At 40.3% G+C, this 252,895-nt stretch overlaps 4 protein-coding genes across 9 annotated transcripts; 3 read left to right on the top strand and 1 right to left on the bottom strand.

Moving 5' to 3' along the window:
• The first annotated feature begins 3,176 nt into the window (after nt 1–3,176).
• On the top strand, nt 3,177–31,417 carry TBK1 (TANK binding kinase 1). 2 transcript variants are annotated; one of them, XM_053977769.1, is made up of 22 exons: nt 3,196–3,214; nt 5,791–5,861; nt 7,215–7,335; nt 9,032–9,172; nt 10,008–10,137; nt 10,718–10,899; nt 11,713–11,873; nt 13,757–13,867; nt 15,600–15,779; nt 17,277–17,473; nt 18,657–18,715; nt 19,676–19,767; nt 20,194–20,295; nt 22,304–22,382; nt 23,239–23,360; nt 23,486–23,562; nt 23,897–23,936; nt 26,229–26,330; nt 26,419–26,515; nt 27,595–27,701; nt 28,011–28,082; nt 28,929–31,417. In XM_053977769.1, the coding sequence occupies exons 3-22, from the start codon at nt 7,249–7,251 to the stop codon at nt 28,978–28,980; spliced, it is 2,190 nt and encodes a 729-aa protein (XP_053833744.1). In that variant the 5' UTR covers nt 3,196–3,214; nt 5,791–5,861; nt 7,215–7,248; the 3' UTR covers nt 28,981–31,417. The 2 variants fall into 2 exon arrangements, with proteins under 2 accessions (XP_053833743.1, XP_053833744.1); XM_053977768.1 differs by lacking the exon at nt 5,791–5,861 and having other exon boundaries at nt 3,177–3,214.
• Nucleotides 31,418–44,712: 13,295 nt separating this feature from the next.
• On the top strand, nt 44,713–135,506 carry RASSF3 (Ras association domain family member 3). Of its 2 annotated transcripts, XM_053977772.1 has the most exons (6): nt 44,713–44,890; nt 59,402–59,526; nt 129,126–129,233; nt 130,753–131,020; nt 132,185–132,300; nt 132,657–135,506. In XM_053977772.1, exons 1-6 carry the CDS (start codon nt 44,770–44,772, stop codon nt 132,804–132,806), a joined length of 888 nt encoding a protein of 295 aa, XP_053833747.1. In that variant the 5' UTR covers nt 44,713–44,769; the 3' UTR covers nt 132,807–135,506. The 2 variants fall into 2 exon arrangements, with proteins under 2 accessions (XP_053833747.1, XP_053833748.1); XM_053977773.1 differs by lacking the exons at nt 44,713–44,890; nt 59,402–59,526 and adding an exon at nt 82,482–82,685.
• Nucleotides 135,507–135,576: 70 nt separating this feature from the next.
• GNS (glucosamine (N-acetyl)-6-sulfatase) lies at nt 135,577–161,088 on the bottom strand. 2 transcript variants are annotated; one of them, XR_008437149.1, is made up of 15 exons: nt 160,903–161,088; nt 160,343–160,402; nt 159,482–159,688; nt 158,274–158,339; nt 157,760–157,858; nt 155,321–155,488; nt 151,823–151,905; nt 150,399–150,517; nt 149,684–149,787; nt 149,237–149,338; nt 147,925–148,032; nt 147,148–147,258; nt 145,131–145,291; nt 144,151–144,287; nt 135,577–135,651 (listed from the first exon to the last, which is right to left on the bottom strand). XR_008437149.1 is itself a non-coding variant. In XM_053977771.1 (14 exons), exons 1-14 carry the CDS (start codon nt 161,053–161,055, stop codon nt 144,212–144,214), a joined length of 1,617 nt encoding a protein of 538 aa, XP_053833746.1. In that variant the 5' UTR covers nt 161,056–161,088; the 3' UTR covers nt 140,725–144,211. The 2 variants fall into 2 exon arrangements, 1 of the variants encoding a protein (XP_053833746.1); XM_053977771.1 differs by lacking the exon at nt 135,577–135,651 and having other exon boundaries at nt 140,725–144,287.
• An 875-nt stretch (nt 161,089–161,963) lies between these two features.
• Nucleotides 161,964–214,941, top strand: TBC1D30 (TBC1 domain family member 30). Of its 3 annotated transcripts, XM_053978385.1 has the most exons (14): nt 161,964–162,364; nt 164,670–164,834; nt 190,544–190,605; nt 191,031–191,096; nt 194,134–194,259; nt 195,149–195,334; nt 198,667–198,835; nt 200,201–200,369; nt 203,180–203,285; nt 208,561–208,673; nt 208,843–208,982; nt 210,538–210,744; nt 210,964–211,020; nt 212,334–214,941. In XM_053978385.1, exons 1-14 carry the CDS (start codon nt 162,112–162,114, stop codon nt 213,113–213,115), a joined length of 2,601 nt encoding a protein of 866 aa, XP_053834360.1. In that variant the 5' UTR covers nt 161,964–162,111; the 3' UTR covers nt 213,116–214,941. The 3 variants fall into 3 exon arrangements, with proteins under 3 accessions (XP_053834360.1, XP_053834361.1, XP_053834362.1); XM_053978386.1 differs by lacking the exon at nt 210,964–211,020; XM_053978387.1 differs by lacking the exons at nt 161,964–162,364; nt 164,670–164,834; nt 210,964–211,020 and adding an exon at nt 184,744–184,983.
• Nucleotides 214,942–252,895: the final 37,954 nt, after the last annotated feature.

The raw sequence follows: 252,895 nt of genomic DNA, 5'->3' as shown, positions 1-252,895 counted from the left end.
CCCAAGAGAAATCTAGTGGTGCACCTCATAATCAAGAGTGTGAACTAGATTCTTCAGGCAATGTTTAGATACTTGGAACATAATATAAAAACTACTCAAGCACGTGGTGACTCTCAGGGATGGTCTTGTGCAGAGCCGGAAGTTGCAACTCAAGGATCCTTGGCAGGTCCCCTCCAACTCAGCATATTCTATGACTCTGTGATATTTCTTGTGGGATGGAAGGGGAAGAAGATAAGAGAGAAATGAGAGCACTCCATGGAGAGATTGGGTTGACAATCACAATTTATCCTTTTCCAGACAAACATTAATGGTCTCATTTAAAGGCTGCACCAAACACAACCACCTGCAGGTTTCCTGTATGCCTTAACACTGTTGTGGTCAAAATGCCCCTATATCTAGACTGAAGATGTTTAAAATCATCATCATGATATAAGGCGAATTTCCTCTTGTAAAGAGTGTTTAAATGAGAAACACAACTGCAAGTCATAATTAAAGATGAGGCACCTTTTCTAGAGAGATGGTACCTTTTATTTACAAGCTGGAGTAATGGCTAAAGACTGATAAGCTTTCAAGCCTATGCAGCTACAGATTGCTGAATTTGTGAACATAAATGAGAATCCAAATACAAAAGAGGTGAGGAATACCAAAAGTTTGTATATTAAAAAGAAATGGAAGTAAGCAAGTAAAAAAATTCTAGAATGAAACTACAATGGTACTTTCTTTTTTTGTGTCTGTTTTCTCCTATTCTTAAATTAGGCATAATGTTTTCCTCTGATTCATGTTGTGAAACATTTAAAGGGTAGAGAGGATCTTCTGTGCAATAAGAATCACTGATTATGTTGCAGGCATACCCAAAAAAATGAACAATTTGGATCATGCGAACCCTATGAATTTTGTTCATTGCTTCAAGAATAGGGGAAAGCACATGGATGGTAACTGCAGTGAGAGCAGTCAGTGGCCAGACCCAGGGGCTGGGTGCCACTGCATCTGAGATACTCTAGGTCTTAAGTAAACAAAGTCCTGGGCAACCTGGTCTGAAGTCAGCACTGACACTGCTTTGAGCAGGTGATTGGACCAGAGACCTCATCCATCCTGAATGAGACTATGATTTAAGACATCCAGTTCTATTAAGCATCACCATACCATTTCATTTTATTCAAAAGCAGAAGCAAATACATATTCATAAAGAAAAGTTCACAGGCATTTTCCTGATTCTGTGGAGGCCCTCGCTAAAATCCATATTAATGATGTAATTGTAATGAACGGTTTCCACGTGTTCCCCAGAGACGCGGGCAGGGCCTTCCTAGTTCCCATGGCAACACTAAAAAAACTACTAACTCTAGCTAAGTACCGATATTGAAGTGCTAATTAGCTAATTGCTCTGTTTGTTTTCTCTAAACTACCTGGAGATAACTGGCCTCCCACCCCTCCACGCTGCCATTCTGGGACTAACATGCAAATAAAAACCTCTTAGGATCATGGGAGTATTTTTAGGAGATAAAAAGGACTGTAAATAAAAAACTGAACACAGTAGAGGAGTCTAGACAAATGCCCTAGCTGAGGAAGAGGGAAACACATCCCCTGACTGGCTTTTAACCGTCGCCATCACCTCAGAAAGAACAGACTATATTAGGCTCTGAGAAGCAGGGAGATAGAGACAGAGAGCCCTGGTGCTGCCACCACGGAAGGAGCGGGTACAGCTTTTGCTCTGGACTTTAGCAACAGACTCTGCACACCACGCCTCCACATCCTGGGGTCACCGGTGTGCCACAAGGAAAGAAGAAAGGACAGCTGCTGCTCTGGACTCCAGTGACAGACTCTGCACGCCTCCTTCCTTTCGGCTGTTTGGGAAATCTACGACTGCGGGGGCGAGCTCTGCGTTGAGCCCCCTGCCCAGCTGATCTTTTTAATAAAGAGCTGAACATTAATAAAGGCATTAGCCCTGTTCATTTTAGTAATGAACATTTCTGAAGAAAACAAAGCTGGGTCAGGGGTGTGTAGCTGACAAAAATATGGCTTGGAAAGCTGGGTTCAGAGGAGAGGGTCACAGAAATAAACCATGTAACTTCTGAGGACCGCTGCAGTGTTTTGAAAGATGCAAGGACAGAATGCAAATGTAGTAGGGAACTATCCCCTCTACAATATAGCGCTATAAAGCAAAGTTCAGATGCCAACAAATGGGGAACATAAATTAAGCATTTATATTAAGACCATAAATGCATCAAAGACAATTTATCAGTTTCGCTACGGATAACTTCAGGAAAAACCTTAATGCCCTATAACAAGTGAAGTAGAGAAAGTCTGAACTTGTGATAAAACTTAGGAAAGGTGAGATAGTAACAATAAAGAAAGCCTGTGAGCCTGAAGCTGCTGTCAGTTCCTCAAGAGAACAGGCTTCCAAGATTTGGGAAGATAGCAACTCCAAACAGGAAATACAGAGCATCAAAAGAGGGATTGTCTTGGAAGGAAAAAAAAAATCTTTTCACTATTTTCCCACTATAATTATGATCAGATTACATTATGCATAAATTATAAAGCTATCAATATTTCATTATACAGATAATTTACTGGAACAGCAACATTACCAGACAGACAAAAAACACATAACAAGGGATAAATCAGCCGAGATGATGAAATGTTTAAAACATTTCAGTAACAACTGAGCGGGAGCAGGGATGTGAAAACTGCCACGATTTCGTGAGGTGTTAACAAGGTGAAGCAGAAAATTACACGGGGCCGGCGAACATTTCTCCCGGGTATGCCTTGAGCCCGCCGCGGGGAGGCGGGGGTCCCGCAGCTCCGGCTCCGCGGTCGGAGCGGGGGCAGAGGCAGCTCTGTCTGGGAGCCGAAGAAGCGAAACCTCCGCCGGGCCGATTACGCAGCAAAAAAGTCACCACGGAACCCTACCCGGAAACGCTCCGAGCCCGTTGGGAACATCGCGCCAGCGAAAACACCCGGAGCGACCCCTTTATCCAACATTCCTCTCCCACTTTCCCATGTTTCCCAGATATTTTCCTGTCTCGCGGACCACCGCTTCGGGGGCGGGCGGCACAGCCTCGGCCCCAACGCGAGGGGTCCCCGAACAGGCCCCGCCTGGCAGGGAGGGCGCGGTGGCCGCGCCGCCCGGGCGGTGCCTGGCCCGCTCCGCCTCTCCGCGCCGCGGCAGGAAGCCGGAAGCGGCCGGGGCGCTGGGCAGGCCGGCGGGAGGCGGCTGGTGCGTGGGGCTGCGGAGCTGGGCAGGGCGGGCTCGGGGGTGGCCGCGGAGGGCCGGGCCGAGGTGGGCTGCACCGGCCGCGTGCCCTCGCCGCCACCGCGCCGGTGCCGAGGGGCGGCGGCAGCCGCCGGGCGCGATGGTTTCAGTTTCCCGGGGCGGCGGCGGGGCCTTCGCGGGAGCTGCCGGGTCGCAGGCGGCGGCGGCGCGCCCCGAGGTAGCGGCGGGCCCGGCCGTGCCGTCCGGGAGGGACGAGGCTCGGCCGGCCCTTGGCCTCTGCGGCGTGCCCGGGGCCCGGTCCTTGCCCCGGTCTCGCTGACTTCTGTCCCCGTGAATGTGCCTCAGGAAGCGGCGATGCCTTCGTGGCTGTAGGAGTTGCTAAAGTTTTACGTCGGGAATCTCGTCCTGCTGTGGGGATGAGCCCCGGTGCTGTGCCTGCCCGCTCCCCGCCGAGAGAGGCAGGTGGCCCCACGCTGGTTTCCAGGAGCTGCAGTCCCAGACAGGCCGAGTCCTCTACCTGCATTACGGACTGGACATGCCTAGAGTAGGGGTGATGAGCAGCACTGGAGCCAGGCTTGCCATTTTTTTTGTGTGCCTTTGGAAGAATGTTAGGGTTCTTCTTTGGAAGAATGTTGTGTGGCCAAGGGCAGGGTGTTTCCATGACTGAGATGCAGCTGTTGGACTGGAAACTCCCCAAGGAGGTTATAGCTGAGGAGCGCAGGGGTAGGAAGCAGGAGCTTTAGGGGGAGAAACTTATTTTCTAAGCCTTGAGAGAGGGCATGCAGGGAAGTATAAAACGTTAATAGTTAACAGACTGTGAATAACATTTATTTGGAACCTCAGCACCTTGCCTATTGGCTTTGGTGGCATATAGGATCATGCCTGTAAACAGAAAGAGCCATCACTTAAACTTCATCATCTGTCCCTGCTTGCCTGGTGAAGTTGTATATTGCAGCTGTCAACAGGGGAGGTATACCTGCTTTGTGTGCTTATCCTGTGTGCCTGAGGTAGCAGAAAATTTCTTCCTATTAATTAGAAGCAGACAGTACTCCTGCTTCAAAGCATTGGGAGTTTAAAAAAAAACTGCATTGGCAATACAGTCTTTTTTTATTATGATCCCCTCTGCTAATAAATTAAAAGAGTAGTAGGATGACCAGAAGCAGAAAAATCTTCAATAAAAAACACCTAAAAAGCAGCCCCCAAGCACCTGAAATACTAATGAGTCATGGGGGACAATAAATCAAACTGCTAGGTGGAGAGGTTTCTTTAGATGTACATGAGGAGCTTTTGACTTCTGTAATACCAGATTTAGTGACCATAAGTGAGATGTGAAGAAATAGAAAGTTCAGCATTAAGTCTAGTTAGAGTACAGTTAGAGCTTTCTTTTTTTTTTTTTTTAATTTTTATTTATTTTTATTCCAATAGGAAACCCTTAGTAACTTGATTTAGGAGTATAGTGGAAGAAATGAAAACTTGAGATGCTGAGTATTTAGCAAAGATCAGTTACGACTTCGTTAGAGAACACAAAGTGTTAAAGGAGGTCTAATTTATTTGATCTAATTATTATAATTTGAAAGTTAAAGCTGAATGAAACATTATACCTTAAAAGTGAAGACTGCCAAAAAGAGTGTACCCTTTTAACAAAAAAAGGCTAATAGTGCAATACTGACTTTATTTTGCTATGTAATATGTACCCTGGGATTAATATTGCTATATTTATATCTATAGTTTTAAGAGTGAAAAAACCCCAGACCTTGAGAATCCATTAAATGACTTTTGTCTGGGGTTATTCTTAATATCCTCTGAATGATGCTGAAGATCATCTGTTGCAGTCACGTTCTTTTGTTTTTTCATCCATTGACCCTTGTGCATATTTAATTATAGAGTAAGAAGGTGAAAAAAAAGAGCTGATCTTGTACATGAGCTACCTCATCTTTATTATTTTGGGAAGTGTAATAATAATTCAGTCTCTTGATGGGCTGCTGATTTTTGGTTTTATTTTAATAGATTTTGATGATGAATTTCTGTGCACTTTCTGTCTGATTAGAAAGGATTTGTTATGTTTCTGTGTCTTGCTATGAGTCTGTGAATGTTGTTTTGAAGTAAATCACCAAATACATGCTTACCGGTAATGTGCCAGCTGGCCTGTTAGAAGCAGGGGTTTAATTATGAGAGGAATGTTTTAACTTGAAGATTTTACAGAAGGTTTACAGAGCAGGCTGTGCATTATTTCTTTGAAACCTGTCTTCTGTACCTTCTCTGTCTGCATTGTAGATAGCTCATTGGCATCTACAGTAGTTGCCTGATGGGAGAAGTCATCTTATTCTACAATTGCAAATTGTCTTGTCAGAGTTAAACAAGAATTGTCAGGGTTGGGAATGTGGTGTTAGAGGGGTTTTTTTCTTGTCTAGATTTGACATAAAACCTTTGTCTCTTACAGAGGCATTAAGAACTTTATCTAGATTTTGCAAATGGCATTGCTGCATGACTCTCAATTAACTGTAAAGTAATGTCAGGTCTTTGCTTTGTGTCTTTGCATTCTGTACGCTACATGTCATTGCTTGGATGTTTTGGGACAGCTTTGCAAGAAGCTTCACATCTCACATGAGCAAACAGCTAAAGGAAAGTGTGCAATCTGCAGTCACTACAGGTAGAGAAGTGTGCTCGGAGCGGTGAGAACCTGTGCGTGTCTGCAGCATGGCCCGGTAGGATCAGGAGCAGGGCGCGGGCGTGTGCTCCTGCTGGCTGCTGGGGCAGGCTGGGAGAGTGGCGGCTGCTGTGCGGCTTCCTCCGCTCGCCTGCACTGTGAGGCTCCTGTGTCACCTGTGCCCCACGGAGCTCTCAGAAAGTGCCAGTCAGCTTCTGGTAACAGATGCAGGAAATTCTGTCATGCCTCTTCTTCAACAATTACAGGAAAGGCTTCTTTCTTTGAGTATCAGTCAGCAGTTTCCTGTCACCTATCACGTGCAAGTGACATGCAGTGTCCCCTGCCAAGCTGAGCAAAGACCTCCACTGTAGGAGCTTCCCTGGTCCAGTTGCCATTTTGCTCTTGAGATTCTCTAAGTTTGGGAAACTCCGTCTTTGATTTTAGAGCCTTTTGCTAGGTTTAATGAAAAATCAGTGTGTTAATTGAACCAAAAAGTTTGGGATATGCACCTGCAGCTCCTGCTGTTTTGGCAGACAGGAAAAGCTTGCAGTTCTAATGTTCTGTTTTATGTTAATAATTTTAATTTAATCAAACTTTTTTCCCTCTTTCTTTTGAATCTCTGAAGATCCGAATACTTGACAGTTCATATGTCAGGAAGGGTGGGGAAGCCAGGCTATTTCTGTAGATGTGACATACCCAATATGAAATTTTAGAAATGAGAGAAATGTCCCTTAATTTCTTTCAATAGTAATTGCTGGTTCTAGCAAGTGGATGAAAATGCTTGTGACAATGGTGACTTTTTTGAGCTCATGTAAAAATAGTTTTTTGTGTGTTGTTAGTCCAGCTCCTTTATGGTTCTATTGAAATGGAACTTCCAGAGCCAAAGTGATGTAAAATATCTGTATATATATCTACCATCATCTCTAATGTTTGTTCTTTGACATATGTACAGAATAATGGAATTCAATTACAGGTCTTGCTTACCTTTAGAAGACCTTGTGCACGTGTTTTTGCCTCTTTTCTATATTTTTTGTTACTTGATTATTTCAATACCATGTACAACAGTAAAGAGATTATAAAATTTTCACCTTTCCAGTTGATCTTTCAAACAAAGTTTGGGGAATACAGACCTTAAATGCAGAGAGGTGTTGTGTGAATAGCATTACTTTTGATTGTTTGGCTTATTTTTGTTTCCATGTTTCACCTCTTGTTCCTCTACTTGGTTGTTCTTCATTCTCCATGTCTTAGGAGTTATAGTTGGGGTTTGGACATTTGTATTTCCTTCTCATTTAAATAAGTCCCTTTCATGTATTTTACTAAATTTTAATTCAGTGTATTGAACCTTCTGTTTTTAAGGTGAAAAAGAAAACTGTCTGATCAAAAAGCAAAGATGCAGAGCACTTCAAATTACCTCTGGCTGTTGTCTGACATTCTAGGACAGGGAGCGACTGCAAATGTTTTCCGGGGGCGACAGAAGGTTTGTGAGGAATTTTCATATGCAAGTAGCATAATGAAATCAACAAAAAAAGTTCAAGATTTAGGCCTAAAGCAAATGAAATGTGTCTGTGTAATTATTCATGCTTAGTTTTTAAGTTTTAGTATTTGTCCATTGAATTAGAGTTCTGTAGTTAGATTTCTAAGGATTTGTTCTTAATGTTGTAGTATTTTTCCGTGTAAAATATTAACTGTTAGTAATTCTTCATTCCTTTTTCTTCAGTTTTATGGAAAAAAAAAATCTTATTCAAGAATTTGAATAGAAACAAATGGCCTACCAGTTTCTATTACATGATCCTATTATATGTGTCTTTGTTAAACTGGCTTTTCATTGATTTTTATCTGTTCTTTTAAAATCTGTTTTGGTGAATTTTATGATTCTTTTATGTGAAATATTGTTATTGTAGTGGATGAAGCTGTTGTTAGTTGTTGTGTGTAAGTCAATGCTTTTTAAATGTCTTCTTGGTGACATGCCTTGAGTAATCAGTGCAAAATAGTAAATTTTTTGCTGTGAAAATGATACACTAAAGTATATGTTGCAACCTGAATGAGGGGCTAAGAGGACCTTAGTAGTGTAGGTCATTTGTTGCTATGAATTTCACAAAGAAAAGTATAGTTGTGAAAGTTGCCTTACAGTAATGATAGTCTGTGTGAAATCAGTACAAAGTGATTTGTAAGATACAGTGTTTCTGTGTTCCACATACAAGTGTGAAACAGCATTAAGCAATAATTTAGCAGTTAATGTGCTTTTCTGGTAAGTGAATTTCAACACAGAATGATTCCCCTGTAAGCCATGGTTGTACCTGTCATCACCCTCACTAGTCTGAGCCTGTGACCCGCAGCTCATTGCCACAGGAGAAAGCTTTTACCTGGGCACCAGTAGTGCATGTGAGTGTGCTGTAAAGCATTTCCTTTGCTTGTCTAAGCACAGGAAGGCTGTGTCCTTAGAAATAATCTTTTGCACAAACTGCTAGTGCAAGCTTATTCCTAGAGTGGGCACAGGAAGATGCTTTGCCCTGAGAGGAAGAGGAGATGCACTTCCAGCTGGTGTTGTTGTTGCCTGAGCATGTTGGGGCTTAGTCCCTCTGGAGAACGCAAATCTGATTAATCTCATGATTGTGCTCCTGACACTTATTATGTGGGTTTGAACTGCTTCAGGATTTTACATGAGTGGCATGTAGTGCTTGAAACTGCCTTTGAAAAAACAAAATACTGGTTTATCAGTACAAACAGAACGGTAAAGAAAGAAAGAGCCAACATTCAGCTACCGGAAATTGTCTTTTAACTTAAGCAAGTCAAGTATGTGCGTGCCTCTCATTGATTGCTGCAAGTAACTCTTGCTGAAAAAATATTTTTCAGCTAAGTTTAGGAGTAATTCTTAAATGTGTAGCTTTTCTTATACTAACTGTTCTTTTTTTTTTTTAAGAGCACATCTTTGTGACCTAATGAGTTTCCATTCAGCTAGTCTGTTTGGTTCTGGTCTATATTAAACTAATGCAATTTTTTTTTTTTAGCAGAATCTTTATTTCCACCTTAGCCCAAAGTAGTATTTTGAAATATTTCTAGTCTGATTATACTCACATGTACAATAGAAAATCTCAAAATGCTTGGATAATGTCTATGTGTACATTTACAATCTTTTGCTTCTGTTTGATGAGTAGTTTGCTTGTTTTCAACAGAAAACTGGGGATTTATATGCTGTCAAAGTATTTAACAGTATAAGTTTCCTTCGTCCTGTGGATGTTCAGATGCGAGAGTTTGAAGTATTGAAGAAACTAAATCACAAGAACATTGTCAAATTGTTTGCCATTGAGGAAGAGGTAATGAATTGTTGTTGTGATCTGAGATGCATGGAAGTAACTGCAGTAACTGTTTTTTTTTTATCTGCAACTGTGGAGTGTATAGTTACATTTTTAAAGAATGGTAACATATATGATGATACAATTACTCCCACCCAACCACCAGCATATTTTGATTTTCTTTCTTCTTTGTTGTTGTTGTTGCTGTAAGAAAGAATATGCTTGTTTTCAGTAGGTGAAACAACTTCAGTGTGTGTATGCTCAGGTAATGAATCTTATCTCAAGAAGCCACTGTCCTAACTTGTATCTTGAATTAGGATTTTTAAGGTATCTACATGTATTAATATTTAATAGTTGAATAATGGAACTGTTTACAGTTGAAGGTGTTTCAGTAATCCTGACAATTTTATGCCTTTCCTTTGCAACCAACTGAAATGATGACATAGGATACTATTATACAGTAGTATAATAGTATAAATTATTGGAGCAGCTGAACTGAAAATGAGACTGATGAGTTGAAATGACCCAGATGATGAAATGAGTAAAGAAGGACAGTTGGTATTCTCAACACTAGTGGGGTGTAGTTTCTTTCTTGTCCACCTGTCAATACTGCTGTCAACCTGCTAGTGCCTAGAATTTGAGGCTTTCTTAGTTATTTTCCCCTCTCCAAGTTGGAATACATGAAACAATTTAAAAATCCACCTGCACTTCTTTTGAAGATCACCAGAATGGAAATTATTATATAACTATAGATTTTACTTTTCTTTTTTGAAAGTAAGATCTTGTGGTTATAGGTAATTTCTGACATTGGTGTCACAATAGTCAGATTCTTAATCTCTTTTTGATTTTCTTTCAGACAACTACTAGACACAAAGTACTAGTTATGGAATTTTGTCCATGTGGGAGTTTGTACACAGTTTTAGAGGAGCCGTCTAATGCCTTTGGTTTGCCAGAGTCTGAGTTCTTAATTGTTTTGAGAGATGTGGGTATGTAGACTTAGCTCTTTGGTCTAATTTGTTGACTGAAACAATCTCATACTTGTTTTGTTTATCTTGAAACAGCAAGAGAGAAATTTAAATGACTCAACGAATTGAACAAATTAATATGGTCATATGGAATCACATATTTATATCTATGTTCGTATAGGTATCTGCATTAAGAAGCCATTTCTGTGTAAAGTATTGATGTAATTTTATTGCTTTATTTCAAGATTATTTTTCACATATTGAACAGACTTCTAGTGGTCATTTCAGAAGAGCTAATTAGAAAAATAATATGGTTTACCTGTGTTTACCTACTATAAAATTGTCCTCCTAATTTACCTGCTATAAAAATTACTTTATGGGAAAGATGTTACTGAGAGCAAGAAATGCTGTAATTTAGCTGTTTGGAAAGGAAAAAAAGCAATCTGTGGTCATAGTCTTTCTGTTAATTAAGTGTCCCTTCTCATTCCCATTTCCCAATGAGAACATAAGCGTGTCTTCCTAGCATCAATTACAATTCAGTGTTTGCACAGTCTGTGTCACAATGTGTACATGAATTCTGTATTTATTTTTTCAATTGAAGTGGCTGGGATGAATCATCTCCGTGAGAATGGAATAGTGCACCGTGACATCAAGCCAGGCAATATAATGCGTGTTATAGGTGAAGATGGGCAGTCTGTTTACAAACTTACAGATTTTGGTGCAGCAAGAGAACTTGAAGATGATGAACAATTTGTTTCTCTCTATGGCACAGAAGAGTATTTAGTAAGCCCATATGATTTAATTTTCTGTTGAATAAATGGTTGAAGCCTGAGGCCATTCATGATTATAGTTGAATAGGTCAAGGTCAGGTTATTGGGAATTAATATTTAAACCTTTGTTATTACAATTGTTTTTATAACTTTCCACCAGACTTTTTCACCTTGGCTCATGCTATCTTCTGCTGATGTAAATACATCAGCCCTGAAATAATTTCCAGGTCCAGCTTTAACTGTTGCCTTGTGTGAAAGGAGGAGCAATGATATTTTAGTTATGAATATATTTGCCTTTATCTCTGTAGATGTGTTTTAGTTTGTGTTTGAGCTGCTAACTTGGTGTAGTTAAGATTCATGTGAAACCTTGGCTAACCAAAGAGAGGCAGGTAGAGAAGTATCAAGACAAACACCTTAGTATGATTTTCTTCCTGCCATGTTTTTCCGTATGTGAATCATAACTGATACTCTCCTCTGCTATGGATCTTTTTTCCATTTGGTTTCTGTTGTTTCAAAATCATCTGGAGGAATACTGAATTTCTTCTCTTTTTTAGTGGTCTTTTATACTAGTAGTCACTCTTCAGCTGAATTTTAAAATATTTTTTGCAAACTTTTTAATAAAAGCATATAATACCTAGGAATATAGTGATGTTTGTCAGAATAGCTTAAACAACTTCTATGATACAAGCAAGCTTTTCTTTTTTAAAGAACTGAAAGTTTAGACTGACAAATTACCTTGCTATGAAAGGATAGATTGGGGTTTTTCTTTATAAAGCTTCATCTTTCTTTATAAAGCTTCAAATTGTAACTTTTTTTTTCTCTTTAGCATCCTGATATGTATGAGCGAGCAGTTTTGAGAAAAGAGCATCAGAAAAAATATGGAGCAACAGTTGATCTGTGGAGCATAGGGGTGACCTTTTACCATGCTGCAACAGGGAGTTTGCCTTTCCGACCTTTTGAAGGACCTCGTAGAAACAAGGAAGTGATGTAGGTAATTTAGAAGGAGAATTTTATCTGTTGGTAAATTAAATCAGCCCTTGAAATGCTTTTTACCAAGGAATCCTACACACATATAGTAAACTTTAAAACAGTGAAAATATTTAAGGGAATACGCTCTCGTGTTGCAGTATAGCCCCAGCAGGCAGCTGAACATCACAGAGCTCTTCACTCACTCCTCTGTAGTGGGATGGGGAAGAGAATTGTAAGGGTGAAAGCACAAAAACTCATAGGTTGAGTTAAAGACAGTTTAATAAGTAAAAAAAAAAAAAAACCTCCACAGTGAACAGCAACCCTTGCCTCTTAAACCCAAAAGGAAACAAAACCAAGAAAAACAAGTAATGCAGAAAAATCCCCAGTTGCTCACAAGCAGCCGACTGATGTGCAGTCAGTCCCTGACCAAATGCCACCCTGGCAAATTCTTCCCCACCTCCTCCTTAGCTTCTGTTGCTGAGCAATGTGGTGTGGAATATCCCTTGGGTCAGCTGTCCTCCTGTATCCCCTTCCAACTTCTTGCCTGCCCCCCAGCGTACTTGCTGGTGGGGCAGTAGAAAAGTAGCAGAGGCCATGGTGCTGTGTAAGCACTGCTCAGCAATGGCTAAACATGCCTGTGTTATTGACACTGTTTTGGTGACAACTCCAAAACATGGTACCTACACTACTATGAAGGAACTTAATTATCCCAGCCAAAATGAGTAGAAACATTCTGCTTCAACAAGGATTTTACTGTGTGGCACCTTAAGATCTGAATTAAGCGCTTTAATTGAGAAAGACCTGAATTGAGCTCCCCCAAAATACTGGTGTTTTTACACACATCTTTCTTTCAGCATGGCACTAGGCTGGTCTGTTGCACTGCCATTTATATGACTTGGATACTCAGGCACAATTATGGTATTCTGAAATGGGGTTTCAGTGCTGCAAATTTCTGTTGTCCTTTAAATGATGGTCTTACCCAGCAGTCTTGAAATGGGTGCACTACCAATGAGACTGACATTTGAGTAGTATAGCTGTGGACTGCAGCTGAAGATAATAGGGATGGCTCCTGAATGGAAAACAGAAGATATGCCTATGATGTGACAATTGTATTCGATTCCTGTTTCATCTTAGTCTGTTTCTATTTTCTTTTTCTCTGTGTTGCATTTTAAGAATAAAGCAAGGTGATACTTGCAACTTCTAACACATCAGTAACATCTCTGTTCTGATGCTCTGTGTAAAACTGACTCAGTTGTCTTAGTTGAAGAAATTGTCCATCTTATGATTTTTTTCACATAAGAATTCTTGCTGTAGCTGCTGCTTAAGAGATATTTTGTATGCCTCTTGTCCTCCAGGAAGAGAAAACACAACTGAAATATTCTGTTGCAAAAAGTCGGTTGATCCTCATTCATTTAATGAAAAATTTGAGAAATAGTTGCCTATGCAATACAAAGTAAAACAATGCCAAATTGTGTCCAGATTTCTGGATGTTCCTTCTCTATGCCCAAGCCACTCTGTGGTGGCTAAATGTTGTCTGTTGCTGTGGAACATGCTAGAAGTTAGCATGGTAATGTGTAAATTGAACTAAATTGACTTTGATTAATTAACTATTGTGAAAACCTTTTGTTTCCTTCATTGTGCTGGAAATATCTCTGGAAGTTTTCCCCGAGGCTGAGGTAGACAAAGTTGATTCTCCAGCTTAGCTTTTTGTTCTTTACTCTTTTAGTGATGCTCTGTCAGCTTGTAAGTGAAGCTTCTTAATTATTGAACCACCTACAAATTTAGGCAAACCTGTCATTTAAATTTGCATTTTTGCTGCCCCTTTGAGGATTAGTTGCTCAACCTATGTATGTATAAGAGATAGTAGTTGAAGTTTCCATTATTTTTGTAATGTATTGCAGGTATAAAATAATCACTGGAAAGCCTTCCGGTGCTATTTCTGGAATACAGAAAGCGGAAAATGGACCTATTGAGTGGAGTTGGGAGATGCCTGTTTCTTGTAGCCTTTCAAAGTAAGTTTGAACTTACAAATGTTCACAAAATGTTTCAATGTCACTTGATTTGGCTTTTCCAGTTATTTTCTAGGATTGTGTCTTTGGAGCAGAGATCTGACACACTTTTTTCTTTGAACTCTTCAGTACATCGGTACAGTCAGATATTTGGTTATGAAGTGGTATTTTCTTCCCAGCTGTCCAAATATTTTATGATTGCTAATTAACAAATGAGCACATCTGATGTGGTTTGAGAAGAAATAGTATTACTGCATTTTTCCACCCTCAGGAATGAAGAATCAATAACTTTGATGGCCCTCATTTCTTGCAGGAATGTGACTTCAGATGTGACAAAGATTAGGCAGTAGGAAGGAAATGATAAAGACAATTCAGAGGCTTACTTTTTGCTAGGAAAGAGGTCACATCAGTGCATTTTAACACATACTTGTGTCTTTTCAATTTTATCATCATATTTTTGCTTCATATGTCCGTAATATTCAGTAGGAAGAGCCATGGAAGGTCTGATTTTGGTATGACTTTGAAAACACTTCCCATAGCCCATTTACCCTTGGACTTCTTCCATACTTTAAAGTTATTAATCTTTCATGGTAAAGGAGGAAATAAATTGTTCTATGAACAGACTGTAGAAGCAAACTTTTCTGAAAGCCAAATATGTACATCCTTAAGGGGTGTAGAGTTAAAGTCTGGTTTATATGAATTCATTAGTTTATAATGTGCAAAAATTGCAATTTTTATGTGTTTTTCATGATACTGCTCATTTGTTCCTCTGCTTGTTCTGTACAATTGAACTGCTTGAAATTATAAAGGAAGCATTTTTTTTCTCATTAAACATCTGCTCACAGTAATACTTTTAAGTAGCATTCAAACAGTATTCAGTGTTATAAGTTTAGTACTAAAGTGAGTTTGAGCACAGCATCCACTGACCTCTAATGCAGTCAGCAGTGTGCTTGCAAGCCACTGCAGCTTGCTTCAGAATGTTAAGCTGGATTCAGGCTTGATGTGTACATAATGTTAAAATTTTGGAGAAGTTGTTCATGGTAATGCACAAGTGGGATCCATAAAGTTCCTTACCATTCAGATGCTCAAGGTAAAAGTGCAAAAATTTTAAGCTGACCTTTCTCCTAGAGCAGTAACAACTGTAAGGCAATGGGTAGCACAGGTTTTTTTTTTTTTTTTTGCAGCATTGAAGCTGCATATGCAGAGTACTTATTTAGCCCTATTTCAATCAGGATGAATTGTTAGTTTTGACAGTTTAATGAGTCTTTGCTAATCCAGCTGATTTTGATTGAAAGCAACATGGTGTGCTCACACAAGCATCACTACCAGCAAATCCTAAATGGCAGTAGCTTCCTTCAGTGATACACTGTGGTGTGTGGTGTGAGTGGGGTAAAATGCTACTAGGGTGGTAGAAAGTGGCCTCAGCTCTACAATGTAGATTTAGAAAAAATTTATGTAATTTCTGCAGTATGAGTGAAATTTCTCAAATACCAAAAAAATACTTGATAGTTAAGCATAAAAAGAAAATATTTAAAATATGTGTATTAATGAAAAACAATGGACATTGCCATTGAACATTTTGTTGCTCAGTGTAGGAAAAAGGGCACTGACATATTCTTTAAGGGATAATAGATGTGTATACATGAGACAAGTCAAATGAATTATTGCAACTAGTTGCAAGATAAAATGTTCCAAGTAGAACCAAGTTGTCTCATCTCTTCCTGGTGTCCTCTAGGGGTCTGCAAGTACTGCTCACACCTGTCCTTGCGAATATTCTTGAAGCAGACCAGGAAAAATGCTGGGGATTTGACCAGTTTTTTGCAGAGACGAGTGACATACTGCACCGAGTAATAATCCACATCTTTTCATTACAGCAGATGACCTTGCACAAAGTTTATATTCACAACTATAATACGTAAGTGTTCTCTCTCTCTATTTGCATTACTTTGCTCTTGTTCAGGCTAACAGCACTGTGACCTCAGATCACCAGTTACAAATTCAGTAGCCTGTGACCTCCTGTCACCAGTGTTACAAATTCAGCAACCTCTCCTTGGCAGTTTATCTGAGGAAGTGAAAGGGCGCAATTGTCCTGCATAGTCATAGTGCATATAGAAACATGCTGACCAAAAATAAAAATGAATTCATTGAAGGTCTAATCAACTGATCTTAAACTTAGTCTTTTTTAGTGACAGAACACAGACGTAATCCTTGATGTGTTAACAATATGTCTTGCACATTTCTATACAATCCTTATTTACAAAGTAGTTTTTTAGAGACTATATTCATCTCTTGCTCATCTTGTCCTCAAGCATACAAAATGCACACATTGTCTCTGGTGTAAAGCTCTCAGAGGGGTTCTGAAGTAGTAATTGGTACAGTTTAGGATCCTGATTTGTGTGGGGTTCACTTTATGACCATGCAGTGCTGATGTTAAAAGCTGTAAGATGTACAAACATAAATGCCTTTTCTCTGCTGTATTACAAATAATAGAGAGCACGTGTTAATTTCTAATACACAGATACATACTGTTATTTCATCAAATGTGTAAATACAGTTTTGCCCACTTCAGTTTTTCTTTTCTATTCCATCACTTTTATTTTGAGAGAGCCCAAATACTGTTTTTGCAGAGAAATCTTGCTTCTAATTTTTATTGTTATTTACATGTGTGTTTATTTATAAACTAGCTGTAGTATTAAGAAGCAATATTGTAGTAGTGCTACACAGGAGGCAAACTGGTCCTTCCCATTAGTGTACTGAAGGTTTTTCTTCTTTGTGGGAGGTTTTGCTAGTTTGGTTTTTTTGGTTGCTGTTGTGGTAGTAGACTTTTGTGGTAGGGTTTTTTGCGGGGGGGAGAGGTATGATGGTATTATGAGTTCTTTTCCTTGTATCTATTGATTGCTGTAAATAAAATTCTGAAGCGTCTTTGCTCTTCCTTATCACTGCTGTTTTAGGAAATACTCTGGCTATCTGTTAGCTTACTGGCTGAATTTAATTTTTTGACATTTAAAACACCAGACTTTGCTTTTGGAGAGACCATCCATCTCCTTTCAAGAAAAGGATATTCCTTAGAAAACTTAAGTAGGCTTCCTTCCCCTCATCTGTTGTTGCCTGTTTTTACTGGCCTTCAGATCAGAGCAGTTTGGTTTAGACAGACGTGCTTTGGCAGATAATCAGAGGTAGAAAGGAAGTTTGATATTTTGCAAGAAATAGCTTTTATTTTTGTAACACAGCAACCTGGGGTCTTAGGCACCATGCTGCTGTTTTTTTACTTAAAAGTCAAGTGCTTTATGTGTAAATCTAATTCTTAATTAATCAGAAATAAAATAAATTTTTATTTAAATAATACAAAATCTGAATTGTTGAACTATTGTAGTGAGTCTAACTGCTACCAATTATATTGTTTGTATTATAGAGCTGCTATATTTCATGAGTTGGTCTACAAACAGACAAAAATACCATCTCAGAATCAAGAACTGATATATGAAGGTCGGCGCTTAATACTAGAGCCTGGCAGATTGGCACAGCACTTCCCCAGAACAACAGAGGAGAATCCTATCTTTGTAGTAAGCAGGGAGGCTGTGAACATTGTTGGATTAATCTATGAAGAAGGTATATGAAAGTAATTTTCCTTTTCTCACAGCTATCTTTTTTAAATAGTTTGGGTTACTTAATGCAATTGTTTTATGTCTGTTATGTCTTAGAAATAGTGTTGGAAATTTTCTTTTGTTGATATCTGAAGTTCTAAGTATGCAGTCCAATGTTTTTCAAAACTGCTGAGTATTCAGAACATTTTTACAGAAACAGTAGGTGCTTGTAATATTCCAAGTCCTTTGAACCTGAACATTTGTGTGCTAAGATATAGTGGTGCTTAAGGAGTTATGAACCTTTCTGAAGTATGACACTTTAAACAAGTAGAAAGAAACAGAAAGTAACTCAAAGCTGGTGCTTTTGTTTCATTATTCACTAAGTGGAAAGTCAAGTTTTATTTTTTTTTTTATTTGTTGTGAATCTGGTTAGCCTTTCAGTTAACAGAGGAGGTCTTTACAATGTACATTTGCTTAGAAGATAAGGTAATACCATAACAGAGGGGAAAAAAAAAGAAATTAAGGTTTTGAATTTCCATTTATCATTGTGAGGCTTTTAGAGGGGCCTATGCCAGAGCCCTTGTTTTATAAATGATGGGCTGGAGGACATGGCTGCAGTTGAGAGGTCAGCATTGCTTTTGTCAGTATGTCCTAAATACTGACTGCTCTGGCCAGCTGGCACTCAACACAGAGGTGCTGAAGAGTGTGGGTAGGTGAGCTGTTTGTGGAAGGATCAACAGGGCCTTTATGTTGTGTCACAGAGCTTTTTGAAGGAGCCAGTGAGTGTGAGAACAAAGGAGATTCAGGTGACAGGGGCTACCTGAGGTTGAAGTGCTGCCCTTAAGAGCCTCAATGAAAATAAGCAGCTGTGTGATGAAAAGAGAATGGTCTCCTATGTGGGTAAACATGGGGCTGAAGAACAGAGAGAAACAGTTGGCTCTCTCAATGGAGAGAGATTGCAGGTGGAGACCTGCATGAATTCTGTGCAGCATGTCCAGAAGTGAGTCTGGAAAAGGAAGGACAATTTGCTGAAGATACCAAGTTATTTAAAACAGTTAAGACAAAGGCTGATTTTAAAGGAGTGCATAAGAACCACATGATATTAAAAGGCATAAAAGCAGTGTACAGGGTGGGGAGGGAAAACAATCTGAACTTTTGAAGTCTCTTCTCAAAAATAATAAAATACCGACACTTATTTTATGTTTCAGTTTTACTTCCTAAAGTACATCAACGTTACGATTTGGATGGGGATGCCAGTATGGCTAAAGTGAGTAATTACCATTTTAGGTTATATGTCTGTCTTGGATAATGACACTGAAATGAAAGCTACTTAATTTTCAAATTAATAATGTTAGTAAAACTATTTTAGTATGCTAATGAGGATTCTGATTGATAGAAATATATTTATTTGTTATTTATAATAACAAAGGATCTAAAAGTATATTACAGCTGTACTTTGTATGCAAAATATGGTTTGGGTTTTTTTTTAAAAACTAAACCCAAAGTCCAGTCTTCTAAATTCAAAGTGCTCTGTTACTGTATAATTCAGTGCTGGTGGGGAAAGGAGCCTGACACTGTGTAGTCCTGAAGTTAGAAGCTTCATAACTTCTAATGGTGCAAAATTTAACATTAGAAAAATAACTCTTGCTCGTTAGAGAGGAGTCTCTAGGACTCTGCAGAAGGGGGGAATTTCTGTTGCCTCTTAAAAACTTTCAGAATCTGTGGGAGACAAGTAAAGGATGTTGCATTCTTAAGTATTGTAAATGATAGTATCTGAAACTTTGTTCTCAATTCTATATAATACAGCAATCTTGTAAGTGGAATTGGGTAAATTAAGAGAGTCTCTAGCCTTAGAATTAAAAAAGGGTCAGTTTTTACAAGTTCCTTTTAGTTCCTTTTAATGTATGTGCTTGATTCCTAAAATATTGAAGAAATGTACTTGTAACTTTGACAGAAATATTAAGTTGCATCATTTTTGTTTGTGATATTTGTTTTCGTCCCTAACAGGTGCTTCAGCATAACTGGAAAACCCATGTTTAGCTCTGCCTTCATAATGGCTGTTTGGTTGTTGCCTGACTAAAGCTTAGGCCAAGTTACACATTTTAAACTACCATCCTCATGTTGCTTTCTTTTATTAATCTGTGTTGCTTTGTTGTGATGTATTGTCTTGAAGCAATTGTTAAGAGAATGCCTCATCAATACTTACGCTGGGTTTTTTTTCCTCCAGGCAGTGACAGGTATTGTATGTTATGCCTGTAGAGTTGCCAGTTCTTTGCTGCTTTACCAGGAGCTGATGCGAAAAGGAATTCGATGGCTAATGTAAGCAACTGATTGCATTTCATCATGCTTTTTTTTGTTTTAATTGAGATACGCCTTGATTATCAATATATAATTCTGTAATCTCTTGATATTTTGGGAGGTTTTGGTTATCCTTGAGTAAGGATAGGCTGTATTTCTCTCTTTTTCCAGTCGTTAGGGAAACTAAATTTTTTTTTTATAATTAATGTTAAGGTGTTTGCAAATTTACTTTCTTCTGTGTATAACTTAAGTCTAACTTCTGGTAACATGCAGATGGAATTGAACAGCTTGCACAAGGTATTTTTATATGAGGATTATGTTAATGCATCTCTAATTGAAAACAATTCCTCCTGGCAATTATTGCTGCAGGTGTATTTCTGTATTACTGATTGTTGGTAGGATGGCAGTTAAATACTTTTGTTATAGACTAATGCTTCACTTTTTTAGTGAAATAATCAAGGATGATTACAATGAAATGGTTCATAAAAAGGCAGAGATTGTCATCAGGCTGGATTTCTGCAGCAGAAACATTGAGAAAGCTGAGAAAATGTGAGTAGAAGCACTACACCATACACATAGATTCTTCATTATAATTTTTAGTGACAACAGTATTATAAGTTATGATTATTTGCAGTGGTTTTGCATGTAAAAATTAAATTTGAGTCAGCATGGATTTTCTGATGGCACTGACTTGAGCAGATTGAGTCATATATGTTACTCAAGTTAGAATATTAATTTTGCTGCTTAACCTGATAAGAACAAGTAATTACTGGTAAGTGGTAACTGTGTGTGTTCTTTTTCTCCTTTCTTCTCTGACTCTGCTCATTTGTTCTTATTGACTCTAGAAGCTATGGTAAAGCTTGGACAAAGAATCAAGTAGCTTTTCTTTCATTAGTGCTTTTGCCACTGTGTTTGGTTGCGTATGACTTCAAATACTGCCCCTTACACAGTTTTAAGACACTAGCATTTTCTGTGTGGAAGGAATCTTCATGTTGAAATATAACACAGAGCAGATGCAAAAAAAAGCCCCAAACAACCAAGCCTAGCCCCTTGGTCCTTTCCCAGGAAGGTGTTATTCTTAGGCAGTGTGATAGGAACTTTAAATAGCACCTCTTCTTAGCATTCTCCTATGGGTGGTAGTTTTCCTGTTTAACCTGCTGCCAGTCTTTCCCAAATGCTCTCTTAGTCATGGGATTTTCTGAACTTCTCACCAGGCTGCTCTGAAAATGCAGATATTCACAAGATGATTAACACACACATGTAGAACCACTGGGTTTGCAGAGTAGGCTTAAGAATTAGACTTAAACCTGTTGGAGCTGCTATGCCTGTGCAAATTGAACACCTTATACGCAGTAGTTGTGGATGTTCAAGGGTTTGACAGATTTGCTCTGTGTGTGCCAAACCTACCTTAAAATCTAGGTGTGTCTGTTTGTATTGGCTTCAAAAGCACCACAAAACCACAACAGTGAAATAGTGAAGTTGGTAACTTGCAAGATGGCACCTGTGCAGCCTAGATACAAATCATCAGGGCAAGAACCCGAACTCCTCTTCAAGCCCATTTGCATTAGCTGGCAGGACTAGATCTTGATCAGTCTGTGTTTGTTTCAGATAGTTTCTTCCTGCATTCTGCCAGAAGAAAGCCACTCAGAAGAAGCCACTGTCCGTTCTGTTCTGTGACTCTGTTGCTCTCGAGTATCTCAGCAGCAGTTTGAAAAAAAATTACATTCATTTGCTAACTGGAGTAATTCTCATGTGAACAGAAATTTTCTATGTGTTTGCATGTGGTCTTTTGGCCTTCTACAAAAGGGCAGGATTTTCAATTTGTTTGACTTTGCTAACTTCTTAAAAGTCTTCTAAAGGACATGTCCTCTTGTTTGTCCTTCTTTTTCAAGGCTATCCTTCAAAGCATAACAATGCAAAATCTTTATTTGAAAAGGTAAATAAGGCATTGAACTTGAGCGAAGCATGTATTTTTTGAAAGCAGTTGCACTGTTTGTGATGGTGTTTTTACAACTAAAATGTACGTGAGATTCAACAGGAAAAATATTGTCCTGAGTAATTTATTTGGCACTTGAGCAATGGTCATATGGAAAGTATGAGTATGAACAGATGGTCCTACTATCCCAGCCTTTAAACACTTCACCCAGTAAGTTTTCTCAGAAAAGCATTTTGGTACACTGAAGTATTAGTTTGTTAATGACTACTTTAGTACATTTAGTTTGATAAGATTAAAAAAAATTACTTGATGAAAGGAAATAGTCTGCCACTGCCTGTCAAGTACAAGTAATAAGACTAGAATAAAGAATTCAGGAATGAAAGTTTCGACTTTATTTTAACAATTCCAATGTAGGAAAAAAATCAGGGAATCTTTTTAAAATCTAAAATGTTTCCATTGTTAATGGCCACTTAAATCTGTCAGCTTTGTGGTTGTTGCTTGACAGAGACTGTATTTCATATACAAGAAGAGGCAGTTACTGTTATGATCTGGATTCAAGAAATATTTCGAGTGCAATCACTGCTTGTTTATTTTTTTTAAACTATCTTTTTTGCTGGACAGATACGAAAACTTGATGCAGATCAATTTGGAATCATCAGAAGTGGATGAAATTTCAGAGATACACACAAAACTCTTGCACGTAAGTGTCTGACAAAGTTATCCTGTCATTCTGAAAATGGTGTTTCTACAGAAGAAGCCAAATACATGATAACACAGGCTTCTGTGAATAACAACTCTGAATTTTCAATGTAGTTTCTAGATTGCCAGTTGTTAAAATGTCCATACTAATGTGAATATCTTTCTGAAAACAGAGCAGATCCTTTTATATTATCTCAGTGTAGTGAAAATGAGTTCATGAAAATACATTCCTATTTTCTAAAATACTCTAGAATTATAACCCTGAAATATATTTTGCTTTGCTATTTTTTCTTTCCAATTATTTTCCTTTCCTTAAGAAATAATTGACTACTTTGCTTTCTAAAATGTTACATTCACAAACACTCTTCAAAGTGATGTGCTTTGAAATGTGCATCATGTTTCCAGACATGAAAGGAAAATTTGAAAATAACTTAATACACTGGGAGCAGGTATAAAGTTCTGCATTCTAAAAGCAAAAGATGATTAGTGCATTTTTATTTTGAAGGTTGTATGAACTGCAGAGAAAGGAAGGTATGAATCATGTGGATTGTTATTATATGAATTCTTAATAAACCAGAAGAATAAGGGTAGAATAAGGGATTTATGAAAGAGTGAAGGTTATTGTTGAAAGAAAATAAATTTTAAGTAACAGAAATGCCAGCATCAAATATGATTCTTTCTTTTATAATACCTTGCTTTATCTGCTTCTAGCTAAGCCTAGGCAGATAACTGGACATATTTATTTAATGGAAATCAGTGAAACAAACAAGTTTGTAGTATTAATGTGCTCAAGTAATAATCAAGTAATTTTTTCACTTTACCTAGTGATAAGATTGAACGTTCTTGCTCTTACATAGCTCTCCAGCTCTCAGGGCACCATAGAAACCAGTCTGCAAGATATCAAAACCAAACTTTCTCCTGGTGGTTTACTGGCTGACACCTGGGCAAATCAGGAAGGCATGCATCCAAGAGACAGGAAGTGAGTAACTGCTTACTGTTCTAATATGTATTGAATTCTGCAATGAGTTGTAGTTTACAAAGCTCATTGATAGGTACTTGAGTTTATGTATAATACATCTCATTTTCTTCCTTTTGTTGCTCTAGTCCAGAAAGGCTGCAGGCACTGCTGTCTTCCATCACAGACATCTACTATCAGTTCAAAAAAGATAAAGCAGAACGAAGTAAGTAATTTATTTGATTCACTATTAACAAAAAATGTAATGCAAAGGACAGGTCAGTCTTAGTTTGACTAGGGTATTAGTGGTAGGAATGGACAGTTAGCCACAGTGCATATGTCTGTAGGTCCTTAGTGTGGTAAAGCCTTTATGAATGAAACACCACTATTAATAGCATAAATTTGAATTGCAAGACTAGAAAGGAGGAAAAAAGTGTGTGAGCACTTTGACCTGTAAAAAGAAGAAAACTGTGTAGGAAATAGGTAAACATAGCAGAGTTTTGCATAAATAGAACTAGTAGAGTTAGATTTGTAATGTATGTCATCTGCTCTGATCCTAGGGCTTCCTTATAATGAAGAACAAATACACAAGTTTGACAAGTAAGTTTTGAAGTTACCCTTGGGAACTGTTGTGATTGCTTTCAGGTCCTCCAGATGCTCTTGCCAATAACCCGTTCTATTAATTTTATTGTAAATCGTAACCTCTTTAGGATTGCTTTGTAAAAAATTTCTTTTAAGTATCTTAAATACATTGGGGTACTAGTGTATGATAATGAAGTGCTTTCTGGCTGTAGAGTTTTTTCACTGATAGGCCTTCTAAAAGGAAAATACCTAATTGTTATCTGGGCATAAATGTTTTGTAGGAAGTTCACTTCTTCCCTGTTTTTTTTCAGGCAGGAAAAAGCCCTGAGTAAGATCGAAATGACTTTGTAGTTAAGGTGGAGATAATTTTCTACAGATGAGTAAAATATGGACTAGCTGAATGAAATTCTAGAATGATTTAATCTTACAGGAAATACAGCACACAAAATTAATTTTAATGCTATTCTCCATGCTTGTTTAGTTTAAGATTATCACTCATGCAAAGTGTTAACATTAAGCATCTGTGGGGTCTCTAAACTTGGGTCTCTAAACTCCCATAGTCTCCACTGATTTTATACTGCTGTACTTGTCTCAGGATTTATTCAGTTCCTCATATGCAGATGGCTAGTGCTATTTAAGTTGCCCTAAAATATCAGACATGCTCTGAGACTGGGAGGTAGGACACAAGTAAAATGGGAAACCTGTCAAATGGACAGGTGGTCAGAAGCAGTGCAGGATATCTTTGCTGGAGAAGGTTGCATGAAGTCCTCCTCCTAGTGGCCATCCAGTAGCTGAAGGGGGAGCCAGAGAGCAACTGTTCATCAGGAACTACACTGATAGGACAAGGAGTAATGGCTTCAGACTGAAAGAGGGGAAATTTAGATTGGATACACGGAAGAAGTTCTTCTCTGTGAAGGCAATGAACAGATGAACATGAGAACAGATTGCCCAGAGAAGTTGCAACTGCCCCATCCCTGGCAGTAGTCTATGACAGAGGAGTTGGAACTAGATTTTTTTATGGTCCCTTCCAACCCAAACTATTCTAAGATTCTACCTCAAATGATGCTAGATGCTTATGTTTAAGTAAATAAATTATTCTCCTAGTGGCTGGTCAGTTGCATGGTTCCCTTTGCTAAATGCTGCATGAATTTAGACACCACTTACATAATTTTCTAAAAAATCTTGCTCTTCCTACCATGAGTGTGGCTTCACTGACAATTACAGATAGAAAGCTGTCATGCAGAGGGCACAACCTTGCCACTTGATTTTCCCATAGTGAAACCTAATCTGGATACCTGCCAAGCAGGGGAGAGGGTTTTCTACTACTAAAACTATGTCCTTGCCTTAGTGTATGATGAACTTCAAATAAGTATGCTTCATTTTCATGGTTTGAATACTGGTATATTTTCTGCCAGAAATATCTCCCTGGGACTGTACAGGTTTGATATCCTAAGTCCATCTTTTTTATACTTTATTAACCCCACAGGGAAATGGCAGTGGCTTTTGTTAAAGACTGTGCTATTATCAGCAGAGGCTGGTCTATGTAATATTTATCTCTAGGCAGATAAGGGAGCAGCACTCAATTTGAATGTTATTTTTCTGGTTGAATGATAGGTATGCATTCCTGATGACCAGCCCAGCTACACTTTAGCTGCTACATTTAATTAACCAGTATTTATTATGCAAGACTTAATGAAATACCTGAACTAGGTGTTGGTCTGTAGTGTTCCAGTATCCCTTACACTTACTGGTGCAATGCATAGCATGGCGAGGCAATTACACTGGGACTACTGTCTGCCACACAAACAAGAATTGGGTTTTGTTTTCCTTGCTTTTCCTTTTCTGCTTGTTCCTTTTTCCTCTTGTCATAAAATTAGGCTGACACAAAACTCCTGTTCTTTTTCTTGCATGTATGTTACTCAGTGCAAAGGATTATTCATATATGCTAGAAGTTCCAAGTATCTGCAGTAGGCAAATATAAAGTAATTAGGACTTTTGTCCTTTCCATTTAGAATTCTGAAATATACCAGCTGACTCAAAGAAGATATTTGACCATTTATTAATCTAAAAATACGAATACAAACACAAACTAAGTGCTTCAAATTATTTTCTTCCTCCCTGCTAGGGTATCTTTTTGAAGCATAAATTGTCAGTTCCTGTAGAATGTTGGGTTCTTGCACATTACAACAGCCTGAATAAAGGTGGCTGCACAGATTTTAAGTCCACAAACCTTTCTCCAGATTTCAGAAAGTTAGAGGAATGGGGTTTTGAAAGCAGTATGACACTGGTTTGGTTGTTTCTGTGTTGCAGGCAGAAGCTGTATTTGCATGCTACAAAAGCCATAGCTCTTTTCAAAGATGAATGTGTCAGCAAGTATGATACATTTTTGGACAAAGCTGAGGACTGGACAAGGCAAGCTATTGATTTTTTTAATATTTGTTAATGTTCATTGCACCACTTTATATAAGCAGCTCTTAAAAGAAAACTCTTTTTCTTTTAGGAAAATGCTTCTTACAAGGAAGCAATTACTGGCTCTCACCAACCAATGTTTTGGTATTGAAGAAGAAGTGTCCAAATACCAGGATTATATAAATGAGGTAGAATGCTTCAAAATTATGGGAAGCATTTACATAGTTAAAAGAATTCTGCATATTTTCATGTCAATAGTGTTGCTAATAGTGAGTTTTACATTAATGTAGTTGTATTAAATTACAGGCCTTTGTGGGTGCTGTATGTGGTCTGCAGTAGCTTTATTGCCATGTCAGTGTGGACTGCAGGATGGTGTTATTTTTTGAATAACTGAGTAATGGGATTTTGTGAATTGTAACTTGGTTTTGGAATTTGGTGGGGCTACTTCGATTTTGGTGGGTGTTTTTTTGGGGTGTTTTTTGTTTGTTTGTTTGGGTTTTTTTTGTGGGGTTTTTTTTTTTGGTGTGGGGTTTATTGGAGGAGTTTGTGGGTTTGAATGATTTGGGGTTTTTTTTCCATAATGTTAGCCTTTCCCCCTCAAAAAAAAACAATCAGTGCAATGGATGTGGGTTCATTGAGAACTATTCTGTGCAACTGTTACCATAATATTTTCAGAGGACCTAGAGCATTATCCTGATTCTCTTATGAAGTATAAAAATGCTGCTTTCAAAGTCAAGATTATGGGATACATACTTAATGATGTTAAACTAATGATTTGGACAGTGACTCTACAGGGTGCAAACTTATCAGAATTACCTCAAAATTGAGAGAATAAGAGCATTTTCATGTAGTGAAATTATTATTTTTTAGAAAGGAAAGATAAATGAACAAAAAGCCCTTGCTAATTGTAAAATCAGTTTAGGAATGGTGAACAGCAGCATTTTACTTGTATTTTAGTTGCACCACTGATCCATTGATTAGGATCCGTTGCCCTAGGATATCTACAGACATAAGATAATTCTTCCTTTCCAGAGTTTATTATGAAAGTATTAGACAGAAAGATGGAACAAACCAGGGAATTATTGGTTATGTCAATTCAAAACTTGCTGTGATGATCTCATCTTGGAGCATATCAGCCACCTTAGTACTGTAATGAATTTATGAGGTACCACAGCAGTGGAGAATTTAAAAAAGGATTTTAAGGTGGGCATCAAAATGTACATGACAACTTCTAATGTAACTTAAATTTCCTTTTTATCTATTACAGTTACAAGATGCCCTGCCACAGAAAATGTTTGCAGCTTCCAGTGGGATGAAACATACGATGAATACAGTCTATCCAAGCTCAAACACATTAGTAGAAATGACTCTTGGGTGAGAATTTTGTAATGGGATTGAGCTAATATTGTATATTTGCTATACAGGGAAATTGAAAAAAATTAAATGACTTAGTGATTGCTGTATTAAGGTCAAGAATTTTACATTGCTATAGTGGTGGCACAGATTTGGAAGTGAGTGGGGGACAGCACTAATGTATCATCTGTCTCTTTGTAAATAAACAACTTACCTGTCCCTTATTTTGTATATAATGGCAAGTTGCTGAAAACTCTGGTGATGAGTGATCAGAGCAGGTATCTATCCCAATAAAAACTTTAATCTTTCTTTTGCTTCTGGTTACCACAGGATGAAGAAACTAAAGGAGGAAATGGAAGGTGTTGTTAAGGAACTGGCTGAAAACAATCACATTTTGGAAAGGCAAGCAATTGTTTTCTCTTTTGGGGTTGAGACTAGGGGCAGGCTTAATTTGGTACATTTTATAGATCCAGAATATAAACTAAGGGAACGATTCTTTAATGTCTTTAACTGTAAATGTATTTTGAGCTGTTCAAATGAGGTATAACAAAAAAAATTATTCAAAACCTTGGAACGTGGCTGAGTCAGAATGGTCTTACAGCAATTTTTGTGGCATTTGTTGTTTCATGTTACTTTGGTTTAGCTATAAATACTAAAATACAATAAAATAATATAGAAATAAAATATAATAATATAATATAAAATATAATAAAAATTCCTGTTGCACAGACAGATCAATTCTAAATTTAAGGAATACTGTTGCAGCAATGTAGTGGTATCTTTTAATTCCTCCCATTTAGAGGTTATTTTTGACAACCATGGAATTACACCAGTCTGAATTAATGATTTTGCAGTTTTCAGATTCCTTAAGTAAATTGAAGGGGCAAATATGTTTCTTAGAATCCTGAGAGGGTATTATCATTGTCACATACAGACTGATTCTGATTTTTTTTTCCTATGAAGATGAGAAAATATATATAAAAATAAGTATCTCCTGAAAGTTCCAGGGTAAATTGCTGGTAGAGTGGAGTTTAGCTTCAAGCTGAATTAGTTTTGTTTTGTTCCCCACTCCCAGTCCCATACTTGCAGCAAAGCTTCCTCTCTTCCATCTTCTTTGCAGTTACAAAAGTTAGGTACAAATGCCTCTGTTGGCATGTAGCAAGGGAAAGGAAAACCCCATAAACAAATTAAAGATTGATTCTGTGATCTAGTCAACCACCTAAAAATATACTGATTTTTTTGGTTTAGATTTGGTGCCTTGACTATGGATGGTGGCCTGCGGAACGTGGACTGTATGTAGCTTCCAAAGGACCTGAAGAGGACTTGTAAATTTTTTCAAAGGGAAAAAATACCGTTGGGACAGTTAAAAGTAGATCATAAATCCAGGATTTTTTTTTTCCTTCAGCAACTGTAATATTAAAGAAAATGTAAATATGTATAATATGTAAATACAAAAGAAATATATATCTTTTCTTGGTCACTTTGAGGATAGAATAACTTCTGGCAGGGAATTGAGCCCCTTGGAGGATCTCTGAGGAGTCCTAAAGGGAAAAGTATTGTTGATGAAACTGACATTTGTCTGCTTTGAATATTGCCCTTTTTTTTCAGAATGCAATTTAGTCTTCATTGCAAGAGGACTTGCAGTACTCCAAAACACCGTTGTATAAAGGGTATTTTGGATTTCCTTCAACAACCACTATTAATGTAGGAGTCCAGTTGAATGACTTTAATCATCACAGAACATGATGAATGTTTTAAATGAGATGTTTTTAAATGAGTGTGAATAGGGACTAAGAGTGCAGATAGGACAGCACAGAAATGCATTTCTCTTTCCTTCACATTCAAGCTGTTAGCTCACTTTTACTTGAGAGAGCAAATTCACAATATTTTTTAAAGTTCTCTAAATATTTGGTGCCATGTTTTCTGTAATTGTTTGACTGCTTAGTATATGGAAGTTTTGCACTCCAGCTTGTCAGAATGAATGTAAAAATTCATCTTTTGGAGTACAGCATTTTCAGACTTTCCCTGAAATCGTGTTGCTTACTACAACAGTGGGTACTTAAAACAGCTTCTTCTTAATCTTATTTGCAGGTATAATTTATTTAAAAGGTTAAAAATTTGGTATTAGAAGAATTTGTGGACAGTCAGTAGACTGGATACTATCACGCCTCATTAGTAATTGAATTGTGGAAAATAAGGTACCAGTCTAGATCTTGAAAAGGGACCACTCCCACTGCTGCCTTACAACTGAGGTACCAAACTTTGATGGAAAATATAGTATTATTTATTTTCCAGATGCAAAGATGAAACATTCTGCTCCAAAATACATAGGAGAAAGAGAACATGAAAACAAAAAATTCTGGAAACATCCCTTTGTTTGGCTACTACAGGTGTACATACTTGTTTCAGATGAGCATACAAATATTACAGAACTCATTCCTTCCTTGTGGAAATCTGGCCATGGATGTTCAGTGGTGTCCAATTACACTTCTCATTGCTGCATTACACCTGTAAGAGCTGGACCAAATATATATTTAGAATTTTCCATAATTACTGGTGGAGCATTTAGGTGTAAGCTAAACAACATCAACCAGTGATAGCACCTGGTAGTTTTGTGATGCTTATTCCCTGCTTATCTGTCCTGGTCAGAACACAAAACATTTTCATTTCCTTTTTAGAAAATATTTGGAGAGAAACTTAGGAAATTTATAAATGAGTGTTTCATTTTAAAAGAAAAGGAAATTTGCTTGCCTTGATGTCCATGACCTGCATTCCAGTGTTCTTGGTGAGAATCAAAAAAGGGAATTCAAACATTTTTACACTCATGTGAGCAGCTTCTGTCTTATCACCAGAAAAACCTAGCTATGCAAAAGGAGTGCAACCATTTGTCACACATCTTTCTTTGACTTTCTTAACAGTTTTTAAATACTGGAATTATGTCTAACTGGAATGTTTTAATGCCTGCTTGTACATTTGTTCATTCACATCCACAGTCTCACTGAGTATCAGTAAAACACATGAATAAATGTTAAAAGAATTGGGCTCCTTAGATGTGCATAAACTATATTTTGTCTACAACATTGTAATACTTTGTTGTTTCTTAATCTTGAAAAAAATCAAATGCTAGGTGGAATATATAATTTTCAACTTCCTTATACTGAAGCAGTCTCAAAAGGAAAGTTAATTGTAGTAAAAATATAGTCTGTATGTTGAAATATGTGCCGCATTCTTTTACATGTTTGAAATTTTTTTGTTATATTTTATGTTTATTTTAAACTTTGCTGGCTTTAGTCTTGCTGAATACATCAGTAATCTTAATCATGTTAAAATTTCTTTTTCTAAAGCAATTTTAACAAAGCAGTAGCTAAGGAACTTGAAGTAATCAGTTAATAATCTTCTGATTACATTATTATGAAGCAAATAATTTTTCAAGTCAAAGCATAGTGTTGGTACCATCAACTTTTTGCTCAAACTAAGATGCTATGAATCTTGCTGTTCATTTGCCAAAATAAGTAATAGAAAGTAATATATGGTTCTTCTTCCTGAAGCTGGTTTACTGGTTTGGGGGGGCTGTAGGAATCAGCTGAATATATTAATTATCTGTTACTTGAACAAACCTGTCTTCATATGAATTGTGGAAATGCATGAGTGAACAGCTTAATGGCATAAATACATCAACCACTTATTGTACAGTGTGTACTTCTGCCTTTTCATAATTTAATTTTCTGTTGATTTCAGGATTGCCTTACGAGATTTATTTCCTTGTAAGCACAACAGAGAACCTGAAACATGAAGTTGCAAATTGCAACTCAGTTTGCATTATCCAGCTGTTCAGAAAATGTGCCCTGCACAACAGAATCACTTTTCCTAGTCTCTGCTTACTGGTAGAACTCAATCAGTTCTAATGTAGTCAATCACTGTAGAAGTGGCATTGTAGAACAGTTCTGGAGAGTCCTGAGCAGAACTGGGAAAAAGGGGTTGTTGGCTGAAAGAAGGGACTACTGGAAGAAAGGGGGAGTAAAAGTCTTTGGTAATCTATAGGCTGTTCCAGAAGATGAGCATTCACTCTGTCTGTGGTGAAAGGGTTATAGATTATTAATATCAACTGTAGTTGAAACAAAAAATCCCAGCCTACAACTGTGGAGAAACCTTTCTAATGGTAAAGAGAGGGAAGTGCCAGAACAGATTGTTCTGGGAATAGCAATACCGTTTGAAGAGGGCTTATAGGAACGGGTTAACTGGTGGGAGCTCTTGTGAGTGATTCTGCCATTTGCAAGGCTTCACGACCTTCTGTTTTCTGTGCCCTAAACAGCTTTATTTTTTCATCAGTCACCCAAAAAAAAAAAAAAAAAAAAAAAAAAAAAAAAAAAAAAAAAAAAAGTAGGTAGTATCCCTCAGATCCCTCAGTGGAATTTGCTGTTTTGTCACTGGTACCAGCTCAGGCAGCCGTAGTTGTAGGTGCACATCTTTCGGAGAACTTTGCTGCCCGTGGGCAGGTAAGGCCGGCAGCAGCAGGCTGAGCTGCTGGCGTACTGCAAACGGACACGGCGCAGTTCTTCAGCACTGTGCTCCTGGTCGCTCACACAAGTGTTGAATGCAAGCTCTGACTACCCCGGCCGCCACAGCCTCCCCATCGAGGTGTGGGTTATAGCAGCTCTACCCAACCCTGGGAAATATTTCCCCCAGTAGTTGCTTTAAGGAACTGAGGCAGATAATTTTAATGGGAACCTATTGAAGCGCATCACCAGCTCTTGTCAGTTCCCCCTGTGCCAGGGGCTGCCGCAGCAGCCCGGAGCGCGTTTATGCCGAATGATGCGGATTTTGTGCCTGCCGGGCGCGGGGCGGCAGACCGGCGGCAGGAATCGGGAGGTCGCGGAGCAGTGCAGCGCCTCCTTCGCCCTCGCCGCCTCCCCGCTCCCCTCGCCCGCGGGTGCCGTGTGCGTGAGGCGGGCAGAGGCGGCCGCGGCGGCCGGCGCGCCCCGCTCCGCATGGCGGCGGCCGCGCGGGACCGGCGGGAGAAGCCTCGGCGGGCCCGGGCGGGGCCCCCGCAGCCGCCGCTCCCGCAGCCGGACGCGCCCGCCGCCCGCCCGGGCCCCGCGCTCGGCGGCCGCCGCCGCCCGGCGCCGCCGCGGCCCCGCCACGTCCGCACCATCTTCGAGGCGCCGCCGCCGCCGGAGCCCCCGCACCGCTTCGGGCCGGCGGCGGCGGGAGCGTGGTGCGACCTGTGCTGCCGCTTCGTCCTCTCGCAGGGCCTGCGCTGCGCGGGTGAGCGGCTCTGGCGGGGAGCGGGGCCGGGAGCGGCGGGGCCGAGGGGACGGGAGACCCTCACAAAACCGAGGGGCGCGGGGCCGGGCCCGATCCGCGCCAGGGAACGCGCTCCTCCCCCAGCCCCGACGGGAGCCGGAGTTTCGCCATGTGACGTGCCGGAGCACGATTGCTGCTGAGCGGGAGCTGAATTGCCGGGACACCGGCCTGGCATGGGGGTGGATGCAGTGTGATCCAGGTGAAAGTGCTCCGTCCCCACCCGACAGGAAGGTAACGCGTGTCACAGGCTGTGGGGAGTGCTGCCCTGAGAGGCTCGTGAGTGCTCCCAGCCCTGCTGAAAGCCATGCGCTCTGGCCGTCAGGGTCAAGCCCAAGGCAAAGCTGCGTTAGTGTGTCGCATGTCCCACGTACGCAGCATATACATACATGTCCTTTCATTCTCTGGGCTCTGGTTCTTAGTAGACAAAGGTGTGTTTTCCTTTTCCTGCATAGAAAGCAACTTTCCTCCTTTGCATCCCTTTCGTTACCAATGCCACACTCTAAAATACAGTCATTTCATTCACCTTCTAGCTCCTGTCCTTTACAGTAGGACAACATACATAACTAGTGCTGGTGAAAAGTCCTTTTTTGCCATCCCTTGACTGATTGAAAAGGCTTTGGCCATATTATTGGGCTTCATGGTAAGCTCGAGGGTGATTTCAGCATAGGTCTCCATGGGCGTGTTCACTTGGCTGGCTGTTCCTCGCCCACAGCTGCAGTGCTGCTGCACTTTCTAGGACAATCTAGTGCTATCCCTAGTGGTGTGACGTGTTCAGGTGTACAGTTTGCTTTTGGTTTACATCACTGAACCTTTGTTTAACAGCTGATATTTGAAATACAGGGTGTTAAAGACAGGTCAATCTTCTCTTTTTTTTTTTTTTTTTTCCTGTTTTAAGGAGATGTAATAACCTCTTACTGTCCTCTGCTGATGAATATGATTTATGTTATGACACACTGTTCTCACGGTTACACTCACTTTCAGTAGCTCAATTTTTACAGTTAATCTTCGAATGGAAATACTTTGGCTGTGAAAATAAAATACTTTTTATTTATCATTTGCATTAGTGCACTGTTTGTTCTGACAGGATGTGTAGTGCGCTGATGTGAAAATAGACCTTAGAAATAATTTTTTTTTTATGATCAAATGCTCCATGACAAGAACTTCAAGTGTCACATCGGATTATGTATCTTCCAGCAACATTTTCTCAGAACGGTTACAGCTTACAATGTTTTTCCTTCTCCTCCGTGACAAGCTCAATTTTTATGAGGCATAGTACTTCAAGCTGCTCTCTTAAATTGCTGTTTAAGTAGCAGAGGAAACATTCAACTTTTATGATCTAGCATGAATATAATATTTAGAAGCTGTAAAGTGCTATGGAGATGAAAGGAAACACAAGCTAAAGCGCACAAGGGCTGCTGTGAGAACCTCTGTTCTTACCCATTTGGCAGGCACAACTGGTGAGCCAGACTGGTGAACAGATCTGGCTGATAAAGTGGCTGAGGACAACAAAAATGGGGGCTGGGTCAGGACAGCTCAGAAGACCTGAAGGAGTGTGTGACTGGCTGCCCTCTTGGCTCAGAGTCACTAAACCCACTCTGTCCAGATGTCAGTCTACACCCAGAGTCACAGGCTCTTCTGTGAGCAAGTGAATATAGAAAAGGAAAATGTCCCTTTTGGGAAGGCAGCAGACATGGCTGTGCTCAACAGCTAAAGTGCATCTGGACTGGCCTTGAAAGCTGAATCGGATGCATCCAGGACTATAGCCAAATTTGTGGCCTCTGTGGTGGCCTCTGTGAAAATACCATGGTCTCCTTTGTCCTTTGCAAAGCAGAGATTACAACAGAGGTTAGGAGTACCTTTCAAAGATTTTAATCTGCCTGGCAAGGTGTGACAGAGCTGGAAGTTTCTCAAATAAACCTGTTTTCCAGAAGCCACTTAATGTCATCTAAAAAGCCAAATAAACCAGCATCTTCCAGATGGGCATCTGGTAATAAAGAGGGATCTATGTACTAAATTCTCATGATTCTGAATCACAAAGACATAAATACTATATTTATTTAAATTACCCTCTCTCAGTATTGGTTGAAGTCAGATCAGACTCACCAGATCATTGCCATTAGACATGATCTAAGTCAGATGTGGTAAGTGTAGCGACAAGGATAAAAAGGCATGAGAAATTTCCTCTGGGATAGGGAAGCAGTCAAAAGGCACATCAAAGAAGTAATTTTAAAGTATTTAGATACAGACTTTTTTCTGAAAGAAAAGTCTTTGACTTCTCTATGGGAATGGGGATTTCTTTGAGTACCTCTGTCCTTCCTTCCCTACAATGTATACAAGGAATTCCCGATCTGAGCTTGAGTAGAGGTTAGGCTTTACTCTTACCATTTTTCAGTGAGTCTGTGACTGTCTTAGGGTTTTTGTACACTCCCTGCTATACCTCATAAAATGAGTTGTATTCCCCGAACTACTAAAAAAAGGTCTTTCTGCCTTTTGTGAGATTTTTGTTTGGAATTCACAAGTTTTCACACTTCTGATAAAAAATTGAAAAACTATTTTCATTTTATTCAGGGAAGAGAAATCAGAACAGAAGAAAAAAGTCAAGATTAAGGATTGTCTATTTCAATGCAATGCACAAGGTGCACATTATTCAAGCAACTTATTTTTTGAAAAGAAGTAAGGCAGTGCTGATATTTTTGGACCCCAGCCCAGGAAGAAATCCAAGTGTAAGGAAATACCTCTGAAAAGGATACTTTGTAGTGTCCGACTTCTTGCTGTTGTTTTGGATTCCTTTTCAAGAGAGGCTTAATTGGTTTAGCAGTCCAGGTTTGCTCTGCTATTTAACTTTTCACCTCTATTATTTGGGGTAAAAACCTGGTGCAGATGCAGAATTCCATTGCCTGGCCTGACTTCTCTGCATGAAGTTGTTTGAAATAGAAGCAGTCAGGATTATTCCAGTTTATATAATGGAATGGTGTACAGTAAAGAGTGGATTTTGTTTTCTAGCATTCAGTTTTTCTCTCAATCTGAAGGTAGTCTGGAGTGAAAATTCTCAGTTTCTTACATCTTATTGATGGTGTGTAGCATTACGTAGTATAAGAGGTTCTTGCGTTGTATCAACATGTCATTTGGCATTTGAAAAATGAGGCATTTATCATGGCTTTGGATGAAAGTCTTTACTGCCATGCTATGAAATACAATTTCTGAGCAGTTTTACTTTCCTCATAGTCTGGAGAACAGACTGGGTGCATGTAGGTGGTGGGAGTGTGAAAGGAATTACTTTATGGACCACTTGCTCTGGACTTCCTAGTTAATTTCTGTAACTTTTCTTTTTCCTTGCATTTTACACTTTTCCATTGAACCAGATGAAACTAAATTAAACCTTTTCAGAAGTTTTACTCTTCACTTAAGTGAATATAGAGAAATTACAGGTCCTACATGACTTTCACTTCAAACTTTCTAAAGATACTTAAGCAGAGGCTTTGGAGGTACCATGAAAACTAGGTGGCTCCTTTCCTGGGTTTAGTGATGGGACACGGTCTCTTCTCTACATCTTTTTTTTTACCAAATTTTCAGTCTGTTTTTTGAGCAAGCATTCCCTGTGAAGTGTATAGCACAGTGTCAGGGCTTCTCTTTGTTTTTTCTGTGCTGAAATGGGTATTTTGGTGGAAGCCTTGTTCAATTTTTAACATGTTTTTGTGTTGGCTCTGAATATTCAGTAGCTGACTCCTGCTTTAGTGCAGTTGAAGAACAGAGGTGTTATGTTTTAATATGTAGCATAGCTCTTCTACTACAAGAATTTTTAAATATCTGTAAAAATAAACAACAGCACAAAACCTTAGGAAAAAATAGGATATATTATCTAGATGCCCACTAATTGTCAGGAGTAGCAAAGAAATAGATGCCCCTGTAGAGAGTGAAAGGAGCAAGCACAGAGATTAGTGGGTTTTTTCCCTTCAGAAAGTACTTTTTTGACTACCAAATGTGTGTAACGTACGTTTATTAATTTTAGGTAAGAGAATAGACATTGTCCATTATCTCTTCAGTAGGACTACATTCATATTTAATTGAATGTAATGAGGGCATTAAGTTGCTGAAACTACAAGGCTTACTACTTGAATTATCAAAGCTGTTCAGAGTTGAAGGAGCCTCTGAAAGCTTTATCTATAGAGAGTGAGCACTGTGGGCATCAGATTAGAAATAACGGTGGTGGGAGTCTGCACCCCTTTCCCATTCTTTCTGCAGAGAGTTTTTTAATGATGCACAGTTTCCCCAGCGCTTTATATTTTCTTTTAAATCCAAAATGACTACATTTTCTCAGAATTCTTAGAGGCTGGAGCAGCAGGACGTGACAGGGTTTGGGTTTGCTGGTGGAGCTCAGCTCAGAGAGAGCCCTGTTTTCCTTCTTGTTGGATTTGAAGGAGTGTGGGTGGTCTGCTTCCCCCAGTGGGGTGTTTGCTGGAGCTTGCAGGGCTGGTAGAGCTGGAGAAAATATTAGTCCCTGTGCTGTGCAGTAGGCACTGTGTCCTGCACTGGGCAGTGTACTGCGCCTGGCGCAGGGTGAAAGGCAGAGGTATGGAGATGGAAAGAGGAAGCAACTTCGGTGGAGCTTGCTCTTCAAGAGTAATGCTTGCTGTCTTCCCCACTGCCTCTCTGCCTCCTGGGACATTTCTGTGGTCTCTGTAGCCACAGCAAGGTTCTCACTGCTCAAAGCTGAGTTCTTTCCTCTGCTGTTTGCAGGGAGTGGTAACTCCTCACTGAGTTCCTCTAGTTACGGTGGATCCTGTTTTCTTAGGCTCTGACATTTATTTTCATGTCTGAGTCCCATCTTCCACTCCTAAGCCATACACTCTTCCATGTAAAAACTTTGACCTGTTTCTGAGCACCTTTCTTTGTTCTTGTTTTCACCATCTCATGAATAAATAGTTAATTATTAATTATGGTGTTCTTCAGAGTCTGGGTGTCTCAGATGCAAACCTAAGAGACTACAGAGAATACAAACAGTTGTTTTGAGGGTGCATAGCAGTGAAGAGAAAAATTTTCTAAATCATCCTGTTAGATTCATATGCCATCACTGAAAGGAAAGGCTCCAAAAATGCTCTGTGGTTTTCCCACTTGTCTTCCTCACGTGCTTTGGACACTCTCTGGGAGCTCCTTCAGAGGATTTTTTTCAGCAGGCAGGAGCCTCCTCTGCCCAGGGCATCTTGATGTGAGATACCCTGTGTTTTGTTTCACACACAGGAGGAAGGACCCCAGATGACATAAGGCTTGGTTTCAAACACACTAGTATTTGAGATGATAGAGGAGTAGAAAGGGGTCAACTAACAGAAACGTGATAGAACGGGTGTTTCTGTAGGCAGTGTTCCTAACCTTGGATACATTCAAGATGTGTAATAAAATATTGAAGCAATGATATGTTTAGAAAAGCAAAGGTCTTAGTAATAAAAGTATTGGCTTTTCTAGCCAGTGTGATAACTCCTGATTGCTTGGATAAAGTCTTGGGGAACCAAGGAGAAACTTGATGTTGTCATGGGAAAGCTTTTAAGAGCTTCCTGTGACTTGATGCAGGTTTTATAGAGTTATACCACACTCAAAGTTCAACAGTTCATTGTGGGATGTCATGATCCAGGTGCCTTTTAAATTATGTTGCGTCTGCATGCTATATACATATTGCTAGTATCTGTGATTTTGACACACTGGAGAAAAAGGAAAAACTGAAGGTTTTGCTGGATAATATGTCTTTTTGTTAAATGACTAACATGGTTTGCTGTTTTTTTTGCATTTAGGGCTAGCAGTAGGAGGCCACTGTAAGTCCTTAATAGAGAGTATGCTTGGACAGGAAGAAGCAGTCCCCACTTTGAATTGCAATGAGCCAAGCAGACAGAGATGGAAGCCCCAATATATGAACTAACATTTTACCCGTGAGGTCACTGGTCGAGCCAACATTAGAGATCAGCTCTTGTCCAGGGACTGTGGTCATCTCTTCCTTCTGTTGTTAAGTGGTGTTGACCAGAAATCTCCAGCCTTCTTGAAAGGATCTCTTTATCCAGACAGTGAAATGCAGGTCAACAGTGTGCTGGCGGGGTGGCTTTAGGAGCTGCTAGACATGCCTGTTTTCTCCACACTGTACTGAATATTGAGGAATGCCTTTTTTATTTTTCTCAGTAAAGGAAGAGTGCATTGTGTGCAGAAGCTTGGGTGCCATAGCCTGACAGTGAGTGTAGGAGCTCGGAAGAAAGTATGAAGGGCTACAGTGAAAGTCCTCTTCTACTGTATTTTTCTCTTATACTCCTGTTCTAAACATTCACTTATTATCTAGTAGCTGTCATGGCTAAAGTAAGAAACATTCTACTTTTCTAAGAGAGAAGAAATGTACAAGGTTAATCTCAAGTGTGAACAGCATGTAATCGTTCCTACTACAACACAGATATCTAAAGAAGGAAGGTCACAGCTTGCTTGCACCCTAAAAATGACCAGGTTTTAAGCAGACCAAATTAGGATGAACAAACTTACTGTTTTAGCAAAGTTTGACATGTTTCTGTTTTTCTGCCTCAGTCAGTTTTCTCTTAATAATAGCTCCCTGCAAGCTTTCACTGAGAAGTCTACTAATTTTGGCACAAAGTCACCCGAAGCCCACAGGCAAGTTGGTCTATCACGCGCTGAGTCAAATCTTATGTGTCAAACTATGTTACAAGGCAACTCAGTATCTTCTCTCTCATTTTAGCCTTGAGTTTTATTTTTCCTCTGCTATGCAGTGTAGCTGTTTACATACAAAAGTGCTTTTCCTAGAGACCGTTCAGTAATTTCCCTGAATTTGCTGCTACTAATATAATATCTACTGCAAAGCTAAAATTAACACGAGTCTGTTATTTTCACATTACACTATTGTTCGTTCTCTTCATCTGGCTTTATAATCTTATATTCAGCTTTAGTTTTGAAGCACAAACCTGCAGACATGCAATAAATCTGTAACCAAATCACATTAAAGAGGAACAAGTGCAGCACGTTGTACCAGCAGCAATCTCCAGGAAATAGTGCATTACCTTCCTGATGCTCAGCTGCACCAGCACAGCAACGCCCTGCCTCACACACTTCCGTCACAGTACTGTGCTGGTCCTGCATGCCTCTGCACATTCCCAGCATCTGGAAAAGAACATAAAGCAAATTAGAACAAATTTTACTGATTGAAGTATTTGAAATAAAACAGGGAATGACTGTACAATACAATGGACAATAGTGAAAAGAATCAAGAAGAAATATTGCTGAAATACACAGAGAGACATTCTTTTCCATGTAACAATGCAGGAAGACATTTATTTACAGTGTAATATATTGTAGAGTTAAACAAGAACTAATCAGATATGACCTAATGTGCTTTGGAACAGTGCTTTTCCTCCTCAAAATCCAGGATATGTTTCATTGGAATTATTGCTAAGAAGAAAGCTTCCTACTCCTTACATCTTAAGGGGAGAAATCAAATTATTCTCCAAAAAGAGTCATTAATAGATCATTAAATCTGATAACAGATGTATTTCACAGCAGTTTGAATACTACAGTTCTTCAATTACTACCTTTCAAAAGGAGGCAAGGTTTTGGAAGTTGCAGATTGCCAATCACTGTTTAATTTTTAGTCCTTTCTTTTTGTCTACATGCAGCTGCTGAGAACCAAAAGTTTTTTTTAGAAAGCTCACAAATATAGCCGCTTATTTGGATTAGGGAGGGATGAGCAGCTGAGCTGGAAATTGGAAGTATTGTGCTAGTTTTGGTGATTTAAAGTAAAATACAGCAGTTTTTTGTTTATTTTCTTTCATTAATTGTGTTCTTTATTAACTTCCTAGCAAATGCATAGCCTTGTCACACATCATGATGTTATAAATTATGTTTTGATATGAAACCAGTGATGCTGTGTCTTGACAGTGTCATGGTAATGCTGAATCCCAGGGACTAGTTAGGCTGGGCCCTTTTTTTGATAGCTGGATAAAATTTACTCTGGCATACAGCTGAACAGAATTTAAGGAAGATTGCAGCTTTTGTTTATAATTTCTAGGTAAATATGTTTCACACATTCCATTGTTTCAGTGCATGGGTACAGTGTTTCTCTGCATTATCTAGTGGTGAAGGGAAACAGTTTATGGAGCTCTGGAAGTCTCTTCTTTTGTCTCCAGAAATTCAAGGTCCATCAATATGGAAAATATCCTTGTGAAGGCTGGCTTGTGAATACTTCTCCATACTGAACTGTGCCTGTATGTGTGGCATATAGCATAGTGGCATACGTCCACATTGGGACAGGATGGAAAGACACCACCTTGTTTTCCAAATATATTATTGCCTACAAAGAAAGCAAAACCTCATTTTGAACCTAGTTAATAGGGACATTTGCCAATGTAGACAAGCAGACACTACTTAATACACTCAGCTTTTCCTACACATAGTTCTTACTGTGACCAGGTGTGTGGGGATCTTTGTTCCTGAAACCAGACTAAATGGAGAAGTTCCATTTGAAGTCAAAGCAAATGAAATCCTTTACTCATCCCAACCATTTGCTGCCTAAGAGCTGGGGGGAGTGGAAATGCCAGTAAGTCCTCACTGAGGAAAAATGCTCTTCTACTCCAGAGCAGAGAGTTCTGCATCTGCCCCACATCTAGCACCACTGTGTGTGCTCCTGATTATCAGACTTCATTTCTATGGTATCTCAGCACTGCTGTGTTGCTCTAAAAATGCTTGTTAGCAGAGAATTTGCTTTTAAAATATATGAACTCAGCACACCCCAAGAGAATATTTGCAATCAAGCGCTGCTGGTTGTTTACAGTTCATTTAAGAGTATTTTGTTGCAACAATGAAGGTTAGTTTGGGGTATTTTTAGTTCTTTCAGCTCTGTCAGTGGGCATGGGAGAGCTGCAGTAAGGCAGCCACTGGGTCACCGTGTATCCCCCTCTGCTCAGAGCTGGTCTGTTGAGCTCTGTAGGTCAGGGTAGACAGGGACGTGTCTAAACTGCTGGATGTTTCATGAGCAGCCCTTTGCTTTCCAGCTGGTGAGCACAGGTTGCCATGCAGAAAGTGGGTTGGGACGGAGACATAGAGAGCAGTGTGGTGAACCCAGCTCTCCTGACTAGGTGGTGACTTGCCGTGCACCCCGCGCACCACACACATGGAGGCTCTGTGGGCATTTCTGCCCTGCACAGGGGCCCGCTGAGCTCTGACCTCTGCACTTGTGGGGAGGTCGGAGGTCAGAGGCTGCCTGCATAGCAGAGGGGACAGCTGCTCACCTCCCTTCCCAGGCAGGTGGGACAGCAATGAAGGCAGCAGTCATTCCCTCCCCTCCTCCAGACACTGCTTAGATGAGCAGAATATGACCTGGGGGTTGAAGTCTGTTGTAGGAAAAAGCCCTACATGGCTTTTTTCCCTAAAGGGAGGCAGGGATCAAGAGTCTGAGTCTGCTCACAATTCAGGTCCTTTTGTCCTCCTTGGAAAGTATCTCTGTGCTGTCTCTCTGTCAGAGTAGATTGAAAGGTACATATGCAGCCCTGTGTAGTACCTTTCTAATACAGTAAATTCTTAACTTTAATAATACATCAGTGTAATGTGAGGAATCAGCATTGTCTTAGGAGGAGCTCTGTGGACTTTCCTGAGTCCAGCTGAGAGCAGTGCATTCCTGTGCACAGCACGGTGGCTCATATTCTAAAGCTAACAGTTCAGGTTGAGAGGAACCCCCATCATCATCACACACTCCTGATCCCTGAGCTGTGGGAGGCAGGCTGTTGTTCATTAGCTTTACATTTTGGCCTAACTATGGCCTAAAAATGTAAAGTGATGTAGAAGTTGTGAAATTACTGTATTGTAACTACCACTGCTGTTCAGTTTAGCTTGAATTCAGGTCTGTGTGCTCATCTGTATTACCTGGTTTGTTGCATAGTATAAATTGTCAGATTCATCCCAGTGACATTTTTTTGTACAGAGTAAGTTCTGTTTGCTTTAAAGTAATACCCAGTGTTTTATGGTCTTGCCTATTTTTGTCTCACTAAATATTGTAAGGTATAAACATCCACAGGTTTGTTACTCTCATCAGCAAAGTCAGTTTATCCCCTTATGTTGTTCCAACTGGATATGTTTTACTGAATATTATTTAAAGCCTCATAAAATACCAGTATAAAGATACTGGATCAGCATTTTCTGTTAAGTGAAAAAAATATTCCTGTCCCCTTCATATCCTGCTAAAGGACATATATATATATTCTTTGACAAATTGCAAAACTAGTCAATTTATTACATATTTACTTAGGGTGTGAAATTGTACTGGGTTTTTTATGCCACTTTGATTTTCATTAAATTTTATATGTAAAAATTTCAGAAAAAAAGAAGTCATTGTTTGATCTTGTATTTCACAGATGCCAGTACACACTCAGACCCCTGCTATTTCCTAAGAGAAGCAAATTGTCGGTTGGGCCTTTAACTCTGCTCCTTGCCTGTTCTGAATTGGGTGACAGACCTCCTACTTGTGCTAAAACCATCACTTTACTACTAAATTCCTTCTGGTATGACAGGGTGGAGCTCAAACAAGACAGAATCTAGTGGTCTGTGTCCTGCCTTCTGCTCTTTTCATTGACACTGGCTAAAGAATTGCGACGGATACAGTATAAATGGAAATGTTTATTTGTTTTTAGAGACATACTGACAACCGGGAATGCAATCAGAAACCAGTAGCTCAGTCCTGACTAGCAGCAGTATGTTTAAAAAGTCAGATGTATAAAATGGGGTTAAATACTTCACATATTTTAGTGTAGAAAAATACATTGTGAATTCTGGAAGATGTATTAACTGTATGCTGTGAACATAGCTGGTGTAACAAAGCCCTTACTTTCTGTAGTTTAAAAGTTGATACAAAAGGACATTAGTCTTGATTTTCCAGGGATTTCTGCCATTCAGATCTAGCAGAAGAAAAAAAAATCAAATCAAATCAAATGTGAGAAGCTGGACACATAGTCAAGGAAATCATACCATCCTTGGGAAATGGTTACATAATCTTGCTGTTTAAATGTGTATACTAGAAGTCGTGATAAATGTTGCAGGGAGCATTGCAGTAAGTAGCATCTCTGGATTTACAATTTAATATGTACTATGATTGGAGCAGGTGTAGGCTATATACTGAGATGCTGTTAATTTCTTTGTATAGTGATATGTTGATAGATGCTCAATTTTTAAGTAAATTGTGGCAGTGAATGATTTGACTCTTACGTTTGCCTTAAAATCCGTTAAGAGGAAAGTCGCATTTTGAGTAACATGTGTATCCATAGAAATCTCTGTTAAATTTGCTGCTCAGAACATTCAGAAGAAAGTCTTTGAGATACACTCTCTCCAGAGAAAATCTGTTGATTTACATTAAGGGATTTTGAAAGACGACTTGTCACTATCAGTTTTGGTGTTTATTTGTTTTCAGCCTGGAGAAGGTAGCTAGAGGTGAACAAAGGAGCCCTTCAAAGCCTTTCCTGCAGAAAACATGTCTTAACATCATTGGAAACACAGTAAGAGGTTAAGACTCCAGAGCATTGGTCTTTCTTTAGCTGAAGCATCTATTAAAATAGCTGCTTCTTGTAATAAAGAGGGAGGTCTGGAGGCTCTGAGTGGAGTGACGGAGAGGGAGGGGATTTAGGAATAACAGGTGGTCCTGAGACGTGCTGGCTGACGCTGAGCTCAGAGCCAGTGCACTCGCTGTGGGTGTTTGTGGGCTCTCCTCTCTCCTCTGGATACATGTGCCTCTTGTTCCTGGTGTAGCAGTGGAGCCCTTTCAGCCATGGCAGTGAGAAATGATCTGAACAAAACCATCAGGAGGATAGCACGTTTTTTTTACTGGTTTCCTAAATCATTGAGCAGTTCGAGGAGAAGGACGGTAAAACTTCTCTGGAAATCTCCTGGTAAGTCTGCTGCTATTTTTCCCCCAGATTTTTTTTTCCTGCTAAACAAAACAAAACAAAACAAAACAAAACAGGGAAAAGAAAATCTGTTTCCTTTGAACTGGTTAACTTTTCCAGGACAGAATTGTTTGCATTTTTTCATTCTTGGAGGCTCATTAGGCAAAATTGTCAAAATACTTAAATACTCTGGAAAAGCAATAGAAGGTTCACCAGGCTTGTTCTAACAAAGAGTTCCCTTACAGCTGCATAATTTATTCACGTCACTGATATTTGGTATCTTTTTTTTCCCATGTTTCTCACTTAGGTATGTATATAGGAGCTCTAATATGACTCAAATAATTGCCTGAAAATTATTTGGAATTGCATTGAGCTGTTAACTGATCTAGAAGGCTGTGCAAAGACTGAACTGACTAAAGACTTTAACTCATTGTACCAGTGTTCACACAAAGTGATGGGCAGCTTAGAGGGGCTTGTGTTCAGCAGTGATGAACTTGCCTTCTCTTCCATTTTATCAGCTGAAGTGCAGCACAGCTCAGCTCACCAGTTAGTAAAAGGCATTGTTCCTCACAGCAACTCAGTGCTCTAATCCTTATCCAGGCCTGCCAGAAAACTGATTGCATCTCTCAGATTAACATTCTTATAAACACCTTTACAGCCCAAATACAGTTTTGTCTCTTTAGCATGGTCTGTGAAGGTTGGGGCTGAGGTGTGTTCTCAGGGCGTTGGAAGAATGTGCACTGCCACAGCAGGGGAAGCCAAGTTCTTTCTGTTCTTCTTAAGGGACTAATGGTACAAGGTCAGATTTCTTTTGATTGGGACTCTTTGGAACAGAATGGTGAATTTGTCAATTCTGCAACATTAATAACAAGTTTGTATTTGCATGGGGTAGAATTTGGGTCAGTTCCACAGCTGAGTAGTTTAGTGTTGTACTTAAGACAACAGATCTGTGACTCTTGAAAGGGGATGTGCCATCTGAAAATCTGTCACAGAAAGGTTGTTAGGCCCCGTGTCTAAATGACACATGACTTCTTCCCAAAGGAGTCTGCAGATTTCAGATATTCAGAAGGAAATCCCAGGACATCGAAGTCTGTATGAAACTTCCCTTGATGAATCTAGAGTTTTGAACCTTTCCTGGAATACTGGTAATCTCAGGTCCTCCTAATACATGAAATCATCCTGAGTCCTCATAACACATCAGATCATTCCTCCATCTCTTTTATTACTGTAAAAACTATCAATAACTTTTATTGAGAGCTTTAATTGCTAACTGGGTTCACATGTGTGAAAATGTTTGCATGCCAGTTGTCTTTTACCCCAGTATTGCAAAAAATAATTGCATCCATGATTTGTAACAGGAAATGAGGAGAATTCTTGAGTGCTTTAAAAATAATGCTTTTTGTGGGTTGTCTTCCTTCTCCCTCTACATCTAATGGTTTGAATAAAATTTACCTTTTTACTATCATTTTAGTGTATGTTTTAGCATCTCTTTTGAACTGAATTTGTAAATAGTATCTGAAGTGCCCTAAAAGGCCTTTGCTACATGTGCAATGAGATATTTGTCACAAAATTGTGGGTTTGATGGAAATGTGTAATTTCAGAGGAAGGTTGAGTCCAAGCAGAAAAAATCCCAGTGTTAAAATTCAACTCAAATTTCTTGTAAGTTTACAGAAACCAGTTTTATAAACTGGAAGCTGAAGTCCTGATGCTCCTCTCACAGGGGAGGAGACACAGCTCCTGATTGCTCTTTAGTCTGTACAAGGACAGCAAGTTACACCTGTTAGTTAAACCTTAGCTACCCTGAAGTCCACAAACATTTCTGCCTTTTTCTTCAGTGTCCAGAATTTCCCTTTAGTTTTTGGTGAATTACAAAATTACCCATTTCTTCAGCTTCCTTGACTCTGAAACATCACAGTTTGGTAATTCTTTATCAAGGTGCCCTTCTGTCCTTCTGAGAGAGTTATTCAACTCAAAAGCCTACCCTGAGCAGTACTGATAATCTACCCTGAGCAGTATTGACCATCTACCCTGAGCAGAATTGACTGCCATCCCTTGATACACAGAGATTTATCCTTGTTTCCAGCATACTAGAATCCAACTTTTTGCTGTCTTTTCCTGGTAGGTTTTACTCCAGGACTGGCACTAACAGAATTTTTTATTCAGGATGAACTAGGACCCAGGATGACCCAGCAGAACAATTCTGTGTTGCTAGGCTTGCCCCACGGATGAATAGCTGGCAATTAAAGCTTTCAGTAATACTTACTGATAATTTTTAGCCACTTGTGCTTTAATAGATAAATTAACATTCTAACAACAACAAAAGAGAAAACTTCATTATTTGGACATGTTAGGAAGGTCAGAGATTATGTTCTCTGTTATGCTTTGTCATAGATTTTGCGTGATCTCATTCATCACGTGAAGCAAGAGATGAGCACTGTGCCTCTGCATAGTACCCTCAGACTTGCTGCTTTTGTTCTGCTTCTATCACTCCATGTCTCAGGATGCCTTGTCCTCTCTGCTTGACCCAGAAACAAAATCTGCCAAAACACAAAATTAGTTTTTAAGTATAACAGTGAATTTAGTACTGTGGTAGGTCACTGTGTTCAGAAAGGTGCATTTGACACAATTTTAGAAAGAGCTGTCAAAGCATAGTTAGGTTGCTGTTCCTAAAAATTTTTAGCTTTTCAGCCTGTGCTTGGATGGGTACTTTGGGATTGTTGACCACAGACTTAGCTAATGTGCTCCTTGCAAAGCTCTAAAAGAAGGAAGAAAATTTGCAAGTGTTCTTCAGTAGCTGATTTTGATTAAGTTACTCACTGAAGGATTAAAAAAATGTCTTAGACGTGGTTCAGAATATACTAAATGTAGCTGATAATCTTTTAACTGCATTTAGTTTGATCAAGCGTACATAACATTTTATAAGAGGTTTAAACTGAGGGATGTAGATTTTAGGGTTCTGGAACCTTCATTTCTTTGAAATATGTTTGAATTTTTCCTACAGCATCTTAGGAGAATTTACGCTGGCACATCATGTGACTAGAAATTTTATCATAATAAAGTATGTATGTACAAAGAGAGATATTGAAAGACAAAGGAATTAGAAAAAATATCATGAAGGGCCATGATAAGACTATAGAAAGACACAAAAATTCAAAATAGACAAGTAACTCCTGTTTTCTCTTCTCATAGCAGAGGAAAAAGCTGAGGGGTGACAAATAAAGAGCAGATAAAAGGATTTTTCAAAATTATTTTTAATTCAGTATGTAATTAAATTGTAGAACTCATTATGAGAGGATGCTGCTGAGGTCAGGAATGTAACAAGATTTAAAGAGGGTCTGGAAAAAGAAGAATATTCAATATTATGATAATTGAAGCTACAGTAAAAGCTTTGAAAGACACATAAATCTTCTTGCTTAAAGGTTTAAGATAATTTTTAACAATTAAGGATTAGTCTGAGATAATTTTGTGGCTCAGATCTTACAACTGTTACTGTTTAATGAGTTTCTCCTTAAGCAACTAATGCATCCCCCTGGAAGAGATAATTTTATGATCTGCATTGATTTAAACTTCTATGATATTTTTTAGGCTTATATAGAAAAAAAAACCAGGGAGCTCTTCTGAGCTCTCAGGACTATTTTTCTGTGTTCCATCTCCTCTGTGAACTTGAAACTCTTGTTTGTTACCAAATCCAGCAAGAAGAGGCGGTATGTTAACTCAGATTTTAGACATGCTCGGAAGAGAATCCCGTATTATCCTGTGGAAAACATAAAAAGCATGATGCTTGCTATTTTTTTTTTTTTTTTTTTACTTTGCAAAACTGCCCCAGGGGCAAACCCTGCTTGTTCTGCAGCCATTACAGTAAATAAATAACTACAGAAATCAAGTCTGTCTGAGGTGGGTGATTTTGTGTCCTGTTTAATGCCAAATTCTGCTGGCTCATGAAGACCTTTATTCTCAGCTCTCATGTGGTGAGAGTTCTCATCATTTTGAGCTACTGTTTCTACTAAGTACTTTGGAAGGTTCTTTCAGAGGGCAGAAAGTGAGAATTTATTAACAGAACTTTAAACTGACAGTATTTCAGGCAGCTGAAGTTGATTTTTACCCTTTGCTGTTGGTTGACATTTTTTGCAACTTTTCTGCTCTATCGAGTTACTCCTTTAGTCCTTCTCTAATGTTAAAGTTAGAATATTTTTATTGGTTTCAAAGGACTTTTGGTAAGAATGGCTAAGCGTCCAATATAAAATTACATTTATGTAAAACCATGTGTTATAGAAAATAAGTGGAAATCTTTACGTGGGTATGATGATATGCTTTAAACTTGCTACCTCCTCAAAGAATTAACATATAAAGCTTTAACTGATCATGCAGTACAAAAAGTCAACCTCTCAGCTCTCTCTTCAAAATATATCCAGCTGACAAAATAAATCTATTACACATATGGGAAGGGAGGACAATGTTAACTCAGTATGTCAACTTAGATTGTCTTAGGTGAAAATACTTGTAAATTATTATTTTTTTGTTTTCATATTTGGCCAACTAACATATGATGGCTTATGCTGTAAGTGCCCACGTCCTTCTGTGACCTCTTTAACTGGATTATTCTGGCAATAGTTTGGGTATGTAGAGGTAGCATACCTTGTCAAAACCCAGCTGGTGAAAGCCATTGCCTCCCTCTCTCCCTGAGGCCAGGGCTGTGTGACACCTGTGCAGTCCCTACAGTCAGGCCTCTGTCTCCTGCATGGATACTGTAACTTATAGTGCTTATAGTGAGCACCTATAAGTCTCCTGTGTTTTTAGCTGAAAAAAGTTCTCCTGGTCATCCCCACAGTTCACTGGAGCCCTTGCAGTATCTGGGGTCAGTGTGGCCCTTTCAGGCTGAACATGCAGAGCTTGCAGAGGGGTACTGAGAAGGAGAGCTGGCCACCTCTGGGAAAGATGGAGAGAGTTTTGTCCTAACACAGATGATAGAGCATAGAGGCATTTGGGACCTGTAGCTCTGAAGCTCTACATCTCTTGTTGATGCTACATTTCTTGTTTCTTTTGCCAGTGTCAAGCAAAAGCAGTTGGAAGATGCTGCTTCACTCCACTGCACCTCTTTGCTACCCTCAGCACTAGTAGGAGGATGAGTGGAAAACAATGACCAGCTGTTGTGCATTTAATTAAGCACCCCTCTTGTACAGCTGCCTCAAGATTCACTCAGGGCTGGCATGATGACCCATAACACCTGAAATAAAAGCTGTGAATTGGTCATTTATGAAGAGTAACATTAATAAATTAGTAGTGTGGAATTACCTATTTTAAGGAGATAATGTAACATTAGAGCTTGAGATGTAAACATAGACCAAGCTTGGATGCAGCATGCAAAAGCAGGTTTAGAATTGAGCTGTACCTAGTGTGAGTGGTGATCTGCACAAGTGCAACTATTTTTGTATTAAACTTAATTTAATTTGATGGGTTTGAGTAAACTTTTTTCTCATCTCACATTTAAAAAGAAGAGACTGCAGGTTTTGTTTGGCAGAAAGTCCAAGCTTTTAAATTTCATGTGATTTGTCAGTTAAAGGTCTGGCTTCTGTCCTGGTAGGATATAACTGCTGTTTCACTCCTCTAATGGAGTGATCATTGATCCTGCAGCACCTATTCAGAATTAACTCCCAATCCCAGTGTTGTGGCCAGGTAAAGCAGGGAGCTCTTCTGAGCTCTCAGGACTATTTTTCTGTGTTCCATCTCCTCTGTGAACTTGAAACTCTTGTTTGTTACCAATTCCAGCGAGAAGAGGCGGTTTGTTAACTCAGGTTTGGTCAGGAACTCACAGTTCTGGTAGTGTATAGACGGAGAGACCTAAACTATGCTTTTCTTTCCTGTTGTGTTTTCATTGTGTTTCTCCTAAAAGGAAAACAAAAGGAAGTGCTGCTTTGTGAGTATCCGTAATGCTGGCTATTTCGGGGATTCAGCAATAGAGGGCACTAGAGTAAATGCTTTCAAAACCCAGCATTTTTATTGGATTTGCATACAAAAGTGAAAGCTTACTTTTGTTTTTTTTATGTGGAAGGGATATTCTACCCATTTTTTAGGTATTTAATGTTGGAAGGAGGATAACAGTCAAAGCATGTGGAAGTCCCAAGATGCCAGCATGGCACGTAGTAGAACTGCATAAATATTTTGGACTGATTTTTGACTTATTGAACTGAAATTCTGCTATTTCTTTCCATTGCATTTTCAGTGCAGAAGTGTATGCAGCAATGTGTTCCTGAGCCAGGTGTTTATTCAGTGTAATATCTGATGCCTTTGATTCTGTCAACAGTGGATTTCAAATGCATTTTACGAAGCCACTACAAAAGGAAAATCAGGTGTGAGAATATGTGTAGACCCACATCCCCATTCTTGTTCAGGTTCTGTTCCCTCAGAAGTTGGGAATTCAGCGTGTGCTCTGGGCTGCTGCATTTTGTGGTCTTCATATGAAGATTTAATTTAAAGACGACCTGAGCTGCTTTTAGACTATTGATAGAATTTACTGGGTCTGGTGGATTAGGCTGGTAGCCAGGATTCAAATGCCTGTGGACAGGTTTGTCAGAGGAAAGGGGCCATAGCTGTCATTTTACCATCCTAGCTACTCTGCTGCCACATTGCTGCTGCAAGTGTAGCTCAGTGCAATGCCAAGACAGCCCTCTGGCTGCTTGGCCTTATGGAGCAGGTAGTAAAAGTTGGAGCAGCCAGAACTCGCTGGGGAGCTGCTGCTGTCTGTCCCTCCAGCTTGACTCTGGGTGCTGCGTGTGGCACAGCACAAGGCTGCGAGCTGGATGCTGGCCAGGGGCTCAGCCCTCTGCTTTTCCCCTGTGCTGCTTAATGATGTGTAGAGATACCCAACAGCTACTGCAGGCTTGCACAAGTAAGCTTAAAATCAATACTTCTGTAGGAAATCAAATGTAAATGAATTATCGTAAGCTGACTTCTAGGGCAGGTCAAATCTAGGATTTTACCTATGGAGCACTTGTGTGTGTGGCATTACTTCAATGCAGTTCAGAAATGAAGAATAAGATTTGATTTCTGTTCCAGAAATTCAATCTTTTTGCTCTTGAGCTGAAGAAGAAATCCAGTTCCTATGTGGTACCCTGTTTTTGTCACTGGCACATGTGGTCAGTAAAGCCTGACACTATCCAGGTCCACCAGGTTTTCTGGAGCCCAGGGGCCTATGTGGGAAGGGTCTGTGGTTCACTGGGTCAAGTGTACAAAAAGCACTCTCTGAAGTTTGTCATGAAAGGACAGACATGGTGATCTGTCAAGGTATCTGCCAAGTTTCGTCCCTAATTCATTGTCTGGAGTTACTGCACAGAGGAATTTGGCCTCCCCACCCCTATCTGGCATGGAGAAGTAGGAGTCTCAACGCTCAGGGCAAAAGCAACGTAATCAGCACAAGGAAGTTGTCTCTTAGGCTGTAAGCTGGAAGTTAAAAGAACTAAAGGATGCCATAGATATCTGTATATGAAGAGGGCTAAAGGAGAAATGAGGCCTCTCCCTCACAATCTGGCATTATTTTGTGGTGTTCCTGTGCCCAGGTACCTGCAGGGGAGCCCTTACAGGAAGGAGGCATTTCAGGCTTCCTGGGGAGGGAGAGCTCAGCTATGTACCTCTCAGTCTGCCTCCTGGAAACTGGCATGCTAAGAGCTCCCGAAATCATGATAGCTATGGTATAGCCTGAGGTGGGGATGTGGTCCAGCTCTCCAGCTAGGTATGATGCTGAAACAGATAAAGGAGCCATGAGAAGTAAACATAACCTAAACTTGATTTTTCTTGGGCTTTAATTTTTGAAGTATTTCCACTATTGCAACGTTATGTTGTAACCCATACTTCTATTGAATGAAGTGAATATTCTCAGCCTTGTTTGCAAACAGATTTTGTGATTATTTCAGGGTGGTCTGGCAAACACTGGGTGTTCTGCTTCTGTGGGAGTGGTGACTGTAAACAGGACTGTATGCAGAGCAGTATCTGGCCAAAAGAAGTGTAATAGATTTCAGGAGCAGAAGCCTGTTTATAGGCTGGTTATGTAGGATCCCACGTTTATGCAAGAGTCTTCTGTGACAAGTCTTCACTGGATCATGTTGGCAAGTGCTGGAAGGAGGGAGAAGACTTGAGTGTTGTCACATTGATAAAAATACAAACAATTAGATTGATTTTAATTCTTTAGTACTCCAGAGTAAATCAATGGGATTTATGCTCCTATGTCACTTAGTGCCAGGTCACTTAGGGCTCAGAGATGTTTAAGCATCTGAGAACCAGTGTAGATTTCAGTAGCTGAATCATTGACCCTTCTCGTGGCACTGGAGCCGAGAGTGGGGAATCCTCCCTCAGTCAGGGACCTTCTCTCTGGCAGCTGCCAGCAACCTTACCTGGCTAACAGTGGTCTCTTAGAGATGCTTTATCCATGCTAACACTTACATGCCAGTTTTTCAACATGCAGCTGGATGCAATGTCACCTTCCACTTCTCGGAAAGGCTGGTGAGCTGCCCTGAGGTGCCATTCCCGGCCAGCCTGCCTCATCTCCTCCCCCCGGCCAAGGATGACCATGACACGGAACACGCATCCTGGTGTTTACCAGTTATCTGGCAAACCATCTGGCACAAACCACGTTAACATTAGCTCATACAAAAAAAAAAGTATTTAAAGGCTCTAAGATAGATGACAGAATTTTGGAGGTTTATACGAGCAGCAGAAACTGAAAAAAAAAAATCCAGTTCAGGCCGTTTACTCTAAAATACCTGTCATTCTTTCCTGTTTTGCAGATGGGAAGCTGAATTTAAGTATTAACTAATTATTTGCTATCTGGTGCATGAAATCAGAAATACGGTTGCTGAGTTCCCAGACAGTGAGGACATCAAACAATCCCAGGTTCATGCAGGCTGCTGATTTTTACACCTTCTTTTCTCCTTTGGGCCTTCCTTGGAGTTCTCAGTTAATGATTCACTCAGGGAAGTATTTTCTTCTTACCAAAAGGCTGATCACTCCCTCCTGCTTTACAAATGTAATGTCCCTTGCATGTGGCAGAATCAGGTTATTGCCTGCCTAGATGATAGATAAACTGTTATCTAAAGACTCTGAATCTGAAACTGGTGAGTAATATGGCAATTTTTTTGTGTGGTACCAAAACTCCTTCTCAGTGAGACACTTGGCAAACAAAAACAGCACAAGCATTTGTGTTGGAACCTGGACAGTTTGATTAAAGCACTTGTCTTTTGCTGAGGTCCAAATATATGCTCTTAATAGAGCATTAACAGTCTCTTAATAGAGACTGCTACAGGAGCTTATCCTGTTTCCAAGGCAGGGTTCCTGACCCTGAATTAGGCTGTGACACTTACAGATAGAGCTGCAGCTCAAGTGCTTCTTGGAGAATTTCCCTAGACAGCGAGTCAAGACGGTTCTATGGTCTTTCTGTTCTTGGGAAAATGACAGAGGATCCTATCTGTGGGAAAAAAAGGGTCTCGACCTGTGGCTGTGAATGGGCATTGTATCTATTGACAGCAGAGTCTACAGAGACACAGCAGACGACCTTAAGTGGTACTTGTAGATAGTCACAGCTTTACAGGAGTTTGGAAGATGTGGGCTTTGCTGGACTTCAATCTGATCTAAGCCTTGTGTACCTTCTCAATGGGGAAGGAGCACAAAATACACACAAAGATCCCTCAGGGGAAAGGATGGCCATAAGGACCTCAGAAATCGTATCTTATCTGTAAATAACAGTGATCCTAGAAAATCACTAATTGAGGAATATGGTTAGAACTTTATTTTAATCTCAGACTGATGTTAAGTGTGACCAACAGATAAACAAACAAGCAGAAATATAGAGTATTTAATAGATAAAACTCATGTTACAGCATATCTCCACCTCCTAGTAGCTGTGCTTAGAGATTTCTGAAGGCTGTTTATTTCAAATAGTTTTCTCATTCCATTACAGAACTGAGTGAAACTGTTAAAAAAGATCTTTGTAGCAACTCTAGCATCGAACTAGAATGTAGACATTTAAGCATCAGCAAAAAAAAAAGATCAATACAACATATATTAAGCAATAACTGAAATGTGACATGCTGATACCAATGTATTGTGGAAATAACACAGTTCAATTCTGTTGTACAGGAGAAATATAGCTAAGCTTCATTCTCCTTCCTTTTGTTACCTGCTGGTTGAAAATTGATTATAAATTAAAGCACTAAACACCTCACATAGTTTGAATAATTTTTGCAAGAAGCTTTACAGGCATACTTTCCGTAGAGCAACACAGCACTAAAACTGTCTTCTGATTGCTGGGAACCAAGACACAGGTTCTCATGTAAAGATGATTTTACTTGCTAACTTTCCAACACAGTAGCAGGACCAAGTTGTGTATCCTCCTCACACTTTCTAATAAAGACATTTTACTGTGGTTGATAAATAATGCAAAAATCATACAAATTTGGCTTTGAACTTTACATGTGCTTCAGTTGTTTAGGCACAACATACATTTTGCATATCCATTTGGAAGTTAAATTTGTCTGGGCCATCACAGAAATGCAATCACAAGTTTCCTAGGCACAGTGGACCACAGGATAGAGACACTTTGCTATTGAACCTCTGCCTGTTTTAGTAATACTTAGTTACTATGCTCTGATGTTGGAGCATCTGTTGGGTTCCTGCCTGTTCCTTTGCTTGCTTTCTGCTGCACTGCCCTGGAGCAAATTGGTTATGGGAACAGCTATTTACAAGCTATCAGACAAAGTCAAGTTTTGGGTGAAGAAAACCCAAACATCAGGTAGGGTTCATTCATGTAAAATGAACATGTTGAAGCCTTACAGTTCACCTCTACTAGGGCAGGATAGGAGTGGTGTTGATTTCTAGCAATAATATAAGTTAATTTTTTCTATTACTCTAGTAAAGCCATTGTTGCAATAGAATAATAAATCATAAGGTGCTTCATTATGTCCCAGTAGTTGACAATGAAACTTCCAAACCATAATATTTGTACGTTTAATAAATAGATACTTACTTTGCATTTCTTAATAATTCAGGACAATTTTCATAATTAATATGCATTGATGCATCATTTTCATACATAAATTCAGTGTACATGACAGTCTGAGCATCAGTAAAATAAAACTATTAGCTTTCATAGTTGTCAGTGAATGCTTTTATCAAATGTACTAAGTCCCCAGAGTCTGATTTCAAAGAACAGGATTCATTTCAGACCACATCAGGAATGAGCACCTGATTCTGATTGCTTTCCAAACCGAAATGATATGGCAATTCATGATCTGATGACCACAACAGTCTTTGCAGAATTATAGCTACTTTTTGAAGTCATGGAAATTTTGGGAGTGCTCCAGTAAAGGTTTACCAGAAGAAGGTATTTTTAAATTTTGATGCTGTCTAAACCTTTGTGGAACATTGTATGCCACAATTGGAATGAAATAATATATTTAAAGCTAAAACACATATGAAAAAAAAGATCATACATAGATCCACTGTTTTAGGAAAAAAAATCCTTTTTCTAATCTTGCTTATTAAACTTATAAACAATATGTTAAAATCTAGCTTAAGATTGAAACAATTTTAGAGATGAAGATTTTTTAGAGATGAAGCTTTTTTAGATATGAAGCTTTCACATTTTTTGTAATTATGCCTATAATAGCCAGGTGGAAGTTATGTGCTTGTCTTGCAAATGACATTATGGACTCACAAATTAAAATTAATATAAATGGCAAACAAAATAGCATTGAGAGTTAATGTTTCCTAACTGAATAAGTAATCCTGTTTCAGAACACTGTTTAGCTAACAGATTTTCTCCTAATATTATTTGTGAATCGGTGCATGCTCAGTACATACAATTGTGCAGTCATAGGAAGTTGGGAAATTAGTGAACTCTGGTGTCCTACAGATTTGTAGGACATTCCCCATAACCTCCTCACCACGCAGGTGATGTGCAGTAGCTGGTTGTCCAGACATGGCCAGACAATGGCCTAATGGCTGAATTTTGCCAGCTTTGCCCCAAGTGTGGGTGTTAGTTTGGGTCTCCCTGCTTTAGCCTGGAGATAATTTTCATAAAACTTAACTAGCTTTTAGACCATTTGTAGTTGAAATGGTCAGCTCTGTCAGAATTACAGGGGGAGAATTGAAAGGTGGCCATAGAGTGCAATCTCATACGCATTTTTTCTAAAGAAGATAAATGAACTGAACTTGCAAAGTAAAAAACACAGAAATTAAGGAAAAAAGAAGAAATTAAAATACTACCTTCATTTTATCTTCTTTTGCTTATGCAGTGTAATGTAATTTTTATTTAAGTGCTCGCATCCTGGCTTTCTTGTGGAGATGCCCTGTTCTCTTTCCTGATAAACAATGGCTCTGAATTTTATTTATTCCTCTTAGCTTTTGCACTGTGTCTTATGGGATCCCTTCCCAAAGACAAAATCCTTCTCAAGGCATCCACGAAAATGAGTGTTCTGTCTCCTCCAGAACTTCATGAGGTGCATGAATCATCTGAAAAATAATCCCAGATGCATAAGCATAAAACAGAGCCCTGGGAAAACCTCATTTGGGTCAAAAACACAGTTCTCCCTGACTTCAGCTGCAGTTGGGAATACTCCATGTTTACTAAAAGTTGGATAAAGGAACTCAGATGTGGAGCCCAGGAGAAATTAGGCAGCAACTGAAGCAAGCCTAATGTGGCTCTCCAGCATCACACAAGGATGTAGGTACAGTTACCATTTCTCCTGGGCACCATATAGCTGCCTAACCGTTCTTTTTATTTCTCTCCATAGTCTTCTGTATTGCTTCACCTTTTTCAAATTCTGCGTTACATACAGTAACTGTTTTAGAGAGTTTGAGTCTTTTTCAGTGCTTTGATTTATACTGCAACAGGGTCCTTTGTAACCCATAATTAGCTGGAAGCTATTTGCTGATGGCTCAAGAGGAGTGTGACTTGAGATACAGTGATATTATTGTGATATAGTTGTTGTGATGAAGTCAGTCTGTTTTAAGATCAGAAACACCCCAGTTATCTGCCTTGCAGTGCTGATCCAGAATGGACTCATTATGCTGGGTTGCTGGTGTTGAAAAAGTTTTGACAGGCTTTGTGCCAAATAAATACAATTAATCTTGCCTTAATGCAAGTGTAACATAAATTTTGTATCAGGCACAGGAATTTAATTGCAAGTTTATACTTAATCCATATTGTAATTTTTACTTTTGAATGGTCTGATGGTACAGAGGTGTTACATTAAAGATCCACTCCCTAGCCAAGAGGAATGTAATTTCAGGGTACACTCTGATGTCTTGTCCCATAACACCATGATGAGTATGGATTGGAAATATGAAGGTTCAAGAATTTATTTTTTGCAATGGGAATCTAATTAAACATAAGGGAAACTGAAATTTTTGAGAAGCTGATAAGGGAACAAAAGAGCCCATCCAGAATTCATCTTTTGCTATAAATCTTGAAAGTGTAAAGCTTTGTAACAACAATGAAAAAAAATAAGTGTAGCTTAGAAAAAATTAAATCATTTCCTCCAAAAGTAATTCTTGGAAATGTCTGAATTGTTTTAGCCAAAATGTTCTAAACCAAACAGCATGATGTTCCCCAGCATGGAAACTTGAAGTGCAAGTGGTTCCTCTTTGGCAAAATTATAAGCAATTTAAAACCTAAAAATAGAAAGTGACATTCAGTCCTAGACAAAGATGGCATCATGAACTCTGCCCAGCTTACACAGAAAACCAGCAAACACAACAGGGCTTCAAAGCAAATACAAGCTGTTTTTGCAAATACTCTTAAAGTGATTCTTTCTTTGAGATTAGAGGGAGTATTAATAATCTATTTCTTACTAGAGATAGGGCCATCTTCCTGTTATAATGAATTTACATTTCTAATAGTCGTCTTAGTTGACTTTGATAGCCAGCAAGTGAAATTTCTGAATTGTTACTGAAGGTAGCTATTTGATTTATCAGCATAATTAAGCTTCAGATAAGCCACTTATTCCGCTTTCAATATTCATGTGCATATTCTTATGAGTACCTAGAGCTTAAAACATGAAAAGGCATGTAGCAGTAATTCTATGTGGGTAGAATTTTTTGTCTGCAAGTCAAAAATGTTGTGTCTTTTCTGAGAACTGCCCCTTTCATGCTTACATTGCAACAGCTAATACCTCGTTTGTGGCATGGACCTTTTGCAAGACCATCTCAGCGAGGCAGCCCTGATCTCACTAAAGACCTGCTCAACTGCAGGCCTGCCAGTGTGACACTGGAAGGTGTGCTGCACTGTCACCTTCGCTCCGGTGAATTTACATCTCTAGCACTGTGTAGCTATTATTATCTTGGATACGGGTGGGGAAATTCACTTGAGAGGTGGTTATTTCTCTGAGGTCACGTAGCAAATGAGGATGTGTCTCACTCCTATGTTCTGCCTGCAGAAACCTAATTTCTAAATACGATTTTAATTTTTTTTTCTTTCCTTTTTTTTCTTTCTTTTTTTCCCCTGTTGTCTGTGTGTGGGTTTTTAAGATTGCAGGTACACCTGCCATGCTCACTGCCGAGACCTGGTGCACCTGGGCTGCCGCCGGAATGGAAAATTAATGGACTGCCTTGCTACACATGACACCTTAGATTCATCTTACAGCAGTGGTCAGGTAAGAGATCTCCTGCTCATGTAGTTACTGCTTTCTCTTGTCAGCTCTGCTGTGAAGTGTGGTCTGCCTGCCTCGTCTGGCTGCTCGAGAAGAATGTTTCACTTAGGTATGGCCAGCAAAGCTGGATTTCCCACCCAGTGCTGTGATTTTGCAGCACAGCTGGGACGAGGAGCAACTGTCTGCTGCCAGCTGGGTCACTCCTGCCCCAGTTAATTTTCAGCTAAATTGACTGAAAAGTAATCCCACAAACCAGTGTTTTTCCTGTTGGTTTTGGCTACTATGGGGTCATTTACACCTAATCAGTAGAAACCTCTGAGATGTCACCTGTGGTAACATACAGAAACTCCCCTTTTATTTTTAGGGGGGAGGGAGGATAAAGAATTGTGGCAAGTGTTTTGTGCGTAAGTTCCTTTTTTCAAGCCTTTTATTTGAGCATCAAAAAACCCCTTCATTAATGTGTGTCTGGTCTAAACTTAGAATGTTATTGTTTTAACTGAAAAGTGTTATTCAAAACATAATTAGTGAAAACAAATTGGTATATGCATATCCACAGTGGTCAATTTAACCCTTTTACTATCTTTAGGACCTGTATTGAAGAAATGTCCTTATTGGGGGAAAGGGTTAAAACCCAAACAATCCCAGTCCCAGCTAATATTGGTAATGCTTATTTTATTCACTGTAAGAATTTATGTTGTTCACTGTAAGAATCAAGAGAGATCCATAGAACAGCCTACCCTGACTTTCATTATCCACAGAACTTCCAAGCAACAGGCTGTGCCATGCTACAAGCGACCAGCTGTTAAATTTGTGCCCACCCAAAATACTTGTGTTTCCAAGAAGTCTCTTCTTCCCTTCCTTCTGCCCCACCATAAGATGCAAAAATGCATAAAACTAATGTTCTGACACACACCAGTTGTACACCCTGTGTCACTTTTCCTACCCAAGGGATATCATGTTAGCAGATTTATGGGATGGGTTGTTTGGGTCTGGGTTGGGTTTTTATTCCAATAACGTTGTACAGAATAAACATTTTTAATTTAAGTTAAGCATATTTTGGTATCTTACCAATAGTTATGCTAAGGTATTAAAAGACAATTTCGTATGGCAAGAAACTAGAATTCTTGGGTATTTTTTCTTGTGGTATAGTCCATAATATATAGTGGAGGCAGTATAAATGCCCTCACAAGCTGCCCAATTATGTACATGAAAGATTGCTCCAAAAATATATCAACACACTACAGCAGATACCCCTTGTAGACAGCAACTTTTGCTTTAAATTTTTCTTTCCTGAAATCAGTCTGGTCTAAGGAATCAAACAGATGCCACTTGTCTTCAAAGTCATTATTGTCTTCCTACTTTAATTTACCAGTTGTGGGCTATGCAGTCACAGGTGATTGCAGCCATAGCCCTATTTAAAGGCAGATACTAAGCAATACTAAGGAGGGCAAGGGAATCCTCCTCAAGGATTGCAAAAATTTATTCTGAGTCAGCCCTGAAGCCCAGCAACACAATCATTAACTAAAGATGATGCACTGCCATTTCAGTGAAATTGTCTGAGGACACACAAAGCAAAACAAGCTTAACTTGGTGGCAAAAGCAGCAAGAAATATTAGCGCATAGTTGAGATAAAACCCAGTGCTTGCATTCCTCGGTGATGATAACTTACTCTCCTGTGAATCAACCGACGATGTATTTTCTCAGAGGATTCCAAATCCAAAAATAGTGCAGCTCTTTTCCTTTCCAGGTTCCTGTTAAGCAAAATTCTTATAGCATATACAGAAGGCCTAAAATCCACCTGGGAAACATTTGTGATGGACAAAGTTAGACTTTAGTCCATTCAGTCCTTGCCATAGACAAGTCAGACAGATTCCAGGAAGCATTTTTATAATTTTATTTTTTTAGCAGGAAAAAAAAAATGGAACTTGCCACAGACTTAAATCAAAACCAACTTTTATGAAATGATAATTCTACCAAAAAGTAAAAAAATCCAGATAAGTAAAAACAATATTTGGTGACACAAAGATGTGTAAAGAATTCTAGTGACTAGAGTGATTGTTCAGGATAGTCCTAGAACAGGCTGCCCAGGGAAGGGGTGAAGTCACCATCTGTGGAAGTGTTTAAAAAATGAGAAGATGTGGCACTTCACAGTATGGTTTAGTGGCATCAGTAGTATTTGGTTAAAGGTTGGACTTGATGATCTTGGAAGACTTTTCCAACCTTAATGATTCTATGATTCTAAAATTTCTGAGCTCCCTTATTGAGCTTGGTGTGTGTCCTCCAGGTCATCACTGATTTTTCTCTGCAAATGCAACATTTTCTTTTGTAGAAGCTCCAACCACCACCCAACTGTCCAGCCACCCAAACTGTGACTGAGGACATAGTGTGAGCTCCATGTGTCTTGCTGTTGGGAAGACTGAAGGGGAATAACTTAGATGCTGAGAGGCAGAGTAGCAGAAATGGAGAGGAGGAAGTACATGGCAATACAGGTTTTGGAAGTGTGGGTAACTGTCAGCAAGAAAATACAATGGGAGCAGGGAGAGAAGGGCAATAAAAATAATTTTTACTCAAAAAGACACATACAGTTCACCTGCAAGAGATCTAAAAAAGAGCAAGTGCTGTCCTGGGTGTGAATACTGAGCAAGGAAACTGTTTCTTGCTCTTTGAGCCTTACAGTACTTAGGGGAGCCAAATTTCATATGCATTTTTTTTGTATGCAACAAGATCGCATCAAAGAAGTACTGTTTTTTCCTACTGATTTCCTTCCTCTTGGAAGAAGTCACATTTTGGCTGCTTGCAGTGGGTGACAGTTGTTGCAAATCTCTTTCCTCACTAGCTGTTTGTGTCAGTGTGTGCCTGACAACTGATACATGAAAGCTGAGGATTCAAATGCTATTTTCAGCATCCATCATCCGCTGATTTTGAGGCAGCAACCATTTACATGCAGAAAACCTGGAATGTTTCCTGTTGGGTCATTTTCTTTACGCACGGCTGTCCCACATGCACAGTGCTACAGATTGAGCTACCACAGGAATCTGCAAGGTTTGAATTCGCTCCTTCCTCTGCTACTGACCTGCTCAGACCACTTTATCTTTCTAGGACTTATCTACTTCTCTTGTAGGTAAAAAAGGAATTAGAATTTTTAAAAATAATTTTAATATCTCTCAAGGGGAACAGTGTTGCAAAAGCTGGCATTAGGTTATTAGTTAATTAAACACAACTCCCAGCTCAGCTGCCTTCTCAAAATTACTATTTCCTTCCATGCTAAAATTTCCTGGACGTTACCAGCCTTAAAGTTGATTTTTAACTTTCTGTTTAAAGTTTGAACCTGCATCTCATGTATGAAATTGAATAGGTATTTAGTATAAGATTGTGAAGGAAAAAAGACAATGGGAAAAAGAGTGAACCTACCTATCTTCTTTACAAAATCATCATTGCATTCTTATTCTGTGGATGGTGTCTAGTCTGCAGGGTTTTGCTTAGATGCAGGACTGTGCTTTTGAAGCAAATCTTCCAATTGTCTTCACTTCCCTTGTTTTGGTTGATGTCAGGGAGTAGTCATAGGACAAAAATCAGGTGAAAACTAAGCTGCTTCCTGAAGCCTGTGAGAAGAGGCACTCCAGGAGCCAACCTAACACACTCAGTCAATTGGATCAAAGCAGAGATTTTCTGAAGTAAACATGAAGGGTTTATATTGAAGACTTTGGATTCTCAGCACCACTTGCTGTCTTTTACAGAGCTGTGTGTTGCACTACATAATTTGCTAAAATAGGCATTAGATTCTTGGCACAGAACTTTCCCCAGTGATGTATGATTTTGCTTTATCTATATTGTGACTTTGAAAATCACATGGCATGCAAAAACAGTTAATTTTGCATGAGCTATGCTAGTCAAATCCAGAGCTGAAAAGATCACACATGTATTTGGGAATGTCTCACCCCTACAGTGAATATCAATTTAAATTGTGAAGGGATTTTGCAGGAATATTCAAACCTTTTAGTGTTTATGGAGAGGGATGACTTGCTAACAGACCATAGTCCTGGGCTTTGTGCCTTTCCTTCCTGGGATGTTCTATTTTGGAGTGCATTTTTTTTTAAGACACTAAAGCACTAGTTTAAAGTCATTATATTGGCACTCTTGTGCTGGTACAGGTTAGATCTTTTCTTGTAAAGAGTCATGGCACTGCTGTATTTGCATAAGCTCCTTCAAACACGGAGAATATTACTTTGTGATGATAGTAGACAATGCTTTGCACTCTAACTCTCTGTGACCTAACACCATTTCAGATTGGTCAGGCAGTCTGAATGTATCTCCTGCTTGATACAGGTGATATAAACTGTCCTTCATTCTGCTGCAGTGACCTAGTGATGCCCTGAGTGCAGCAGAGCTTGGCACCCAGCTGTAGTTCCTGGTCCTGAATGCTTGTTCATGCCTATACACTTTTCCATGTTCCCCTTGCTCTTCCACTCCCACTGACACCAGGACTGCTGGTTTTGGACAATGCTTTTTCAAAATGGGTCAGGAAATATTGTAGCTTCTTAACCTTTGTCCTTGCAAAGCCCAATCAGCTCTTCAGTTCTCAACACAGCCTGTGAACAGTGCTGTCAGCACAACAGGGACTGGGTGTTATGATGTGACTGGAACACCTTAAACTCCAAATAACCTTGAACAAATGTCAGATTGAGACACAGTTTGAGAATCTAGGTTTAAGATTTCCCTTATGGGAAAGAGGAATTTTCAGCCCACAGAAGCAATCTGAATTCTGTTTGTATGCCATTATGTTTTTTAAACTTAAAAAAAAAAAAAACAAAACCCACACATTTTGATCAGCAAATCTGTCTTTAAACTTTTTTTTCTTAAATTTGGCTTGTTGGGGGTTTCTTTCCATTTTAAGTACTTGGTCAATATTCAGGCCCACCTTTCAAACAGAAAGGTAATAAGCTCACTGCTTAAAGCACACATTACTGAAACATAGAGAAGGTCAATTATCAGTTGTTTAGCAATCAGATCAATGTAGTCAAACACCTCTGATTTTCTAGTTCCATTGAAGTAGCAGACAAGGCTTCAAATTAGAGGAAAATGCTGCTATTAGACAAGGGGAACATTTAAAATGTGCTTTTGATTTTTTGTGCAGTTAGGTGTTTTCATATTCAAGAGGTTTGTATTGTCTTCCTAGAAGATATGTTTCCCTAAAATGTAGCCAGCCTCAACCTGCCATTTTGTCAGCTGTCATTGTAAGATCAATGTTTTTTCCACTATTTATTTCTAATACACATATTTTTTCACAACCCTTTCCACTGCTGTCAGTGTTGTGCGAGGTGTAGGATGTAAAACACCTACTGTATCTTTTTTTTGTGCCACTTTTCTTCCTAATTCAAAGTTATTAATATCTTCCCAGTATCTCAGCAGGCTCAGCAGAGCATAGATGGTAACATTGCTAATTTAATACAGGTAATAGAGGCTTGCAGGTCCTGTATGTTCCAGGTTGTTCTCAGGTATTCAAACAGCATTGCTGAATGATGCTGGAGAAAAAGTTCAAGGAGAACTGATCTTCTAAAATGTTAAGTTCTGTGTGGAGCCTGAGGGTTGGGCTTGTGATGATTGGCAGCAGAGGGATCAGAGAACATTTCTGTCTTACCTTCAGGGTAGATTTTTCAACATGCAGATCAAGACAGCAACCACTAGGACAGTTGGTTTTGATGTGGCATATGAAGGCAAATGGATGTTGCATCAAAACTTGTGTGCTTGAATTTTGTGGGTTTATGTTGTAGAGTAGATTGTACGTGGAAGCTGCACAATTGCTGGGTGATAGATCACTGATCATGATAATGTCCTGAGTGCCTTACTGAACCCTCAAAACGTGCAAAGAAAATGAGCACTGGTAGGGAAATTGTTAAATGGTGTGTAAATGCTGGGCCACGTAAATCTCTGTCTCAGTGAAGTTCTAACACTGATTTTTCTCAGAAGTCCATATGCTGTAGATGACAGATGGAGCTGAACTTTGCCTTTCAGTTAGAGACAGGCTGGCAAACAGAGTGACAGTGGCTTTCATTCTACCCTTCATAGCCTGATTATGTTTTTCATATCCATTAAACACCTCAGTCTAAATAGAATTACCAGTAGCCATGTCAGGTTTGTCCTAACCTATTAATCCACAGGGGTAAAGGGGTGACTTGCTGTCAAGTATAACAAGGGGCTGAAGAGATATTTAATATCAGACATTTTCTAGTGCACTTACTCAAGAGACTGACTTTATCTTGCATTTGAATATTCAGGAAGGTAGCTGGGCTTGTGATATGATGCATAGTACTTAATTTATCCCATATAGACCTGCCCTGAGCAAATAACGAGATGGCAGTGAGAACCGATTAGAAAAGAAAGTCAGAACTGTTGGGAAACCCATGTTCTCAAATACTCTTCCAGCTTCACATTATCTGTTGTTTTTGTTTTTTATTTTTAATAGAGTTTCAGCCTTTTTGTTTGACTTATGGCATTAGCAGCTGTTGGAAATATACACAGAAGAGATTGCTGCTGCCTTTTGACTCAGTGCAGGAAGGGCATGATGCAAAAGCTTCCCTGGTGGGGAAGGAAGGTGGGGAGTGGTTTTTGATTATTTTTAATGATAACATTGCTGGGTGAAGATAGGAAAATATTTATTCCCAGTCTTTGATCTAAGTAGCATGCCAACTAACAGTAACAAAGACAGCTGTTAGGAAATCAGGTAGACAACAGAGCCCTATGTTGTTCTGTTTGTTTTTCTTACAGAAATGAAAAGTCTTGTTTCCCAGAGCACAGGAATCAAATGACAGCAGGTAGCATTTTTTCATACTGATTCAGGGCTTCCTCTAACTGGTGACACTGCCTAAAAGCTGCCCTCCAGACTCTTCCTCAGTGCAGAGGAGCTCACTTGTTCTCGGCAGCTCAGTTTCTCCTCAGCTATGCATCTGTGCTGCACTCTGTGTTTCCCTTCTTCAAGGGATCTCATTCTACAGTGAAGTTCCATTCTTGTGTATGTTGTCCCATATCAGTGTGCTCCACAGGAACTGGGGATAAGAACTTAAACCTTCTCCATTTACTCTGCAAATAGTGTATATAGTTGTGTAAAAATTCAGTGATGTAGTGTTAATGCTTCAATATTCTTACTGGGAAAGGGGAAAATGTCACCAGTTGTATGCACGACAACGAAGTCTTACTAGTTAAACTTCTGGAGAGTAGTCTTCTTGTTCCTACCCAAAGCATGAAGAAGTAGCAGGCTGCCTCAGATCAAAACATGCTGGGTTCTCTTAGCACTTGCAGGAGATTTCAAGCAATAGCTAGTTTGTCATGTTCCCTCCTCCCTTTTTATTTCAGCTATAGTAAGCCTCCATTCCTGCAGCATAGGTCCACTGCAGATTCAGCATCTCTGCTTCCCAAGACCTTATGATACTTTACTGCCAAGTGAAAAAAGCTGCCTGGATACAAAAGGCTGTTGTATAGTTTCTTGGGTACACAGAGGCGCACATACAAAATGTATACTCCTACAAGCTTTTCAGATCTGGTTTGTTCTACAAATAATACACTGATGATCAGTTGTCATTGGTTTTTTGTTGGGTTGGTTTGTTGGTTTGTTGGTTTGTTGTTTTTTTTTTTTTTTTTTTTTTTTTTTTTGGTTTTTTTTGTTTTTTTTTTTTTTTTCTGAATGCTTATTTCACAAATTATGTAACAAACCTTTCAAAAAATTAGATAAAGTCCCGTTACAATTTCTTTCAAGATACACACCTTACATTGTGGTTGTGACATTCCAATTGGGATTTTTGATCCAACAGTAGTTTTGCATGTTGATCACCTTTCATCTATGACCTTCATATTACTTATGACTTGTGCCTTGATTCCTAATCAAGAGGCCCCTCCTATGGATGAATTTTGGATCAGCTCCTGGCCCAGATGATGCTGGAGCCATGATGCTTGGACACTGGACAGTTTCCTGAGAAGATAAACCTGGCTGGTCTCTGCATGCCTACCCTATTTGGATAACCCCTAGAGAAAAATGGAAAAATTACCTCCCTTTTGCATTTGAGAAGAAAACTTCCATCATGGGATCCCAAGAGATATTCAGACACATGTATTTCAATTAGTGAACCCATGGAAAGCTGCACATGCCTGTTCCAAGTATTTTGCCTACTGATGTGTTGCAGTAAGATGGGTAACTGGATACGATTACTTGACTTGCCTAAATCATACCCTATACTTCTCCATCTTTTTCTCTGCTGATGCTTGCAAGTGTGTATTGTAGCCATGGTAAATGCCCTTTTAAGGCTTTGTCTTATCTGACAGAGTGTTTGTTTACAGGAAGATAAATACCATCATTGATTATTTTGCTTTACAATCATAGGTGAGAACAAAGCAGTGATGATGGTTACCATGGGGCAGCAGGATGAGGTCAGTACCATGCATCCTGCCTGGGGCTGACCTCACTTAGTTGACTTCAGGATAAAAATTACGTTGTCTTAACTTCACCAGGCTTTTCTATCAAAATTTCTCACCAGAAAATTCAGCAGCATTATTCTCTGGGGCAGGAAGACCAGTGTATCACAAGGCTGAACATTACTTTTATATTTCCCAGTACTCCTGAACTTTGGTTTAAAGAAACACTGCTTTCCAGTGTTTTTCTGTTTTCCATTTGCATTGTTCTCTTCCCTTGACCTTCCTTTTGCCATCCTGAGTAATATTTTCCTTTACAATAACTTTGAGGAGAGATTTCCTTATCTGCATATATGACTAATCAGTAAGGTCTTATGATTATTATAAAGCAGTTTGTTGGAGGTGAGAATTAGAGCATGAAACAGGGACTGAGGAAGCCAGATTTCCAGTCCTTGCTCTACTAATGACTGATTAGATATGGCCTTCAGCAAGACAATTTGGCCTTGGTTTTCAGATGTGCTGATTTAATTTTTAGTCTTTTGCCTCCAGCTTTCTTTTCTTCATTGTTTTGTGGGGAGGGAGTTGTCCATGGCATGCAAACCTGCTATTTCGTTTTACCTAAAAATATGTCTCAGTTTGGGCAGTCAGAAGTAGAAGTTGGTTTTAGAAATGGTTGTGAGTAGTGTTCCTTACCTATCACCACAATGAGGATGAACTCTTTCTTGCAAAATGTTATGAGTGAATGAATGGCACAGAGTTAGGAGTTCTGAGAACTTGATTGTTTCTTCTTTATTCTTTATCTGTAACTTCTATGAATATCCCTGAATTTGTTAAAGAATCCATCATTTGGGGAAGGAAAGCAAGGTTGATTTCTTTAAGCTGAGGATTACAGATGAAGGTAAATTCAGAGTTAACTCAGTATGAGGGAGTAGAAGGAATAAAATCTCTGGTACTTGCATTTGTGAACTATGATTTTACTGAGTTCTTCATATTATTTTCCCCACAATCAGCAGATATAACTAAAGACAGGAACAATATATTGGAGTGAATGAAGAAGAAAAAAGTGTTTTGAAAATACCTAGGATCCACACTTTCAGTTGTCATTTGGCAGCTGCTGTCTGTCTGAGAAGTGTCCTTAACATGACCCTTTGTGGGTAGGTCAGGAGTCCTCTCCTTTGGCTGAACCATCTTTCTGAGATCACATGCTCCATCTCCCAGCAGGAACGTGCCAAGCTGTGCTGGGCTGCACAGCTCCCACAACTTGCCCTGCCTTAACCCACATCCCAGGCTGCTGGGCTTCACCCCTTTGCTGCCAGGTCCTTCCACGCAGTGTAGGAGCAGCCTGTCGGATGTGTACATCCCCCATGTGGGGCCAGAGAGAGGACCCCTGCCAGGGAAAGAGAGAGACAGAAAACGGACAAGAGGGGCTGACATGAGCCATCTGGATTTTTTATTCTTGTATCCCTCTGTGTCCCATCAAGCTGTCTAGACCTCCCAGAGCAGTCCCACTCTTGGGGATTCTTGAGAATCATGGCATTAGGCTAGACAGTGAAAAAGGAGATGTAGGGTCTAGCAGAGTCAGTAGAGTTTTGCTGCAACAGATCCAGTTTCACTAACACTTGGTAAACATCCATTCTCTTTTTTTCTTTAAAGTATCCTCAGCTTGCAGTTTTGAGCCTTCTTTGGACTGAGATTGCCTGATGGGGAGTCAGAACCTGTCCCTGAGCAATGGGGCCTCTGATATGAGGGAAATATGTGTGCCTCAATCCCACCCACCCTCAGGCTATCTGAATTTTAAGATGAGTTGGCCATAGTCCAACTGCTGGCAGCATTTCATAGACAAGTCCTCTAGACTGTGCTAAAGCGCTGTGCGTAAGAGCAGTCTTATTTTACACTCTTCTCCACACTTTCGTTTCTTATAAGTCACCTGTGTGTTTTGGCATCCATTAAAAAGGAAAAAAATCTGGCAGTTCTGCTGTAGTCAGATTTGGCAGTCTCACTGGTTACTTCCAGTAATTATCTCCATGTCACAGATATGCTCTTGGTGCCAGTTTTAGGAAAACCTTCCACCTTTTTGATGTTAAGGAAATGGATTCTTTAGGAAGTTGTTTTTGTCTGAGAACAATCCCTTCTTTACAAATGCTCTCACTGTGATCTTTCACAAAAGGCTGCATTTAAAATTTGAAATACGCTGATGTGCAAATAATTTCAATAGCTGACCTGCAGAATCTGTTGGCAGGGCTGCGAGAGGCAGTTTGCTCTGATTCCAGCTGCCTGCTTAATTTTGGCAGCTGCACGCTTTCTGGCCCAGATGCCTGCAGTCTCTTGTCCAAGTTAGGAGCTAGACAAACTCTATTCACTGTCCTGTAAGTGCACCTCAGCTTATCATCTACATGAAGAATTAGACCTAAAGCTTGGGCTGCCTTTTGCCTCCCAAAGATATTTTAAATGGACACAGGAAAGCTGGATCAAGGATGTACAGTGGTGGATGTGGCTGCCGGAGGCTCGCCGAGGAGGGGGGCGATCGCTGCCTTACCTTGTAAGGGTATCTGCGCGGCCACAGAGCGGTGGCAAGCACTGCCAGCCATCCTGAGCAATTGCAGGAGGCCTTTGAAAGCAGCCAAGCACACAGGGGCAGGCTGTGAGCACACAGGCTCTGAAATAGCAGATACCAAAGCAGATGTTAAGGCCACACCGAGGACCACTGAGTGCAGCGTGGCAGTGTTATGGGAGGAGATTGCTTCCAGGATACAGATGTGAAATTATTAGGTATGGCTTGCATTGTTGGTGTGCCTCTCTGTTTTAAATCCTCACACCTCTGCCACAAAAATATTTTTCAAAGTTTTGCAGACATTTTGTAAGTTAATTTGAAAACAGGTCTTTGAAACAAAGAGTTTTTAGAAAGACTTTCAGACGCAAAGAAAATGAAGGTAGATACCCTAATGCATACAACACAGAGCATGAGCTCTTTAGCATTGTTCTGCTGCTATCATGAGTGATGTTTCTGACATGTTTTGAGGTCTGCATATAAGGCTGCAAGTTCACTTACCACTTAGTGACTTTGAGGTCCAACCCATCTTTCAATTACCCTGTGTCTCTGCTAATGTGGTCACATGTCAGAGGAGGGGAGGAGCGCCCACAGTGTTCAGTTACCTGCACATATGGACATACATCTGTACATCTGTTGAGCCACATGAACATAACCTCTCTTTGACAAAACGTTGCTGCGGTTTGCTCTCCAGGTCTGGCACTCCCGACACTGAGTGCAGGCATGAAGATGCAGTGCTGCCCCGTGATTATGTGGGGGTCTTGCACTGCTCCTGTGGGACAAGAGGTAGGGGGTGAATGATGGAGACAGTGTATTGCTGATGAGAATAAGCACTGACCAGCAGAACTCAAGGACAAGGTGTGAGGAACAAAGAATGTCCTTTTTAAAACAAAAGTCATGCAGTGTTCATGCCAGATGCAGATTTTTCACAGTTGGCATTGGTGGCATTGCCTTTGTAATGGCAGCTACCCAGACAGATCTGGGATCCAGTTGGTAAACAGCATAAATGGAAGTGCTTGTGGCTCATGCAGTCTGGTGCTTTGTGCCCTGGTGTACTTTGTGTTCCTCTCCTACGTGGAGCTTTCCAAGCTCTGACTAGTGACATCTTACTTTGGTATTGCTATGGTAGTCCCCTGCTGCCCCAGTACCCAGCTTGTTTTCCTCTTGGAAAGCTCCGTATTGCCTGGAGGGATGACTCAGCTGATGAGGCAGCTGTTCTACTGTGGCAGATTTCAGCCTGGTGCTACTAAGGAGAAAAAAAAAAAAAAAAAAAAAAATTTGTTCCAGTTTATCCTAACCATCTAAGCCCTAAATTGAGGTGGTTCAGCAGCTGCCTCAGGAACAGCTGAGCTGCCTGTGCAGAAGGAACATAAACTTCTCAGAGAGAGGCAGCTCAGATTGATAGTTAAGGGCAGAAATAACTACTTGTGTCATACTTCAGTCTCTAGGTGCACAGGTTGTGTGGCATGTCTCAATATAGCAAAGGAAATTGGAGTTGTGGCAGATGTCTTTGTGAACCTGTAACAGAGCATTTCTATGTCAGTGACAGAAAAGAGAACACGATGAAACATGTTCAAATGTTGTAGGAAAAAACTATATTTAGCTGCTCTAAAAATTGCTAAGCATCAGACATGAGGGAAATGGTTGTGGCAACCTATGCTCTTCCAGTTTCACCTGTTGCAGTGTTCCTTAAGTCTAGATATATCTATAAAATAAGTTACATAGCAGTGAAAACTTTCCCAGAAGAGGTGTAAACAAACTAAATTCACTTGCCGAAACAGCTATTACTGAACTATGAATTGACCTTGTGCTGTGTCGATTCGCTGTAATGCAAACCATCTGCATGCTGAAACAATTAAAGCCTTCACATCTCCTAGGAGTTTCCTTCCTCCGATTATAACTTATGTGCTGTGGTAGAAGCACAGAGGTAAACAGCTAGTTAGAGTGGCCCTCTGTGTCTGTGTGTCTGTGTAATTTTGTGGTGTAGCACATACAAAACCATTTCATTTGAAGTGGCAGCCATCTTTCAAGTAGAAAATATAGCATATGCTTGGTACCAAATGCTGGAGCCATAGCTTGTAAGACAGCCCGAGTTAGGCACATCTGCTTTGCTCCTCTGCTTCCCTTCCCCCAACTTCTTCTTAGGATGTACCAAGTTTTTATGAAGCGCAGGTCATGCTGGAGAGGCATCGCGTAAATACAGCCTGCTCCTGTGTAAGGCCCCTCTGCATGTGCTAAACTGAAACCCCTGCCTTCTGTAAGAACAGTACCTAAGTGCCCTGAGTCTGGGCTGTGTCTGAAGTGAAAGCTTTGGATAGCAATTACACATGATTTTATAAAAATTTTATTTAATTTACAACTACTTTAGTTTCCAGAAGTTCAGAGTTTACACTCTTTAAAGCCATAAAAAAATCAATCTACAGGCATGGCATTAGAGTTTGGATATTGCTGTGGTGGGAAGATACCAGAGATGTTGCTTCTGTAAGACTGCTGTACAATTTGCTGTGTCCCACAACTGGCAAAGTTTCATATTCAAATCTCTGCACTATAAAACCTCTTTTTAACACGTTCTTCCACCATTTATGTCCATCCAGGTGACAACAGCACTAAAACCTCAGATCCTTCCTCTTCAGATCACAGGAAAGAGTAACCATGGAAGCTCAGTAAAATAAGAAAATAAATTTATTTTGTAGGGATAGGGGTTTTTTTCCTGGAAAAAAGTTTTAGACACTCATTTTTAGAAAACATTCATTTAGATTAACATTCTGGACAATGTAAACATAAGCCATGTAAACATAAGACTGTAAAATTAAAATAATTAAATATTTTTTTTAAAGTTAAGTTTGAAAAGTAATGAATAGTTGCAGCACCAGCTGTTTCTGAGCCAGCCATGATTGTCTCTGTGGGCAAAGGCTTCCATCCTAGGGAGTGACCTCTGGCATCTGGCCAGGTCCCATAAAGCACCTCAGGTCCACATTTCTCAGAGCAAGCTGTGTCCTACACGCCTGTATGTGTGGACTGTGGATATGGCATGCATGTTTTATTCATTCAAAGTTTCTGGAGGGGGGGCTGAGTAAGTGACACTGGCTGGGATAGTGTAAGAGGATGGTGAAATACAGAAAAAGACTGGGGAGCTCCACACTGCCATGATGATGTGATTTCTGGTGCTAACTACCCTTGGAAGAACCTCTGGGGTTTGTTTTGAAGGAAATGTATTGATTTGCAGTAAAAGAGGGCCCACAAATGAACTAACATGTGAAATAAGATTTTCAGAACACGAGACCTTGGGGCTGAGATTGGAAAGGGAATTATTTGGCAGTGTTAGCTCAAGTCCTCTAAATTCTAGGTCATGTACATGTTATGTAAAAAAGACTACCTATAGCAAATAGACAAAAGTATATAAATTGCTAGATTTATAGTTTCCTCTGTGACCTGAGTACTGACCCATGTCTAAACTCTGCTGCAGGCCAGAGAAGTAATGAGGGTCTTGGTCATGCCCTGCATGAAGAGTTTGCAGGAATAAGTTAAGCTTGAGGCAGTCAGTCATGAAACAGGCATTTCCCACCTTACAAGTACATGCCTTTGAGACCCAAATATATCTCCTTTGTGTTTATTTTTTATAACATCACAGGGGTTTTGTTAATAAAACAGATAAAAATAAGTAATGTCAACTTCCCTGCATCAGCCCAGGGCTCAGGCTCTGACCTCCTCACGCACTGCAGGGCCAGACGTGGCAGGCTGGGGGGCCACAAATGGCTTCTTTCCCTCGGGGTGGGAGTGGTGCTCCTACTGCATTTAAGTGCATATATTGCTTTTTTCTCCTCTGGTCACCTCTTTTTTTTCCCCCAAAGTGCTGACTGATTGATAAAATATAGTCAGAGGAGAGCAAGAGCTGTACTGAACTAGGATGCCTCTGGCAAGGCTACAGCCCCATGTGATCTGCAGCTCTGCTGGACTTCTCATTGATGTAAAGCATCCACTTCCTCCCTTTCTCTTCCCTCCATATGTTAAATCTCCTAAACTGAGGATTTGCAAAGCTGTGTGCACATCATTCCATAACTTTGAAAGAAAATAGAAGCACCATATTTTCCTTTTGTTTTCTCTTTTCTAATTCTTCAATATCTTCTCAGCCCTGATACATATGCTTTCCTTAGCTGCCTTTTCACATAGATTACTTTTTTCATTATTTTAATTTCTAAGTTTTCAGTATTTTTTTTCTATAAATCTTCCTTCAAAATTAGAAACTTACATCTCAGCTTTCCTAAACATGTGCTCTTTTCCCACCCAGAAATCTCCATAGACATATATTTTGGAATTTTGTGGAATTCTAGTGAGGAAAACTTACTTCTATTCTAAAATATTGCCTTTTTAATTGGGTTTTACTTTGCTGACTTGCCTCTTTCTCACTTTCAACTTTTTCCACTTCCTGCTCTCCTGTCTCTTCTTCAAACTGTCTTACTTTTTTCTCCCCCTGCAGGCTCTCTCAGTGAGGAAAAGCAAGATAGCAAAGATGGGAATCAGAAAGGTCCTGGGCCAGTGAATGGGACACAGACCAAATACATGAAAGGAGTTAGTAAGATTTAGCTAAGAGAAAGCTTGATTGAATTTTCAGTGGTGGTCACATCCTGATGAAAATGTGAAAAACGTTGATCTTGCACAGCACTGCAGAAGTAGAGAGGCCAAAGCCCAATTACCTTGCATTGGCACCTGGCAGCTCCTCCCATGGTCTGCTGGGCTTGCGAGCTGGGGAGGGAGCTGGCAGGCAGAGCAGGCAAGCGGGGCTGCCCTGCTGCAGCCCCCAGCATTTCAGCGGGCTGGGCTGGCTCCACAGGCACAGGGCACTGCACTTCAAGGAGATGTTTTTCAAATTTTTCCAGCTAAGGGTGGACTGGATGGATTAGGCAGGCATTTCAGCAAACAAGTTGTCAGATCTATTGTCCTGTCAAACAGCACTGTTTTTCTGGGATGGTTGTCTTCATGGACTGCTGTTGAGATGATTTAGTAGAAAGTCCTAAACTTGTGTGAGCAGCTTCTAGGGAATTTCTATGATCTACTGCGGTCAGACTTATTAAGCAGAGCAAAATGTCATCTCATACACAGTATGACAAGACAATTTCTAGTTCTTTGTCTGGAAAATGACAATTGGGATGTGATTCCCAGACCAGAAGGCCCCTTCCCCCACCAATTCACCAGTTTGAGGACAGATGCTGGGAATCAGATTGCAGCTACAGTGCATTAGGGCTCACATTTTCCTGGTATCCACAAAGCATGCTGAGCTTCCACAGTTGTGGTTTCTATACTTAAAACAGAAGGTCCTAGTTAATTTTACAGCCCCGAGTATTTTTATATACTGTTAGCAATTAGGAACTGAATTAAAAGTAGGAGAATGTCTGTTTTCTGTACACTTTGTTATAGAATATTTCCTTGAGATTATATTCTCTCGTGTAGTAGTTCTACTGCTTACCCTGGCAGGGCGTGGGTGCTTGCAGAGAATTGGATGACAGCACTCCCAGGCCTCTGAGCTTCCCTTATGCCAACCTTGGCTTATACTTATGTCTGACTATTCACATCAATGGGACTGTGTGAGTAAGGATGTTTATTTACCTGTTTATTGAGTTGGAGTTTCTGGGCTACATCTGGATCCTGACAGACTTTATTTGACATTGTTGGGGCTGGCTACAGCATAAGCTAAAAAGGCTATTGCTGCAGGGAATGAATTGCCAGATGGAACATGGCTCTCACCTTTGAATTCTTACTAGTACTGACATATCCCTGATCCAGCCTTGGAAATGAGAGTGAAAGGCAGAGCAATTCTCACTTCAGAACATTTGCACAGCTCTCTGAAGCCCTTTGATTAAACATATTTCAGACATATGAAATATTTTTTCATAATTTGTACTACAAAATCTACCTTTTTGGATCTTTGACAAGAAAGCACCTGTTTAATAATGTAGTCTATAATCAACAGGAGAGAAACAAAAGAAAATTCCTAACAAACCTATCTGTTTTGGAGAGCACTTCTGCCTAACTGGGATGCAAAAAAAACTGATAGGAAAATGCACACCAGTACAGCAAAGGACTGCTTTATCAGCTTTATCAAAATCCTTTCAAAGGCAATGAGAGTCTTTCAGTTGGTCCCAGTGGGCTTTGGGGCAAGGCAGGATCTGGGAAAGGTGAGTGCTGATACCACATGATGAGGCCAGACTCCATGTCAGAGTCTTCAAACTGCAGAAACCTTCCCGTGGGGAAGGCTGTACTTGTAGTTTTATGCTGGCCAACATTGAGTCATCTTGCTAAGTAGAATTGATGACATATCTGTTTGTGATAAAATGTATAGAATATTCTGGAAAGCTGTCAGACTCTAACACAAGGATGTTGGTAATTCCAAAACAGTCAGAAAGGTACAATTTTATCTATATAGCTTTAGGTAGCAACAAGCTAAAGAATACTACAAACTATGTGCATGTTTGAAATTATGAATAGCTGTATTGATTTCAGTCAAACTGTTCATTTAGGTAGGTGGCCACATGTTTGCAGCATCACAAGAAAGGAAACAAGCACAATCTTCTTGTTCCATCTACTTTCTCTCCCCCTTCAAACTAATGTAGGTCTGACTGCTCTGAGCACAACCCTTGGGTTGGGAAAGGTGAACTTACTCTGATTTCTGTTAACATCTGACCAGTCCAAGTATGGTAGATGAAGAACAGAGATGTGGTGAGTGAGATGTGTAAACAAGTAAGAAAGTAATTACACAGGTTATTTTTAATTTCCAGCTATCCTGTTATTTTTAAGGATTTTTGATGAAAAGTTGCACCAAATGGGCTTAAGGTTTGGGCAGAATCAAGAATTTGAAGAGCCAGAAAAGGATGCCTGACAATGCTGTCTAAGGTTATGACTGCCATAACAAGTACCTGTCCCCGTGGCATTTCTTCACCAGGAGATGGGGAGAGGCTGTTTACCTGGCTCCTGTTTGTTTTCAGTCTGCACTCATGTGCCTATGTGGCTGGAATGACCTTGTTTGAATTAACAAGTTGCAGGGGTATGAATCAAAGGATAATTGTCACTGCTGCCAGTGGTACTAAACAGACCTGAGCTATTAATTCAAGACAAATGGGAGAAATGAGTAAACAGAAAGTTTACTGGTTTAAGGAAACTACAGGCCTGAGTGGATGTTCTGTGTTGGTTGTATTTCAACTTTATTGCTTTCTTTGATCATTTGAAATTACTACTGTTTTCAGCTGGAATGTAGAAAAAACTAAGCCCATACGATTAATTATTTATTCAGATTTTAAAGGGATAGTCTGTTACAAGCTGTCTTTCTTCCTCTGCAACTTGTTTTTAGGACATGTTTTTTGTTATAAGGGCATAATTTAAATAGCTATCATAATGGAATAACTATATTTCCCAGTTAAATGTGTTACGCAGAAGCCAAATCCAATGTGCTATTTGGTAGGAACCCCTTTGGATTTCACTCCTAAGCATATCTTAAGATTTAGTATGTCCCATAGGGACTAATCATCAATAAGACTACTGGGGTCAGGGACAGGGTTTGCAAAGACATATGAAGGCAGAAAATGAGAGGGGGAGAGAGACTCACAGCACCCCAGAAATGACCAAAAGAGATCCTAAAACAGCCAGGGGCTAGGGGCATCTGGCAAATTCATAGCAGCTAGAATGAAATACTGCTAGGGCCGTTAACGAGACTCTTCCTGAAAAGCACTGGTGAAACTGGAGGGATACTAAAGCAGACTTAGAGGGTGTAAGGAAGTTTAGTCCCTGTGATGACCTTTCCTTCCCACAGCCCCTGTCCTGCCTCCCTTCACTGCTCCCACCCCATGGGAGGCTGCTGCCCACAGCTGTGGGGCCACCACAGGTCCTGCTTGCCAGAGTGTGCAAGCACCCTCACAGGATTTCAGCCAGGGGAGTCTGAAAAGGGGAGATAGAAAAGGAGGAATTCTTCTCTTGAGATCTCCACATTACTTTTTAAATTATAATAGAAATGTAGTGTTACATGCCACAGGACCCTCCGACCCATGCCGTACCTTGTTTTTTCCTTTCCTGCTCCTTTGACCCGATGGCTTTTGATGTAGTCTGGCACAAGCCTGGAGAGAAGACCAAGGCTTGTGTGCAGAAGTGAGCATCTTGGTCCCGAGCCTCAAAGCAGAATTACTGGCTAAGTGAATGTTTTGCAGCTTTCCCATTTCAATGAGTCCTCCCAGTTTCTCTGTCAGAGGGCTGAGGAGATGTTTTAGAAACATGTAAACACCATGCAGTTGGTAATGGAGTTAATGTAAACTCTATAGGATGTTTTATCAGTAGTCCCTTTGTTTAGTCTGGGAAGCAGAAGAATGGGAGGAACAAAAAGAGTCCTCAAATACCCAAAAGGTTTCTCTAAAAAACCAGCAATAAGCTGTTCTACCGCTGTTTCTTTTGTTAAGAAACAAATGGGCAGGGTTAAGGATTCAAAATGAGATGTTAATAAAAACTTTCTAACTCAATAAATAACTTAAACACTGGAAGGGATGGCCTATAGTGGAGGTGCTAGAGCACCATACTGCATTTTAAGAACAGTTTAGCTAAAGGACTGTTAGGGATGGTGTAAAGTACTTGGTTATTCTTCAGAGCAGGAGATGAATTGACTGAACTAATAATCCGTGTAATCCTGTTCAACCATACTTTCCTGAGGTATTTTAATTACTTCAATAAAGTGATATTTTAATACAAATAAAGCAATGAAGCTGCAGGACCTTATGAAGCAATCCACCTCTATGCAATTTGATGTCTGGTTCTAAGGGTTATTTCAGTTAGGGTAGTTCAAAGTCCTAGTTCTTGCCCTGTTCACACCTGTTTTGCTATTTAGGAAGTCAGCTTTCACTTCTCTGGAAGCTATGCTTGATATTTCATTTCTCTCAGCTGAGTCTCCAAAACCACAAAGTGAATTTAAAACTGAATTTTATCCTAGAAATGAATAGTCATTTAAATGTTTTTTTTTTCCCTCCTACACAACAAATCAGTGTATATCACACGGGTTATCTTTGTCTGTGATTGCTTTTTATTCATATTTTATTAATGAGATTATTGCTTTGAAATAGAGTGCCTATTACTATTTTAGGTTGTGTTACTTGAGCCACCACTTTTAACTGGCTACAGTTTAAAAATACTATGAAATTCTATCTATGTCATTAAGCTTTAATAAAAAAAAAAAAAAGCTCATTCTCCTTTTCTTCATGGGTGCATTTGTAGCACTACTTGCTAGTTGAACTTAGTGATTCATCTAAAAAAAGCATCTCCCTCTTCTTTTCTTGCTAACTGCCTGTGTGATCCTATGATAACTGATTGATAGCTTAATTTCTCATGGGATTGAATTATTTCTCAGAAGGACTGATTGAGAGCCTCGTAATGCTCTGTGTTTCGGATCTCGCTCCTGTGCCATATTCCTTGGCTTTTACGTTATTTTTTTTACCTAATCATTCATCCATAATTCTCCTTAAGAACAAGCATGCTTTCAGAAAGCTTACTACTATCTTGAGACATGGCTATTTTTATTTTCATTATGAAGTGCTGTTTGCATTTTCTTTGTTGACTATTTAAGAGGCCTGTCAGAATAAACCAAAAGTAGTGTAAGTGTTGTAGTGTAGTGGTTTCAGTGCAGCACCTAACAAAGAGCCTTGAATGAATCTTACCTAGGTAAGATTAAAAAGTCAATTTGAGAATGTGGAAGAGTACTTGTCAGGGGATAGGAACCTTAAAAATATAGGCAGAGAGTAGCCAGGGGACAGTGAAATCCACAGGGGTACCAATTGATCTTTAAGTATCACCCTTGAAAAATACTTGGTTTTGGGTATGTTACTTTCAAGCATCAAACAAGTCAACACTGAAAGGCATCACATCTGTTTGTACCTTGATGTGAATTGTTTGGCCACATCTGAAAAAAATTAAAGTGAAAAATCTGTTGTCAAAATTAGTAGGCTTAAAAACTGAGCTATAGCGGAGGAGTGAACTCATACTGGAAGATATGTCACAGAAAACTTAGATATGTTTTCTTCATCATTTTCGTTGAAGCTAGAGAAAATGATAATGTGAATTTGGTGTTATCAATATAAATGATGCTTTACAGATGAGGTGAATGGCATGCCTTGCTGCCAGGGAATATACAGACTTGAGCCCAGGACTTGCAACTGATCTTGCACAGATGAACTTGAGCTCTGTTGCAGAGCTTATTGTCTCAATGATCCTCTTTGCCAGCTTAAAGTTCCACCCACACACTATCAGGTTTGAGACTGCAGCCAAGCAAACAAGCTATACACACAGTGCCTCTTGTTCCTGGGGAGTCCACCAAGTGTGCCAGCAGATAATATATAAAAATACCTTTGTAGTTTGAAAACACAAATGCCATTTTTAATCACACCTAAGCCACTTAAAATCCTTCACCTTAACTGTGGACATGGACAGGGGTGTTTTTTCCAAAAGTTTTGTAAACTAGAGTTACTGGGTCTGGGACAGGTTCAGAAGCATGCCCAGCAGATCTCTGGTGTGACTTCCTTTTGGCATGGGTCTGGGCTCAGCAAGCCAGGTAACACAAAGCTTGTTTCTCTATAGCAAGCATTTTAATACGTTTTAGTTGCATTCAGGTAACTTGGCATTCAATTTAAAAGCTATCTTGCATACCACAGGGCTTTACACCTCCCAAACTGACTGACCGGTTTTAGTTCTCAGTGTGAGTTGTTTTGCCAGTTTTGAGGTGACTTTATCAATATGTAAGGCATACCCGGTCCAGGAAGAACACCTGCTGGCAGAAACAGACTCATTTCCCGCTTGGGATAGGAACAGTCAGGCACAGCAGATGAGAAGTGTGTGAGGGACCAGCGAAATGGGGCTCAGGAAGAGGGAAAGATGTTAGCTAATGGTGTCCCAGATTAAATCTGTATCTGAGTACTGAGACCACGGGAACTGATGTGTAAACACGCAACTTCAAATATGTTTAATCTGAGGCTGTGCTGTTGCTGAAAGGTATCGCCTTTCTGATCCCCATGTCTCGGGTTTGCTCCGGCAGCAAGCGGCTGATGTGACTCACTTCCCCCCATGGGACGACCGCTGTGGCACAGGGGACAGCAGGAACACCGGGCTAAGGGCGTGCAGGAAAAGCGAATCTGCTTTTACGGGCAGCTGCACAGCTTTAGGAAGCCGTACCTTAAACCCAGTATCCTGCCGGTGACAGTGACCAGCCTTAGATAAATTAAAGGAAGACATGAGACTCTGAGGCAGGTAATTACGGAGTGATCTGGCCTTCAGGCATTGTCTGTCATTTCCCCCAGTGGTGATGAGTCGGATGTTTCCCCTGTGTCTTATCAGGACTTTTGTGCTTTAAATATGTTTTCCAGTTGCAGATCTGGATATTCTTGCTATCTGCACACATATCTAATCCCTGGTGAGTCTTCACAAGCCTCCCTCCTCGCTACCTCCTGGGGCGATGAATTCCATTGACTTAATAGTCCATGTGCTAATGATGGTGCGCGGGGCGGCCCGGCCGGGCACCGCCGCGGCTGTGGAACTGGAGGCTGTGAAACTGGAGGCTGTGACTGCTCAGCCGGAATTCATAGATTGCTGGAAAAACTGTAAGGGAAAAACTCTTCACATTACTTTGCCGTCGGTCATTTTTTAAATTACTATTCTTACAGTCCATAGAAGAGTGAAATTGTGTAATTATTAGGGAAAGGTTTGGGAACTTCTTACTTCAGCAAGACCCCCCTCAGCTGCCTCGTCGCTGGTAATGAGCATGGAGGGGCGGAGGCGCCGGCACGATACTGGGAGGGAGTCAGGACTCGGCGGGCGCGGGGCCGGGAAGGAGCCTCCTGCACCCCTCACCTGCTGCCCGGGCGGGCGGGGGCGGCGCTGCCCGGGAACTCGCGCGGCAGGAAGGGAGCGGAGCGAGGGCGGGAGCGGGGCCGCCGGAGCTGCGGCTCCTCCTCCTCCCCAGACCCCGCGGGCTGGGCGAGGAGCGGCAGCGGCGGGGCCCCATGCGGCGGCCGGGACGGCGCTCTCCGCCGCCCGGCCCCAGCACCACCAGCAGCCCCCGCCGCCGCCGATGACCTGGACCAGCAGCATGAGCAGCGGGTACAGCAGCCTGGAGGAGGAAGAGTCGGAGGAGTTCTTCTTCACCGCTCGCACGTCCTTCTTCAGGAGGCCGCCGGGCAAGAGCCGCGCCGTCCCACAAGTGAGTGCCGTGCGCCGGGCAGGAGGGGCGGCTGCGCCGCGCGGGGCGGCTGCCGCTGGGCCGGGCCGGGCCGGCTCCCTCCGGCTCGGCCTCCACGTGTCCGCCGCCCCCTCCCCCACGGGGAAGGACCTGCGGAGCCGCCCGGGCGGCGGGATGGAGCGGGGAGGAGGCGGCCGGGAAGGGCTTCCCTCGGCGGGCTTTCAGCGGGGCTCCCGTGCGACCGGAGGGGTCACTGGAGGGGCCCCTGCCGACGTGCCCCTCTCGGCAGAGGGACCCCCGCTGCCCGGCGGGCAGGGATGTGACCAGAAATCCCTGTTTGTGCGGTGAGTGACCGCGCTGGCGCCCCGCTGCCGCCTCTGCCTCCTCGCTCTTTCGGAGCTCATTCCGAGGTGAATGACAGACAGCCTCTTCAGCTGCTTTGTTGGCAGCGAAAGGCCCTCTGAAGTGTTTAAGTGGCTTGGTTTACGCGTTCAGGTTCAGGCAAGTGGGACTTTGAGGTGAAGAACTAATTAAATACAAAGCAAAAACTCTGAACCAACCCCTTGTGTGGGCAGGGTTGAAATTCAGTGACGGACCTGTCCGACCCAGAGCAGTCATTAAACCATATAGGGTAAACGTCACACTTTTTTAGCTAAGCAGTCTATCCCCTCTCATTCCTCTCTTTCCAAAGCACAGGATCTCATTGTAGAGATGGCTGGTGTCTTTGGAAACTGCAGGCTAGAGAGCCTGTTTTGTTTATGCTATTTCTTCTTCATCTGCTTCCACCAGCATCAGTGCCTTCTTTCTGTTCAGTCAGTATCTGTTTCTTTCTACAAACCCTCAGTAGTCTTCGTCATGCATTTCAGTGTTAGTATTACTGCTGCTGTGGGGACCTGGTTATAAACTTGCTTTTGAAAGCCTGGATATGTCAGCTGCTCTCTGGTCCACCTGTGGCACTTGTCAAAAAACATCATTTGTTGCCCACAGCCATTCCTGTAGGCTGTGTTCTGCTGCAGAAAGCCAATCTTGGTTTCTGTTTCTCTGAGGTTATTTGTGATTTGCTTAAAACTGAAACCCTCCAGCTGCCCCTCAGGAAACTCCTGCTCCCATTTGAGGAAGTGCAAGAGCTCTCTTGAACTTTAATTTCCTTTGTAAAGTCTGGCAGGGAGCCTGGGCACACCCTCTTCCTACACCTGAGCTTGGGCACTTGGAGCAAATAGGTTGGAACTAGCTGTGTATCAGGTCATAGCTGCTTCTCCAGGGTACTTCTCTTGACACCTCTCCTCAGCGTTTTTGTCTCATCCGTTTTGAGTTTCAGCTTCCCACTTAACCTCAGGTGTTCTCTGGAAGCTGCCGAGTGCTATGGAGTGTCCTTGAACTTCATCTGGTAACCTATTTGGCCAGCACTGGCTGCCAGCTGGCCCTTACAGAGGAGGATCCTGGTGTGACAGTACTGTGGGAATAGATACTTAACTGCTGTCTGCCTCGGTGTAGCTACTGTATCGTGACATGTGAGAGGGTCCATGTCTTAATTCAGATCCTAAAAACATACACATATTTTTAATGCTATTGTATGAATTGTGTCGCTAAATATTAGCTGTATGAGTAGTAAGTCGTGCAAATGTGTAAATTGTTGCGTGTGGTGTTAACGTTTCCAAGCAAGAGGGACTGGGAAAAAAAAAAAAAACAACCCACCCCATAACTGAAATTTCATATTCTGCTCTAGCAATGCTTCCCAAAAGAATACTGCAGTGAGGTGTTCCAGGGTACATATTTAAGTATGAATTTACTAGGCTGGAGCAAATTCATCTGTATTGCTGACTCTGCAGCATCAGAAATACTCAGCTAGTATTTCTAGTCGTAAAGTTACTACCAGTTGCTCTCAACTGATGATTTATAGAGAAAAGGAAAAAAAAAAAAAGAAACCCTCCAAACAATGCTGAATGTAGATTTCAACAGTCATGTGGCCAGTAAGAGTGAGTTTCCCCTTCCAGCAATAACAGTCATACTAAGCCTCTTTGTAGGGATGAGGATGGTGCTTTTGGTTTGTATTTGAGGTTTAGTTAAAAAATGCATACTATGTCCCCTTGAGCGAAAAGAGGGGAGCTGATAGTTATTGTTTCTGTGTCTTTCTCAGCTACACAAATATTAAGTTCTCCAATGTGGGTTTCTCTTCTTGCAGAAGACTTTTAAGTGCTGGCAGTTACGTTTATCCTTCAGTCTTAGCTCCCTCTGCCCCCTTTCTTGCAGGGAAGAAATGGTTTAGAGCATTTGGTTTGCAGCTGTGCCTGCAGAAAAACTCAGTACTAGTGTTTAGCCTTGTTTTGTATGGGTTTCCAAAGAAAGAGAAAATGAAATTTACTAGCTTAAGTAGTGAATTTTTGTCTTCATTTAATTGGTCAAGGATGGGCTTAAATACATCAAATTCTGCAATTGAGACAGGATTAATGGATTGACTGCAGTTGTGGTGTAAAAATTTTGTGATAGTACCTTTGGTCTTTGCTTAGGATGCCTAATCTCTAGAGTGATTAAAGATGTAGACAACTTTTCCCCTTTCTATACCACTTCTAAAAGAAAATTGCAGCATAAAACCATTGCAGCATATAATAGGCGGTATGATGTTTTAGGGTTCAGCAGTAGCCCCAAAGTTACTTCTTAATCAAGAAATGCTTCAGTCTGAGGGCAGTGTGAATAAAAATGCATGTTGCCTTTTGCTGTCTTATTGCTCCTGAAAGTTTAGCTTTATTTAAGATTTCTTATCAGCAGTGTCTCTTGTAAAATTTGAGTGTCAGATAGTAGATGGAGTGCAGTGTGGCCCTGTTTCATGTTTGCAATGAGTCATTTAATAACTTAAAAAGGCAGAACTGTAAATATTTTTGTCCTGCCAGTCTGATTACTCATGTGAGGTTAAGTTATCCATGTACATAGGCTTTTGCAAGATCAGACCGATGCTTCTGTATGATCAAGCCTTTGGAAATTGTCCATTCCCTGTAGATAAAATATCAAAATAAGATATTTGGCAAACTTTTGAAAATTGACCCCTTTCTCTCCCTGTTTCCTCCAACCCACCCCCATCTTTCAGGAAAATTGAAAACAGTCATGCCTGCTGCTGCAAGCCCCACCATATGCTGGAGGGATGTGCATCTTCCTGTGTATGTTTTCTGCACTTTCCTGCCAGTTCCCAGAATTATCCACTTTGAGCAGGGTGGATGTAAATCCTTGCAGTACTTTTCATTTCCCAGGGGTCTCAACAGACAGTGGCCTTTCAAGCATTGTAGGTGGTTAGTTCCAAGCCATGGGGAGCTCATGTCTTCTATCAGGATGACTGCAAAAACCTGAGGACATCCTTGTACTTGGTTCTGCCTGCTCTATGTTTGAGGGCCCCTTCCACTGTAAGTGTTTAAGTTTGAAACATGAGAAGAGGCTGTAGTCAAGTTCTCTCTGCCCTTATGTATGAGGAATCTGTGAGACAGGACATCACTGTGCTTTGTGAAACCTTGCTTTGGAAGCTGGCAGTGCTATGAAGGTCATGGATCTCAGCTAGAAGAGGGCCAGTCCTGCAGGTTCTGTTCAGCATCTGAATTGTGAATAGTTTGCACACAAAATGTGAGAGAGTTCTGGTTGATGTCTCATGCAAAATGGCTTGGATATAGGAAGTTTGACACTTGGTTGCTGCTTTGTTCTTTGGGAAAAAAAAAAACAACCCAAAATGCTGCTGTGTGCTCTGTTTTTCTACCATTTCATACAGGGCTCTGTAAAAGTGTTTGCAAGAAAAGTCTCTTCTGTTCTCAGTTTCCAAAAAATGCACATGTTCCTTCTGCACCCAAGAATTCATTGCCTCACTGTCAACACTGGTCCTTCCCTGTCTGAGGTCTGATTTTTCCCTCTTTCTTCCCCTTACTGGTCTTGGTCTTCACAGCTTCCAGACCCGCTAAGTTCCTTACCCTGCACCCTCACCCAGTGCACTCTGCCATGACATTAGCTTTGTGGCTGTCTGCATGTCAGTGGGATTTGCAACTGTGGTAATGGTGGTGGGAAAGGAAATTATTAGAAAAGCTGGAAATGGAAAGCAGATAGATAAGAGCAGAGGAGATGTAAAGGGGAAGGGCAAAAGGCAGAGGGCGACAGTCTCATCCCTAGCTAGTCCTAGCAAAGTGATCAGTAATCTCTCATTTCACTGTTGGAGAAGGAGGTTTGAAGGGAAAGGTGTAGCAATTTTTTTTTTCAATGAGTGAGCTGGTGAAAATGGGAAGAAGTAGGACAAACTTTTGGGCACAGATACCTTTTTTTAGGTTTCTTCCACATGAATTTGCACAGTAGGTCAAAGCATGTAATTGAGAGGAAGAGAGATCATTTAAAAAACCCATTTGATTTGGGAAGAAAACAGTTTCTAGTAGTAAAATGTGATTTGTAGCTGCTCAAGCCTAGTTAGGATGTCTTTGTATTACCACTGTCCATTATTAATGTTTCACGTTGTTTGGCCATTACGACTCTTCCTGGGTTTTCTTTTAGTAACATTCCCTAGGGAAAACAGCTCTCCTGACTACCAGAAAAAATGAGGTTTCTAATTATAGGCTTGCTTTGGAGCCAAAAAGTTTAGGTTTGTGTTTGACATGTAGTCGTGAAACTTTTTTAAAAAAGGCAACTAAAAATATCCAGTAATGTTTTGCTCTTTTTTTTTTTTATCCATTTGGCAGTCAGTGAATATTATGGGATAAACATTGTCGCAACTGAAATGCTTGACAGTTAAGGGCTGAAGGCATGAGTAGGGTAGAGATTGTGTCTATTTTAAGCCCACATCACTGTCATGGTAAACTAGCAGTCCTTATTTTGTGTTTTTGCCTCACTCTTCTCTTGGAGGACTTGATGTGGCATGTGTGCGTCAGTAAGTTGGAGGGGCTTGATGGCCATTTTCTGGTGAACTCTAAGTCCCTTGCTGGTGTCTGACAGCTTCTGGAGGTGAGATGAGATTTATGCTCTGTGCAGAGGATGCTGATTGCCATACACTGGTTTATCATCACAGTTGGTTCTTGGAATCATGGGTTTAAATTTTGAGGACTTAACTATATGAAATGATAACTACTAGCACACACAGAAATTTAAGAAACAGGTTTAGGAGAGATGGACTAACATACTGTCCTAGTCAGAGTTCAAGTCACTAAAACATGTGATGAGTGCTGTTAGATTCAGCAATTTAAGTGTCATGAGTGCAGCACCAGCAGCAGGTAGTGTTCAGACTAGATGAGTAACTCTTAACCTTTCCACTGTTTTCTTTCGTCTGTTGTATTAATAACTGTATTAAGTGCATCTCTCTCTCTCTCTAAGGCAGTTACTTCTCTAAACTTTGGGAGCACAAACAATGTGTTATTACTTTTGTTATTGACATTTATTTAAGTACCACCAGAGAAACACTGATTATTTATTATTCCTTTTCTCGGAGAAAAAATGGCTTTGATTCACTTATCAGAGTCTTGGGGTACAGTAGCTAGGCTTCACATTAGTTAGATCAGGAGCACTTAGTAAGTGTGGGTATTTTCTTTTAATTGAAGAGTGGTAAATCCAGGAAAGTGCTCTGCAGAGCAACAGAGCTCAAGGTCGTCTGAATACACTGAAGAGATTAAAAAAAAAACAATAAAAAGTTGCTTAATGCGATAATTTGATCCCTCCTTTTCATTATCTGTTACTTTAGCTGTAGATCAGTGTGTAAGAATAATAGCAGAATAACCATTTTGGAAGAGGATCCTGCTGATTAACATTTAGCTATGACAAGAGCAAAATTATGAAGAAAAACTAAAGTAGAAACTGATGATACAGTTTGTCTCTTCTGTAAAAAGTCAGTGGCACCAGTGCTGAGTTAACAGTTGCAAACACTACTGGCTTATGGGTTGGGTACAAAGGGTCAAAGTGAATCATCACAGACTGTCAGCTGGCCTCTCATGGAGTTCTGCAGGGCTCCATCCTCAGCCCAGAGCTTGTCCACATCTTCATTAATGACTTGGATGCAGGACTGGAAGGAATACAAAATAAATTTGCTGATGACACTAAATTGAGAGGAGCTGTTGAGTCCCTCAAAGGCAGAGAGACATTGATAAATTAGAGAGATGGGCAGTCACCAACTGTATTAAGTTTAACAAGGGCAAGTGACATATTCTGCTCCTGGGATGGGGCAAACCCTGGATGTATGGACAGACTGGGGAATGAGAGGCTGGAGAGCAGCACTGTGGAAAGGAACCTGGGGGTCCTGGTCACGGCAAAGTTGAATATGAGTCAGGCACAGCATTGCCAGCCTGGGTGAGGTTGGGTGTTGTCCTGCTCTGCTCTACACTAGGCCAGCCTCACCTCTCATGCCACGTGCAGTCTTGGGCAATGTAAGGAAGATATTGCCCAAAACTGTAAGGAATGGCCACAGTGTAAGGAAGATATTAAGCTATTGGAGAGTATCCAAAGGGGGCAGTGAAGATGTTGAAGGGTCTTAAGGGGAAGCTGTATGAGGAGTGCCCGAGGTCACTTGGTCTGTTCAGCCTAGAGAACAGGAGACTGGGGGGAGAGCTCATTGCCATTTGCAACTTCCTCATGAAAGGAAATGGAGGGACAGGTACTGATCTCTCTACTCTTGTAACCAGTGACGGAACTCAAGGGTATGGCCGGAAAGTGTGTCTAGGGGAGGCTCAGGCTACATATCAGTAAAAGGGTTGTCACCCAGAGGGTGGTCAGGCCCAGGAACAGGCTCCCCAGGGAAGTCGTCACAGCACCAGCCTGACAGAGTTCAAGAAATGTTTGGACAATGCTCTCAGGCACATGGTGTGATTTTTGGGGTGTCCTATGTAGGGTGAAGAGTTGGACTTTGGTAATCCTTGTGGGTCCCTTTCAACTCAGGATATTCTGTGATTCTGAATAAACTGATGAACAGAGAGTTTTGGATTAAGTGCTCAGTATGTAATGCAGCATTTTGCCTGTGACACTATACTAGTGAGTCAAGACAAGCAATCTAAGCTTCATGAAGAGAGACATGGGAGTGACAGGTCTCTTGTTAGCTCTCCTCATGGATAGGCAGATAAGGCCAATGTGCAGGCAGCACATTGGGCCACGCTATTCAGTGTATCCTGCACTTCATTCTTAGGTAGACATAGCAGGGCTGTTACTGATGCATGCTCACATTAAAAAAAAATAGTTAGATGTTAGCTATATAGATACACAAAATATTTAGATTTATGTATGTAAATCTGACACACACAGATATGGATTTGTGCCTTTTGAGACCAACATTCAGGAAAGGTCTTAAAACCAGCAGTTCCACAGATGGTAGAGGTGTGCCCTAATGGAAGTGAAGCTAGCCCAGCATGCTGTCATGCCCCTAGTTTCAGTGCAGCCCTTACCTGACTACTGCATTGTCAGGCTTTCGTATGAGTTCAGGTGCCTGTATCAAAGCCTGCACGTTTCTGTAGACAGGTATGAATTGACTTGGAGTGAGTAATTGCCACTTTTCTTTTGGCATGCTTGCTGTTCTGTGAGGTTGATGAAATACTGGACAGTTTTGAGGAGGGTGCTTCCTATGCAGACATGTATTGGCTATGCTAAGTAGCCACATGTGATTTATGCAGCAGTTAAGAATGCTTTCTAGTTACTCATCTGTGTGTATGCTGGAGAGGAATTTGTGTTCCTGCATGCAGAAGAATCTACACTGTGCTGAAAATAATAGTAAAAGCAGCAGTGGTTCATCTGCCTCTGAGGATGCATCAAATGTTGACGTTGGGTTTATAGAAGTACTTGGTGTGCCGGTTGTCAGCTTCTGTCTCACTCTTTACCCACTAAGTAATTGTGGAAAATGCTGTTTGCAAGTGTGTTTCTTTTATAAATTACTTAAAATAATATACTAGGGGCAAATTACAACATCTGTAATCTTTTAAAGATATCTCTGTTGTCCATAATTAGGACTGCTTGTATTGTGATCTGTCTCCTCAATGGTCCAAGGTGTGGTCAAGTGCATGGATGCACAGTCTAACCATGCTATAATCTTCCTCATAGTGCACAGTTCTTCTGTCTTGTGTTTGCAACACACAATCAATACAGTCTTTTTAAAGCCTGATTTATTATTGGTAATAATAAAAACTGAATACCAAGTTCTTCTCTGACTGAACATGATAGTTTGCCAAATATTTAAGTGCTTAATTTTATTTCTGCTGAAGCAGGAATCCCAAGATTTGACTTGTCCTCCTTGAAGTAAAGTTTGTAATAGAACAAATTTGTTAATACTTTGCAAGTAGTTTAACACCTTGATTGATGGTTAATAACCTCTGTTGTAGAAGACTTCCTCTCAGTGACTTCTTATGTACAGTTGTGCCTAGGGCACACCAGCCTGTAAACCGGAAAGAGTTTAGTTCAGGTGATTCATTTAGAGTGTTCTTTTTCTCTTAGAGGGTTCCTCTTTTCTGAAGAATTTGGCTTCTCAAGACCAAAGACTGTTCATCTTGCTTTCAGTCCACCAGCAACTTGATTTAGTGTGTTCACTTAGATATATAAGCTGAGAGTGTGGAAGTCTTTTTGTTCAGAGCTGCTCATCTAATTGTAAAATATTCTCATAGTTCATAGGAGAAGCATCTGGTAAAGCTGTATAAACTCCAGCAACTGCACTAGGGATTTCAGCATGACCAATTGTGATTGTGTGTACAGAAACTGGCATATTCTTTGGCACTGCCTGAAAGATTAAGAATTTGGTGGTTGTGTATTGCGTAATGGGAGAACTGGTCTGCATTGTTTCTGCTCATGTTTTAAATGAGTAAGTTCAAGAATCAGTATTATTGAAATTAGCATAGGAGTCAGTGCAAATTTTCAAAACAGATGCAATCCGAACTACTGTATTACAAATTTTTATTATCTTATTGATGTGTGGAAAGGTTATGTAATCTAGGCATAGACAGGTATCTTATGTTACCATTTATGATAAAATATGCAAAAAAACCCCCAACCCTGGTTTTTTTGTGTCTTTGATTACCTTGCAAGTAGCAGAAAAGTTAATGTGTGGCAAGTGACCTAGGCTGTGCCTAAAATGCACAGCAGGTACATGCTGTAGCCAGCTGCAAAACTGATCCCCCAGCTTTCCAGACTGGTGACTTAAAGAATGGTCAGCCCCTTTTTTCTTGCCATGCATGTGTGTTTAACTTTGAAAAGCAATGCGAGAAATGGAGAGCAAGGGTTTCTGGAGAAGCATTTCTGGATCCATCAGGCTAGACTGTTGAACCTAAGCGTTGAAGACCAAGAAACAGAAACATGAGCAGGAGGAAAGTTTGTTTTAATCCTGTCATACATACAGGCTCCCCATTTCCCTCGCCAGGAGTACTTAGATACAAAAATTAGAACCATGTGATGGCCGTGATATAGCCAGGGGTAAATGCTGCTATAAGGGGGTGCTCCTGAAAACTGCTAAAATAAATCCCTAACTCTCCATGTGGCATGGACTTGGCAACTGAAAGCTAGAAATAGGTGTAACTTTTATATCTGATAGTGAAGGAGGAGGAGAAGGAAGGAATCTTTGTGTACAAGACTTGCTCCATCTCTTGAAAGATAATATGAGCATTTATCAACTGCTGAGAGCAAACTGGAGTAAATTTTCCTGCGTATATGTGAGGCATGGTAAAAGTCATTTGAGATGAGGAGTTGATTTGTGACTCTGTTGTCTTTTAGGAGCTCTGTTGGAAAGAAGGAAGAGAAAGTATTCTGTCTGTCCTGCTGTAAGTGCAGGCTGAAAAACTGCCTGTTCATATTTCTGCACATAGGATCAATGTCTTATGTCCTCTGAAAAACTACACAGCTTAACCAAAAATTCATGCTTGAGGCAGTTGCTCCATTAGGTACCCACATCCAAGTGCTGGCAGTGTAAGAACAGCAGAGTCAGGGGAACATTAGTTGTGCAGGAAACCTGATGCAAGCAGTAACCAGACTCCCATGTAATCTGCGCAAGAGAAATCTGCTTTATTAAGGGGAACTTGATCTTTCATTAAAGAAATTTTCTGGTCATGATAGTCACAGCTTTCATGGAGCCTAACTTAGCACAGTGTTACTTTTCTACTGCACTGTCTACATAAATTTGTAACTCTAATGCCTGATTTTCTGTATTTAGAAATTTATCCAGATCTTTGGGTTAATTTTGATGTAAAATCTAATATTAGGGAGAGTTTGCAGTTTTTGCATGAGTTAGCAGGTCAGCTTAAGATGAACTGGTAATATTTAACTTGACATTCAGGGGTGCTTTATTTCTTGAATTAATGGAATGCCTTTTTCCAAGAATATGGGATACGGGGTGATAACTAATGTCAGGAGCCTTAATCAATTCTTTCTGTAATGAAAATAATTTAGCTGCTTTAGAGAGCCCAGTAAGGGGATCCCAGGATCTAAGTAAATGGTTTCACAGTAGGTAGTTAAGATAGTCTTCTGGAGTGGGGCTATTGTAGAGTTCAAAGACTTTGTTATATTTGGTAATATAATTTAGTTATTTCCCTGGAGAAGTGACTCTTAAAATAATGAATTGCTTTTAGTTACCTTTTAGTCACTGTAGTGGTAACAGACTACTGCATATGCATATGAATGTCAGAAGGGACAGCTAAGCTTCTGGACATCAGTCAGCTAAACCTCTGAATCAGATAATCACATTATTGTAAATTTCATTATTCTCATTGAATATAAAGTTGAATTAATTTATGTGATTAGTTGCCTTTCTTAAGTTTTTTCTTTGAGCTTTATGACTATGTCAAAAATCATTCCTGAACGATTTCCTATACTCCCCCCTGCTCCCCCTTATTTTTTCTTCAAGGTCCTAGCCAAGTAAGAGCTTGTTTTATTCTTTGGGTGCTAATTGCTTTCCCTTCTTCTTTAAGTGTGAGACTGACTCATGCTGCTGTTGCTTATAACAATTATAACAAGAATTGCTGATAAATCTAAATACATTCTCTAAACATTCTCTAAAATCAACTGCACAGTATTGCTTTGGGGTCTGATTCGGGCTTCATGGGAACAAGTTTGTTTTCACAGAAATTGAAAAATGGTATTAGTGTTCAGCTGACCATGTGATCTATTACTCTGAACTTTTGTTGGTCCCTTGCTTGCCTAGGAGGTATTTTTACTGCTTTAAAAATAGTATAATGTTAGCAAAATAAAATTCAGCTTAACTAAAACTACCATGTTTTAATTAAAGTATGTTAAAGAAAATATCTTCTATAAGACTTTTAATTCTGTGCTGTAAATTGCAACTTTTTTCTTGAGTGAATATTCAGTAGACTGTTGTCAAAGAGTATAATAATTGGGAGAATGTTCTTATTGCTGACTCAAACCTGTGAGCAACAGGACTTTATGAAGTCGATTTAATTGTGGGTTTTAGGCTTTTTGGTTGCTCTGGTCAGAATTCTTGCTGTATAAAATGAAGCGGACAGTTCCTGTGCTTAGTATGGTGAGATTTTTATGATCTGGATAAGGCTGGGTGCCAATTAGCCAGCCACTGTCTACCCTTCACAGTGTAGACAGTTCTTACATCTTAGACCTGATCACAGCCTATGTAACAATATTCCAAATAAATGCCAAGTATTTAGGCAAGGTGGAGAACCAGTGATGCTTTGTAAATCAAAGCGGCTCTGTTGCTAGCAGGGCATGTTCCACCAGGGTTTCTCTTTTGGTTTGCTAAACCATAGGGCACTTGTGATTGCCTTGATACTGTGATAGGAGATTTGTTATAAAATACAGAAGTAATTCCTGATATATACCTTTCTCAAGTTCTGAATGAGAATGGAACTGTCTCTAAACCAGTAACCCTAAAGAAGTGTTCAGCTATCAGAAGATCAAGTAAGTTGGTTTGAAACATAGCAGGCTGTGTAATGCAAATTTGTTTGACTTCTTTATGATCACCAAATCATAGTGAGGTTCCTGGGAGTTTAATTCTATGTTTTGTCACCAAAAAGCTGCTTTGTGCTCACCTGTGCCTGAGATGAAGTTTTGAAGTGTGTTTTCAGGCAACAAAGTTATTGGCAGCACCCCCTTGGTTTGGCTCATTCCTGTTGGGTGTCCTTGGTTTTCCAGTTGCTGTTATGCTGTCCCTCACTGGCAGTAGTGGACATGGGAGCTTCTGGGAGGAGACTTATACCTACTGAACTGAATCCTATGGAAGAATGAATTTTCTTCTCTTACTATGCTTCCCTGGAAGGGGTCATTCCACTTGCACAGAGAGCTTTAGGTACTCTTGAAATGGAAATCTCTGCTTTGATGGTGGTAACAGTTGGTGATTCGAGTATCCAAACTGTTGTTCCGTTGTTCCACATGTTCCTGTGACTGACGGGTGATAAGATGTGCCTTAATACAAATCTTGGAGGGTTTCAATAACTTACAGGTTATTCCAGTAGAACAGAAGTTATATATTTAGAAATATCTTCCTAAAGATCTGTGTTTGCCCAGTCATGATTAATAGAATTATATCACAGGGTTTGTTTTATGGCTAGAGTTTGTGGGTTTGTCTACATTGACAGCTGCTTTTGAATTCATGTGAATGTGTTCACATGGTGGGAAGCTTATCTCAGGATGGGGGAACATGACTGTTTATATTGTGCTAAAAGGTTGATATGTGAAGTGAAACATCAAAGCAGTTTCTAATGCTCTGAACTTTAAAACTTACAGTTAATTAAAAAATAATTAAATGCACATCTTTCCCCACCTCTGAATGCAGACCCCAAATATTCTTCAAAGCATATTTGATTTTAATGATTTGGTGATTTCCTCCCTGAGGCTTTTTTTAACTTACCACTGGCATATGAAGATGTAGCTTTGAATTGAAATTATAATAGACTATTAGTGCAGTAGGTGTTTGCCTCCTAAGACAGTAAAATAACATGTTCTGTGGAAATAGCCTTGTATTAAAAAAAAAAAAAATCCTAAACATAGTGATTTTTCCTCTAGCAGTCTTAAGTTCATGATACACTCCTTTTTTAGTGATTTATAGCTTAAGCTAGCTCCTGAAGCAGCTTGGTTAAGTGCATGATACGGAATGCTAGCATGCCACCCTTGTTATTTCACTTTTTTCTTCTTTTGTCTCCTCCCCCTTGAATTCTAATGAAGGGTCCTGTTTTAAAATGACTTTGAATTTAAATCAGCCTTTATGGCCAATGCTGGAAAAAATAATGTATTATGTAATAGATTTACTGCACTAAGTAGTTGTAAAGATGTTATGTGGAGGATACAGGATTGGAGCTCCATGCTCCCTGTCTGGATTTAACAAGTAGTAACCTGTATGTTTTCATCTTCAGAGATCTATCTGGAAGATAGAGTGGGAAAAAAAAAAACAAAACTTTTCAGAAAGCATTTAACATTTGGTAGCAATTATGTAAGAAATGAAAGGCAGCAGAGGAGTATTTTTTACTGTAAGGACTATTAGAACTGGCATTGGTATTTCTTTATGTTGTAAATATGGGCATTAGAGTGCTAAGGGCAGTGTCTCAGTCTTGTCACCCAAGACAGACAGTCATTAGAAATGTGGTGCCATTCCCTGGATATGGGAAGAAACTCTGTTTTTTAGGTACTTCCAGAGATCCTTTTTCATTCTGCACACACTCCTGAGTAATGTGCTCTGGGAGACCCTGCTTGAGTGGGGAGGTTGGGCTAGATAATCTCCTTCTAGTGTTACCCATTCTGTGATTCTTCCTTGTCTCCTTGCTGTGTGCTTCCAAATGAACCTCAGTACTGCCCTTACAGAGAAATCCAAACTTTGTTCTGACTATTACAAACAGACAAAAGAGAAAAAGTCTGAAATACGGTGGGGATGCCATGCTGAAACTGAGCTGGAGTTGGATGCCGTTTTCTTTCAGCTGTGTAGCACCAGAGCATAACTTTCCTGGTCAACACTTGCTCTGTTTCCTCTTTGTTGTTCTCGCGGTTCCTGTGCACTTCCATGGCTGCATGCTCACAAAGGAGATCTTCTAACCTGCAATAGTAATTGCTGCTAATCTGCACAGGTTGTTGGTAAATAGGTGGTGAGGTTTTTGTGGGCTCATAACTTCATCATACTTCATTTTTGGTGAAGCAAAACATCTTGGTAAAAACACAATAAGCTAAATGTTAAGTTGTTTTAAGATGTAAAAGGTCAAAACACAGGCCTGGTGAAACTCACAGCACTTGGGTTTTTTGGGTGTTTTTTGTAGAAGGGGGGTGCCAAGTACTGCCAGGTTTCCAGTCGCCTAGATTTATCCTATGAACCACAGGGAACAAGTGATATCTCACAAGGTAGAGCACAAATGGATCATCTTGGAGCAGTTCATCGATTCTACCTCTGTTCTTCATGCCCTGTCATATCTCAGCCACATGCCTGCAAAGTGGATGCTACAGGTTGAAGGCTGTTTCAGTATGGCTGCTATTGCTTGAGCAGAAGGTGTGGTTACACTGAAGCTTCAGTTTAATTAAGGTAGGTTTTTGTTCAGATGTCTTCCTTCAATCATATCTCTCTCTGGTTGCAAGAGGAACAGCTCTGGTGCTAGAGCAGATGGAGGAATGTGCAGATGGTGAAACTGACTGAGAGGGTGGGACCACAAGAGGCTGGGCTTAGCTGGTGGAGTTGCATTTTGAGAGGGAAAGCCGCAGCTGATGGTGCAGTGAAGATGTGCTTTAGAGTGTTTGGACAGATTTTTTAACTGGATAGACATGATGCAGGTAGGCAGAAGGTGGAGAAGTCTGGGCATTTTGGTTTTGTGTGGTTTTGGTTTGGCTTTTTTTGGTGTTTATTTTTATTCTTTTAATGAATAATGGTTCTGAAAGGAAGAAAGCAGTAGAACTTCTTGAATGGAAAATATAGTTTATGCTTTGGTATCTGACAGAAAGTGCAGCAAATAGAATTGCAGTGTTAACCTTGGATTTACTTGCAGGTTCTTGATTTTCAAAATACATGCATTTGTGTATTTCTAGCTCTTTGTATTTTCTGTGGCTTTAGAATCCTCCCTTAATTGTTCCCTGTAACAGGTTTAACAGGCCGGCTTATCCATTTAGATTATAAAGTTAAGGGCACTGTTTTAAACGTACTGAAATGTATTTTGAATGTTATGCCATACCAAAAGGTAGCTGCACTCTTTCCTATGCCTTGACCAACTTCAGTCTCCAGCTGTTACAAGATCTTTCCACTGCAGGTGTGAGCCTGTTGATGGAAATTGGATGTTAGTCTTCTGCTTGTTGCCTTGCTTGCCAGTTTTGAGGTAAGGTTGGAAGGGATTTATTAATGTTTCACAAATGTATTATCAGTATCTATTTTCATGCCACTTCATAAAAAGTTTCAGAGCTGAAACCATCTGCCTGTGGTAATGATTGCTATAATCAATCTTTTGCCATGATTTTGTTTTGTTGTTTTGAGCTTTACTGGTTATGGTATGAACTGCACTTATGCTGTTTTCACAAGTGTAAATATGGGCAGCTTTTTGGATGTAACTGCTTGAGAGGAAGAAAGTTTCTTTTGCTGAATGGAAGACAGTAGAATATAAGTGAAGAAGCTAAAGCAAGGGAGAAGGCAGCTGCTCTCCGCAGGAGATCTTGCTCTGCTGATGGACAACTAGAAGAAGAGAAGGCAGGCCTGTGCACTTCTGTCTTTCTTTAATCACAGAGTGAGGACATTTGAGCATCTTGACTTCTGACTGTTTCATAATTTAATTTGCTAGTTTTAAAGAGGGAGAGCATTACCTGAATAGCATCTGGACAAACTGGAAGGCCCCATCATGATTCTTTTTTTCTTTTTTCCTTCCTTCTTTTTTTCTTCTCCTCCACAAGACTGAAAATAACAAATAAGACAAAATTCAGATGAGTAAGGCACTAGTGTTGTCAGGATCATGGTAAATAGCAGAGCTGTGTATGCTATTAATGTAAGGAAAGTATGAAGTTTAAAAAGTACATAAAATCATACCTCATTACATGGCAGATTAGATCTATTTTTTTTACCTTGGTTGTTTTTATTGTACGAGACACAAGATGTTCCCTCCCTTCCTTGTTCTCTTAGATCTTTCTCTTACAGATGTGTGAATCTGTTTCAGGTACTTTGTTAAAACAAGGAACAAGTATGGACGGCTACCAGGAGACTGGGGAGCGCTAGCAGGAGCAAAAGGACCAAAACCTGACTGACATTGTCAAGACCTGAAAGCATTTGATGGTTTTTTGGAGGCAGTCTCATTTTGTAATAGTCTCTGAACTCAGCACTTAGATGAATACAGTGCACTGAGGCACTGAGAAATCTGTCTAAATAGTCAGATTTGTGCATAATCAGTTTTGGTTCTGCCAATTATGCCTATTAATTATATCTCTTAGGAAGTAACTGCAAAGTCTGTTTTATTTTATTGAGAGCTGAAAAAGTGAGCCGTTGAACTCAAAGAGCATGTGTATGTTTAGCCCTCAGGAGAAATGAAGTGTCCCAGTCAGGGTGAGAAGACCAGGTGACAGTGCATGGTCTCTGTCTCTTCCTTCATCCCTGACTCAAAGGTTCCCTGTGTGTAGCACCTGTGTGAAGAATTAGATCTCCTCTGGGCAAAGGGCTGATGTGAGCAGGTGTAAGAACCCCTGTGAGTGCTCCAGCTCACTGGTGTGGCTGTGGCGGAGTCTCCACTTCCAACAGGCATTTCCCTCATACCGGCACAGTGTGCTGGCTTTGACAGGGGATTCTGGCCATGGAATAGGAGAATAGGCCCTCCTGCTCTCCAGGGAGCTCTGCCATGATCTGGGCGCAGGATAAGGCATCTGCGACCAAGCTGCCTGGAAGAGCTCTGGGTCAGCTTCTGTGCAGGTGAGGGATGCTGGAGTTGGGAGGAGGCTGTGAGCCCTGTGAGTGTTGAGTGTTCAGTTGAGTGTTCAGTTCATTCCAGTTAGCAGTCCAGGAAGCTGGAGAGCCAGCATGCGGGGCCCCTTATCCCAAGAGAGAGGAGTCCAGAGAGCTGAACAGCAAGGAGGATGTCTCAGGGAGCACCTGCTGGCAACTGGAGCAGAGGTTTGCACACATGCTGGGTGCTGTGGGTGACCTCAGCGGGGCTGGTGGCCAGGTGGAGGTGGTGGTCTGTGTTGCAGCAGTGCAGTTGTTGGGTTGGTGGAAGCTCTGAAGATGGTGATCTGATCTGAAAGGAATGATGTCTGGTCTGTGCTATACAAACAGTGATGTTTATGAGAGCAGCTTATGTATGAGGAAAGGTGTGTAGGGTGTTTTTGTCATCTTTTCTTCCAGCGACTGTTTTGTTGTGTGTCAGAACTGGCTGGACTAGCTTTATGCTGATACCATCAACTTCACTTCTGTGTGTTCTTTTAAACCTCTTCCTTGGTGGCTGTGATACCTGGAGAGGTCATAAAACAATACCTGACTGGATGCAAATGCTTTTCAGATTATTTTTATCACTACTACTTACCAGACATCTCGTAAGCAAGCCTATTTATAAGCATTGGTATGTTGGGTAATTATTAACTGTAAATACCTCCTGCTTAGAGGCTTGAGGATAGTTGCTGATAGTAGACAGGTGGTTAAATGTCTATGCAGAAGTCCAAAAACCATAGCCCAATACTAGTTCATTGACTTCTTTTGCAGTGTTAGGTGGACATACTTAAGAGTTTAGATGTTCTTTAAAAGTGATAGTCCTTTTTGTCAGAGTGTGACTGTCCTAAAATTGAACTAACTTTCTCCAACAGCCTTCAGGATGCTTTGGCTGTACTTCAGAGAACTTGTTTGGAAGTAAGTGTAGAAAGTACAGATTTTTTTTCTCCGGAGTTAACACAACAGATAAATGAAGCCTATAGTAAATACAACAGTATTTAAAATTTGGGTGTTGACAAACAGTGAAAGTGGGTGAAAGACTGAAATTTGTAAAGCTGCTGTCCACTGATTGCACTTTTGTATCACATGTTTGCCAGTAAAAAGAAAAAAAAAAACTGCATCATTTAGTTTTTGGCTAGACAGGCAAATGCAGACCAGTTGCTTGGAAGTGTTTGCTCTGGCACCCTTCATTACTTACGAGAGTCTTTGCTTATGACCTGAATTCTGGGAAGGTATCCAAGCCCTGTGCAGGCTGAAGTGCTTATCTCTTGAGTGTTTTCTTTTCTTTTACACAACTGAATACTCAGACCTACTTAGCAAATGCCCATGCAATTATAGCTCCCATTTTAAATTCTCCTCCTGCCCCACAAGGCTATGCATTTAAAGATCTTGTTCTTCAGTTCCACTTTGTTCTTTCCCCTTGAACCTTGATGGTGTCTCTTTTATTCTTTTAGTTTGAAAATATTATTAGTTAATCTTACGGCTTATTTTCAAGGTGACCTGTCATCTTGCATTCCTCTCTGGAGGAAAAATTAATTTTCTGAGCAAAACAAGTTGTCTTCTGTTTTTATTTGAACAGTTGCACAATAAACATAAGTGCATGAAGAATTTTTGCTTTTGCATCCATGTTACTGATGTAACCGTAGCCTCTTGCAGGAAGCTGCGATGAGAATGGTGTTTCTGTAGTTCTTGAACTCCCTCTTCATTGCTGCTAAAGAGTCATGTTGGCATAAAAGATTTGTGGTGTTCATGCAGAGCCCCTCTCTGGTACCTGGGGAGGCTGAAAGCTCTTTGTGCATGGCACAAGTAGAAACATGAGTGGCATAAGTACAAAAGGGTTTGTGCTGTGTCTCAACGTAGTATGTAGCTATTGCAAAATCAATTCTTGCTCTGGAGGAGGTATAACTTAACACAAAACCTTTCCTGCCTGGCTGCTTGTGGTAGGATCTCAAAACTGTCCTGGCTATTTTTAGCTGTTTTCTGCAGGAGTGACCCTTCCATTCCCTCTCCTAAGCTTAGATGGTGTGTTGACTAGAGCTCACAAAGGTCTGGAAACACACAGGTATTGAAGGTTCTACAAATCTTTAGCTAACCTGTAAGAACGATTTGCAGAGGAACAAACCCTCCTGGTGCTCAAGCCAGAAGGTCAGCAAATGCCATTTGAGACATCAGGGCAGCAGCTCAAAAGACAAACTGTACAATTAGTACAAGGGAGAACAGCTTGAATCACAACTTGCCTCTTTGGAGGCATCCATGTGGAAGTGTCATGTAGTTCACAAGTGAGTTGTATGCAAGATCAAGGCAAATAGGGCTTTATTAGTTCCTTTGCATTCAAACCACTTGAGGGTTTCTTGTTGCCTTTTCAGAGGCTACTGGAAGAATTTTCAGTATTGAGTGGAGCTGATGCTGTCCCTGACCTTGGGTCATTTGTATCAGAAAATGTTTTTAGCTTTTTTAGAACAGAGGAGGTCTGTGAAGTTTTGAAAAGTTGGATAAATAACAATGTGTTTGTATGGCCTGCAGCAGCCTGGACTCTTATGGCAGGGAGTATAGCAGGAGCTTTGCTCCACATTGCTGTCTTGGCTCTCCCTCTGGCATTGGTGGCACTTGGTGAGTGCTCAGTGTAGGGAAAGGAAATGGGTTGTGTTCACTGCTGCTGACTGTGGCTGTGTTGTCAGTTCTACGTGTTTATCCAGAGAAGAGTCAGCATCTTAAGTGTGTTTACTCTCTTACACAGTGTTTGGCATAGTTCAGTTCATGGCCTAGACAGTCCAGGGACTGCCTAGTTAGAGAAGGCAAGCTTTTGTCTCAAAACAGTGGAGACCTGTGAATGCTCCCAGTGAAGGAAGCTTGGTATTACCTTTTCCCTGCACTTTTGTGTATTTGTTGCAGTACAGAGGTTATCCCATTATCCCCTTTCCCTTTGGAGTTGTGGATACTTGAGCATCCTTCCCATCCCCCAGTTGTGCCTCTCCGTGCTTCCTCTTCTGGAATAAAGTGCTGCAGGACTTCCTTCAAAGGGCTTTTTTAGCAGGGAAGCTCCTGAGGTAGCCATGATCAGCAGCAAGCTTGTTCTGGATTCTGGCATGGTTTCCCCTAACCATTCTTATCATGAGACACAGATAAAAATGGGCAGATGCATCTTTAATGCATTTATAAACCTCAAAAGATTTGGCTTTCTTTTAAAGCAGGCATCTGGCTTTTCATTTCATATTTTGTTTTCCCTTGGTTACTTGAAAATCCCCATGTGGTCCATCCCGACTCTCACCTTTTGCAGATACTTATTGTAGATGATTTCCAATGATAAGTGGGATTTAAGAATGATTTTTAGAAGTTATGTCTTATTTCTGCAGAACTAATTTTCTGGAATAGCTTAAATCTGTCACTGGTACTGTAAACAACTCAAGACACTTTATGTGAAAAATCTGCTTCTAGATTCATTCTGTGTTGTATGGCAGAGACTGAAGGGCTCTTGAACAGTATAGTTCCTTCCAGATGAGGCAAACACCGGAAAATCTTTCATTAGGAAAACCAGATCAAATGTGTCTTCATACTAATAATATCTATGTTTTCTAGAATTAAGCAAAGGGAATGGTGTGTTTTGATCTTTGCAATTCTCTGACCTGAATAAGTTTTTGGTTTTTTTTTTTTCTTAACCAGCAGTTGATATAAGAGGGACAGGGGTTGAAAACTTCCTGGTCTCTAAATAAAATACCCTTCCATTTGTATGTATATCCAGGATACAATCTTTTGTATTTTGACAGGGAAAAAAATGTTTTTATTTTGCAGTTCATGTAGGACATAGGATTTAGTCATATATGATAGGCATTATATGTCAGAACAGAGGATGCTGTTTTCTTAATCTCTTTTCTGCTTTTACCACTCCCGTCTTTGGAAAACAGGATTCCTTTGGAGTTCTTCATTATTGTAAGCAGCTAATTACATATCTTAGCTGGAACATGCAAATGACTCTAGCAGCAAGTTGATTGGAAACCTGTTAAGTTCTTACTTTACTCTTAATTGTACTCTGGGATGTCAGGAAACTGATGGGCTGTTGAGGAAAGCTGGAGTATTTGTCGTGTCAGTAAAAACACCTTAAAGCAGGAAAATAGTTTTGAATAAAATAACAGAATATTCAAGTTTGTAATCTGGCTAAATTTCAGTATCTTTTGCATGTCTGCCTTTTACAGAGATGCTTCTTTTCCTACTGAGGATGTCTTGCTTCCTTGCCCCATCTCAGTAACTCCATAACATGACTTTGATGCTTTGAAGAAAGAGGGTTCATTCTGCAGAGTGGATTATAAGCAAATGATTTATAAGGAAATCATGAAGCACAGTAGGAAATGTTTTAGACATTAAGACTGATTAGAAATATTAATAAAGGAAACACTTCTTCTGAATGCAGAAGTGATACCTAGAGAAGGACAATGTGACATTTGCAGTTCTGTAATTTTAAAATAGCTTCCTGATATACTTGGCCTATTATTTGTTTCCAGTAGCTATTGTTTTTATTATTAATAGTCAACTACTGGACATAAGAGATTCCCATTTAAGTTAATTAAATGTATATACTTCTAAGAGAGTGTGTGAAAATTCTGGCATGCATGAAACTTATTTCAATGACCATGTAATATCATAAAGGGCACGTGGTGATTTGCGTCATTTCAAGTAGCATTTTCCCATACTAATTCTCTTCACTGCAGACCCTAAGTCAAAATTTGAATGGTGCTTTATCTAATAAACCTCACAGCTGTCCCTTGCTTTAGAGCAGACAGTTCATTCAGGGTGCAGAGGAAATGCATCATCTGACTGAAGAAGTATTACATACACTATTACAATCTAGAGTGGGCAAACCCACAGAGGCTTGACTCTGCTCTGGCACAGAGGTAACTTGTGAGGTTGTCCATTAGCTCCCAGTGAAAAAATTCAGCTGGGGATGAGGGGCTTGCCAAGTTTAAAGGCACATGTTGAATTTCTAAGGCTGTCTGTCAGTTGTCTGCTTAGGTGTGCCTGATGGCTCCGGCATCAATATTACAAGTTTTTCTACAGTTTTGTGCTTATAATTTTGGACAAGGATTGTCCACGCACAGCAACTGGTGTAGTCGATGTACTCTTCCATTATTACTTGGACTCTTGGGCTGTTTTCCCAAGGCAAGCATCTGCAGTCTTGGTGTCATACTTTCATACTAGATCTGATCTTTTAAGGCCTTCAATCTCCCCAAAATGAAGAATACAATTAAAATAGGAAGGAAAAAAATTTGCATGTGAAAATTTGCACTTTTTCAAATGGCTTCTCTGGTGGTGAAAAATCTTTCAAAACCCATGTTAATACTCCTGAAGTCTGGATTTTTTTCTAGATCTGATGGGTCGAGAGCCTTAGATTTGAACTTGTACATATTGCATTTTCTCCTATACTGTTTACTCAGGGAGCATTTTGAACGTTTCTCCAGTGGGGGAGTGAAGAGTCTTTTAAGGGTAAAGCAATGTAAAGGGATTCAGCAAAGACTAGGACATAACATCTGCAGGTTTGCATTCAAATGCCTTCAATTTCTTGCATTTAAGAAGGAACCGACCCAAATCCTAGAATACTTGTTAATAGAGCATTTGGCATGCATGGTGTGAGTGGGTCAGGAAGTTGTTGACTGAGTGGAGCAGGTTGAAGCTGCTGGAGAAAAGTCTTAAGGTACTCTGTGTATTCCCTCCTGTACTGCCATGCACCTTGTTTTGCTAGCTTAATTTTTCTTCTAGGGTTAGTTTCCTGACACATTAGTGAGCTGCCTTTCACTGACGAAGGGTTTGATGGAATCGTGAGAGTCAGGGAAGGAGGTGAGACTCCAAAGATGTAGGGAAGTGAAATACTCCATTTGTCCTTGAGAGCAGCAGGTTGCTGAGTTGAGTCACACCTAGGAAAACCTAATACTCATGTTTGACCAAGTCTGGATGATAATGCTGGGGTGTTTGCTCACTAGAGCAAATGAAAGCTGTTAGGACTATTGTGTGACATGAATTGATGGCTGTGTTGCCCAGTGTAACATTGGTTCCATCTATCCCTTGCTTAAGCTGATACAGCCTTTGGTGGGGCTGTAGTGTGTGAGATCAGGGAACTCCACTACCATGACTCAGCTAGGAAAAAAGGGAGTAGGGCTGTTTTAGTACCTGTGCCAGCAAAAAAGAATCTATCTCTGTTTGGAGCTTTAAGCTTGCCAGTCAAGATGCCTGGGATGTGAGAAGGCTGATTGGGGTGTGGAGAGTTTTGCAATGCGTGGACTGGGTCCTGCACTGTAGCTCTTGGCAGTGACATGTGTTGCAGGCGTGCCTTGGTGTTTCAGGAGCTTGAGGTTGAGCAGTGTTTATAGGCAGTAGTTATGCCTACTAGCCATGTCAGAACACAGAGAACTTGTATGGGGGTTTTCTGCATCGTACCATTCACTGCTTGTGCTTGCCTCTCTTCTCATTATTTTCCCAGCTCCCCACAGTAGATGATTGATGAGACAGTGTTGGGTTTTTTTAAATAAATGCCTTTCTTCAGTGGTGGTTTAAAGTGAGACACAACGCCATGCAGTGGCACCTACTCATACGTCTCCAGCATTAAGAAAATACATGGTAGCAACAATTCTAAATTACTTACTATTGGGAAGTCTGAAATTGGATGCACAGGCTTCAAGTCTGAAGATGTTATCAGTCTTTTGGAGAGATCTAATGAAGAGTGTCTTTTTTCCAGAAGTACCTTTCATATAGTGCGTAATGGGTTCTTTGAAGAATTTTGTCATCTCATAAACAACTCTTGTAAGTGCTCTCCATCTATTCTCTTGGTTAGAGGACTCTTCCTTCAGCTTTGTTAAATTGGCAATAGATGACATGTCGAAAATAGCAGAAAAAAATATCTTTTAAAGCAAAAAAAATTGAGGTGAAACTATCATGTAATCATTTTCCATATATTCATATTTCACTTTTACTGCTGATTTTTGTTAAAGTCTAACCATTTATTACTTAGTACTTAGAAAATACTTAGGCAGGTAATCTGCTGTATTCGCAAGTAATTTGTAAACATAATGAATCTGTCTGCCAAAGTTAGCTTAAATACCTTTTGAGAAAGACCAAAATATGCAGTAATATCAAGCTTGCAGCAAGTGATGAGGGATGTTTTGTTTTCTGTGTTATTGCAGGCATCCCATGGTATTACATGTAAGGATCAGACTAAGCATTAAGTTTTAAATTCATAGTTCTTTTGAACTTTACTGTGCAAATAAGTTTTGTTGTTACAGATTTGATATGGAAAGAATGAAAGGATTTTTTCTTCAATTCAACTGACAGCTCTTTTCCCTACACCTTCAGAATAGTTGATGACAACTTCAAGCACTTGACACCTGTGAAAATCAGACTTCAAACTCTTGAAGTTTGGAAAAGCCTTTCAATATCCTGACCTGTTAAAAGTGATATTGAAATGAAAGGTAATTTGGAAAAAAGACTAGGGGACTGTAAGCTTCAAATGTAGCACTACATTTAGCTTACTCTTTTATAAACACTTCCTAAAATGGCTTAGCTGTTGTGACAGGTACTTCTACAGAAAAATAACCCACTTTTTTGACAGCAGTGCTGCAGCTTCCTTTGAGATATGCAGTGGGTGCAATGATAGCTGCCCCCAGATACATGACGACATTTGGTGAACAAAGTCCACCTCTGCAGGAAAAGAATTGTCTTTCCCTTTCCTTTTTAACATGCCTTTTAAATCCCTTTAGCTTTTTTAACTGTTGAAAAGTGAAATGCTGCTTTCCTTTTTCCTTGGCTTTCACAGTGAGTAGAGACAGACTGATCTCAATTATTAGTTAGCAGCAACCAACATAGCTTCTCTTTTTGGTACCTCTAGATCACCAAACTGTACTGCCTCCCCTGCTTTTTCTTATTTACTCTATTGTATGACTAAGGAAGTTGTACTACTTAAGTCACAAATCTGTTGACTAGTTGCAGTTGGCTCTTTATTTTAATTTCCTTTTTTGCTTGCTATGTAGTGTGAGTAGTATCTTTAGGAAAAGGAGGAAATTGAAGTGATGTTTGTGCAGGCCAGGCTGTAGCAGCCTTCATCTGTGCCCTCTGAGACTGGCCCAGGACAGGCAGGAAGACAGCACCTGCTGCAGGGAGATCAAATCATGTTTGTTGTACTAAACCAGTTGTAGGGTAAACTGTAAACTAAGGCTAAGCCTTCCTGGGCATGGTATTGACTTCTGGAGAGCTGGAAGTCAAAAGTGTTAGCAGTCTGTTTCCTGGCCTTCTAAAGCAAATCCTTAACCGGAACTGAGGAGAAGTATTTGTATGTCCTGGACCTTTCAACATTTCTACTGGGTTACAATATAAATGGCTTCCCAACTGCTTCACCAAAGTGTTGCTTCCCTAGCCATGGAGGCTGTGGTGGTGTGACTTTACTAGAAAACAGTTTTGTTTGTCATGGTGAACCATTGCCATGTCCAAAGAGCACCCAGGTTCCGAGGCATTTGCGCTGCAGGGGAGGTGCATGATGTAGGAACAGTGACTGTGTTTGCCTTCCACTAGTGGCCTGCACCCATTTTTGATTCCTCTTCCCCAACCCTACCTTAGCTGGTTTTTTTTTTTTTTTTTTGGCTCCCTGTGAGGACTTTGGTTTGCACATCTCCTGGGTGCAGCAGGATTCCCTTTTCCACCGTAGTTTGAGTACTCACTACCATGATTTTTCCAAGCTGTTACACTGACTCAGCCTGGGTTGGGTGGGTGTCTGCAGCTCGAGCCTTTAATCTCCTCCCTGCACTACTACTTACTTTTCTTTGATGTCTGGTACCTCCTAGAGCCATTTCTTTCCTTTGTCAGATAACACAGCTACTAACGTGCTCCATGCAGGTACTTGTAGCCCTCAGTATTTACTCCCTATAGCTGTTTCCTTCCCCAAATGCCAGTATTTGTTTTAATCCCTGTGGGATAGGTCAGATGATCATCTGCACTTACTTCTTGACCCACTGTAGTTTGGTACAAACACCTAATTTACATTCATCAAGTCTGTGCCTTTCAGAAGCTCTGTGTAGGAGGCCACTGTGTTTTTTCAACCAGGTGAATTTGCAGGAGCCTGCCCGCCCTGTGTCAGTGCAGCCACATCAGAGGCTGAGACACCCACACTTGGCCTTCCCCACATGTGCTCAGAGCAGGTGGGCGCTACGCCAGTTGCTCTCTGGGTGGCTGTGAGCTGTCCTTCAGAGGTCTGCTGGTAAAAACAAGATGGGACATGAGAAGTCTTTCGTCCAGGGAGGCTGTCAAATAGACTTCTACTCCCTTCCTGCCATGGGAGTGGCGGGGTGTTCCGAATTTCTCATCCTTTTCTTTCTGTAGCTGCCCTCACTGGGGGGTTTCTCAGTTTGTCCTGACCCCAGGTGGTATATATTGCCCTTCTGATCTGCTGGCAGTTGCTTGCAGCAGCCCTATCCTGATGTGTAGCCTGCTCTTTACTTCAGAAAAAGTTAATGTTCCATTATTTCTCCATCCATGCCTCAGCCCAAGGGTTTTCTGAGGGAAAGTTGTAACATCAGGGTAGTAGCAGAGTTTACAAAGTGTTGAGAGAAACTCATTGATAAAGTAGGTACTTAATGGTAAAATAGAAGATACTTGTCTTTATCTTCTAATTCCCTGGGCTGTAGCTGTGTGTTGGTGCTACTCAGGGCAGAATTCTCTGAATTGTTCAATAGAGGCCAGTATGAGGAGCAGCATTGCCTCAGGGGATTGTATGGTTTAAAATACACCCCTGCTATAAATGGCAACAGAAGGTGGTGAGATTCTTTGAGGTGGACTTCTATCCTAACATGACTTTCAAACAGCTATCCTACCCTCCTTCCCACCACCCCTTCCCATCCCTTATCAGTGCAAGTTTTTGGAAAAGGGGCGAAAATGAACAAGGGAAGGTTGACTTTGGTTTTTGTTTTGCAGCTGCAAGGAAAACACTGTAAGACCCTGAGTTTCCTTTTTCTGTGGTGGCAGACATAGCTCTTTGGTCTCTACCAGTGCCACACTGCTATTACTCAGATTAGGGAAATGTAAACAAGTGTGCAAGTGGGGTTTTACAGTGTCTCTCTGTATTTTTAATGCACACCATATTTGTTGAAGGGTTGCCTGGCATGCTGGGTTTGGTTCCCCCAGTACACAGGAACACAGAAGCTGTTCTATTAGTTTCCAGCTGATATTTTTTCATTTGCTCAGGGAGGGCTTCCACACTGTATCTGATTACCCCGTGAAACGTGAATGTGGTCTTGAACTCTTGGCCAGATACCCCATCTGCTCACGCTTTTCTTTATTATCCTTTTAAGTGGTTTTGTTGTTGTTGTTCAAGGTTTTTTTTTTTTTTTTTTAATTTTAGTTTAATATCATTTGCAGCAAGATGGCTGGTAGTTCAACTGATTTTTCTTTTAGTTATTCTTTATTTGGTATCCCTACTTAGATTAGGCCATCGATATTATGGGCTTTACTTTCCATTTCTCCTTATTTCTTTGTCTGCCTATATTCAGGCAGAAATAGTTCCCTTTTTTGTAGGTTGGTTTGTTTGTTTTTAAATATTGTCTTTTATAGCAGGCTGTTAATGTTTGCTGCAGTTGAAAGGCAGATATTACAAAATATGAGTCTCTGTCCTCAAAGGTTGTAAACAGAGGAGTAATTCTTGCTTTTTGTTTTGCCCTAGCCAGATAAATTAGCTCTCATGTGCCTTAAGTATGTAGGATTTGCAGATCACTCTTGACCTGTCAAAATGAAAGCCAGCTGTAACAATTGGATACCTGTCTTGTGGGTTGAAACAAGAGCTGTGTTTTCTAAAGCTTGGCCTGCTATTTGGAATGCCAGGCTTTCTTTGAGAGTGGAAGTTTTTTGGCAGATTTTTTTTCCCCTTAGTAGAGACCCTGGAACAGCTACTTTCTGCAGTGTCTTCTGTATGTGTGGTGGGCTGACCATACTTTCTCCAGGGCAGCAGAAAACTTGTACTACTGTTTTTTCTGTGGGCTTCAAATGGAACTCTGAAATAAACGGAGGCTGTTTTTAATACTAAAACACTGACTTCAGATTCAAGACTTGTGCTTGAAAGCTGTGACTTGAGCAAGTGATAGAAGAGTGCTATGGTCTTGCTAAACATGAGGTAGCTCCCATCTTGTCAGCTCTCTGGACAATCCGCTAACATGGTGCTGAGATAGACCAGAGGAGAGCATTAGTAACAAGGAGAAAGCAATCACTGTCTTTAAATCGGAAGCAGCAATGTAAGTGATAACTAAAACATCTAAAGCAAGAAAATGTTTTAAAGACCATTTGTACAAAAAGCTAAACCAATTCTTCCCCCAAGAGAGGGGAGCTCTTGAAAAAAGTCTTTTTAAGAGTTGTTACCTATGCTGCCATCTATTTTAATAGAAAGTGAGAAAACATGATTCCTTTTTGCAGTGTTTTATCTGTTCATGAGCTTATTTTTCCATCCAGGTTCAACTTCCACATCTTTTAGTTTATCATAAATCTTGTAAAAATAAATAGTTGTTTAGCAGAATTCTTGTTGAATTGTATGAGTGTGTGTATATCTATACGTGCGTGTGTATATATATGTATATAATATGCATGCCAAGGCTTAATATTGTGAAGTTAACTGCAACTGTTTCATCTGAAAACATCTCACTGTCCTTAAGTGTAAAGTCTTGTCACAGTCTTCATAGATACTTAATGAATCCTAGCCCTGTGGTACTCCAATTCTGTATTGTGCTTTCTAGGTAATAATAAATGACCACATTAAATTGTTTTTGTGTTTATTTTAAAAAACACTTGATAGGTAAGTTTGGAAAAGTAATTGTTATTATTCTTCCTTGTCTCTCTGGGTTAAGCTACAACTTTTAATTACATTATCACTTGCCAGCATCCCTCCCACAGACTCTTTGCCTCATCCAGCACACAGAATATATGCTGCTAATCGTGATGAGTCTTTCCCCTTCTCCTTATTGTAGAGTATGTGGCATAAGGCCATAAATTCCCTGCATGGTACTCAAAGCTTGCATTAAAAGAAGAATTAATCATTTCAGCAGGGATTTTTTTTCCTATGATATTTCACAAATGTTTGTGAATGTGCCTTCCAATAATAACATATTAACAACAGCTTCTTCCCTTCTGCAAGTACACCACTACTCATGTTTCTGGCTTTAAGTCAAAGTGTGTTTTGTGTTGTGGTTGAATTGGGTGATCCCTAGCTGCTTCACCTCGGGCTCTGTGCATGCCTCATCTGACAGTCATCTTGGTTGGCCAGCCTCACTTTGGGACCTGCTGTTTCTCTCTTGCTCATTGCTGGTGATATTCCCATTTAATGTGGAAGCTGAAACACAAGAAACGTGTGGATACCCATATGAAGTCAAAAGCCAGATCTGTCTTAGAGCAGTGTCTGGCAATTACTAATGGTACGTGCTGGGGAAGAGCAAGAGAAACAGGGCAATTATACAATGATATCCTGCCAGAACACTCTTCCAGCCTCTTTGATTTTCAGGCTGGGATGCTTTTTCCTGGGAGTTATCTGGTTGCTTTTGCACCCATGTAGACTTTAGCATCCCCAGAGTGCTGTGACATGGAGTTCCACAGATCCACTTGCAAAAACCACTCTGTCTTTCTATATTTTTGAAGTCTGCCTCCTGTGGATGTGACTGGAGTAGGATTCAGCTGTTGACTGAATGCTCATATGCAGGTGTGAGAATGCAGGTGTCTTGCTGATGATGTTGGCAATGCAGCTAAGAGCCATTCAGCTCACCATCAGGTCAACCTGTGGGTTGGGACTCAGAACTTAAACCAGAGGTATCTAATGTTGTCTTGGGTACTGCTGGATGTGTATCCTGCCCAATCTTCTGTTGCCACTTGATAGGTTGCAGGCATCCAGCTAAGCCTCTGACATATCTGCCTGCCCTGTGCAGGCATCTCGGATATGCTAGGATTTCTCATGTATGGCACTTGTGTTTTGTCTGGTGGAATTGGCTCCTCTGTGTTATTGCATCACCTGGCATGGGAATTAAACTGTTCATGTACTTTGATCAGATCAGATTTGATCAGTGTCTTGTGTCCTGTCCTGTCCCCCACTTTGCTCCCTCCTCTGTGTCGTAAGAATTATCCTCTGCTTCTGATCTGGTTAGATCTACAGCTGTGACAGACTTCTGCTTGTATGTCACATTGCAGAGAACTTGTGTGGCTTGTGCTTGCTTTGCTTGCAGATGTGAACGTTCATGACTCAGCAAATCCTAATAATTCTCGGGTCTCAAGTCAGCTCCCCTAAAAGGAGAGAACCTGCCATTAGCAATCATCTGTGGATATTTTTGTGCTTTAAACTCCTTTTCAGGGCAGGGGCAGAACTTGTTCCTGCCAAGCCAAATTCACTTGAGAGGTTCCTCTCATTGTTCCTTCCTTCTTTGCTGGGCTTCTTCCAGTTTCTGCAGCAAGGGATCTTACAGACTCAGACTTGCAGTTACAGCTGCTTGATGAAAGTATCACCACAGAACACCTAAAAAAGTTTGTGTTTGCAAGTGTATGAGGAAAATAATGCTACGTGTAGTGTGGAGAATAATACACTGATGGTAATCCATAAATTAATTAGCTTGTTCTGTTGAGTTGTTGATGAGAATAAGTCTAACAATGCTGCTCAAGAAGATGCATGCATTTATTTAAAAGAGTAGGTGAACCTTGAATTGAGCAACAATTCTGAAACAGTGCTAAATGCATCTCTTTCAGCACATGGTCCTGACCTACTGTGCATGTGCTAGCTTTCCCCATTGGTTCCCTGTCATCCTCATGGACTCCACAGCTTTCCCTTTGCAGTTGCAGCTGCTCCAGGGACACTCAGAGGAATTTTTATCATGGACAAACCCATTTCCCTACACCTTCTCCCTCTGCTCCAATGGAGCTGTTTGGCTGGAGTTTTGAGAGAGGGGAAAAATGTCTTGATACATAATGTTGTGAACCTTGGCTCAAGATTTTTAACATTAGTTGCAGTTGTGATCAACTAAAAAATGGCTGTTGCCATCTGTGCAATTTCAGACAATACGTGCTTGTGTATTACCACAAGGTAATGGTAATGGTTTGTGTTCTTTTAAAAGGATCTGGTTGCAAATTATTGTTGCAAATTTGACACTTGGGTGTTTGCTTTTACCTTCTGAAAGCATGTTTAGTCCCTTTCCCTAGCTTTATTTTCAGTGAAATATATTTAAACCCATTACTTAGTGGTTGTGTTCAAGTTCATAGTAAAACATATAGCCTATACTTGCTCAGTACTTCACTTCCAAAGGGCTCACAATTAAAAACTCACAGATTAAACTTCATCTTAAAACTACATGTGTATTCATGGCAAAATCAGAACTGGCTCTTCATTCCTGCTATGTGTGCTGGAGTGAAAAATACAGACTTTCCCCATTATCCAGCTGCAGAGACAGTAAATTAGAGGCCTCTGAAGGGGCCAGGTGTCCCTTGGCAGCATTTTGATGTCTCTAGTTTCTAATAAACAAGCTGGATATTGGGAGTTTCTAAGTCAGTCTGGGTATGGGGAGTGTTGCATTCTGTTATTTATAAATCTAAATAAGTATTGCTGTGCTCCTTTGCCTGCTCTTTCTTCTGTTAATCCTTAATTTTTAATCTTGTTCAACTGGATTTGTTCAGTGCTTTTTTACTTCAAAACTATGCAGTCACTTAAACAGCTTGAGTCAAGACAGCAGATACCAGCGAGGGCTTGGACAGAAACTAAGACCACATTCTGCAAACAGCTGTTGTGGTGGAGGGTGGCGGTAGCTCTTTCAGTGGGAGTACTCTGTGAACTGGAGCAGTCAGATCTGGAAGACCTTGTAATGTTAGAAAAGTTAATGTGAGAATCAATATTCTAGTGCCAGCATTCCTGATAACTTGGTATTTCAAAACATCCCATTAAATAGATGTATGGGACTCTGCGTAAACTGGAACACAAGAGTGCTGAGGTTATGGGTGCAGGGATAATGTTTGCTTGTTCTGTGTAATGTTTAGAAGAGGTTTGCTAAGCCTACTGTTTACAACTGGTTTGCAAAATATTCCCAGGAATGTACAGTTGTGCTGGCAAATTATTATCTTAACCAGTAGTAATTTGCAAAGAGATCCCAGAGGGAGTAGGAGTAGTTATGACCAGTCCTAATACACAGGAGTGTGTTTGATGCTCCCAGTTAATGGGCAAGTCACTGCAAAGGGCTGGCATTCCCATGTCTACCAGCAGAGAGCCTCTCTCCACCCACCATCTATAGCAGTCGATTGGTCATCTACCTAGTATCTATTATTAATTTGTAGAAGAATCTGCTTCTGCAGTGAAGCTTATTCTGTTACGTGTTTCATTGACAACACTTGAACTAGTTAAAACAACAGCATGACCCCCTGGTGATACTCCATCAGCCAGTTCACATGTACATGAATTCCCTTCGAAGCATTTAGAGATCAGGTTGGACACAGGTGTTCTGGTAGGCGGGAAAAACAGACAGTGATGGCTGGTGGTCTCCCGAGGCGTGCCAAGCAGGAGAGGTGGGGCAGTGGGGTTAGTTCTGCTGGAAAAAGTAGATTATTTCCTGCCCAGCTTAATCCTTTATGTCTTGGAGCATGGAGTTGGGACTCTGGTGGCAGGAGAACACAGTGCAGAGTCTGCACAGTGTCTGCCCTCCTGTCAGATATAGAGGGTGCTTTGGAAAGCCTCATCCCAGAGCAGGCTTTTTGGCTAGCCTGTGTATGGGCTGGGTTAGTGCCATGTATATGTGTGGGAGGGTGGCTGGAAGCAGGTGTGCTTCATTTCTAACATAATTATGTGACCATATAAAACTGCTTAGGAGTACAAAAAAAGGAGAGCATTTTCTCCTTATGTTACCAGTAACATCAAGATGTTGCTGGTTTTGATCACTCTTTCCTCAGGGTACAACTAGATGACTTCTGATTCACTAGAAATGTGGTATTTCCTAGTCTGGTTAAACTTATAAGATGTTTGAGAGTCTTGTTAATTTTTCAATAATGTAAATTAGTTAGATGTACGAGATTGAGAAATTGCAAACAAAATACACCTTTACTGAAGCAAAACTGGAAGGTATGGTGGCACCTCAAGTTGTATACCCCACAGCTTTATCTTTTCTTAGGATCACATACCCCCTTTGTAGTTTGCTTGTTTAGATTGTCTGTGCTCTTTTTCTGAAATGCTGAAAAGCTGTAGCTAGCTTCTTCCCACTTCGCATCATAAAAACTATTTGGTTAAAAGCATGTAGTAAGCTCCCTTCGTTCCTTATGTTTCTATACTTTGATGTTGCCATGCCATTTTTTCTGAAAAGTTGCCATTCCTGCATATATGCATATGTCGGCATCATTGTATATCACCTTAGTCAGCCTATGTAAGTAACTACTTTGATTTTTGTTAATTTTTACTAATTAATAAATGAAGAATCCTGCTGATTTCATTAGGATTTTCTCATGAATGGTCTTAATAGGACCATTCATGGACTATGCTCTGCCATTTTGAGAGAACTTTCTTATACTTGGGGTGCCATGTAGTTTTTGTGTAAAAGTGAGGCTTACTATTATGCTACCGTAACTTCCAACATTCCTAATGTGGGACAGAAGTGATTGGATGCTAAATGAATGCCTCCTGAGCACCCTCTGCATTGTTCTGTTGTCTGTAGTTTCCAGTTCTGCTCCTTGTGTTATAATACGGTAGCGCTTGCTAGGGTGCTGCATAGGGGAAACACCTATGTGTTCCTCTGCCCATTCCCTACCCCTTGCAGCCAGGCATTACAGAGTAACTTTTTATGTGAACCCACAATGTTTGTCGATTTGAAAAGTTTTTGCTATCACATTATGCAAAGGACATACTGGTAGAAATTTGGCTGAATTTCAGTGTTCTGGCAAAATTGCTTTTACAGGTTTGGAACAGAAGAAATACCAATACTTCAGTTAATTACATGGTTTGCTTGAGGTAAAAGCTGAGGCCCTTCACATGTGGCAATTAGAGAGGTCTTGTTAGAGGACCTGTATTATATATGCTCAGTGGAAGAGTGGATGTGAACTGACTGGTCTGATTACAGGTTAATGCTTTTGTCTGTGTCAAAAGTTCCAGATATATTGTTAATTTTTCCAGCTCTCAAAAAGGCTCCCCTTTACTTTACAGTTTTACGTGTGCGTGTGTATATTTGTAAGCTAAGAATGGCTCCAGTGATCTACAAACTTCTAATAAGATAAGATAGAGGTATAACTTAGTAGTTTAACAACTGTAAGTTTAAAGACCTGGGCAAATGCTATGTTCCCAGTTGGGTGATGGTTTGTTTTTTTGTTTTGTTTTTTTTTTAACTTTTATTTTTATCTCCTTTTAAAATGGTGTTGATACCTGGTTGCATGCTTCATTTTATTGGCTAAAACCATGAGTTCTCCGTGTTTTCTGTTAAAAGTACAGGAAATGTTAACAAAACATTTCCAGTACTTTTATTAAAAGGCAGTTGTGATTTTGCTTTGCAGAATTTGTTGTTTATTTGAGGAAATTTTGATTGTACTGGTTTCAGCTTATCTGATGCTTGCCCATACGGTGGCCCATCCTTTTCAATGTGTTCTGTCTTCTGAGTGTTTTCTCAGAGGGTGTGGTGGTACTGATTATCCTTATTACCTCTAACAAGAATTTTTTTAAATGAAAAATTCTACTAGACTTTTTTGCTTCCACCTGAAATGCCTATCAGCTCTAGCAGATCTCATACCTTCACATGCTTCATAATTACATTTCCTGAAGCAGAAGTCAGGCTTAAGGAAAGGTGGAGTAGCAGCAGCGCTTCCTTGTGCCTGTAACATCCTGCCCATAAAAGCAGGGAAATAGCTGTTTGGAAAGGAAAAAGGAACAACTTTTTGAACTTTCTGTTGTAAAGTCAACACATTCTCCTATTTGCTCCTTAAGAACAAAGCATGTAATCATTTTCCCCCTTCTCTGGTTTCCTGGTGGCCATTCTCCAGCATGGCCAAATAACTTGTATTTGGAGTTGGGCCATAGCATCAGGTTGTAAGCAAGCAAGCCCTGTTCTCCAGTGCAGCCTAATTGCTGTTCTCCTGACCTTTCCTCAGATGGAGATTTTGTTTATCCACCCTTTCCTGTGGGATATTCATTAACCATGTTTTGAAGTCTTCTGTTCACACCTCCCTTGAACACCTATCAGTTGTGGCTTCCTACTCTGTTCTCTCTCCACTGTGTCCTGCCAGTATTGATCTAAATAGAACTGCTGTCATTCCACTCTTTTGTTGATGTTTTTTAAAAAATAAATGTCTGAGTGTAACAACTGTCCTGTAATTCTAAACTGGTTCGCTACTACAGAATGGTCTGCCCAGATACAGAAACTGTGGGTTGATGAGAAGGGAGCAGCATGCTCACATGAGCACTGCAGATGTTAGTGGTGTAAACTGTCCACTGAGACATGGCACCAGCCTAGCACAGTGTTTGGGTAAGTTGGGACTTGTGCCATGAGGTGTTTATTGCACTGTAGTTCTCTCATGCTGCAGACTTGGTTAATGCTTATGTTATCTGTGGGCTTTTTTTAAACTGTGCAAAAACAAAACCCTGTCTTTCCCTTGCTAGTTCTTCTGTTTTCAGTTCGTTTATTCTTTTTTCTCTTGTTTATTTCTTTTTTCACCTGTAAAAAGAAAAAAATACCTTATTCATCCTATTTAAGAAAGGAGCCTCCTGGATTTGTGGAAGTAATCTGCTGGCTGGTAGTGATTCTGATACTGGATGAGGACTGTGACAGCTGACACTGGTTTCTCAGACAGTGGTAGCATCTAGCAGAGAAGGAGGCATATGGCTTAAATTGTCTCAGCATTGGAGGCACTTGAATTCGTTTGTAAGAAATGAATGTGTTGTGTGTGTGTATTCTGGAAAACAAATTCATACTGAAACTGGGCAACAAGTGTATTTTTGCAAAAAGGGTTGAAACACAAGTTAGTGGCAGTTTTCAGTTTTTGCAATGGTAGTAGTATGGTTTGTCTTTCTTCTTAGAAAATGTAGGTGTTTTGAAAAAACTTGTACTTTTGTCAGTCTCACTCTCCTTGCAGCTGAATTGCTTGGTAGCCTTAAATGTGTGTGTGATAGATAAAATCCAGGTGGTAGAAAAACAAGAGATTGAAACCCCTGAGAAGCAGGTTATCATTACCACGCTGATGAGTTTATTCAAGGCATAATCTTCCTGACTGTTGGTTGGTTTCCTCACCATGCAGAGATCTGAGGATTGAGTGCCATCTTACCAGTGTGATCTTGAGGTCACTAGGACATGAGCTTTGGTGACATGGGGCTGGATGGCTGAGGTCCAGCAGCCAACTGCCTTTACCAGTTTGTTCTCAGCTGGGCCATGAATGCTCTACTGCATCTCTCATCCACAAGATGAGAGGAATAACTTAAAATGGGGAGGTGCAGCAAAGAGTCCAAGAGTAGTCCAAGCCTTTTATTTTCTTTCTTCCTGGAACAGCAATCAAATCTGAGCTCTGAAGTCTTGGTAAGTTCAAACTGGAATTCCAGTCAAATTGAATGAAGGTGGAGAAAGAACTGAAAATTTCCTGTTTGCTGCAGCCTTCAGATAATTGCCTAAGGGGGGGGGTTCAGATTTTTTTTTTTTCAACATTTGACTTCTTAAGGCTGAAGATACAAAATAGAGGTAAAATCCTATCATTAAGGTCAATGTAAGTTTACACTACAGTAGTACATGGTCACCTAGTTTGCCCCCATCCATTTTTCTCTCTTGAATTTTTGCCAGATCAGTTAAAGCAGTAGTAGGTAAAGCTAATGATTATAGTATGCTGGTTTAAAAATGTCTTTTGGATACCATCTGATTTTAAATAAAATGTGGTAATTAAAAGGCTGTAGCAAAGAGTATAGTCATTACAGTTTTAATTGTTAATGGAATGTGCCAGGTGATACAAATTTTCTGGAGCGTGAAAGAAGGAGGAAGTTTTTCGTGCAGGCTAGGCTACAGGGGTGCGTCCTTTTGTCTGCACTGTGAAATACCTAATTTGGATGTCTCTTTGAAGAGACTGGTTTTTAATAGTTCTTTGGAAGCTGTGTAGAGACTTAATTGCACAAATCGCAGCGAGAGAGGCTGTGTTGGTGTAAAAATATTTCCTATGTACTGATTTCATGAAAACCTAACTTGTTTTAAACTAGAGCCAGTCAGTGCAGACTATGAGATTTTGGATGGAGTTAGTTTTTAGCTCTGTTTGTTTTGTATATATATAAAGCAGCAGTTACATAACTTGACTGTAAATGCATGGTATGGTTTTATTGTGATCATATTTAACATACTAAGAAGATACTTCTGCTACTTTGGCTTAGAGGTTGTGTATATTACTGAAGATACCAGTGATTGCTTACAAGTTTGAGCATTCTCCCAGTCTGCCAAGGTTATTGTTACAAGCTTTTGAGGCCTTTAAAAAGCAGACTTCATTTGAAAAAGATAGTTCTACTTCCTCAATTTTGTGGGGGTTTAAGATGAGTGTGTGGTAGAAATTTTTCCCTTCAGAAAAGTTTCAAATGTGAGATCAGCACCAGGATGATAAAGACAATAACAGTAACTTTTTGAATTTGAAGAACTGTATGTTCTTCAAAGTACTACATCCTCCCCAAAACCCTGGCATTTCTTTGAGAAGACCATTCATCTTTCTGAACATTTTTTCACTGTAGTGTCTATGATAAGGGAAAACTGTCAGGGTTGTTCTATATCCAAAGAGCCAATATGTGATATTTCCTAGGTGAGAATTGTTAGTGTGCATTTTTGAGGTTTGTGGTTTTTTCTTTTAAGTAGAACAAATCCAAACTAAAATTACTTGGTTGGTGGGACTGTTGTGATCATGTACAGGCTCACCATTTCTGTCTTAACACCAGCCCTAAGGCTTGGCCCGGTTATGAAGTCCTTGTTTTCTCTCAGCGCAGGCTGGTTTTAAAAGTAATTTAGTGACACAATCTTAGAACTACCCTACCAAACCCAGGAAGGGAATGTTGCTCTAAAGATAAAATGGTGTTTGACACACTTCGCAAAAGCTGGCACATCACCCAGCTTCTGCTGATACAAGGCCCACAACTGAGCTTGCTTCAGACTGTGAAGTGCTGGCAGTAAGCATAGGGAGAAAGCTATGCCTTGGCCTGGCATGGGGCTCGGTTCCCCAGGAATGGCTGGTTCCAATGTCAGCTTTAAAGTAAACTGTAGATAGTTGCATTTGAAGACCTGAGAGGTTGTCATTGTAAGCAACCTCTTCCTGGCTTCTGTTGGATGGAGCCTGTTGGATTCTTGCATTGTAGGGTCGTATGCAAATTCTGTGGTGTAATAACCCAGAGCCCTAATGTTACATAGTTGTTTGGTCTCTACTTGTATTAGTACCCTGGTCTTCAGACCATACTTAACTTTCAAGACACACTGAGTAGTTTTCAATGCAATATCCTATATAAGCTTGTTTCCTAATGATCTTTTAAAAACTTGATTTTGTTGTACAGGTCACAGAGGCTGGTAATCCATTTTAGTTCATTAAACACCTTATGTGTTTAAATAGCCAGCAGTTAAAACTCACACTTTCTGAAGAGGAGACCTGAAGGAAATTATTTGCTGTCTGTGATATTTCTTACATCTAGTTATAGTGAAATTTGCAAAACTGAAACAGCTGTTAAATGTTGTTTAAATCATATAATATATTTTTTTTTAAACATGACATAGTATGGAGAGGGAAAAATGTACAAATCTGTGTAAAGTCTGTTGTGTCTTTAGGGACGAAATCTAATGCTAAGCCTGAGTTGCTATTATTTGTACAGTTGGTTTTCACTTTAAACAGATGACTGCTTTTTGAAACTGGGTTGCATGCCAGTAGTTAAAGTACAACCATGTAGGGTACGACAGGGTTTGTAACTAGGGGTTTTCAGAGGTGATGTCACGATGAACTTAAACGAAACTGTAGCAACAATGTTAATGTCACCAACAAATATATTCAGTTTTCTAGCCTTCCTTTCACAATGCCTGAATATGAACTTTGTTTATATTACTTCTGTTGGAAGGAAAATAATTTATTGAAAGGAATAAAGGGAAGTTACAACTTTTGTTTTGTTTCTCTGCTACTTAAAAATATTCACCATATAAATATTTGAGTGTTTACATCAGAGGGGGCAGATGGAGCCATAATGTTTTACTTTGTCATTCATTGCTTTCATTAGCGTGCCAAACCACATGGCGATACTTGGTAAAAACTGAAAATAGTCAGAAAGTAACAAGTATTTATTAACTGTAATGCCTGTGCCTTGTAAAATTACGATAAAATTGTAACTGTGGTGTTGCATGGGGATTTCTGTAACCACTATGGAAGGGAGACCACATAGCATCATGGATAAAAGTAAAGATTTGTTGTAGACCTGTAGCATACAGATTTATAAACAAACAGCATCTAAGCTTTGGTGCACCTATGTCGCAAGTTCTGATACGGGTCTGGTCCCCACATCCCATTTTTGTGGTTAGTCACCCTGCTGTAAAATGATTGAGAGGATGGAGCAACTACCTTACAGAAGACTAAGGAGTTCAAGGCTCCTTACTTTGGAGAGGAGAAAAAGGGTGTGTGTGATTGTGGTTTACAAAATTAAAAAGGTGATAGAAAAGCTGAAGGTGAAACTTGGATTTACCAGGTCTTGCCATATTAGGATTAAAGAGTATTCAATGTTTTTAACAGAAGTTGTCATCTATCTTAATAGAAGATCAGCTTAAAGCAGATGGCAGTACCTCTTCACACTGCAGTGATGAATTTGTGGAGCTTGCTGCCACAGGAGGTGTAGAGACTGGCAGTGGTGGCAGGTTCAGAAAGGGCTTATGTGCGTGCATAGGCACCAGGCCCATAAATGGACGCCGAACAGACTCGGAAGGGAGGTGGCCTCTGAATTCCTGCTTCCACACTTGTGGATGCCAGCAGAGAGGCTGCAGAAAAGGCTCACGTGCTTGCTTGAAATAGCCTTTGTTTTTGCTGCTGTTGAAGACAGAATATCAGCCTGGATGCCCTGTACACCTGACCTGGGAGGGTGCCACTTCTCTTGCTCTTGTCAGGAGGACATGTTGTGGGCTGTTCTTGAACTCTCTCTGGCTGTCAGGATAATTGTTCAAACTCAAGTCGGCCAAATGTGCTTAGAAAAACAAAATCTTTTCCTAAAAAAGAGACTGCTTCTTTGCCCTGGTTGCCACTGTGAGAATTGGGTCTCCCTGGCTGCAGAAAGCAAAAGGCATTATAGGGAGATACAGAGATTATTCTGCCCATATCCATCCTGTCAGAAGAATTCCTCTTTCCCTGACCCAGAGAGCAACCTCATCTTGTTCAGGAGGCTGCAAACATTTCAAGATTCAGCTATGTGATAAGGTCAGTACTTGGAGATACTTGGATGTGAATGTTTCTTCTTGGCCACCCGCCCCCAGTTGGTCTTCTTCACACCTTTTTGCCTACTGGTGTCTCTGACTGGCTGTGACCAGCGTCTCTGCTTGGTGAGTCTCAGGTTTTCAGATGACGGAAGAGCACGTATCTGGAGTTCAGGCTTGCCCCAGGATAGAAGGAGAAATTACTGTCACTGGGAAAGCTGCTGTGCTCTCAGGAGAGCTAGGATGAGGGAGAAGTAAGATGCTTGTTTCAAAATAGTTTAATTGCAAGGTTTCAGTTTCTTTCTTTCCTGTAAGAGTGCTGGCCGGCTGTAGGAAGGAGTGTTCTTGCTTGTAGGAGTAACAACTGAGATCAGAATTCCATTTACTTTGTTTCCTGTATGCTCTGTTTTGCTTTTTTTGTTGTAGAATAGCACTGTTACTTAAATCCTTTCTTTAATGCAAATGTGATATAAGTAGGATTGCAATAGCTGTAATTTTTATGACTAAACAAGAACTTTTTTTTTTTTTTTTAAACATAGATTAGGCTGAATTTCTCATTTTCAAACCTTCAGTGTTTTATTTCAAAAAATATTTCTGGCCGCAGTTTACAGCAAGATCATGACATCTTCATTCATCTGACTGAACCATGGTCACAGTATGTGAGGGATTAATGTGAAACATGAGAGCTGAGATAGGGACTGATGTGTCTTAGTAGGTTGCTTGAGTTCCCACAGGTCTTTGGTTCTTCAGATTTCTCATAAAAATGCTTTATGTGTGTTCCTGGGATAGGACCAGGAAAGGTTAAACAACCTTTTGTCCATTATATTTTCCTCTGTCTTTCAAGCTGAAATACGAAGAGGAGCTTGGTTCCTCATTCCTGAAGAGATGCTAATTTCTTGAAGTTTTGTGAAAATAGCATGTTGGATGGAAGAGAGAGACCTTCTTGTATCTCTCCATATATAGAAGGCTGCAGTAGCAGTTTGGGGAAGCCAGGCATTTGACTCAAGGCAAGGATCCTGAGGATGCAGGCTTCATGGTTTTGGATTTTTCTTTCTTTGTGAAACTTTTTCTCAGCCTCATCCCATAGCAGCCTGTAGCTGTTGAGTTTATTAGTGCTTTATTACTGCATTCAGGACTAGGGTTGGCAGCAACCGTGAGACTTAGACTTCCATAAAGCTCCTGATGTGATGTGATTCCTCTTTTTTGGGACCACAAGTTGATTTACAGTTCACTTTAATTGTAATTTGTGCAGTTTTAGTTGTGTTTCTTGAGGATTCATGCTGAGCTAGTCTCATCTAGGGCTTTGCACTCAGCATAAATGTTACAAAGAGAGTGCTGCTTCTCTGAACATCTGTGCTACAATAAATGAGATGAGCATGGGGGGTGCAGGCGATAAAGAAAAAAACATTTTCTGCTCTTTTTATTGTGAGGAAGCTCAACTGTGAAGAGGCATTGCATCATGAGCTCTAATGAAAGACCAGCTATTCCCCTTGGGAAAATGAAAGCACTCGCCTCATTTCCCTCTTACTGGCAGCTGTTGCTTAGGAATTTTGTTTGAGAATGAAATGCTGCTTTGGTTGACCTGAGAAATGCCTTTAATACAAATGGCTGCCAGTGGGGTGTGCACTGTAGGTGTTGTGAAGGACAGAACGATTTTTAAAAAATTAATAGCTCAGACTAGAAAATTAGTGATTTAGACCCAAATATATCATCTGCATGACTTCTGGTGTATTCAGCTGTGTCCTTGAGACTAGTTTTTGTCTTTCCCATCTGTGCTGGTCTGAGGAAAAGGTAAGAACACATTAACATCAGAGAGTGGAAGGAGACCAGGAGCTCTGATGAGGAAAACATTTAATTGGGCTGGGAGGGGAAAGGGGTGTTGATGTGGCAGACATTACTGAGAATATAATTTGGTTAAGTGATGGAAGAGAACCTAGCTCAGATTCTATTCTATGTATTTTATTATTTAATTTTTACAAAAAATAGTATGGAAATGTTTGTGCATTGTTTTATAGAGAAAGTTCATTTTTTGAGCATTAGCACCCAGAAGTGATAATTGTTAAGCCTGGCAACATCTAGGTCTTGGCTGATGGAAGAGGACACAGTGTGAACTGTTCTGCTGGTTGTGCTCATACTTCACTCTGCTGCTGTGACATATACAAGGATCTGTGGTTAGGAAACTCATCACCAGGCCTGACTTTTGAAGAAAGGCAGTTTCCCAATTCCCTGCACTGTTATGAGGTGTGTGCTGGGCATCTTGTAGGGAGTCAGAAATGAATCAGCTACATCTGAACCAGCCCGGAGAAGAATCATGCTCCCCTTGTGCCTAAGCAGTGCACTGGCTTTGAGAACCTGTGCCAAATTTCACCTCCAAAATGCTCTTGCTACTTTGTTTAAAACAGCTGCCTTTGGAGCAAGTGCTTTCCCTGGGCAGGTGTGGCTTCAACCACTTGGTGGCCATTTCAAGAGCAAAATGTCAGAAGCACATTGTAAACCATAGTAGAGATGAATGAAGTACTGCTGTTGTATTGGATGACTCAAGGTCTTCACAGTAATAAATTTACCTGCTGAGATAACCAGGTGGAGTTTGATCTAGTAGACAGAAGCAGAGTTAGCAGGGGACAGCTTTGCTTTTAGTGGGTCCAGTTATGAAGGACCTACTATTTCCTGTGGGAAATGAGTTTGTCAAGTCTTCCTCAACCCACCGAAGTATGCTGGTCAAAGAAGACTTAAATATTTTAACTTCTAACATAGCTAGCAAAGCTGCATGGCAAAATATAGTGCCAGTGTATACTGAGAGCAATTCAGCCCCAACAAAGTTGGGGGGAAGAGTCAGGAAAAAAAATCCCTCTATAATATCTTGTTAGCTTCTCTTTGCATGTTGGCTAAGTACAATTAGGAAAATTAAAAGACACAGGTGCCTCAAATCCATGTATTCTGCTTAATGACATTTAGTGGGAGCAGCTGACCCAGTGAATCATGGTGGGCTGAGGTTTTCTTGTTCATTATAAACCCAGTGAGTTGTTCCTTTGTTGTCTTTCTGTTGGCAGCAGTCATGTGGGATTTACTGTCTCTGCAGTTTGTGTGACAGCAGTGTGATTTTTTGTAAGTCCTGGTGTGTAGCTAGTGAGGAGGTTTTGTTTGCTTGGTTGAAGTTGTACCCTGATGAATTAGTTGGAGTGTTCTTTTTCTTTGGTTGCAGGATGGTATCACCAGATTAATTCATGAAGATCCTGGTCTTAGGTTTCCAGTGGCATCGAGTTACTTCCTCTCCTCGGACACACTTCACTTTTCACTGCCTGTGGTCTTGATAGTGAAAGATGGAGGAGTAGGGTGATAATGATGACTGAAGTAAACAGCATTTCTGCCTATTATGTATTGTATTTTTATTGAATGATTTTGGGTCCATTTGTTTAATTTAATCCCAGTAGTCCTTTGTATTCAGTTCAGAGATTTGCTATGAACTGCATGCTGTTGAAATTAATTAAGGCACAGGCTTTGGTTGTTTAGAAAATGAGTTAGAGGTACATTTGTTGGCAGAACGCTCACTACAAAAGGAGGCAATCTTCGCTTTTGTGTGAACACACAGATGTGTTTCTTGTGGGCTTCATTAAGCTTTGCCAAACTTGTCTGGCCTCTAGTGCAAGAAGGTAGAAATTCCTGTGGCATGTTCAAGTATGGAATCATGTCTCACTCATTTGAGGGAATGACAGCTGCCCCAGTGATGCCTTGTGCCCCACAGTTCTGTAGTGGAGCTGCACCTGGGAAGGCTGACTACAAGAGCATCATGAGCATCACCAGGGCTAGTCTGTGGGAAATCAGCTGGTTTGAGTGCTGGGCTTCGATGCTGTACTTGGATTTTGCTTGTCATGCCTGCTTCCATGGCAATCCCCAGGATTAGAGTGATCTTATGGGGTGGTGTCTTTGCTAACCAGATCAAATTTCTGTCATATTGAGAGAACAGTATGAAAACTCTCCTACGTGAAAATAGGAGAAAGTTTCTTGCTGTCTATTCATACCTACCAGTTCACCAAGGTTTGTCCTTTTTTTTTCTTCTTAATAATGCATACAGATAATTTCCTAGATTTAAGCCTTGTGAATTTTGCCCTGTGCCATTGCCATTAAAGGCAATAGGTTCTTTTTGTCATCTACAGTTATTAGAAGTCATTTTTGTGGATTTAAACCTTGAGGTGCACAGAAGTTAACGTGGAGTGGTTGTTTGATTGTTTATTTTTTTTTTTCTTAAACAAAGGTTGATGCTTCAACATAAGAAAGGTGAGGTTTTTTTCCTCTTTCCTAGTTAGTGTTTTTGCTTAATAATAGCAGATGTTGTGGGTGACTTCAGTAATCATGGTGACAGTTCCAACAGGGTAGGTACCTGCTTGAACAATCAGAAATGAATTAATAATAAGCATTAAAGCTGAAGTGTCCAGTATTGGAATTTCAGTATCAATATTGTTAGTAGATTGGAGAGGTATGAATTCCACAATGTGCTTGTTGTCTCTGAGGTGAGTCTTGGCTGGTATCCATGTGAAGGAGTTTGTCTGCACTTATACTGACAGGGAGCATTGCAAGTTAAAGCTTGGGTTCTTGAAATGTGTCCTATAGCTATCAGATAGAGGCCCACAGTCTGTTTCATGTCCCTTTAGTATCCACTTTTTTCCTTTGTGCCTGTTTTGTTTGCCCCCAGATTGAACATTATAAAGCTGAAAGAGCCTTTGGGGAGATGAAGTGGGCAGTTTAAATTAAGCTGTCTTTCTTTGTTATTTGGGGCAGTTTGGCGCAGAGGGAAGATGAAAAACAGAAGGGCAAGAAGGCTTCATTTCTCTAGGGAGAATAGAGACTTGAAATTAAAAAACATTCAGTAATTTGGTATTTGTAATATACTAGGTGGGGTCTGGCAACTGTGCAAAATGCTACACAATCTTAGAATTGTGCTTAAGGAACTAATGGCAGAGTGGCCTTCCACTGGTGTTCCTTTTTTGCCTCAGTTTCCTGATCTTGAAATAAAGGTATGCTTCAAGTTCTCCATTCAGACCACACCTTTCTTTTTATAGCTATGGGAAAAAGTCTGTCTCCAGCATGTCATTTAGTGAAATGCCATATAGGAAGGCAAAACTAAGCCTAAAAGAGCTAAAAATATTTGATTTTAAATTAGGAGACAGAAAAAGTTCAGCAGATTCTTTCTGGCAAGTGGAACCTTACAATGCCACAGCAGATGTGCTCATCTTTGGGGTAGTGTCTCACAAACTGAAGTGCCTGCAAAGATGTGTGCTGAGTGGTGTCCAATAGAGTGGGATACAGAGCAGGCCACTGAAGTCAGGGAAGTCCTTTCTTAGGATACATTACACTGTGTTTGTGAGGACAGATGGAACGGTGTCTTGGTTTGTCTGTAGGGTGAATGTGCTCAGGTGTTCTCTGAAAGCATCGAGGTTCTTCAGAGCTTCTCCCTTTTCTAATTGAAGCCTTAAATCATCAAAGCTGAGAGCTGAAATTCTTACATACTATATATGGCATTTGTGCTAGTGGTAGAAACTGGAGTGTATTTATAACACTGGTTTGCTGCTGCGGGAATACAGATTGGGAACAAATGTTTGTTTGGAAAAAATCCAATTCCAGGGTCTTCCTTTACTGCTGCACGTGAAATCCATAGCAACCTTGTAAAAGCAACTGTTGAAAAATCTTAATGGGGCCTTCCCCATGGAAAAAACAATGCAATTGGTGTAACATTATGTATCTGGAAAGTTACTTCTGATGGTTTATGTAGTAGGCAGTGACCCTGTATGTAGCACCCTGTCTGTCACATTGGAATGCAGGGATACTGTCGTATTGTTGGCACATGCTGGGATTGTTGGGGTATTTGTTGGGATGTGCTGCTATTTTCAGATGTACTCCTCATTTGTTCAGAAATACCTATTTGTGTCCCAAGTAATATTTAATGAAATTTTTAAGTATTCTTAACAAGATGGCATAGCACTGACATGAGGAAATCAAGTCATAAAATGAGCTAAGCTGTTTTGCATACTACTGCAAAATATTTGAAGGAAAACAGTTGCCAACAAAAGGGCACAGGTGTCTTTGGGTGTATTGATTAAACCATCTCCCTTCAGCCCCAGTGTTCTGTTTGATTTGCTTAATGTGTTAATCCTTTCTGTTGTTGCATAGCTAATGACTATTATGTTGACCCTCTGTGGAATAATTACCATTTGGACTAAGAATGTTTGTGTCCAGAATCATAAAATAATTTATTTTATTCTGTGTTTTAAAACTGCTGTCTTGTTTTTGAAGGATGTTCAGAAGGAGAGAGAACCTCATGTTTATCTCAGTAAAGAAGAAGTTAAAGAGAAGATACAAAGCTATAATTCATCTGTCACTGATAAATTAAAGATGACCTTGGTAAGTTTTGCATAGAATTCCTGTAATTTTTAATGTTGAGTTGTAACTTTGTAGTGCATTATGACTTGTTTTATTCTCAGCATCTTACATATGAAACTCTCTCTATTTAAATGATTTTCTAAGAGAACTTTCCTTAGATTGGCAAGTTAAATCTCATGTCTGAAATGCTTTTTATCCCTGTAGCTCTTTTACATGGATCAAACCAAAGTGCTGCAAAAACAAACTGATGTAATTTGAAATGTGTTTAAGGTAAACTGTAAGCTGACACTAAGGTGTACGTTTATCAGAATTGTCTTACAAATTCTGAAAATGCTCAAATGGTAAAAAATGAAGGTATATTTTTCTTGTTTCTGCAGATAAATTTTTGTCAGATTTCTTTGATAAGGATGCTCAAGCAGTGATAAAAGTTAAAACATGCAGTATTTATTATAGGATACTTTCAGAGTAGTCATACACGTTTTCAGCATGAAGAGACTTTCTTCTCCCAAAAACCGTAGAAATTACAAACTGAAATACATAAGACTTCTCATTTCCAAGGATTGTGAATCAGGTCTAATATTCAGTTCGGTTTACTCAAGACCATACTAACAAAATCACATCTGTCTCCTTAGCAAGCTGTTACTAGTTGCTGTGCTGTCCAGACTCTCTAATACATGACATATTCCTGTGGGTGTATAGGAAAATTTTGAAATTCCATTATATCCTAAACCATATAAGTATGACTGTGTACTAAAAAGATCTTTGTTATGTGTTTGCATGTGGATCAGGACTTAGTATGCCTAAAACCAGATAGTCAAAATTTTTCTAGCTCAGTAAGGTTTGATTTGCTTCGCTATTTTGTCTTTCAAAAGCAACTGAAATAAAGAATATCAGATATTAATTGGATTGGCATTTATTTTGGGGTTTTGCCTGGTTTTTTGGGGGTTTTTGTTTTGGTTTTTTGTTGTTTTTTGGGAGTTCTTTGGGTTTTTTGGTTGGTTGGTTTGGTGTTTGGTTTTTTGGAGTTTTTGGTTTGTTTGGAGTTTTTTGTTTTGGTTTGTTTGTTTGGTTTTTTTGGTTGGTTTGACCATGATTTGACCATCTAAATGCCTCAGACTAAGTTGACAAAGACAGCTAAAATGTGGGAGATAATTTCTGTGTTACTGCATTAAATATATTGCTGAAGATGGGTGTTAGTGATCTTTTTCACTTCACAATTCTCTCCTAAAGTGAAAACTTATCTCTGGTATGTTGTACCTTTTGCTTGATGAGGTCCTAATATACTTAGAATTCAACAGTTATTATTAAGAAAAAACTAATACTTAGTAGTTATTAATAAGAAAAATTAATATTCAGAAACTATTTCAGAAAGAATAACTGTCTGAATTACCAAAACAATACCTTTCCTGTGAGATGTCATGTATTGCAGTGGTATTTAAATAGTGTTCACTGTGAGCATTTTCATACAGCTGCTCCACTGTTGTGTCACAGGTGGTCATTGCTGATGATTTTAACAGTTCAGGCCTTTCCTTCATTGCAGAACGCGAATGGGATTTACACTGGCTTCATCAAAGTGCAGATGGAACTATGCAGACCCATCACAGTGCAGTCCTGCCAGAGCCAGGGGAGGTATGCTCCCAGCAATCAGGAAACTGCTTTTTACTTACCGGACGGCTGCGTGAACACCCTCCACATCAGCAGCACCAACACTGTTCGGGAAGTTATCGAGGCCTTGCTCAAGAAGTTCTTTGTGGCTGACAACCCTGCTAAGTTTGCACTTTATAAACGCTGTCACAAGGAAGATCAAGGTATAAGCTGAGCTTTTGGCATTTTGGTAGTGGAAGGGTTTGGGGAGGGAGTTGTGCTATAGTAACACTTAAAGTAAGTAAGGTGGAAGAACTCAGATAAGTGGGGGTGACAATCTTCCTACCTTGTCTTTTTTCCAATATGTAAAGTAGCATGGTAAGACAGTAAAAGACTGAGGGTATTTCAGGATAATTCATCCAAGACAAAGTCACCTGCTAAAACATTACATAGATCTCCTGTGCTTTGCAGTTTATTTTATTTTATTTTATTTTATTTTATTTTATTTTATTTTATTTTATTTTATTTTATTTTATTTTATTTTATTTTTATTTTATTTTATTTTATTTTATTTTATTTTATTTTATTTTATTTTTTATGTCCTTATCAGGTCCTAAATTTCAGCTGGCCTGCTACACTGCAGAGTTGTGAGATTAAGTTACAGGACAGGTTTTTAAAAAGATAAGCCATGGTGTCTGTGATGCATGAGGTACTGGCACTGGCAGACCGCTCTCGAGGTGATGACCGCTCTCATGTGTTGTGCTCACATGTTAGTGCACGTGGCTGTCCCTGGGCACTGGCTATTGTTTGAGTTTGTTGTAAGTTGTGGTGGAAATACCAGAAGATGGAAAAAGGTTTTTTTTTTTAGGGAAAGGTGCATTTTGCCAGTGTTGTATTTTTGCACTTAAAATCTGCCTTCCTTCCATGGACATTGAGAGCAGTTTCAGTAGTTCAGATGTTTCTGGCTGTCAGGCAAGCAGAGTTGTCTTTTAGACTTTGTGTGTGAAATTTTAAGTGGAGAGGGTGTCAGAACAGTGATACACAGCTCTGATGTCATAAATGCTTAGATAGAGCAACAGATCTGTGTGTTGTATTTTTTTCTTGTGGGTTATTTTTCCCCCCTGCCCTGCACATACTGTGTTGACTGGAGGCCATTTCATTCCTGTGCAAATGCAGTGTTGCACTGTCACCATCAGTCACCTGCTCAACTCCTCCCTAAAACTCACTGCTCAAAGCCAGTATGTAGACTGATAGATAAACAGTGTGTAAATTTTGGCTGCACATGCATCTTTCTGAAATTTTTTTAGCATTAGCTAGCGTTAGTCATTCCAAGTGTTTGAAACATTGTTGGTAAAGATGATAATTACTGTGGTTTCCTTCTCCTGCAGTTTATACCTGCAAGCTGTCAGACAGAGAACATCCCCTCTACCTGCGCTTGGTGGCAGGCCCCAAAACAGAAATGCTCAGTTTTGTTCTACGTGAGCATGAAACTGGAGAAGTCATGGTATGTCACACCCTCCTGGGTCAGTGTTGGTATAACTTCGTGAATGAGAGGGCTTCTGTTTGAACTGTGCTGACTGGGCAGATCGCTTTTTGGAAGCAGACATTTTTCCCCTGTTTATTTCCTTTGTGCCTTTTGTAAACATTTAATTTGTGGTTAGATTGACCTGTTGTTACTTCCAGAAGAAAAAAGCTTTTTAAAAGAGTGAAATATTTTCAGATTTGCAAGGAAGGTCCCTGATACTGTTTCAGTTGGAAATTGTCTACAGAGTCTGAGGTTTTGTTTGGAAATACTGTATATATAAAAGATTTGTGAATTTTCTGTTGCTCTCATCCATTCTTTGCTCTTTGTCTTTCCAGTGGGAAGCTTTTAGTATTCCTGAACTGCAAAACTTCTTGCGCATACTGGACAAAGAGGAAAATGACCAACTGCAGATCTTGAAGAACCGCTATGCAGTTTACAGGGGCAAACTTGAAGAAGCCCTTCGTGGGGTGCTGAACCCTGGTTAAAAAGGGGCCAAAGGACACTCAGGAAAATGTGCGCTACCAAATGTCAATAGAGCATGCCAAACCCAATGTACAAAGAGCAGCAGAGAGTAGTTTTCTTTATTCAGAAGACTGTTTTGTGATGCCAGGGTAGACTTAGTTCCATAAGCCAGGTCACTTAGCATCTTGCACCCACAAGAAAGGGATTCTGCATGTTTGTACATCAGTTTGCAACCCTCTGTGTGCCTAGAGAGTTTCCCAAGTTATCTTGGTGCAAGCTGTGAAACTGTAAGCAATTTCCTAGGATGCTATGAAATAATACCTTTTTTTTCCTTCTTTGCTTAATCTTTACAAGTAAGGATGTGCAAATTGATGTGTTAAAAAAATTATTAAAGCCATTTGGATGAGAATTAGTTAGAGCACTATCTTAGAGATGAAATTGATTTGCACTACCTTTCTGTTTTTGAATAGTTACTGTATAATTTGTGAGAGAACTGTTATAGGTGGAAAGCTTATGAGATCCTGTGGTTTGTACTGTGAAATTGTGGAAAGCTTTTAAGTGGTCTTTATGAAGAAAGTAAAGAGAAGGTTGAAAAGAAGGTAAGAGTTGGGGGAGAAGAACTCCAATAGCTGACAGGAGGTTTTAAATGAAAATAGTATTTACATAGAGGAAAGTTGAAATACTAATTCTGCAAGGTTAAAGTTTTAGTATGTTTTAATATTGTGAATAAGTTTTATGGTTTTGAACTGTAAATCCACACTGGAAAAGAAATAAAGATAATAGAAATAGTGGGAAGGAACGAGAAGCAAAAGCTAAGTAAAAATGGAAATGGAGCTGCACATACAGATCCCTTTTGGAGAAGCTGATTCCATAAAGGCATAGTCAGGGTTTGAAAAGTGTGGCAAATCTAAAAAGCTGCTTACTTGAATTCTGAAAAGTGGTCCATGTCTCAGATAACTCTGTGAGAAATACCTGTCTAGCGAGGGTGCAGACATAAGCTACAACTACAGATGCATTTGATCTTTATTTTAAGTCAGGTCTTTCCTCTGGCCCGGTGATCCATTTGTAGGCTGGATAATCTTGAATTACGATATCTGAAAGACAGAAATAGCTTCCTCTGCTTCTTTCTTTGTTAAAAGCTCAGTCCGGCAAAGAAAGTAGAATTTCTTACTCACATTTCCAGCCCAGCAGAATATTAACATTTATTGTCTGTTTTGGTGACTGAGCTTAGTAACTCTTGCTTTTAATAATTCAAAAGGTTTTTTCCTTATGGTTTTTAAACTCTTAATTGAAAAACTGATTACCAAATTCTGCAGACTGCTGATTTACTTGATTTAAAAGTAGGAAAGATGTAGCAAGAAAACTTTTTACTTTAGTGTAAATATAGTTGTTGTTCTTTCAGAGTTATTTATCTAAAAAAAAAAAAAATGTTCAAAAGAAACCAAAGAAGTGGGTGTGCAATAGAAGCATGGAAGCATGAGGCAGATACTGTAGTTATTATCATGCCAGAGAGGAAATGAGTTTTGTACTGGAGGGTGGGGGAGTGGAGAAGTGCTAAGGATTGAAGAGCAGCAGAAGTTGTGGTGGGGTTTTCGCCCCTCTGTTCTTAATGTGTTCGTTTTAAATTCCCAAGGAATTGTTAAAACTTTGGTGACATCTAATGGATACTGTGTGAAACTCCAAGATGCTTCTGTTCTTCCCCTTAATTTTATGTAATTGTGCCTTTGTTTCCTTTCCTTAGTAAGATTCTTTTTAAAACTCTTCACAAGGTTTTTAAGTAAAAAGAATTTGCAAGCTTATGAGACAATCATAATGTTTTAAAGAGTTAAGAGAAATTAAGAGTAGGACTAACTATAAAATATATCTAAGGCATATCTTGTTTGTTTTTTTAATTTCACATGTAACATTGTAGTGCATGTGTGAGTTAGTAACATTATCCTCAAATGAGACACTTTATAATGGTTCAGGGAATGCTTTTGTGTTTTGTTACAATTTGTTTTTCTAGGAATGCAGCAGCCTGTTGGTGGGTATTCTGTTAACATCTTAAGTTATGTTTCTGCCCATAACTATGTAATCATTGCATAATTGCTGTCAATATTGAACCATTTGTTGCTCAGATTTAAACACTGTTTGAGTTTTAAAGTTGAGTATAAAAATATGTGAATTTTGGTTTTACTTGAACTAAACTATCAGTCTTTTTAAGTAGGCACATCTTCATTTACTTTAGCCAGAAACCTCAATCAGTGTTGTATGCACTATGAGTCTTGATTTGGGGTGAAGGGGAAGGGGGTGGGGGACCAAAATAAACTTTTATTTTGTCTTAGTCCACAGTTAATTATTGTAAGATGTCATGTGTGGAGTTCATTTTCTTCCTTCTTGTTCTACACACTGGCAGTTACAGCAGCTTTAATTTAAATGGTCATGCCTGGTCAGTTTTATCTTTTTTTAATTTTAGCATCAAATTGAACTGTCAAAGCTTTTGTTGCAAAACTGTTTTCTTGTCATTATATGATGGTACCAGAATGACTAAATGATGAGGGAGGGGGAATGCAGGGAAACATTAAAATGTATGTCTTTAAATACAAACATTTAAACTATTTATAATTTTAACAAGTTTAGTTTTATTTTTGTAGGGAAGTTTTTATTCCCCTTAAAGTTATTACTGAAATGGCAAAAAAAGTGATGGTTCCATTATTAAAGCTGAAGTTGGCAATACCTGGTTACGTGACGTGTTTGGTTTTTCCTTTACCTGGCGATGTGTTGTGATGGTTTTGAGGCCATTCACAGAAGTGGATTTCTGTGTAAAGCGGCAACGAGTCCTGTGGGCAGGATTCACACAGCTGGCCTTTAGCCTAAATTAAGGTTTGCCTGGGAGAGACAGAGAGAGTGGAGCTGAGAGTTGTGGAGCTCATGGAGCTGACCCCTCCCTAGGGGGAGCGCAGAGTAGGACAGGCCCTGGGTAGGACAGGCCCATGGGTGAGTGGTTTCCTTTCTGTTAAAAAACACCTTGCAGAAATGAGGCCGATACACCAAGGCTGGAGGTGATACCCTGGCCCTCTCTCTCCAGGAGATGCTTTTCACTCCTTTTTATCTTTAATGGCTTTTTAGAGGTTTTCTCCAGTAACATCCGTGTTTAATTTTCCAGTCACTTACTCTGTGTTTCATAGAAGTGGTTTATTCCTCCCTGGTTGAACTGGTAGAAGGCAGCTGCTGAGCTGTTTGCTTTGGTCTCTGTGGCACTTCCCTAGGCACTGTGGCTCCGCAGTAGAGGAGATGGCAGTGGCTCAGCCAGTGCCTTGAAGGCTGGTTTATGTGAGACCTCGTGGTTTGGTGTGTGCAATAATCCCATTACGACTGCGTGTGCACTTGGTAAGGCTTGCAAATGGCAAGTACTTCAGCACTCAGCCAGGGTGGGATGGATTAAAGCCTCAAAGATTCTGGAGTCAGCAAAGCTGCTGACCACACAAGTCACTGGGCTCTGCATGTGGCAGAGTTATCTACTACCAGAAATCCAACTCAGCAGAAGAAATCTCATGTGTTTTGGCTGGATCAGGGGCAGAATCATCCATCTGAAGACTAATGAGTTCAGTGCCGAAGCAGAGCAGGACAGCAGCACCATCAGTGGAAGCAGTTGGGCCACTGCTCTCCGTGGCAGGGATCGGCAGATTGTCAGTCTGCTTTGTCTTCCTGCAGGCTGAATTTTTAGCGCTGAAATTTTTGAACATTTGCAACAAACCCCACCAGACTCCATTCCCTTCCTCCCCGCCTCCTGCATGAGCATGAGTATAGAGTGGTTTTCTTTCCTTCCCAGGTTGCCAGCATGGGGATTTCCAGTGCAGTCCTTGCAAATTTTGTCAGCATTCACTTTTTACCGTCTCCCATTGATCTAGAACCATTCCAGGTACGTTTTCCTCCTTCATTTTAATGTTCAATGGCATGCTTATGTTTGTTGGGAAATAACTCTGCTTTCAAAACTTTTTCTATACTTTTCATCTTGCAGGAGCATATAAATTACACTATTTAAGTTCATATGCAGGAGAAATATTCTCCTATAAAACTGCAAAATAGAAACACTTTTTTAATAAGTGAGTTTTGAGCAAAACAATGCTGACTAGTGCAGTAATAATACATTCTCAGAGGAAGATTTGTTAGTATACCTCAGACTAATGATAAGGAATAAAACTGTCTAGGATTATGGCAATTTTTTGTTAGTATTTGTTTCAGAAAATAAAAACTCAAAAAGTCTATATACTTTTAGCTTGGGCCTGAAAGCTCCACAGACTCCTTAATTTACTCTAAAGTACCAGTTTTACCAAATTGGTGTTTTGGTTTTTTTTGTTTTTTTTAAAAGTTAATACTTTGTTACTAGTATGTCTGGAATAAAGTCCTATTACTTCAGTTAACTTTCTAGTCCAGTGTTGTCTTGTTTCTTACACCTACTTTATAATTAATTTGGTGCCATTTTGAGACTTCATCTCTTGCCTTAGTTGGATCAAGTGAATAAAAAAGCTGCAGATGATCTTTACAGGACTCTGAAAGGTTCAGAGTCTCTTACCTTTGATGATGAAGGCAAGTGGATGACTTCCAAATGGGTAAAGTTATGCATCTGCTCAGTCAAGCAGAGACTATACTGAAAATTCAAACCAGGTAAGAGGAGACACACTGTGATCTACTGTTTAGACACAGGTTTAGTGCTGTGAACCAAGGACTTACCTGTTCTGGAGGAATTATTTTCTTCTTGATGTGTGAATAGGTAAAAAAGATTGCTGCAGTAGCCAATATGGAGAAGTAGGCAACACTCAGTTCAGAGCAGTTTGAGCCAAGCACTTCAGACACTGAGCCTGGTTGCTGGCACTTGTTTTGTGGTATTTTTCAAGGAAATACTGCAAAGGCCAAGACATGTTTGTCTGAAAAGCACCTTCTTGCGTTATGTGCTAGCAAGGTGAGAGGTAATTCCAGAGTGTTCTTGTTTGTCCTTGTGCAAGCTGAAATTAGAAGTGTTTTCAGTTGCAGCAGTGTAGGCCTGAAAGGGACCCAGCCCAACACCCTGCTCTGAGGCACCCAGTACTAGCAAAGGGCTTCTCAAGCTGTTTCCTTCCTGCTTTCCTCAAAGGTGTTTTTTTAAAATTGTCTTTTTATTGCACTTTCTGTTCTCTACCTCTCCCTCCACTTTTGGAAAGGGCAGTGTTCACAGCTGGAATTTTGACGGTTTTTTTAAATCCAAGGATTATTCCTGAAATTGCCAAGTCTAACTTTTTATGAGGCTGTATAAAGTACTAACTTGGTGCTGTCTTTCTTGTGTGTATTTTTCATATGAATAAGACAGGATATTACAGATAAGGTAGTTCTGTTTTGCCTTCACTTTACCACAAATACCAATGAGAGAAGTAGAATGCAAAGCTCCCTTCACTGACTCTGTAAAAATAAATATAGCATTGTGGCCTCGCATTTAGCATGAGAGAAAATAGCATTACAAGTCTAAGATTTCTCTCTTTAAATACAGAATCTGGAATGTGATCAGAAATTTCAGCTGTTTCCAGCATGTCTTAGGAGGAATTAAAATGCCAGTATATTTTATGACAGCAAAGTTCAGCCTCTTGGTTTTTTCCCCAGGCAAAGCTGTATTAGAACACTGGCTCTGAGGCTCTCCCTTCAGATGAACAGGTGCTTTCTATATGCCAGTAATCCTAGACAGTTCTTTTAATCTACACTTGTCAGATGATACTTTCAGAATCTGCCCCCTTTGCTCCTAAGATTTTTCCATAGATGTGAGTGAGCAGATGTTAGACACTTTGGTATTTTTTATCTGCTCTGGTTTGTTGAATGAGCACTCACAGTGAGAACTTGTGGGTTTTTAGTAATACTGGCGCAGAAGGGCAGCAAAACTTGTACAGAGTATCTTTTAATACCTGTTGCCAAGTGACAGCACTCATTTTTAAATGTAAACTAGGCTAAATGAAAATGCAGGTCACATGGAAAGAACACAGTATCTACCTTAGTTCAATCTATGTAAATAAAAGATGTATCAGAAGACGGTTTCCAGGAAGTTAACAGACACTACAAGTTCTGTTCTAGAATTGGTCATGTGCGTAGTGCTGCTTCAGAGCCTGGAGCAGCCCAAAAGCAGGAGGACTCTGTTTTCTAAAGGTGGGGCTTAATTGCTGCTGGTGTTTTTTCTTTAATACTCTGCAGAGAAGCTTTTGAAGTTACTATACAATTTCAAAAGACTTGAAAAACTTTTGTGAGGTTTTTGCCTTGTTAATTTGAACACTTCAAAAGCAGAGGAGAAAATCCACTAAGCAGGTATCTGGTAAAAAATAGTTAGCCCTGTAGTGTAAGACTTACATGTTTTTGGGTATTATTTCAAAACATCACAGCTAAGCAAAACCACAACACACTTCTTTTTTTTTTTTTTTGCTTAGGATTTTCACATTGTAGGAGAAGGGTTTGGATCAGTAGTTGTAATGTTTTCCTTTCATCTACTGCCCATTTTAGTTAGCTGATAGCATGGCAGAAGCCTCAGGACAAAGGTAGATCGCGTGAGCTCTGCTGATGCTTTCACTGATTTTCATCAACAGCATGAGAATATCCCCATGAATCTTTAGTCTCATCCTTGATGCCTTTGCTGCCAACCCATAGGAAACTACAAAGTCATTTTTGCCAAGCAAGAGTCATGCAGCTGGCTTGTCCCTAGAACTTGCACAGGAAAAATGAGGAAGTGGGTGATTCAGTTGAGTTCTATCAAGTCCCTCTTATTCCTGTTTTTAGAAAATGGGTGGATTTTTGGCAGCTGGAATAAGTTCAAACAACTTCAACACCTTGAGAAAGCAGATCACTGAGATTTGTGAGCAATTACTGGACCACAGCTCTAAATACAGTCCAGTGGATATTACCAAAATACTGTCAGCTGAATCTGACTAGAGCAGCATCTGGAAAGCAATAGATTAGCACTGCCCTTTCTTTCTAATCATGGAATTCCTCTGCTCCATCCCTCGAATGAAATATTAAGGCTGTGTATTTATTTTTCTAGAACAGGTGATTCCTTTAGCCTTGTAACAGAAATTTTCTTCACAAACGTGGCTTGTTCTTAGAAATTTATGACAAAGAGATGTGGCAAGCTTCCATGACCCTGATGGTAGTGCCACTTGGGCTGTCAGTGATGGGAATGTCTAAGTAATACAGAGCTGCCCTTTCTTGTGGTGCTACAGTAAACTTTATAGTTCTCATAAGCTGGAACATCAAAAGAAAGCAAGCACTGTGCAGGCAGCCATTAAATATTTTTGTCTACTTAATGGAATGCTGCTACCTCCTTGCTGAAGGAGAGAGGAAAGTGATACCACATGGTTGAGTAGAAATGCAACTAAAATGCAGAAATACATGTTTTAACAGCTTGTGAAAGCTTCAGACTTAAATAGGTTAAAGGTGTACCAAGTCACCCCCTTCTATAGTTCAGTAAATGTATGTAGTACTTTTAAATAGAATCATCCAAGAAATTCAGCTCTGTAACAGGGATTGAGGTGAAGAAGTAGCATGTATCTTATTGTTGGTCACAGTTCCCATTTTGGAAGAAGCCTCACATGGGATTTTATTCTTCCTCTTTCCTGGGGCAGAACATATTACACTTAATTATGAACAGCAGTTTTCTCCATTGTGCTTTCTGTTTTCCATCTATTCAACTACACCAGTTTCCAAGGAAATGCAAGCAAGTACAGGCTACATTTCACTTTGTTCCCTCACCTCAGGGTTTACTGGTGCAAAGCAGTCAGGTGGTGCCCTGCCAGACACTACTAAGATTCCCTGCGGCCATATGAAGTAGCCCTTGTTAGGTAGGAGGGCAGTATAGCAGAGGGTTTTAAAGGCTCATAAAATAGGAATTCAGCCATTACACACAGCTTATTCCTGTGGATAGGAAGATTTAACTCAAGCTCAGTAACAAAGATAGGAAGTTTGACAGGCAGTTTATTTTTTCTTTCTTCAAAAGTGCAGCAGTGAACAGGGTCCTCTGGAAGGGCACTTTCTAAACAGATGTTCAAAACAGCAGAAATATACTCACAACATGCTACAGCAAAGTATGCTCACATACAGAGAGACATACAAAGAAAATTCATTTTAATTGAATCACAGTAAATGACAGCTGTTTCATTATGTTCACATACTGCATTCAGCTTGATGAATCAGTCTCAAATTTAACTTGATTTAAAAGGTATTATACCTGCTTTGTGTTTCCATGGTGTGTTTCCATGTACATGTCCCTGCTACACCTTCATTCCCCAAAATCAAGAAGCCCAGTTTTCTGGGCCCATGCTGGGTAAGCAGGTACTGGCTGTATTCACTTATGCTGAAGTGATGATAATGAATGTTGGTTTGCTTTAGGGTAACATAACAAAGTTATTAATTGTATTTCTCCCTGTATAGTATCTACTTTACCAGATCAGATAATTAAAAAAAAAAAAAAAATCACAGCTCTGCTTTTAAGAATAATGATTTTTTTAAAAAGTAAAAAACATGATCACATTTTATTTAAACTCAACTCTGTACCAGTAAGGCCCTTTATTTAAAACTCTGTACATTTAACATGAATGCCTTCCATAACCACGTAAAGATGCAGCCATGGTTGACACATGAAAGGGAATATCCAGAAAGACCATTTAGTTTTAAAATAACTTAGTTGGGAATTAGATCTGGATAAGAGTCAAAGATCCTTCATAGTGTTTTTTTTAATTATCAAGGATAAGAATTAACACTGTCCATTTGAGGCTGTAAAAATACTCAGAATTAACTGCTTTATGGCAACAGACACAAGTGATAAACTGCTCTAAAGGCAATGGAAGGCAAGCAGCTCTTGGTTCCTATTCTTCCTTTAACTACATGCTTAACAATTTTTAAGTCTTTATCAAAAGTGGGAATGAATCAAATATTCTCCTAAACCACTAAGTAAGGACTGCTTAATTCTGAATTTCAATTTAATACAACAGTTACTACCTATGCCAGATTTCAGGTATAGTGTGGTTCTCTGACAGTGAGTGTGTTAAATTACTGAGCCTTGGAATTAAATGCTTTACAGGTATGTGCACACAGCAAGAGTATTAATTTGGGTAAAACATCTGGCCACTCATACTGAACAATCTGCATCAATTGTTAACTTTCATATTACTAATTAGGCAAAAAATAAATCATTCAAAAGAAAGTGTCCTTGTTGGGGCTTTAAATCTCTTTAAGACAAGACTGTATTAGAGTTATATTTCTGTACCCATAACAAAGTTTTTTTTCTAATAAGGAGCAACAGAATACACATTACTTGCACTGAAACTTAAGCAGAAACTGGATGTACAACCCAGATTTGATAGGACTGATGATAGTTTGCAGCAGTCAATGTATTTCACACTAGCCTCCACACAGCTACCAAAATGAAGTTTAAACAAAGAACAAGTCTGAATTGCTAGAATTCTCCAAGCAAAACACTACCTGCATGAGCTCAGTGTGTAAGAAAAGCCTTGAGAGCATGAACAACTTTGGTTTGGTTTCTAGAGACAAAACGGAGTATAAAGGATACTGATGGCCAATACTAAAAGCTTGAGAAACAAAAAGCAGGATAAAGCTACAGCTGTAATTGAGGAAAAAAAAATCCTGAGTTTTTGAAAGCATGTAAGGAGTCTGAATATCCAAAACCCTCTGCATTTATACAGATGCCTCAGCTGAAACATTACCTTTCAAGCTTTTTTATTTCTTCCAAATATTTGGTCACTTCTGAGAGGTTTGAAACAAAAGTTCTATAAAAATCCAACCTGTAGACCACCACAGAAGTTTGCAACTCTAAGCTACATTAAGGACTTCTGTGCCTCAGAATTAAAAGCCAAGAAAGTTCAACTTATTTTGTTACAGCATTGCTTGTATTCAGTTGGTGGATCTGCACACTAGGGTATGCAGTTTTGAGTCATAATTTTTTGTGTACTTAATGATTAGTTAAAATAACCATGCTCTCTACTGGGGTAAGAGATGTGAAATAGCTGAACACTAAATAGTTTTGCTACAGTTTGTTTGACAGGGGAATGATTATCATGCCTGAAAACAGAGTTGATTTGCCCATAAGCAACACAGCTTGTCTTGCAGAAGATCTATAATTCAATGTTTCCAGATGGTGTTTTGCCAGTGAATCTACACAGAAGTCACATGGTAATGCAAGTTTGTGTGTTTTTCAAGATTTAGAAAGATACTCAAGTTTGGGTGCACATGATGGCTGCATTTCAGATAAGTCTAATCAGAAGGCTGAAAAGACATCACCTTTTTGGAGGGGAACCAAGTGACTTCTGACATGCAGACCCTTTGGTGTGAAGGCCACTTTTTGCAGGTTCCAAGTAGTTAGGTCTCAACCAAAAAGCAACACTCTATGAAGCATTTAAACTGCCTAAACTAGCTCTTAGCCTAATGTCTAGAGAGCAATGATTCTATGATTTATTTTTACCTAGTTGCTTGCAAAATAATTTACTTTCAAGAATCTAATCAACAGAAGAAGTTAGACAATTCCAGACATTTCGAGGTTAGAAACAGATCACTTCTACTGTGGTGCCCTAGTTGTTGGATTTTATTTATTTATATCTGTTTGTGTATTAAAAACAGACTTAAGAGTTAGCTCAAAGCACAGGCACACTTAATTGAATACTTGTTAGTCTCAACAGTCTCTTAACTCACTAGGAAGTCAGTCTAAAACCCTAAAAGGTTTTTCAGTAGTACACAGTAACCCAGCCCAGCACTTAAAATCAGGAGGCTGAAATTACATTCTTGTTTGCAGGCTATCGAAGCTGTCCTACAAAACTCATTGGTCTCATCTCAAAGTGGTCTCATTGAAAGAGACTATTTAGTAGATGGATTTTAATTCTGCACAAGACACTTGCTAGTCAGATCCTGCACTTCTGACTAATGCCCTCCTACTCTCATTTGGGCTAGTTTGCTATTGTCCTTAACAGCCTGGAGCTCAATACAGGAAACCTATAATTAAGCATAGATTTTAGGAAGGTCTGTGACACTGAATATGGGTGAGCATTACTGTGCAATAGCACCTGCCTATCTAACCTGACTCAAATACACATTATTTATTCTTTAGAACAAAATAAACTGTTCAGATTCATAGACATAGGTTCACCTCTGTGCCTGTGATATGAAAAGGTACTGGAAAGACAAAGGTGGTAATCAATGATCTGAGCAAGACAGATTAGCTGTGTCTAACAATTTACAGTTAGAGTTCAGCTGTAAAATATATATATTGCACAAGGCAACCAGCTAAAGACAAGGGGGTTCCTTCCAAACAGGGTTTGAAAAGCCCGTTAAAAGTCTTCCAGCTGTAATCAGCGAAAGTTAACAGAGACAGACCTGCTGCAGTCACTGGAGAAACTGGCTGGTAGGAGCCCATTGCAAGAGGCTCTTAAGGGCCTTACAAGAACTGTGCAGAAAACCTCCGAGCCCGTAGACCGTGATTGCTGAACATGAGCCGTGGGTCAAACCTGTACCTGGAGAGAGGAACAGAGTCAGTGTGAGCTGCTTGGCTTGCAGTGACCAGCACTTCTAGAGAGAGCTTTGTGCTAGAAGAGCTCTGGTACAAGGCTATGTGAGAAGCTGCTTCCTCAGCAGTACACAGCAGTGACAATTTCTGTTACAACAGATAAACTGTAACAAAATGCAACCAAAAAGCTGAGTCTACAAAGAAATAAACCCTAGTTTACAATGTACAGGCAGCATAGGGGCGTGTATAACAATCAAGCATTCATGAGCTACATTCTAACAGAAAAGCTTTGCTGTTAGATGACAAACTTATGTAGCACTTTAAGGACACAGTAAGGACATTTTAAATACCGCTTAAAAAAGCTTTGTTGTAAATGATCAGTGACTGAGTTGAGGCACAAAGTGCTATTTACTTCCAACAGCTAATACAGGCAGCTCAGGTCCTGCAGCACCTCCGGGTGAATTCTTGTGAACAGCACCTCCGGGAACAATCAGAGCTAGTACTTGGAAAATACCTGCCCATAGAAACCAGCAGAACTTTTCCTGGTTTGCAGGCAAGCCTGAGGTCAGTCTCTTGACTACTCAGAACAGCTGAAGTGTACAGTTGTACTAAGTCAACAATGTCTGACAACATTAAAGTACTAGTATTCATATCATCAAAATTATACATGGTAAATTAAAATATAGATGAATCATTAAAAAAATAGAAGCATCAAGAAAGCATCTCTATTAAAAAAACAGTATGAATGACAATACTATATTCCATCATAAATACCCTCTATAGAAGGCAAATTTAAAAATACATAGTTATATTTAAAAGTGTTACAGTAATGAAGTGGATCAGTGTTTACCCTGGATCGAAGACACCTGGTGTACGGCACGTTGCTCCTGAGCAGGACTGCAACATCATTAGTCGATAGTTCATCTTCTCTAGAATTTCTTGATCAATTGTTTTAGCAATGTTATTGATCTGGTGTGGATCTGCAGTCAAGTTATACACTTCCACAAACACCTGTAGAAGAAAGTTCCTGCCCTGTATGAAGTCCTGCATGCTAATTAACAGTTATATTATTTGAGAAGAATGCTTTATGGCAGCACATAGTCTCAGATGTTAGTTTGAACTCCGCTGCAGCAGCCCCCCACATGAGGCTGTGTTCAGTCATGCAGCTACGTGGTCAAAGACAGGACAGTGTGCAAGCAAAGCAAAGTTTTGCAGTAGCACAGTTTTGTTGGAGAAGTTTTATTTCCACCTGAAGTATTCACCTGCCACAGCAGATTATTTTCCAACACTTGTCTTGTGACTGTAAGACTACAGTAAGAGGCCTTGCCTAAGCTGGCAGCCTTTTCACTAATGGATCTCAAAATAATGTAATTTCATGACCATCACATCAACATTCTATACTCATTAGATACTTAGAGCTATCAGACCCAGAGAGGTGTCTTAACTTCTTCATGTACAAAAATAGCTGAATACAAATATGCTATAGCCTCAAACAGAAAAAGCTTATTCTGTGTGCATGTACTTTGAGTTTTCTCTGGAGGATTTTAGGGCAGATTTGTTTTTTGGTACATTAAATCTGTAGACACTTCTGTGGGACAAATATTGGTCAATAGTATCTCAAGAATTTAGCTGTGGTTTTGCCTGTGCTAGAGTAGGAGGCCTGAGTGCAGATGATCCTGATAAAAACTGGCTGAGTTGTGTCTAACTTTGATAAAGACATATCTGGACAGACTTTGACCTTTTTCTTACAAGGTTCACTGCAAGGTTACAGAAGCCATTGTTGCACCTTTCCCATACTGCTGGTTGTATTCCACCTAGCTCAGGTGTGCAGAGTGACCCAAAAATGCCACAGCCATACCTTCTTAGTAGAAAAACCTCAAAGCAACATGAAGAGTATTATTGAGTCAACTTTGGAGTCTATTTTTACAAAGAAATCGACAAGACTTGTTTAACTTGATCATAATTTGTCAGAAAGGGGAAAAACCAAAGTCCAGGGTCTGCTCATTGATATTTTGGTTTCCTGTACAGCTTTTCACACTATCTAAATGCAAAAATATCTTGTGGGATTTCCTCCCCTGGCTTAAGTTGCTCATTGTAGACTACCATACAACATGGTATGTGGTGCACGTTACTGGGCATACCTGCTGCTCATGCAGTGCCTGCACAGCTGCTGACAGCACCATTTTTTAGATCTGTGACTCAACTGCCTCAAACTGCACACAGCTGCTCCTTGTTGGAGCAGCTGTGTGCAAACAAGCACAACTAAAGATCAGCCCTGTGACACACCACCTTTTGTACATACAAGCACATGCTCCCGTAGTGAGACCTGAGCAGCCTCTGAAGGGGGCACATTATGTCCCTTATACCCAAACTACACAAGATAAGGTCAGAGATCACTCTCACAGTTGTAACTTCACTACTATTTTTGCCAGACAAGCAAATAACAGATGAGAAATTATTAACCTGGAATTTCAGGTCTTCCCAAGAATTGAACACTGCACCTCTGCTGTGTTTACGGTATCAGAAAATATTTGTTGTTCAAAGGAGACTGCTACATGGAACTAGGCTAAGAGAGAGAACTGAAACCAGTCCAGCACAGCTCCCTATGAGGCTGTCAGGTGACACCAGAAGGTAATAACCATAGTTTAGGCCTCACTCCCCTCCCACACCCTTTTTTTCCATTCTTCCCAGAACCCTGCTACAGTTTTGGTCAAACATTCTCAATAGGTGATAAGTACTTCACTGTTTACCCTGCAAGCAATGCCAGTCTGCTTTTCAGAGAACTTCATGGAAACTTTGAGAGCTGATAAGAGCACAGACAAACACAGGTTGTGCACAGTTGACATCTGCTAGTCAGTCAGACTTACCTCCCGGTCATCAAATTCACAGTACTGCAGATCCCAGGAAGCTGACAGTGTCCTTACACAAGCATACGTGTTGTTATAGGAATCTTCACAGACACAGTCTGGGAAGCAGTGCTGTGAAGTAAGCAGCAAACAAAAACTTCAGGGCAGAAGAACTTTTCCTAGGGTCTGCACCAGCTCCTGCTAACTGCAGCTATCAGACAAACATCCAGGTCTTAATTTAACACATGCAAATTTCCACTGGGGATTTTAAGCAAAAACTTGGTGTTATTAAAATCACCTTGATTAAGTGCATTTTGTCTGGGAAGAAATGTATGTACACAGAAGAGAACAGCACAACACACTACTGAAGACAGCACCAATGGGATGCTTTACTTTAGTAAAGCAAAGCAAACCTCCTTCAATTTAGAGAGTTACTAGTGAGTTAAATAATAATCACAGACAAGAATTGTGCAATAAGGTTACTGAAAGTTTAGGAAGAACATTATGTCACTGCCACACACTTGACTTAAGCCCACACCTTCCTGCATCAGTCTCCAGCCCTGAGGCTCCACAGATTCCCACTGAAAGGGTTTTTTGATCTCTTTGGTCATATGGACATGTCAGTTCCACATGGCTGGACATCTCTTTCCAATTTTCAAATGCTGCACAGGAGCTACAGAGCTGGCTCCTACTTACCAACACACTGGGAGCTTATATACAGAACCAGGTTAGCCCACATAGCAAACAGGTTTAATTCAGCAGCTATTTCCTAATATTAACAGATCTTGTCTTACTTACTGTGACTCCAGGTCCTAGGCCAGGACAGGTAGGATCACTGCCATTGTATCCTTCTCCTTGGTACTCCACCAAGAAGTCTGATCTCCACGTGACATTTTTGTCTCCTCTCTACAAGAGGTTAACATAACTTAGTACCTACTGTACTGTGAAATAGAAAAAAACCTCCGTGCTTGGAATAACACTAACACTGTCCACTGCTTGCTAGGCAGTATCAGTCTTAAATAATTAGCTTTAGGTTAGAAGGTCTTGTGTAACTGGAAGACAAGGATTAAACTCCAAAACTATTAGTACACCTTCCTGTGAGGGTTTAAAATACTATCTTCAATTTATAAAGGTCATGCAGTACTACCAAGAAGGAGCCACATAGCCAAGTACTACTATCTTACAGACAAGATCCCTGCAACAAGGCTGTTTCCCTTTGATTTGTATCACATTACCACAACAGATGGAAAAAGGTACCCTTGGCAAAAAAACAACCAAACAAAAAAAGAAACAGCTTTAAGAAACAACTAGATTTTAAGCTGGTCTATTTGTAGCTGAATTTTAAAAGACAGAGGAAGATGAAAGTTTACAGTTAATATACAGCACCACCACAAGCATATGCAGCAAAACAATGAGTTTCAAATTTGATTCCACCAGAGTTTAGAACAGGTGCCTTTTACTTGCTTCTGTCTAAAGAACAGCTTAAGGTTTGGATACAAGGTTTAAAGAGCAAAGCACCATTTTAAGTCTGGATGATCTTTCCAAGCTTACTTTCCAAGTAAGCTGCCTTCAATTTATAGACTAAATTTAATTAAAACTAAACAGATCACCTGCAAGCAGCTTTATTTAAATAGGCTTCTGCTCACCTATTAGAAAGGTCAAGTTTACTTTATAAAACCACATGCACTCTTCAAGAGTTTGGCAGGAAACACCAGTTCTACAGAAAATGGAGTCAAACCAAAGATTTAATAAGGACAGTCTGCTTTTCTCCTATTCCTATGCTGAGAAATGCTAAGGAAAAGGGGATGGAGAATGCAAGGTGGAAACAAAATACAGGCTTCAAAGCAGGAATTATTACAAATGTAAGAATTATCCAAAGGATGACACAACTTTCTATTAAAACATGACCACAAAGTTGTAGTGCTTATAAAAATACATCTGCATTTAAACATACCTACTTTTTCACTCAGCTATGAGCATCCCATTTGAAAACAACATCAACTGAAGAATCTGGGTTATAAATCAACCTAATCTATCAAAGGAAGTAACACTGACTTTGAAGAATTACCCCTGCAAGAATCAATTGGTTACTATCCCTGCCCCTACTTACCAACAGTGGCAACAGTGACATCCCATCCATCTGGGTCTTATTCAAGTCATATCCCGCAATATCCAGAATAGTGGGACCCAAATCAATATTTGCAACAAGCATCTGCAGGACAAGAAGAACTTAACTTAGAAGTTCAGAACCTATTTTAAATACTCATATTTGTAGGTGCATCTAAACACTACCTAATTTCATTTTTGTGGGCTAATGGACCCTGAAACATTGAAAAGCAATGGTAGGGAATTTGGAAAGTGAGTAATTTGCTTTTGTGGCCTTTTGATTTAAGCAGGAACAGACAGCTTTCTTAAAAGGTGATCTTTGCATTTTCTACCACTCTGTAGTTCATTTAATGGATACATATAAATGCAGGGCAACAAGTTAGCAGCTGAAGGGGTAACTGTGAAACAACATTAAAAATAAATCTGTACTGGGATTTCACTTCTTTCTCACCTTGTTTGTCTGATTTGGTTTTATCCCTGGTCCTCGAACTAGCAATGGAACTTTGATATCAAACTCATAGAGCTGCCGTTTGTCTATTGGCAAAGAAAACTGGCCTAAACAAGAGAAGATGGAAAAAGTTAAATGGCTTCTTGTTTACATTATCAGCCTTGTGTTACCATAGAGTGGTTTGGGTTGGAAGGGACCTTACAAAGATCATCTAGTTCCATCCCCTCTGCTAAAGGCACATAATTGCCACCAGCCCATTTTTAAAGAAGAGAGGTTGTTAACCTGAACTATATTAACAAATTGGAGGACAGAAGAGAAAACTTCAAAGTATAAGGCATATCTTACAAAGCTTAACAGCTTAGATACTGCACTTTTAGTTGTACAACATGATACAGACAGATTTTTCCTTGATAACCCTCTTATACAACTCTTCCTACAGAACACAGAGACCCTTCCTTTATTTCTGTCCTAATTTTATGCATACCAGGGTACACTGGTAGAAATTAATGCTGAAAACCACAACCAAACAAAAAAACAACAACAAAATCCCAAACACCCTACACTGCAACTCCAGATTGTTTCGCAAATCAAATCAGTACTTCTCACATCTATAGTTTTCCACAGCTGCTGTTGCCATTTTCTGGAGTGGTCATGAGAGTGAAAGGTTATGCAACTCCTGGATCGTCTACACATAAGCACTAAGCAGTGAAAATTTTACCAGTGTGGAAGCCATTGTCTGATGTGTAAAAGATGTACGTGTTGTCTAACTCTCCATTCACTTCCAATTTCTTCACGAGTTTCTCTATCAGGTCATCTACCGACAGCAGAGTTTGCCACCTACACAGAAACAAAGTACTTCACATTTGAGTGTTAAAAATTTGGAATAACACTGACTGCAAGCAGGGCATGTATACTTTGCTTCCAGTCAGCGGTATATGCACTGTAAATGAATTACTTTGCTTACAAATTCTGAAAACAAACTTCATAGACTACTACACTTTTTTAAAGGCTGCAATTAAAGATTGAAATAGTCTGTTTGTCCTCAGTTCTTGTTGATTTCTGTAGTGTCTGTGAAAGACATCAAAATGCTGATTACTTCTTATCTGGACACAGTGAAAACCAACCTTGAAGTGTCACAGTGACAGAAAGTTATCTCCTGCAAGGTCACTTGTTATTAGTTCTTTGTACATAGTTTAATATTAAAATGCAAAACAACCATGAATTTAGTTGTCTTTATAGGATCCTTTCTGCTTGAAAACTGTACCAGCTGTTTTGCATTACTCATGTAATGTTAGGGTCCATTATTTCAGTGTATCTAAAGCCTTTGACAGCTACAAGTTCTTTTCTTTGTCATGGGGTTTGCTGTTGAGAAAAGTGATTGCTTCCACTACCCTCTACAGACTAGTATCATGCTGAATTAACTACAGCTATTCAATTCTTAGATTCTGCTGTCTTTTGGCTTAAAATTTTGTTGCATAATTTTTACCTTCATGTTTTATAAAGTAAAAGTCTTAAAAATCTTGGGTTTCCATCTCCAAAGTGGCAAGACAATGCCTGGTAACTGCTCAAAATGAAGATCAACGCTTTAGGTAATGTTTGTTTCAAAACTTTTTAAGAAAACACCTGTGGTGTAAAAACAACCACAGCCTTGCTCTCTATTAAAAAAGGGAACAAGTCATGTCTGCACATTATTCCCCACATCCCCTTTGTAAAAAGGAATATACCACCTCCCCTGGCCAGTCAGGCATTCCCATGTACAGACTGAGAAACAAGATTAATAAATCAGATTAGCTGGCAGACAGATCAACTACATTTGATGTACACCATGTAAGAAATTAAATCAAGTAGAAGGCCATTTTTTTAATAAAACCCTGTGGCGCTTGGAAAGAAAAGCAATAATAGAGAGACCAAGTGCAATTGGTCTTTTTTTGTGATAAATAATGACAGCATTTGTGAATATAGTATTTCTGAAGCCAAAGTTTATTTGCAAAATGTAAACAAAGTCAGGAGGTCTTCTGAGACAACTGCCAGAGAACTATTAGAGGTAATCTGATATCAGTTGTCAGACTTACTACAACTTTTTTTAAAAATCCACACCTTACAAATTCTTAAGGAAACCTTAAGCAACAAAAAAATTCTTACCGCTTTCTGTAAGCATCATCAAGAAACTGTATTGAAGAGTTGCTCATTGGAGTCTTTGCTTGTCGAATTAACCAGTGCTTGTTCTAAAGAAAAAAACAACAAAGATTAGAGTATGAGAGAACTATCAGGCTTTAAGCCTTTCTTAGAGCAATTACAAAAACAATTCCTGTGAAAAAGTCAGGCAATGCTATGAAACAGACCTGACTTCTGTTTTCCCCGTTGGTTCATGTAAAATCTGAGTCTCAAGAGTAAGATACATTAGAGCTCCATTATGCTCAGCCCTTGATGAGAAGAAAGCAGATATGGATCTTTTCAAAGCAGTTCAGGGAAGAAAATTGTGAGAGGATCTAGGGAAGGCTCTCGCAGACGTAAAAGCGTGATAGTGTAAGACAGTTCTGAGGAAAAAAATGTGAAGGATTGAGCATTATTGTAACACTGGACTTGGCTGTCAGAAATGAGGTATTTTTGGGACTAATATTGGTGAGCATCTCAACAGGTAGCAAGGTGGGCAAAAGCTCCTGCACCCAAAGCAATTAGAATTACTTAAGTTATAAACAAGTGAGTTCAAATACCTGTAACAGTGCCACTATCAGATTTTTGGCAGTCTAAGAAATCAGGGTTGGTGACTACTGAATGGAACAGAACATTATTTTTTTAATTTAGATTTTGACTCCAAGACAAGAGCATTTCTTTAGCTGCAGCATCATGGATTCTTCTAGATGTATTCCAAACTTTCAGAAACAGCCCCTTTCTTTCTTTCCTCATCTATACCCCCAAAGTAAGGGAGATGATGTAATTCATAAAAAAAGTGATACTCCCACATTGAAGGACCAGTCTGAGCTGGGTCACCTGCTGTACAAATACATGGGAAGGACTGTTGTGAACAACCTGAAAGTTAGTATTAGTGGGGATCAGAACAAAGAATACAGTCATGTCAGGGCAGCTTTACACTTTTTCATTTAGTAGGTCAGAGATGACCCACTCATCACCCTCAGCTTAAGCCTGTGTTTAGGTGGTCACTCCTCTGTGTAGAGCCTCTTGTTAGGCAATTTCCCTCCTGTCACAAGCAAATGACTGAAGGACTCAGGCTTTATGGACTCACAACAAAGTGACTCATCTCCTGCAATTACTCAGTTTCCCTGTTTTCTGCTCTTGACTACAGAAGGAAAGATTTTTTGCATGGTGACTTAATACATGTCCAGTTTACTTTAATTCTGTTGTATTCAGCTGTTTCTTTTATAGTAGTTACAAAACAATTCTCTGGAGAGACACAGCTGAGAGAGGAAATACAGCACAAATCCTACCTTCAGCTCAGAAGTTCTTCAGAGAACAAAGGAGCTGGCAACATCACCAGTGCACCAGCTACCTTTCACAAGGGCTGTGCTTAGGAGAGGAGCTTTGTAAGGCACAACCACACTGGGTAACTCAGGCAACATAGAGCAGAATCCTCCTCTTTGAGTATTTCATTCTTACATGTCTCTGAAGTTTCAAAAACTTCACACAGTGCTCAAACACCTTTGCAGAGTTCAATAAACTTCACACTCGGAGTGTGCTTCCCTGTCATGTCTCTTTCAGCACTTATATACAAAGCAGTCCACCAATCCTGCTACCTCCCTAAGCTCCATTCTTGGAGAAATTTTAGGAGATCCAGACAATATACCATGTATTGCAAGAATCAGAACACAGCTGAGCTTTGATTTTGCAGGAAAAACAAGGCATGCAAGGGAGATACCCAACACGTATCTTAATCAACTTCTCTTTTAGAACAGCTTAGATAAAATTCATTATATTAATAATGCTGCTTGGGAATCCAAGCTGCTGATAATTCCATATAATTTCTAGCTGAGGATCCAAAGCAGAAGTTAAACTCAGACTCTGACCAGTGACCTTAATTCCTATTTTCCATGCTGAGATTCTGCCTAAATGGTTCCTCTTAGTAGCCCTTGCCTACATCCAACATAATGAGTGAGGCAACATTTATTTAGGAGTCAAGACTGTACAATCCAAGACTGTCAAGCAAGCATTACAACATCAGTGAGGGTCTTAGCCTATTTACATGTTTACTGCTACTGTAGGAATCATGCTTGCCCTAGAGAACAGTGAAGCTCTAGAAAACACTGAAGTTCCAAGAAGACTTAGGCTTCAAGACCACAACACTGCCAGCTGCAGAAATGCACATTCTCTGTCTAGGAAGGAAGGTAATGCTAGTCTGTTCCTCTAGTAAAACTGCTGAATCCACAGATACTAACTGCCAAACATTAAGTCCAACATTTTGTTCTGTGTTATACAGACATATGCAGAGCTTTTACACCACATAAGGGAACTCCACAGTGTATATTTTGCTAGCTGCTGACTTCACTGATCAAGTTACTTCTAAATCACTATTTTAAAAGCACTCTATTACAGTAATGGAGTCTTAAGACAAAATCTGGAATCCCTTTATGGAAGAAAAAACCTCAGTCTGATTCCCACTCTCTAGTTTGAAACTTAAAAAGATTGGGCTAAAGTATTTGTTACTGCCTGTAGCCCTTTTCTGTCCTTTCAGTCATGTTTTTCTATCATACTGACAAGCTCATGGTTATTTTGCAAGCTACAGTCCTCAGCTAAAACCAAGTCTCATTCTGTACTACAGGAGTCACAGTGACCTGAGGTATGACTGGGCTCCTGATAGGCATTTAGGCAACATTATCTCAGTCTTAAGATTCGAAGCAAATCTTGAAGTGAAATAAATGAACACTGAACAGCAATAGGTTCTGTGTTTTAAATTACTTGAATTAAAAATACAAAACTTCTGTAAGTTTTCACCAAATTAACTGCTTGTGAAGTTTACATACTGGCAGAGTAAACTGCAGCAGATTAGTCTGAACCATATCTTACCATATTTGCTGGCAGTGGAAGGTACTGCCCTGTCACAAGGATGTCAATTTGTAATATTAGGTTATTTTAGCAAACAAGTTTTCAAAGCACTTACTAACCCTGGGCCCTATGGTTCATGATTCCAGAGTCCTCTGATTAATCTGACTTGCTTCCACCTTGGGGAAGCTTTGCCATGAGCTCAAGGAATGGACTGCCCCCATCCACAAGCAGATGTGTGAAGGAAGACAGGGCTTTTGCCATTCTTCACCTAAGTCTTTGAGTAGCACCTATTACCTATGTGCTCCCCTGAACATAACGAGAGCAATCACAAGACATTTTTAAGAGCTTCAGAAGAGTCCAAAAATGGGACACAGAATTCACTTTTTGTCTTTATCAATCGTAATTCCACTGTACTACCATATCACTCTTGCCACTATGTTGTTTTTCTTAACAAGACATTAGCATGCAAATATCTCAAAGTCACAACAAACTTATCTGACCCTGACACACACCGATTTAACATGACTGAACAAACAGTAGCCATAGTACTCACCTATTCTATTCTAACATGCAAGTCAGGGCCACTGCCTTCTGCTCTCACAAACTAGAATAACCTACACAGGTTCTTGCTAGTTAGCTTACCTTGCCATGAATATTAAAATTGCTGTTTCTTGGTGCACTGACATTCTGAAAGCTCTTTGTATACTGTGGAGCAGGTGTCCAAGGGGAGTGCGGTGCTGGGGTTGCGATCATCATAAAGAAGGGTTCAAAATTAGATTTGTACTCCAAGAAGTCCAATGACATGTTGGCCTGTGAACAGTGTTGTTGGAGAAGAAAAGTCATGCCTCAAAGGAAAACAGCAACTATTTGACAAATCCAAACTAGACATTCATAACTTATTTAGAGATCGTAATACTATAAACATTTAAACAATTTCAAAAACTTACTGCTTGCTTATCTACAAATGTCTAGAAGAGCCACTCATAATAAAAATAACCCCAAGTGGCTCATGTCAAACAAATCATTTTTTTCACATCTTCAAACGACTTTCTACTTCAGACCCTTGCATTAATTAGACCTGGAAAGCTCATCAGAAGTTTGTGCCTATTCCAAGGACAACAAAGTCCACCTATACTCTGGTTTAATCAAGTAAAATCAGAGCTTTCTTCAACATAGTCCAAGTCTGAGACTTTAAGATCCCATCTGATAGACCCCAGTTTAAGAGCTTCAGCTTTCGTCAGAAATAGCAATAGTTCTGAAAAAAAAAAAAAAAAAAAATCAGCCCCACTGTTTATAGCCTATGCTCATTCTACAGCAAGCTGCAAGATTGGGTGAAGACAGAAGGTCTGGTGAAGAACAGTGCCAAAACTCACTCACACCACTGCACTTTCATTTTTATTTCAGTCTATAAACAATTTCAAGTAGCAAGCTAGAAGAAATTGCGAGTTCCATTTTCACTTCCCCTAGGCCAGCTTTTAAAATTAAAGCTTCAAAAATATTTCTTGTAGATGAGTTCTTCAGTATTCAAATTTTGCAACATTTTTTTCCTGCCTGATTACTATACCTCATTTTGGAAATCCTTTTCTTTCTCTACAAAAAAACCAACACACCAGGAATTCCCCTTCCTTCCTTCTAAATTTAGCATCTAAGCAAGTAGGGCTCAACCTCAGTTATACGTCAGCAGAGTCAAGAAAGGATAAGAACCATTCAGAAACTCATAGCAGTAGCCAACTTTGATTTCATTATGAGCTTAAACTGCAACATGTGAGAAGTGCAGTAAAAAGATTCAGGTGTTTGGATGCTTAATACCAGACTCAAGTACCCAGGTGGCCTTAGACAAGAAAGCTTGACGATCACATCACACAACAGAAGAACTTTGCATAAGCAATTTATTCCTGTGCACTGCCCAGCAAATGAATTAAACACTGTCTCTGAAATGCTGGATAGATGTTTAGTAACTACAGGAAGAAAGCAGAAGGCAACACACTGAAAATCGTGATACACTACTGTATCAATAGGTAACATACCACAAATAAGCAGTTTATGCAACAATGACCTGTTGAACAAAATGCTTACGAGCTGCTGAAGGATCAAAAAAACCCAGTACAATGCCAGTAATAGGATAGTCTCACTTCTGGCTTATCAATTCCAATCTAGCTTTAGACGATGTAAATCTAAATTTAATCAGACAGCTGTTCAGTACCCTAAGAAACATCAACCAGTGCTGTTGCTAGTGAGCATCTGTCTGTATTCGAGCACCCAGTGGAATTAAACTCCTCAGGGTCTCAATGAAACACCACAAGACTGAACAAGGAGACATTTCTAGAGAAGAGTTTTTGTGAGTGCTAACCTATACACTGTAACAGCACAACAAATTATGACTCCAGCTTGGCAGCTGGGGAACACTTCCCTCACCCACAGCTCCTGAAACATGCCAACAGGGCCTTAAGAGAGCTAAAGTAATTCTTACATCCTTCCTTAAAGGATCTAGTATCTTTGTTACCTCTCTTTATTTTATGTAGATAAAGAGGCTAAAACCTCCCCTGATCAGCTACACATTGCCCTCATACACTATGAAGAATTGATTAGGCTTTAATATTTACAAGTTATCAGACTGATGGAGCTGGAAACTACAAGATACTAACACATCATAATATCTAAGAAACAAAACCTGGTGTGAAGTTTATTTTTACATGCTTCCAATTCTGGCCCTGTTAATCTGTTGCAGAAGTTGCATATCATAATGAAACATATCCTCGCATAAAGTAATTTAAATTTCTGCCTACCTGTTCTCCTCCTGCAGCACAGCAGTCAGTATTAACTCCTCAGTGAGGCTACTGGCTAGCAAATGGCCAGCTGGAATCCCTTTCCTCTTCACAGCTCAAACATAAATCTGCCATTTCTAAATATACTCAGTGTCTTACTTTGCTGATAAATGCCCACCCACCCTCACAACAGTACAATTGTCCATTTCTCAACTAATACAGCCTAACAAATTATCTCAGCCTTTCCCAATTCCCCAGCACGAGGCATGCTCTGGTTATAAGCAGTTTCTGTGCCACACATTGCAAAATTTCTTACCAGTACATCTGTGAGATAATCTACACTGTAGTTCTCACCATGTCTTCGTGCTTTGCCATTTACTGAGAGAGTATAGTTGTAGTACTTTGAATTTTTCTCCTGTGAAAAAGAAAAGTGACATAGATACTTATGCAAAGCAAACATGTACATTGATTACTTGAAATAATCCAAATTAATTGCCTCCAAGCATTTATCAAATAGATTATGATCATTTGCCATAAGGATACTGCAAAAATTCTCAAAAGTGGTCTCCAATAACAAAACTGGTTTTAGTGCTATCTCACTTTGGCTTTACAAATTGCTTGTTTTTCCTCCAGGCACTCAGTAGGAGTACCCCCTGTAAAAGCCACAGATCTGATGTACAATTAAGGAAAAAGTGGAGCAAAATTTGCATTAAATCATTAGATGTTTTTTTCCTGCTCTTTCATGACCAGTAAAGTTAGAACATGAATTGGATTATAAAGCAAACAAAATTAAGTTGTTAAAAAAAAAAAGAAAAAGATAAGTCACATACCAAAGCATACCAAAAACTCCATCCAGGAGGGACATGACCTACTCCCCCTGCATCCTCTGCTCCATACTGAAAAAAGAGATATCATGACTCACAGTTTCAATTATGATGAATCAAAGCTAGATATTATGTTTCATATTCATGTGCTTTATTCAACACTACTCAGAAACCATGTTAAGCCAAATTCAATTTCAGAATGGGGAAAACCACATATATATGCATATAAAAGCACATGTTTTTATGTAGGGCCTGTTACAGAAAGCAGGGTTCAATAACTAGACAGTAACTAAAAGCTTAGCAATCACAGTAAAATTTAAATATTATTCCCTGCTTCATTCTGCACGTGAAAATATGCAGAAATCCTGGAGAACATAGTGTACATCTCAAATAACAAGTGGTGATCAAAACATCCACGTGACAAGACACTTGCAGGACTTGTGATAACAGTTCACAAGATACTAAAGAGAATGCCACACAGACCAACAGCTTCCTTCATCCTCCCCCAACAGGGGTAGGAACTTCAAGTAATGCTAGCCTCTTGCCACCTCGGTGCCAAATAATCTACAACAACAAGCCTTTAAGACAGCAAAATAGGAAAAGTAGCTGCCGAGTCAGTGCCAAACTCAAAACAGAGAGTGCCTTAGAGCAACACAACGGGTTTTCTCAGGGCAGCCCTCTCCAGTCTACGTGGCTCGCCTAACTGCAGGCATGAGAGACTCTGCTGAGTCAAGAGATGCTCAGAGGAAGCCAGCTAAGTTTCCCTTCCCCTTGCTGCCTCAGGAACATCAGCAGACACAAATTTGTGCCTGGCTATGAAGAGTCATGTTCCATTGTTTTATTATACCAATGTTTTCCACCATGAGATGCAAAAAAACCATGTTGTTATGTAGCTCATATAGCTCCTAATCCAATTCCATCACTCAAGAGGAACACACAGCCTTACAGCTTTCAGTGCTGAATTCTATATCTTACTGTGAATTACTAGAAACTATAACCTAGTTAAAAAGACAAAAAACCTAAAGCACACATATACAAGTGACTCAATAATAAAGTGTTGGGTAACTGCCCTGAAAGAGCTCTGAAAATATCTGTTCTCCTGATGAATTTGCCTCAGTGGACACTTAACTCTTAAAACAAAACACAAAAAAACCCCAAAAAACCAAAAAACAAAAAAAAAAAAACCAAAACCACAACAAACAAACATCAAATACCTCATTTAAATACTTTCCAGCAAAGAATGTTTGATAACCACACATAGCTTTGAGCAGTGCTGGGAAGGTGTATGGTTCTTGAATCTTCTGCCATAACTTGCTGCTACAGTTCCCTTCCAGAGTGTTATTGACGACATGATGATTATGTGGATATTTTCCTGTTAAAATGCTAGCTCGACTGGGACAGCAAAGAGCACTGGGGACATACTGGAAAAACAGAATGAGGAGATTTAAGACAGGGATAGTAAAACAATTTTATGTCAAAATTTCTAGTTTTCAAGTATCAGCTAATAGGTTGATTAATATATTCACCAACAGTAAAATCTGCTTCTTTCTAGACACTCAGAATTGTATTTGAAGTATTTTCACTAGCAAAAAACTGCACATGAAACCATTTTCAGGTCTCTGCAGCACATGCCCTTCAACTTCTCACTACCAGACTGGACATGGTTTTTAGACGAGACAAGAACCCACTAAAATTATGTTTGATTATTGACTCACTCCATTATTTTGCCATGGAGGTACACTAGAATATGAAAAGAGTGATTTTCATCGTGCATGAATCTGATGAAAGTTTTGAGCAGCTTCTTTTAATAGACAGACTACGCAGTTTTACTTTACAGACTAAGGAAGTGAGCATAAGTGCTTTCAGAAAGTGAAACTACAGATTTTGAACATCACCTTAAGTTATATTGATTTTGAGACCTGCAAGTAAGTAGCAATTGAATTTTAAAAACCCAACACCCATATCTACAGGTTTCATAAAACTGATACCATTTTTTGAGACCTCAGATGACCTAAGACACAAAATACATAAATACTCACTCCTCAGAGGTTGAGAGCATTAATGCAAGCACTTACTGCATTTACGAAGGTTACTCCCATCTGGGCAATAAGAGTGTTAGTCTTCTTTAGGGGGGTCTGAAAAGAAAGTATCAAAAGGTATCAGCTAAAAATGCAAGGATACCAGGGACTTGAACCAGGCTCCCTGGAAAAACGCCCAACACCACAGTTTTTAGGCACCACCCCAGCAAGAGACTAAGAGTGCCCTTTCCTTCTCGCTAGGGCCTGGCGCGGCCACAACGATTGCACAAGCGAGCACAAGTGCGGGGAGTTTACAGGGGTATCTGCTGCGGCTGTTTTAGAGAGGCCCCGGTCCCGGCGGCTCCGCAGAGCGGCTCATCCCACCCGTGGCAGCCCCACCGTGACGCTCCTTTCGCGGGGCTGCTTGGCCTGAGGCCGCAGTGAGCCCCTGCCCGGCTGCGGGCTGGGCCCAGCGCGACCCGGAGCGACCCTCGCCCCACACCGCGCCCGCCGATCTCGGTCTCGCCCGCCGACAGCCCGGTACGCGACCCGGGCGGGCGGAGAGCCGCCCCCTCGCCGCGCTGCCGCCAGCCCCGCGCCCCCCGCCGCAGGGTTACCATGCCGCCCAGGCAGACGTCCTGGTCGTCGGTGAGGATAAGCACCACGTTGGGCCTCCGCGCCTGCCGGACTGCCCGCACGGGGCTGAGCAGCAGCAGCGCGGCCAGCGGCAGCGCCCGCAGCAGGGCGGCGGGGGACGCGGCGGGGGACATGGCGGGGCCGGGCTGGTCGGGGCCGCCACAGGCGCGGAGCGGCCGCGGAGCCGGAGCAGCAGCGCCCGGGCCCGCCCCGCCCCCGGCATATGACCCGGGAGCACGGGGGGGGGGGGGGGGGGGGGGGAATCACGTGGCCCGGGCGGTAGCCAGGGCCCCGCCCCCGGCCTGGGCTGCGCGCGGAGGCGCTTCCCAGGCGTGACCTGCGCGCTCCGCAGCCGAGGGGTGGATGAACTTCCACGGGAGGCGTGCTGAAAGGATGCAGCCAGCCCCTCTGGGTAGAAGAATGGTCATCTCAGCCAAGCAACAGGGCAAGAGGCAATGGGCAGAGACTGACGCACAGGAAGTTCCACCTGAACATGAGGAAGAACTTCTTTACTATGCTGGTGACTGTGCACTGGAGCAGGTTGCCCAGACAGCTTGTGGAGTCTCCCTCACAGAAAATATTCAAGAACTGGCTGGACGCACACCTGTGCAATGTGCTCTGGGATGACCCTGCCTGAGCAGGGAGGTTGGAGCACTCAACCTTACCCATTCTGTGATTCTGTCCATTCCTGACCTGAATTAGTCGCGGCTGTTACGCCTATGGCCGTGCCTCCCTGCACCGCCATCGGTGCGGCAGCCAGAGCCCAGGCGCTCCCGGCTCTGGCAGCCGTGCGCACCCCGCCATCCGCTCCGGGTTGCAGGCGGTGTCACCGGGACCGGCCACAGCACAGGTACTGAATTGCTGGCAAAACCGGTTCGCCCCTCCAGCGGGGAAGCAGGAGCGGGACGGCCGGCAGGACGGTGATGACCTCCGTGGCAGCCGCACGGTGCGCGGGTACCGCGCCCGGTGACACCGCCCCGAGGCGGAGCGAGATCCCCACCCTCTGTGGCCCGAGGCAGGTGCAGCTCCCCCGCCCCGGCCTCTACCACGGTGCGCGGGGAGGGAGCGGAGCCAGGCGCAGCGCTCCTGCCTGGGATCTCCGGCCCGCTTCCCTTTCCCCTGCCCGCCCCACCCCGGCTTGCGACCGTGGGACGCGCTGAGCCCGGAACCCGGCGGCGGCGGCGCGGAAGATGGACGCGGCGGAGGCCGGCGCGGGCGGCAGGGCGGGCAGCAGCGCCGACAGCCTGGCCGAGGAGGAGGAGGAGGAGGACGAGGCGGGTCCCGGCAGCGGCCGGTCCAGCCGCACCTCGTCGCTGGTGAGCGGGCTGCTCACAGAGCTGTACAGCGCCGCCGAGGCGGCCGCCTCCTCGGGCAGCGCCCGCTCCCCCGCCCTCCGGGAGCTGCAGCAGCGGCCGAGCCAGGTCAAGTACCTGCGGCTGAAAGGTACAGCCCGCCCCCGCGCCTGCCCCTGCGGCCGCCCCGCCGGGGCCGGGAGCTACCTCTGCCGCTTCGCTTTTTCCTTGTGCTTGCAAGGGAGCCCTGCCCGAAGATGCCCTCCGTGCCTGCGCGCACGTGTCTATATGTGTATATATGTCCATTTCCAGGCTTTCTGCGTGGCCGTGGCTCCCAGGAGCTTCCCACGTGCTGTTAGCTGAGAGCTCCTTTAGACTAGGAGCTCTCCTGTGCTGTTCACCCCTCTTTTGTTTCAGGTGCCCTAGGAGCCGAATTAGGGTTGTCTGCGACTAGTTTCTGCGACAGACTGCCTAAGCTTTTGTGTTTCTGCGAGTTGGGTGCTTTTCCTCACTTACAGTAATGAATAAATGTCCAGTTCTTCTTTCTTTCTTTTTCTTTCTTTTTCACTCACTCCTTATTTTCTGAATCTAGAAGAGATGCTACATATACAGTATCGTAAGAGTTTTCTTAGAGCCTTTTAGTTCTACTGGACATAAACTAAACTGGACAACTGTGAAGCCTACTTGGAGGTAGGCATGTCTTCCGAAGGGGGAAAAAAAAAAAAAAGGAGTATAATGAAAAATGTAAATGCTGGAGTCAATCAGAATCTAAATGAAATTTTCAAAGAATTTTTATGAAAGTTAGGTAGCCTCAACAGTGCATGTTTGTGAAAGACTAAGACATGCAACTCCAAGTTGATCCAATGAACAGGAAAAGAGAACAAAGGCCTCTTGTCTCCTGATGTTTAATCACTTTTGCTTTTGATGAGGAAAAAAACAAAGAGGTGACTAAATATGCCTGTTTTTCAGAGCTGTACAAACAGCTATCTGCTTCCGTGTTTGGCTTCTTAATGAGATGATATGCCTTCTGATGTTACTAGGATGTAGCTCAAGTTCTTCTGTGTGTCCTTTGGCAACCTGTGACTCAAAAGGAAATTTTCTTTTTCAGAAATACATTTTGTGGTGTTTCAACTCATTAGTTTTGCTGCCAAGTTACTGTTTTTTTACAGGCATAGCTAAGTGGCACGAGTGGGAAAAAGTAAAACTTACCAGACAATTCCGGTGGTGACTGTATAAATTACAAATGCAACTTTGTTTGTTTGTTTGTTTATTTATTTGTTTGGTTTTTTAATCTAGTTTTAAATTATCTTGCCTGGTACAGGTGGTTGGGAATTGCATCTGAGCAGCAGGTGCTGAAACAGGATAGTGGCTATAAAATACAGTATTTTTTCAATGGCTCCCCTGTCCCTGCAGTCATACTTTTCACTAGCACATGGTTGATGGTCATTTCAGCCTAATTTGTCCTTTTCTTTAAGCTCTCCAGAACTATTGGAAAAGTTTTGCCACATGAGCTGAGCTGTTTACCATCCCACTGATAGTAGCTTTTCCTGGATGCGTACATATTTTTCTCATTAGATCAGGTTACTGAAGAATAGATTTTTTGATTGATTTTCTTTCCAATGTCAGGGGACAGAGGTTGGACTGAAAGTGATAGTTTGAAAAGTTAGCTTCAGGGAGCAGGCAGCTGTGTAGATGATGCTGGTGGCAAGCTGTACCAGGCTATTACAGGGAGGAGCTGAAGAGGTTCAGCATGTGATAGGCAAGACCTAGGATTTCACTGGTGGGGGGAGCCTCTGAGAACAGAGCAGAGGACTCAGAAAAATGAATGGACTGAAGACATCTCCCCAACAACTCCCTTTTCTGGTCCTGAAACTCACCTTATGGGAGGACAACGGGAATATTAGCTGAGATATTTTGATGAACTGAAGGGGTCTGGTGGCACTATAACTGGCCAGTGGAGATAACTGAGGCCATGACAGAAGTCATCTAGTTGCATTTTAGTGGAAAGAATTTCCCACTTAGAGCTTATTCTGGAGTTGCATTTGTAGCTTTGCAGGCAGCTTCTTGAACATATTCCCTTGTCTGTTACAAATGTATATCTTGTCCAGGCAGCTTCTGGAAGGTACTGTATTTAAAATGTATCCCCTGGTTGCACTATTATCAATATATGCTGTCTATGTCTGTCATGTTCCTCAGAGTTTATAACAGCATAATTGTTAAGATTCATACTCTGCAATAAATTGAAGTACTTTTGTTTAGAAGAAAATTAAAGACTTTGGCTCAGATTCAGAAAGTGTTTATAACTGGGAATTACCCCAGTCAACAGAACTTGTCATTTATGGAAAGCTTGTATTTGTAAATGTCTGTGGGGCAAGTGCCTTTGCGTGTCAACTACAATAAGCTGTTTGTGAATCTTTTTGGCATGTACTGAAGTTGTTTTCTCTGCTTGTTGACAGATGTTGATGAATTAACAACTATAAAACGAGAACTGAATTACAGAATTTCCGTTCAATCAGCAAAGTTGCTCCGTCTTCTGAAGCAGAAAGACAGGCTTGTACAAAAAGTCCAGAAGAACTGTGACATTGTCACAGCTTGTTTACAGGCAGTTTCCCAGAAACGCTGTAAGTACTTTCTGTGTACTAGTGTAAATAGTTTATTTCATTAATGTGGGCAGTGTTTCATTTAAGCCCTCAAACTTAATTTAAAGTCAAGAGGCCAGGCTATGCTATTCCTTACTTATGATTGACTCCTAATGATGTCAGTAGTACCTGGAAACAGACAAAGTTCAACTAGCTCAGCTGGGTAAGCTGCTGTAGCCTCAGCTGTTAATTCTGTGTAACTCCTTTTTACCAAGTTGATCCAAGGTGAAGAGTATTGGTAAAAACAAACCTACTTCCCTCAAAGCCCTTTATTGGAATCAGTGTTTTGGGACTTTCTGAGAGATTGCATGGGAAAGAGAAGTAATGTTGTTCTTTAATTGTTTAGCCTTTTTTTTCCTGTACAGTAAAACCTTTTTATTTGACTTGGCAAAGTTGTCATCTTAAGATAGACTGAAGTGCTTTTTGGTAGTTCTTCTAAAGTAAAACTGCGTGTAATGTCATATGTCAGAATAAATAGAAAAAATAGAAATAAATAGAAATTATGCCTTTGGAAAGGACGTGTGAAAATAACCTAATGTTCCATCTTATTTTTTCATTAACATGCAGCGTGACAGGTACAGAAATGTTCAGGTACAGTAAATAAAGCATGGTCTTTTCATAGAAATGTCTGTAGGAGCTTTGAGGTGCATGTAAAGACTTTATTAAAATAACTTTACTGTAGTGGCATGTGCTAAGGTAGTCAAGGTAAGAGCTTGTGTATTAATGTGAAACTTAATTTTTAAGCATTTAAAAGACTTGCTTTGTTTTACTTAAACCTGGCATGAAAGTTCTTGACTGTCATCTACTGTGTAGGCATATTTCTTCTCAAAAACTCCTTTCTTAACGTCAGCTTGATAACCAAGGCCTCCATGCCATTACTATGGAAGCATATACTATAGTCTCCTTTTAAATGAGACTACTTGAATTTTCTACATATTTAGAGGATTTGACTGTAAATTCTGAATGCTTTTTTTCCCACATAGTGGAATCTCTCTGTAGAGGTAGAACTGTAGTTTTCAATTAACCTTAAGTTCACATTCAGCTGTTTGAATGCTACCTTTAAGCAATTTATACAGACCAATTGCAAACAAATACTGTTTCATGAAAAGATGGAAATTTTTCTGGAAATTCTGACTCTTTTTGATTACTGCTTGACAAATCAACTCCTAGTGGTAATTTCAGTTAGTTCAGAAATTACAGGCTGATAAATTTGAGCTCTTATTTTCTGACATAATTTTTATGATTCTCTGATCTCTTTCTACAGAGAGAAAAAAACAGGTACTGTTTAAAAAACTCTATGCTCAAAACTGTGTTCAGTGTCTGAAAGTTCAGGATCTGTGAGTTTTGCAGCTCACAAAGGGAGCCATCCACTCCTCAGTCTTAGACCTGTGCTGGCTCCTAGTCTCTGCTGCGTGCATAGAAGAGGCCTGGCCCCCTGACAGCTTTGGGAGCCCACATCTGGCTTGCTTGTACTTCAGAGCCACTGATAGCCAGCACAGGACCTGCAGCACTTGAACCCCAGAGTGGGCAGAGTGAATGTGGAGGAACAGTTGCCAGGGACAGCTTCATAACTTACTGTGTTTCTCATTACGCTGCCAACCCTTGTCCTTAGCAGGTGATGCTTGTTTTGCATACAAAATGTATTACCATAGAAAATAAAATTCACTGCAGAGTGAAATACGTTTTGGTTGGACACATGAATATTCATGCTCTGTTAAAGGAATGATAGATTGTTCTGTAGAGTATATAATAAAATCAGTACACTGTGCTGTACTTCTGGTTTGTAAGATATATGAATTAAGAGTTTCATTTTAATAATGCTTTTTTAACCCAAATTTAAATAAAATTCTCCAATGAAGAAAATTAGTAAGAAAGAAATCACAGTGTTGGCCTCATGGCAGACATGGCACTTGTTTCTCATACTCTTGTGATTTTGACTTATTTGGGGTAAGAAAAGATATATGTTTGTCTGGAAGCACTATGAAGTATTTCAAGTCCATATTAGAAACAAATAGAGTGCTTTATGCACTTAATTATATCATTTGAGAAAAGCAGAATTCAGTAAAAAACAATGAGATTTTTCAGCTGTCATCTAAAGAGTACGTGAAAAACATCTCTTGTATTTTATATAGTGACAGCTTGCTTTCATTACTAAATATGTTTTGACTGATCAAATTACAAACCAGAAATTCCTTGAATCACAAATTGTGATTGGTTTTAATTAAAAGAAACCCAAAAGTCAACCAACAAACAACCCAAACCAAAACCATGTATTATCTATAATTTATTTAGAAGTAAAAGGATCCAGCTTAATTGTAAGTCAGTCTGGCTAGAAGCAAGCAGGAATGCTTAAATCTGATTCAATATAAAATAAGCTGAAGCTACAGAAACAGAAAGTTCATTAATATTCTCTTGTATTTTTAATGAAGAAATAATTTTAGTAGAAAAATTCCCAACTATATAAATAATTTCTTGATCATAGCTGTGTCACTATGGTGGTGCTATGTACCTGTAATAACTTTAAATGGGCCTCATGCTGTGTCCAGAAAGATCCTTAATATTCTTTCTTGTAATACTTGTTTAGAAACTATGATTAAAGTATTAATCTTCTGTTGTTTGAGCATTGCTTCTGTATAGAATTTGCTAAGATAACAATAAACATTTACTTTCTAGTTTTTCTGGTATGATTTAATGCAGAGCCAGTAGAGGGAGACAGAATATTTTATCATGTGCAGAGCTAGAGGTGTATCTCTGGTTTTGATAACAATGATAAACCATCAACTTTCCTTAAACATGAAGGGAAGTGCTTTACAAATGTGGTCAGTCAAGAGTTGGATGAAAAGGTTTAGCATCAGGTTGTCAAATAAATGTTACTCGCAAAGGAAATATTAGTTTCCTTATGTGAAATAGACGAAAAACAGTGACAAATAGCTTTTTATATATAGAAAGCTATATAACTGACATCATTAATTCCCACATGGTTGTCAAAGTTATTCAGAAGCTCCTGACTAAATGAACTGAATGTTTTGGAATCCAACTACAGAAATTCAGAGGGTTATGCCTCAGAGTGTTAATTGGACAAAAAGGCAGCATAAACTGGCATCATCTGGGCAGAGATTTATCGTCTGCATGTTCCCTGCACATGAACAGTTTTCTCATAGAAGGCTGGGCTGTGAAGTCTACTCAATTTCTGAAAATGAGTTACTGTCTCTATAGCATCAACTTTTCTCACAGGGTGTGGAACTCAGAGGAAACTGGGAAAGCATTGCCTGATGTTATTTGCATGAATTTATTAGGAGAGAACTGAGCAAGATCCCATTACCATGTGTACCTGGAGAAGTGTAACTTAGACATGCAAAAGTCATACATCTAGATTAAATTTCTGGTCTTTGTTTCCTCATTCCCTTCTTTCAGTCCTACTGCAGCTATGTGTCCTGTTCCATCTTATTTTTTTCCCTGCCAAATGCTTTATTTCCTTCTTACATGACCCAGTCTTTAAATACTGGATTTCTCAGCTCTGTTCCATTTTCCCCATCCCTGCATGTTGTCTATCTTGCAGTGTCTACCCAGATTACTCCTTGTCCTTGAGTTTTCTTCACATTATTCCTTGGTCCCCTCCAGATGTTCTTCCCTGTCTTTTTCCTGCACGTACTAATTATCTACTTGCCCATTTCTCCATCTGTCCTCTTCCCTCAACACGGTTACAAAACCAAGCCAGAAATTCACAGTTTTTAGTTCATAGGATAAGTTTGGTTAAAGGTGTAAGAACAACTTTAGCATAATATAATGTGGACACAGGTAGTATTGATTTGATTGAACTTGCACTTGATAAGGTTCTTGGAAGAGAGGAAATTTTTTTCATAATGAAAACAATCAGCCACTGAAATAATCTCCCCAGGAAAGTGGTGGATTCCTCAATGTTGGATGCTTTTAAGATTTGGCTGGACAGGATATTGGGTCATCTTGTCTAGATCATGCTTTTGTTGAGAAAAATTGATGATCCTTGAGGTCCCTTCCAATCTGGTATTCTGTGATTTGGCGATTGATTTCATTCTGGGTCAGATGTCTTGCAACATGGGGCAAGTACTTATGTACATATGTAATAATTCATGCATATCAAATTTTGCCTGTGGCTCATCTGTCTCTTCCCAGTCACTTCTCTGTAGTTTGATATACTGTTGCAGTTGTATAAATATGCTTTAACCTGGAACACCCCAATTGCTCTGGTTTAATTTTTTTATTTATTTATGAAGACTTGAGTTACTCAGTGAATATCGCTGCTATGGCAGTTTAGTGGAGATGGGCTGGGCACTGGTTAGCAAGAATTTTCTGATCCATTCTGTGTCCTGTGCTGGTTTGCCAAGAGGGAGGTAATGGAGCAGTTAGAAAAGGAGAGAAGCTGTATTTAGTGATGCTGGAGCTTGGCTCAGTGGAGATGGTAGCTGTGTGGTCTGTCAGCTGCACTGGGCAGCAGTTCTTTTGATCTGGATGGTGAAGTTCACCTGCTGGTCCCTTGGGATGGGCATGCACAAGGCAAAATGGCTTTAGATCTAAGTTTGATCTTAACTGACTTGTTCACCGTTAGCCAGAATTATTTATAAATTGTGTAATTTTGGAAAATATTACTGAAGAGCCATTCAAAAGAGCCACCTATAGCAATGAATATAATATTAAATGCAATTTGTCTAGCATACTTCATTCAGCTTCAGCCAGCAAAGATTCTGGAAAATCTGAAAGCTTATTCAATTGCAATTGGAGCCTGGGCTGAGAAGGATTACTTTTCTTTTAACATTAGGCTTGGAGGAGAAGGACTGCAAACCTCCTGCAGCCTTCATTGCTGTGCATCAGGGCATTAAGATATGTTTCAATAAGTAGGTGTGTCATGTTTAGTATTTGCTAATATAAATTAGATTGTGTATTTTGAGTATATTAGGTAGACTAGGGGAGAGTTTGAGAGTTGTCAAACACAGTAACAGCTCTGTGGAATGCAGACTGACAGCTAATCACTAACAGAATAATCCCAAGGAGTTTTTAGGCAATGAATTCCATGGTTACTTTCTTCTGATGAGAATATCATCTTGGAACTGGTCTTTGAGCAGCACAGCTGGGATGCTGGGACTTGGGGAGTATTTTAACAGAGCAGCACATCAGTAAAGTTGTGGTATAGTACTGTGTCCCATCCTTCTCATAGGATATTCTTCCGGAGAACTAGCAATGTAGTACCCAGATTTAAAGTGTAATTGTGCTGCTAATGGGATGTGAACACAGAGTGTGATTTTGCAAATAATGAATTTTGATGTCTTGACAAGCAGTAGCATTGGTAAGCCCTATGGGGAGAAACCACCCCCGGCACTGTCTCCAGACACCTCTACAGGATGATCTGTGCTAGCCCCAGAATGCTGACTGGTGTGTGAGTCAACAGAAGCCCTTGCCAGGCTAATTAAAAATACTTAAACTGACTGTAAAAACAAAGCTGTAATATAAATTCTAAATTGGCAAACTGTGCAGTCAGTTGCCTTACAAACCTGGCAAATTGTGTGATTGTGCAGATTTGATATCTCTCAGAGGCCACTTGAGGCTAATTTCAGTTTCTTAACTCCTAAGGTGAAGTAATGTTTCTTTACTTTTCTGGTGTTGAAAAGATAATTTTTTTCTTTCATTTTTCCTTGAAAGAAAGAGGCTGGATTTGCTGTCTAATTTGGTCATATATCAACTGAGAATTCTTGTGGTCTGTGTCACTGCAGAATATCAGATTCAAAATGTGGCAAGAACTAAGTGCTTGGAGTGTTACAGAACACGGAATCCTCACTTAGGAGGGAAATTCTACTTTAAGGATACAGAAACTAAAATATCTTGTTCCAGCATGAAATGAAACACCCACTCACAAGAGTCGATTGCTTATGAAGCAAAATTCTGAAAGTTTGCATTTCAAACTAAAATGCTTTGTTCAGATGCCTTTTTCATTTCATATTATGTAATGAGCTATTTTCAAGTAAGATTATAAGTTGTTTAATCCTAAAAAGAGTCAAAATCATGCTTTTAGCATTTGGAAATCTATTTTCGTCAAAGATGACATTTTGCTGTGAAGGACTTTGCTTTCCACAAACTGATATTTTATGTCAGACCTTTCCATTAAAGTGGTTTTAACCAACTGTATTACAGAGATCCTCCTGGGAACATTCAGCAAGCAATCTCTGCAGCTCGCTCCCTGGCTGCTTAGCACTGGGATTGCCAGGCTGGTTAGGGAGCTGAGGAGCCCACATGCATTCCTAAGCCATATGTTTTCCTTCTGAGTCTGTAGGGTAATGAATCCTTACTTCCTTACTTATATGAATCCTTTCTTTTCTGTGTCAGATACTTTCCTAACTACTTTGTCCCTAACTCTCACCACTGAAGTGTTTTATGTCTACCAAAAGGACCTCCCAGCTTCCTCAGAACAAATACCATCTCATAATTGGCTAAAATTTGAGCAATTCTTGAAAATGGCTTTTATCATGGGCTTCTTCAGCTACATTCTTCAGGATTTAACTAAGCAAACTCTCTTGGTGGCTGCTTTGACTAGTATCAGGAGACAGAGATAAGATTGCCTTTGTTAAAAGCCCTGTGAGTCTGTTTCAGGTGACTCTGGGCTGTGCTCGGTATCAGCACAGGGGAAAAGACTACACCTGACTGGCACTTTTTTCTTTTAAGTGTCATTCTACTGCTACTGTTGTTAGGGAATTGGCTGCATTCAGAGCTAGGGTCTCTGCTGCTGGTAAATTCCTGGGTACAGTGTGGAGCCTGCTAAGAGATTATTATGTCCTTGAGGAAGGTATTGCCTTCTGGCTCACTGCTGCCAGTCATTTTTGAGTTCAGCCAGCTTCTGTGTCTGGAGGTGTGAGATTTTCCTTAGAAAGGGAGACACCAGGGGTTCAGAGCTAGGTGGAAGCTGAGCAAAATGAGCAGCTGACCTCAGCCTCTGAGAAGAGAGAGCCTTCAGTTGCCTGTTCACTTCTGCCTGTTGAGCAAACTTGGCCCCAAATGTGCTTCACACAGAAACAGGTGGCTGCTCTGAGACATACCCTTCACCCACAGAGTGTGGTGAGACCTGGGAGACCCTGGTCTACCAGCTGTGGTGTCCCACTTCTGTATAAGTTATGGGCCCTGTGAAATGAATAGCCACGCTCCTGCAGCCTTCCATCTCATCCCACTTTGAATGCTTGCCCTGGGAGATGGCAGACATCTGGGGTGAAGGTGTAGTGGGGCTAAATTGGCCTGTCTGAAGTGTGTTGTGTAGGTGTGTCCTGTAGTTGGCCTCAGCCTCTACACCCTGCAGTGGCCACCTGAGGTGGTGAGAGAATCAGCCACTGATTAACTACAAATTGTTCTCTTTCTTTCCTCCCTCCCATTCTCCCTTCCTCCCTAATAAATGTTCAGCAGTATTTTTTTAATCATATAGAAACTTGATGGGATAGTAACAGCTGGATGGGGTTACAACATAGAAAAATATTTTGCAGAATAAATATTTCATTGTATATCATGGAACTGAACAGTAAATTCAGTAAATCATTCTGTAAGCAATAATCTGTCTGCTTAATCTAGGCCCAGTTCACAACAGAAAATGCAGATTGTTCAGTATAGGGATGTACAGATCACAGAGTCACAATCAAATTCTTGTCCTGCAGCATTTGGTGTAGGATGTTTTAACTATCCTTTGTCAATGTACTAGCAGCTGTGACAACAATGAAATTGGTTGAGTTAGTGCTACACCAGAGGTTGTGTTTATTTTGGGTATGCATACAACTTGGAGGCTGACTGCTTAGCTGCTTCATATTTTTCTGTATAACAGTAATCCTCTTCCTGTTGCAAAGTCACAGCTAACCTCACAGGATTAGCTTTGTAGTGCATGTAGAATTTTGACTCCACTGAATTACACTTTTCATAACAGCTGTGCCATGAGAAGTTGATGTATTAGAGAGTGCTTGTTATATGAAATACTTCCTTAGTAATAGAAATAGGGATTAATGCAACAGATTATTGTGTGTGCAGCTTTTTGGATTACTTATCAAGCAATACTTGTAGTATTTCTATACTAATTTGCCTTTTCTATACTATACTAATTTGTAAAAAGCAGTTCTCAAACCAGTGATCTCTTATTTCTCTGATACTGCAGTGACTTTGTAAGGTGGGACTTGATTAGCTCAAATTGAGGAGGTGTGCTGGAGGAAGGATGCTGTTGTTTGGAGACAACGCAGTTAGAACAGCCTGTTCACTGTCTACAGTCCCTGTCAGTCAGTCATGACAGTAGAAATAACTGGCAGGCACTGCTCTTCCCTCTGTTTTTTTGCAGCTATTCAGATGGATACCTGTGACATTCACATTATCTGGACAGAAAGACATAATTCTGTCTCTCAGGAGAAGCACAGAGAGAAGAAAACAATCTTTATCCCTGCTCCTTTGTTTTCCCCATGTGAAATTTGGTATGGAGATTGTTTACCTGAAGTGATTGCTTGATTGGATTCTGGTGAAGGTTGTTTGGATTCATGGACCAATTGAATCCAGCTGTGTCAGACTCTCAAGCAGAGAGAGTCAGGAGTTTGTTTAATAGTTAGGTAAGTAAGAAGTAAGTATGTAGAATAGTATAGTATCTCTTTAAGTAGTATATTAATGTAATATAGTGTAATAAAGCTATCCTTCAGCCTTCTGATCTAGAGCCAGTCATCACAATTTCTTCCCAACATCTGAGGATCGCTGCATTTTTACTATAGATACCTGATCAACAGTAAAGTTTTGTTAGTCCAATAGTTCCCTGAAAAACTGGAAAAGTTTTATTTAGTCACCCAGGGATTATTGTGATTAAATGAGATGAAGTGCTGATTTCCACATAGGTTCAGGAAGAGTGTGGAACAGCTCATCCTGCTGCAGCCCAGAAGCTGCATGTCTGCCCTGGGCCAGGGTAAGTGTTGACCATGGGGTGCAGGGCTCAGCTGAGCAAAGGGCTCAGCCTGCATGCCTGTATGCTAAAGTGTTTGTGTACTTTGCTGCAAGGCATTATCAGCATCCAGGCTATAACCTAGGAGTTCATTGCACTAACTGGCAATTTGCAAGGAAGCTGGCTCCACAACCAGTGGTGCCGAAGGCCACATGGGAAGCAGTGATATATGAGAAATGCTCCTGAGTACATTCATATTTCACAAATCTTTACAGTTCTGAACTGATGGTAGATCTGCTCCAATACCTGCAGGTAGTGACAGCATCTGTGGCAAATGGACAATCAAGATTTAAGGGTTTGTGTGTTTGTAAGCTCACAGCAGGGGTGGCTGTGTGAGCTGCATAACTGTAATATCATATAATTTCAGTCTCTTATCTTTTTCTGACAAGCTTTTGGATGTGGAAGCAGCCTGAAAGAAAAAGTTATTTTAGATTGTATGCCTAGTCTTTCACACTTGTCTAGCTGGGCACTGCTTTTCTTTTATTCTCCTGGGGGTTACAGTTCTGTACAAGAAACAATGCTGTTCTTTTTCCTACTGAAATGCTCTTTTCTTAAAAAAAAAAAAAAAACAACAAAAAAAAAAACCCCAAAAAAAACACAACCAAAAAACCAAGCCCAAACATTGTGTACTTATAAGAGGGTTAATGGGGCTTCAGTGAAAATACTCAACAGAGTCTATTGCCGTTAAGTAACACAGATGCATTTTATCTCCAAGTGGTACATGCTAAATATTCTTTGGTCGCATTAGCCTTTGAAGAAAAGATTTCCTGGATACTGAAGATCAAATGGAGGATAACAGCTGCTTGGGATAATTAGTGCTAGGAATAGACTGATTTATGGAGCATCAGGCAGTGCCAGCAGCTATGTTTCTGCAGCTTTGAGATAGCTTGGTGTTTAAAAACAAGATGCTAGAAGAGTAGGCTATGGAACTTAGTCTGTTTGGATCAATAGTCCTGCTTATAATTCTGCACTGGAGCAGCTCTGAAGGAAGAGTTAAATGTGAATCTCAGATTTTTAAAATGTTTTTGTCCTTGAAGCTGTTAATAACCTGAATCTGATTTACTGAGCAGTAAATGAGTGCTCCTCACATACCCTTGAAATTTGCCAGAGAAGTCAAGTCTATGTTCCATCTCTACATTAGATCGTCTTACTTACAAGCCTATCATTTATCTTTTTCTTAGTAAAATTTGGAACATTCTTGCTATGTTTTGTCAGCAGTGAAACAGCTTCTAAATTTAGTTCCCTATAAATTATTGGTAACTTCCTAAAAATCACAAAACCTGGTTCTGATCAACATGTTTTCCTTGCCATCCATGCAATACATATAGCCAAATACAGACCATGAACAGTTTTTGGTTCTTGGGCTGGATTAGGCATCATTAATAGCTAACATTTTTTGTGTGTGTGTTTGTGTGGTTTTCGTTGTTTGTTTGGGTTTTGGGGGGTTTTTCCCAACATGTTATTGCTAATTTGTAGTCTTATCCAATGCTCATGGGCAGAAATAGCTATTGGACCTTAGATCCTGAAGGAAAAATAATTATATAGTGAAACTAAAGGAAGTCAGAGTGGGGAGGTAATCAATGTACAGATATTTTTTTTTTAATGTATATTAATCTGAAGAGCTAAGTATTACTGATATTTATAGTAATATCTAGAGATGTCTAGAAGTCAGGTACCTATTGAGCTGGACAAACTAGATATCACTGGACAAATAGATGGTATGGGACTCTTCGCAAAACAAACTTAAAGAGACAAGACTACTTGAAGGCTGGTAGAAGAAGCACATGTTTAAAGAAATGATGTGAGTTGTCCTGAGCTATGCAGTAGTGATTGCTGTTAGCCAAAAACTCATGCTTGTGTGGTGGTGAACATGCTCAAAATCAATTTTAATGGCTCTAGGCTTCAGTACTAATTGAGCCTTTGATTAATCCTAAACACATCCAATTCAATAAACTTGCCCTGTAAGAGTAAGTTATCAAGTTTTGTCATTTAGCTGTTGAGTCTAAAATCTTTGAGTAGTAATTTTGTTGGAACTGATAACTATTTTCTCCTCTTCATCTCACAAACTTCATTAAAAAAACTCTGTATCAAACTTGCTTAAATGAATAATGTGTGTATTTTTTTCAGAAAGTGGAGGTGGTGGTTCAAGGTTCTTTTGCTTTGCTACCTGCTTCTGTTTCCAACACTTGGAGAATATGCTCTGTGAAGCTACGGCCCACTTGGGAGATGAAGAGAATTAGATGATCTGGAGGACTTGGGGTTGCAATAGCTTCACATACACGCAAAACTTTATGGAACTAGTAGCATCTACAAATGGGAACCAAGCCATACATGATCAAAAAACTGGAGTGGTTGTGTAGGCCTTGCAATTGACTGATCAAGGTTTGTGGTTCCAAGAGTTCTATGATGCTTATATGAACTTCTCCAGGAGTCAGCACCATTCCCCTCCCCAGCTCCAGAAAGGGTCATTTTCTGTTCCTGTGAAGGCCATGTGTACTGGGAGAGAGGATCTGTGCTGGAAGCTGGACTCTTATCCTTGGGCAGTGCAGGACAGACTGGCTCTTTGCTACATGTCTAATGAAAGCCTTCCATGGGCTGAACCTGTCTTTGCTGCATGTCCTTAGCATTACTGCAAAGAAGTATGAGTCACTGTATAAAAACTTTTATGTATAAATGTGGTCCGTTTCCATAATAATTCCTGGCCCAAAGCAAAGAGATTTTGCCATTATTAATTTTTTTTTTTTTACTTTGGCAATTAATTTTTAATCTAAAATCCTTCCAAGTGTTCTATTTGTGGATAAATCTAGTCTTGGGGATATAGGATCATTTTGCTTTTTTTCTTTATGCTGGGCAGATAAAAATCCTGCTGTTTCTGAAATAGCAGTTCAGATCAATGAAGCTGGTGATTCACACTGTAAAATTCAGTTTGTATGCTAGGTGCTAAGTAAATAATCAGATTCTAATAAAGGAAGAGAAGTTCAGTTTTAGATCTGGAACCTGCTATGACCTCCATTTTTCTGCAATATTATCTAAATCATAACTACAAATCATACCTGTCAGAATTCTTTTTTTCATGTATTGCATTAGTTTTTCTGCTCAGTTAGTGACTTATTTTTTTAAACTACCATGTAGCATTTAAGCAGGATTCTGGAGTGTGAGTACTGGCCAAGATACGCATTTACTTCATATTCTTTAGCAAGGTTAGGAAACATTTCTTAACTTTTATGATCATACTTTTCAGCAAATTTTTTTTTTTATTACATAGGCATCTTCAACAATTTTCCTTCTTAATATATGCCTTACCAAAATAATAATTTGAATTTCTTTTGTAGATACAAATAATTTCTTTGGCAAAAGAAGGTCATTTGCTCTCCGAAAGCTCACTTCGATTCATTACTTTGTATTTCATTTAAAAGGTGTTCTCTCTATATTTTATCAACCATGTAAGCATTGCTATGACTTTTATTCCAGTTGTTAACTCTAGACTTTATGCTGCTGGTTACTGCAGCAGTTAAAATATATTGTTACTTTAACAGTGCTTGCATGACACATCTTTTAGCTTGTTCATGAGATACAGCTATCTACTACAGCTTTACTGCTGTAGTTGGCACGTGATTCTCCTCCTCCTTTTATTTTCTTCACCACTGTTCCTCAAGTGGCAATTACAACTTCAGAGTTTATTTATGCATTTGAACCAAGTTAAAAATATATATAATAAGAAGCCTAGATGCTGTTGAATTACAGACACACAGCCAATTTTACAACATGGAGATATCTATCCACTTATCTATCATTTTTCTCTTATTAAGAGCTTGTTAGAAACGTGTGGAACATAGCATTTGGAAGCTTCTGCAAGCTTCTTTTTTTGTTGGGTGTACTTTCCTGCTTTTGGAAGACAACATATATATGAACAAAGAATTAAACATAGAGTGGACTTCAACATTAGATTAATCACCTGTTTCAGTGTTTGTACATATGTTTTCATGAATGCTAGTGTGTGTGCTTTTCTCATGGTCATTGTAGATCTAGTCTGTCTTCCTCTTGTTGCTTTCATATCCAAAACTCTTCACAACCTACTTTTTTCTCATCCTTATAATTTCTTACTTAGTATACAAGCTTGGCTCCTGCCTCCCACCTCCATCCCATATGTGTTTTAAAACAAGTACGTTTTCAATTTCCCCTCATGCTGACATTTTCTTCTAGATGTTTCACCATATTGAACATGTTGATGATTAAACCTAATCTCTTAGCACTCTCATTGACCTTATGTGTTCATGGTGTGTCCCTTGGAGCTCATCTCTGCCATGAAGGCCACAGAAACAACAGCATATAAAAGCATATAAAAGCTCTTATATTAAGGATACTGTCCACTATGCTTTTCAATATCATCTGGCTGTCGACCTGTACTTCTCTGTCTGCTAATGTGTTTTATGTGTTTTCACTTTTTTTTTTTTTTTATTTTTATTTTTTTTTTTTATTTTATTTTTATTTTAAGCAGGCAGTCTGAGGTTTTGCTTTACTTGTGCAGTACCTGTAGCAACAGTGCTGGAGCCCAGAATTAGGATTTACAGGCACTGCAGTGAATACAGATAGCTTTAAGAGTATATTAAGCATTCTCAGTTGTGTAAGTTTGTTGTCCTCTATTACTGGCATAATAAGGTGAACTAACTGCTGTTTTGTGATTAAGCAAAATTAGTCTGAGCTCCTTTTTGTTTCCCACATAGGTAGTTCTGAGTTAAATCTCTGCCTTGTTCTTTCAGTGTAGCAATTGAACCATATGTTACAAGTTTCCACATCACATTACATTTTGTAATGTCAGTAAGGTTTTCAGTTTTTTTCTGAAATATTTGAGGTGCCTGTGATCTGTGCTGCATGATGTTTAAAAAACATGAGTCAGTTTCTACTTTTTTTGGAATTCTTTCAATTCTCTTCTTTTAAGCTCTGGGATTAGTCCATTCCCAATAATGGGCCTGCAGTGAAATAAGCCACCCTTTGTAGTCAGCCCATTGGCATTAGTTGCTGTCACTTGTGTGCTCAGGGTTGCTGAATTATCAGTAAATTTAAATTCTTCTATTCTCAAAACTAATTTGACTTAGGAACTCCAGACACTACAGAATACAAGCTTATTAATAGTGGTGAGAGATGGTGACATAGGAGAGTTAATAATTTGTGAAGTAAAGCATTTGAATATTAATATATTCAGTGTTAGTTTGATGTGATTATGTTGTAGACAGGTTTAAGAAAATTGTCTGGCTTACTGCTGAGGGGTTTTTTGAAGAACTCGGGGAAAACAGGAGCTTTTTGCTCTACTGGATCAAGTACAGATCTGGGAGATGGGTTTATGGAGATCTGCTGTTGCTGCCGGTAGCTCTGGTACTATACAGATGTTAAGTCTTTCTGCATGTCCCTCATTCATTTGCACAGTTATGTATCTACAAATGGAAAGAGGTTATGAGTAGGTTCAGGGGGATTACAGGCACATCTGTATGTCTGTTTTACCAACCTGCAATGCTTTTGAAGGCTTTCATGTGCACATCTACATGAACCAATTGCATAAGCATCTTGTCCTGCTCTATGAACAACCAAGGGATTGAGGGACTGCAGTCAGCCTTACCTGCACTGATTCACTGCCTAGGAATGTGGTACCTCCCTAGATGGGAAACTGGTCATTGCAACTCCATGCCATTGTGCCTGTAAACTGCTTTCACAATTGATTTGCAGATGTATTATATTTTCAAGTGCTTTCATTAATGCTGGAAAACTCTGTCATACTTCTCAGGGTGTATCTGCCAAAAAATTTCAAGAAGCAATATGACTATGAACATTATTCAACTTGAAAGTACACTTACTAGATATAACTGTACATCATTCCCAAAGAATACATTATAACCTATACTTGTGGGCAGGGGATGCTAGCTCTATTGAGGGGACTTTTTTCTCTGCTCTCATCAATCCTGTCCTAGTGTATGCAAGTGTGTAGTACAGAAGGGAGGAGTGGATAATGTGTGCGGGAGGAAAAGGGGAGAATTAGGTAAAAAAACCCCAAATCCTACAACTAAAGATCATAACAAAGAATCTTCAGCTGCAATCTCGTGGCTGAATCCTGATTGTGATGGCTGAAGGATCGTGTAGTGTATATGCAGTTGTGAGCATCTTACATGTTACAGACTTGTAGATTAATTTCCTGTTGAAAGATATATACCATACTAAGCAGTACTATTGTAATGATTGTCTCTAAATTAGTCCTCAATAGATATGGCTAAACAACATGCAAGCAATATTCTTTTTCAGATATCTTACCTATAAACAAGAGAATTCCCCAGCTCCTCTGTCATAAGCTTACCAAGAGCAAGTGTGATGTTTTAGGGCTTCCTTAAAAAGAAGGCTGTATTAAAGTGTAATTACCATGCTGTCAGTTTTGGAAGGGGGAAATAAGTAATAAGGTTATGTGCCTGAAGTGTAAAGGAGGAGGAAACATTTGACTAGCTGCATGCTTCCATAGACTAAATCATATAAATTTTGTTCTCTGTTTCTGGAAATCATAGATGTTATTTCCTGTGCATTGTGTAGTTTATATTTGTGCTGAACACCTTTGTAGACAAGGACTGGCTCTGCAGCTTTTGTCTGTGATATCTAATATAGGACATACCGAGGTCTTGACCTCTTTTGTGATATTTGTGTACAAAGTCATACAAATGATGACTAATGCAATGAAAAGGTTTAAAATATTACAGCTGTGTTGATGAGACTGTGTGAACAGTCTCTGCACCATTTTCCTGAGCCCTGCTTTCAACAAGTGTGTAGAATTAACCTTCTCTAGGCACAAATACAGTAGCAAAATTTTGGTTTTGTATTTTTTCTGGATCCTTTGTGCAGTAAAGACAGCCCCAGATTATTTGTCTGGCAACAGAAACCAGCTTGATGGCAGAACTGAATCTGTTAGTCCATAATCACATTTCTCCTTCTGCATAACACAAATCTCTCCATAAGCTCCCTTGTTAGGTGCTCCTGCAACAGTGATGCAGATACACTAAACAGTGCCAAAGGCTCTGTGCTTGGTGGTCCACATGGTAGTTGCAGGTAGCTGGTGGATCACAGCATGCACTCCCTGCGCTCTGAGGTAGCACATCCATACCAGGGGCCACTTGTGCCCCTGTGGTGTCAAGGACCCAACAAGCCAGAGGCCTCTTTTCAAGCTGTCAGAGGTGGCTCCATCTTGTGCGCTGGAGGAGTGTGAAACTTCAGGTGGGTTGTTCTTGGTTTTATGCTTTTAGGATCAAGCAGAAGGAAGCAGGGCTGTTTTTTCAGAGGGGATGTTTAATAATAGAATATGCATAGAACTGGGTAGGATAGGAATTTGGTGCTCCAGTGGTGGAGATGGTTTAATGGGCTAAATGTATTTTAAAAAGTTTTGCCTTCTGGGAGAATCTCAGACTGGCTTACCTTTTCTTGTTTCTAATGTGGACATATTTCATTCCATTTGTTTTCTCTTGTTTCCTGTCATTTGAAAGTGAAGTATTTTTTTCTTTTGAGCCTCATGGTGAATTACAATACATGTCAAAATATATGTTGGTTTATTTGCTAACTTCTGTAGAGCTATTTGAAACCCTGTGGTAATATATTTTTTTGGCTCTTTAAAGTAGTATATTGAACTCTGGGGCTTAGCAGACAGTGACCCTATGATTTGGTCAATATAACAGGTTTTCCCTTGTGGTTGCAATTCATTTTTCCCCCTCATCCTATTGATATATATTTCTTTCTGATATTTGCTGTATCATCAGTTGCTGTAGTGCTGCTGTTTAAGTGTAATTTCCAAAATCCTCTTGGACAAATCATATTACAGTATTATCATACAATATATTTACTCTAATTTTTCATGGGCACATGTTATTTTAAGTATTTTTGCTTACACTGGTGTTTAGAATTGTGGCAAATAAGCTTTCTTCCCAGACTTGGACTGTTTTACTGGGATGTTGTGATGCAAATCAGAATTAAGAGAGGTCTCTACAATTTTCTGTGAAATAAAGGGGAGGATATAGAGTTCATGAAATACAGTGACCCAGCTGAAGATATCTTACCATTTTTAGGCTTCTAATTACACTGGGTCTTCTTAGCACACATCAGAAGAGAAGTGGTGAATTGTACCTTCTAGTAATCTTGGGCTTGGGCAGTTAAAGCTCCATGCAAACAAATATATTCTTTAAAAGTAGATTGCGCTGTGGCCCCATTTCTGCTGCCTGTCCTTCTGTTCCAGTCGCTGCCCCATCTATTTGTACTCATTGTCCCTTTCTGGCAGCCTGTGTTTTACCTCATTGTCCCAGTGCAGACACAAATGGGCTAAAGAATGGTCAGATTTAAGGTAAATGGAGTTGATCAAAACCTGGTGTTGATCTTGGGACTGACCGTCCTAAGTTTGATGGTAACAAAGGAACAAGAATACTCACAGTATTCTTAATTCTGGCCTTAAAATGGCATGTGTAGCAGATGGTGGTAAGATTGTAAAGAGGTACCAAATGAGGAGGTAAGGTTTTTCAGTAAGTGACTCTGTTGTGTCAGAGGGAATACATGAACTACAGAGGGAGGAAAAAAAGTGAAGTCTCAAGTTGATTATTACAAAATACTGGAGCTGAAATATCTTGCCTAGCCAAACGTTTTGATTTTTTTTTTCCCTCAAAATCTTTTCCGAATGTCATCTGTCTTGTCAGTAAATGCAGATGAGGGCTTGTGGACATGACCAGACTTCCATGCACTGGTGCATCAAACTAGATTCAGGATAGTCGACATGTCTTGCCACAGGCAGATTAGAGGCTTTGCCTGATCAGTGATTAAAATTCAGTGCCATCCACTTTTCTAGAAGCTAGGTTCTAGCCCTGAAGACATGTATATGTATGCTTAATGGAAGGCTTATCCCTGCATCTAAAATCCATTAGTACTAATGATCCAGTGAGTCATCAAACCTATTAGTATGGCTTGGCTTCTTCAACTCCTGAAGTTCGATTTTTGGATTTTTTCCTTCAGAATAACATTGTATTAATTGGCTGGTATGTGGGAAAGCTCAGTAATGGTATGCTTGGAAGTATCTGTGTGCCCAGTCACAGTATGATTGTCCTGATTGTTTCCAGTTTTCTTGTAGAGGCGAGATGACAAGTAGGAGAAATAGCAATAATGGGGATACTGAATTCTCATTTTGAGAGCTGGTTATCTTCATCAGCTAAATATTGATGTCTTTCTTAGACCTAATTTCTAATTGTTTAAAAAATGGAGGTAATGCAGTTTAGTGCAATGACTGATTCTACTGTCTGGATAATGAGTAGTTTCTGAAACTTTGGTTATGGCTTCCAAGACTTTGGGCAACACCATGTGGTGTTGGATTAGTCAGTCTTGAAGTGATCCAAGAGTGATGAGGTGCTATTTGCAAAAGGTGCTCAACTAAGAGGAGAATAATATTACAGAGATAATACAGCTATTTCTGTATTTAAATGTTGCTGTTATAGTCCCATTGGTACAATCTGTACACCTAGGGAGACTGATTTCAAATTTGATGCTTTAACCACTAAATCATCATCTCCAGCTGGCACTGAAATAAAGTGATTTGCATCATCTACATCAGCAGGAAAGTGTCACCTTTGTTAAAAAAAGAACCACCGACACACAGACTTAATTATCTATTCAGAGTGCAAGCTAACAGCTCAAATGTAGTGACTTTTCTCCAAAACCCAAGCAGATATTTAAAGAGGCATGATCAAAATCACGCTTCTCTGAAAGCTTAACAGTGACTTCTAAAAATAGTTACAACTGATTTTTTTAAAAAGGCTTGATTCTGTGTTTTATATTGTGTGTCTTTTATATAATTAGCATTACTGCTTATCCATTGCCAGTTTTCTCTCTTCATAATGTGACTGAGGAACAACTTTTTAATCAAGGAGCAAAATGTTTCAAAGCTACAGTTGTTGGCAGGTTGACTGAGACTTCTGGTACTTTGGCCTTTGAGCCTGACTAATGTGATGAGATGAATCTGCTCTCCTTCCACAAAAATGCTGAGTGGTGTAGGTTATAAAAGCTATCATTATTTCAAATGCTTTTCTTTCTTGTCAATCAAACCACTAGTTTGAGAATCTCTGAAACCCTTTTAAGATGCTTTTAAGCCAGATAGCACTGGAAAATGCATCTAATAAAGTGCTTCTTTTAACTCCTTAGTGCATGGCATATTACTTGTAAGTGCAGTTGCAATGTAATTCATAGAAAAGGCTGTTATTTTAGCTGAGGATGTTTAGGGTCTCTTTGCTGGTGAGTGAAAAACAGAAACTGTGCAGCATGCTTGCTTATGCTGCTGCTGGGCTGTCACTGAGTAGGACCCCAGCCTGCCCTAGCACTGACACACTGTTAAACTCTTTGCTCTCCCCCTGCTCCATGGTCTGATAGCGCTAGTCGGACTCCTTCTCAGGACAGCTTTTTGAAAAAGGCAGCAGGACTATCTATATATGTCCAGCTGTGGGCCCCGGTACCACATGAGAAGACTCTTTGGTGGATATTTAGCTCGTTTCATTCTCGGAAGAAAAGTCAGTATTGCCGCCTGTTAGCGGTGTCAAGCGCGCCGTGTCCGCATTGCCCGTGTCGGGTGGTCTCCGTGCAGCCCGGGGGTTGTGCCCCGCTGTCCTGAAGCTCTTTGGCACAGCTGAGCCCCACCACTGACTGCCGCCGGGGCTCCCTTTATTTCTAACCAGAGCTGCTGCTCCCCTCGCCCGCTGCATTCCAGGTGGTGCTGGAGGAGGAGGAGGAGAGGCTGCTGGTTTATTCAGGCAGTGATGCTAGGATTGTGGGCGGGAACAGCTTTTTTTTTTTTTTTTTTTTTTTTTTTTTTTTTTTTTTTTTCCCCTTTTTGTCTTTCTCTTCTCCTTGTCCTCCCTCTTCTCTCCGACACTCGGACTTCGCCGTCTGCAGTGCGGGTCCCCGCACGCCATGTCCCCCACCCCACCGCCCTAGGGCGAGCCCCGGGCACCATGCGGCAGGACAAGCTCACGGGCTCGCTGCGGCGCGGGGGGCGATGCCTGAAGCGACAGAGCTCGGGCGGCGGCGTGGGCACCATCCTCAGCAATGTGCTCAAGAAGCGCAGCTGCATCTCCCGGACCGCGCCGCGCCTGCTGTGCACCTTGGAGCCAGGTACCTGCGTCGGCCGGGCGAGGCGGCGGCTGCCGCCCCGTAAGCGGCTTAGCGGGGCGGAGGGAGCGGCAGGGGCCTCGGGGTCGGCTCGGAGAGGAGGAGACGGCCGGCGGGCGATGAGGGCTGCGGGTAGGCGCGGCGGGGCGAGGGGCAGCGCCCGGGGGGGGCCGCGGCCCGAGGTAGATGCGCCTCTCCGGCCGCCGCTGCGGCAGCCCCGGCGCGGCGCGGCCCGGCCGGCGTGGGGCGCCGCGGTCGCGGCCTGGGGCCGGCGGCGTGTCCGGAGCGTGGGGCTCCCGCCCGGGCTGGGCCAGCCTGGAGCGGGTAGCGAGGCCTGCGAGGTGGCCCCGGGCTGGGGAGCGGCCGAGGCACCGCGGCGGGTGCGAGGCTGCCCCGGCGGGAGGCCGGGGACGGCCGGGGCCCTGCGGGGAGGCAGCGCGCTGCCCCTGCCTCGGGGGACTCCTGCTCGTGTCCCACCCGGCCCGCGGATCCCGGCTCCGCTCTCCAGATCTCCTGGTCCATTCCTTGCTCCTCCCGCACGGCGTCGCCTCCTCGCAGCGCTTTTGTGTCGTCTGTCCCTAGTGCCTCTCTCTCCGTCTCCTCTCCCCCGGGCTCGGCGACGCAGCTTTCTGCCAGTCCCTGCCCGAAGTCTTCTCGTAGCCTCCCCAGACCTTTCCTGATAAACCTGCTACCTCTTGACCTGCCGGAGACCCCTCCTCCCGCCCAGCCTTTGTCTGTGGTAGGGTGTTGTCTAAATTTGCAACCATGCCTATTCCAAGGGGAAAGCATCGGCTCTGCAGCTATGTTTTCTAGATCCTGATTCAGTATCAAAATCTTTTAAGAACTGGGTGGTCAGCAAACGACGTGTGTTTACTCCAGGGAAGGGGCTCTCAACAGAAGGACGGATGGGTGATCATGGCTGAATGCTAGATTCTAGTTGCCTGCCATCAAAATTTGGGATTTTTTAAAAAATGAAATATCAATAAATTTAAATTCAATTTACTATGTTAGAACTGTTACTTGTAGCTAAAACGTTGTTGATCTGTTGCCTAATTTTAGGCATTTACAAAGCATGCAAGCCAGAGATCCACTGAAACATAGGACAATACATGGAAATAAATAAAGATCAGTTTCTCATTGTATTAGCTGTGTGTGCATCAAGCCCACAATGCTCACTGTGTTTGAGATGACTTTCAGAAGCTATTATTAATGAGATCTTGGATACATTTTGGTAGATTTATGGAGCTGCTGTTTTCAAGGAGATTTCCTGACTTGTAATTCTCAAAGACCCAGTTTGCTATTATCCCGGGTAATGACATTATCTGGATAATGACATTCATGTATTTACACTCACACAAAGACCAGGGGATGTGATTGGGGTGTAACTATGAATGCCACAGTCCTAAAAATCCCACTGGTTTGGGGTTTCCATGTTGTTCATATGTAGGTAAAGACAATAACTCTGCTCAGGATACATGTTTTCACAGAGTGGTGGAATTGAGACAGCTAGTGAACCCTGTAAAAATATGCTGGATGAAACATTCTTCAGATTTACTTAGTGTCTCTATTAGCTGTCTGTATTGTGAAGTTGTATTGTGAAGTTTTTCTAGACTGGAGATTTTAGATGTGCTTTGATACGTCCCAGTGAGCTCTGGCTCCTGATAGAAGTGGTTTCATACAGAATTACTCAGAATGTTACTTTTAGAGATAAATTGCAAGGCTAAGAATATTCCTGGAACAACATGCAGCATAAGGTAATAGTTTACATTGACACTTTCCTCAACTATGGGCTCCTGCTGCACACAAATCTGCTTTAGGCCATTTTCCTTGTTTATTTTTGATAAAATATTTATTTGCATTCTGTGGGAGAGGTTTCAACAGCTGTGAAGTACAGCTGCGAACTTATAGTGCTACTTCGCAAGTTTAAAGCTACATCTTTATAGCTCACAAACATGCATCAAAACACATCATATTCCTACACTTCCTTCTGGTTTGGTATTTCTGAAAAAATCCCAGATTTTGCCCTATCCTTTTGTTTGTTGAGGGTGGACTGGGAATTTGATTCCGTCACTCAGGTACTTGGCTGACAGTATTTTTATCCCATCTTGTGGATCTTTGTGTGGTTCTATGCTACATGTTGGTTATGCAGTGGAAGACTGCTAGGGTTTGGGAATCCTAGGGGTATAATCTTCCCTCTTACAGCCTTTTCTTGTCAGGAGTTATTCTGTGTTTTACACAGGAAAGCTTACAGGACTGTGGTTTGGGGGGCGGGTATATCTTTCTCTTTTTAAATTCTTTGATTTTTTTGTATAACTTTTCTGCAGTGGTTTCTGGTGACAGGCTTAGAAGGGCATTGAACAGAGCTGATTTGGCATTCCCCTACCTTTCAGAAATTTGTTGTCAAGCATGTACCTGTGTGTGTCCTTGTATTCATGGAGCTAATAATTCCAGAATGTTCCCAGCATACTCCTGCTGTTATAAGTTAATATGCTTCTCAGATGTGAAGAATCAGTTGAAAGTGTATGGAGGTGATCTTTAATATGTCAAATGACGCTGTAGCCTGGCTGATTTGATTTGAAAGGGCTGAATTGTACTGACAGCACTTAAAGTAGGAACTATTGCTCTATGTGTAGTGCATCTATGCCATCTTCCCTGCTGAGGAGCTGGGAAGAAAAGTTATCTTAAGGCCTGAAGGTTTTGGGTTTTTTTTGCAAAAAGCATGTGTTTATGTAATGGAGGGGAATGTGACCCAAAGATGGAGGATTGTTAGGAAAATACAGTGAAAATAGGTGCAGACATGCAGTCGGGTTGTATGGGTGTGGGGTACTGAGGGGAGAAGAAACTATTGGGAATCTAAGTTAGTTTATGGAGAGAAGACAACTGAATAAAAAAAGGGAATGATGGAGAAAGGAAGGAGTAGGAAACCAAGAGAGGTTGAGTGAGGGATAGGCGTTAGGTTCCTTGAAGCTCTAAAACTCAGGGACAAATTCCTTAAGCAGAGTGCAGAAACTGCATGTAGCAAGATGATTCTTGTGCCAGAAATAAGTAATGGGCAATGAGATGCTGCTCCCAATTTGCTGGTTACCTTCCTTACTCTCTCTGTGTGGTTGCAGCTTTTTTTTACATGCTTACTTGCTGTATTTTTTATTAACCAATGCTGTAATTTTTTGGTGTTAGGAAATATAAATTATTGAAAATGGATGGGAATGAAGAACAATTTGTATATCCTCTGGGGTTCATTCCCCATGGTTCTTCCCCTCCCACAAAACTGTCACATAATTTGATTTGGAAAGTACTTCTAATGGAGAACAAATAAAGGGACACAGATTCCATGGCTTTTACAAGAGGTTGTCATGCATGGCCTGACCAAGCAGTTCCTCACCATGCTGAAGAGAGTGTGCTGTGTAGTCTGGTGTTACCATGTGATTTGATTCTCATTTACAGTAATTTTCACACCTGTCTTAATTGTTTGTTGTGATTTAATTAACTTTTGTAGATGGATGATCTCGTTTCAGTCTCATTTAGTCAAGGGTCTCATTTGAAGAGTCTCATTTCAGTCTCAGGAGGGACATGTACCTTGACTGTAGTGTGAGCTCCCTGGTCATGATGTTCATGTAACTATAGATAGATTTTTCCTTGTTCTGAGATTTTATCTTGCTGTACTTGATCTTTTGAAGACATGGAAGTATCTGCTTGTGTCTTTCTTAGGAAGATTCTAAAACAGAGAGAAAAGTTGTTACTGTGATCTTTTAAGTCTTAGAAAACTGTGAAGTAACTAGTATTCGGGTGCTGGGTTGGAAATGAATACATGGTTATTTTGGAAGGCTATCAGTTCTTTGCTACAAGGTAGTGTTAGGTAATGTGTCAGCATCTGTTACTTTATCAAAAGGAGTTCTCGGTCATGATGTATTTTTGTATATATTAGGGTTTTACAGTACTTACTTTTTTTTTGCTTGAGAATGAAGTTCACATTTTCCAATTTCAGCAAATGTGATACAATTTAATCTTATGTTGCTGCCATTGTTACATTGCTTTGAATTATTGTGAAATGATTTATCTATTAGGAGCCCCTGCCGAGTGCCATTGCTCCATGGGAAGGAATACTAATAAACAGTTACTTCCAGGAATAGCTATTAATCCCTCAATGTTTTTTCAAGATGTATCTATTATGGTTTGAAATCTTTATTTTTCTAGGTCTGACAAGCATGTCTGTCAGATCTGAAGCAGGGAAACGAAAGCACTAATCCCCAGGTCTCAGTGATGCAATTCTAAAACACAAAAATTCTAAACAGTGCTGGAGTTTGTGTGATTTTTTTTTCTTTGTATCTATTCACTCATCCCCAACAAAGAAAAAAAAAAGCCATGGAGAAAAATATTTTGTCTTTAGATATATAATTATCAGGTAGTAAGGCTTTAAAATTACTTACCACCACTCAGTATGCAAATGCTCAAAGGCATTTTATATTCCATAAATAGCAAATGCCACTACAGTTCGGTTTTCTGTCACACTTGTAGGTTTAGATCTCCAAAGAATTGGGTATTACTGGTGAGTTGATTAGCGTGGGTATTGCATACTTAAAACCTTGCAGGATTATAATCTGTTTGGGTTTTCTCTGTGTGTGTGTATATATGTGTGTATGTATATATATATTCTATATTAAAAATGTTTGGCTTCATATTCTGGAAAGGTGAGAAGCTATGTGTAGCATAATTGTAAATGTGGAACAATAGCATTGTATTAAATTATGGAGGGAAAATAAAAGAGGGCTTCATGCTTTGTGCCAGCTGATGGGAGGGAGAGGATGTGATCTGATGCTGTGTTCAGCACCTGAGTTCTGGACAGCGGCATTTGAAGGACCAAGGGATTGTACAGTCAAACTGTGGGATGGAAAACAAATCAAACATTTTACTGTTGATCATGTTCTGGCATACTTCAGTGCCATGTTGGGATCCACTTGAGAGTCTGGTATTTTATGTAATATTGTATGAACAATTACTAGGCCTGATTCATAACAAGTAATATAGTTTACTCATATGGCCAAAATAAAATCTAAGCTTAAATCACAGTGCTGACCAAATGTGCATTATGGTCTGAGGAATTTGAAAAAAAAATATTCTGAACAGTAAAATAATTTTAGCACACCAAACTTATAAATTAGTTTTGACTGACTTAATGTCCGGAAGCTGGCATAGATGAAAAGAAACTGTCTGTGCACATGTATTTTTCTGTGGATGTATATGACAGTTTGCAGTGTACTAGTAAAGTTTGTAGAACAGTGAACTATATGAATATTAGTGAAATGAGTTTTGCCAAACGACATAATTAAAGAGCATGTTACTGCATTTTAAAAACATTTTGTCCATGTACTTCTTAACCTGTTCCTTGAATCCACTGTGAAGACAAAATTCACTGAAACAGGTTGAAATGTAGTTGTTAAAACAGGAAGGTAAAATTTTGTGCTCTTGTTTCAGCTGTGGGATTTTAGTGTTTGGGGTTTTTTGGCTTCTTTTTGTCTTCTGAGCTAAATAAAATAATGACTTTTTTTTTTCCCTTTCTTTCTAGGGGTTGATACAAAATTGAAATTCACTCTTGAGCCATCTTTAGGTCAAAATGGTTTTCAGCAGGTAATTTGATTTATCTTTTTTTCCTGAATTTGTGAAGGATTCTCTGGGTTCTCTGCAGTCAAGGATTCTGGGTTCTCTACAGTCAAGGTGCTTGCCCGAGTTCAGAAGTGCATTTGTCATCATAATATCAACATATTATTTGCAATTGCATCAAGAGCTGTTTCATTCATATTTAGAGAATGGAATAGGCTTTCATTGTTTACTCAGATATTTCCTAAATCCTTGTGTCCTAGAATATTGCACTTTAGTCAAATCGTCAAGTAATTAATCTGTATCTTCCCTGTGAGTGGATTAAGCACTTAAACTCTGACATGTGTGCAGTGAAATGAAATGAATGTGCATGTCTACAAGGTAGTAAATGTTGCTATACTGTAGCATTAAACTAATGATGGATATTTTACATTTTTGGATGCTTTTGCTTTTAGTGGCATGATGCGCTCAAAGCGGTGGCCAGACTGCCGACAGGCATCCCAAAGGAATGGAGGAGAAAGGTAGGTAGACCTCTATGCCTTGTGGGCCATGTTGCCTGTAGGTTTCTCAGGAGAGGTGAATGACATCAATAATATCTATCAATATTGTCAGTTAGTGGGTTTTATAACAAATATTTGGACCTTTTAAGTTGTACTGGGGATTTTTCCTTGTTTACATTATTCAGTGACAACCTCACAGGGCAGATGGAAAGGCTGAGGAGACAGGTAAAGATGGTGTTTTCAATAGTTGGGTTTTTTCTGCTTGAGGCTTGGATAACTTATTCTGGTGCAGCTGTTGTTGCCTCATACTGTCAGTCTGAAGAAATTACACTGGCAAAATTACCCCCACAGCTGAAGATTACTGAAAGGAGAACATATCTGCAGTGTAGGCTGTCACACTTACGAAGGTGAAGTTGATAGATGCTTAATACTGACAAGAATGCTTACAGAAACAGTTGTTGCGGAAAAGGCAGATTACCAAAATTAGGGAAATTCAGAGTCAAGAGTGGTGTAGAATGGCAAGAGTGCAGCATTAATGGGAAATTGCACTGAGTTAGTGTTGTAGAAGAGAGTCCATTGGGGTTTTGCCAGACTTACGTTACTGCATTCTTCAAAGTTTGAAGTCCCCTAGTATAAAAAGAGGCATGTCTATTAATTTTTTCTTTAAAACTGAGTCACACAATCTCAGCTTTAAAAACACAGTTTTAATAAAAACAATAATTTTGAAGATTTATAAAATATATAGTTCCATATATAATAATAAATATTATTATATATTATATAAAATTATAATTATATAATTATAATGATAAATTATAATTTTATATATTATATAAATTATATATAAATAATATAGTTCCACATATTTCTGATGTATCAACTTAATTTCTTTTTCCTGTTTTTGCTGTCTTTCCAAACTGAACTGTACCTCTCTACAAATCAGAGGAGAAGGAAGAGAAGACTTCGTGGCATTGTTTTCCTCAACAACAATGAATTTATTTTTAATCTACAACTTCAATTAATCATTATACCCATCTAACAGCCTTTTTTCTTTCCTGAAATATTCTTTTCCCACACTCCAGGAAGTGTCTCAGACATTTTTCTGTGGTACATGAGTGGCAGAGGTCACAGAATCTCAGAAGGGCTGAGTTTGGACGGGACCTCTGGAGGTCATCTGGTCCCCAAGCAGGGCCACCTACAGATGGTTGCCAAGGACTATGTCCTGGTGACTTCTGAATATCTCCAAGGACGGAGATACCACAACCTCTCTGGGAAATCTGTGTCAGTGCTCAGTTGCCCTCGCAGTGAAAATGTGTTTCTTGATGTTTGAGGAGAAACTCCTGTGTTTCTGTTTGTGCCTATTCTCTCCAGTCCAGTCACTGGGCATGGATGAGATGAGCCTGGCTTCATCCTCCTTGCACCCTCCTTTCAGGTGTTTATACACACTGGTAGGATTCCCCCAAAGCTGCCTTCTCTTCATTCTGAATGGTCCTGGCTCTCTCAGCCTTCTTGCATAGCAGAGATACTTTGCAACTGGGTGTCCCCAGCATATATTTGTGCTTAGGATTGTTTCTCCAGAGGCAGGATTTTGCTCTTCTCCTAGTTGAACTTCATAAGGTTCTTGTCAGATCATTTTTCTGTCCTGTCACGGTGTCCTTGGGCTTATCAGCAATTCCTCCAAGTTCTGTGTAGTCAGCAGACTTGCGTATGCCCTGCCACATCATTCAGCTCAGATCTGTCTTTCCTTTTCACTCTGCCCACCTCTGTGTTTGCTCACATGTGACCACATGATGCTAACCAAAGAAGTAGTGGTAGGAAAAGTGATGTTGTCTTTTTACTGCCATTCCCTGGTTTCACAATGATTTTAAGGTAGATACCAAAACAGAGGAAGTATTTTGTGGTGGCAGGATGCTGATTGCCTCCTTTGCTGTCAACAAAAGGAGCAGGTTGACATCTGCATTATTGTTGTGGCATGTGATATTTGGTTTATGGGGCTGGCGGAGATAAAGAATCCAGTCAAACAACATCAGTAGGATGTCAGTAGTGCTGAGGCTGTTGGGAGGCAGAACAGTGGCATTCCTCCACATGGGTGGCTTCACAAATATATGGGAAGGGACATTTAAATGCAGAAAACATGAGATTCTGGGAGCTATCCATAAATCCTTCATCATGCAGCTATCTCAGTGTTTAGATCTGTGGGAAGTGTCTAAATTGCTTTTCTCTCTTGCATGAATTAATGGCTGATATAAAACTTGACCAGTTTGCTTTCATGATTTCTTTCAGTTTCCTGAAAAAAAAAAGGTCCTTTGTTGTTACTTGTTGTCATTATATGATCTATCGTGCCTTTCATGGTTCAGGAAGTTTTCAAATCTTTAATAAAGGTTCAGCCTTTGTCTTGGATACACATGCATAAATCTGTTCTGGCAATTATTAGGCTTTAAAAGCAGTAAAAATGTTTGTTTCAGAACTCCCTGTAGCACCAACAGTTTAAGAAGCCCTCTAGTAAGAGTAAGCTGTTTTGATCCAAGTCATACTTTCAGATCAATCCCAAATGGCAAATACTAGATGCTATTTGTTCTGCGAAGTCATCAGAAGAGACTTCTGATAAAGGGAAGCACCAGCACTGCTAGATATCTTTTGGGAGTTTCCAGGAGACGTATCCATGGTTGAATTTGAGGAAAGCCAGCAGCAGTGTTATCCTTTTACAAAACTATTTTTTGGTTATGAGGCTAGAAGGTCTGAACTGACAGAGGGTCCTTGTCTTGTGTTTCCATTTTGGAGGGCCCCTGTGAATTCACTGACAGCTGACTTGCATCTTTGTAAGCAGTCCACAGATCTGGATGCTTAATGCTGACCATTTCCTTCCTTTCTGTTTTAGGGAGCAAGATATTATTTTCATTGTGCAAAAATTGTTGTGGCTAAAATTCTCTTCTGCATATTTCAAGTCTAACAGCAGATCATGTATGGGTGAAGCTAACAATATTGTTCATCTAACAATATATATCAAAGCTTTATATTTTATCAGAGAAATAATTAATTTTGCCATATGTATTTCTAGGTTTGGTTGACCCTGGCTGATCAGTACTTACACAGTATAGCCATTGACTGGGACAAAACCATGCGTTTCACATTCAATGAAAGAAGTAATCCTGATGATGACTCTATGGGCATCCAGATAGTAAAGGTAGCCAGCTAATTTGTTGTTTCTTTTCTAATTTTTTTAATGAAAAGTTGACATTTGAATTTGGATTTATTTTTATCTCTGCAACTGCTTTGGCAAAAAAAGTATCTTAATTTCCTTTGGCCCAGCAAAGTTTTTTTTTTGGGCTGCTTTGTTCCTTTTGCACTAGTCTGGTTAGTGTTAGCTGGGAAAAAGATGCTATTTCTGGAGTTTATTCCTTTCATTTTTACTTTATTTTGATTTTGAAAAAGTGCTGGAGTTAATGAAGACAAATGAACATAAGTGGGTTTTTTCCTTCTCTGTAAATAAACACAAATGTTTTCTGGGAGTTAAAGCATATTTTAAAATACAGCAAATGAGCATTTTTCAGTTGTGTTACAGGAGTGAAACACATTTGCCTATTTGTATTTCTCAGCTGATTAACATTTAATATTTATAGCAGTCAGCGATTTTGTACATTTTGCCTTTCACTTATAAATCACTTAAATTTCAAGGACACGGTTTCTGGCTTGTATGTTTGGAAAAGTCAGTTATCTACTAGTTGTTTTATACTTTGATAAAAACAGGTGCTCTTTTTTGTTCAATTAAGCAGCTGTAGTACCTTGCATGTTTGAAACCCAGAGATCTGTTAACATCTTCTGTGGCAATGCCTTATAAACACTTTTTAGGGGACTTGTTTACTTAAGAGCTTGCTGAAACTATTTCTTTTGGGTAAGGTGAAGGTTTAACAGACTAAAAAAGAAACGTTGTCATCAACTTTGGGAGGATGTACTGGGAGGGTGGAGGTGGAAGGAAAACTGGGACAGGCAAGAGAGCTGACGGGGGTTAGAAAATGCACATATTTTCTCTGCTTGTCTTGTCACTTTTATTTTTATTTCTTTTTCCTTCGAAGGACCTTCACCGAACTGGCTGCAGTTCTTACTGTGGCCAGGAGGCAGAGCAAGATCGAGTGGTATTAAAACGTGTTTTGCTGGCTTATGCCAGGTGGAATAAATCTGTTGGCTATTGTCAAGGATTTAACATACTAGCTGCACTTATTCTGGAAGTAATGGAGGGCAATGAAGGGGATGCCCTGAAAGTGAGTAAATTTTTTTTTTTTTTAGTGTCGAAGATTGCTTTTACTTAGTGAACTTTAGAGTAAACCAATGTGTGAATTTTGGAGACAGACTAAAAGAACACAACTCAAAAGAGTTAGCTGATTTATGTTGGTGAACTTTTTATTTTGTTATCCTGTCTGAGCTAAAATTAATATTTTGAATGTTATCACTATTAATTTTTTTTTTTTTAATTAAATGGGACCAGTGTTACTTACTACCGGATATCTTATCCCATAATCCCAAATCTGCTTACAAACACTACAGGTAGCTGAAATATTAAAATTTCATTATCAGCATCTTATGTGGCAGCTCCATGTGAGGCAGTTGATAAATTGGCGACATTTCAAAGCAAATCCTAGGGAAACACTAAATATTCAAAATGAAAGTAAGTCACTTTGAAGCTAATATCTGGACTACGTTAGTCTTACATTGTTTTGTTTTCTTAGATGGTTTTTATTGTAAATAAATAAAGCTTCATGAAATTTATAATATGTCAGAAAATGGAAATACAGTTTACTACAGGACATGGTTTAAGGTTTGGCAAGATCACGTGCAATTTCCTTAAATAAATTTGCTCATATGTGTGAGCTGGGGTCAAATTAATAAAAGATAGCTGTGACTCTTCAGATACTGAACTGTTTGTTTTGCCTTAGACAATGATTTAAATATGGTAAATATTTAAATTCACTCAGAGCTTCTAAAATATAAAGCTTGTGGCAGTAGAATCTAGCTAGCTGGTATTTAATCCTTCATTCTAGACAACTGCCTGTAATAGGAAGAAAATACCGTAATATACCAACTTTGTATCAGAAAGTAAAATTTCCTTTCAGTAATTCTTGCTAAAGATTTCCTCAATATTTTAACTGTAATTTATCACATTTTATTGTCATCTTATACTGTCCAGAAGCTCCCCAAACACATTGTGGTTGCATAGGAAATAGAATTGCCCAAGGTTTATGAAGACCAAGTTGATGATAAGAACTGTGTACATCCTTGTGTTGTCTGTTACTGTGAGTTGTGTCAGGCTCCTTGTGGGGAAGAGACAATGAATGGAACTAGACTGCCCCAGGGAGGTAAAGCACTGAAGGCTGTTTGCACCAAAACTGGTCTTACCTGGCAAAAGTAAGAATGGAAAATAAAGTGATTTCTTTTCCAAGCTTAGTGTGTGGGGTTTTCAGGGTTGAAATTTTCCCAGAAGACAGAGGGAAGAGGGGAAGGGCAAGGAAAGGAGCAGGATAGGTGGGAAGAAATAAGAATTTGGTATTAGCATGTGATGGTTTTGTTGTAGTCACTGCCACCTAAAGCAGGCAGTGAGTGAACAGCTACAGAGGCCTGTAAAGGTGCCCTCAGGATTGTAGCTGTGCTTGGATTATTGTAGAAACTGGGAGTTAAGGGAGCAAGGGCATTCTTAGGTCTTGCCAGTCAGGTCCCATTTCTGGGGAGGACATTATAAACAAAAGCTCTGTGTCTGGGAAGAATCTCCCAGGGGCTAGGAAACAGCAGGTATTAGTGATACCAAGGGGCTTTAACAGCACAGGACCCAACACGATAGCTTCAGTGAATGCTCAGCCAATGATACTTGAGTATTAACTGGTTAAGGTAAGCATTCAGTTAAATCCCTGGAGTTGCCTCAAAGTTAGCCTACAGAAATTATGCTAAGCAAGAAAATCCCAGCTCGCATAAGTAGGAACTATAAAAGTCTAATAGATACTGAAACTAAAAAAAAAAAATCTTTCTTGCATGTTATTGTGTGGAAATGCTACAGAATCAAATAATAAAAGTAAATATGTAGAGATGTGTTATGAAGAAAGTATCTAATGCAAACTGGTAAATATATGAAGTGCTTTTTAAGAAAAAGGTCTTCTCAAAGCAATTTACATGTTTGTGAACTTCAGTGTTGAAAAAGATTTCTGTTCTTTGTGCTCTCATATATCAGAGATCAATGAAGTAATGCTACTCAGTGGGAAGGGAGCAAAGGTCTTTAACATGTCTTTAACGTGGAGGTCTATAGCTTATGTAATAAGGAATTAATGAAAACACAAATAGCATAGTTGTAAGTTAATGTTGCTGTATTAAATTACTCTTTCATTAGTTGAAATATATCTGAACAAAATTAAGCATATTTTTACAAGATTGTGAGGTAACCTACTACTCAGCAAAGGTTAGGTAATGCATCTGACAAAATACAAGGCTGTCATGTAGAAGCTGTTAATTTGCTTGTATTGACTACTGTTCCACATGCTTTAAAACATGGAACATAAGACTGCTATTGCTGGAGAAATCTTGCAAGGACAAGTGGCAGTATGTGGTCACAAGCAGCTGAGAAAGAAAATAAATCAGTAAGACTATGTCACATGGTGCATTGGTAGTCCTGTGTCTGAGAAGCTGTTTCTGTGGGCATCTTATGAAAAGAGAGTGATTGGAAGGAGGATTGTCTCCTATATGTGAAGGTGCAATGCTTTGCTTGAGAATTAAGGTCTTTATGAAACATGGTAAGGATGCTCATATGAGAGAAATGTAGATGAGATGCAGATGGGATGACTGCAGGCTCTCTGGATGTGGGTAGTAGAGTGGCCATAGAGATTGTAAAAGATCCTGAAGTCAAAGGTCAGTGTCTTCTGTTAGGCTGATGATAAACATCAGCTTCTGCATATTTTTTCTTGTATTTGTTCATTCTCAAAAGTTTGACAGTATCCATTTAATCCCTTACCATCCATGTAGTTGACTACCTCACTTGAAACAGATGACTGCTTAAAATGTCTCATGCTGCTTAATTTAGCACCTTTTAAAGTGACAAGATGGAGTGCAGCATATGGTAACAAATCTCAGTAAAATATATGGAGAATTTCTTTATAAAGAACAGTACCTTGCATTTTGGAGAGGGAAAAGAGGAGATTTGCAAAATCAGTCTTCAAGTTGTGACATTTACCAGAGAACAGATAATGAGACTCTCCAGCAGTGGAGAATCTCATAAACAGTTCCAACACCAGAAGTGTCAAAAGTTGCTTTTGGTGTGGGTAATGCTGCCAGTTTGGGCATTGATTTCAGCCTTTGATTTCAGTAATTTCATGGTTCATAAATTCTGGACAGTTTCAAGAGGCCTCTGTATCTTGAATGCTTGTGGATACCTAGGCTACCTGAGGATGCTGTAAGTGATAATATTTTCTCCCCATATAAGTGGAGGTGCCATAAGCATGTGTTACCACTGGCTCCAATTCATTCTTTAGTGAACAGAGAAATTTTATTTTTCCATTATTCCTAGAAAATAACTGCTCTGTAAGTCCTACATGATAGTCCTTCATTTTGCCTACAGATCATGATTTACCTAATTGATAAGGTGCTTCCTGATAGCTACTTTGTCAATAATCTCCGTGCTCTCTCTGTGGATATGGCTGTTTTCCGAGATCTTTTACGAATGAAGCTTCCTGAACTGTCCCAGCACTTAGACACCCTGCAAAGAGCTGCTAACAGAGAAAGTGGAGGTACGTTCAACAGAAAATGCTATTCAACTCTGCCTTGCTGTTATTTCATCTGAGCACTGATTTTAAAATACAATATTTTAAGTGTTTACATGAGTTTATTGCTTAGAATATGTATTTTAAATTGTTAAGATGAAATATGATGGTTTCCATTACTGATAACCTTAACATAAATAGGTGTGCTTCCAGGAAAAAACAAAGGAAAATCATTTGGTCCCACCACTAGCTGCAAACAGAGTTGTGTTGACAAGAATGTACAAAGCATGGAGTGACAGCACTAACATGTAGCTTACTACAAGGGCTACCTTGGAAAAGTAATGTTTTTGCCTTAGCTCAAGATAGGTGTCCTCCTACTGCTCTGTGTAGTTGCTGGCTCATATAGCTATTCCGGGAAGAGTTACAATGTGAGAGCCAGTGGGGGCTGGTTAGTATTTCTTCACCTGGATCCTTACCAATACATAGGTACAAAACTCAGAAGTACGTCTCAGTTTGCTACCTGAAAACTGGCTTTGCACTGTGATTTTTTTTTTTTTCTGGCATAGCATTCCCTCCAGACTTACAGCTCTTTTATTTGGGAAAGTTCTGGGGAGGGCACGAAGTTTTTTGTTAGGTGATTTGATTTCTTTTTGAGTTGGGAAGGTAAGTGCACCCTCAGTTCCACTTTAGAAAAGATCTGCTGCTATGTTCCATGTGTCTATGCCCAAACTGTATAAAGAGGCTGGCCTCTCTGGTCATGGCCTTCAGTGCATCAGTTGATACTGGGATGCACAAAGTGTTCTCTGAGCATAACAAAAAAGTAAAACTTCAGAGTTTCATCCTGAAATACTACATTTTGTTTAAAATTTAACAAGTACATCAGGATATTAAAATAATAGATATGACTTTACAGAGACAGTCACCTTCACTTTATCACCATGTAGATAAAGACTTATGCCATCAGTTGGTGAAAAAATGCAGCATTTTATGGGGAAGTTGGTGGTTTTTTTTTTGGTTTTTTTTTTTTTTTTTTTTTTTTTTTTTAATAGACGTTTTTATTTCATATGGCTTTGGGGAAGGAGAAAAAGTCTTTGTCTTTCTGATATAAGGAGGGAAAAGTGTGGTGGTGTATTCCAGGGTTTATAGTCCAAAGCCAATGATGCTCCTTAGTTTTTTGCAGTGCTACAGAATGGAAGGTGACTATATAATTTTTCTATTCTTCTTCTCAACTTATCTTTGGACAGCTGCAGGCTAAATAAGTTTTGAGCAATAACAGAGGTGCTAGAATGTCTGGTGGATTTTATTATGCAGTTTATACTCCTTGTAAAATGATAGTAAATTGCAATTACGTCAAGTAACTTGTTTTTTGCTTGTTTGTTTTTATGACATCAGGAGGCTATGAACCCCCACTTACAAATGTCTTCACAATGCAGTGGTTTCTGACACTCTTTGCCACCTGTCTGCCTAACCATACAGTTCTGAAGATCTGGGATTCAGTATTCTTTGAAGGCTCTGAAATTATACTGAGAGTAGCTTTGGCTATCTGGGCAAAGCTAGGAGAGTAAGTGGTCATTTTTATCTGATTTTTCTTTTCAGTATGAGCCATGTTTAACTTTTGTTTTCCTTAAGATGTTCTCAATTCTAAACAAGATGCAATCTTTCAGGAGAATGATTGTTTTGAAAAAGCTGCAAAAAGAACCTTTATGGTTTCTTAAAAACATATAATTCTGACATCATGTCAGAATGAGCATGATAATTAATTGACTCTTTTTGCAGAAAATGTCTCCAGTTGTTGGAGTTGTCTGTGTATATTATCTTTGTGCTGTGCTAAAAGATTGGACTTTTCTGAACATAAACCTCTGAAGGAACTGGTAAATACTTTATGAAACGACACACAAAGAAATTTGAGGGTGACCAACTAATTTAATTGGGTACCTGAAAGTGAGGATATTAATTTCCTTAGTTTCACTTAAGGATTTGAGCCCATTGGCTTTGCCCAGTACAAGAGTTCAGTGTTACTAAGGGAATGCCCTGTGGTACGTGAGTTTTTTTCTGTTAAGGCCTGGAAATGAATTTTCCTGAAATTCTCTGCTTTTAAGCACATTCCAGCCAAGTTTCTGTTGTAGTCTTTGTGGCCTTGGAAACTCACCACATGGCCAGAACACAAGAGATGTTAGTTCTTCAAACTCCTCTGTTGTCAAAGCAAATATTTGCACTCCAAAGAGTTTACAGTGCTCCCAGAGAAATGAGTTTTGTCACTGGTTTCAGTGGGAGGTGTGAGCTCTGACAGGTCAAGCAGATGTTAGTTCAGCTGGAAACATTTTTCAGCTGGCATCAGCAACTGCATTGATTTTTTTCTTTTGATGCCTACTAAAACTCATCTGTCTTTTTTCTCTGAAACTGAACCACTGGGATTTATGTTCAGTTCTGTCCTTGGAGGTTTCATTTCCTTTTTTCTTTTTGAATAAATTAGCACTGCAGGCCAGTTGCATTGTAAGAGGATTTGTTTAGTACATTTATTTTTAATCTGAAGAATAATAATTAAAATAATAATTTCTTGAGAGCTTTTTTAATATTCAGTTCAGGAATGAAACTTGTATGAATCATTTGTATTGGGATTAAGCTGTACGTAGTCACATAGTGTTTTAGATAAAAAGTTCTTCCAGTGGATCTCTGTATACTTAAAAGTTGTAATTGTGAATGCTACAACTCATAACACGATAAAAAGGAAGTTACTACTTTGAATATTTTACTGTAAAACTTAAAGAAAAATTAAACATGTTTTAAAAAATGGAAAGGAACAAAATCAAGATATATATAAGAATGTGTCTAAGAGAAATAAGCTGATGACACTGCACATCTTGTAACTGTTGTTTGTGGGAAATGGGAGAAGGTCTGCTAAAAGACTGGGCACTGTTTATGTTGGGAGAAGCCTGGGATATTTTTGTTTCTCTTTGTCCACCATTAGAACTAGAATGGGGGATTTAAAGAGGTGGGGCCAGAAATAGTATTCATAGTCTCATGATCTTCATACTTCTCAAGATTCATTCTCAAAATGAAAATAGGGTGAAAAGTGCATTTTTAAAGTGTAGGTGGCTCAATCATACTTCTGGAGGCATACTTTTGGAGGGAGGCTGAAGGAATGGGGAAGTTAAATATAGTGCAGTAGAGAAAGCAGTATGTGGAAGTCATGAGAGACTGAAGGTATCAGGGCAGGTAAGCCATACGTTTGTGATAATTGGCTGTATACCCATTGTTTATACTAGTTTTTAATTTTTGTTTTTTAGCTATGTAGTCATTATTTTACCCAAACTGTGTTAAGATTTCAGAAGGTGTTTCATGGCTTAATGGTTATTATGTACAGATGCTGAAGATCAAGGGAAGCTTCTTCTTCTATTGCTTAAGAAAAAAGGCATTTTTTCATCATGGCTGTATGTTTTTTATCATTCCAGCATCTGGGTTTTAGAGGAGAGGCTACAATACATAGCCATCAAAGCACTTCCTTGGGATAGAAGAAAAACAAATTTTTTTCACTTGACAGGAAAGATGTTTAGCAGCTGATCCTAATGTGTGTAGAACACCAACTCACAAAAGCATATTACTCATATTTCTCTTCTTCTAGATGACACTCTGTGTGTTTAGAATGATTCTGTGCTTTTAGAAATGTGAAGAAAAGTGCAGAAAAAGTATCCAGTTGAACCCCCCTTCCCAAAACAAGGCAAACAAAAGCATCCTACCAAAGCAAACAACCAAAACCAACACAGTTCCCATCCCCAATTTAGAAATAGCTTTCACAAATATGATGAGTGAATTTTCCTTCTTTGTGCTTTATGTTAGGCTAATTATTTTTTAACAGAATGTCACGTATGAATGCACCTATCTTTAATTTATTCCACAGAAATGGTTTCTGGCCAATGAATATCTTCCTGTCTGACAAAGTTCAGACAGTGAATTTGGCTATTTGGTGCATAGTGAAGAATGGGTGATGAGGCAGTCAAGAAATCTTTATGTTCCCTTTTTGGTCTGATAAGAGAACCCCCTTGTGCTCGTAGGAGGCAAAATATATTGATTCTTGTGCTGTAGAAGTGAAAGGGGCAGAGGGAATAGTCTCTCTGGAGATACAAGAATCTGTTATCATGAGGAGTCAGGACAGTAAACTGTAGTCAGTGCATCTTTTTACTGCTGCAGCTTTTCCAATGTTGTGTGCATAGTTTTATTATTTGGAAGTCTAGACAGAACTGCAAATAAACCTAAAAGTTAAGCTGTCTAACAGAAATGCGTATTTGATGATGACAAGAAAATCAGTTTTGTTTTGAATTTGTAGAATCATATGTAAAAGTAAAATAAAAATCAACATGTATTTTGATGTAGGCAAATTGAGTGTTGTGAAACTGCAGATGAGTTTTACAGTACTATGGGCAAGCTGACCCAGGAGATGCTTGAAGACAGTCTGATTGACAGCAATGAACTTATGCAGGTGAGTAATTGTGACATAATTATTTTTTGTGTTTTCTGTGTTGATTTCTTCAGGTCTTCATTTCTAACAAATTACATTTTTCTTCAGATACTGCAGAAACCTAAATTCTCCCAAGAATAAAAGTTTCAGATAATGCTAGCATGAGCTGGCATTGACATGAGCTAGCATGTCAATGAAACAAGTAGATGACCTGCGGTTACTTCTAGAATCTTATTTTTATATGAAATGTGGAGAACCACTAGGCGTCATTTAATAAAAATTGATTCTATGTTGACAGTTGAGTCTTTTGGGATATAATGCTCAATTGCATTTACACAAGTAAGATATCGAATCTTTAGTAGTCACCATTTTTAGGGTGTTCTTTTGCCTTATTTTTATGTTTTGGTCAGTTTTTTATTACACTGTGTCCTTTCCATTCTGTGGACACTGTGGGAAATAAGACTTTATGAAGTGAGAAGTGTAGAAAAAGTCCTTCATGATTTTAAAAAAAACAAAACAGCATGAGCAGTCAGTAGTGTACTGTAAACAAAGACATTTGTAGATAATTGCAGTGCCTGAATTATTAAAGTATATGTCATTGTATGAGAATAAAGACCCACATTGTTCTGCAGAAGGAAAGGGCCTTTAGTATAGCAGATAAATTTATTTATTTACAGTTACACTTATTCTTGTGATATTTTTAAGGTGTTGTCGATTTAGATGCTTTCTAAGGACTTTGTGCTACAGTTCTGGAACTTTCCTGTTGATGAGTTAGAGCATACTGATTAAATGATTGCAAGTACAGAGAACATAATTCACCTGAAACTTTATACCTGACTTAGGGGAAGGGAAAAAGTCAGTCTGTGAAGCTACAAAAGTTTAGTAACAGTTGTTAGCAGGTGACCTCTATTACCTATTGTTGAAAGACTGTGTTAAAATACACTATTTTCAATTTTATTATTTTGGTCATTGTTATTTTTGTCATTTGTTATTACTATGAGGAAACCCTAGGAATGGCAGAAGTGAGTTCTGTGGCTTGGTTTTGCTTCAAAAATGCAAATGCAGCTGGTCAGAGGTACTCACATGCTTTTTAAAAAAGTGTTAAGGTTCCTCACAAGACAGTTCAGATAGTGAGGATGTGTGACACAAGTTGACATCTCATTGTGTTTCAGTTCCTGGTCTCCAGTGTGGTACAAAACCAAGATGTGGCATTTATGAGATAATAAGAATAATTTTGGGAAAGCTGGGGTGGTCTTTTGTGAGTCTGTGTATTTCTTTCTTTGCTGCTGTGTGTAATAAAAGTTAAGGCATGGATAATTTGCTGGTTGGAGAGATGGAAGGATTTTTTTTTTAACTCTTGCAATTACAAATACTAGCAAATCAGCAATCTTTTTGTGCTTCAGCAAAAAATGAGTATTTGGCACAATACATACGTGTGTTCATAATGTATGTGTGTATTTTATGGCACTGACAGGAGTGTTAAGGTAGGATGGCATTGCCATTGATATGGAGAATGTGGCAGGTTTAAGTTCTGTGTATGGAGGAGCAGTGTATCTGGTTTATATGTGTCCTCTCAGTTGAAGAAACCACAATATAGTTTGCATAGCTTTCATCAAGTCAAAGGCAGACACTGCCAGTGTAGCCATCTCTGAGGTCTCCACTCTTTACTCTAAGTGGAAAGAATAAGGAACTACAAGAGTTTACCATCAGGGCATATAAGTGCTACCATGTATCTGGCTGGAGAAAAAAATTAATATGAACCATTGCATTAATGAAAAGATCCAGGCTGCTTGAACATGCTGCTTTTAAAACTGCTTTAAGCTTTTTCAGAGGAGTTATCCAGAGATGCTTTATTTTCAATTTCTTTTTTCTTTTCCCCTAATAAAAATCAGAATGATGAATTTACATCTAATACTTTTTACAAGATGGCTCAAGGACTGGTATCCTACTGTGGGGAAAGGATTATAATATCCCACTCTGCCTTCCCTACGCATTTCAGTGGAACTTACTGCTGGCAATCACCTCACTTCTCTTTAGGCTTGCATAACACTTATATTTGCATCTAAACTGTTGTCCAGGCTCACTTAAGCCAGAGTAACAGGCACTTCTCAACCACTGGAAAACAAATTGTGCTCTAAGAGCCTTGTTTCTTTTAGGAGTTAGAGGAGGGAGGTACAAGTGATCCTTCAAGGGAAGTGTTGACAGAGCAGATGTCTAAAGAAGAACAGGGGACTCATGTCCTCATCCTTTCCACCAGCATGTATAGTTGCTGCAGTTTTATTGTTCTCATGCAGACAGTACCTATAGTTAGGATGGGAGCCTTAAAGCTGTTGCAGATCTGCCCCTTGTGTGGCAAAAGTTCTTAATGTTTTACTGAGGAGAGCATGAAGACATTGGAGGAGCAAGCCAGCCTACAGTTTCTTCCTTTTTCAGATTGAACAGTTTGGGTGAATAAAGGGTAAGTGCTGTACACATCAGATTCTAGACTGGGTATGTATTGGTTCCAATATGGAGACAGAAGGCTGTACATCAGGTGTCTGCAGATATTCTAAACAGAGTGTGCTAGACTGAGTCTGTGCTTCCATGCCTTGTCAGAAAGTGAGCATTTTTATAAGCAGCTAAACTAATTCAGTTTGTCCCCTCAGGAACATTACAGCACAGAGGAGATGAGAAGCCAACTGGAGGAGAGGCATCCCTTTGTATTTACTAGAACAGACGGGAACAGGGATTAATACTTCTGCGGTACTCTAGTATTTTGGAATATCTGCCTAGGCAGTTACCCTGATTTGATGGTATTCACTGTTAACTTTTTACTTGAGTAGCACTTTGTCTGTTTTCTTTTGGGTTTGTTTTTGCTTTTGGTTTTTGTTTTGCTTAGTCAAACTGAAAAGAAAGAAGGTCCTTAAACCAGTGAGGGGCAGCTATGGAGAAAAGTATGTTTGTAAGTTGTCTGCAAAATGGCTTACCCTGTTTAGAAGCCACAGCCCATCACCTCCCATATGGTGTTCTGCTGAGGGTGTAGACAGCTTTGCATTTTTAGAGTAAGGCAAAGGATTGTCAAATGATTTAAAGTGAGAATAGAGAGGTTTTGTTCTTGTCTCTTTTCTTGTTCCCAGGATGTGTCCCTTATGTAAATAAGATGCTAAGTTTGGCTGCATCATGCTTTTGTGTGTAGGCTATTTCCATCTGGGACAGTTCCCCAGAATTAACCAAATGGCATCCAAGGCTGTGTAATGACTAGAAAAAGAATGCTTTGACTCTGAATTGTCGCTGGGAGGATATCAGAGGTGTTGGCTGGCAATATTTTTTTTTAATTTCCAGTGGAACTGGCACTGGCATAAAATTTGTTTTGTGGGTCTCTCAGCCAGGTGGTAAGCAAGGCCTGCAGTTATAACCTGATAACAATAGTTAAGCTAAAAATATGTATGCTAAATGAAAGAACTTGTAGAAGATGTGGAAGAGACACAGACTGGAGACTGGCAAAAGCTAAAAGCATAATCTGAAACAGTAGGTGCAAGGAGCAAATGGAAGAATTGGAGTCAACTGTTTCACTTAAAGGGTAACTAGCATATGGAACAAGTTACCTGAGAAGGACATTGACATAAAGCATAGAAATAAATTCCAGATAAACCTCTGGAGAGAGTTGAAACATACAGAAAAAAATAAAACCTAGCAGGAAAGTATGGTGGAGATCAAACAAGCAGGCAGACATGTTGGGCTGGAGGTCTTCCTCAAGATCATAAAATTCCTTTGTCTGGTAGACCGATGGGAAATCACTGTTCAGGCCCTAGAGAATATTTATCTTTCACAGTAGCATTGTAGTTTAATGGAGTGGCAAAACTTCAGTTCATGCTATGGATTTTTGAAGGCATCTTCCTTTCCTTAGACACTGTGCATGGCTTGAACTGTAAAAGCATTCTCATACAGAAGCTTGTGAGGTGCACTATTGCCCTGTCTCTGATTCAGACAGGACGGTCCTTCCTGCTCCTCAGTGCTTACGTCATTGCCGTTAACAAAATTTTTTCCCTCCTTAAGTCAGGAAATGTCTAGTACTGAATTCATGTTTGCAATTTTCCTTAGTGTACTTAGCATAGACGAGGCATAGTTCAAGAATGGATTATGTAGAAACTGTTCAGAATTTTCTTTCATTTTAACTGGGGTCATTTATCTTCAGATGAAAATGTCACTGACTTAATAGCACAGGAAAAAAAATATAAGTGAAGATTTACAGTCATAGCTAATGAGAAAATTTTATGTTGCTCTCTTTCAAAAGATACTTAATTTTCAGGATGTGCAAAAATTTTAATATTTCAGAAAAATTATGGGAAATTGTATTTTGGGGTTTTTTTTTTTCCTCTCACATTGAGACTCAGAATGAATTATTTGGCAGTTATTTGAAAGTTCTGACTAATGGACAAAAGCAGGGGAAAAAAGGCAACTAAAGTATGTAGGAGCAAATCAGCAGTGATATTGCAATGAATATGATGTATCTTTATGCCAGGTTGGCTGGTGACTTACAGCAAAAATAATGCTGAAAGGAAATGCATTTGCAACTACGTATCTTTTTAAACTCTGAGTATTGATGTAAATAAAATCTACTAGCATTTTGATGACCTTGTTTTAGAAAAAAACAAATTACCCCACCAAATCCCAACTTTAGCCTCAAAGCCAACCAGCAATCAAAACTAGAAACTGAGGGAAGAAAACTTGGATATGTTGGATCCTTCCTCTTTAGTGATGATTTTTTTAGTGCTGGTGTAATTTCCTTCACACGAGCTCTTGAGCTTCTCAGGTAAAATAATGAATCAGCTAACAGTCTATATCAATGAGGATCTGCCCCTTCCTGTCTATGCTAGTGCTAATACTTTGTTGAATACTTGAACAAAAACTTAGGTCTCCTGGAAAGATCCTCAATGATGCATCCTAATGATGCATTCATGTAAGTGAAATCATAATTGGAGGAGGATTTCTGGTGTGCTGGCAAGAAGAGGTTGACAATAATTATGAAATTAGTATAGGAGTTGTAAAGGATCCTACAGCTCATGTTATCAGTTCCTTGTTTGTTTGTTTTTCTTAATGGACCTGTGTATCATTATAGTGAGTCAGTCTTTATTTTTCTTACAGGAAATACTGACTGAATCATAAAACTAGACCATTTTCTTACAGCATGTGAATGTGCAAGAATGTACAGCCTTTAATCCTGCAAGACTGTGGAAGTATGTTCATGGAAAAATCTTTTGTGACGGTTAATTAAAGGAAAAGTTTTAAAAGTTGCTCTTTCTTTTCCCCCCCCTAGACTGTTTACACCATGGCTCAGTTTCCTTTCCCACAACTGGCAGAATTGAGGGAGAAATACACATACAATATTACTCCTTTCCCTGCAGCAGTAAAATCAACTTCATTTTCAGGGTAAGTTTGAAATGCACTGCTTGTGGTGTATAGAGTTATTGTTTACTCTCTGCAGATGAAAAGGCAGGTGGATCCTTCCTTCTATGCATCTAAAAAAGATTAAAATGCTTGGTAATGTTCACATTTAAGAATGTATCCTCCTTACTTGTCTTATGTTCTCTTTTGACAGCAGGTTAGGCAGAACCAGAGACAGTGATGAAGAGAATGACTTAGATGATGAAGACTCAATTGCTAATGCAATTGGTTGTCTTGGACCATTAAGTGGGTTTTTGGCACCAGAGCTCCAAAAATACCAAAAACAAATGAAAGGTAATGAGTTCTTTATTTTTAGAAAACACAGTTAAATCTATATGACTTGGCAGAAATTATCTGCAGCTCTGTCTGTGAAAGCTGCTATGGAAAGTGTGTTTTCTGTGCACACAGAGGTTACAGCAGGTACCAAATTATTTGCTCTGTGCTCCACGAAGATGTTGTCAAAGCCAGGTTGGAAGGCTGTAGGTGTACAGTAAATGATGGTGTGAGTTAAGGATTTGGCTACAGTAATGGTAACAAAACAACCCCACAGTGTTGCCCACACACAAAAAAGAAGCACATGTGAAAAAAATTCCACCCTAAATCCATGCATATTTCTGAGACAGCTGTTAGGTAGTCAGCATTTTCTGAAGGGTATACCTTTAATAAATTATCTTGATCTTTATTAACATATGCATGGCTAATACTGGAACCAATCAGGAGTGAGTGAATTCTGCAGGTGATTTCACTGCTGTTTTGGTCAAACCTTCAGATTGTTGTATGTTTTGGATTTATTCAAAATGTCACCATTTTTCAATGAAATCCTTCTGACAGAAATAAAATTTCTTGACAGAATTGTATGAACACCAGTGCAAAGTCTCCATAAGCAATACAAAATGCTGATCCATACATGTACTGGATCAACAGTCATTTCACAGTATCTTGGGAGAGGCCATTTTTATTTATCCTCACCTTACCCTCAAAAAACCCCAGACTGATGTAACAAGATGCTGTTCACACTTCATCATTCTTGTGGCTTGGTTTTGCTGAGACATGTAAGCTGCAATTTTCCTCTTGATTGCTGTGATGTTTTGTTTTTCCCTTCCTGGGGGACTGTCTACCTGCTGCTTCAAGCTAGCACTTAGTCAGAACATCAAACTGCTGTTGCAAACTAAGCCAAAGACAAATAAACATTCCTTGAAAAAGAATTATCCTCCTGACCCTGTAGTGCCAGGTTGGTGCATCAGAAACAGCTGTGAAAATAAACTGCCCTGCTGCTAATGCTCTGCAGCTGTTGATCAGAGACCCTCTCAAGTTGTCTGATGCTCAGCTGCTTTGTGCCTATCCCTTTTGTTGCTACTAGCAGTTTTCTTCCTGTGGTATTCTGTTTCTTGATGCTTCTTGCTGGTAGCACGAGGTTGGTTGTTTAATCTCATGCCTGCTTGACTGTAATGTATTTTGTAACTTGCATTTTTGGCCTCTATGACAACCAACTATCTTTAATAATCTGTTACTGAATTACTTCGGTGGTGGCTTGATGTACTTTTGGATATTTGAAGAACTATGCTTATATCTTTTTACTGCCATATTAATTGACTTTTGTAGTTTCTAACCTCCCCTCAAACCCCTGCTATTCTTAAGCAGTAGTGCTATTTATAATACTTCTTATTGTAAATAGCACAGCTTAGTTAAATATGCATATTATAATAAATTTTTAATTGAAAACTACAGTTAAATAAGATGGTAGGAATCAGACACAGACTTCCTTTGGAAATAATCTACAGAAGTACAGATACATTTCTTGAATATGCCAATTTACTTCTCACCTCCGCTTTATTCCCTCCTTCTACAGATCAGAATGAAGAACAAAGTCTTGGTTCCAGTAACATTGCAGAATTAAGTCCAGGAGCAATAGATTCTTGCAGAAGTGACTATCACACTGCTTTTAACAGCATGATGATGGAGCGTATGACCACTGATATTAATGCACTGAAAAAACAATATTCCAGGATAAAGAAGAAGCAGCAACAGCAAGTTCACCATGTGTATATCAGAGCAGGTAACACATCAAAACGTGCTTCATTTCCTGATTTATTGCAAACTAACTTCGTCAGGCAAATGACCTTCTTTTACATTTAACCAAATAGATAAAATGGAAAGACTGATGATACAACATTATAGTAAATGATGACATTAATGATACAATATTAGTAGTAAAGTGGGTATTGCTTCATGAAGACAGAAAACAAGAAGGTGATATTTTTTCTTCTTTTGCCAGGATCTGAAGATGATGACCCTGGGGTTTTCTTAGGTCCCAGGGACCCACTAAACAATGGTATTTAAAAGTGGCTTTGCTATCTGGGTGCATTGTGTTGATCTCTGTGATTAAAAAACTTTAAGTCTTTGGCATTCTTGGAACTGACATATTGATGCACTGGAAAAAGTGAATGCAGAGATGAGGATGCTTCAGATCATGTGGCAGGTAGATTCTTAGCTGGTCTGTATTATCCAAACTCCTCTGAATTCATCTGGGCATGGCAAATTATGCAACTGAAGGACCTGGCTTAGAGTTCCATTGTGGCTGGCAGTTTCCTTAACCATAGTGATAGTGTTGTGAGGACTGAGCTGGACGTAAGTACCTTATTTAACAACCCATGTTATGGAGTCTGTCTCCCTAATTGTCAGACTCAGCAGTTCAGCAGCGCAAGATTTGGCATGAAATGCATAGCTGAAGGTTTTACTGGGTGTACAAGCTGAACACAGTCCACCCCACTCATTCCTCCCTGCTTAGGTGTATTTCTAAGTTCACCATTGAACCATGCAAATGGGTCACTGTGGAGAATTATTTCTCTTCTAGATTGTCTAAACCTGTGCTAGCAGGAGCATTGGAATACATGGAGCTGCAATTTTTTATTTACATGGTTTAGAAGGACTTTAAAAAAATATTTGTGAACTGTTTGCTTTGAACGGAGACTGTAGCTGGCAGAAACAGTGCAAACAGTAAAATGTTGATTTCCAAGGATGCCAACCCCTACCTTCCAAACACAAATCTTTCTAATCTTACTAATCATGATACAGGGCTGGGTTTGTAATTTAATCAAACTGTCATCTAATCATTAATTCTGAGTCTACTCCTCTGGCTTAATAAGATGTGGTTTTATGCATTAAAAGTACTTTAGTTCGTTTTCCATTTTCCAATCACACAAGCCTCATGGATAGGCTTGTGTGACTGACCTCATCTGGAGACTGAATTGCCTCTTGCTGTTGGAAGAGAAATGAAGGAGAGGGGAAATATCAGAAGCCAATATTAATGTTAAACTATAGTGCAATTCCAAAAATCAAGAAGCTATTTTTTTTAATGATATATTTTCATTGTATTCCTGGCTTGGGGTTTACCCATAGGTGCAAAGCAGTGAAGGAGGGCAGAAAGTTCTTATATAGAAGGTGCTGCTTTGTGTTCAACTCTAAGACATAAGTGAAATTCAGTGATGATTTTTAAGTTTGGGTTGGTTTTTTTTAAAATACATTCTGTCCTAGAAACCTTTGCCATATCTCAAGAAAGGTATCAAATTTGGTGGTAGATCCTTAGAACATTAATTTGTTTTGTTCTTTAACAATACTGTGTTTCTTTTAAATGCTTTCTTTCAGACAAGGGGCCAGTTACCAGCCTCCTCCCTTCTCAGGTAAACCATTCCCCAGTGATAAACCACCTCCTTTTAGGAAAGAAGATGAAATTGAATAACAAGTCTCTCAAAAATGCTGTTATTCACATTCCAAGCCATGCTACGGGGAAGATGTCTCCCATTCCCCAAGAAGATCTTAAAACAAAACTGAACTCTCCGTGGCGCACTCACATACGAGTTCATCGGAAGAACATTGCTAGGGCTAAAGGCCAGCTGGGCTATGGAGATACTGTAGGATTGATAGATGAGCAGAGTGAGAGCTGTAAAACAAATAGTCCTGGTGCAAAGGAGGAGGCTTCCAAACATTCTGACTTTGGAGAAAGAGAAGAAGGTGGTTTGGGTGACAGGACTACTAGGAAAGCTGACCAGCAGTTATCTGAGGCAGACTCTATGGACAGCGGTACAAACATGTCCATGGTTCAGCTAAAACTGGAAGCACTGGAACTCACCTCAGATACCCAAACCGATGTAGAGCCAACGTCCCATCAGTCCAGCCAGCCATGTTTATCAGAGTCTTCCACTTCATCCAGAGACAGTGGAAACCTGGCTAAATCACCCCAGCCTGGGAACCCAAAGCCACAAGTCTTCAATCCTTTTCCCAGTGTCAAGCCTCTTCGAAAGTCAGCCACAGCCAGGAATTTAGGGCTATATGGCCCCACTGAAAGAACACCAACTGTACACTTCCCACAAATGAGCAGAAGTTTCAATAAATCTGCCAGTGGCAGCAGCGGGACAAGGAAACGATGATGCGCTGGTACTTACTATTTCTGACAGCAACAAAAGAATTTCTATTGCCTTTTTTTTTTTATGCGTGCATGTGTATGTGTGTCCCAAAGCATTTCTAATTGCTACTTAAGTAACCGGGACAAAAGTGGTTACCAGATATATAAATATGTGTCTTTGAAAATTGTACTTCCATGTTGTTATGGGATAGATTAGTGAAGATGTACTCGGGCACCCTCTTGTTTATTCTTATGGTCCTGTGTAAAATAAACATTAATTTGCAATGTGAAGCATACCGTTTCTTAAAGTCTAACTCAGACATTAAATCACCAGCTGCCTTTAACCCCTCAGCCCCCCATGGCTGCCTCCTGTCTAGCTGAGCTCAAAGGACCAATTGTCCAGTGCAGCAGACAGGTGTAACAGTTTTTGTGACTGTTAAGCAGCTTCCCCATCCAACCTCATCATCATACTCTGGGAGTAGCTGAAGAAGCCATGACAAACAGAAGCACAAGCAGCCCTAGCAATCAAAAGTGTCACTTTGTGACATCTGGCTTCAGATATTCTTGAGCAACATTTTGTGCTTCTCTTCCCACAGCAATTCTCTGCTGATACTATTTTTAATATAAACCTAAACATTGAGCATGAGAACAGCAGACATAAGTCCATCCACAGCACAAGTTTGCTCTTTCTCTGTTACATGTGTACATACATACATTTTGGTACTTACTGCTGGAAAGTTGCAGCATTGTAAAATGAGGAATTAGGTACAACTATTTGTATAGTTGTATGATTATTATTCTGACGCATCTTGACTTCAATGGATTTAAAAGCGATTATCTAGATTAGACTTGTAGTTAAATAATATTTGCCAGCTTAGCAGTAGGTAAAATATATGAATGTTCCAAAGTAGTTTAGGGGTTTAAATTCTATAAATAGAGTGATTAGATACTTAGAGTGCCACTTCCCATTAAAAGCCAACATGTGAGCCACTATGTTAGTGGGATGTGCCCCTTGGGCTTCCATGTCTTGGTTCCTCTTTGGTGTGAAAGAAAGTGATAAACTTAGTATTTATTTCCAAATCAAAAAGCAGAGCTGATAAATACCGTAAGAGAAGTATTTATATGTATATAACAGAGGCAGACAGAGAAACTAAACCTAGATCACTCAACTTCAGGATTGCAAAATCAAGTACTCAAACTCCAAGAAATTCAGGTTGCTCTTAAATCATTGCAGCTCTGTCAAATGCAATGTACTGACTTTGACTCATTACCTTGATTCCAAGTTTCCTGTGGCATGAAAGGGCCAATATTTTAAACTGCAGTAATAATGAATCAGCACCATTGTATGTAATATCATACTTGCTTTAAAAAATTCTTTGTTGAATTTGCAAATTAATATATATCATTGTCTATGAATGTATTCCATATTCTATAGTATGTGACACCAGTTTTACTGTATACCATAACTTATAAGCTGTACAATATACTCTGTTCATTGTTGTGGGAACAGTTTTATTTTGCTGTTGTTTCATATAAGTGTATGCATATAAAGTAATATACAACTATGAACACTATAATTATAAAACAGATGTAGGTCAGATCTTGCCCCTGCCTTATTTCCAGGCAATCTTGTCACTAATGATTATTTACAGCACTAAGTAAATTTAAAATAATGTAGAATTTAGTCTCTGATTATGGACTGTATGTGAATTGTTTGTTGCACTGAATTAGAAGAAATGGACTTCTCAAAAATTTTCCTGTGAATCATCCTCCCCAGTTTTTCTTAGCTTCAGTGTATCATGCGACTGTATGCTGAACCCATACAAATAAAAGGACTGTCAGTCTGTAAAACTTGCTAAAATGGCCCAAGTATGTGCATGAATTTTTAACATTTTATGAAGTAAGCAGTGGGAAATCAGTAAATTATGCGTGGATATAGGTCTGGGGAAAGAACAACACATTCTAATGATTCATTAGAATGAATAATAATTTAGAAGTGTGCATTCAGGTCTTGGACTGTTAGGATTGAGGTGAAGGAACCACAGCTGCTCAGTGCATTAGTTTGATGATGCTTGCTGCAGGAAGTTTTCTTAAAGTACTACTTGATGAGAAAATAGAATGTCATGTTAGCTACCTCAAAGGTACACTTCTGTACCTCAAAGGATATTCACTCTCTAACTGAAATGCTGTTGGAATATACAGCAAAAGCAACTTCATTGCTTAGTACTGAGACAGAACATTAAGATGAAGTCCAGAGAACCAGGGAACTCCAGAGAAATTTCACATTATTTTTTCCTTAAAGAATCCCTTGAGCAAATGAGGTCTAGTGATGAAGCAAGTTGTGCTTGGAAGAGTGGCATTGCAGCACTGAGGGTGCTGGGAAGTATGATGGTGGGAATCTGCTCCATAAACATTTTGTTCTCCTTGAGACTTCTTGTTCTAATGTTCTCTTCCATATGACCAAATGACATTTCTGTGGGTTTTTTTGTTTGTTTGTTTGTTTTTGTTTTGTTTGGTTTTATATTTGTTTTTGTTTTTGGTGGTTTTTTTTAATCCTATAGTTTTGGGTTTTTTTTTTTTGGTTTTTGTTTTTTGAGAAAGGAATTTAATAAGATTATGTTGACTTTGACTTCTGAGCATGTGTTTCACCATCATCAAATGAAAGCTCTCAAAGGACAGGCATTTGATTCCATTTTGTGGACACTAAAGGTCTGCAAGTGGAAACAGGTCCACAGCTATTCAGAGATTATTAGAAATTGTCTGTGCTTTGGGGGTAAAAATAGCAGATAGAAGAGATAAGCTTTTCAGACTTGCTGTCAGCAAAAATTGCTTTCACCCACAACTGCAGCTATAGTGCAAATTCAATTTTGTGTAACTAAAAATCCTATCTCCATTCAAAACAACTTAAGTGGTTACTAGAAAGGCAGCAAAACATTATTTAATGCAAAAGTAAAATGCAGCCCTTTACATAGGTATTTCCAATTCAGATAAAAACTAATTTTCAAAATTCAACATTTAAAATCTATATGAAACTTTCACAACATCTATTTTAAACTGTGTGAAATATTTAATACAGAAATAAGGTGAGTTGTTTCACTGTACTGTATTTTTCCTTGACCTTCTTTGCAAGGACTTATCTTGTGCCCATCCATGGGCAGTAGTAGCATCTGGCTGAGTGGCAGGGAGCCAGTATCATCTGACAGCAGCTCCACTGAAGTAAGAAGAGATAGAAAACTGATCCAAATGCATCCCTATCCTAGTCAATGCTTTCTTTGCTCCAGTTTTACTTGCTTTTTATTGGTGAAAGATTCATTCAAGGCAGGGGGTTGTGTAGAGGCCTGCCAGTGATTTGAGATGCGCAGTCATGTCAGACAAGCACCCTCAGGCTGTGTGCCATTAGCCACAGGGACTGGTGAGGTGACTGATTTCTCAGGCAGGCAGAAGCTGCTCCAACACCTTTGAACACCTCTGTGTTAGCAGCCTTGGGAAGGCGTGCTCCTTTGTGGGAGGGGTGAATCCAGTGCACTGCAGGAAATTGCACGTGTGAAGGGTCTCTTGTGCAAAACCCTTTCCCACTGAAGAGCCCTCAGGGCTTGCACCGGCTGATGGGCTGATATGAGATATTTGACACAGTTTAGGACATAGAAGTGGTTTGCAGTGTCAGACCATGCTCAGGCCCAGGCTCCCTCAGCCTGCAGGATGCCATTTCAGCTGTGCTTTGACCTACAAGCAACACACAGCATTTACTGGCTCACCACAGGTTTAAAAAGAACCACAAATGCATCCAAGACTTTTTCTGATAAAACTGTATCAAACCACACTGGTTTACCACAAATAAGCAGGCAGGCGTGGTGGTGGCACCGGAGGCAATACATATGGATGGAGAGCTTGGGAGGAGGGAAGGATCAACTTGCCTAGGCAAAGGTACAGGTTTCGAGGGAAAGCAAACTCCTTGGTGCCTGTGTGGCTTTTTAGGGTTTTTTAGTTGTAAACAACAAGTCTATGACATGCTGCTTCCTGCCCATCTTTCCTGTGTTCAAAGTGGTCATGGACTTTCTGATGCCAGCAAGGTGCACATCCTGCAAAGGTGTTGTCCGCCCACTTGTAACCCAATGGTTGCTCCTGCCCTGGCAGGAGGGAGATGCCAGTGGAGAGCCCTCTGATGAGGTTCACACTGAGCTATCTAAAAGGGTCTCCTCTCATGGATGTGTATGTTTTTTTGTTCTAGCTTGTTGGTTTTCTGATGTTTTATATTTGCTGGTGGCATGGGGAAATTTGATCCTCATTTTCTGAATACGGCATCAGGAAGCTTTCTGCATCTCAAGACTCAATATTTTTGCAGCTATTCTTCTCTGTTTGGTTTGTATTTTGCCTTTGCAACCCTTGCTCATATTGTCTGGGTGTTTGATGAGAGTTTTCAGGAAGATAAGGATAACCATGCTGGTCAGCTTAGCCCAGTGTCTTTTCTCTGCCAGCTAATGGTTGGAAACGGCCAAGAATGAAGTCCTGTAGGAACACAGCACATCCAGAGACAGCCTTCCCTTGGGGCAGTCATACAGTTTTGTCTGGGTTGAATATATCACACAGAGGTGAGGTGGTGGCTGGGCCAGCAGCTCACTCACAGCAGCATGCTGATTTGGGCAGTGGTGTGCACAGCAGGGACCACAAGCAGAGGTTCATAAGCAGAATTTCCTCCTTCACATGAAAAGAATAATAATAATGGAGACATGGCCAAGAATGAAAAGAATAATAAACACCACAAAATGTGAGCCTGAAGCAGCAGCTGTCGTGGTGGTTCCAGCTGGGTGCTGGATTGCCTCTGTGGGCTCCACTTGAGCTTCTTCCCTTCCAGGCTGACTGGCCTCCTTGCAGGGGAGATCACAAGGAACTTAGCTGGAGGGATCCTCCAAAGGGGCAGAAGGTGGGAATGGACTGAAAAGCCTCATAGGCCCTCAGAGGGTCAGACACGGCTGAAAACCCCAGATCCAGTGCATCACACAGCCTGTTCAGTGATGAAGGACTCATGGGCAGTAGTTCCCAGCCAGTTTTTCAGCCCCTTTTGGGCACAAACAGTGGTGTTTCTCTGTCACTGCCCATGATGGCTCCTCCACCTTGCCTTCCTTTCCTAATAGTTCCAGTGGCTGCTCTAGATGACACATGGGTACAAACCCAGAGTGAAGGGCAGGTGCCAGTCTGTGCAGACACATCACAAGGACAGCTGTGGAAGGAAGGCATTTGGCCAGCAAGAAGGAAGTAACTTTATTCTTAGGAAAAGTAGGAAAGGCCTCTAGCAACCACCCAGCATATGCATAGGAGTCCGATGTTAAGACTTTGAGAGGCCAAAGGTTTACAACTCACCAGCAACCAGTCACAGGTGCTCAGAGAGAGGAGAGCTGAGTGGAACCTTACAAGGTATGAACCTGTAGTTCCAGGTACCAAAAAGAGTGTCAGAAATCGTACAATTTTTTTCACCCAACTGTGACTTATAATTGCAGCTTCTCTTACTCTGCTAATGCCATTTCTTAATGAAACTGGGTTTCTTTTTTGCTTTCCTTTTTTTTTTTTTTCTTTTAATAAATGTAGGTCTATTGCTCTGTTTTATCTGCACCAATGTACAGACCTGATCATCTTCTGCTTGTTCCCACACTACTAGTCACTTATATTAGGCATACATTAGTGCCCTTTTGAACTCCAAATTACTGTGTATGATCATTTTTATACTGTTTCCCCTGCACTTTCACCCGGTTACAACAATACTGTTCAGTGTCTGGCCTCCAGTGCTCTTGGAGAAGAGGCCTTTCTCCCTTTCTCCAGAGGGAACAAAAGGACTATTGTCTGTTTGGCAGAGGGCCAAGTGACTTGGTGTTGCTGGACACGCTCTCTATCCCCACTAGCCAGCGCTGAGTCACTGATTTCCGTCCAGACTGGAAAGTGTTCCACAAAGTGTTTGCTGCTGAAGAGGCCCTTCTTCTGCCATCGTGGGAGAGGCAAGCTGTGCCACACTGCTGCTGAGCCTCCAGGCTGGTGTGACAGACAGAGCTGGGGAGGATTTCACTATTGCAGTTGGCATGACAACGTAGCATCTTCTGTAAAAGTGCTGCAGTGTCTGGCCGCAGAGATGCAGTACTGCTGCTCGAGGGCAGACCGGGTTTGCAGCCATCACCACAGCAGGTCAGTGACGGGTGCTCTGGCCCAGTCTGCACTGTGGCTTTCTGTGTTCACACCCATTCGAGGTGATCTTCTAAGTATGGTCACTAGGTGCCACTGGCGCTCCATGCAAACACAACTGCACTTCCTGTGAAAGAAAATACCGTCATAACTTAGTGTTTTCAATTTTTATTCATTTTCGATGAGATGTGAAGTAGTTTCTAGTCTGTTTACCTTTGATTACACATTGCAACCCCTCTGCTCTATTTGACTTCTCTTAGTAAGCTTGCTACCCTTGCACAGTGATCCCAAAGCACAGAAACATCCTAACATTGTTGTCTTTGGAAACAGTGCCCACAGCAAGACTCTAAAATGCTCTAAAGGCTCTTTCTCAGTCACACGTGTAATAAACTTTCTCTTTGGTGAATGAGCTATCAAAAAGATTTCCAGTTGCAGGCAGATGAAGGAAGCTTGCTGGATTCATTGAGTACCTTGTTGAAATTTGTTTTATGAGTGCACCAGCAATGACAACCAGTTCCTGCCAGTCACAAATCAGCTCAGGTATTTTATCATATATACTGGAGCTAAGCTGTTCCAAAGGCTGAAAGAAAAACCCCACCTTTTGGTAAAAGTTCTGTAAAAAATAACCCAAACAAAATATAGCTGTACTAATAAACTCCTCTCAGATGCTTACCAGCTTGCTGCCCTGTCACCAAATGACACAAGCAAAAATGACGCACCACAGCCTTGGTCACGATGAAGAGACTAATTTATTTTTTCTGACTCCAATCTTTTATAGTTCTCAAAAGGTGCCAGTGGATTGGAGGGTGAACGTGCCACCTCTCCAATGACACTGGACAAACTACCTGTACATCAAATTTTTCCACCTCTATGAAAGAATGCAAAACAATAGGTTATTTACAGAAAGTTGTGTGAGAAAGTTCTCTACAAGAATGTAAACTCAGAAGGCTTTAGAAAACTCTTGATAACCAGGGCGACACTGCCCTGCCCTAGAGAGCTTACTGCTCAACCTGTGAATGTTTTAAACTTCTGGAGCTTGAAAAAAAAAAAAATTTCAGGTCTCCAAATGCAGATCTCGTGCCTTGAAAAATTGCTTGCCTTAGCTGAGAATTGGACTTTGAACTTCACATGCCAGTCATCAGCAATCAGTACTGACTCCAAGTGGGCCTGTGGGAATCTCATGAGGTTTAACAAGACCAAGTGCAAGGTGCTGCACCTGGGCTGGGGCAAACCCTGGTATCAGCACAGGCTGGGGATGAACAGATCGAGGGCAGCCCTGCTGAGAAGGACTCGGGGGTGCAGGGGGAGGAGAGGCTGGACATGACCCAGCCATGGGCACTCACAGCACAGAGAGCCAAACGTGTCCTGGGCTGCATGCAAAGCAGCGTGGGCAGCAGGGCCGGGGGGGGATTCTGCCCCTCTGCTCTGTTCTGGTGAGACCCAACCTGGAGTACTGCATCCAGCTCTGGGGTCCCCAGGAAAGATGAGGAGCTGTTGGAGCAAGTCCAGAGCAGGGACCCAAAGATGGACTGGAGCACCCTCCTATGAAGAGAGCCTGAGAGACTTGGGGTTGTTCAGCCTCAAGAAGGATGTGGGGAGGCCTTATAGAAGCCTCCTAGTACCTGAAGGGGCATTATAAGAAAAATTGTGACAACATTTTTAGCAGAACCTGTTGTGATATGACAAAGGGGTTGGTTTTAAACTAGAAGAGGATCGTAAAACATTGGTACAGGTTGACTGGAAAGGTGTGGAAAGCTTGGAAAAATTCAAGATTAGGCTGAACAGGGCCCTGAACAAGCTGGTCTATTTGAAGCTGTCCCTGCTCATTGCAGGGGGTTGGACTAGATGGCCTATAAAAGTCCCTTCCAAACCAAACACTGTATGATTACATGGCGGCTTCTCAGGTAGACACAGTCACTGTCAGCATCCCAGCAAAATGAAATGAGCCTTAGATTTGCAACTCAATTTTTCAGCAGCTTGCTCTGAAAATTATTGTGACCAGACACATACAGCAACACACAGGCTTGACACAGCCTCACTGAATGAGCACCAGACAGTTTACTGCCAGGAAAAAGCACCAGCTGAATGCAGGTCACTTGAAAAACAAGCATCCTATATCCATTTAAGGACTTAGGCTCTTAAAGCAGGAGCAAGACGTTATTAAGATGCTTAAAAAGAAATGCAGCCCTTGCCTAGCTACTGCACAGCAGCAGTGGCCTTTGGTGCTCTGTTTGGCTTCAGCACTGCCAGTGCACTTAGAATTCTGCCTTTGCGTATATCACCTCTGTGTTCCTTGGCTAAATCACGAGAGCAATCCAATGAAGCTGAAAAATGGATTCTGATTAAATCTGAGATTGATCTGGCACATCTAGAGTTCCTCCTTGCCTATTGATAATGAAATTCAGCACAGGGCAGATCTTGATGTGTCTGGGCAGAGCCAGAAGCAGGCTGATTTGGGGAATTAAATCAAGATGTGCCTAAAGAGATTGTGGTCATTTTTAGATCAGAACAAGTGTGATGCGTTCAGCAGTGTCTGGAGAAGTTCAGCAATGAGTTGCTTTTAATCGCCATTTCAAGATATACTTCAAAGAAAGGCATTACTTTTATCTCAGAATTTGTTTTTCTCTTGTACAGCCAGTGATGTCCAAGACCAGAATCTTTGAGACTGGACAGTTCCAACCAGTGGTTCCCCTCCTGATGAACAAGTGTCTTTACTGTTGAGCATACCATGTTTTAGAGTACATGGGGGAATGTTCTGCAGCTCCTGTTTAGGTGGCAACAGAAAGTTGAGTTCCAGATGCAGCAACATGCTCTGTGCCATCTACACAGGATGCATGGGTTTAATCCTGTGGGCTGTGGCTTGACAAGGTGAAAGGGGAGGAAGATATTGACCTTTCTAAAGTTGCAGACAATAGCCTTGTTTAAAAAATAGCTGTAGATGGGTCTGTGCATCCACTGGAAAGGTTTCAAATTATGAAGTGTATAAGAGCTCTGTCCTAGAGTTCTGACCTCTCATATGGATGAGGGAGACCTGGAACCCACCACCTGTGTGTGGTTAGATTTTTCATTATACAGTAATTATGTAAAAAGAGGATGGAGCCCTGTGCAGGGAGTTGTCTCAACCTGAGGCTTATTTCTTTGGATTAATAAAAAAAAGATGAAAGATACCAAAGATGTAATTTAAATATAAAATCTATATGAGAGGTAACCCATAATAAATCTGTGTCAATTCTCAACTTGCTTTCAAACTTCTATTTGTCAGTGAGTACAGAAATGAGACCAGAGCACCTTTGGCTCAGATACCATCTGTACTCTGAGCTGAAGTGGATCTGTATTTTGAACATACGGATTTTTGCAAATCTTTTTCCTTCAAGGACACACTGCATTAGGCATTTGGCTACAGGTATTTGTTACAGGTATTACCAGTCTGCATGGTGAACACTGACTGCTATTTAAATTAAAGTAATGGTAAGCCTGCTCTAACCATTCCCCTTTCTGTTAGAAAGTGACAACACCCCAGGCATCAGCTTGCAGAGAAGCTGATGGTCTCTGGTCTCTGAAGCCACATGCAGCACTTGATGATGTGTTAGAGGGGCCAGAGCACTACAAACACATGCAAGGTTGGTATTTGCTGGAGTTCAGTATCAGGAAAAAGTGAGCTGGAAGCACCCTCACTGTAATGAAGCTGCAAGTGCACAGTTCATGCAGACAGGTGATTGGTTTTTACCATGTTCATCTGCCAGCAGCTTACCCTGCAGTGCCACTGGTGCTGATACTGACTATGGATCCCAGAAGTTGTTGCTGGTCTGCAGGAAAGGATTTATGTCATAAACAAATGTTCCAGGTTTGGCTTATGCCTTCCTGTGTCTCCATGGCACAGGCTGGTGCCACCACTGTCAAAGCTGGCAGACTGAAGGATCCCCTTCCCTTCCCTTCCCTTCCCTTCCCTTCCCTTCCCTTCCCTTCCCTTCCCTTCCCTTCCCTTCCCTTCCCTTCCCTTCCCTTCCCTTCCCTTCCCTTCCCTTCCCTTCCCTTCCCTTCCCTTCCCTTCCCTTCCCTTCCCTTCCCTTCCCTTCCCTTCCCTTCCCTTCCCTTCCCCCCTCTTTCCTCATGTCTGTCTGCCAGCCTCATCTACTCTCCCTTCCTGCCTGCCTTTTTCCATCCTTCTTTCATCCTTGAAAAGACCAAAAGCATTTTCTAGAGCTGATTTTAAAAGATGGCAGAAAAAGCCCCACAATGGTACCAGGTCTGCATGTAATATATTTCATTTATCCAGCTTTCCATTTCACATTTATTTCTTCTTACACAAGACCTGCAATGTGTCTCTGGACTTCCAAGAGAAAATAACTGAATGGTTTATCTCTTGCAGTACACTGCAAGGGCCTAAGTGCAGTATCTGGTGATCAACAAGGCCACTCCTATTATGAACCAGCCACAAGTTTCTTTATTTTTTTTTTTTTTTTATTGTCACATCTACTTTTCTCCTCATGAAGTTTTGTATGGTGGGGTTTTTTCTTTTGTTGTTGTTGTGGGGATTTTTTCTTTGGTTTGGTTTGGATTTTTTGTCTTTCCCCTCTGTTACAAGCTCTATCCGTTAGTTATCAACACTGTGGAGTTTTTCCCTGTTGGTGGATTTTTTTTGAAGCCTTAGCTGCTAACATCAGATTATACCAACAAAACATCCCCCACTCCAAACCCCAAACCAGAAGAGGACATTGTTTCTAGCTCTCTTAGGTTTGAGAAGGTTTTTGCTGAAAGTTTGAAACATCAGAAGGAAAAAAGTTCTCCCAAAGCTGTTACTCCTATTTTGATTCTGGATGACTTTGGAGGTGTAATGCGTGATTTCTTACCATTCTGATATAAAAAAAATATTGCTGTCCTTCAAAACTGAGAAAGTAGTTGTTATTCAGGTTGACAGCAGCAAATAAATGACCTGTCTCTTGAAGGCAATCATTCTCAGAGTAAGAGATGAAAGAGAAATGGCAGAAGCTTGAAGGAAAGCGAGAGCAATACTCCATCCTGGAGAGAATTGGGGTGGGCATGGCTTTTCTCTTCCCTTCCTTTCCAGTACAGTGACCTGTGCTCTGGTTCCCTTTCTCAGAAAACAGCTGAAGTATGTATCTGAGACTATATTTTGGCCTTGCTGGAATCCCTCCTGTAAAATACAAGATTTAGAAGGGAATTATTACACAGCTGACACTGCTACAGAACTATTAGTGCTGCAGGTTAAAATTTCTCACTGTCTGCATATTTAACTGATGCTCAGAAAAGATGGAAGCACTGGGAATTTGCTGCAGTCAAAACTCACTGTGAATGATGAGTGAAATACAGTTATTTTTTCTCTCAGAGGTGTGTTCCACTCTGAGGTTCTGTTGGAGAGTATGGAAAGCTTTGATGAAGGTTCTTTGATGATGATGAAAAGAGCCATGACATATGTGTAGAAAACAAAAAGGAACTCTTGGTTTTATCTTCTCCTTTTCTCACACAATGGACTGACTAATTGGAAAAAGGATTGATAAGTTGCATCTTGATTGTTCACCAGCTTTTGAACTCTATCCAGAACAGAGAGTAAGTCCTGCTTGCTTTTCTGTCAGGCAGAACGTGCCCACATGATTTTCAAGCTCTGCCGTTCACATATGCAGATCATTACAGATGAAATGTATTTTTCATGATGTTTTGCTCACTACTCCAATGAAGAGCAGGGCTGGGGTGGAGAATGCCTCATATGCGCTAATCCTGAAGTTATTTCTCTCAGAGTAAGTGTTGTAATATAACTCTGTTGTCTGGGTGGTATTGCCAGGCTCTCTTTTTGGCTCATGTAATAGTTTGTAATGTTGCCGTGATGCACATTTTTAGCTTGCTTGCACCAATCTTGCTTGAAGTTAAGGCAGCTGAGGATGGGAGGAGGGTGTCAGCTTAGGTCCTTAGTTGCCTTCAGATGGTGGTCTCAGCTGAGCAAGGATGGGTTCCATCTTCCCTTAGTGTTTGTAAGGCCCTTGGGCCTATTGAAAGAAGCAAACATATGCCAGTAAGGTGTCCCTTGCCCATCCTCCCTGGGCAAAGTGTCTGTCTAAATCCAGCTAAGTTTCCAGCCTGAGCTGCTGGTTCTGTGCAGCTCTTCACCTACATCAACTGGTCTGTGGGATGTTTCCATCTACAGTATTGCTGTTTCCTTTGGAGGAAATGGGAAGCTGCTCTTGAGGCTGGTAATGCTGCCCTTGCAGGTAAGCACCTCTTTTTCCTGCATTTTCTGTATATTCTCATGAGGGAATATAATTTTAAGGTTGAACTACAGGAAATCTACCTCCCTGGCTCTATCTCACAACATCCTGCATTGGTTTAGACCCATCATCTAGACAGTATAGCAGTGGCTGCAAGAGGCTAAACAGGACTACAGGGAAAGCAAAAGGTTTTCTGGGGAAGGAGCATCCCATTGGCATCTGTCCAGCCAGGAACTGCCACCATCAATTATAAAGCCTGTGGAGAGTGGGAGTCCAAACCAGCCCCCAGCCCCTGTGGCAGCCACCCTGAGGCCACTCTGATTTACCATGTCAGGTTTTAGTCTGAGACCAGAGTGCTGAACAGCAGAAGGTCTAGAAGTCTAGGCACACAGTTGGTGGTAACTGGGAGTGGGGCTGCGGCCGAGCCTCATCCCCCATGGGCTACAGCTGTGCAGGGCAGGTGAGCAGCATTGGAGGTAATGAGCCATGGAGTGCCCAGGTGCACTGACCCATCACCAAAGGGACCAGAGGGCACACAGGCGCAATGCATGAACAATCAGGGGTATAAGAGGGTGGGCTGAAGAACGAGATGAGCAGGTACCTGAAGCCTTCTGAAGTGGTGTTATTCTGTATGGGTTGGAGCTTTCTGAAATTAGGCTTTGTGATGATACTCTGTGTATTGTGGCTGTCTCAGCTGCAACATAGAAGAAGCTGGTCTATGGTTTGCTGATGTTCAAAGCAAAATGGAAGGCCAGAACCAAGCTGGTGAGCAAAATCCCTTTACCTGGAAGTCACAGAACTCTCTGTAGGGAAGTTGTGTGTGGGGGAAGATCTCTGTAGGGCTGTGCAGAGCTTTAATACTTGGAAAAAAGAAGGGCAGCTGGTGGTATGGTTTTTGGCGCTGCCTACTGCTACGTTAATCAGTAACAGTTTCTGTGTGCATAAAAGTGTAGCATTGAGGGAAAAAAAGGTTGATTTGGTCCCACAAAGTGGAGACTAGAGCTGAGAGGAAAAGTGGACTTATATTTTTTAAGAAATGGGGTTGAACAATTCAGGGTAGATTTCCCTAAGTTTAGTTAAAGTAAAAAGAAAAAAAAAATCTCAGTGTTGCCAATACTTCATAATCACATTTTTAATAAAATGTTGTGATTTTCAGCTTCTCTTTTTGCATTGTTTATATTATGAGGTCTAACTCAAATAATATGTTCTATATCATCGAAAAAGCCCTCCTCAATTGGCTTGGAACACCCCAATCCTCTGGCATTTTACTTCTGAGAGAAAAGTGGAAGTGGTTTTTTGCACCCTGAATTTGACTGTTTGAGAAGGGATGGGGAGTTTGTCCTTGCCTCCTTCTGGCATGCAGTATATGTTTGTCTGAGCCCTAAGCTGCCCACAGAACAGGCAGGCTCCTGGCATTTGCTAATTGGATGAAAATGGCTCAATGCAACTAAAACTTGAGTTGCTTGTAGAATAGCTACTCAGATTCACCTGAAACCTAAGGCAGATATTAGTCTTTTTAGAAAATACCAATGCTTTTCTAGTGTTTGCTGGTTTTCTAACAAAGAATTGGAATGATCTCCCACGTTGGGATGCTCTGAGAAGTGTAAAATGAGACTACAGTGCACAGATTAAGTAAATAAGAAAGTCATTAAGGGATAAAGAAGGCCAGAAGAGATGGAGGAGTGGCTTGTTTGAGAAGAATAGGGTTATACCTCTCATTTTGCATTAGATTTTACCCTTCCTTTCTGCAATAGTCCCTAGGTCAACTAACAGTTTGCTGTGACTTGAGCAAAACCTAATGTCTCCTTTTTTTTTTTTTTTTTTTTTTTTTTCCCCACTCACAGGCATCTTGGGTTCAACAGAAAGCTTTCTGACTTTGATCCAACTATTTGCTCAGAAGTTTCTGATGCTATTCAGTATTTCACAATGGCACCAACAGAGAATTTGTCAGCACAGGGCTGTTAGAAACACCCTGGGACAGGAGAGGAGAAAGGCCACCGCAAATCTTGGCTTGGATGGGAGTAGGGGAGCTGAGGGAAGATTGCTGCAACATGACAGTAGAAGAAATGGAAAGGAAAGTAAATAAACCTGAATATTAATAGGAAAAAAAAAGCAAGATCTAAATAAAATTATTCCATTTTTTCCCATGCATTTCTGTTTTGTTTGCTTATTGAGCCCTGTCAGGCACCTTGCCTCAGAAATGGCTAAACCAATGTATTGCCTCAGCTACTCCAAAGGTAAACAACAACAGCACTACCAACAAAATTAACTGGTCACTTTTTTGTTTGTTTTGTGAAAGAATGAATTGGACAGATGGAGCGTCTACAGACCTCTGTATACCATGATTGCTATCCTTACTGTTATTTCTTTAGGTACAAGTAGTATGGCATCAAGAAAGATAAAAAAGGGAACATTTCATTTTGGCCAGCCTGATACTGATTGTAAATGACAACCAAATGATTTGCAGTACAGTCTGAAGTTTGCACAGATAGAAGTTACTGATGATTATAATTTAAAAGATGCTGGCAAAGTAAAGTTAAATAACTTGCTTATTTAACACAGTGAACTTGCTTATATAACACAGTGAGCCAAAGCCAACAAAAAGTTGAATCCCTTCACTGTCACATCCAGGCTCAAATACAACCATAAAAATTGCTTCTTTTCTTCAAAAACAACCAATTCAAAACAAAAAGAAGATTCATCTTGGACTACAAGCTAGTAACCTCTAGTGTCCATAAATGGAACTGTCTTTGAGACACTTCTACAATTTTGTAATGACTGTGGGATTCTGTTCCTTCCAGTATCTGATTAACTGCACATGTTGTTGCTTGGGTACTAAAGCTGAAACTATCAATTTTATGTATATTTATTTACTTTTGAGAAACACATAATTATTTTTTTTTGTAATATGTGGTGTATCTCAGAGTTGTGCATTCAGTCATATTTCTGGCATGTTAGTAATACTCTTCCCCTGTTTCACAGTATCTAGATGGTCCCATATCTTATGTGAATAAGCTTCTCCTGAGCATGTCCCTGCACGAATCTGCTGTTCAAACGTCTGCCTTTTGACATCTACATTGTGTGGAATGGCCTAAAAATTGAATGTTTCAGGTTTATTTATTTTCTAGCTTTAACTAATTTCCCTCACCTTAGTCAGTTTCTCATCCCCATAGTGCTTTTCCTTGTATTCTTTACCCTTTTTCTTTAAAATTCAGCTGAAAGTTTTTCTTTGGAAGAAATGAAGATCCTTTCTTGTCATAAAACTGTTATAGTAAGCCAGGATATTTGAGGACTTAAGGGCAAAATTACCTCTGATGAATTATTCACCAGAGGATATACATCTTGGCTTGTGATTTTTACTGTGCCTTTTATAAGGTAGGTATTCCCTGTTGATTTTAAGGGGAGTTGCAGGCACAGTAGAAAAGGAGGGTACTTGAGTAGGCATCATCATATGAAATTAATAAGAGAATTTTGTTTCATGCTTTCCGTGTCCTTGAGAGTATGGAAATTATGCCAATGGCATAAAGTAGTCTTTACTCTTTGTTAAATGTTAATGAAGACTGGGGCTGTTATGTAGTCATGGCATTTCCACATTAGTAAGTCCATCTGTCACTGTAAAGGGAGAATTTAGGCTTAGTTATGTGGTTTATTGACCAAGTTCTGTTACACACCATCCCTGAGGTTTTAAAAAACAGGCAAATTTTTCATTTCAGAGGAGAGCAAATTTCTGCTGGAGGGAACAATGGCTGTGAAGATGCCAAAAGTGTAGGATGCCATTAAAAACCATTCTCCCCCACCAAAAACATCCCTAGTAACTGTTGGTCCAAAAAGACCCTTTTCAAAGAAGGGTCTTTACTGGGACCCTGCTACAGCAGGGTTTATATAGTCCTTATATTTCTGGGTGGCACCTACCATTCTCTGAGATTTTGCCACTCCATTCCCAGCACAGCTCATTTGGACTTCACCCATGGGCTGTTTTTGTGAGTTGAAAGCAATGTTCCTTCTGGATGTTTAATTCAGATTAACTGCTTTGAACACCTTTGCTGTTGTGAAAGTGTAAAAAATTGGCTAGCTTTTATAGTTCTCTTTTTCTTCTTCCCTCCAAAATTTCAGAAATGCTTTCTTTATCATGTGGTGATTTATAAGTCTGACTTAGACAATAGAAGAGGAGACAGCCAGCTATGTTATTTACCTTCTTTGGCACCCTGAGCCTCCATCTAGGTAATCTGTTTAAATTGTCCAATATTCCTGGCAAGGATCTCCTCAGTTTTCTCTTTGGTTTAGTCCAAACCCAAGGATATTTTTTCTTTTATCTTCTTGTTCCAAATTTCAAAGCCTTAGTAAAGAAATGCATTGTCCTTGGAACAACAAGTGAAGAAGCCAGAGAGAGGAGGGAAGGGAACTTGCCTGGAGAAACTGGAAATAGCTGGGAATATTTCTGAGTATAAACTAGGTAGGATCCTGCAAATCTAAAAATCTACAAAATGTTATACTGGTGAGCGGTTACTTGAGTAAAAGGTACCACTGGGTGAATTGCTTGTTATCCTCCACCATGTGTAATGAGACTAGGATAGACCACTGTGATATGATAACTCTTGTCTGATTCTCTGTTTAACATCTTTACAAAGCCTCCTACCACTGCAGAACAGAGAGGGAGTTAAACCCAAACCTGTTCTTATGCAAAGCCTGGTTTCCAGGCATGGTCAATCCCTTCAGATGTCGTCTGTCATGTTTAATAGGATTGTGGGCCTTATTTTCAGAATTTATTTAAATGGAAATTCCTAACAGTATCTCAGAGGAGAAACACCTTCCAACAGCAGTTGTGCCTAGGTAGGTACGCACATACAATTTCAACTTTCTCTGCCTTAATCTAATTGCAAATAGCCTTTAGTTATTCTCACAGCTCATCTCTGAATCTCCACATTTTTAGTCCTGTCCAGAAAAGTATTTAATTTAAGCAAATAGAAGCTGTTTCAGCAGGAGAGCCTGAGAGTCTTACGCTGTGCAAGGATCTCTACTCAAACCTCTGCTTCCTGCCAGGGGAGAATGAAAAATCCTGTGGCTGGCCTCTGTGTGAGGTCCAGCCTTGTAAATGTGTCCTGGAGAGGTCCTGTCTCATCAGCCAAATAGGCTTTCCCCCCCTCCTCTGCTCTGTGAACTGTGCTGTGCCACAGGAATTAGAAACTTGGTGGTTTAGGAGATTTGGAAGATTCCCACAGGATTCTGTGGAAGGAATAGTACCTACAACACCAACTCACAGAAGAGATAACATCCAGATACTGCCCATGGGACTCTGATGGTGCCCCTTGGGCAGTGTGGTTTCTGAGGCTCTCCATCTCCTGTTTTCTTTTTTTCGGTCATCACTGAAAAAAACTTTAACTAGAGCAGGGTTGTGTACAGGACCTTGCAGTACTGGACAGTCATTTGAGAGTGGTTTCCACCTTAATTTCTACCTAATTTATCCAGTTTATTTATGCACCTCCATGTTCTCTTGGCACTGGTATCACATCTTAACCAATGGTTAGTAATACAAGAGCAACATGGTGGTCTTGCAGCCTTGGGATCTAAAAATTGATGTCAGGATCTGTTTTCTGCTAGCTTATCTGGCTAGAGTTAGTTCCAGTAACTTCTCCAAAGAAAAGTATGCATGCTGGGGTATACACACTTACAGCCTCAGGGAGAAATCACAAATGGATCTGTGGAGCTCTAGTGCATCTCCTGGCATAAGTTGAAGCTGAGCAAGAAATGGTGTTAGCAGACACTTGCCAAGGTAAGTTTTCTGTCAAAAAGGTGCTGGCTGAACTCAGCTGAGCCTTCCAAAGGCAGGAAAGTTATATGGAGGCTGCATGAATAGGGCACAGAGTTAGCCTTGTGTTTGGCTTTCCTGTCAGCAACCTATGACATGAGACTGAGGTAGAAAGTGGAAAAGTATCAGGCATTACTGGTGACATGTACAAAGGGAAAAAAGAGACAAAAAAAGATTCAGGAAGATTGATGTCTATATATGGGAGGATTTAAGTCTTTAAGCTCAAGTGTTTGTGAAAGGGCTGGGGAAAAAATTGCTCTCCATGGGCTCTCTTCCCAAATAAATCACTGTCCTCTGTGACAGCAGCACCACCACCACTTCCCTTCAGTAATAAACAAGCACCATCATCAGGTCTCTTTGTTTTGGTCTGGTAAAGAAATTCCATTTTTTCCTTTTTTTGTTCTTACACATTGCCACCCATAAAATTCTAGCTGTCTTTGTTTCTCTTATTAGCTTTTTATTCCTAAGCTGTACTAATTGTTGTCAATTCATCCTTTCATTCATGACTTCTTTCTATTTCTTCATAATATTTTTAGCTTATTTTGCACTCTTACTAAGTCAAGTTATTTTGTAACCATCACAGCCTTCTTTTCCAATTGTGGTATCGCGGCTTTCTTAGCATCTAGTGAAATATTCTTAAATATCTCCTAATCAACATTTTTCTTTTTGGAGTCATCTCCCAACTGACTTCAGCCAATCGTTCTCAACTTGGCTGAAGGCTGGCCCTTTTGAAGCCTCAAGGATGTGTATAAATTTGACACTTTTCTAGTTACAGAGAACAAAGGTAGTGAAATTGTGACTGCTGGCTCCTAAGCTATCATTACCTTCTACTTTTGCAAATAGTCTTTGTGTAAACAGGAGGGCTAAATTTAAATCCTCCCAATGTTGGATGTAATGCTTGAACTCAGATATTGTCTATGATTCTCAAAAAAAAAAAGAAAAATCTCATATGTGAAGTTTGAGATCCTTGAAATTCTGATTTTCTTCTTCCTGAGCACTGCAGATTAGTCTGTTGGGACTCAGTCATTAGCAGATTACTGTTCTGTCGGCGTGAGCAGCCTGTGCTTCACTTACTAGACTCTCTTTTTCTCCATCCATGAGTCTTCTTGTCTTCCTCTGATTTTTCTCCCCATCTCTTGGGAAAGGGGAGTGAGCAAGTGGCTATGTGGGTATTTGGCTACTGGCTGGAGTCAATCCAGCCCAAAGAAGACAAGTCTAACAGGGGCTCACAGCCATGTATCTAAATAGAGGAAGGGAAGACCCTTTACCTGGGGTGAAATCTGAACTGCAACCAGTAGATCTTCTTCTCTCATAGCAAAATGTAGAGAATAAAAAATTCAGAACCTTAACATTAAACACTGAAGTTAAAAACATTAAAGTCCCCAAAAAGAAAGGACTGTTACATCCCAGTGAGCAAGAGACTGCTAAAGAATTGATGTGCAGCTGATGCCAGTGTTTGGGTTTCATCTACAGCATCTCACCTCAGCCATGCTCAAGGGCATTTTGCCTGTTATGGTTTCCATGCAGTTATGGCTGACTGCTCCTGCTGCAGGCACCCCACTGCTTCATGGGATCCAAGCACTGTTTATTCCCACCTTAATTCTGAATTTTTACTATTTTGTCTGTTACAGAACATCAAAGGATGTGGTCCCTTCTTTTTACTATCCATGTTTTTAGTAGTGGGAACTAGAGAACTTGCTGAAGGACGTGCTTTTCTGGAAATGTCTTTGTTTTCAGCAAGACAGTTTCTGAACAGTCGAATGCCACTGGTGCATATAGATGTTCTATTTAAAACCAGAAAGAATCCTGCAGTATCGGAGGCACTTAAAAGCAGCAAGAGATTTTTTTTTTTTAACTCAGTCTGCTGCTGAAGCATGTTTTGGATGTCTGTGAAAGTCTGTGTGGATTTATAGCATGATTTCTGAAGAGGAAGGCATCATTTTCTAGGATTGTGTGGGGTTGATACTGTCTTTGTGGCTTTCTAAAATTATTTCTTCCTAGGCTATGAAACACTTCTCAGCACACACAGGTTATTGTGGGCTTCAGTTATGATAGAAATACGTGTACTTTAGCTTCACCTGGAAACATGAAAGAACTTTTTTACTTTGCTTTGCTTTATGAACTCTTTCAAAATGTGGTTTCCACTTCAAGACACTGTTATAATAAAATATTTACTAATATCCCATGCAAATATCGGCCTATATATCCAGAGGCCAAAGTAAATACAGACTAAAGACTACATTTACACTCGCCACAGGAACAGGCTGGAGGCCTATATTTTGGGACCTGTTCTGCTGCCCAAACTGTCATGATACTTCTGTGTTCTGTGGTGCCTTTTGGAGCGCAGTTTTGGATTCAGCATCAGCATGTACCACCATCAGCAAGCACTGTGACAGATCTTGTAGGCACAGCCTGAACAGATACAGACTCTGCTATGCCATTTTTGACCATAATCTAGTCAGCCTGGGTTATCTCTAAAAGATGCAAGTTGTGGGTCAAGGGGGTGTGTCTCACATCCAGGCAGCATGAAAGACGGGCAAATTTTAGAGCAAAATGTAAATATATTCATATATAGTCAAAATTAAGTGTAGAAGTACCTAAGATCTCTCTTAGACTTGGGGTGTCTCAGTAGGTAGATGAAAAGAGAAACACATTTGAAAATCTTTTTGCTATCCTTTGGTAGTCCATCAGGAACAGCCAACTCCCCCCTTCTACCCAAGGCTTCTGTGAACTGTCCTGTTCCTTACCCAAAACCAAAAATGTCCCCCTGGAATGCATTCTGTTTTGAAGGGGTGCCGTGTTAAGGTACAGTTTGAGATCCTCAGTTCACCTGAAGTTGAAAGCTAAAGTCACTTCAGAGTTTTGTTAAATATGTTGCATTAATTGTCCCTTTGCCAACCCTGTTTTGAAAGCTGGGGGAGGAGGAGCACAGCATTCCTTCATGATATGCAAATTTTGTTGGATGTTTGTTTGAAGTACATGGCTCCCTCTAATTATAGTTTTTTACTTTAGATTTCTAATCCTGTTCATTCTGTCATGGATTTGCACATATTATTCCAATCATGGCAGTGCAATCTATAGCTTTCTTACTTACTATGCAGCCAGACTAGTTTCTCTGAAATCAAAGTCCTGGGACTTATTTTGTTTATTTTACTTCTTTTAAATAAAGAGACTTTCCAAACAAAGAGCCAAACAAATTTTCCTGTGGGCTTCCTAGATTTGTTCTGCTTCAGTTAAAGAAAGATGTAGGACAAGTCAAAGTGTATTATGGAACAATGGAAAAAACAGAGATTAATACGCTGCGTTTTCTTCTTTTACATTTTTTTCTGTGTCAAAGAGCTCCCTAAACAAAAGCAGCGACGTTTCAGAGTCCAAATCCGGGTGTCCTTGAAACATGCATCTGATCTCACCTCTCTGAACAATGAGCCTCCTTACAAAGAAAGTGCCAACTGTTCTCCCAGAGTTCATTTGAACTTCCTCCAGCTTCAGAAGAAAGAGAAGCAAGAAATTCCACTTAGGATGCCAGCAGGTCTCGTTTATGTAGCTGGCAGCTCTGAGGGATTCCAGATGGCTTCAGCCCTTCTTTTGAACATATCTTTTGATCTCATTTAAGTTTCCTCCTGATTTCACCTGCTCTATGTTTACTGACTGAAGGATATGCAGGTGGACATATTAACATCACCATAGGACGCAAATGGATTTCATTTTTACTTTGTGTGCAGGAGGGAGGTTGTGTAGTACAGCTAATGCAGCTCCAACTCCACTCCATGATTTATGATTCAGAAACCACAGTATAATTTTAACAGACAGAATAAACAAATGGGAACCCTTGTTTGTCCCCAGTGTGTGTTTTCTAAATGTTACGACGTGTACTCTTCAATCTAGTGGTCACCTAGGAAGTTAAGCAAGAAATGTTTTTAGAATCCACTTTTGTGATCACATATTTTTTTCCCATTCTTTGTTTACATATTTATAGATGTCTTTATTCACAAACAAGTTGTTTGTCAACCTCTTGAGCTATGTTTAGCTATTGTATGTTTCCATAACAAGTAGCAAAAAATAATTTGTTTTAACAAAGACAGCAATCTAATTACATTTAACGTTGTACCTGAATCTGCATGTTGTGGAGAGAGGGAGAGCAGTCAGGATCACACACTGGTAGACTGCTGACAGAAGAAGACATTAGAATGCAGCAGAAAAATAAGATTGATGAGCTGGATTCTCATCAAGGAGGACATGAAAGGGGTCAGTCTGCAGAGATGCAGGATTTTGCTGGTTGGATTGGCATATGCCTTCATCTGAGAAGGGATCTTCTCAGCCCATTTAAACTGCTGAGTGTAGACCACTTAACTTCAGTTTAGGTAGATACCCCTTCTGCATGTTGGCTGTGTCACGATGAGACTCGTGTGTAAAATTTTTCCCATGGTGTGGCTTCTGTGGGGTGCGTGAGTTAGAAGAAATCTGTTTCACATTTTACCAGGTGTGCTGCTTCTGTGTGAAGCTGCCAGAAGCACAGAGACAATGCCAGCCAGCTCCGAGACAGACCTGCCACTGGCCAAGGCTGAGCCCATCAGTGACAGTGGAAGAATCTCTGGGATAACAGATTTAGGAAGAGGGAAAAATCTCTGTTCAGGAGCAGAGAAGAGCAGAGTGAGAACATGCAAGAGCCACAGCTCTGCAGACACCAAGGTCAGTAGGCAGGCAGGGGGAGGAGATACTGCAGGTGTGAGAGCTGAGCTTCCCCTGCAGCCCATGGAAGTGTACAGTGGAGCAGAGATCCATTGGCAGCCCATAGAACACCCCAGGCCAGAGTAGGTGGATGCCTAAAGGAGGCTGTAACCCCAAGAGAAGCTCATGCTGGAGCAGGGCTCTTACAGTACCTGTGGACCTGTGGAGAGAGGAGTCCACATTGGAACAGGTTTCCTGGCAGGAGCTGTGACCCTGCAGGGGACCTATGCTGGAATAATCTGTTCCTGAAGGACTGCAGTCTGTGGCAGGGATGCACACTGTAGCAATTTGCAGAGAGCTGCAGCCTGTAGGAAAGACTCACATTAGAGGAGCTCATGGAGGACTGTCTCATGTGGGAGGGACCCCACACTGGAGCAGGGGAAGAATGTGACGAGTCTTGGCCCTGAGGTGGATGGAGTGGTAGGGACAACATGTGATGAACGGACCACAGTCCCCCATTCCCCATCTCCCTGTGCTGTCTGGGAGGAGATGGAAAACTGGGGAGTGAAGTTAAGGCCAGGAAGAAGAAAAATACAGGGGGAAGGTGATTTAAGCTTTGGTTTTATTTCCCATTATCCTACTCTGATCTGGTTGGTAATAAAGTAAACTGATTTCCCCCAAATTGAGTCTGTGTTGCCTGTGACAGTAACCAGAGAGTGATCTCTCCATGTCCTTGTCTTGATCCACCACTTTTCCTTATATTTTCTCTCCCTTGCCCAGCTGAGAAAGTTATAGAGTGGCTTTGGGGGGCAGCTGGCATCCAGCCAGCATCAGCCCACCAGACTCCATTAGAAATGGCATTGCCAGGGTGAATGACATAATATACACTACTGATGATGCAGACCAGAGAATAAACATTGTTTAGTGACTCATCTGTTAAGTAAAATCCAAACCATGTTATTTCTCAGGAACATTTAAGCCCTCCCCAGCCCCATGATTCAGACCTGCTGGAAAGATCTGATTGGGTTCCTAGCCAAGTCACCCAAATGCTCTGAGCTTGCCCTTCCTGACCATTTGCTTCAAAGGGACTTCATCTGACCAGTGTAGATGCTTGTAGCTGACAGAATGTTCTAGACGCTATCTCTAACTAAAGGAGACAAACAGGCAGCGTGGTTCTCCTCATCCTAAACAAACAAAAACAACAACCAAACAGAGCAGTCACTTCAGCTGCGGGCTCCACTGATGAAAGAGGGAACATGTGGCAGCCAGCATAAATTTAACTCATTGCCTCATAAGTGAGATGAGACCTACTGTCTCCTGATGGCAGCCACACTTGTTCCTTTCCTTTCCCCAGGGAAAAGTCAGTAGGGATGCAGCTACTTTCTTGATACAGTGAGGTGCCAAAATGGACCTGGAACAGGACACTGAGCTGTGGAGAGCCCTGCCTGCAGCCATTCCTGTGGCTGGAAGCTGGAAGGGCCTCCCTTGACTGCAGCATCTACTCATCCATTCACATGGCTTTTGAGTAACATGAGGTACCTCCTCCTCTCTCAATGACTGAACATGTTACTTTTCCTATGTTCACAGCTCTCATATCTGCTGATGACCTGCTGCAGGTTTCTCTTCTGCACAGCACAGTGTCCTAATTATTATATCCCAATTATTGTATTAATCCTAATGCAGCCCGAATACATCCCACTGAAATCAGGAATAGTCAATGAAGGCATTGAATAAAATTTGCAAAGGGCAATTTCCCTACAGTTTGTTTGTATTTTGTTTGCATGATTGATTTTAATTTAAAGGTATCACAATTACACTCACCAGATAGAGAGCTCCAGGTTCTTGACCTAATTATGGGAAGGAAGAGCCCCACTTGGGCTTTGTTCTATTTTCCAGGTTTCAGTGGAGCTTGTCAGCTTAATTATAGTTTTGAACCTACCATCACCATCATAGAAGGTGATGTGAACATTTGCTAATATGGACATTTAAACCTTTGGTCTTCAGGTATGCAACTCAGTGACAATCCTTCCTGTGCATGTCCTGGCTGGTCACTTGCTGGCAATCGATGTTGATTTTCAGCCTAGAGAGACAGGTTTAGAAGCAAATGTTTCTCATAATTTTTCTAGACAATATTCCAAAGTTTACAGACAACTTGGAATAGTTTGAAGAAAAGCCTTTTGAAACATAGACATGAAAATGAAGCTCTGTTTACCTATGCTGTGTGGCAGACATCTCTCTCATCTCGGGGGTAGATTGTTGGTAGTAAAGCCACATGAATTTTCATGCAATGTCCCTGGAAAATGCTCACACATTGATTTTATGTGCATGTAGATTGAACACGGCATGGAGACACTTTTGTTCCCCAGTATTCAAAGCATTTTTTAGAAGAAGAGTGGGAAAATAAATGTCTGGGAGGAATAAGCAGATGTTTGCTGTTAAAGATCAGCATGTTATACAATCGAGTTTACAATAACTGCTTTTAAATATAAACTAAATTCTGACCAATGTTTTTCAATGTACTGTGAAATCTGCATGTCATTCCTTTTGTCATTTGCAAGTAAACACCCACTGGAGTGTTTTATAGTTTGTAAAATATGAAAAGGGCTTTGTTCATAAGAGGCTCCTTTGATTTACTGTAAGATGAAAACCTATGTGCCAGAAGTTTTTGGTTCTCTTAATCAGAACTGAGCAAACTTTTCTTCGTCTTGACCGCTCTGATCTCATTGCCTAAACATACTAGCAAATAGCTAACAATTGTGGTAGCTTTTTTTTTCTTCTTTTAACATAGCTTTCCTTCCCTCTGGACAGGGCAGATTGGAGACTGGCTTCAGCAGCCAGGAAAGGCATCTTTATCTCCTGACAGCTCTACAGAACTTGAACCCACAAAAACAACGCTAATGAGGAAGCTTTCAAAAATAAACAGACCAAATGGGTGCATCTTCCTTTTCCCAGTGCCTCTGTGCCAGATACTAATGCTTAGCTACTGTGCTGAATCAACAGTTGTGGCTATAAAAAGCTATGTTAGGTTTGCTAAGGTGGACAAAACCCCCCCTCACAACCGTTATCAAAAAGGTCAAACAAGTGTGAAGGACAGGTGTCCCTTCAAGGAAGAATTCACATATGCCTGAAGCAGATGGTCCAACATTGAGGGAAGGATCCAGTATCTGAGGGAATTAACCATGTGGAAGGTGATCTATAATAACCTGCATGATGACCAGCATCCAAAGACCCCGATGAAATCTGGGGCACGTGGCCCGCATGGTGCAAGTTGTCCAAAATGCACCAACGTCATCACCCACACTCTGGTGATAACATCTGGACAGACATGGTGGCACCGACTACAGATGAACTGGCCAGACAACTTTGAGAGTATGAAGATTATCTTGCTCCCACATGGGGCTGTGTCTCAGCTGTGGACAGACTGACCAAAAAACCTCTGAGCAAGCTGAGGAACATGGGTCATACTCTCACACTTCTACCAAGGCCTCAGCTATGAAGAGTTAGCCTTGGTCTGTTCAAGAGAAGGGGTACCAGTGCTGCACATCAAGTATGATCCTGTGGTTCTTCCTGCATTACCATGAGGAAGTGGGATGGTAAACCTACCTGGAGACTGGAAACTTAGATACAGGAACTGAAAGGAAAATAACAGTCCAAAAGCATCCATCCAGGAAAATTACTGCTCCAGCATCTGTTGAGTGGAGTAAAAGAGCTGATTGTACCTTTGAGCCCGACAAAGAGGTTTCTTTGTCTGTTTTGCTGTTACAAATATTGAGTAATGAAGACTTCAACCAGGAATAGAGGGGCTCTGCCTTTGGCCAGGTGGAGGAAAGGTGGGTTTACTGAACTGTGGGGTTCACATGGCCTGCCTCACTGGCCCCACTGGAGTATAAAGCTTTAGCAGACATCTGCATGCAGTGTACCCTAGTGCCATCAGACCATAAAGGGGCAGAATCCATCTGCAGTTCTTGAGTGATAGGAAGATCCCAAAAACTAGCTTGTAAGCTGAGGTAAGTGTAACTGGGAATGAGTGGTAAAAGCATCCTGCTCTGACTGGTCTGGGGTCTCTGTTCATCACTGGCATACTTCAAAGACTCAAGAGGGTACCAGTGGGTGCACAGTATGATACCTTGAGTACAGAGAAGATTAGATAGCTGTCTAGTTGTCTAAACACCAGACCTTGCCTGGTCTCGCAGATGATCTGTCTGTGTGTTTGGTGTTTAAAGAAGAGCAGATTCTTACTGCTACCATGACAATGCACCAGTGACAATATAGCACCAGTTGAGACTCCCTGGTTTCCATCCATGTGTTGATCTGGTGACTGGACAGCCCAGGAGTGATCAGCAGGACCTGCTCACCCCTTGGCCTTCTCACCATACATCCAGTGCAGAAACCTAAGGGAGTGGAGACTAACAGTGGACACTGGTGGCCTGAATGAAGTCACGCTGTGGCGAGTGCTGCCAAACCAGAGAAGCTGGAAATCCAAAATGAGCTGGAGTCAAAGGCTGCCAAATGACACACAACCATTTATATTGCCAGTGAGCTCTTCTTGATCCCTCTGGCAGCAGAGTGCAGTTTGCTTTCAGTTGTAGGGGTATCAAGTACACCTGGAATCGACAGCCCCAGGGTGGAAACACAGCCCTACCATTTGTAACTGGGTCTGTTCGAGGGTAAAGCAATCACAAACAATTTGCATCAAGCTGCAGGAGCTCCTTTGGCTGGTTATTAGCCGTGCATTAGCCACAGCTGGGCCAGGTGGCCCCTTGCAAGGCAATGGTCAGGAAACAGGTGTCAGTCAGGGCCCATATCTAGCAGGAGTCAAAGACAACCAAGTAAAAGTTTTAGTAATTTCTGGGGCTGAATAATTGGTATCGATTGGAAGGGGTAGGGAAGATATGGACTAAAAACACCGTGTGCAAAGCTTTCTTCTTCAGAGACAATCTTTTCACCCAGTTTTTTAGCAAAGCTGCATTTTGCGTGATGTTCTACTGGATTTGAGTCTAAAAAGGGGAGATAAAAATATTTTTCTTTATGTTCTGTGACAAGATCACTGAAAAGTGATTTAAGAAGATATGACAAACGTTATGACAAACATATGTTTATCATATGTATTTATGAGCAGAGGAGACTTCTCATCCTAGAGGAAGAACTAAATTACAGGAGAAATTCCCAGGGACCTGGAGGAAATTTGGATCTCCTGCTCTTTTTTAAGCATTATTCTCAGGAGTTTCCAGACAGACACAAAAAGGGCTGGTAGAAGATGAATTATGTGCTGAAAAAATAGTTTTAAAAGGAGTTTATGTGTGGCTCAGCAGGACTTTGTGTTAGATCATTCCCTGAGAACCTCCTGGGAGTTACAGTCTGGCACCAAGCAGTTCTGGGTGACTACAGCCATGAACAAAGCTAAGCTTTGATCTAAACATCTAAGATGTCCAGGACTCTCAGAAGAAGAGCTACAGTAGTTAGCATGCTGGCTAGCAAACATAAGACTCCTCACTACTTAGGGTTTGGAGATGTAATTTCATTCTTATAGGATAAAAAACCATTTCTTTCAGGTGAGATGCCAGATCTGCTTAAACCTGTGGTTTCCAAATAAATTCTTGCTGCTGTCTTTTCTCATTATTATAAAATGTGATGGCTAGAGATCTGTGAAGAGAGATAATTTCAGTAATACCAGTAATTTCATGAAACAATGATATAGCAAAAATGTGTGTGGGCTTCACTGGGAGGAGACAGTCCCAGGGCTTGCTTACCTTTCCTAATCCAAGTTCTGTATTTTATGTGAAACATTCATTGGACAGGAGTCCTCAGAAAAGATACAGGAAAAGGCATCCACAGGTGTCTGTGTTAAGCATTGAGCTGGAGACCAGCTGCCCCACAGAGAGCATGAACACCCAGTGCTGCCTGCTGAACTCTGCAGCTGAGGTGGCTGCAAGACTCAGAGCATGCTGCATGCAGGCAAAGTCCATTAAAACAATCCAGTAATTTACCTGATGTTCAGTAAACATCTCCCTTCATCTTTCTGATGTCCTGAGGTAATCAGTTTTAGGCTCAGGATGGAATACATGAAGTTTCATGGATCCCCTCAGTTAGGAATAGGCCAAGCACCTTGTCACTCTTGAGTGCCAAGCATCCTATTCACCTCATAGATGATGTTATAATTCTGTGAAGCATCTAGCTTTGACAAATTTAGGTGCTTGCTGAACTCCCTGCTGAAATGCAGCTGAAGTGGAGAGTCTTGTCCTGTAATCTCTGGTCCCAGGACGGTTTGTATAGCACTGAGCAGCCACCAGCACCTGCTCCCTGTGCTGCGGCGCCCCTGCACTGCCTGGGCACCACCACCCTCCTCTGCCCCTCCTAGACTTTCTGCACTTTGGCTGGATCTGAGAGCTCTGTGCAGCTGCAAAGCTGCAGCTGATGACAAGAGCTTGACTGCTTTGCCAATGCTGATGAGAGGGAACATGAATGCTCCAGGAGACTTACAGGCATAGGAATGAAGTGGCACACTAATCTGAAGCTGACAATGACTGTGTTTGTGCCTACCCAAATAATTTGAGAGCTAAAAATGAATGTTTCTGAGCACTTTCATAGCCACAGAACAATTTTAGCATCTTGTTGATTGCATATTTTGCAGAAACATTTGCTTTTGGCTCAGGGAAATGCAACCACAGAATGCAGTGCTGATTATTGACATTACAGTCCCTCTGTCTTGGGTGCTTTATTTCAAGAGAGAGATGCTTCTCAAAACAGTTTTCAGTCCAACCCTGACCTTCCAGCTACCTAGTGTCTTTATGATTGTCTGCACACAGGATGTCACAGTCTTTGAAGATTTGCTCTTTCAAGAACTGAAAGGATAAATCTAAGTCAATAGTTACCTTCATTTTACAGATGGAGATTTATTGATTTCCATGCCCAAGCTCATTATCCCAGTTTTCATGACAGCAGAGAGCTCAATCCAGTGCTCTTCAGTTCAGTGCCATGACCACAGTCATCCTGTTCTTATGAAAATTTCAGTGTGTGGCAAAGTCAACATGCTTATGATAACATTGCTTGAATTTGCTCTAATAGACTCAGCTCAGTGCACTATTATGGTGAATCTTTCCTTATTTAGGGGAAAATGTAAGCTTAAAGCCTATGCTGCTTCTTTTTAGCAAGGTTTTTTAGAAAAGCAAGGGAAGAGGAGGGAGTTTAAGTTATATAAGTTAGACCCATCTGGCAAAGTTTGATATACACACCTTCTGTCTGTGAAGGATGCCTTAAAACTAGTTAATAAAGGCACAAACTGTGCTTATAAGGTGTTATAAGATTATTGCTTAAAGGTAGAAATTTCTTTGATCTTGGAAATTCGGCATAAGTTTATATAAGAACACCTTTGACTTCAGGAATTCTGTCATTAAGATATTCATATTATTTCCTATTTGGTATTTTGGTTTTTTCGTGGGGTGGTTTTTTAACAGTTATAAGAAAAGGATGTTCTGAGTGAGGACTGAAATAGCTAGAAATCTTCCTTACTCCTCCAAAGCACTCAGAGGAGACAGATTATTGTGTAGTTAGACCTGCTCTGTGAGCTTGACTTGACTGATTTAACTTGAAAACAATCATGCATGCAAACAAGAATCTGAACTCCTTCCCTTAGGGTTTCCTGCCCTGGTCTCTTGCTTGAAGACACAATTCACATTTTTCATCTCTCTTAAAACAAATTAGTCCCACATGCCAGCATGACTTAGTGATTATGTAGTAATTATCACAGATATTTATGCAAGTTTTCAATAGGTAGGTTTGGGATGAGTCATCAGAAGGATTTATGCTCCTGTGAAGTTTTGCCCTACCTCCTGCTTTAAAATGTCGTTTAGTTGCTACTGAAATGGTTTCTGCTTGGCTTGAATTTAATCAAGATATTTGTGCTATCTGCATTATTTTTCTTTCTGCAAATGAGAATTTTTAAGTGCCTTTTAATTAATGTTTGACTAACTTATCTATTTGTGTGGGTTAAAGCTGCATTTTGTTTGAAAGTTGCAGACTTTATTTTTGTGTGTCTAAATGTGGGTGTTAAGTCATAGAAATGAGATTTGAATTAAAAGAGAGAGTAAATCAGAGCTAAATAGAAAGGTGCTGCCACTGCAGCACTCTCCATGCTAAGATAAAAAGAATTTATCTGCCAATTTTGTTCTCTTCAGTCTTTCTGACATAGTCATTGTTTATTTTGCTAGTGTCGTGGTTTGACATGGAAGTGAATTTTTTTCCAGGAAGTTGGGTCAAACCAATCAGTGGTCAGGTTTGGATATTGGCACCTGGAGTGACCACTGAAAGTATGGACACGCCTCTGAGAACACAGGGGGTTAATAGCAAGAACTCCCAGGGGAAGTGTCTCTTTGGTTCCGGTCGTCAGAGAGTGCAGTGCAGATCTCCCCTGCCCAGCGATGGGCTGGGTGGGGGAGGGGAAGCCACGCGGCCTGGTCCAGGTAGGCCGAGGGGCTGAGGGTCTGGAACCGAGCCAGATCCTGCGGACGGAAGGGTGGAGAGAAGCGGAGATGCCTTTGTTCCCCCCACCCACAGAGGGAAAGTGACAGAGAGCCTGGTGGCACCTGGAAATTTGCCGGCAGAAAAGGAGAAAGGGGGGGATGATGCCCAGCGTGGGAGACGGGATGCTGGACCAAGACATCAGCCGTCCAGGGAGTCTGAACTTTTAACCCTTTCCAGGAAATGAAGGCTTTGTAAAATATTACTCCTCCTTGATTTGTAGTGGAAGAGAGACAGTCCTGGACCTGACATGTTAGAAGAAGAAATATTTAGGTGGGAGGAGATGATGAAGTAGCTTTTGGCTGGACTTTTCTTGTTAGCCATGGACTGAACCAAAATCTCCTGCAATAGAGACTGCATTTTAGGGGGATGCAGTGGTGACCCAAGGAGACCTGCTTCAGCTTCTAACAGCACAGGAATGGCAAGAACAGAAGAAAGCTGAGGAGGGAATGGTGATGCCCCCTGTCTTCCGGAAAGAAGATGATCTCTGTTCTTGGACCCTTGGCCCCAGGGGAAAATGGGGGGGACTGTAGTCCCAAGATGAGAAGCTGAACTGTTGTATCTTTGGGTCCGTGGCAAAGCATCCTTAAAGGAGCCCTATGAGCAGTCTGTCCATGCACAGTGGTGAGAGCACTGTGACATGGAAAGGAGAGTGTCACACTGGCAGATTTCCTCTGAGCGGTTGCCATGTGTGACATGGAAACACAAGGGTGGCAATTATGTTTCCTGGGGGGTCTGTGGTGCAAGAGAAATTTCTCTCTCCCTTGATAGCTTGAGTATTGATTATCTGAAGGGTGGTAATTTGATCAGGAATCCCGGGTGGTGTTTCATGGTGGGTGTTTTAGGAATTGGGAGAAGGAGGGGTGTTTTAAAAGGTCTTCATCCTGGATTTAGTTTATGTGTTTTCTGTAGTAGTAGTAGTTTAATAAAGTTTTTTTTTCCCTTTGTTATTAAGCTTGGGCCTGCTCTGCTCTGTTCCTGATAACATCTCACAGCATTTATTTGGGGAAGGTGCATTTTCATGGGAGCTCTGGCATTGCGCCAGTGTCAAACCATGACAGCTGGTTTTGTTTGTTTGTTTTTACCTTTTAAGAAGCAAGACCACTTTTTCATCTTCTAAATCCAGTTCTGGTGTCTCTTCAAATGAGTAAACATTTTAAAAGGCTTCAGATAACTTAGCTTTTTTTTTAAAGTTAAATATCAGGTTTTCTAATCCAGCTCAGCTCTGTTTTGATATATCAACCAAAGTTCTGGGATTACTTTCTTTCTTCACTGACAGTAAAAAGGAACCTTTTGTTTTGGCTTGTGATTCCCTTGTAATTCTGTAGTGTGTAGAAAAGCTTATCTCTGGTTTTGTGCAGTGGATAAGTTCCTTTGGTATTTTTTTGCCATTAACAGATTTTGTCTGCTACATACCTGATAATCACGTATGTATGTCTGTCTTGCTCTCTAGTGTTGTCACAGGATACTGCTAAATTACTAGCCCTGCATTTCTTTTTTTCTTAAACAGTCTTTTTTCAATCAGGTTTTCATGGCAGCGCTTACGCACAAAGTGTCTAGGACTAGATGCCACGTGGCGAGCACTTTTTCTCTTAGCTGTGCTGAGGAGAGCTCGACACTTGAATTCATGCCTGTGGCCATTTAATATGAGAAATGAAGATTTCACATGCTTGATTGCAGCACAAGAAGCCTAAACTGACTCTTTCCAAAAGCTGAAAGCATGGGGTCCAGTTCTTGCCCTAGTGAACTAGTCTGTGGTAAGTTTGCAAGAGAACTATCTTTGGCTAGTCCTTCTAATTTTTTTTTTTTAACTCATCTACCCTGCTTTCTTTCTCAATTTCCTTCATTTTCTCACATCTGTTTTTTACTTTTCCATGCTTGCTTTCTGTGTCCTCATATTCTTTTAACCTCTCTTATTTTCTCCTTTTCTCTTGTCCCATTCCATTCAATTATATTCTCTCTCCTCTCTCTCATTCTTTCCTTCCTTGCTCCTTGCCACTCCCCCATATTATTCTGGTTTTCATACCCCCACACCTACTCCCTTCAGCCTGCTCTGCTGCTGTAGTTGGCAGCTGGTCTCTGTCAGGCAGCCCAGCCAAAATTGAAGTTAAGATGGATTTTTTTGGTTGTGGGGTTTTTTTGTTTGCTTGTTTGTTTTTTCTTTTTTCTTTTAAACCAGCTGGACTAGTAATAATTGCAGCTTGTCGCACACTCTCAGTGGGAAATGTTTTGTGAATAAATCTCGGTCAATCATAATCTGGCACTGTAATAAGGACCTTTTTTAGTCTAGGGGCACTAAATAAATTGGCCTTACATCTTTGCTTTCAAGCTGTATTTGAGCTGTGTTTTGTAATTGCCATTTGCATGCCAGAGGGATTGCGTAGGGGTGCTACTCAGATCAAAGTTGCATTCATCTGGGCTTGGTGTATTAGCTGCAATTAGTAATGTAATTTTAGGAGACAATGCCACATTTGTGGGATGAACTGAAACTACAGCAGCACTTTAGCAAAAGAAAGCAATGTTGATGCAGTCTGTTTCTCTACCAGTAGCAGAGACTAATTGCAGTGGGAGGTATTTAATATTACACACACAAAATCCCCTGACATATTTCCAAATTAGCATGAAATACTAACTGAAACTTTAGGTACTTCATAGCTGTGTCTCTCAACAGATGGAAAGGAAGCACTGCAAGGAGAGGTCATTTGCTTTGTGTGTTACGTGGAGACATAAAAGATAGGTGGCCAAGAGTCAGAGAGAGAGGCAGGAGGGTTTGGGTTGTATTTCAGATTCCTGTCTGTTTTCTCATTAATTAGTTGCTGCTTTTCTCCTTCAAGGACAATCCTGCTTAGACATTGTTTTTGATTTTGAGGAAGAAAAAAAAAAAAAACAAGACAGCAACCTTTCATTTCACCTATCCTTTTAAAAAAATTAAATGTTATGCATTTTGGTAGGCAACTATTTTGTGTCTACTCTGTCATCTTGGTCTTGTCTCCATCTACTGTAATTCTTTCCTGCTCTGACCCTGTGTAAAGCAGGGAAGATGGTAAAAGACCAAGGAAACGTAGTTTTCCCTGAGGAAACTACAGATCCAATGGTTACAGCCTTTGCAAAGTATGGCTGTGTGTGAGGAAGGTCATTAATGAGGTTGCTAAAGGTGAATTATGAGTACTACAGAGTGTGGCAATTGCAGTCAAATTGTGCCTTAAACTTTATCAATGCAAAGGTATCCAATAAAACTTGTCTTTTGGATATGCACATTCAAGGCCTTCTATTGTTTCAAATTCTAGACACCCTCATACTCAGCTATGGAAAAAAGCATTTTGGGTTGGGCACTGTAGGTTATGCTTGTTCATCCCAAGAATTTAGCTCAAGTGAGATGCATCTTTAAAAAACCAAAATGGATCAAAGGGAATTGTTCTTGCTGGACTTGTCTGACACGGATGGTTTTTTCAGTTGTTCCAAGCTCATCTCCATGTGATATGTGGAACTAGCACATAGACAGTAGGTACCTATCTGTGGTCTTATTACAGGTCTCAGACATAAGTATCTGCATGTAGTCTTCAATAAGGACCATTACGGAATCATAATTCAGGTTGGGAGTTATCTCAGATTACCTGGTCCAAACCCCTGCTCAGAGGAGGGCCAGCTGGGAATTGCATCAGGCTACAGATGTTGTGTCTGGGCAAGTGTGAACACCTGCAGGGATCAAGACTCCACACCTTCCTTCAACATTTGATACAGTGTTCCACCATTCCCCCCTTTCTTACTGTATTGGAATATCTCTTTTGGTTTATGTCTGCTGCTTCTTCTTGTATTGCTGTGCACCTGATGGAAGAGTTTAGTCCCTTCTTCTCTATACCTTCCATTTAGGTGCACCCATTGTAATGGTAGCAAAAAAGGAAAAATAAAAGCAAGCAAGGAAGGGAAAAATCTGTGTGTTACTTAAACCTGGTAATGGGACACACTGCTAAAGCAGGGACAGCACCAATGACTGTGGAAAGCCCTACAGAAGGGCTCAGATCACATGGATGGCTCCTCTCCTTCTAAAAGACCAGTATGAGAAGGCAATGGAAATGCCCAGTTTAATGAGATTTAACTGGGGTTATATTGGAAAGGGAAGGGAAAGGTTCGCTGCGAACGAATTCTTAAAATGGGTGGATTTGGTTAGTGCAAATATGCTTGTGGACTGGACTTATGCTCTACTTTGAATGCACTAAACATAACATAAAGGTGAAAATATATTGAACTGGTGTCCTTCCCTGCATCTGGAATAAAATATGGAAAGAAGAAGAGGAACTAAGGAAAATGATTGTTACCAAAAATCAGGTTCCCTGAGCAGAAAAAGTTAGAATTTATTATCTTTTCTTCACAGATGCATTAATCTTAGTGTTAATTACAGTACTGTTTTAATCTACTTATTGTTTTGGGATTTATATTTCTAGTTACAGATTTTTAATTCAAAAATCTGACACTTTACTTTTGAAAAATGTTTCTCATGATTGTCAATTACTACCCAATTATGAACCTTTTCATTCTGTGAAGGTCCATTGGTGGTAGAGGTATTTATGTAAGCCAAGCAATTTGGAACTAGCTCAGGGTCTGCAGCAAAATGCTCAGCCAAATTGTAAATGGAATAGGTTTGTTTTTTTTTTTTTGGTTTTTTTTTTTTTATGTATTTTTAAATGGGTAGATCACAATGGTGGCTGAGAAATCTTTGTTGTTCCCTTTTCTCCCATCAGCAGCACTCATATCCAGGCTGAATAAATCCTTTAATGGCATTCTTTACTTGGGGTTGTTTGATGTGGTTCCAACGGCTTCAAACACAGGAGGCATCCAAACTGCTGGAAGTTAAAAAGGCTGAAACTCCACCATCGTGGGAGTCCAGAGTGGCACTGCGACAGCTTGGCAGTGCCTTGTAGTGCCAAAGATGCACACACACAGAGTCCTTCTGCTCTCCTTCTGTCCAACACTCTTGGAGCACCTTGGGTCAGGGCTGCTGGAGAGGCCAGCAGGGTGGTGACAGGGTGCAGTGAGCATTGGGAGCTCAATGGCACATGCTACCTGCTTGTTGGAGGGCAGCTGTTGGAGGAGTGACAGTGACACGTGTGCCCTGGCTCTGCTGAAATTATTGTTTCTGTGGCGCTGTGGTCCCTGCTCACTGTCCTGTACTAATGAGTCTATCTGCGAGAAGGTGGAGAAGGAGAAGGTGACAGCCAAGACTCAGGGAGCACAGTCATGTTGTCGCTGTTGTGTCCATGAGACTCTTTCCTCAAGTGGTGTCTTGGAGATGTATGGTTTCTGTGGGTTTTGTTGTTGAGAGTTGGTTCCTAATGCCCAGTGGTTTGGTAGCCTGGTGTCTGTGAATGGGCTCTGCCTATTCAGAAGCTGCAGCCAAGAAATGGATGGATGACTGGAGTGGGAAAGGCCGGAGGAAAGGCAGCCTGATGATCATGAGCACCTTTCCTGACAGAAAGTGATACCTCTGCGTAGCACAGGTCATTTGTGAGTGCAACATCTGCCCCTGCAGCAGCAGGTCCTGGGGAGCGCATCTTGAGGGGCAAACAGATGGCTACACACTCCAGTCTCAATCCATCACCTTTTTCCAAGACCTAGGCTGGCTGCAGCACACCGATATTCCCTCAAACCAAGGCTTTCTCTCTGATGGTTGTGCAAATGAAAAAGTTCATTTAAACAACAAAATTCCCAAGTAAGAAACCTCAAATAATTAGAGGAAACCACCCCAGGGGTATACAGTATCTGGTTAAAGACCTTGCTGAAAATGGAACAGATTATGCTCGTTATATGTGGTCAAACTGGGACACTAATATTAAAACTGTTCAAAAGACAAAATAAATTTTCTTCCATCAGAGCTTGTGGTTCGGTGTTCACACATTCTAGGCTCCAGTTAAGTGATTTACTGTACTGCTTAATGCCTTTCAGCTGTCACTTGCACAAAACGATCCCTTGAATGATCTGCCAGCAAATAAAGGCAACACTTGTCCAGGGTGGAGTTGGTCCAGGACTAAAAAACCCAATGTGCCAAGATAGACAAGAGCAATCACATAAGCCCCTGTGACCCACATTTGGTACTCAGAAAAGTGAAGGCATCATAGCTGTGACTGTATCTGTGAAAATACATAATTTGAAATACATGGAGACATTAATTCTGCTTTTGTCCTTTTGTGAGTAGTTGCCTTTACAAAGGCTTGTATCACAAGCATGGTGCAGTTCTGTGCCCTCATGAACTCTTCTCTGTTCCTGTTCTTTAAATGGTGTGAATTTTTAAAGTGTTTCTCAAAATTCCTTCACAATAACTTTTTAAATTTCTAATTCTCACGTAGCAACAGGCTGAGGAGAAACAGTTGCCATGGGACAGTAAAAAATACCCTCCAGGAGCAAGGAAGGAAATAAAAAAGCCACTACTCTTCTCTAATTATACATTTTAGGGTTTGACATGGCCTTGAGTTCCTTGCCCTGTCCTTGACAAGCTGAAGTCATGGCATATGACCAAATATCAGTGTATGAACAGCACCCTGCTGTGACTTCAGTTATTACTCAGCTTCCTCCACCTCTGGAGTGAAATTGTAGATGCACTCAGAAATTAAATACCTGCATTAGGATTTGGCTTCAGTTTTGGGCTTATTCACCACTTTATATGTTTAAGACCAGACCAAGCTATTAGACCAAATCTAAGGTGACTACAGTGTGGAGAGAACCAAAACCTTGTATTGCCATTTCTATATGGAGACTGTAACTTATTTTTTAGCTACTAATGTATCTCTTAGAAGGTCCTGCTTTTATGACCAGATGATGAAGGCTCTGTTGCAGTCCCAGGTAAAACCTAACACTTACTTAATCCACTGTTAATAACAGTGGTGTACCCTGGTTCCAGTCTGAAAATTCTCTAGATTGAATTTTTCCGGCCCAAGAGGCATTTTTGTGAAAGGGAGTTGGTTTTGCAAGTAGCTGAAATGGCTGGGATTCCTTTTGAAGATCTCATCCCTTCTGTTGATCTACCAGAGAGCTGGTCAAGCTCACTTATTCAGCAGAAAACTGCTTGTTTTTTCTGGTGAGGATAGTGTATGGGATGAAGGAAAAAACCTCTCTTTTAGCAGCAGGGAGTGTTTTGGGCAGCCCAGCCAGTCTTCCTGAAACGTTTTTTGAAGTCTCTCACTGAGTCACACACTTTTCTACGATTCTGAATAGCTCTTACAACTTTCTTCTGAATTCTCATCAATTTTCTGTGATCTCTTGAAATATGGATACTGGAAGCAGACTGGTTTTTTCTTGGAACTAGTGCTACATACCTTTAATAATAAGATCTTTAATTTTGTTACAGAAAATTACATCAGCATCACTTCCTCTCCTGCCCTTTCCTGTGAGCTATGATTCAGTACTGTTTGAAGAGAGCCACTGTCAACTTTTGATTGTTGCTCCCCTCTGTACTTTGATGGGTAACTCAGCTGGGAGAGCTCTGCTAAACTGGAAAAAGCAGGGTGGATCAAGCTGCTTGAGATGGCTTTGAGTCTGGAACAGTCTCCAGGGCTTGGCTAACACCACTGGCCCAGAACATCCTGAAAGTCAAATAAACCTCCACACAATCAGCAGAAGTTACTTCTAGGCTCCAAATACATCCTGTAAAAGAGCCAAGCCACATTTGTGCCATGTAGCTGTGTTTTCAGATCCAAAGCAGGGGGGCAGCAACTTTATAGCTGCACTCCAGTTTCACAGCAATATCGTTTGTCTCTTGTAACTTCACCGATATGAAACAGCAGTGTCGTGTCACTGTCTAGTTATTTATTAGATAAGGAAACCTGAGTGGAGTGTTACACAACAGATAGGAAGATAGCAGTAATAATGAAGTTATAATTACTGCTAATTGCTTGCCGGGTTTTTAAAAGAGTCTCCCCCCCACACCCCCACCAATTTCAAAGGGACATTCACTGTCTTGACTTTTTGAGACCTTAATTATTGTACTGGGTATGACAGAAAAAGCATAGCTCCCAATTAGCCATTTTTTCCATGCAATTATTCCCTCTCTATTTTCTGGAATGCAAAGAGAACACATACAAAAGGAATGTGTTTTGCTAGAAGAGGAAGCAGAGTTAGAAAGAAAGACAGGATTCTGCATTTCTCTTTTGATCCAGATGTGTTCAGCAGATCTTTAATTTAAACTCTTCTAGAATAACCTTTCCTATGGACAATAGAGGATTGCAGCACAGTCAGAGCTGTTGCAGGATGATACATTGAATAATAAACTTTAAAAATGGACAGGAACCTAAATACACTTTTTGGGTACTTTCTGTGCTTGACAGCTCACTTTTTTTGCCTTAGTACTCATGTCACTCATTTGCTTCAGAGAAGACTGCTCTGTCTCGAGCAGAATAGACTCATCTGAGTGACCAAAATTTATTTCAGTCAAAAT

Source organism: Vidua macroura, chromosome 5, assembly GCF_024509145.1.
Source record: "Vidua macroura isolate BioBank_ID:100142 chromosome 5, ASM2450914v1, whole genome shotgun sequence".
NCBI lineage: Eukaryota > Metazoa > Chordata > Aves > Passeriformes > Viduidae > Vidua > Vidua macroura.
This window is presented reverse-complemented; position numbering and strand designations above follow the sequence as displayed.

What these genes read in the sequence shown, in the direction of transcription:
- GNS (XM_053977771.1), bottom strand. Translation starts at nt 161,055, where the DNA reads ATGTCCCCCGCCGCGTCCCCCGCCGCCCTGCTGCGGGCGCTGCCGCTG. An exon ending in ATTTTAATATTCATGGCAAG is followed by an intron (nt 151,906 to 155,320) that starts GTAAGCTAACTA and finishes TTTTTTCTTTAG; the next exon opens with AACAAGCACTGGTTAATTCG. An exon ending in CCAGGTGTCTTCGATCCAGG is followed by an intron (nt 144,288 to 145,130) that starts GTAAACACTGAT and finishes TCCTCTCTCCAG; the next exon opens with GTACAGGTTTGACCCACGGC.
- RASSF3 (XM_053977772.1), top strand. Translation starts at nt 44,770, where the DNA reads ATGGCAGTGAGAAATGATCTGAACAAAACCATCAGGAGGATAGCACGT. An exon ending in CATCTTACAGCAGTGGTCAG is followed by an intron (nt 59,527 to 129,125) that starts GTAAGAGATCTC and finishes TTGTTTTTGAAG; the next exon opens with GATGTTCAGAAGGAGAGAGA. An exon ending in ATGAAACTGGAGAAGTCATG is followed by an intron (nt 132,301 to 132,656) that starts GTATGTCACACC and finishes TTGTCTTTCCAG; the next exon opens with TGGGAAGCTTTTAGTATTCC.
- TBC1D30 (XM_053978385.1), top strand. Translation starts at nt 162,112, where the DNA reads ATGGACGCGGCGGAGGCCGGCGCGGGCGGCAGGGCGGGCAGCAGCGCC. An exon ending in GGCAGTTTCCCAGAAACGCT is followed by an intron (nt 164,835 to 190,543) that starts GTAAGTACTTTC and finishes CTTTCTTTCTAG; the next exon opens with GGGTTGATACAAAATTGAAA. An exon ending in GTCAAAATGGTTTTCAGCAG is followed by an intron (nt 190,606 to 191,030) that starts GTAATTTGATTT and finishes TTTTGCTTTTAG; the next exon opens with TGGCATGATGCGCTCAAAGC.
- TBK1 (XM_053977768.1), top strand. Translation starts at nt 7,249, where the DNA reads ATGCAGAGCACTTCAAATTACCTCTGGCTGTTGTCTGACATTCTAGGA. An exon ending in ATGCATCCAAGAGACAGGAA is followed by an intron (nt 23,361 to 23,485) that starts GTGAGTAACTGC and finishes TTGTTGCTCTAG; the next exon opens with TCCAGAAAGGCTGCAGGCAC. An exon ending in CAAATACACAAGTTTGACAA is followed by an intron (nt 23,937 to 26,228) that starts GTAAGTTTTGAA and finishes TCTGTGTTGCAG; the next exon opens with GCAGAAGCTGTATTTGCATG.